At 44.7% G+C, this 232878-nt stretch overlaps 2 protein-coding genes and 1 non-coding gene across 3 annotated transcripts; all 3 read left to right on the top strand.

Annotated features, from left to right (window-relative positions):
• Positions 1-2980: 2980 nt before the first annotated feature.
• Positions 2981-173108, top strand: PRTG (protogenin). The gene is made up of 21 exons (XM_056115327.1): positions 2981-3050; positions 4521-4823; positions 57316-57460; positions 59066-59199; positions 62235-62372; positions 71063-71221; positions 71948-72107; positions 73092-73339; positions 76269-76433; positions 78259-78564; positions 79490-79678; positions 116636-116731; positions 117472-117658; positions 118987-119114; positions 120806-120976; positions 123776-123958; positions 125823-125943; positions 128214-128373; positions 141396-141500; positions 142773-143093; positions 172404-173108. Exons 1-21 carry the CDS (start codon positions 2981-2983, stop codon positions 173106-173108), a joined length of 4194 nt encoding a protein of 1397 aa, XP_055971302.1.
• On the top strand, positions 113819-113920 carry LOC130024980 (U6 spliceosomal RNA). The gene has a single exon (XR_008792623.1). It is a non-coding gene; the product is annotated as a U6 spliceosomal RNA (small nuclear RNA).
• A 157-nt stretch (positions 173109-173265) lies between the features above and the next one.
• PYGO1 (pygopus family PHD finger 1) lies at positions 173266-214344 on the top strand. The gene is given in 4 exon segments (XM_056115326.1): positions 173266-173397; positions 210087-210175; positions 212228-212569; positions 212571-214344. Coding segments are annotated over 4 exon segments (1362 nt in total). The 5' UTR covers positions 173266-173348; the 3' UTR covers positions 213453-214344.
• The last annotated feature ends 18534 nt before the right edge of the window (positions 214345-232878 follow it).

Genomic DNA, 232878 nt, shown 5'->3' with positions numbered 1-232878 from the left:
GGACAACACCCTTTCTCCCCTGGGGTGGCCCGGCAACAGTAACCTACTGTGGGGTCCGGATGCATTTCTGCCAAAAGCCGCTGGGTTTCGAGATTTGTTTCTGAGTCTCTGGGGATCATGGCTGTTAAGCAGCTTAATTAGGAGCCAGAGAGGCCGTTCGTGGACGATGACTTGGGGTCTTGTTGCAGTGGGGAGGACAGGCCCGGCTCCACTTCCATCTCATGAGGCCCTGCGTGTCTTGTCACTGTGGGCCCAAACCTGACTGTCCAGTGGCCTCTGGAGGATGACGGCCCACCTGGGTTGGCCCAGCACCGGTAACCTACTGCAGGGACCGGATGCATTTCTGCCAAAAGCCGCTGCGTTTTGAGATTTGTTTCTGAGTCTCTGGGATCATGGCCATTAAGCAGTTCAATCAGGAACCAGAGAGGCCAGGCCTCCAATTATATAGCTGAGCCAAAGGTGGTTTGTGGGTGTGTCTCCCATATACCTAACTTTTGGCCGGTTACTTTCTTGGTAAACGTTGCCCCAAGTTTTTGGGGTCTGGCCAAAGGCACAACAGCAATTTTGGGGTATCTGGAAGTCTGAAGGTGCCATCAGGCTGCTGATGCACTCACCTCACAGGTAGAGACTGACCTGCTGGCGGCACCATACCCCTTAAGAGTAGAGATATTTTCAATCAGAGCCTCCTATGATTAAAAGGCTGAAGAAAAAACAAAGTGGCAGTAAAAGCCAAAGTTCTTCCTTTGCTTATTATCTTCTCCCCTGCTCTCTGTCCCCCCCCCCCCCCCCGCTTTTTACGTCTGATTTGTTCAAGAAAGAGCTCATAAAAGGATCTTATTAGCACATCTTATCCAGGACATATGAGCACTCAGGAATTGAAAAGGAACTGGGAGTAATCAGGAGGGACAGGGCTCACAAAATTCTTCTAAATCGAGTTCAGCAGCAAACGCAGTTAAGACTATCATTTTGAGTCAGTACAGTTTATCAGATATGTGAGCCATGCTGGCAAATGAAAGGAGACAACCTTATTTCATTTTATTACCTCAATATGTTCGCTTTCCACAAATCGCGATTCAGATGCTTAGAAGTAGTTTAAATTCACTTAAATGATAAGGCTTTTACAAGGTGAGGCAACCAAGCTGATCTCACGTGCATTGAAACTGTTGTGCAGACTGATCCTTACTGTAACCTTTCTGGGAAAGAAACTCCTCACCTCCCGACAGATGTTCTAAAAGTGTTGATTCCATCCCCCAACACACCCGCTCCTGCAACCCCTACCCCAGTCCCAGCTCCCAAGCGTCAAAAAGTCATAAAGAAGATTTTCTAGACCAGCCAAAGGCCGCGTGTTGATGCCTTCGCGACAAAAGCCGGATTTGCAGCATTCATTATGGTTAGCTTTCCGCCCGCCCCTCCACGACGTGCGATTCCAAGTTTTGGATTAGTAAAGACTAATCCAGAGGCGATCGCTCGCACCTATCTACACGTTCACGGGGAGGATCTGATGACACGTTTCACGTTAGGTTTACACTCCTCATTTCCCTTACTTTGCACCGCTGTGAACACGTGCACACGTGTGTTGCGTGTATTGCAGACCGACTTCCTTCCAATCAGGTGGTCTACCGCTAAAGTCTGGCTCCCGCGGAGCCAACTTGGAGCCCTGGAGTGCCGAACCCGCCCCAATTCCTTAGGACCGGACCTTTTGTGTGCAGGAGGTTCAGGTCGCCTGGGGCAGGACCAGCTCCATCAGACACCGTGCCCCCAGCGGTGAGCGTACGAGGCACTTTTCAGGGGGTCCCGGTTGCGCCCTTTGGGGGCAGCGGGGCCAGGCTCCATCCTGTCCCCGAGTCCCGCCCCATCACCCCGTGAGCGTGCGAGGCACTTTTCAGGGGGTCCCGGTTGCATCTTTTGGGGGGCAGCGGGGCCAGGCTCCATCCTGCCCCCGAGTCCCGCCCCATCACCCCGTGAGCGTGCGAGGCACTTTTCAGGGGGTCCCGGTCGCGTCCTTTTGGGGGCAGCGGGGCCAGGCTCCATCCTGCCCCCGAGTCCCGCCCCATCACCGCGTGAGCGTGCAAGGCACTTTTCAGGGGGCCCCGGTTGCATCTTTTTTGGGGCAGCGGGGCCAGGCTCCATCCTGTCCCCGAGTCCCGCCCCATCACCCCGTGAGCGTGCGAGGCACTTTTCAGGGGGTCCCGGTTGCATCTTTTTGGGGGCAGCGGGGCCAGGCTCCATCCTGCCCCCGAGTCCCGCCCCATCACCCCGTGAGCGTGCGAGGCACTTTTCAGGGGGTCCCGGTTGCATCTTTTTGGGGGCAGCGGGGCCAGGCTCCATCCTGCCCCCGAGTCCCGCCCCATCACCCCGCGACGTCTCCAGTGCGGCTGACCCCTCGGGCGTGCCCCCCGCCCCCGTTCTCCCTCCCCTCCGGCGCGGCGGGCGAGAGGCGGAGGGGCCTGGGCCGGGGCCCCCGGGAGAGGTCTCCGGCCTCTCGGCGTCTCTCAACGCCCTCCCGCCCTCCCCCAGCCGGCGGGAGAGGGTCCCCGGGGCGGGCGGGGCCGCGGGGCTCGGCCTTTGTTGGCTCCGGCCCGGGCGCGGGCGGGGAGGCGGCGGGGGCGGGGACCCTCGGCCGGGGCCTGACCCCCAGGTGCATTGTCCGGCCGGCGCGCCCCCGCCCTCCGGGGCGCGACCCGGGCCCCCTCCCCGCCCCCTCCCGGTCCGGCCCCAGCCCGGCCCCGGCCCCTCGCGCGTCTCCCTCCGCCGGCCGCTCCGACCTCGCGGGCCGGACCCGCGGCCAGAGGAGAAAGTAGTCCCCGGCCGGCCGCCTGCCCGCCTGCCCGCCCGCCCGCCAGCGCGCGCGCCTCCCTCCGCCCGGCAGAGCCGAGCCCGCGCCGCGCCGAGCCGAGCCCGCGCCGAGCGGCCCGCGCGGGAGGCAGGAAGGGCGGGAGGGCGCCGCGCCGCGCCGCGAGATGCCCGCGCTGGCCCGCTGATGGCGCCGCCGCCGCCCCGGCCGCCGGGGATGCTGCTCGGCGCGCTGCTGCTCTCCGCCTGCGTCCCAGGTAGGCGCGGCGCGGGCCGCACCATTGTCCGCGCACGTGCCGCCGCTGCCCCGCTCGGGCCCGGGGAGCCGCGCGCGGGACGGGGCGGCGGGGACGCGGCGGAGGGGCCGCCCGGGGGGTCTTTCCTCCGGCCCCGCGCCGGGGCGGGCGGGCGCGGGGTCCCGCGGGGCGGGCCGAGGGGAGCGCGCGTCCCGGGCCGCGTCTCGGGCGCACGCGGCGCGCCGGACGGGCTCGGACCGGCTGCCGCTCCCCGAGCGCCCGCGCGCGGGTGGGCTTTTGCCCCGCGGGGGCGGCGGGAGGACGGGGCAGGGCAGGGCAGGGGGTGAGGAAGACGTGGTCGGGACGAGTTGGTTTCCAGGTTGCGAATAGAGACTCGCGTGGGTTGTTTCCAGGAGCGGGTTTCTGGGTTGCCAGAGAAAAGGATGCGAGTCGGCTGTTACTGCGAAGCACAAAGGGCGCGGTCCGAGGGGTCTCGGCGCACCGGGCGGGATATCGGCTCGGGCGCCGCTCCCTGAGCTCCACTTGCATCGAGGACGTGCAAGTGGGAGATTTCCGGGGACCTGCCGCCAGAGCAGTGAGAAGTCCTCCCGGGGGTGGGTTGTGATCTTGGAGTCCCAGAACACTTGGAAGAAGGAAACGTTCTTCCCAAAGCCCTGATCAATGATCAATAGGCGAGATTTGAGCTGGCCTGGGCGCTGTGCAGAAGTGACAGGATGTTCCATGGGGTGCCGTCCTGGGCCCTGGGAGACGTGGATGCGTGAGAGAGAACCTCGGCTCAGCCCTGATTAAAAAAAACAAAGTGCATGGGTTGATTAAGCAATCTCTCTATCAGACTGTAAGGACCAATTAGTCACGCATTTCCCCAGCAGTGGGAAGTTCTAAAAAAACAAAATGAAATAAAGGTCTCCTAATCCGATCACCCACTGCGGACAAGTAGCAAGTTGTACAAGAACAACTTTTCGAAAGTCCTTTACATACCTACCTTACTCTGTAAAAGTGGGTCCTACACCGGGAGGGGGACAATACTTGCGGGCAGCTCCGACAACGTGGACCTGTAATTTGTCACAAGAGATAAATGCCATCTCAAAAGAGAAGAAAATCAATGTGCTTGTTCACAGAGTCGGAGTTTTGCTAATGATTTCTTGTAAAATTAGACTTTTACGACATACTCTGTTCAAGATCTTTTTGACAAGCTTGTAAAAGTTGCAAAGAGCTTGGTGGCAGGATGATTTTGAACAAGACATAGACGGCATTGAAATGTTTCCTACATTTTTAGAGTCGAGGCAAAAGGTTATTTCTCAGATGTATTGAGAAGGGGTGCCAAAATAGAAATGGTATATTAAGCGGTAATCTAACCAATAAGATTTATTAAGATTTACCTTATTGCACTCTGAATGTGTTTATGACTGTGCGTTAAAATGTTTTTTATACCTGTAATTCTGGCAACGGCTTTCCCCGTTTTCCTTATAGGAGTGTGGTGCTTTAGTGAACTGTTTTTTATAAAAGAGCCACAGGATGTGACTGTCACAAGAAAGGATCCAGTCGTTTTAGATTGCCAGGCGCATGGAGAAGTTCCGATTAAGGTCACATGGTTGAAAAATGGAGCAAAAGTGTCAGAAAGTAAACGGATCCAGGTTATGTCCAACGGCTCTTTGTACATCAGTGAGGTGGAAGGCAAGCGAGGAGAACTGTCGGATGAAGGATTTTATCAGTGCTTGGCAATGAACAAATACGGAGCCATTCTTAGCCAGAAAGCTCATCTTACCTTATCAAGTAAGTGCTGACGTTCTTGATTGATGACATTTTCCATTGTTCGAACTTTTTGATTTCTCAATCCACTTGTATACTTGCCGTAAAAATCATACGTTTATTAAGAATGTATTAAGAATTTGCATGAAGATAATAATTTTCCCCCTCATTTCTCTGCACGAAGATAACAACATCTTCGTGCAGAGAAATGAGGGGGAAAAACATTCAAATGAGTGCTTGACAACTAAAGTTAATTTAGAACTCCAAAAACCTATGGGTATGGCTAGATATAAACTTAAGTGTTTCATACAGAAGAATTAGGTGTAGAAGTGATCCAACAGCAAAAGTTAACATTGCCCTTTTTTCAAAATTCAATTAAATTTAAACATTACAAAGTACTTTGTGGATAGTTCTTGAGTCCTAAATCTTTCTTACAGCCCAACCTTCTTTTTTTTTTTTTCTCTGACCGCTCTCAGATCACCCATGTTGCTTTTTAATTGTAAGAGAGGGCATTGGTCAGTAACTCTCAAGCCTTTGAAGTACTCCCTGTCTTTTCCTGCTTGGGTGGAAGAGGATTAAGACCATTTCCATATTATGCGTAATGGACTTAAACCAGATCTGCCCACCGTTTTTTTCCCCAGTTGTCATAAAGTTCGCTGTCTAATGATTTCCCTTGTATTAGCAACCCCCTCAGATCCACCATTTGTCCAAGTGATCTATTGCTTGTTGGCTCAACAGCCATCAGTTGACTGTTGAGCACCAAGGTGGGTGTCTCTGGACCAATTCAGGTGATCAAACTCTTCCAGAGAATTCAAGAGGATAACACATAATTTAAGTCCAAAAGTAACTTCTGTATCTTTAACAAGAGTTTTTTTTTTTTTTTTTTGCATACTGACCACATGCTTTTTTTTTTTTGGTTGTTGATCCACAAAGAGATTTATTAACACTACTCCCCCAAAACTGATCATTTACAAGATGAACAATAGAAAGAGAGTCCTGGAGATAAAGGCATTGTTATCTTTAGGAAATAGTTTCTTCAACACAACTGAAATGTGGGAAGTTACTGGCAGAGATTTCCAGGTTACTTGGACTCTACAGCAGTACTCGGCCAATTTATTAGTACTTTATTAATTAGCCTTGTATTAGTCATTTAATTTACTTGTACAGTAATGATAAATAGAAGAAAAATGCACAGATATATTACTTTGAAATGTCAGAAAAGTAGAACCGTTTCCACTTCTCACCCGTTGAAGAATAACTGATAATTTTTTCTTTTTGCTGTCATCAGCAACTAACTTTCCCCCCTCAAATAGTGTGCTTTTATTTTTTTCACCCTCTGTCTTTCTAGGTTTGTGGAGTCTTGTGATTTTATAGCCAGGCACTGTCACTTGTATTACCCAGTTGGAGAGGAGGAGGAGGGGCAGGATAAGAAGGTAGTGGGGGTAGAGAGACTTTGAAAAAGTGAAGCATTTGTCATGAGGATTCTTGATTTACAGGACCTCCCGAGACGCTTGATATAGTTCTAGGACTCCCAGAACAGTGTGACAAATGTTTGAACCTTTTTAGGTTTAGAAAAAAATTTTTGTAAAAATTATTACAGGTAGTATAATTTTTTTATAAAATAACAATAAATAACTTTGAATCATTTGGAAGGCTATTGTGATATAGTAGTTTTCATTTATAAGTACCAAAAGCTTCCCAGTGAAATCATTGAATACTGATTGCTATTTAATATAAACTATAAACTGTGAGCAGCTAATGAATATATTTTGCATTCACACATCTTGTTTAACTCTGAACAGTCATATTGCTAAGAAACTGCATCGAGTATTAAAGATTTAGACTTGGAAACTAGGTTTAGAGTAATCTTTAAAAATATCTGTGTTAGTCTTTCTACATATTTTTAGAAATCTCTAAGTTTCTTAGCGATACTGAGTTTGCAAAGGTCACTTTAATATCTCAGCAGTTTCAGTGGTGTAGGCACAAGTGATTTTATTACTTACTTGAGTAAAGGTGTTATGCATATTCAACAGGAAGAGAATAGGCATTAAATGGACATTCTGGTGTTTTTCTTTTCTTTTTTTTTTTTTAACTTGTTTTAAAAAAAAACTTGTTTTCTCATAGTTACTGATAGCATCGGGATGCAAATACGTTCTTTTTATTTTCTGGTTCAGAGGTTTTGTCAGCAAGTATATCTTTTGGTTTAGGAGTGTAAAAGGACAGCCCTTAGGAACCTAAAGCTCTAATCTGTGCAAGTTTTATATTTTTAACACACGGGCTATCAAGTCTTGGTTTCTAAACTTAGGAAGTAGAAGCTGAAAGTTGCACTCTAGGCAAGAATTCCATTATTCATGTGTAAATTAGGAATTCACAGGGTTAAAAGGTTAGAAACCGGCCAGGATGAGGTTTACCCTTGTGATAAAGAGCAGATGACCCCCATTCATTGGCTAAAGCTTTCATGTAGCTCTTCTGCAAAGTTAGTTATTGCCATGAATTGTTCTTGAGGAATGCAGAAATACGAATGTGAACAGACCTTTCCTTAAGTGTCACTGTGGATTCTTATCTCCCCAGCGCATCAGCCTGGCCGAGGAGCCGAGGTTCCTCCCCAAAGGCCCGGAGGCTTGACTTTCCTGTTGTTCATCCAAGCACAAAAGAATTTGTCTAACTTAGTTTTTCTAAAGGAAAGTATAGAGTTAAAGTATTATTTAGGATTTTAAAAAAGGTAATCCTTTTTTCTCGATAGCCATTTAATCATTGCACATTTTCATGAAATTAGAAAGGGGAGTGATGTGTGAGGCTCTCCCAGGTTACACACAGTGATTGGAACAGAAGGTTAAACCGTTTCTTAGAAATTTCAATAGTTTGAACTATGTGTAAAGCGGATTTTTACTTTCCTGGGTGCCAAGTCTTCTACTATGCAGCTGAAATGTTTCACAAGTGAAAAATTATCTGTAAACATTTTGATGCTTCTTGTTTCCTTCATGTTGAAGTAGGTAAAATAAATTCTGAAGGCTCGCATTTGCATGGTAAAACCGTCTCCTATTTCAACAAGTTTAAGATAAGAGACATTTGGGAGAAGTAGCAGGGTGCCGGCTGTGATGTGTAAAGCCTGACTGTAAGCGTGTGATTGAGCAGGAAGCTGGGTGTTTATTTCCTTTCCATAAAAGGTGGAAACTGAAGTCTCAGGATAGAGGGAACAAGAACATAAAGCTGGCTTGTATGTTTTAGGCTTTTCAGGGTGTTCACATGGGTGAAAAACAATTTTTAAGTGAGCATTTGAAGCTGAAAGATATAAGAATTACTGTAATTGGGATGAATTCATTGGTTTCTCCAAATTATGAGGTTTGTTTTGGCATCCACAAGATTGGGAATTCATTTCTATAACATCCTTCCCTTAAAGGGAGGTAGGCTGATTTCCATGAAGTCAGTGTTATTACTTCAGTTTAAATTGAGATAAGACTTGAGTGGGTTGCGGTTTTCTTTTTCTGGGGTGAGATTAATGAAAAACTAATGTGAAAAGTACTGTGTCTCTGTAAAGGAGTAAAACATTAATTATAGGCCAAAATTGATCTTGAAATACGAAGTCAAACTAAAGTAGCTATATTTAAAGATTTATTTTTGAAAAGAGGGTGGTTTATGATATATTCAAAGGAGAAAGATAAGAACACTGAGACCATTAGCCTAGATTTTTGACTAATGATTCTTGGACTCAAGATTGTAGTCTTACTTTTTATTGAGATTTGTAGGCATTGTAAGAGCAAGTTGTTCTTACCTGTATGCCTGTTTACTTCAAATCAGGCTGTTAAGTTAGGGTCAGGCAGTGCAAATACGTAAGTAAAAGTCACTTGATTTTGAAGTCAGGTTTGCGATATCTAGAGGCCTGCCATACTATATATAGGACCTGCCAATACTCTAGTCTACCAATATAGAAGGTTCATTTGATGCTTTTGGGGATTTAGGGACGGGGAAGAACCAACTTTAAAGGAGAGGGGTGTGGTTAGAAGTACATGTTTATTTTAAAAAGTTGATCATATTAGGGGCTGGAGTGATAGTACAGCAGGTAGGGCATACTATCTACATGCCTTGCATGTGGCTGACCCGGGTTCAGTCCCCGGCGTCCCATATAGTCCCCCAAGCACCGCCAGGAATAATTCCTTAGCGCAGTGCCAGGAGTAACCCCTGAGCATCACTGACTGGTTTTCTTTTTTCCTTTTTGGGTGTGATCCAAAAAGAAAAAAAAAAGTTGACCATATTAAGATTGCAAAAGTTAATTTGGGGAAACGAAAGTGCTTATGGTTCTACAGGCTTACCTGTGATGACAGTTGGTTCTCAGAATCTCTTTGGGTAGAAGGTTTATCAGATGCTTCATCATCTCTGGGTGATGGAACCAGTTTTCCCTATTTTGCAGTTGATTAGTGAGGATCATTTCTCTTCTTCGGAAACTTGTAATGCTGTCTCACAGTTTTTCAAAGCAGTTGGGTTTTTAATTTTTTTAAATGAAGGTGGATTCACTTCTACTGAGGGGTCGAATGGTACGTTTCTTTAAGAAGTATCTAAGTGTTTGTTTCTATCCAGCTTCTTAATGGAATTTTCAAAGGGCATTTTGTATGGTCCTCTTTTGTCAGATCTGATTATTTTAAAGAAAAGGGCCTCTCTCTGCAGTTGTTTGCCCGGGGATTTGTTGTCATTGCTCCTGAATTTAACAGCTGGGGCTATTGATGAAGTCCAGAGCAAGTTAAACAGCATCGCAAAATCCAAATATTTTAAGGATGGTTTTAGATGAGAGGAATATTTCAATTAACAAATTGGTCCATTTAAGGTTACTTTTTTTTGAAAATCATGATATAGTTTACTATGATTTTGAGAGGTAGCTTTTCTCTTTCATAGGTGAGGTCAGTTGAATAAGGATTGATCATTTCTGGTTTTAAGCTAGAAATTCTGTTTATATTAAGTTAATAATGTGTCAGGCATTTTGTTCAAGACTCTTGAATTTTTAAAATAGTTGTGATTATTGAGTTGTTTTAAGGGAAACAGCTGGCAGTTATATCCCAAATTAAGTTTCAGTGTTAGTCAAAACTTTTTTTTTTCCATTTTGAGTCACACCCAGCGATGCTCAGGGGTTACTCCTGGCTTTGCACTCAGGAATTGCTCCTGGTGGTGCTTGGGGGACCATATGGGATACCAGGGATTGAACTGGGTCAGCCATGTGCAAGGCAAATGCCCTACCCACTGAACTGTCGCTTCAACCCCTAGTCAAGACTTTTAATATTTGTGAGAATTTGCATTAAGCAGATATTCACTAAAGTGTTTTTGAAACTCACCATTGAAATCTTGGTAACTAAGAGAGAAAGAGGAAGAGTTGTAATCATCGAAGCAATATTGGAGATTGCCTAAAGTGGTCATTTGCTCAGAGCAAGTTAGAAAGTCAACAGTTGACAATGGTGATGTCCAAAAAAGGTAAAAATGTACAAATAACTTGAATGTCTGTGACTCGGAAACCAAGGGAACCGCAGCAGGGAGATGTATCACAGAGGACATAGGTACCATCCTCACAGACGGTCTTGACACTCATCTGACTTTCCAAGTTTGACATTCCTTGTTGTTTTCTTTACTTTTTTTTTTTTTTTAAAAAAACCTCTGGTTCTCAGAAACTGCTTTTGATGGGCTTTTAAAGACTGAGCAGAGGCATGAATTAGAAACTGTTTGTTTTTTCAGTTTCTGGAGAGAGAGAGAGAGAGAGTGTGTGTGTGACTTCTGATTTTACACTTACATCCTCTGGTCTTGGTTCCGTGACTGAAGGAAAGGAAGTTTTCTTTCAAAAATTGGATGTAACTGTAGTCGGACTCTGTTTAGACAGTGTGACAGGATTTTTGTTTTGTCTTTTATTGTTGATCTATACAGCCTGCTTTCTCTAAATAAAGTCAGATAATCCTCTGAGACTGGAGCGATAGTACAGCGAGTAGGGCGTTTGCCTTGCACGCAGCCCACCCGGGTTTGATTCCTCTGTCCCCCTCGGAGAGCCCAGCAAGCTACCAAGAGTATCCCGCCCACTTGGCAGAGCCTGACAAGCTCCCCGTGGCATATCCGATATGCCAAAAACAGGAACAAGAAGTCTCACGATGAAGACGTTACTGGGCCCACTCGAGCAAATTGATGTACAGCAGGAGGACAGTGCTATAGTGCTAATCCTCCGAGACATCCCTTCTCCGTATTCTCCCCACTTGCCTTACCCCTTGCTGTGAGCACAGACAGCTAGAGCAGCTGGGTGCGCTTGTGATGCTCGACGGAATCTCCCCAGTTTGAGCGCAGTGCTTGCACACCCGTGCCTGCTGGCCGTCACGTGCCCTGACGTGGTCACCTGCATTCTGTGTGGAGCGTCACACGAACTTGTTTAACACTCACATACCTGTGTGCTCCTGGCCACGGTGCTCACACACCTGTCTTTGTGTGCCCCTAAGCACCACACCTCATGCTTGCAGTGCTCATGAAGATCGGCTCTGCCGACGGCCCCTCACGGCCCTGTGACCTCCAGGCCACTAGGTACTTTGTCTTTCCTGCCTTATGGTTGTGAGATTACCTTTTTTGGGGAATCCTTGTAGTAATAATGCTAACTTTATTGGAGTATTATTTCCTGTTTGTCGGTGTTAATGAAGGATAGGGGAAGCATGTGGGCTTGGGTGAAGGTTAAGATCGCGGGGGTGCAAGCTTTACATCCAGGAGGCTGTGGTTTGATCCCTGGCACTGTGTGGTTCCCTGAGCACCACTGGATGTGCCCCAATGTAGCACTGTCCTCCCATTATCCATCGATTTACTCGAGCGGGCTCCGGTAACGTCTCCATTGTGAGACTTATTGTTGCTATTTTTGGCATATCGAATACACCATGGGAAGTTTGCCAGGCTCTGCCATGCAGGCGGGATGCTCTCGGTAGCTTACCAGGCTCTCCAAGAGGGATGGAAGAATCGAACCCGGGTTGGCCCTGTGCAAGGAAAACGTCCTACCCACTGTGCTATCGCTCCAGCCTCCCGCCAAACAAAAATAAAATAAATGGGAGACAGAAACATATTTGGAGCATTGCCTGTGTTCAAGTGATAAGCCATCTCTCAGTGTCACTCGCATGACACATTGAAATGTGCACATTGAGCACTCTTCTTTAGGTTTGTTTATTTTTATTACAGTATTTTAGATATTTCACAATAGACATCTGCAGAGCACATGGAAACTTTACGTAACTCAATTTACTGAGTTAAATAAGGGTGTGCAATTTTTCTGTGTATTTTTTGCCTTTTACTTTTTTAGTGTGAGGAGCCATCCTACTTGAAAAGAGGGAAGATTTCCATCCGTGCTAAAATATTTTAAAAATGTTTGTAGATTTTTGATTCTGGTGCCCTCCTGACTGTCCGTTCATAGTTCTCTGCTCAGGAATGACTCCTCATGGTATGCAGGAACATACGAGGTGCTGGATTGGCCTAATGCATGGCAAGCACCTTACTTGCTGTACTGTCCTGTCACTGTCCTGTCCTCCCGTTGTTCATCGATTTTGCTTGAGCGAGCCCAGTGCAAGTCTCCATCTTGAGACTTGCTGTTACGGTGTTTGGCATATTGAATACGTCACGGGTAGCTTGCCAGGCTTTGCCGTGTGGGCTAGTTACTCTTGGTAGCTTGCTCTCCGAGAGGGGTGGAGGAATCGAACCTGGCTTGGCCGGGCTGGCTGCGTGCAAGGCAAATGCCCTACTGCTGTGCTCCAGCCCATACAGAGAAAAAACTATGAAATTAATATGCTGTAGAGTAACATTTGCTGAGTGTTCGGTGGTCTGCGAGGTGAAATCAGTCACAGAATTATTCAGCCAATGTAATGGTACAAACTTTTTGCAGCAGAGGCAATTTGAATTTCCTCAAAGATGGTAGCCTTTTGGGGCTGGAGCGATAGTACAGTGGGTAGGATGTTTGCCTTGCACGTGTCCAATCCAAGTTCGATTCCCAGCATCCCATATGGGCCCCCAAGCACTGCCAGGAATGATTGCTGAGTGCAAAGCCAGGAGTAACCCCTGAGCATCACCGGGTGTGACCCAAAAAGCAAAAAAAAAAAAAAAAAAGGTTGCATTTTAAGAAAACTCCAAGGCACAAGGGATGATGAGTAAATGAAAAAGAAATTAGGTGTGGTTGCTTATATAACCTTAGACTTAACTCTTGTCATTATGATACTATAGAATAGAATTACTGGGGAGTAAAGGGAGCACAGGTTTTGAGCGAAGGGGACACAGGTTTTGAGCAAAGCATTGCTCTCTTATAATTCTGTGGTAAAGTTCCAGTACTTTGAATCAATTTCCATTAAATGATATTTCTGCAAGATTAAATCCATCACATGGCAAGAGACCTAAGACTCAGAAAAAGTTCCAATAGCTTGGACTTTAGTTGGCTACTTTTAGAAGCCCATGAGGTGCCTTGAGCCTTAGGGTGTGCTTTAGAAGAGTGAAAAGTTCTAAACAATTTCTGGTGATTTGAACTGTACCGTGTATGAGTCTAGAGAACTAAGTTGCTTTGCCAAGGACTACAGGATTCAGGTAGTTTTGCTCCTTTAAATGTTGGCACAGAGTAAGAGGTACAGCCTCTATTTTTTCAAAGTAAATCTGCCAAAAAGGGACTGCTAAAAAGTAATAATGAGTTCTGATGTTGCTGACCCATTTTTTTGAAAAAAAGTGCTCAGGGATTACTCTTGGCTCTGTGCTCAGGGATCACTCCTGGTGGTGCTTGGGGAACCTAAGTGGTAGCAGGGATTGAATTCAGGTCCACCACATGCAAGGCAAGGGCATTGTCCTCTATACTATCTCTTTAATCCTTATTGATCCATCTTATGCACACACACACGCACACACGCACACATACACACAAACACACATATGGTACTCTCTTTATTTTAAGAGTTTTGCTAATGTGTTAGTATTTTAACATACATTTTATAAGTTGTTATATTTTAATATAAATATCCTAATACCTTATCCTAAATTAATCACCCTGACATCACTCACTACCGCCACCAGTAGTCTCATTAAGAATGAGAAGGTTTCGGGTCCGAGCGATAGTACATGTTAAGATCCATATGCGAGCCCAGGTTTTCCCAGTTAGTAGCCATGTGGGCCCCAGAATTTTCCAAGGGATCACTTGTGAAAAAAATCATGTAAAGGGGGTGAGGGGCATGGCACAGGATGAGGGTGCAGCTGGTAGGGTAGCATTCAGCGAGGGCCCCCCTTCCAATGTGAGGACAGAGGCGTGCTGCCAGCTCGGCCAGTGTGGCATTTGCCAGTTCTACGGTCCCCAACCCTGAAAGTCCTAGTCAGCTCACCCTGGAGGTCCTTTTGACAAGGATTTCTGCAATTTTGCTATTTTCTGTATACCCTAAATCCTTTTGATCCTCACGTTCTCCATTATGGCTTTCTTTTGTCCTCAGCTGATTTTTTTTAGTGAATTCTTTTTATTTCCCTTTGCCTATTTTAGTAGATATACTTTCCTTGTGGCATTTAGCATTCTAAATTTATAATACCCAGCTTAATTCTGGGCCTAGAATTAGTTTCTGTTCAGCTCAGCTTCCCTTTTTTGTTTTAACAAACTATATACACATTACACCTCATGATGTGGATTTCTCATGGTTTTTATGCGTTTGTCAGTGTTGTGTGTTTAAGGCCACATGTGGCAGAGCTGGAGGGCTGCTGCTCCTGGCTGAGTGCTCAGGGTCATTCCCTGAGAGTGCTCAGGGACCCATGTGGTGCAGGCAACTTCCTTCTTTCCCAGTGTGGCTTTGGAAGTGTCCTTACTTGCAGTGCAAGGAAAGCAAGCACAATAATAAACCTTTCATCCACCTCCTCAGCTCTGCATCTATTTTTTAAATTATGTATGAGATAAAGGGAGATCTTCAGACCAGAAGATAGTCGATTTGCTCGAGCGGGCCCAGTAACGTCTCCATTGGAGACTTTGTTGTTACTGTGTCTGGCATATCGAATACTCTCGGTAGCTTGCCGGGCTCTCCGAGAGGGGTGGAGGAATCGAACTCGGGTCGGCCATGTTGGCCGCTTGTAAGGCGAACGCCCTACCCGCTGTGCTATCGCTCCAGCCAGAAGATAGTAATAATAGTAATTATAGAAATAAAAGTAATTATTTCACTGTTTGTGTACTTTTTGGGGTTCCAGGGATCAGACTCACACCCTCCTCTGTGCTCATCCAATGTTCTACCCGCATCAGCATCTGGCCCCCAATATATTTCTAACTTTTTTGTTTTATTTTTCACTTTGCAAATACAATTTATGATTTTTTTTACTGTTTTATTTTTCAACAGCAGGATAATTATTTCTTTTTTTTTGGGGGGGAGATGGTTTGGGGCCACACTTCCCCGTGTCCAGGTACTGTTCCTGGCTCTGCACTCATCACTCCTGATGGGGTTTGGGGGACCACATGTGGTGCTGATTCTGAACCTGGGTTAACTGCATGCAAAATAAGCACCCTACCTTGCTTTATTCCAAAGCAAGCTTGTACTATTGCTCCAGCCCTTTAACTTTCCTTGAGGGGAGGCCTGAGGGCAACAAGTCTTAGTCTTTATGTATCTGAGAATGTCTTCATTCTGCCTTTATTTTTTTTAATTTTATTAGTGAATCACCATGAGGTACTGTTACAGGCTTACAAACTTTCATGCTTGCGTTTCATACAATGATCGAGTACCCATCCCTCCACCAGTGCCCATTTCCCACCATCAGTGGTCCCAGGATCCCTCCCCTTACCCCCTTCCCATCCCCTCCAGCCCACCCTGCCTCTGTGGCAGGAAATTCTCTCTCTCTCTCTCTCTCTCGCTCTCTCTCTCTCTCTCTCTCTCTCTCTCTTTCTCTCTCGGGTGCTGTGGTTTGCAATAGAGGTATTAAGTGGCCATCATGTTTGGTCTATAGTCTAATTTCGGTCTGCATATCCCATCCCGAGCGGGCCCTCCAAGCACCCTTTACTTGGTGGTCTCTTCTCTATCAGAGCTGCCTTTTCCCCCAGCCTGTGAGGCTCTGCCTCATTTTTTTGAAGGACAGTTTTGATGGCTATACAGAATTCTTGCTTTATCATTTTCTGTCACTTTGAATTTGTCATACCCTGTCTCTGGTGTCTGATGGAGAAGAACAGTTATTGGTTATATTGAGGAGTAATCAGTACATGGCAAAATGTCTTCTCTCATTTGGTGGGGGGTGGTGCTCAGGACTTACTCCTGGCTCTGTGCTCAGGGATCACTTCTGGGGGGCCCAGGGGACCATGTGGAGTGCTGGGGATTGAACCCAGGTTGGCTGCATGACGGAAAGTGCCCTACATGAAGTACTATAGCTCTGTCCCCTCTTATCTCACTTTTTCAATTCTTTTGTTTTTTGTTTTGTTTTGGGGCAATACTCAGGGGTCACTCCTGGCTCTGTACTCAGGAACTACTCCTGATGGGGCTCAGGGGACCATAACAATTAAATTATATGTGAGTATAGATGGAGCCTTTTGATTGATCCTTAATCGCAGACTCATCTCCTTGGGTATGTACGTTTCACTGATTTCAGGAAGTTTGGGCCTTCTCAGCCATAGTTTCTTCTCTGGTTCTTTGTGCCCCATTCTGTCTCCGTGTCAAGTGATTCCTGTAATCCGCATGTTGCTCTGCCAGGATGATGCCTCTCACACACATCCCAGAGATTCTGCTCATTTATCCACTTTTTAAACCATTGTATTCCCTTACAGCTTTTTAAAATTTTTAAATTTTTTTATCTTTTCTTCCTTTTTTTGGAGGGGCCATACCCAGCAGTGCTCAGGGGTTACTCCTGGCTCTGCACTTAGAAATCACTCCTGGCAGTGCTTTGGGGACCATATGGGAAGCCGGGGATTGTACCCGGGTCCGCTGTGTGCAGGGCAAACACCCTACGCACTGTACTGTCACTCTAGGCCCTCCTTTACAGCTTTAATCATTTGTGTTTTCTTTTTTTTTCCTTTTTTGCTTTTTGGGTCACACCCGGCGATGCTCAGGGGTTACTCCTGGCTCATGCACTCAGGAATTGCTCCTGGCAGTGCCCGGGGGATCATATGGGATGCTGGGAATCGAACCTGTGTCGGCCATGTTGGCTACATGCAAGGCAAACGCCCTACCCGCTGTGCTATTGCTCCAGCCCCTTCATTTTTGTTTTAAACATTTAAAGTCCTTTTCTTGCATTTTTTCCCCCAGCTGGACTCAAGTTCTTAAGGGCCCAGTGTCCCTCTTTTCTCTGTTTGTTGCATTTTTATGACAGATTATTTCCTTATGTGATTGTCATTTTTTTTTTAAATCCTGGGTTCATGCTTTTCTTCACCAGTACTGCTTAGGAACCATTTCTGACAATTAGCATTTCTGTTTTGGGTTGCTTGGTCAGGCTCAGGGGAACGTACTGTGTCAGAATCAAACCCAGGGCCCCCCTTGTACAACTGGGTGCTTGAAGCCTCATTAGTCCTCTCAGCCTAGGGTGAAGTTCTCTTTGCTTCTGTTTAGTGTCCCAAGGTTTGTGAGCCAATTGGATCATTAGTGCTTGAGTGTTCTAACCTTTATCTTTAGAATTTACCCAAGTGTGTGGTATAGACCCGAGGCTTGTTTGTACAAAAAGCATTTCTTCTCACTCAGGATAAAGCTTCCGGTTGGTACAGAGGCAGGGTGGGATGGGGGGGAATGGGGGTGGGAGGGATACTGGGATCCATGGTGGTGGAAAATGGGCACTGGTGGAGGGATGGGTATTTGATCATTGTATAATCGAAACCCAAGCACAAAAATTTGTAAGTCTACAACTGTACCTCATGGTGTTTCACTAATAAAAATTATTAAAAAAAACCCACTTCCGGTTGGAGAGATAGTACAGAGGTAATGCTTGCCTTGCAAGTATCCTGGCTCCGTCCCTAGCACTGCATATGGTTCTCCAACCTACTGCCAGGAGTTATCCTGCGCATTGTCAGGTGTAGCCCCGAACAAAAACAAACTCAGAAGAAAACCACCTCGTTTCTAATTTTTCTCATGGGTGAGTTTTTCTACTGACCCTTTCTCCAAGTGCTCTAGGATCCAAACTTCAGGTCTCAGTTAATTCTCTGCGATGGAACAAAAGAGACCACTTACTCTTCTTAGCCTCCAGCGCCAAGAGCCACCAGACTTTCCTGCTCTCACCTTGCCCTTAAAATTGTGCTGTGGTGGGAACCTGGGACTGTTCTGTGCAGCATTTCTTTGGGTTTGCAAGGGGGGGTGTACCATTTTGAAGGAACTGGAATAGGATGAGTCTTTAAAACAGCTCTCCTTGGGGCTGGAGCGATAGCACAGTGGATAGGGCGTTTGCCTTGCATGTGGCCAACCCGGGTTCGATTCCCAGCATCCCATATGGTCCCCCGAGCACTGCCAGGAGTAATTCCTGAGTGCAGAGCCAGAAGTAACCCCTGAGCATCGCTGGGTGTGACCCAAAAAGAAAAAAAAAAAAAACAAAAACCAGCTCTCCTTGCTTCAGAAACTTAGCATGCCTGATTTTTGAGTACTTGGCTCTAAATTTCTAACTTCACTTCTCAATAAGTCCTAGTTCTGTTCGCTTTAGCATTCAGCCTCTTTTCTAAGTACATTCTGTCTTTCCTCAATGCCTCAGCCCAGGGCTACTTAAATGAGCTTTTTCAGTGTCCTGGGCTAATGCTCTTTTCTACCACCAGGGCACTTAAGAAAATTCTTAAGCCCATTGTAGACGCTAAATACTGACTGATTGAGAATCCTTTGTTTAGGCTCATTTCTGATGTAGCATAGCCATTCACTTCCCCAACAAATGCTAATTGAATGCCTGGCCAGAATTAATTAAAAAGTAGTTTAGGCACGAGTGATAATTTTAATAGGAGAAAGGAATTAATAAAGTTATAAAACTGTAGGGTGTGTGCCAGTTGCATCCATGAGTTTATTGCATATTGTGGTTTCATATGTGATATTATTTTGTTATTTTGTTTTGATCACACCTGGCAGCGTGCACTCCCCACTCTGCTCAGAGGTTGCTCCAGCCAGTATTTGGGGCATTGGGCCTGGGTCTTCTCCGCGTGGGATGTATGTGCTCAGTTTCTCTCCTGCTCTTTATGAGTGATTTATTGGTGGGATCTTTATTTCTCACCTTTTTATACTGACATCTTCAGATACACTGAACTTCTGTGAGAGCGTAGTAGAAACAGTAGTTTTTGCCTAGATTCTCAGTGCTTCCTGTTTGCCACATTTACTTCATCCTTCTCTCTCAAGAAGCAAGATGTATTTAGAATACTTCCTCCCAGTGCATCTTCAAACTGAATCTTGAGGGTGGGGAGTTGTTCGAGAGAGGTCCTGGTGGAGGTGGTAACTGATGCTGACCAAGGAAGGAAGGTACTGTTTAGAGGAAGATGGGTAGGCCAGTGAGGTATAGCAGCAAGAAACAGTGTGGTGTATGTGGAACAAAAATCTGTGTTGCAAGAGAGTAGTCCATTTCAAGAAAGTGGAGGCCAAAAATAGAGTCAGTTAAGATCCACTGAAAAATGAAGCTCATTGCATGCCAGAGAAGTGGTCCAGGGGTTAGGACATTTGCTTTGGGGTCACAACCGACTCCAGTTTGATCTCCCGCACTATGCATGGTCCCCTGAGCACCTGAGTGATCCCTAAATACAGAGTCAGGAATAAGCTCTGAGCACTGCCGGGTTTTTCCCCCACCTTGCCGCACCCCCCTCAAAAAAAAAAAAAAAGGAAAAAGAAGAGGTTTACTATATCCCACGTGCCATATTGAGGAACCAGGGATGTGAGCTGTTAGTGATGAGAAATGGATTGGCCAGATTCAAACACAGATTTGGATTCTGTGAGACAAATTGAGTGAACATGGCTGAGGGGACAGAATGGAAGCTGAAAGCATCACTGTGGGCTCCTGGGCAGCCTGAACGGGTATGGAAGTAGGCAGATTTTAGGTTATAATTAGGATTAAAAATGCTATCACTCTGCAGGGGCTGGAGTGATAGCACGGCGGATAGGGTGTTTATCTTGCAAGCGACTGACCTGGGTTCAATTCCCAGCATCCTATATGGCCCCTGAGCACCACCAGGAGTAACTCCTGAGTGCAGAGCCAGGAGTAACCCTTGTACATTGCTGGGTGTGACCCAAAATGCAAATAAATATATTTTTTTAAAGAGCTCTGCATTGAGATGACCAAGGGTGACTTGGTCAGTGGTGGTACCATTCATTGAAAGAGATCCAAAGTCCAGAGCTTTCTTGGACACATCATTTTTAGGCCTTGTGTGACATCTGGATGGATGGTTCAGGAAAGTAGTTGGGGGTCAGAAGAGGCCCTGACTCGAGATAGAGTTAAGGGGCCAGAGTGATAGTACAGCAGGGTGGGCGCTGTCCTTGCATGGGGCTGACCTGAATTTAATCCCTGTCACCCCAGATGGTCCCCTGAGCCCTACCCAGAGCAATCCCTGAGTGCAGAGCCAGGAGTAAGATCTGAACACTGGCAGGTGGGGACCCCAAACCAAAATAAATTGAGATATTTAGGCTTCACCAGGACTTCACCAGTTGGAGGTGATTGTTTTGTTTTTGTTTTTAGGCCTCGATTGGCAGTGCTGTGGCTGCTCTTGGCACAGTGCTCAGGGATGATTCCTGGTAGTGCTCAGGGGATCATGTGATGCTGGAGACTAAACCCAGGCCCTACTGCATGCAGAGCAAACACTAAACCTTTTTTTTTTTTTTTGCTTTTTGGGTCACACCCAGTGATGCACAGGGGTTACTCCTGGTTCATGCACTCAGGTATTACTTCTGGTGGTGCTCGGGGAACCCTATGGGATGCTGGGAATCCAACCTGGGTTGGCCGCGTGCAAGGCAAACGCCCTACCCACTGTGCTATCACTCCAGCCCCTAATTTGAGTCTTAAGTGACCCATCATCGTAAATGTGGCATATCCATGATCATGGAAAGGAGCTGAAAACTAATTGCTTTGAAATGTTTGTGCAATTTCTGCAAAGTGTTTTTAAAAGTTGCTTTTTTTTTTTGGTTAACTTTTAAATACAGGACAGATTGTATATAAGATTGTAAAAATTTGGATGATTTTTAAAAATATAAAGCAGAACTTTCACCTTAATGTAGAAGCAACATAGGTATTGTCCAATTAGTGAACGGCATTTGGCTCTTTGAGCCTGTGTCCCCTTCCATAATAGTTCACAAGATTAATTGAAATTATTGATTTCTGCTTCATCACTAACATACATTTATGAATAGTTTCTTTAGCAACGTAACACAGTGTCAAAGGTCTTAACTTTCTTTCTTTGGAAGAATAAAAGCTTTCAAGTGGCAAATTCCAGAAACCTTCACTGTAGCCTTTCACTTTTTCACTCTTGCATAGAATTACTGAAGAGGCCTGGTTGAAAGAAACATCTCGTAAATCAGTGGGACAGAGTCTTGACTCTCTCCTGCTCACAATCACTGACTACCCATACAATTCCTCTACGGGATAATACTGTATTTTGCTCAATTTTCACAGTTTTCAATAGGAAATGGTTGGTGGAAACTTGTTATCTCATGCTTTTTATATAAACTGCCCCATAGATTTTTTTAAAAACCAGTCTATTAGAGATAATGTGAGACTATTTCACCTATGTTCAATATTTTGAATTTAGCTACACAAGTCAGATCTTTATGAAATCAGAAGGAACCTGTAAAGATTTAGGGATTCAAATATTTTTCTTTTTTTTTTTTAAAGGTTTGTCTTGTAATTTAAAACTCTGGTATCTGTGGCTGAGTTTTCACTGTTTATCAAGATGTTTGGCCTTTTGTTACTCAGGCTACAATTTAACTTAGCTGGTCCCCCCACTTCACACGGGAGGTTTTTTTCCTAACTGTGAATTCCATTTGAATAGGAAAAACCTCTCAATTTCATAATGAGAACTGTGTTTTAGGGATTATCAAATAAATATATGTTTATTTTACACACTGTAAAATCAGCTTTTCAAAGAACAATTTCTCTTTTGATTCAAGTCCATACAAAATAGGGAGACAAAGAAATTAGGTTTTTTCCCTTGTGGACTGGTCGTTGAGCAAAACATTTTAACTAGGTTGTACTGTATTCTTTAAAGCAGATTCCCTCAATCTTTACTTCATGGGAGTTTGCATCTTTTGAGATGTAGCACTGTGCTGAGATTTTCTTGATATCCTTAAGCCCCTCTAATGATTCCTTGACTCCCAGACAGCCAAAGACCATCTGCTGGTTGACTCACAATAAGGGAGGTCAGGAAGTGGTTCCCGAGTTGACAGAGGGAACTGCCCAAAGGTGGTTTATGCTGAATAAAAGTTCAGTCTTTAACAAAACAGTAAACACTCTGAGGGGATGATGCCAGTTTATTGGTTAAATCTGTTGTCATTCCAAATTAATTTCTAAATTTGTGGCAAATGCTTTTTCTTTTCAGGGAAAGTGCTGTATCCTGCTCATAGGATACCTTTAGCATGGTAATTTACCCATACTTTTTTTTCCCCTCCAGTTTGGGTCATTTGGGAAAGAAAGAAATTGTTCATTGACATGCTTTGTTACAAAGGTGGGTTTTATCTCACTTGAAACTGTTGCTAACAGTTACTAATTAATAGTTAGAAACTGTTATTACAGCTTAAGCAAAGTAACTATATTCTTTTTTGACTTTGTTTCACTGCCTTTGGCTTAAAGTTAAGTCTTTTCGGATTCTGAACCATTATTGTTTTCCCAGCCCACCTCTAGGCTACTCAGGGTTTGGGAGAAACTGTCATTCCAGAGAGGACCTTGTATGTCCTAGTCCCAAACCAAAGACATTTATCTCTTCTTTTAAGGAAAAAGGGATTAGGAACTTCCTGCTGCTTTGACAAACACTAAAAGCATCCTTTCGGGCTTGGAGTTGCCCTGAGGTCACTTTTACAAATACTTCAAATACTCTAAAGGCCCCAGATCAGCTCTGAACTCCAGTGGTTCTTGCTTTTAGGGGTAAGTGTTTAGAATTCTTATTAGTCTAATAGCTTTGTTTATAGGATCAATGAATCAACCAAATTAAAAACAAAGTTGGGCTTATCTAAAGAAAATGTTCTTATTTCTAAAAGGCAAGTGAAACATATATTGATCAGCCTGAAATTAAGATTAATTTCCTTTGCCCTTTTTACAAGGCCACAGTGGAAACTTAATTCCTTAGACAAAAACACACGTGAACAATTTGCTCCTGAGGTCATTTGATGATAATATTTTGTCATCCTGCAGCTTCAGCTAAACAATAGGGGCATTATTTAATAGTTTCTTTGTAAATATCAAGGCAGCTGATATTTTATTAAATGTTTTTAATGTTACACCTAACTTTTTACAACCTGCGTGGATTAAAATATAGTTAATAATGATACATGATGATATTCAGTAGCATTGAGTAAATTATAATACGGAGATATTTATTTAAAGGGGCCAAGAGAGCTAGTGCAACCCTAATTTCATCTCCAGCGCCAGTATGTTCCCCCAGCACCACCAGGGTTGATCACTGCGCACAGAGCAGGGAACAACTCCTGGAGGCTGCCAGCAGTGGCGCCCCAAAACATAAATAAATAAACATAATTTAACAACAAAAATGTTATAAAGAATTCTCTAAGCGAAATTTCCTCAAAACCCCCTTCGTGGGATTGCCATTCGAATTCATGAAACAGGAGGTTTTTTTGTTCTTTTCTCTTGGTTCATACCTGGCTGTGCTTAGGACTTACCCCTAGCACTGTGCTCAGGCATCGCCCTTGGTGGTGCTCCATGAACCTTATATTCTGCTGAAGATTGATTTGGAATCAGCTACATGCAAGGCAAGGGAGTAGCTCCTGTCTTTCCTCTGTTTATAGCTTTTGATTCACCAAGTTCACTTCTTGATATATGTGATAGAAAAAATTGCCTACACACATAAGGAAGAATATGTAAGAATACTTCTTGATGGGGCTGGGGTGAAGAACAACACACAGGACACTTGCCTTGCATGCAGCCCAGCCCATGTTTGTTCCTGACAACCCCATATGGCCCCCAGAGCATCACCAGAAATGATTCCTGAGTGCAGAGCCAGAATTAAGCCCTGAGCATTGCCAGGTGTGCCCCCCCCCAAAGAAAACAAAACAACAACAAAAATTACATGACCCCCTGAGCACTTGTGAGTATGGCCCCCACCATAAAAGAACTGGAGAGATAGCACATCAGGGTGGGCACTTGCCTTGCATTCAGTTGATCTGGGCTTGATCCCTACATCCCATATGGTCCCCTGAGCACTACCAGGAGTGATTCCTGAGTGTAGAGCCAGGAGTAAGTCCTAAACACTGCTAGGAGTGGCCCTAAAACCAAACAACAACAACAGAAAAAAAAAAGTAAAAGGGGTTGGAGAGATATCTAATAGGTAAGGTACTTGCCTTGAATGTGACTGACCAAGTTCAGTTTCTCAGCACCACACATGGTCCCTTGAACCCCTCCAGAAGTGATCCCTGACCACAGACCCGGGAGTAATCCCTGAGCACTATTTGGTGAGACCCCAAAACAACAATAAAAAGAGCTTTGAGGACAAGGATGTGGCTTAGTAGTAAAGTGCGTACTGGATACACATGAGGTCTGGGTTCAGTTCTGGTACCACACACCAGAAAAATGTTTCAGTTCTGAAATATGGTAAATTGATATATTTGATAAAAATTGGTGCAATGTAATACAAGTTTCTGTTATTTTATTTACTCACCTATAGGTATGAAAAGAGTTTGAATACACAGTCTTTACATAAGTGATTTAAAATGCTTTCCCCCTGTTTTCTCAGAAATAAATAGATCTTCTGAAATTATCTCCTGTTTGCTAAATTTATTTGGCAGTATAGTCTAAGTGTTTATCTTGGGACTGTAGAGATGACCTGGACATCAAGCAGAGGCCTTGAACATGGTTAACCCTGGCTCTATACTCGGTTCCCAAACATTGCTGGGGGCGGCCCAGAAAATCATCAGCACTGTAGGCCCGGTCGGTTTAGCGTCTCAGACCCCAGGTTCAGTGATTGGGCCCAGTCTGCCAATAATGACTACGAGGGACCCCTAGAGCCCCCAGCACAACTTGAGAGGTTGCCTTCACCCCCAGTAGAAAAAGAATGTTTTATCTTAACTGGCTTTTTATTATTTTTCTTTTGGTTTTACAAAAAAAACCCTCTAATTTTCCTGAAAGCTTTGCTTGAAAAGGCTATCAGCACTGTGTGATAACATCTGCCCTGATCTATGTTGGAAAATTACAGCCACTTCAATTGGCTCAGCAAAGCTTCTGAGTTGCCCATGTGACTGTCGCAGGGTTCATTCCATTTGGAAGGCATCACAATGACAGTAACCAGATCATGCGCCATTAGTTTGGTTGTCTTCGTGATCAAGTTGAATGTACAATGAGGGTTGAATCAGCTGCTTTTCAGTTTGCTATTAGGAGGCTTTGCCTCCTTTATTACACAAAGGAGGCAAAGCCACCTGAGATATTTTTTGTAAAGTTTGTTGAAGCAGCAAAGCTGTGTTCTGGGAAATCTTGGCTGGTGCAGAAAAAGAACCTTTCTTTCTATAGACTAAAGCTATGTTTGAGACAGGGGTCTTTGTCTGGCTTTTGACTAGTGGTCAGTGAACTCTGACCAAGCATTTCATTTCACCATCTTGGCCATAATATGGGTTGCTAGTGATTGATTCATTAACACACTAGAGTTCACCTTCTTAGGTCAGAGACTTATCTATCTCTCTGTCTAACTATATTCTCTATAGAAAAGATTTGGTGCTGGCTTATTCATTTTATTTAAAAAGTTATGATGCAGTTATCTGTATTCAGAGGGAGGTTAGTTTGAGGTATGGGAAATGCATAACTTCATTGCTCATTTTAATTTGTTTCAGTTTAAGTCCTATATCTAGGACTATTCTCTCTTTCCGTTTTGTGGGGAGGGAGGGTTTGTTTTCTGGGCCTCCCCTCTCTGTTCTCAGGGCTTACTCCTAGTTCTGTGCTAAAGGATCACTCCTGGCAGTGCTCAGGGAAGCAAATGAGGTGTAGGGATCAAACCAGAGTCTTGCCCTGTGTGCTATCTTGCTCTTTATTTTTTCTTTTTTCTTTTGGGTCACACTTGGCGATGCACAGGAGTTACTCCTGGCTCTGCACTCAGGAATTAATCCTGGCAGTGCTCAGGGGACCATATGGGATGCTGGGAATTGAACCCAGGTTGGCTGAGTGCAAGACAAATGCCCTCCCCGCTGTGCTATCTCTCCAGCCCCTTTATTGTTCTTAAGAAAGGTATTTTTATTGTCTTTTTCAGAAATGTCATGTTTCTTTAAGCATGAAAATCTTTTCTAAGTATTTGCTATAAGTCATTAAAGAAAAAAAAAGTCAGGGTGTTTAACTATCCACAGCTTATAAGAGGTATTAAAAAGATTATTTTTCCAATTAAATTTTCTTTACTTAAAAGGAAGTGACACTCGACAGAAGATGAATTATGAGCTGCAAATTTCTTTTAAATCCTCCAATAAACTGCATTGTTTTTTATTTGACTTACTGATTACATTACAGGGAGTTTGTATATGATTGTAGTGCAGAATTCTATAGTTGCTTGGGTCTGATTGCATATAATTAGTCAAAAATCTCTAAAAGAAAAAATGCTCTCCTTATTTAAAAAGGGCTGTGAATGGTAAGTAGAGTCTATTTCTCCATTACCAAAATAGTAATTCAGAGGTCTTAGGATGTAAAAATAGATGAAGTTGTGGGATCAAAGTGATAGTACAGCAGGTAGGGCATTTGCCTTGGATGCAGCTGATCTGAGTTCGATCCCTAAGCCAGGAGTAAGCCCTGAGCACAGCTGTGTGTGCCTCGCCCCCTCCCTAAACCCCCCAAAAAGATTAAGTTGTTTCTTTGGTGAAACTTCTTAGGAACACGATGGTATAAATTTGATTTAAGTGCTAAATACAAAGAGTTATACCTGGCTTTATCCTACAGAAGGTACATTCTTGATGGTTTTGTTTGATGGTTTTTGGTCTTCACCTGCCTGTGCTCCAGGATCACTCCTCCTGGTTTACTGTTGAGGGGTCACTCCTGGCAGTGCTGGGGCAACAGTATGGAGGCACCAGGGATTGAATCCAGTTGAATTCAGGTTGGCCATGTGCAAAGCAGGCACCATATGCCACCCTTCATTGTTGGTGGGTTTTTTTTGTTTTGTTTTTTGTTTGTTTTTTGGGGGTCACACCCGGCGATGCACAGGGGTTACTCCTGGCTCATGCACTCAGGAATTACTCCTGGCGGTACTCAGGAGACCATATGGGATGCTGGGAATCGAACCCGAGTTGGCCGCGTGCAAGGCAAATGCCCTCCCCGCTGTGCTATTGCTTCAGCCTCATCATTATTGGTGTTTGAAGAATGTTATTCATTGGAAGTATCATATTAAGTGAAATGAGTCAGAAAGAGAGGGACAGACATAGAAAGATTGCAATCATTTGTGGAATATAAAGTATCAGAATGGGAGATTAACACCCAAGAATAGTAGAGATGAATACCAGGAGGATTACACCACAGCTTAGGAGCCAGCCTCACATGATTAGGGAAAGGCAGCTCAGATAGAGAAAGGACCACCAAGTAAAGGATGCTAGGAGGACCTGCTTGGGATGGGAGATACCCGCCAAAAGTAGACTATAGACCAAACATGATGGCCACTTAATACCTCTATTGCAAACCACAACACCCAAAAGGAGAGAGAGAGAACAAGAGGCAGGGTGGGGTGGAGGGTGCGGGGTGGGGTGGAGGGGATGGGGTGAGGGTGGTGGGAGGGATGCTGGGACCATTGGTGGTGGAGAATGGGCACTGGTGGAGGGATGGGTACTCGATCATTGTATGACTGAAACACAAACACGAAAGTTTGTAAGTCTGTAACTGTACTTCACGGTGATTCACTAATAAAAATTTTTTTTAAAAAGCTTATTCATTAGTAGCTAATTTAAAATTTAAATTTGGGAGCTGTTTAGGGAACTAATTTAAAATTTTCAACTTAACAAAGAGATAACTACAAAGATATAAGAAAACTTTAGCTAAATTAAAAAAAATTTACAGATTTACTGTACATTCATAGCACTAAGTAATGCTTTTGTTGGTGGTCTACTATTGTCTTATTATTCTTGATAAGTGGGAATGATTCTTCATCTCTCTAATTGGTATTTTTATCATGTTTATATAATGTCATTCTTCATGTTCAGTATAGGCGTATAAAATGTTACTACTGAAGTGAGTGAAGTTTTGCCCTGCAACAAAAATTATCCCACATAACTACAAGTTTTAGATAACTGGCAAAAGTGACGTTATTGATGTTAAATGATATCCTTAGTAATCACTTCTCCCAGTAGCCTAAACTTCTAAATGAGTTTGAGGTATCATTAGTGCATAAAATTACAGGATAATTTATTTTTAAGTATTTACTGTAGCACTGTCTTCCCGTTGTTTATCAATTTGCTCAAGCGGGCATCAGTAACGTCTCCATTGTGAGACTTGTTGTTACTGTTTTTGGCATATTGAATACTCCACGGGGAAATTGCCAGGCTCTGCCGTTCAGGTGGGATAATCTTGGTAGCTTGCCAGGCTCTCCAAGAGGGATGGAGAAATCGAACCTGGGTTGGCCGTGTGCAAGGCACACGGCTGTGCTATTGCTCCAGCCAAATATTTACTGATACCATTATTCACAGTACCTTCATTGATAGTTTATGCGTGTAACATTCCAGCACAAAACCTACCACCACAGTGTCCCTTTCCTCTACAGAGGTACCAAAGGCCACTCCGGTTTGACAACACCCCTCCTCGTCCTTGTCCCCCACTCAGTTCTTTGGACCAAGTTCCAGTTCTACTGTCTTTGGCCATCTTTTGTCATCCTCTCCACTTACCTTTTGTGTATCTTTAAAACCTCAAATGAGAGATTATTTTTTGTCTGTTCTTCCCTCCTGACTGATTTCACTCAGCATGGTACCCTCTAGTTCCATCCACATTGTGGCAAATTGCTTGATTCCTGGCCTTTCTTACAGCTGCGTAGTATTCATTGTCTAAATATACTACACATTCTTTTGGTTTTGTTTTGGTTTTTGGGTTACCCCACCTGTGCTCTGGGCTTCCTCCCAGCTTTACTCTCAGGGATCAATCCTGGTAGTGCTCAGGGGACCATATGGCATGCCAGGGATCAAACCTGGGTCAGTGTGTTCAAGCCAAGTGCCCTACCAGCTGTGCTATCACTCCAACCTGTCTCATTCATTCTTGATCCATCTATCTGTAGATGAGCATTTGGGTTTGTTTGCATATGTTGACTATTGAATTAAGCACTACAATGAACATAGAATGCATATATCTTTTTGAATTAATGTGTCTCTGTTTTGGGTATAGATGCCAAAAAGTGGTATCACTGGGTTGTATGGGATATAGTCCTACTATTATGAAAGATCTCCATGTTTCAGTAGAGATTGCACCAGACATAAAATTACAAGATATTTAAAGAATACATAGTGGTGATGTGATACTTGTATTCATTGTAAGGGAATTGCCACCATCACAGTTATTTTTGGTGAGAACATTAAAGTTATACTCAGTCAGCAGATTTCAAGGGAACAATTCAGTGTTACCAACTGCAGCCACCTTTTTTTTTATAGAGCCATAAAATTTTAAATATGTTCCTACTTTCTGTCTTTTTAAAAAAAATTTATTAGTGAAACACCATGAGGTATAGTTGTAGACTTACAAGTTTTTGTGCTTGGGTTTCAGTTATACAATGATCAAGTACCCATTCCTCCACCAGTGCCCATTCTCCACCACCAATGAGCCCAGTATCCTTCACACCCCCCTTTCCCCCATCCCACCCTGCCTCTGTGGTAGGGCATTCCCTTTTGTTCACTCCTTTTGGGTATTGTGGTTTGCAAAAGAGGCATTGAGTGGCAATCATGTTTGGTCTATAGTCTACTTTCAGCATGCATCTCCCATCCTGGGAGGATCCTCCAAACACCTTTTATTTGGTGTTCCCTTCTCTATCTGAGCTGCGTTTTCTTCTAGCATGTGTGGCTGGCCTCCAAGCCACGGAGTGAACCTCCTGGTCCTTATCTTGACTGTTCTTGGGTGTTAGTCTCCTATTTTGTTGCTTTATATTCCCCAGATGAATGCAGTCTTTCTATGTCTGTCCCTCTCTTCCGGACTCATTTCACTTAGCATGATACTTTCCATGTAGTGCCACTTGTATGTAAATTTCATGACTTCATCTTTTCTAACAGCTAAATAGTACTCCATTGTGTAGATATACCAAAGTTTCTTTAACCAGTCATCTGTTCTCGGACACTCTGGTTTTTTCCAAATTTTGGCTATTCTGAACAGTGCAGCAATGAACATAGAAGTACAGATGTCATTTCGACTGTACTTTTTTGCTTATCTGGGATATATTCCCAGGAGTGGTATTGCTGGGTCAAACGGGAACTCAATTTCTAATTTTTTGAGAATCGTCCATACTGTTTCCCAAAAGGGCTGAACCAGTCAGCATTCCCACCAGCAGTGAAGGAGGGTCCCTTTCTCGCCACATCCGTGCCAACACCGGTTGCTTTTGTTCTTTTGGATGGGGGCCAGTCTCTGTGGTGTGAGATGATATCTCATAGTTGTTTTGGTTTGTATCTCCCTGATGATTAATGATGTAGAGCATTTTCTCATGTGCCTTTTTGCCATTCGGATTTCTTCTTTGTGAGAGTTTCTGTTCATTTCGTCGCCCCATTTTTTGATGGGGTTGGATGTTTTCTTTTTGTGGAGTTCAACCAGTACTTTGTATATCCTTGATATCAACCCCTTGTGGGATGTGTATTCGGCGAATATCCTTTCCCATTCTGTAGAATGTCTTTGGATTTGGGTCACTGTTTCTTTTGAGGTGAAGAAGCTTCTTAGTTTAAGGTAGTCCCATTTGTCTATCTCTGTTTTCACTTGCTTGGCCAGTGGCGTGTCATCTTTAAAGATTCCATAAGCTTCAATATCATGGAGGGTTTTGCCAACCTTGTCTTCAGTGTACCCTTTGGATTCTGGTCTGATGGTGAGGTTTTAATCAGCCACCTTTTTTTTTTTTTAAGATTCTTTTTTTATTTCTTTTTTCACGTTACGGCAGAAGTTTTGTTGCTTGTTCCCCACCACCCCCTCCACCCACTAGCTCCTGCCAACCATAACCAGACAAGGGGGAATCACTCTTAGGAGTCCGCCATTTTCAACAGAAGACTGCCAACAGCAAGAGCACCATAAATAAAATGCATTTGCGTTTTCTTCTTCTCATAATCTTCCATACTGTTTTCAAGTCTGATTGTGTTTATCCCATGCTTGAACTATTTTAGTGACTTCTGATAGGCTTGGAAAAGCTGTGCTTCTCAGGTTTTATTGTTTGTTTGTCTTTTGTTTTGGAATCACACCACTGGTGCTCAGGGCTTAACTCTTGGCTCTGTGCTCAGGGATCACTCGTGGCGGTGCTTGGGAGACCATATTCTGTCCCAGGAATTGAACCCAGGTCATATGCGTGCAAAGCAAATACCTTACCCACTGTACCACCTCTCAGGCTCTGTGCTTCTCAGGTTTTAAAGTACATATAGGTTTCCTAAATTTTTTTTTTTTTTTTGCTTTTTGGGTCACACCTGGCGATGCACAGGGGTTACTCCTGGCGCTCTGCACTCAGGAGTTACTCCTTGCGGTGCTCAGAAGGACCATATGGGATGCTGGGAATCGAACCTGGGACAGCCACGTGCAAGGCAAATGCCCGACCCGCTGTGCTATCTCTCCAGCTCCCGGTTTCCTGAATTTTTTTTAAAAAGTGCTGCGGGGTCCTGATATAGTCAGAATTTCCTAAAAGTTTTATTTTTTTTTTTTAATTTTTATTAGTGAAACACCACGAGGTACAGTTGTAGACTTACAAATTTTTGTGCTCGGGTTTCAGTTATACAATGATCGAGTACCCATCCCTCCACTAGTGCCCATTCTCCACCGCCAATGATCCCAGTATCCCTCCCCGCCCCCACACCCCCCCCCCCCATCCCACCCTGCTTCTGTGGCAGGGCATTCCCCCTTGTTCTCTCTCTCCTTTTGGGTGCTGTGGTTTGCAGAAGAGGCATTGAGTGGCAATCATGTTCGGTCAATAGCTAGAATCTGGAATTTGCTAAAAGTTTTAAGGCTGCTTCAGTTCAAAGACCTGACATACAGGTCACAAGGCCTGGAACCAGAGAGCTAGCACAGCAGGTAGGGTGCTTGCTTTGTACCTTGCCAACTTCAGTTCAGTCCCTGGCAGCCCCTGTGATCCCAACATGAGTGATACCCAGGTATGGCCGCAAAACGGAAATAGCAAGGCAGAAAAGCGAAAAGACGTAAGATTTTTCAACATGTAATCCCTGCTCGCCACCACATCTCGCCATCTGCCTGCTGCCTCTTCTGTACATGCCACAGCCCTGCCACCTGGAATTTGAGCTCTGTGACTGTGCTCTCTCCTTGCTCTGTTCCCCCCTTCCGCTACTCTCTGCCTGTATGCTCAGTGCTCACCCTCACATGTCACCTCCTCTGGGAGGTCTTTTCTGATTCCATCTTCATTTTATGGTCACCCCTCAGCCCTGCTGTTACAGGGCTATGCTTTCATAGAGGGCTTGAACTGTGTAACGCTTTAGTTGGGTTTGGGGTCATACCCAGTGGTGGTCAGGGATCATTCTTGATGTGGGACACAGGGGACCCTTTTTTGTTTTAGCGGAAGCACAGCGTTGTGAGGATTTAACCTGACCATGTAAGTGCAAGGCCTTCCCCATATACTGTATTCCTGGCTGTTTCTGTTTTGAAAAAATGAGTGGTGAGTTTGCTTGGACTGGACTAGAAACTTCACACTGGTGAATGATGTGGCATGTTGACCAAATAATTCTATAACCAAGGCTACTCAGAAGTAGGTAGGATTGTGGGCAGAACACCCTCTCTGCTGACATTAGGAGTGATGAAATATTCAGTCTAGTGGAAGGATGGAGAAATATGTTTTTGATTCCCCTTGTATAGGAAGGGCTGGAGCAATAGCACAGCGGGTAGGGCATTTGCCTTGCATGAGGCCAACCCGGGTTCGATTCCTCTGCCCCTCTCGGAGAGCCTGGCAAGCTACCTAGAGCATCTTGCCCTCACGGCAAAGCCTGGGAAGCTACCCATGATGTATTCAATATGCCAAAAACAGTCACAAAAAGTCTCACAATGGAGATATTACTGGTGCCAGCTTGAGCAAATCAATGAACAACGGGAGGACAGTGCTACAGTGTAGTGCTTGTATAGGAAGATTAAAAGGAGGTGAAGTTGGAGTAGAAGAAACTTCCTTTCTTCTGTGCAGGAGTGTGTGTTTCCTCCAGAGACTTGGCTCCAGGGCACAAACTAGTGTCACTCTGGTAAAGGTTTGCGGCACATCCATGGACTCACCACTGGGACTACAGCTCAGGAAATGTTTAAAAAGGGGCCAGGGTGGGGTGAGGCTGCCTGGGGGGGGTTTGGGCATTGGACTCTTGGCTCCACTCTTTATAATATCTCTGACCCTGCCCAAATAGATCAACCTCTTGGAATGTTTTTCTCCTACCTTTTAGTGAAGGTGATGTTATTTGTCTTTCAAGCTATTCTTGAGTATTGAACAAACTCCTGCGTATAAGGCAGTAATGGGATAATTTCCTCTTCTCCCTGGAGGGATGTGTAGTCAACATAATAAATAAAAGTGAGGTACAATATTATCAAAAGACTTCATTAGGCTACAGGCAAATAGCTTGGGACTCAAGTTCCTCTTTATGAATTCACTTTATTTATTTTTGTCTTTCTGAGTCACACCCAACGATGCTCAGGGGTCACTCCTGGCTCTGTACTGAGGAGTGACTCCTGGTGGTGCTCAGGGGACCATATGGGATGATGAGGATCCAACCCAGGTTGTCTGCGTGCAAGGCAGCCCTCTCCACTGTGCTATCACTCTGGCCCCTATGACTTTCCTTTAGCAAGGTCCTCTGATTTGTGGTCATGTGTGTATACCTACATTTTTTTCCCTGTCCTCAAATGCTCTTGGTATTTAATAGCTGTCACTGTCACTGTCCTCCCGTTGTTCATCGATTTGCTCAAGCGGGCCCAGTAACGTCTCCATCATGAGACTTGTTGTTACTGTGTTTGGCATATCGAATACGTCATGGATAGCTTGCCAGGCTTTGCCATGCAGGCGAGATACTCTCGGTAGCTTGCCGGGCTCTCCGAGAGGGATGGAGGAATTGAACCCGGTTCGGCCTGGCCAGCTATGTGCAAGGCAAACGCCCTAGCACTGTGCTATCGCTCCAGCCCCTTTTTAATAGCTACTAGAAGATAAAAGAGATATCCAGACTTTTCATGATTATTGATTCCCAGTTTATAACTGGGATGCAACAAACTAATTGATGGAATAAAATATAACTATATTTATAAACTTTAATTATGTTGCATAACAAGCACTTAATATTCACCATGAATGTCAGGGTGTTTGGAAGAAAAAGGGGGAGCAGGACGTTGATAATCTGAAGAATCGATATATAAAATAATGGGAAAAGAGTATTGTAATGTGTCAGTCAGTAACTAAATATACTGTGCTCTTCCGTTGTGTAAGAGTCTTTGAAACAAGCATTTGGAAGAACAAAAGTAATGTTAGTAGAAACGTTTCTGTTATAATTTTGATGGATTTTGTGATTATTTGTTCCTCATTACAAATTTCTACACGGATAAAGTTGCTAGGTGATGTGAATTTTGTTACAAAACCTCAGTCCGCTGTTAATGCTTTCCTGATCCTTCTGTTTCTCCGACTGATGCAAAGTGTAAAATTGCATGGAATGTTCTTCCTGCACAGTTGAGCTATTAAGCAGAACTAATTCTTTATGGAATGGCAACAAGGCATAAGAAAAGGCATCTCTTGGATTAGGCAATAGAAGGCAATCACTTGGCAAATGGCTGAGAGGGAAGCGGTCCCCAAAGACAAAGCAGCCGTGCTTTTTCTCTTCCCCTTGAATTCATAGCAGCCACACAAGTCGAGCAGCTTTGAAGCTGGTTAATGTGGCTTACTGTGCATGTTTTTTTTCTGTACCATTTCCTGCTAGTCTCTGCCAGCAGTGAGGCCAAGCATAATCACTTGATAAACGCATTAGCATGTCCCAGGCGCTGCTGTGGCCACACACTGATGCCGAGAAGACAGATAATTTGAGAAGAGGAAAAGTCCCAGTTGGGGACATCTTTCAAAGTGAGATCGGATTCTCCTCTCACACCAGCAGCACTCCGGCTACATTAGGAGAGTACCATCTGGTGACTGATTATTTTCAAAAACAACTTTTTAAAGGAAAGATTGAGTTGCAGTTGGAGGAGATCAAAGGTAAACAGAGTAGCGATTTGTTTTTATCTCGTTTTATTTAAAAATGGAAATCAGGAAGCATTAGTAGTAATTTAGTGATACTTAACAGTTACAGAAAACTCTTTTGTTTGTTTTGGTTCCTACCCAGTAGTGCTGAAGAGTACTCAGGGCTCAGTGCTTGGGTGCTGCCCCTGGCTTTGTTCAAGGAACCACCTGATATTTGGGATTGAACCCAGGTTTCCCATTGAGCTGCATCTCCAGCCTTGGATTTTTCCTGTTGATGTTTTGTTCCTGTCTGATGTGTTCAGCTGTGTGATTTTTTTAAATTTTGTTCCTAATCTCATTTTTGGGCTGGAGCGATAGCACAGGGGTTTGCCTTGCATGCAGCCAACCTGGGTTCGATTCCTCCGCCCCTCTCAGAGAGCTCTGCAAGCTACCGAAAGTATCTCTCCTGCACAGCAGAGCCTGGCAAGCTCTCCATGGTGTATTCAATATGCCAAAAATAGTAACAACAAGTCTCATAATTTGTTGTGAGACGTTACTGGTACCCGCTTGAGCAAATCAGTGAATAACGGGAGGACAATGCTACAGTGCTAATCTCATCTTTAGATTTCTCCCATAACCGCTCACTTTGTTAGAGTATATGTAGCCACATATACTTGAAGTATATCTATGCTCTTGTCCCCCAAACCTGTGGCTTGTTGGGGGATGGGGAGGATAACACTGTTTTGTCCTTCCTCAGGTAGCTTATGTTTATCGGGTCACACCCATCCCAGGGCACTGAACTTGTATTATAAGTTAATATTGCCTTTCTCCTCTCCTTATGTCTTTTGAATAGTTTACCTTAAAGCAATGTCCTTTCTGTATTGGCACAGGAAGACAGTTAATATTATGCTTTGTAACTTGGGAGTTGATTGACTCCGAATAATATTTACTCCTGGGCATCTGCTTTCTTGACTCAGTTGCCCTTAGTTCCTAGCACCCCAAAAGCAGGTCCATTCAGTCCCTTGAGCCCTAGTGAGAGGTCTCAGAACACTCATCCTATGGACCCAGGGCAAGCTGTGAGCTACTTTGGCACTGAAATGGAACAGGTCAAAGTGCCACAATACTCAACTATAAGTTGAGGACATGATCCTGGACAAATGCTGTCATGATCCAAAATTAGCGACGAGAGTAGGACCCTGCTGGGGCTAGGAAGATTAACCTGGCCTGAGGACTGCAGAATGTATAGTGAGATGTTCTGAGGAAGAACCAAACTAAGTTTATATCTCTTACTGTGCTCATACAGAATGACATTGCTAGAAATATTAGAAGTAGATTTATTACAACTATTTAAATAGATTACTAACTGAGCGAAGAACACACCCTTGTTGGGATCCCACCCTTGAGCGATCTGGAGTAATCTCCTTAGATGAGATTTTATCCTTGAGTTAATCTCCTGGAGGAGTGGTCTTACCTCTCTTTGTTAATATTAATGTTAAGGGCTGGAGCGATAGCACAGCGGGTAGGGCGTTTGCCTTACAAGCGGCCAACATGGCCGACCCGAGTTCGATTCCTCCGCCCCTCTCGGAGAGCCCGGCAAGCTACCGAGAGTATTCGATATGCCAGACACAGTAACAACAAAGTCTCCAATGGAGACGTTACTGGGCCCGCTCGAGCAAATCGTTGATCAACGGGAGGGCCTTTACCTTTACCTTTACCAACCCACCTTTGTGTCACCGCCTTACGTGATTGCTATATAAACTAAGACTGTAGGCCCAGGAGAGAGAGATCAGAGTCAGAGCGAGAGCAGCTCAAGCTTGAGAGAGAGAACAGCCATCCTGATCCAGGCCACATGCAGGGCTCAAGAGCACTGAATGGCAGGCGGTGAGAAAGAGCCGTCCAGAGAGCCCGCAAACACGCAACTTTCAGCATGCTGAGATTTTACAGGAAGGAAACTGGAGGTGGGGTACCATCGGTACAGAAAAGTTTTGGAAGCAAGGCTGCAGGGAACTGCTGTGGCCGCAGGTGAGGGTCCCAGGAGAAGTTGTGAGTCCCATATTGCAAATCTCCAGTTAGTGCAGTAGCTGCAACTCCACTTCAGAATGAATGGGGCACTGGCCTGCATGGAAAATGTTATACCTTAATTTTAGCATCTGATGGTGCAGTTTTGTCTAATTTCTTTTTTCTTTTTGGGTCACACCTGGCGATGCTCAGGGGTTCCTCCTGGCTCTGCACTCAGGAGTCACTACTGGCGGTGCTCAGGGGATCCTATGGGATTCTGGGAATCGAACATGGGTCAGCTGCATCCAAGGCAAATGTCCTACCTGCTGTGCTATCACTCCAACCCCCGATGGTGGAGTTTTAATTCTTTAAAAGTTCTCCCAAGTTCAACGGGTTTGGTCAGATGTGACTCCAAGGCCTCTCTCAAAAATGTGAGATTCTCTTGGATCGAACCAGTCGACTTGAGGGCAGATTCCCATAATTCCAAGCCTTGCCTCATGGGGTCTGTCAGGATGAGTGTTCTGAGACCTCTCACTAGGGCTCAAACTCCATGTGTGGGAGCAGGGCAGAGAGGGGCTAGCGCCTGGGCATGGTGCTGTGTGCGTGCCTGCGGGTCCCACTCGAGCACATGCACAGAGACCCCTCCACAGCTGCTGTGCCAAGAGGCAGTGCCGGCGTGTATGCACACATTCATGTATGCACACATTCATTCCCGGAGGTGTCCCTTCGACTGTTTCAGCACTGGAGGCTTCACCGGCTGCGTGTAGTCACACCTGCCTCTCTGGAACGTGCTTCATTTCTGCCTTTTAGAATAGAGTTGTGGACACTTTCTAAAGTGAATGTCAGGCTAGTTTCAGCCTTTCATAGTTTCCAGGTTACTGTTAAACTGATGTGATGCTAGATCCACTCCGGATGAAGGAAGTGACGACTGTAGCGAGTTGTCTCTAGCCTCCTGGTCCCCAGGGCCAGGAGAGGAGCAGCAAGCAGGTGCTCCAGGGTTCCTGAGACAGACTGGCTGGAGCAGTGCCTGGGGCAGTGAGAGGGGTCCTGTTTCTTTTTGGGACCCTGCTGGAGGTAATGGCCTGCAGGACTGGCTACCTGTGTGCTGGGGCGTTGGCCATGACTCAAAGGGTTTTGCACGTGAGAGGCTAAATTTGATCCTGTGCATGGTCTGATCCTCTGAGCACCGCAGGGGAATATAATTCCTGAGAACAAAAACAAATGAAAATTGCCTGTGTTCTGGTCTTACTGATTTTTTTTTAAATTAGGAGTGTTTAGAGAGTGTAAAAGCTTTTGTCTGCTTTGTGAGGAACATGGCCTTTTGACATTTTCATTTTTTTTGGTAATTTGCATACAGTAAAATTCTATTTATTTTTTCTTTTTGGATCACACTCAGTGATACACAGGGGTTACTCCTTTCTCTGCACTCAGGAATTACTCCTGGTGGTGCTCAGGGGACCATATTATAGGATGCTGGGCATCAAACCCAGGTCGGCCACATGCAAGACAAATGCCCTACCCGCTGTGCTATCACTCCAGCCCCTAAAATTCTTTCTGAGGTCATCATTATATGAGTTTTGACAGGGATATGGCTGTGTAACCATCACCATGCCAGTGTACAGAAGAGTTTTCTCTCTGTAAAACACTCTGGTGCTGGGCCAGAGAGCAGAGGGGCTCAGGCTGTTGTCTGGAACAGCGCTGATCCCAGGCTGAACTCCTGCCACAGAACTCAGGGTAGCCCCAAGAACCCTCAGTATGGCATAGACACCCCCAAAATGAAAAGCACAGAAAACATTCTCATGTGTTGCCTTGTATAGTCATCCCTAACTTTGAGCCGCCTCTGTATTGTGTATTTTCTAAACTTTTGTATAAATGGTATTAGTTGGTATGTAGTCTTTTTGTTCTTCTTTCACTTAGCATAATGTAGTAGGTAAATTTTAGTGTCTCAAAAGTTTGAGTGTCTTGGGCATATCTCAGGAATTTACTTCTTTTTACTGCGGGGTAGTTTTTCTCTTGTACAGATTTACTATAGTTTTCCGTTCAGAGGTTGAAGAATGTATTTGTTGCTTACAGCTTGGGGTGTTATGTTGCGCTAGTTTCATTGCCATCCTGGCAATTCAGCACAGGTCTCCATACATGCGAGACTAACTGTACCACCCAGCTGCCACCCTCGCGCTCAGTTTTTGGTGATTATGAATAAAACTTGTGAACTTTATTTTGCAGGTTATGTGTGAATGTAAGCTTTCATATTTCATGCATAAACATTTTGCTGATTGTGCGATAAACTTTATAAGAAACTCCCAAATCATTTTCCAAAGTGGAATCATCAGTTTGCAGCATGCACGAGAGTTCTACTTGCTCTGATTTCTCATCAGCACTGGTATTGTCAGTGTTTTTCTCTGGATCTGTTCTGATGATTTTTAAGGGGGTTCTCTGTGGTTTTAATTTGCATTTTCCTATGTCGTGACTAATGCACTTAATTGCATTTTTATGTGTTTTGTTGCCATCATTATATATTCTAAAATCTTTGGCCTATTTTTAAAATAGCATGTTGGGGTTGGAGAGGGTGCTTGACTTACACAGGCTGACCCAGGTTCCAGCCCTGTACATCCCATATGGTCCCCCAAGCCCTGCCAGGAGTGATTCCTGAGTGCAGAACCAAGAGTAACCCATGAGCATAGCTGATGTGACCCCAAAAAAACAAAATAAAAAAATAAAAAATTCAAGTCTTCTAATTACTGAGTTTTGATGTTTCTTTATATATTCTGGATATATACTTTGTCAGATATGTGATTTGTAATTTTCCTCCCAGTTTTTGACTTGTGGTTTCATTTTTTGAGTTCTTTTTCCTCCACCAAAGCAGGTTATTTTTTTATCAAGTCCACTTTTTTTCATTATTTTCTTACATGGATTGTTTTTCGTGTCATATCTAGGAACTCTTTGCTTAACCCAAAGTCACAAAGATTTATTTTTTACAATCCTTTCTTAAAGTTTATTTTGTGCTTCACATTTAGATTTATGGCCCATTTAGAGTTGTGTTTGACAGATAGGTCTCCTGCTCACTTATACTGGGCTTGGAAAGAGTACAAGCCTTAATCCTCAGGTGATACTCCTGTCACTGAGACCCATTTGTACTCCAACTCAGGAGCTCAGGTATGATGCTTAGGAAACACACCTGTAACTTCTTCCCCCGCAAAGGGCATGTGCAATGGATGGCACCACCTCTAGGGAGATGATGGCCCAAGATTGCATGTGAAGGACCGTGAGTGAGCCAAGATCAGGAGGAGACCAGATTCCTTTGAAAAGGTTTCTCTGTCCCCAGCTGGCCACTGCTATGTCATTGACAGAGCCACTGAAAACGGAATATACTCCATTGATGGATGAGCTGGGAAAAGGATACTTGAAACCTAGTTTGGAAATTTTTTTCATATTTTTGAAGGAGAACAGCAAATTCGTACCTTTCTTTTTCTTTTTTTTGTTTGTTCATTCATTTTATTTCTTTATCTTCCATATAGGAGGAAGCCATAAAGTGTTTATTTTTGTGATTGACTTTCTTCAGTTGGCCTGTTACATTACATGCTGATAATATGTTTTATTGTAACAACTTAGCTATTCTTCCAACAAACAAAATTCCCTGTTCTAGTCTTCTAGACCAGGCAAAAGGCCTGGACTGAGGTGTCTGTGGGGCAGGTTTACTGTGCCTCATGTTTCTAGATGGTCAGTATAATTATTTAAATTATTTTAATATTTAAATCCCCCCGCCATGGTCACATAGACTCACATCTTCTTGATACACTCTCTTTGCAGCAATGTTCAGCCAGTGTGAATCTGTTAGACCCAGATTTCCTTACGTGCAGACTTTTTGCAAGTCTGAAAAAAAAGGGTTTGGGGTAATGTGTTAGTATTTCATTTAAAATTAAAATTGTAAGAGTGGGACTCAGTAGTTGAGCTAGCTTTAAAAGATTGTCAGTACTATATAGTATGATATCATTTTTTTTATCTAGCATATTCTGATTAGCTTCCCCCCACACTCCCCGTAATAATGTAGTTATTTTAAGGACTATAAAAGTTCAGTAGCACTGTAGCTCTGTCCTGTAGGATTGTTCTCCCATTGTTCAACGATTTGCTCGAGTGAGCACCAGTAACGTCTCAATTGTGAGACTTGTTGTTACCGTTTTTGGCATATCAAATACATCACGGGGATCTTGCCAGGCCCTGCCGTGTGGGTGGGATACTCTGGGTAACTTGCCAGGCTCTCCCAGAGGGATGGAGGAATCGAACCCCGGGTCGGCTGCGTGCAAGGCAGATGCCCTACCTGCTGTGCTATCGCCGCAGCCCGAAAGTTCCACGGCTGTACCACCCTGAATACGCCCAATCTCTTTTGATCTCAGAAGCTAAGCAGGGTCGGGCCTGGTTAGTAGTTGGATGGGAGACCACCTGGGGATTATAAAAGTTCAATAATCAGAGCTAAAGTAGCTTCATTAGACTTGTTGTTCACCTTATTTGGGACTGAACTGCCAGCAGAAAGTGATGCGAACATTCACCGTATGCTGCAGGGTCTGGTGGCCGAAAGCAAAGTAAGTCTTTTCAGGGGAAGAGTTTCCTTTTGTTTGGAGGAAAAGGAGGTTCACTGTTTTCGCTCAGACTGCGACCGAGTGCCTGCCGTATGCAGCTCATGCTGTGACCTCTTGCGACACACAGATAAGGCATGTTTTCTGATCTAAAGGAAGTTGTGTTCCAGGGCAATAGATGGGATCAGGGCTGGAAACTTGAGTACATTGGAGGATTAGAAACTTCCTGGCCCAGCTGAGTGGAATTGACTTGAAGGACTCTGCCACTCTGCCACTCTTTTCAGCCCAAGTGATCGTGGGCCGCCTGGTGCTGGCTAGACAGGACTAATAGACCAGCAAGGAAGCCCACACATCTCAGGGGGTAGTTAACGGCGTCTTTTGAGATGAACGTAACAGGCAGATACCAGGGGAGTCTGTGAGGGTGCTGTGTCCCAGAGCTATTTCTTGAAGTGTGGAAGGTTCTGGTGCACCGGCTGGCAGAGATGAGGCAGTGGGCACGAGCTCAGGCTCTGCTCCTCCCAAACCCACAGCCCCTCAAATCATTGCCCAGCCACAGGCTCTGTTCCCAGAAGTCCCCAGTTCCCAACTTTGTTAGAAAAATCCTGGCTTTCATTTTGTTTATGTTTATTTGAACACATATTTCATCTAAATATTCCGTTTGGAAAACAAAAGTAATTGTCAGAATTATCATGGAATCAGGCAGGGTAGTATGCTCACTGGAAATCAGGATAATAAGCCCATTTTAGAGAGTAGCTAGAGAGAGGTTTAGTGGGTAGGGCTGTCACTGTCACTGTCACTGTCCTCGCGTCGTTCATCGATTTGCTTGAGTGGGCCCAGTAACATTGTGAGACTCGTTACTGCGGTCGGCATATAGAATACATCACGGGTAGCTTGCCAGGATTTGCCATACGGGCGAGATACTCTCGGTAGCTTGCCGGGCTCTCCAAGAGGGGCGGAGGAATCAAACTCGAGTTGGCCGTGTTGGCAGCGTGTAAGGCAAATGCCCTACCCGCTGCTATCGCGCCAGCCCCATAAATGCTCAGACCCTGGTTCAAATCTCTGATACTGCATATGGTTGTCTGAGCACTGCCAGGGGTGATCCTTGAGCACAGACTAAGGAGGGTGTGGCCCCCAAATCAAAAAGAACAATCAGTTGTATAGAACTCAGCACAGTTTTAAAATACAGGGTTGGCATCCAAGACGGTCATCTCATTTTTATGTTATTTTTATTAAACATTCTTCCCCCCTCCCCCCGTAAAATAACTTAAAAAAAAACAAGCAGAAAGAAAAATACGAGCAGCTTCTAGCCTAGTCTTACAGGTACAGTGGATAGCTTCTGTAGGAAATGTGCAGCTTTGGTTGGGTTTTCGCTCAGTCAGTGCGGTGTCTGCTATCTTAATGCTTCCGTTACTTGCTTTCTGTTAATTTTCTGTTCAGTTGCGTGTCAGTCGTCAAGCACAAAGTCTCCAAGTGAATCAGTCTTGATAAAGCGAGAAACGACAGCTGTGTTTTGGTGAGAGAAGCTTGGAGCAGACAAATGCACAGTTGAAAAGACAGTGCCCTGGATTCACGGACAGGCGTCTTTCTGAGACTGCAGGCCCTGGGGATATGGACTGCAGAACGTCAGACAGAGGCTTCCCGTTCTTGATGAGCTGCTCTAAACTCTCCGGAGCTGCCTGAGCACAGGAGATGGGGAGCTGGCAGGGGTGCTGGAGGGTCCTGTTCCTGCTCCAGGGCACCCTTGTACCACCCAGTGACCCACTGCCACTGACAGCCCTTGAGCAGTTGAAGACCTCAGAACCCCGGCTTATCCATTAGAGCCAGGCATGTGAGCTCTGCGTCAGCCTTCCCAGAGACTCAAGTGTTTCTGTTTAGTGAAAAGATAATCATATTTTGATGGGGGGGGGGGATCCTTAAGGGTCACTCCTGGTCAGGGACCATGTGGTGCCAGCGATTTAATCCAGTCCACCTGCATGAAAAGCATGTTGGCCCTGAACAAATATTTGTATTTTTTTTCCTACTGGAGCAACCCAGTGATTTTTTTGGACTCTGGACTCAGGGATTCTGCCTTATAGTGCTCTGGGAAGCACTTAGGTGCTGTGATCTAAGTGGGGTGAGCAAACACTTTAACCCCTTTACTATCTCTCCGGTTCCTGAACTAATATTTAAAATGCAATTTTAAAAAGAAAATTCTTTTCTTAGGTTATTATTGTAACTGTATTTTCACTTGTTGGATGGTTTGTTTATTTTAGACTGGGTATCCATAATTTTAGTTGGCTTTAAAATTATGTATCTTCATCATCGTAATCACCATCATTACTATTATTTATTTCCTCATGTTATGCTGGGGCGAGGCAGAGTCCAGGGCTCTGTCCAGCTTTGCCAGAGACTGGAGGCATGGTGCTGGACATGTGCCCCTTAACCCCTATCCCCCAGCCCAGAGTTACTGTGTCATGCATTGAAGTTTCATTCATTTCATTCATTCATTCATTCATTCTTAGAAGTCTGAATGACATGTTTAGTATTATCACCTTACATTTCCTTTGTAGAAGCCCATATATATCTATATTGCTTTCCGGTCGAATAAAAGTTTGGGGGGCTGGAGTGATAGCACAGCGGGTAGGGCGTTTGCCTTGCACACGGCTGACCTGGGTTCGAATCCCAGCATCCCATATGGTCCCCTGAGCACCACCAGGAGTCATTCCTGAGTGTAGAGCCAGGAGTAACCCCTGTGCATCGCTGGGTGTGATACCCCCCCCCCAAATAAAATAAAATAAAACTTTGGGAAACATTTTCCTCTTGGCATCTTAGGTCCTTTTTCTTTCTTTGAACCATAAATCATACAAACAAGTGACTAAGTGGATGGGTGAAGAGGAAGAAGTCACACATAAAATAGGCACTCCCATTTATTGTGTTTGCAGAGTTGCTTTTGAAGACTGCGCATGTGTTTGAGACCTTGTTTCTGCCTAGTTTATAGAGCTCTGGTCTCTTAACAGCTCTGCTTAAAGACTTCTTGTAGAGCTCTGGGTTTCTTTTAGCTTGACTGGTGGGCAGAGGAGATCAGATTTCACAAGGCTGTAGACTTGTAAAATCATTCCTAACCTAGATAATCAAAGCCTGCAGCGAGGAGAAAGATAAAATTTGCATAGAGACACAAAGTGTTTGGCACTTAAGTAGATTCAAAGTGTTTAGAAATGCTAAAAATAGTTGTTAAATGAAAGTTTTTGGTGGGGACTAACATTGTAAATGACACTTTTCCACTCCTTCAAAAGCACCATTTAAAAAAATAAAATAGGGGCCTGAGAGTAGGGGAAAAAGTACTTGTCTTGCTAGTTCCTTACCCTGGCTGGTCTTGATGCCCAGTGTGGCAGTTTGTCCCGTGAGCACCTCCAGGAGCAATCCCTGAGCCCAAGAGTCATCCCTGAATAAAACTAGTTGTGGCCACAACACGAAATGTTAAACAAAAGTCAAAATACAAATGCTTACTTACAGGAAAACCTAGTTCATAGATCATATTTTTATGCTTTTCTAGCACTTCTAAGCTTTGATAGAAACTACAGTTTAATTTTTTTATTGTAAAGTGGTTTCTCTTCAGATATTCTTTCTCTTAAAAATTTTGATTTGACCATACTGGTTGGGGAGAGACCAAACATCCATAGATCACAGGTGATAGTCTCGTCCAAGAAGTTCAGAGCACTTAGAGGGAGAGAAATTTTTTTTTAAAAAATCAGGTAGTGGAGCAACTCTTTCTCCACTACCTGATAGTACATATTTTTTTTCCTTAAATTTTTATTAGTGAAACACCATGAGGTACAGTTGTAGACTTACAAGTTTTTGTGCTTGGGTTTCAGTTATACAATGATCGAATATCCATCCCTCCACCAGTGCCCATTCTCTACCACCACCAGTCCCAGTATCCCTCCCACAATGTAATTACATTTTTATCAAATCTGGTTCACTTCCAGTGGTGCCTGGAGGGTCCTGGATGAACCCAGAACCTCACGCGAGCTAGGCATGAGCCCTGCCACTTGAGCCATATCCCAGACCACTGCAATGAGGTGTTTTTAGAGAAAAATAAGATAGAAGTAGACCCGGGGGAGGGAGGGAGAGGAATTACCATACATAATCCTATGATTCCCTGGATTCATTTGTCTTTTTGTAATTTTGTTCCCTAATATTTCACATTGAGAAAGAGGACATATTTTTCTCATCAGATGTCTTATTACTATCCATATTAAAAGTTGTGTATTAAAAATGTGAAGGTCATTTGTTTCTCTACATTCTGTGCCTTGAGGTAAAACGTCACATGTTCTGGTTTAGCGGGAAAGAAGAAAAAGCTGGGCCTAGGGTAGCTCAGAGGCGAATCTTTAATCCCTGCACTCCCTCTCTGGTCTCTCAGAACCTCTGAACTGTCCCCACCCTGAGTGTCCTTGTGTGTTTGTTTTACTGCACACACTCTGTCTCTCTCCGCCCACCCCCCAATACCTGCTACTACTGAGTAGTATTTTGTTGATATATGTACCACAGGGGTTTTGTTGTTTGTTTTTGTTTTTGTTTTTTGCTTTTTGGGTCACACCTGGTGATGCACAGGGGTTACACCTGGCTATTCACTGAGGAATTACTACTGGTGGTGCTTGGGAGACCATATGGGATGCTGGGAATCGAACCTGGTTCGGCCGCGTACAAGGTAAATGCCCTACCCACTGTGCTATCACTCCAGCTCTGTTGTTGTTGTTTTTATCTAATCATTTTTTCTTGGGCATTTGGGTTGTTTTTAGATTTTGACTATTTAGTACTGCAGTGAATGTAGGACTGCAGATGTTTTGGGATTCGGGAGTAGATTCCAAGAATTGGAATTGCGGGGCCAAAGGAGCTCAATTCCTAGTTTTTTGAAGATTGACCAAGTTGCTATTCAGAAAGGTTGGACCAGTTGGCATTTCCACCAGTAGTGAACGAGGGTCCCTTTTCCCCCACATCCCACCAACACTGGTTGTTTTGTTCTTTGTGATATGTGCTGGTCTCACTGATGTGAGATAATATCTTGCTGTGATTTGCATTTTCCTGAGGAGTGGCGATGAAGAGCATTTTTCTTAATGTACCTTTTGACCACTTGTATGTCATATTAAAATCTACTTTTGTTTGTACTTGGGTGGACCACACCCACTGTTGCTCATTGGACCATGTGCAATGCTGGGAACTGTACCAGGGTGGACCAAGGCATGGCAAGTGTCTTTAATCCCTGGAATTCCGTCTAGCCTCCAGACTTGATTTTTTAAAAAATATTTAATCCAATGACATCATTTATATGTGGTATTTAGAATAACTGGATGAAGGATTGCAGTGGTTTAAAGGGGAGTGCCTAGATTGTCCTTGGCCCTGGAGTATAAGGAGGGGAAGGAGACACATCAAATGGAGGGGTGGGGAGAAGCAACAGGAGCAGGGTCAGTGGGACTCAGGTTCCTCAGTGGTGTCAGGCAGCGCTAAATAGCCACTCCCAGAGTCAACAGTACTAAAGTCTTGAGTCTCAAACTTTGACAGCCAAACTTAAAAGGCGCCATAGACTCAAGATGGCAGTCTTGAGTGGGGGGTGGGGAACAGACCTGGGGCGCTGGTAGAGGGAGGTTGATAACGGTGGTGGGATTGGTGCTGGAATATTGAATTCCTGAAACTCAGCTATGAAAAACTGTGTAGATCATGGTGCCTTACTAAAACAGATTTTTTTAAAAGAGTGGGAAAAGATAGAACGACGCCCTGGAGAGATGCCTCCAGACCCCTCGCCAGGCTGTCTTAACCCGGACAGCTCAGAATGGGGCAGGTTTGTTTCCCTTCCCTCCCGAACAGAGCCCTGGCAGCCAAAAACTCAATCACTGCCATGCTCACAGCCACTCTCGCAGGCTTGGACAAGCTTCAGCCATGAATGAATCTGCTGTTTAATCGTATCCTAAGGATTCCTGGAGTGCTGGCTGCAAATGTGGCCGCACAACCTCTCATACTCTACAACATTGGTGTGCTAAGAGCAGCACACAACATTTGATGGGGTATAACAACCGTGGTAGTAACATGTTAGTTACAAGGGCTTAATGGCTCCAGGATGGACTGCAACAATCTTCACACACTTTCCTCTAAGTGACTCATTTTTAGTGGATTACTCATAGCAAGCAATACAGAATTGTTTTGCTTCTGCTTTGGGGGACACGGTTTGGGGTTTGGGGTGAAAGCATTCGAAAGATGGTAGTGGGAAGGTGCAGTGGTGGTGGGATTGGTGTTTGAATATTAAAATGTAATGAATTATTGTGAACATCTTTACAAAAATAAAATAAAATTTAAGAAAGTGGCAAAAATCCTGAATAAATTTCAGATCTTATTAATACGATTGAACTGTATGTGTTCTTACTTTTAATAGGCTCCCAGATGTAGCTGGTTCTGCTTGAAAGTCTGTTTTGGAAACCTCCAATTTATTTTTTTAGTCACAACATTATATTTAATGGAAATTGACATGGGATACAAAGAAATTTAACATCTAGTTGAAATGAACAGCAGTAGGATAACAAGAAAAATTGGACGAGGTTCAGTAAAATGACGGTGGAAACCTCCAGTTTTAACACACATTCTCACACAGTTAGAATTCTAGTGCGTGTGCACTTCTAAGCATTAGCATGCTTGGAAGTTTTTAGAAATGGGAGTTTTTATCTTCTCCCGAACATGTGGAGAGCCTGACAGTTCACTCCTGAGAGGATACCCGTAGGGTCTCAGCAACAGCCTGGGGCTGCAGTAATTGGGCAAGTTCCAGGGTTCCTGTGGAACACTGCTGGAAATGTCCAGTGCCAGTTGTGACTATTAAATAAGCTAGGATGTGTGAAGTGCGTATGTGCTGCCTGGCAGTAAACTATGAAGTCATAAACTCTCCTACGTGCGTTCATGCTACTCTGCTTTCCCTTCACAGCTTTCATTGCTTCTCTGTGGCTGCAGGCTTGCTCAGATATCCCACCCTGCATCTCTCTGTCACTCCTGAGGGAGGAGCCCTTGTTTATCTGGTCATCACTGGGGTTCCAGTTACCAAAGAAATATTTGCCAAATAAACAAATTTAAATGAGATTAGGTTAGTCTACAACTTTCCCACTGAGATGAAAATGAGCAGTTTTATAATACCCAAAAGGAGAGAGAGAGTAAGAAGGAATGTGCCTGCCACAGAAGCAGAGGGTCGGAACGGATGGGTTTGGCGGGAGGGATACTGGGAACGTTGGTGGTGAAGAATAGTCCCGGTGGAGGGATGGGTACTCAAACATTGCATGACTGAAAGGTAATCATGAAAGTTTGTAAGCCTGTAACTGTATCTCACGGTGATTCATTAAAATAAAATTAAAAAATAAATAAAATGAGCAGTTTTGTAAGTCTCCATGAAGATAAAAAAGATAAAATTCAAATAGAGCGAAGTCCTTTTCTGTGCTGGAGAGACGGTTGTCTGTACTCTGTGAGGGGAGCCTCCAGCTCTGTGCAGAGCTCAGGGTCGCCCTGCTCCACTGAGCTCCGCGGCTGGCACTGCTCTTACTGCTGGCAGGGCCGGGCACGTCTCAGCGATGCACGGGGCTCCTGAGTGCTGGGCTAGGGCAGAATCCTGGGCACTTCAGGTGTGTGTGCCCACCCACCCTTGGACTATCTCTCGATCCCAGTCAGCTCTCTGGTTTTTAGGAGATTTTTTTTTTGTCAGCCCGAGTTAATTACAGACAAAATGAATGTTGTGATTAGAAAGATAGCAGTTGATACTAATGTGCAATTCATGGAAATGAAAGTTAGATCTATTTTTAATATCCACCTTTAAAAAAACTTCCATGAAAAACTGTTGTATAGTTTGGTTGGGGAGTAAAAGATCTCAAACTAGTGCCCCATTTAAAAAAAAGAAGGAAAGCTAGCTGTTTGTTGAATGTAGTCAGTGTAAAAAAGTTAAAAGTACATAGTTGGGGTGCTACGAAGATGGCGTAAGAGGCTGGAGTACATCCTCATCCTTCGCATTGCTTGCCCCCTCTCCCATTCCCAGGAGGTGGTCTCCAAGTGCTGCCCCTGTGGTAGTCCACCCCATGTGTTTATGTGTGTGTATGTGTGTGTGCACATGTATGTGTGTACATATATATATACATATATATATATATATATATGGGATGGAGCAATAGCACAGCGGTAGGGCATTTGCCTTACAAGCGGCCAACATGGCCAACCCAAGTTTGATTCTTCCGCCCCTCTCAGAGAGCCCGGCAAGCTACCGAGAGCATCTCGCCCGCACGGCAGAGCCTGGCAAGCTACCCGTGATGTATTCGATATGCCAAACACAGTAACAACAAGTCTCACGATGGAGACGTTACTGGGCCCACTCAAGCAAATCGATGAACAACAGGAGGACCGTGATCCGTGATATATATATATATATATATATATACACATATATATGTATAAAAAGTGTTCGTGCCTGTATTTTTGTGGTGGGGGTGTGGTGGTGGGGATGGGTGGTTGGGTTTTGCTGAAGGATTATGGATTATTGCTGGCTTTGTGCTCAGGCATCACTCTTGGCAAGGCTTGGGGACCATATAGGGTGCGGGGATCAAGCCCGGGTTAGCCGTGTGGTCGACAAGTGACCTACCTGCTGACTGTCTGTCCATTCTCCCCTTCCCCTTCTATAGCTATCCTTTTGCTGTAGTGAGTATGTATGCATCCATTTCCCAGTGTTTAGCCAAATGAATCTCCTTAAGTCTTAGGAGGGTTGCTTTGGCACAGAGTTGAAAATCAGAGTGACGCTTTTGAGAGATTCCTTCCTCCTCCTTTTCAGTTTTAGCAACGATGGGCTGACTCAAGCACCTGGTGAGTTTATAGGCGGAAGCTCTCGAGTCCGATGCAGCACTCTTCCTGTTGGGGTGTGTTCGGAAGAGGATTCTGGAAGGTCTGGGGGTGGGGGTGGTGAAAGCAAGGGGAGCGGTTCAGAGGCAGGGCACTTGCAGGATGTGAAATGTATTTGGCACGTGAGTTTAGGGGTTGGATCAGTATGAGCAGATAAGCAGAAAGAGTCAGCGGCGTCAGGGTCTAATGAGTAGCTCAGTGTTACTCTGGCGCACAAAAGTGGGTGATGATAATGGGCCAAGGGAAGTTTGAGTTGGAAGAACTTTTTATCAATTCCCATGGCAGTTGGAGTCACTGCTCTGATGCCTTGGGGATGATGCTTAAGCTGAGATATGTTTTGGGGACTAAGTAACAATAGATGGAAGTAATTAAAAATGGAAAGTGGGGACTAGAGGGACAGTACAGTGGGCAGGGCTCTTGCCTTGCACACGGTTGACCCAGGTTCGATCCCCAGCACCCATAGAATCACCCAAGATCTGTCTGGAGTGATCCTTGAGCACACTGCTGGGTGCAACCCTCTCCCAAAAAGAAAAAGAAAAGATAAAATGGACTTGAGTCCCCAAACAGAATGTGGGGAAAGAGTGGAACAGAGATTTTGAAGGAAGTACAGAAGGAGAGAAAGAGCCTCTGGAAAGGGAGAGAAGAGGGAATAAGAAAGCTAAGAATGAGGGCTGTAGAGCGCCATATACATTGTTTTAGGAAATAGGCATACAGGAAAACAAATGGACAGCTCAGTGTATGAGGCATGGCTTTAGAGCAGAGGGTGACGGCTGGGAGGAGCAGCTCCTTCCCAGAGCTTGGGCAGGGAGGAGGGAAGGGCAGCTTGAGAAGGATGCCTCACATGGTGCGCAGTGTGTAGTTTTGAGACTGGAGGAACTTAACCCCTTTCTTTTAAAAATTTTTTTTTATTTGTTGAATCACCGTGAGATACAGGTCCCAAACTTTCATGATCGAGTTTAGTCATACAATGACTTAGTCATACCCGTCCCTCCACCAGTGCACATTTTCTACCCCTAGTGTCCCCAGTATCCCTCCCGCCACCCCCACGTCACCTCCTGCCTCAAATTCAGGGTTTCCTTCTTATTCTCTCTCTACTTTTGAGCATTATGGTTTGCAATACAGATACTGAGAGGCCATCCTGTTTGGCCCTTTACTTTCAGCACATCTCCCATCCCAAACGATCCCTCCGACCATCACTGACTTAGTGATCCCTTCTCTATTCCAGCTGATGAGACAGGCTTCCAACCATGGAGCAATCTTCCTAGCCCTTGTCTTTACTGTCCTTGGGTGTCAGTCTCATGTATTTTATATTCCACAGGTGAGTGCAGTCATTCTATGTCTGCCTCTCTTTTTGACTCATTTCACTTAGCACCATACTCTCTATGTCCTTCCACTTACAGGAAAATTTCATACCTTCATCTTTCCAAACAGTTTCTTTAACCAGTCATCTGTTTTTGGACACACTGGTTGTTTCCAGATTCTGGCTATTGTGAAGAGTGCTACAATGAGCATACAGGGGCAGATGTCATTTCTACTGTGCTTTTTTGCATCCTTGGGATACATTTCCAGAAGTGGTGTTGCAGAGTCATATGGAAGTTGAATTTCTAGTTTTGTGTTGTGTACTTGCAGGAATTATGTGATGTGATCAGAATAGCAATAAAACTTCTCCCCACCAACACCAAGAAAAATAAATACCTTTAGAAAATCATCTAGATGTATCAGTTTTATCTTTTTTTTTCTTTTTGGGTCACACCCAGTGATGCTCAGGGGTTACTCCTGGCTCTGCACTCAGGAATCACTCCTGGCAGTGCTCAGGGGACCATATGGGATGCTGGGAATTGAACCCGGGTCAGCCGTGTGCAAGGCAAACACCCTACCCGCTGGGCTATCGCTCCAGCCCTCAGTTTATCTTTTAGCTCTTAGAATTTTACGGTCTAGAACATTAGAGTTGGAGAGCAGTTGAATCAGTTTTTATAATTGAAATGAAAAAGGACAGAATGTTAGAGTATTATGTATTTGGGAAATGACGGGCTGCTCAAAGTGAAGGTTGAGAGAGAGGGTCACAGGAATTTTTGAGTAACTGGAAAAGTGTTAAATTTAGAAAAGCAGCACTTGGTGCCCAAGAGGTTGGAGGAAAATTATGCAAGGAAATAGAGGGAATGTTTTCATTCTCAGTAATCAGAATACTTTTTCTTAAATCTTATCTAGAAAACCCTCACTAACTTGGGTTATTAATCTTTACAGAAAAATTTTAATAGTAGAGGGATGAGAATTTTGCTTAAGGTAAAGGTAAAGGTAAAGGCCCTCCCGTTGATCGTCGATTTGCTCGAGCGGGCCCAGTAACGTCTCCATTGGAGACTTTGTTGTTACTGTGTCTGGCATATCGAATACTCTCGGTAGCTTGCCGGGCTCTCCGAGAGGGGCGGAGGAATCGAACTCGGGTCGGCCATGTTGGCCGCTTGTAAGGCGAACGCCCTACCCGCTGTGCTAAAATAAAACTACTAAAATATTAGGCATCATTTGGGATGATGAATTGAAACCAAAAAAGCCACCTTCTTATCCCACATCTGGAATTTGTACATGGAAAACTCTTTTTTGTTTTGTTTGTTTTTGGTCCATACTTGGTGACACTCGAAGCTTAACTCCGGGTTCTATGTTCAGGGGTCACTTCTGGTGGTACCCTCAGGCACTGGTGGTTGAACCGGGTTTTTTTTCATTTTTTCCTTTTTAGCAGGGAGGTGGTGGGGAATGGGTTTGGAACATACCCACCAGTGCTTGGGGTTGCACTCAGCACCACTTGGGAGATCATGGGATGCCCAGGAGCAAACCAGGGCAAGCACCTTAACCCCGATACTTTTTCCCCAGCCCAGTTCTTTACATTTCTGATTACTATACCTAAAAACTTAATGGAATTGGAGAAAAATCCCCAAATCAGTTTAGCATTATTTTTGGAGGGGAGTCTCTCCCAGTTCACTCCCTTGAGAAATCCTTTAAAGAATATGACCCATTACTGACCTTCAGTGAGCTTACAGAGTAAAAAGGGAGGTTTGTTCATATGAGATTGCAGTGTTGTGGAATATAAGTGACAAGGAAGATCCACAGTGTATAGAAATTGCAGGAATAAAAGGATCACAAACAAGTTGCAGAAAAAAGGGTGACACAGGACAGGAGAGTAAAGTAGACTTTAAACAATGATAGGATTTCATTGTCAAGAAGATGGTTGAGGAATAAGAGATGAGATAGTGCTCAGGAAATGCCATGGTGTGTTTAGAGAACTCCAAGTTGTCCGAGTTGGTGAGGTATCACTGTGAGTAGTGAATTATAAGGTGATAGTTTTGCTGGTGCTAATTAATAATAGTGCAGATGAGATTTATAGTTTATTATGATCCCTCTGGACTGTATCTCTGTTGGCAAGAGTGACTATCACCCAAGAGCCCCAGGAAGATAAAAAGGCCTGAATTGAAGAGAGGATTGTTAGAAGTGGAGAGTATTAGATTTCCTTTTAGGTGAATGGAAGAAGAAATCATTCGAATAGATCGGGCTGGAGGAACTATTGCTTCAAAAAGGAAACATTAAATTATATTAGATATTTCAGTCTGGTGAGGTAAATGCTGAGGGAAAAACAAGGTATAAAATTTGTACTTGGCATTTGTGAGTTCATCCTGTATTCATCAGTGACAACAAGATTTTTTTTGGGGGGGTCACACCCGGTGATGCGCAGGGGTTATTCCTGGCTCATGCACTCAGGCATTACTCCTGGCGGTGCTCAGGGGACCATATCGGATGCTGGGAATCGAACCTGGGTCGGCTGCGTGCAAGGCAAACACCCTACCCGCTGTGCTATCACTCCATCCCCGACAACAAGATTTTAAGGTGACTCTTTAAATACTGAAAGGTGATTATGGGGCCTGGAGAAATAGTACAGTGGGTAGGGTGCTTGTTCAGGCTGACCTGGGTTTGTTCCTTGGCACCTCATATATTTCCCTAAGCCCCACCAGGCATGATCCCTGCGTGCAGATCCAAGAATAACCCCTGAGCCTTGCTGGGTTGTGGCCTAAAGTCCCCCACCAAAAAAAAAAAATGGAGAGGTGAATATGGGATTAATAGGAGCAATTAATACTTCATAGAGCAGGAATAAACATTTTCAAAACTAACTACTAATTTCTCCCAAATAATAATGCAGCGGATGGGACTGGAGAAATAGTTCTGTGAGCAAAGTGCATGTGGTTGAACTTGATTCAATTCTAGACATCCCTTATGGTCCCCTGGGTACCACCAGGACTCACACCAAGCACAGAGCCAGGAGTAGCGCCTGGGCACTGCTGGGTTTAGCCCAAAACAGAAGAAAAAAATGTATTTGACACAGATTAAGTTAAATATAGAAAAACAAGCTCACATTTTTGAGAAAACAGGAGGTCTGAATGTGAAGTAGATAATGTTGTGAAGATTGACATAAGCTTCAGTGTCCTTCCTCAGTGTGTGCACCTTAATTTGATCCAGAATGATGATGCTTATAATAGGAAAGCATCCTAAAATATGATTATGGGAACAACGAAAAGCTATTGACTTGTGGAATTTTATATTCTTTGAATAGATATCTCAAGCATTTTAATTACTCTCTTTATTCTTTTAAAATTTACCAAGCACCTCAAAGAACTTAAGTTTATATAGGTTATGTTTGCTGATAAATACTTATTTAAAAATGAAAACATTGGGTCCATTACTTACTAGCATAACAAATTTAATGAAAAGCAACGTCTTCCACAGCAAAAACCAGTTTTTTTTTTTTTGCTAAGAGATGTAACATTGGTTTTGCATTTAATAAGACAGGGGTGTTCTCACATCTGCTTTTGCGTTAGGACTGTTGGCAATATCTCCCATATTTGTACTTCTGTGGTCCGTAGAACACTCAAGAAACGCGAAAAGTGCAGTCTTTGGCAATGGATATTATAAAAATTATTTTTTCATTTTTTATAATTTCATTTATTGAATCACCATGAGAGCAGTTACAAAGCGTTCGGGTTTAAGTCTCGGTCATACAGTGACACATCCATACCTTCACTGAAAATGGTTTTAACCCACTCCTTCTTCAAGCAACAGTACTTTGAGGCTCACTGTTCTAAAGGGAGATTTCATTTTATGTTACATTTATGAAGTATAGCTTTACTCTTAACCATCCATTTTGGGAAATGTGAGCTACTAAGACTATTTTAAGCCTGAAACCCTAGCTTTGTCTCCACTTCTAGATACCTGCAACCAGTTTACAGGTTAATGAAATCAAATCCAATGTCTTCTGTGACATTTTACCCTTGTGTCACCCAGACCATATTCCTTCTGTTTTTCTTTATAACTTCTCACATTATTGTAACTGTATCCTCTTTTTTTTTTTAAACCAAACTCTGGGCTGTGTCAAAAATGAAAACCATGAACGCTGATAACAGTTTCTGGAGGTCTGCCTCAGATTGTAAAGAATTCTCTCAAAAATATCAACAGTCCAAGATTTATTTCCACTTTGGAAATATTAGAGGCTAAAGTAGAGATTGAGTCCTTCCTACCTCTTACTCATCAGTCACACCATTTGTTTTCCCTCTTTCTTGATCTGTCTGCTTCAACAGTGCCAACTTCGTGTGGTTCCAAACACGGGGTGACATCTGTGTCCTGTAAGAACCAAGTCTTTGTTTTTGTTAAGATCATCTGTGGAATCTCACTTATCTCATCGCCGTCACCCACACTGACAGGGCTGTTTAAACAGCTTGTTGTTCTCTTGACTTGTGACTCTTCTTTTTTCACTCCATCTATGTCACCAACTCTCCTGACACCACTCGTAACACAGCACTCCATCACTCAAGGGTGTGTTAGGGAAGTATTCATTGGCATTATGGTACAAATCTGCTTTATTTTCTCCTTTTCCACAAACCCTGAATTTGATCTGTTCCACAGTTAGTTCTGCTTGCTCACAGCTGTGGACACTGGCTGTGTATTTCAAACTTTCACCATCATGTTTTTTTCTTCTACCTGGAATGTTCTGTTTGTTCTCTTTCACCTAAATCCAGTAGATTCTTTTGCGGGGAGTGGAGGGTAAGAGAGTTTTTCTACTGACCGATATCTGGCTGGGAGTTCCACTCCATGTTCAGGGGACAGTGCGGTGCCAGGGATTGAATAGGGATCAGCCGCATGCAAGGCTAACCCTGGACTATCGCTGCAGCCCCCAAATCCACTAGATTCTTCATTGTTATTTAAACTAGGTTTTTACCTGACAAATCTGTCTTTAGTAATTTCTCTTTCCTTTGAAATACAGCAGTATTTGATGATTGATCATACCACACAGTTTGGTATGTAATTATAGTGTGCCACACAGCTTGATATATGATTGCAAACCAATTTTGTTTATTTCTGTCTTGTTGATCACCCCCCCCCAATAGATAGTTTATGGAGAACCTCCCTTCAAGAATTAGTTTATTATAATATATTCTTTCAGAAAATAATTCTTTTCCAGAATTCATTCATTCTGGGAGAGACCAGACCCCTTGAGTTTGGCAACTGCTTGGTGGATTTTCCCAGATTATGTCCTCTGTGATCTTTGTCTAGTGAAATGGATTGGCCTTATTACTGGTGCTCAAGTTTCATCTATAATACCTAGCATTATATTATTTCCAAATATAGTATGGAATAAGTGTGTGTATTTAAAGTGTCAAAATTTATCTTACAGCTATTTCTGCATTTGAAGTTCAACCTGTTTCTACTGAGGTCCAAGAGGGTGGAGTTGCTCGGTTTGCATGTAAGATTTCGTCACATCCTCCTGCAGTCATAACGTGGGAATTAAATCGGACAAGTCTACCCGTAGCAATGGACAGGTGATGCAGCTTTTGTCTTTGGAGATGATAAAGGAATAACAAGGATTTATCATGAGACTATATGAGGACAAAGACCATCTGGAGCTCAGAGTCATTAATGATTGCAATATTGCAATAATCAGGTTTTTTTTTTCCTTTTTGGGTCACACCTGATGATGCACAGGGGTTACTCCTGGCTCTGCACTCAGGAATTAATTACTGCTGGCGGTGCTTGGGAGACCATATGTGATGCTGGGAATCGAACCCGGGTCGGCCCCGTGCAAGGCAAATGCCCTACCTGTTGTGCTATCGCTTCAGCCCAATAAACAGGCTCTTAAAGGCATTTTGCTTAGGCAAAGATCATCAGGCTCTGGTATATGGACCATAATTTTTTCAAATTTTATTTTAATTTTTGTATTGAATCACAAAGGACCATAATTCTTTGTATGTGTGTGTGTTTGTGTATGTATGTTTTAATTCAGATCAGAGTGCATAGAGCCTATCTTCCTATTTTCTTTATTTCCCAAATATATTTTCAAATGATGGGACCTTCTGAACATTTGGATTGAAAGTCCAGTTACATCTTCATTGCTGACTGGGTGTAGCAGTGCGTGGAGTAAGGATGTCCTGTGTGTGTGTTCAGAAAGTTGCTCTACCTTCTAAAACACACACTCTCTCTCTCTCTCTCACACACACACACACACACACACACACACACACACATGCTTGTGCATACATACATGCTTGAAAGTGAGTAGAATTCAGGGATCAAGAACTTGGTAGCAATTATTTAAAGCTTGTTTCCTTGAGTCAGGGATTTTGAAATGTACACATGAGACCCTAGATTTCATCTCCAGCAACACATAATCCCTCCTCATCCCCCAAACTGCTGGGTGTGATGCCCCGCAACCATTAGAAAAAGAACTAGAATCCTGTCAAAGTAACATAGTAGTGTTCCAGAGTTGGCAAGAGGCATTTGCTAAAATAGCAAAGCACTGAGATGGAAGAAATTATTCAAGGAAGTCTTTTTCTTTATTTCTCTCTCTTTTTTTTGTTTTTGTTTTTGTTTGTTTTTTTTTGCGTTGTGAGGCTCACTCTTGACTGTGCTGGGGTGGGTGGATGGGGCTTCTCTCAGACTTATCCTTGGAGGTCGCTCCTGGCAGTGCTCAAGGGTCCATGTGGTGCTGGTAATCACAACCAACACCCCCCAGCCCCCGCCATGCACACAGTCTGTTGCACTATTGATCTGGCCCCAGAGTATTCTTTTTCAAACTTACAAAAAGCTATTTGGAAAAAGTATATGAGTAGACAAGAAATCAGGTTTTGAAAAAAATTATATTAAGCACTAACTACCAGTTTTATGCAACTAAACTCTAATATCAAATAAGAATGTGTGGCAAATAGGGGGATTTCACAAAGTACATAGCACATGAGAATTATAGTGATATGAATGAATGATATGATATGATATGATATGAATGATATGAATCAAGATGAGATGTTCAAAGGGCTTAGAAACTATATCTAGCACTCTAAGAAGCTTAAGATATTACTTTTTGTGATAGTGCGTATGTTAAAATATGAAATCTCATACAAAACATGAAGTTGTCTTTCCTCTTGTTACAGGATAACTACCCTGCCATCTGGGGTGCTGCAGATCTATGATGTGGGCCGAGGAGATGTTGGGAGTTACCGCTGCGTGGCTGCCACTGCGGCCCACAGGCGTAGAAGCATGGAAGCCTTCCTCACCGTGGTCCCAGGTAGCCGTGGGGGTAGTTATGGTTTCCCATTGGCCCAGCTGTTGTCCCTTCAGCTCTAGTCCCAGTAGCACTGAGCTGTACTAGAATGCCACTTAAATCATTGTTTCTCAGCTGTTTACACTGGCAGGCCAGTGAGTGAAAAGTGGCTTCTGGAAGGTGAAGGCAAAAGTAAATCCTTTTTTAGGTCCCGTGAAATAGTTTGGCAGGGAGGGTGTTTGCCTTGTATTTTGCCGACCCTGGTTCGATTCCTGGCACCACATATAGGCCCCCCAAACCCATCCAGGAATGATCCCTGAGTGCCACTGAGTATGGCCCTAAAATCAAACCAAAACAAACTAGAAAAATTGTAGGAAGAATTTTTACATCAGTATTTATAATAGTACTCCTACATGAACTAAGTGTTCCATAGGTGTAGTAGCAGTAATTTTTTTTTAACAGATCAGTGGTTGAAAATTACTAATTTAATGTACTGTGATCTGTTTGGAAAGTGCTATTTTTATTCACTAAGCAGCATTTATTCATTTTTATTCATTTTATTCTGTTTCACAGGTGAACTTGTTTCATGTTATGTTAATGTCAAGGTCTAAAAGGGATTTAATGTTTGTTTTCTAAAAATTCCACTTTACATTTTAAAGCACGAAATGCAAAAATATTAAAAATATTTAAAAACAGTCATTTATTTCTACAAAAAGTGTCCATTGTCAGCAGAGAATCATTGGTCTCCTTTTGGATTTTTTGTTGCTGAGCAATAGCACAGCGGTAGGGCGTTTGCCTTGCCAGTATATATATATATATATACATATATATACATATATATTTTATATATATTCTAATATGGGCTGGAGCGATAGCACAGCGGTAGGGCATTTGCCTTGCACGCAGCCAGCCTGGCTGAGCCGGGTTCGATTCCTCCGCCCCTCTCGGAGAGCCCGGCAAGCTACTGAAAGTATCTCACCCTCACTGCAAAGCAAAGCCTGGCAAGAAAACCCATGACGTATTCGATATGCCAAACACAGTAATAATAAGTCTCAAAATGGAGACATTACTGGGCCCGTTCGAGCAAATCGATGAACAGTGGGAGGACAGTGTTTGTTTGTTTTTGTTTGTTTGAAGAAAAAACCATAATTTGCATTTTTTAGAAAAATGCATGTTTTATATGCATACATGCATATAAAGAATAATGTATACAAAGTAAAAAAGACTCGTAAATGTTTTACATTAAAGAATGTGAAAAGGGCGCTTTGCACACCAGAGGCCTTGGTTCATTCCTCCCTGGTACCATGTATGGTTCCCCCAAACCAAAGAATGTTAAGTACAAATATTAGGTGCTGGAGATACAGTACAGGGAATTAGATTCTTGCCTTGCACATACACAATCTTAGTTCAGTCCCAGACATCACAGATGGTTTTACATTAAACAAACAAAATAAAAACAAATGCGAGAAAGTATAAAAATCTAAGTTGCAGAATATTATCCTTAATTCCAATACCCAGATATTATTATTACTGTTAGTATTAAGTGAATGTAATTTTTGTGTATTGTATTGTACTGGAATATAGTTAGAAGAGGGAAAAATTTGGAGAAATTCTATATTTTATTTCAAAATAATTAGAATTTACTTTAATCTGTGCAAAAAAGCCTAAAGACGTTGTCATATTTCACCTGAATATTCCCCTTCACAGGAAATATACTAAATATGCTTTAAGTTTGAGAAACATTTTTTGAGAAAGAGCAGGATACACACACACACACACACACACACACACACACACATATATACACATAATTTTTGGTTCAAGATCCACACATCTGGCTGGGGATTCAGGCGTGACTCCCAGAGGTGCTTGGGGAATCATGTGGTTCCAGGTCTTCAGCCTGCAAAGCAGGTGCCAATTCTCTGAGTTGTCTTGCCAGCCCTCGAATTAAATGTTACGTTTTAATTTTAGGGAATATCTATTAGTTTTCTGCTGTGATCGATAAAGACAAAAGCGTTCTGGAAGCCATGCTTCCTTTTGTTCTCAACAAGAACAGGGATTAGTGAAAGTGTTAAGATTTTGTTTGAACCTCAGTTAAAAACACATTATTTAGAGTCAGACTAATTGTCTATCTGCTGGTGAATGGATTTTTTTAAAAAAATGAAGTGTTTGATGGGTGGGAGGGATATTATCCATGGTAGTGGAAAATGGGCACTGGTGGAGGGATGGGTATCTGATCATTGTATAATTGAAACCCAAGCACAAAAAATTGTAAATCTACAACTGTAAAAAAATAAATAAATAAAGGGAAAAAATTAAAAAAAAAAATGAAGTGTTTGGGACCGAAAAGATAGCAAAAGGGTAAGGCCCTTGCCTTGCATGCACTGACCCAGGTTCAATCCCAGCACTGCATGTCGTCCCCAGGAATGACCCCAGAGAGCAGGCCGGGAGTATGTCCTGGAGTATGACATGACACTGCAGATCTATCCGTCTGTCTATCCATACTGGAGTATGTCCTGGAGTATGTCCTGGTGTGGGTTCCAAACCAGCAAGGACAAAAACTGTTTAATCAAATGTTCTTTTATTCAGTAGAAAGAAATTAAATATTGATAGATATTACAAGATCGATGAATCTTGAAAACATGGTAACTGAATCGAAAGTAGACACAAAAGGCTGTAACATGATTTCTTTGTTGTTTAGAATAAGAAAATCCAGAGAGAAAGTGGATGAGGGGTTGTCAGGCCACGGGAGAGATTACGGAGTAACTGTTATAGAATATAGTTTCTTTTTGAAGGTTATGAAAGTATTCTCAACTGATTGTGGTAATATTGAAAATAACTTTGAAAATAACAAACATTGAATCGCACACTTCAAATCGGTGAATTTCATGTTTATAGGAGTTATGTCCTATAACTCATAAAACAACTCATAAAACAATTCATAAAACAACTCATAAAATAAAAAAAACTCGAGTTATGTTTTAAAAGTTTAAAATATTTGAGCTCATTTGTATATTATTTAGAATTTGCTTCCATTTTCTATCTTTTCCTCCCCGAAGCCAAGGAGTCACGCTCCTTCCACACTCCCGTCATCATGGCTGGGCCGCAGAACGTGACGGCGTCTCTCCATCAGACTGTGGTTTTGGAATGTGTGGCCACGGGAAATCCTAAACCAATCATTTCTTGGAGCCGTCTCGGTAAGTCTCAGGGAAATTAAGCCTTTTCCTTAAATTTTGTGTAGTGACACTGATAAATATCTTATATAAAAAACACATTTGCCAGTTTAGATGGTAGTGTTTTTTTTTTCTTTTTTAAAAATTTTGGCATTTTAGTAAGTAAATAAAGAGTTTTAGGATTGAATTTTATCCATTTTGAAAAATTGAATCACCATGAATCGCAGTTACCCATGATCGGGTTTTAGGCATACAATGCTTTAGTACCAGTCCTTTCACCAGTGTCCGCCTTGCTCCTCTGATACCTCCTCCCTCTTTTCCCTCTTGCCCCCCAGCCTGCCTTTATGGCAGGCACTTTTCTTGCTCTCCTTTTTCTTTTTTCTTTTCAGGCAGGATTGTTGCTGCTCCTGGTAGTGTATCACGCGTATCACTTTCCTCCTTTCAGCACCCAGCCCTTAGCCGGAGTGAGTGCCTCCCGTCATTGTCATCAAGGCCCCTTCCCTGACCTGTCCCCCCTCTTGGCCCAGTGACGGGATTCTAAGGATCAGCTCTCCTTTTCTTCTTTTTCATTACCTCTGGCTTGAGTCATTTCCCAACTATTCTTTACACCCTGTGTGTGTTAGATCATTCTATCTGTCCCTCTCCGTGGGACTCACTTCACCTAGCATGACACTGCAGATCTATCCCTGAAAATTTCACCTCCTTTATGATAGGATTGGTTGATTTTTTAACTTGACTTTAAATCATGCTAAACCATTAAAAAAAAAACTTTTTTCTTTTAATTGCAGTCTAGGCATCCTGGTGAGAACAGTGTCAGAGTTTATAGTATTGACATACAAAGTCACTGCAATCTACCCCCCGCCCCAAAGTGCCTACAGCTGTGACCTCTGGTCTGTTCTTCATCCTACCCCTGCCCCTTCCACTTGGTACCCAGTTCAGTAATAAAGGGCAAAGGGTTTGTTTATGGATATTCGTTTCCTGGTTTCGTTTCTCCATATTCCACAGATGAGTGATTTCATCTGGTATTTTTCTTCCTTACTCTGACTTAATTCACTTAATGAGTTGCCCTTTGATTCCATCCAGATTACACGATTTCATCATTTTCTTAGAGCTTCGTAGTATTCCATTGTGTATATATATTACAACTTCTTTTTTTTTTAAATTTACATTTATTTATTTATTTTTATTTTATTTTTTTAAAAATTTTTTTTCAGTACTATATAGGTTTTATTACTATACATTTTAGTACAATTTTTTTTAGACTTATAAATTTTTGTGCTTGGGTTTCAGTTATACAATGATCAAGTACCCATCCCTCCACCAGTGCCCATCCTCCCCCACCACGGGTCCTAGCATCCCTCCTCCCCCATCCCCCCCCGTCCCACCCTACTGCTGTGGCAGGGCAGTCCCCCCTTGTTCTCTCTCTCTTCTTTTGGGTACTGTGTTTTGCCAGAGAGGCATTGAGTGGCAATCATGTTTGGTCTATAGACTACTTTTAGCATGTCTCTCCCACCCTGGGAGGGTCTTCACAACACCCTTTATTTGGTGCTCTCTTCTCTATCTGAGCTTCCTTCTCACCTAGCACATGTGGCTGGCCTTCAAGTCATGGAGCAAAATTCCTGGTACTAATCTGAGCCATTCCTGGGTGTTAGTCTCCCATTTTGTTGCTTTATGTTCCCCAGATGAATGCAATCTTTCTGTGTCTATCCCTTCATCTGTCGTTGTATATTTAGATTGCTTCATTATCCTGGATATCGTACTAAGTGTTGCAGTGAACATACATGTGCATATATCTTTTAAAATGAATTTCTTTGTGTTTGGGGGTGGAGACATAAAAGTGGCATCGGACAGCATTCCATGAAGATTCCTGTTCCAATGATCGTTACCAGTCTTTCTGCTGCCTGTGATTCTCACTTGTATGGGATGCTGTCTCATTCTTGTTTTGGTTTGCAGTTCCCTGATAAAACTGATGACACTTCTTCATATTCCTACGGACGACATTCCATACATCTTTTTTGTGAAAGTGTCTATTTACTGCCTCTCCTCATTTTTTGTTTGTGGGCCACGCTTGAGGTTCGGTGCTCAGAAGTGACCTGTGGTGTTGCTCAGAGGACTGTCTGCAATTTTAGGGACTCAAACCACTTGCCATCAGGAAGCAAGGTTAAGGCAAGCACCTTAACCCCTGCACCATGTCTCAGGCCTCCCTCTCCCCATTTTACATCTCAGGCTTCCGTTTCCCGATTTTTTGACAGTCTATTGATAATTTTTGTGTATGATTTATATATCTTGCATAGTTGACCTTTTTTTCTGATATATTGTATGCAACTATTTTCTCCCATTCAGTAAGGTGTCTTGATTTTAACCTGAGTTTCTTTTGCCATGCAGAGTGTAATTGCAGTTGTTTTAAAATTGTTGTGTGTTTATTTTTCTTGAAAATATTCCTGCTGACTGCTCCTTAGAAAGCTTTGTCTGTTTTCTCTCAGTGTTTTCTCATAATTCCTTTGACTATTTGGAAATTTTCTAATTCCATACAGATTTTTCAGATTTTATTCTAATTTCTTAAAGGATGTCATCAGAATTTTAATGGAGACTGCGTTGAATCTGCATATTGTTTTAGGCAGGGTGGTCATTTTCACAGCGTTAATTCTTCCAGTCCGTGAACGTAGGATATTTTCTCATTTCCTGGTGTTGCTTTCTTTCAGTAGTGACTGATAGTTTTCAATGTGTGTGTTGTTCACATCTTTTGTTAAATTGAATACTAGGTATTTGATCTTTTGGACACTATTTTTAAAATTTATTTTGGCCCCAAGTAACCAGGGCTTACTCCTGCTCTGTGCTCAGGAGTTACTTCTGGTGGGGGAAGGAGGGGCCACGTGAGGAGGCGGGAGTCAAATCCATGTTGGCCGTGCGCAAGACAAGAGCTCTATCCACTAAATGGTCTCTCCGGCCACAAGACACTATTTTATTTATATACTTGGGGTCTGGGGCCACACCCAGCAATGCTCAGGGGTCACACCTCTCAGAGCTTATATGGGTACTGGAGACTGAATTTGGGTCTATCTCATGCAAGGCAGGCACTCTACCTGCTATACTATCACTCCAGCCCCACTGGACACTATTTTAAATGGTCTTTTTTAGCTTGTCTTTTTTCTTTCTCTTCTAGTTATTTGCATGTAAATATTCTACTGAATTTTGTGAGTCAATTTTGTAATCTCTACTTTGCTATATCACTTTTTAGCATCTAAGAATTCTCTTAGTGGAGTCAGAGTTTTTCTCTATATTATGTGCATACGATAGCTTAACTTCTTCCTTTTCTGTTTGGATCCCTTCTTATTCTTTTTTTGACTTTTACAGTGAGTTTTTCCAAAACTGCATTTGAATAATAATAATGGACACTTGTGTCTCAGAGGAAAGGTGGCTTTTGTCCTTTGATTTGTATTTTTGTCATTGTGTGTGATGTTGGCTGTTGGTTTGTTGAAAATGACCGTTGCCCTCTTGAGGAATGTTCTTTCTGTCCCTATTTTGTTAAAGGTTTTTAAACAAGAATGTATATATTGAAGCTTATCAAGAGCTTTCTTTTCTCTTCATCATATGATTTTATCTTTCCTTTTGTTGACATGTTTTATTACATCAATTGATTTGCATATATTCAACCATCCTTTCATTCCTGAGATAAATTTCACTTGATTCTCATGTATAATCCCTTTGCTGTATTGTTGGATTTGGCTTGCTAAGATTTTGTTGAGGATCTTTGCACTGGCGTTCACCAGGAGTATCAGTAATTTCTTTTATAGTTTAATTATATATCTGTGTGATCTTGGTATTATGAAGATATTGGCTTCATGGAAGCAATTAGAAAGGAATTGTTTCTTTGATAGTTTGGGAAACCCTAGAAGTGTAGGAAATAAGTCTTTGAAGGTTTGGTAGAACTCATTGTTAATATATCCATCTGGACCTGGGCATTATTCATGGGAAATTTTTAATTGACATTTTAATTTTCTTGTGATTTTTAAAATATTTTTTCTACTTCCTCCTGACTTAGTCTTGGGAAGTTGTTTGATTCTGAGAATTCACTCATTTCTTTTAGGCTCTAGTAATTCATTCGTTTCTTTTAAGTTCTTCAGTGGCATGGGGTTGTCCAAGTAGTCTCTTATGATCTCTTGTATTTCTGAAGTCTCTATTGTAATTTATCCTTGTTAATCTCTGATTCAGTTACTTTGGAGTTTTCTCTATAATTTTTCGTCATGAGTCTAGCTAAGGGTTTGTTTATCTTGTTTATTCTTTATAAAAAAAAAAGTCCAGATCCTGGTTTCACTAATTCTTTTTATTCTTTTATGGATTTCTGTGCCATGATTTCTGTCCAGATTTTATTGTTTCCTTCCTTATACTTGCCTTTGGAATTATTTGGTCTTTTTCTAGTTGCTCAAGCTTTGACTTTAGGCCATTGATTTGAGTTTTCTTTCCTGGTATAACCCTGTACCATAGTGAATTTAGTAGTGCTTATGCTGGGTAGTATGGGGTCTGGTAGTTTGTGACTTTATTTTCATGAGTTTTGTGGGATCTTTTTATTTCCTCTTGAAATCCTTCTTGATCCAACGAGTTATTTAACAAATGCTGCTTTGTTTACAAGTGTTGGAGCTCTTCCCCAGCTTTCTTAATTTTTGTGGTTTTGTTTTTTTGGAGGGGCATACCCACTCTGCTCAGGGCTTACTCCTGGCTCTTTTCTCAGTAATCAGTCCTGGTGGGAATCAGTGTACTATTTAAGGTGCTAGGGATCAAACCCAGGTTGACCTCATGCAAGGCAAGTGCCTAATCAGACTTTATTTATGATCTCTCCAGCCCTCAACTTTCTTTGTATAAGTTTCTACCTTCAGAATATTGTGCTCTTAAAAAAAGACAGTGATATTATTTCTATTTTCTTGACTTTATGGACAATTGAATTGTCCCTGAGCATGTGATCTGTTCCGGGAGAATGCTCCATGTGCACTGAAAAAGATTCTGTGTTCAGCGTTGGGAGTGGAGGTCCCTGTAAAGATCTACTAGATCTTCCCTAGATCTTCCCGTTTCTGACTTGGGCTCTTGTTTCTTTATTGATGATCAGAATGAGCTATTGAAATAGTCTCCCGCTGCTGTTATGTGCTGTCAGTGTATCTGCTCAGCATATCAATTGTTTGCAATTGCTTTATAAATGTTGTTGCCCATCGTTAGTGCATATGTGTTGATAAAATTTAAGTCTTTGTGGGGCCAGAGATCGTACAGCACGTAGGGTGCTTACTCTGCATGCCGCTAACTCAGGTTTGATCTCCAGCACTGCATATGTCCCCTGAACCCTTCCTGGGGTGATCCCTGAGCACAGTGTGGTATAAAAACCAAAACAAACAGTTAAGTACTCTTGGTCTGTTGATCCCTAAACAGTATGGAGTGTCCATCCCTATTTGATTCCCTTCTTTAACTTGAATGCTGTTGATCTGATATAGTATGGCCACCCCTAGTTGTTCTTTTGTTGGTTAGTTTTTGGTTTTTCTTTTTCTTTTTTAAAGTCTACTGTATCCTGTGTGATTGTTTTCTAACCTTTTGCTCTGAGTCAGTGTTTTATTTTGCAAGAGTCGTGTCTCTTGCAGGTAGCAGAAAGTTGAGTTTTATTGCCTGATCAACCCACCTGCTGTTTGCATTTTGATAGGAAAGTGTAGTTCTTTGACATTTAGAAAATATCTGATAAGAAAGAATTTGTTGCCCTTTTTTTATGGTGGTCATTTTATTTTGGTCATTTTGTTTCTGGGAAGTCCCCAGTGGTGGTCTGGGCTTACTCTTGGTTATGTGCTGAAGCATCATTCCTCACAGTGCTTAGGGAGCACTTTATGCAGAGCACAGGGTTAAACTGGACTTGGCAAGGTTCCAGGCATGCCTGTACCGTCTTGCTGATTTTGTGAATTTTTTTTTTCCATTTAGAGGGGTGTGTGTGTGTGTGTGTGTGTGTGTGTGTGTGTGTGTGTGTGTTCAGTTTTTTTTGCAGAGCTGATTTTGATGAAGTATATGTCTTCAGCTCCTGTATAAGACACTGTCACTCCCTCAGATCTGAGTGATGTCCTTGCAGAGTAGAGGGTTTGTGTTTGCAGTTTCTTTTCATTCAGTACTTTGAGTGGACTGGAGCGATTGCACAGCGGGTAGGGCATTTGCCTTGTGTGCAGCCAGCCCGGCCGAGCTGGGTTTGATTCCTCGGCTCCTCTTGGAGAGCTCGGCAAGCTACTGAGACTATCTCGCCTGCATGGCAAAGCCTGGCAAGCTATCATGATGTATTTGATATTCCAAAAACAGTAACAACCAGTCTCAAAATTTGTTGTGAGATGTTACTGGTACCCGCTTGAGGAAATCGATGAACAACGGGAGGACAGTGCTACAGTGCTACTTTGAGTGTCTCTTACATACTCCTTCCCTTCCTGCGGGTTGGTTCATCTAAGAAGTATGTGAATTTCATTCCGTTTCCTTTCTGTTCGAAGTTTCACATTTCCCTTGTTGCTTTGAGGAGTGTGTCTCTCTTGGATGCCGGTGTGTCTTGGTGCTGTTCCGTGGATTATTTTGTTCTGCGGTTTTTGGGCCTCCTGGCTCAGAGCACAAGAGCTGGGGGGCTTCCCAGGTACTGTCCCTTTCACAGGGTCTCCTCCCCCCCCACCTTACTCTCCTTCAGGAATTCCTCATGCAGAGTGGGTTCCTCTTAACTCTTGACCATTACGGAATGTGCATTTTCTTCGTTCCTCTTAGATCTGTTCCCGGGTCGGCCTTCTTTGTAGATGATGGCCTGTGCCTTGTCAGCACGTCACTGACTCAATGAGCTCTGCTCTTTATCTGCCTTTATTCCGTTTCAGCGAATTCTTCAGTGCTTTCTTGAGCTCCCCGCCCCCCTCATGTTTGGGTTTGGTTTTCTGGTGCCCAGTGGGAACTAGAGCTGGAATTCTGCGTTCCAGGTGACCTGAGCAGCAGGCACATCAGGATTTCTGCCAGCCGCGAATGTTCTGTGGGGGTGTTTGAAATGCTTCTGGGGCCAGAGTGATGCCTGTGCATCTGGCCTGTGCTCGCTTGTGTTGCCGGAGAATCTGGGCTGCCCGGGCCCTATGCTTGTTGTCGCATCAAGGCCAGCCCAGACTCACAGTTGCTGGTGTCTGCAGCGAGTGTGGCATCATGGCCCGGCTGACCAGAGCACTGGCTGCAGTTGGGGCCCTCAGTCCCCTGTGACAGCCACTCAGCAGGGGCTCCTCATGCCTGTGCCAGGCTTGGGATGGCTGGTCCAGGCCTGGGGATGGCCAGCAGGGCTCACTCCCAGGATGTCTTTTGTGTTTCTCAGGGACGCCAGCGCTCTGTGACTTTCTCAGGAATAACTGCCCCAGCTGTGACCTGGGCAGCCGTCCGTGCACTGGGTACCATCGACACCTCGCCTCTCCGGGTGCTGGGGACAGACGCAGAGCTGGGCTTGCTGGCATCCTCCGTGCCCCGTGTTCTCTGCCTCTGATGAAACCAAGTCTCGTGCTCCCTCCATGGGCCTTCCTCTACTTCTGGGCCTGTTCTGTGGCTGACTCTGAAGGCGGAGGTCTGGGGCCCGGCTGAGGCTGAGTCCCTGCAGGACAGTCTCAGGCTGCACTGGCTGCTCCCAGCTGAGCCCGGGGCACGGGAGCTCCTTCTGTCCCGAGACGCCGCAGCTCCCGAGATCTGGTGCAAAGAATGGCTCTGCGAGAAAGCCGCTGCTCAGCCACAGTGTTTCCCCGGGGGTGGGGTTGGCCAGCAGAGCAACCACCCAATGGCCCAAGCCACGGTCCCCGGGCCTGGCTCCCCTCCTGCGGTCTGGCGCATCTGTGCGTGGTGCATGCTGCCGGGACCTAGATCTGCCCACAGCTCAGGGAGGAGCACAACGGGGCAGGCCTGGGGTGCTTGAGGTGCCTCTTCTTACCCTGGCTGCTGTTTCCTGGGACTTTGGGGCCTTTGTTTCTTCCCACCCCCGGGGGAAGTGCTCTCTAGTTCTGAAAGTGCATACACAGGCCGCTGTGGGTGACCCCAGTCTCCTCCAAGCCTAGACTCCTTCTTTCCGAGACCCCCTTGGATAATGCTGTCACCCTCTCGTTTTCAGGCATTTTGATTGTGTTTCCACCTTAGATGCGTCCACAGCTCCGTTTCTTCTCAGTCCCGTGGGCCTTACCTACCTCTCCCATGTGGTGTGACATAAAAAAATTTAAAAAAAATTTTTTTTAAATTGAAGCACCATGAGATACACAGTTGCAAAGTTGTAGTGATTGGGTTTTAGTCATTCCATGCTCCACCACCTGTTTCTTCGCCCGTGTGCATTTACCACCACCAGTGTGCCCAGTTTCCCTCCCGCCCCTCTGCCCCACCCTCAACCTACCTCTATGGCAGACACTTCCCCCTCCTCTCTCTCGTTTCCTCCCTCTCTCTTTCCCTCTCTCCTCTCTCTACCCCCGCTCTCTGTCTCCCCTCTCTCCTCTCTCTCTCTCTGCCTCTCCCTGTCACCTTCACTCTCTCTCTCTGTTTCTCTCTCTCTCTCTCTTTCTCTCTCTCTCTCTCTCAGTGGTTTGCAGTGCAGGTACTGAAAGGGTGTCATGCGTATCACTTTCCCTCCGTTCAGCGCTTACTTTGTGTCCAGAGTGATCACTTCCAGCAATCCCTGGCCCGTTCGTGATTTTTTAATGGAAATTTTCTCTTCAATATAGACCACAAGTCCATTGATGTCTTCAATACTCGGGTACTTGGAAACGGGAACCTCATGATATCTGATGTCAAGCTGCAGCATGCTGGCGTGTATGTGTGTCGGGCCACCACACCCGGCACACGGAACTTCACAGTCGCCATGGCTACCGTGACCGTGTTGGGTATGTCCAGAGTCTTCAGGGTTTTTTTTTGAAACAAATAGATTTTATTTGGAGGATTTTTAAGGTGTGGAGGGGAAGAGAGTAAGAGAGAGTAACGTACTCAAGAGAGAACACGGGCTTCTCCAAGGGCAGAGAGAGCCCCTACACTCATCCTAGCATTAGACACAAAAGCATGAAAGTACACATCTCAAGAGGGGAGATGAGGGCGACACATGTGCTCAGCCCATATGTGCTCGGCCACGTGGGCGCAAGCAGCACATGAGCTCAGGCAGCATATGCGCCCATAATCTTCAGTTTTAAGGCTCGCCGTTCTGTCTCATTCAAAGCTCACTTTTTATCATCCTTGAATGTTGAAGCACTGATAGGATGGTGAGCAGGAAATGTCAAACAACAGTGAGTTTTCAGTGAAAGTTCAAGCACTGTCACTTTGTGCTCACTGTCTTTCGTCTACATACCATCTTGTTCTTATTCTTCCCCGCTGTCACTTCACTTGCTCACAAATCCGTATATTCATTGATCAGTCTGAACTTTGAATCTGTTGATTCTGCAGGTTGAGGCTAAGAAAGTCAGAATTGTCCACGTATGGGAAAAGTCAGAATTGTCCACGTATGGGACTTGATCGGTCATTTTCTGTGCTTTTTTTTTTCATTGTTGTTGTTGTTCTTTGCATTGTTTTTTTCCAGAAACATTATTTTTTTCCCTATTTTCTTTTTAAAAAAAAAATAGCTCCTCCCTCATTTGTTGAGTGGCCAGAAAGTTTGACCAGGCCTCGAGCTGGCACTGCACGATTTGTATGCCAGGCAGAAGGAATTCCCTCACCCAAAATGTCATGGTTGAAAAATGGAAGGAAAGTACATTCAAATGGCAGAATTAAAATGTACAACAGGTGAGTCTTGTCACGTCAGTGGTCTTGACATAAGAGAGCATGAGTCTAGTCAAGTTTTTTGTGTAATTGTAATTTCCCTGTCAAATTATCTTGTTTTTAAAAGTGGAACTAAAGTAAATTGATGTACTATTATTGTGCCTTGTACTCTTTTAACTTCATTGCACCAGAGAGCCTCTTACTTATGGATCATAGGGGTGATCATAATGAAATGAGTGTTGGACCTTTCCCAGACCAGGTTTCTGATTCTAGTAACCCACGGGCTAAAGTTATTAGCAAGTATGTTAAACCTTTGGGGGGTCTCATTTTCCTTTTGCATAAAATGAGAAAAGAAAGGAAATAATTGATTCTCTAAGAATTCCTTCACAGTTCAAACTTCATGCATAAATTTAAGAATTCATTTGTATAAATTTGAATCTTTTTATAGCATGCTCATTTATGTTGAACAAAATTTACAAGTTTGTGTTGCCCTGAATCTGATCTAACATTGTGATACACAAACAGGGTGTGATATCACCTACTCTAGTGTATTGTTTCAAAAGAGATTAAGTTGTTACCTGAAGAAAGCAGGATTTGGATAGCTCAGGCGTTTACTTGTATAGGCTCAGGAAATAAAAGTATTTTCGTGTAATTATATAGATTTTTAGTGGGTATAGTTTTCATAATTTTTTTGTTCTTAGTAATTTTTGTCATGTAGCTTTTGGGGTCTTTTTGTTTTAGTTTTGGTGTTTGAATCACCAAGTGATGCTCAGGGATCACTCCTGACTCTGCACTCAGGAGTCACTCCTGGAAGGGTTCAGGGAACCATATATGGTGCTGGGGACCTCACCCAAGTTGGCCCTGTGCAAGGCAAGCACCCTACCCACTGTATTATCTATCCAGCCCCAGTATTTTTTGTCGTTTCAAATGAACATTCACTTGGAAGTAACAACTTTTATCTCATCCTTACATCTTATCATAGAAATGAATACTTTTTCTTTTTCCCAGTAAATTGGTAATTAACCAGATTATTCCTGAAGATGATGCTATCTACCAGTGCATGGCTGAGAACAGCCAAGGGTCCCTTTTGTCGCGAGCCAGACTGACAGTAGTCATGTCTGAAGACAGACCCAGCGCGCCGTATAATGTTCACGCCGAGACCATGTCCAGCTCAGCCATCCTCCTGGCTTGGGAGAGGCCACTGTATAACTCGGACAAAGTCATAGCTTACTCTGTGCACTACATGAAAGCGGAAGGTGAGCAATTGGAAACATCTGTGTTTTGTTTTTATGTTTTGGGGATTTTGTGGGGGTTGGTTTTGGGGCCACACTGGGCAGTGCCCGGGGATTACTCCTGACTCTGTACGCAGGAGTCTCTCCTGGGGTGCTTCAGGAACCAAATGGGGTGCCAGGGATCAAACGGGTCAGCCACATGCAACTGTATCTCTGCCCCCTAGTCTTTATTTGTTTTTTACATGCAATTTGCTATCAAGGGTTTGTTTTCAGTATGAACAATATCTTACATAACGCAAAAAAGTATTTTTGAAGTACTGTGGCATTTATCTCTTAATCAAATAATAAATCACACATGTGTTTTTTTCCAGATTTTTTACTGTGGTTTTGTATTTTGTGTATATAAGTATAGTCTGAGTTTCTCTGTTTAGAATCAAGTCTAAACCAGGTCTGCTTGCTAAAAATTACAAAATGGTGTGCTTATGAGTTTCATTCCTGCCAAAGTAATGAGATTTTAAGTATGTCAATTTAAGTATGCGGTTGAAAAGAAACCATGTCGTATGTACTAGAGTGAACTATGACTTCTCTAGCATGTGTTTTTGTGGGGAAGTGTCCCTTGCTATACCTGGGACCATTCCTGGTGTTGGTCCTCAGCTCTGCTGTGTGGGTCACCTGGGTCATTGCTTGGTGCTGTAGGGGACCCGAGAGGTCACACAGGAATAGAACTCAGGCCCTCCCAGTGTAGCTTATGCTCAGCTACCTGGGCCATCTCCCCAGCCACTACAATCATTTTGTTTGTTTGTTTAATTGAATAACCATGAATTACAAAGTTACAAAGATATTTATGATTGCATTTCAGGTGTATATTGTTCACCCGTCCCCTCCCCAGGGTGCCTGGTTTCTCCCCTGCCGACTGGGTGGCAGGCACTTTCACCCTCCAGTCACATCTTCTTGTTTTTTTGTTGTTGTTGTTTTTTAACTTTGAGGTCATACTTGCAGTGCTCAGGGCTTACTCTTGACTGACTCGGGGATCTGTAGGGGATGTCAAGAATAGAACCCGGGTTGACTGTGTGCAAGGCAAATGTCTTACCCGGTGTACTATCGCTCCAGCCCTTTCCTCCATTTTATTTTTAAGGGGGAAAGTAAAAATCATCAAATACCCTGTTATTGATTTTATATCTGACACTGTATTCAAGTTTTGAATATTGTCTTAAGTCATGTAGAATTCTGTGAAACTTGAATAAAACATATTGATTTTTTTTTCTTTTTGGGTCACACCCGGTGATGCACAGGGGTTACTCCTGGCTCATGAACTCAGGAATTACTCCTGGTGGTGCTCGTGGTCCATATGGGATGCTGGGAATTGAACCTGTGTCGGCCGCATGCAAGGCAAATGCCCTACCCGCTGTGCTATCACATCAGCCCCAGATATTCTTATTTCTTACATAAAAAGTAGAAATCAAATCTGTCTAGAAGTTTTGCCCAATAACTATAAAAATTTACTTAATTCCACTCCTCAAACTGTTTTTATCCTTTTGTTTTCTGTTGTCAAAAATTCTAGAGGAAAAGGAAAGACCACTTTTAAATCCTAGTGATTTCTCTATTGAATTTTCACAGGAACTCTTTCACAGTAGAATTTTAAAAGTTTAGTTCTATACATTATCATAGCCTAATTTTTACGCGGTAGAAATTAAAACTGAGTTCAAACATCCACCAAAATAGTTCTCTAATAAAATGGTTTGTAGGAACAGGTGGTTTGTTTGGTTTTTGTACTTTGAAGTAGTGTTTTTGAAGGGAGTATCTTGAATTTAAATTAGGGGCATGGTAGCAAGAAGAATGGGAGTCTGATAACTGAGCATGTTAATTCCCTCTTAGTGATTAGGAAGGGGAAGGGACTGCTGGGTGGTGGCGGTCAGTCTTGTTCACTATTATGGTGGTTTCATTAGCGCCTCCCCATGCGGTTCAGTGGCCTATTCAGGGGCAGAACAAGGCTTTTTAATTGAAGCTCAAGGACCTTGTTTGGCAGGTCAGGAATCGACTGTGTGGCTCCTAATTAACGAGCCATTAACCATTCTGTTGTGAAGTTTCTATAATCTTATCTAATTAAAATGTTATCAAGTTAATTCAAGAATGTGGGAAAACTTCAGAGTGGAATGTGCCTTCTGTTTTGTTTATGTGTCCCGTGGGCAGGGGCTCTGTCCTCGGAGAGTCTCCATGAGGTGACGTGTATTGACTGCGAATTATTCGCAGGGTTCAGGGGCTACCAGTTTCCCTGTAGCACTTGGCATGTTCGCTCTGTAGGAATTAGATTGCACAAAGACAAATCCTCTTCTATGTGGTGCCATGCATACTTTGTTATGACTTGCTGAGAAGAATTTTTTTAAAAATTAAAAAAAAACCATCATGGAACAAAGAGTTTAAAGCACCTTCAGTGCCTTCAGTCTTTTAGCGTTAAAGGAACAGCATATGTCAATCAAAGTCAATAGACTCTCAAGGGGCTCTGAGTTCTTTTGCAGGCAACTTTTGGTCTGTTTCATTCTCACAGAGTCGAGCCATTACTGTCCCTACAGTGTCTTCATTATGTTTCGGCGGGAAAGGAAGGCAGGAGTGTAGCAAATCAGATGTTCACTTAGAAAATGACGGCGTGCTGGACTCTGATGTTCTGTTGAATTGTCCCTGCACATTTTCTCTGCTGTTTGTTTCAACTGAATATGAAATGGTGGTTAGAGCAGAATAGTTATTTTCACTTTGGGTTATCCAGGAAAAATTCAGACTAGCATTTCATAGCAAGACTTTTTGAAAATGAAGGCCTTCCTATTTACACTTTTTAAGGGTCCTTAAAGGATAACAGTTAGAGATTGGACTCAGGAACCAGTATTTCACAGTAATTGAAACAGTCTTGTCATTTTTATCTGTATTTTCATGATTTTTAAACGATGTTTTTTAAATACAGGTTTAAATAATGAGGAGTATCAAGTAGTCATTGGAAATGACACAACTCATTATATTATTGATGACTTAGAACCTGCCAGCAATTACACTTTCTACATTGTGGCATATATGCCAATGGGAGCCAGCCAGATGTCTGACCATGTTACCCAGAATACTTTAGAGGATGGTAAGAAAGGGCTGTATAAGCATGAACGTTAATCTGTTTAATCAACTTGAATGAATACAGCTGTTTTAAATTAGAGAAAATATCTTCTTTTGGGTAGGAAAAAAATAGGTATAGAAACCAATATGTAATATGTCATTTCAGATCTGAATTTCACTTTTTGACAATAACAGGATAAAGATTGCTCTTATTTATGGTTTAAACTCATAATTATAAAATCATTATATTTTCATGGTCATGTTGCTGAGAAGGGGCTCAGGCTGGGGTCTCCAGTGCAAGGTGTACACTCAAGTCCTTTACCAAGCCCCTATATCATATTTCAGGATATTTTGGTATATTTCAGTTTTCTAGCTTAAGTTGTAAATGCATCGAAGATAACAGTAGAGATTTGACCCAGAAACCAATCTTTTACAGTGATTGAAATGGTCTTGTCATTTTTATCTGTATATTCATGATTTTTAAACAATCATGAGAATAGAAGACTGAGTAGAATAAAATCTGAGATTCTTTATTTTTAAGCAAAAAAAATTGATTGTTGAATAACAGTGAGATATCCAGTTATAAAGTTGTTCTAATGTGTTTCTGTCATCCAGTGGTCCAACACCCATCCTTTCACTAGTGTACATCTCCCATCACCAAGTGTCCCCAGTTTCCTTCCCACTCCCCCAATCCTTACCTGCCTCTTTTGTAGGCACTTTCCTTCTACTTTCTCTCTCTTTCTCTCACTCTGTCTTTCTGTCTCTGTCTCTGTCTCTTCTCTTTCTCTCTCAAATCTGAGATTCTTTGGGCATGAATAGATTATAGTTACATTGAGCATACAATGATTAGAGGTCAGAGGTATTGATATAAGACTTTTATAACTGAGTATATGAAATTTAATACCTTTCAGTTTAAAAAGTTCTGAAAAATTCAGGTAGTAGTTATTTTAATTTTAGATGAAGTGTGCTTATTCTGCTTGAGGAGGAAGTTAGTTAGTTTCCTGATCGTAGATTGAAAAAAAAAAACAGTTTTCCTTTGGAGACCAGGCCACTGTGTGCTCTGAGAGAGGTCTGAGACTCCATCCTGAGATACTGCTAGTGGACCGGCTTGGGGCGGGGCGGGGGGTGGAGCATATCACAGTGTTCAGGACCTCCTTGTCCCAGCTCCTTGCTGGGAGGAGGAGGAGGAGGAAGACTTGCTTCCTGTGGTACTCCAGGACCATGTTTAGGTACTGTATCCTTGGAAACACTAAATCACATTCATTTTGTTCTTGCTTTTGGGTCATGCCTCGTGGTGGTCAGGGACTACTCCAGGAACTGTGCTCATTCCTGGTGGTGCTGGGGGTCCCTGCAGTGCCAGGGGGGAACCCCAGGCTCCCCCGTGCAAAGCCTAGACTCCAGCCAGCCTGTGAATGCTCTCCCCATCCCCTTCATGTTGATTTTGAAGATACAAATCTTATTCTTCAAAAGTGCTTATAAGATTCCCTACCCTAGTGTTCTAAGCTGTTCTACTCGAGTGATTCTCTTCCTTGTTTCTAAAGCACCCTGGTGGGGTTATTTAGTTTGAGTACTAAGTAATTTCATGTTCTTCCCCAACAGCAGTAGGACACATCACAGTGATGAAAGCCTTGCTTCCCTGTGCTTTCTCCTCTCTCATCCTTTTTTCCTTCTCTCTTTCTGGTTTGTTAACTGGAAAAAAAAAAAGACTGCTAGAGCCGAAAGAGCATTTATTGTGCAATGTGTTGCTATTGGAAAAATCAGTAAATTCTAGTGTGCTGGTTGATAATTTTGAATCTAGATACTTATCCACGCCCCCCCCCTCCCCTTTCTCTCCCCCCTCCTACGGCTAGTTCCCCTGAGACCTCCTGAAATTAGCTTGACAAGTCGAAGTCCCACTGATATTCTCATCTCCTGGCTGCCGATCCCCGCCAAGTACCGGCGGGGCCAGGTGGTGCTCTACCGCCTGTGCTTCCGGCTGAGTACTGAGACCTCCGTCCACGCGCTGGAGCTCCCGGGCACCACACACGAGTACCTGCTGGAGGGCCTGCGGCCTGATAGTGTCTACCTGGTGCGCATCACCGCGGCCACGCGCGTGGGGCTGGGAGAGTCCTCCGTGTGGACCTCCCACAGGACGCCCAGAGCCACGAGTGTGAAAGGTACGGTTCTCAGCACTGCTGAGCAAGGATGTCACTTCCAAATTGAATTTGTCTTAGTGAAAATTCATTTTATGAATAAATAGATTCTTGAGATTTCTGTGGATCGTAGGCGTCAATTGAAAAAACTGGGGTTGGGGAGATAGGACAGCGGGGAGGGTGTTTCGCTGGCACGTAGCTGACCTGGGTTCAATCCCCGACATAACATACAGTCCTCTGAGCCCCACCAGGAGTGATCCCTGAGCGCAGAACCAGAAGTAAGCTCGGACTCCTGTCCTGGTCCTTCTCCCCAGAGAACTTCAGATGTCATTGTGGATTTCACTGTTCGCTTAGCGAGCACTTAGGGACTGGTTGATCTGATTCCAACGAACTTCAGCCAAAAGTCATGCTTATGGTAAAGATCATATTTTAGTCAGTATTGCTATGTATTTTGAAAAAAAATCACCTTTAATTAAAAGACTGTAAGCTAGGAGGTTCCAGACTTCATTTTTTTTTTTTCATTTTCGGATCACACCCATCAGTGCACATGAGCTAGTCCTGGCAGGGGCTGGGGAGACCGTGCGGTGCCAGGGATTGGACCCGGGAAGGCCGTGTCGGGGAGGCTCCCTTGGAACCCCCTCTCTTTGCTGATGCAGAATATGGCATGGCAGGCTGTGCTGTTACCATTGTAGATTGATTGATGTTCCTATCACAGAGGAATGTTGAATGATCAGAGATAAAAATACTTAGCCTATTTTGTTCTTGGATATGCCTGTCTTTTTAAGGCTGTGTTTTATATCTCAAATTCAGTGTCCTTGCACAACTTTGAAAGCCAGCTGGAAGTACAGTTGTTAGGATGCACATCTTGCAGCTGTTTGCTGAAGACCATTTTCTGTGCCCGTGTGAATTTCAGGGGTTTCATACTTGCATTTTGGGTTAATTTTTCTAGCCCCTAAGTCTCCCGAGCTACATTTGGAGCCTCTCAACTGCACCACCATTTCTGTGAAGTGGCAGCCGGATGCAGAAGATGCCGCGACCATCCAAGGCTACAAGCTGTTCTACAAGGAGGAGGGGCAGCAGGAGAGTGGGCCCGTGCTGCTGGGGCCTGGTGCCCTTGTCCACACACTTGGGGGCCTGGGTGAGTTGGAACAGAGCTGTGAGGGGACGCTTCCTCTCGGCCCAGCTTGTGTGTTGTGTGCCGGGGGCGGTGTTATTACACGGTGGGAAAAGGTGCCGGGATCAGTTTGTTGAGTCAGTGATTGGCTTCTGACTCCCCTTGGTGAGGGGTCTGGTGAAATCCCCGCTCCCCCCTTGGGGCGCTTGCTTTGCTTCCTAGCGTTCACCTTGGGGAGTGAGACCCTGACTGGCCCGTGTAGCTGTATGCTGAATATGGGAGGAAGAATTGGGTCCGCAACTGGGTAGTTAATGTTTACTGACAAAGTTTTGCTTAGAACTGTCCCGAGGGGGCTCACAGTTGTATTATTTTACATGCTTTAAGTATCTATAAATGATGTATAAAGCAGTGCTTCAGCGGGTAGGGCGTTCGCCTTACATGCGGCCAACATGGCCGACCCGAGTTCGATTCCTCCGCCCCTCTCGGAGAGCCCGGCAAGCTACCGAGAGTATTCGATATGCCAGACACAGTAACAACAAAGTCTCCAATGGAGACGTTACTGGGCCCGCTTGAGCAAATCGACGATCAATGGGAGGGCCTTTACCTTTTACCTTTACCTTAAAGCAGTGCTTCTACAGAGGACTCATCTGGTTGTAAATACTGATGTCAGTCTCACCAGGAAACACTGGGGCCTGAGCAAAGCACCCCACTTGTTGTTGGCATTCACCCCTGAAAGCCTTGTTCAGGCCCTACTCATTGGATTGTTGCAGGGGGAAGGGATTTCATGATGCAAACGGTTTTGATGTGAAGTACAATGAAACTTAGGAACTGGGGTCGCCTGTGAGGAGTATTGGGAGCTCCATGGTGGGGTGAGATCTCCATACGTATGACGCCCTGGACTTGATCCCATGAAAGGGAGAGATTTTATATTTAAGTATAGATACACATTTGAGTGATGAAGTCACACTAAACTACATGTTACTGAGAGAATCACTTAATCACTTAATCACTTAACTTCCCGTTAGTCGTCGATTTGCTCGAGCGGGCGCCAGTAACGTCTCCATTTGTCCCTGTCGCGTGCTAGTGTAGCCCAATGGCATCTCTTCGCTCCGGGAACATGGAGGGCCTCAAACCGATCGTTCATGACCTTGACAAAGAAGTCTGACCATCTGGTAGGTGGGTGGCCACGCGGTCTCTTGACATCCCGTGGAATCCAATCAGTAACAGCTCTAGTCCAACGGTCGTCTTTAAATCTCATTACGTGACCAGCCCATCTGATTTTCGACACCTTGGCAAATGAGACAGCGTCCCTGATCCTTGATCGTCGACGGATGTCAGAACTCCGTATTCGTTCTCTCATTTGAGTGAAATGTGATATTCCAAGCATAGCTCTTTCTATTCTTCTTTGGGAGACCTGAATGGCGTTCTCATCTTGTTTGCGTAGGGCCCAGGTCTCTGAGGCATATGTTAATGCAGGAAGAACAGTGGAATCAAAGAGATGTGCCCGGAGCCGGAGGTTCTTCGTCCTCTTAGCTATTTCTTCGACGTTCTTGAAGGCGTTCCAAGCCGCTCTCTTCCTCCTGCGCAGCTCGGGTGCCAGGTCATTTGTCATGTTGACCTCTCGACCTAGGTACACATAGCTGTTGCATTCGGAGATGGTCGTTCCATTGAGAGCGAATGGGGCGTCAGGAACAAGGCTGTTTCTCATAAACATTGTCTTCGTAAGATTCAGCTGTAGTCCTACCTTTCCACACTCACGGTCAAAGTCGGCCAGCATTTGTGCCGCTTGGCTGATGTTTGGTGTTATTAAAACAATGTCATCAGCAAAGCGGAGGTGGTGTAGTTGCCAACCATCTATCTTCACTCCCATTCCTTCCCATTCCAGTCGTCGCATGATGTTCTCGAGGGTGGCACTGAAGAGTTTCGGTGAAATGGTATCACCCTGCCGCACCCCTCTCTTGACATCAACGATCACTTCTTTGTAGAATGGTGAGATCCTGGTAGTGAATCCGCAATACAGCTCACGGAGGATCCTGATGTATTGGGCTTGAATGCCCTGATTGGCTAGGGCTTCAATGACCGCTTCCGTCTCAACAGAATCAAAGGCCTTCTTTAAATCAATGAACGTTAAGCAGAGCGGCATCTTGAACTCCCGAGAAACCTCAATGAGTTTGGTTATCGTGTGGATATGGTCGATGGTGCTGAATCCTTTGCGGAACCCTGCTTGCTCACATGGTTGTCCTTCATCTAGAAATATTTTATATTTAGTGTAGACAGACACACTTTTGCACGATGAAGTCACATTGCTTGTCGCTCCTGAGTGATCTTCACCTGACGTACAGCAGCAGCTGTTGGTGTGTCGGTCTTCGTCTGATGTGGTGGGTGCAAGTGCCCCTCATCCCTGCCATGCTCTGCTCTCCGGAGGGCGGGGCTGGGGCCGTAGGGTGCCTGCAGGCTGCCACAGTTCCTGGCCTGCAGGGGGTCCTGTGGAGTGACTGTCCCCCTGGTTCCTGGAGAGGCCAGGCACCGTGGTGGCAGTCAGCTCCGGGCAGTGACAAAGAGCCCACCCATCTGTCTTCATGGTAGTTTGCCAGATAGCATTTTGCTCTTCATCTTGTTGTGTCTTTTTAATTGAATCTGCCTTTGGTTAAATAAGTTTCCTTATTGATCTCTGTCACATAGCTTTATAACTGTAGGGGGAAGTCACGCATGTCCCAGGGCGACCTTCCCTCGGTCCTGGAGATTGAGGTGATGTCAGCCTGACCTGCTCTCACAGGAGCCAGGATCAGCATCTCCAGCCTCCGCATCTCACAGGGCCCTCCGTCTAGATCTTGCCATTTAGCCATGAAAATTGTGCCCTGGGCTTTAAAATAATCGTCGATGAAAAATCATACATCAAAACTTTGTGTATCAATTTTACCCCTTGTCAAGTAAAATAGGATTTGAAATGATTGATGAAAAATTATTCATCAAACTCAGGTGGGGGGAGGGGATGGGAGGGAGAGAGAAAGAGGGAGAGAAAGGGAGAGGAGAGAGAGAGAGAGAAAGAGAGAGAGAGAGGTTAAACCCATGTAAGGCTTCTCTCAGCAACTCAGTTCTTTCAGCTTCTTCACTGTTAAGAAAACATACGTGGGAGATAAAAAAATTCTAGGATCTTAGAACACTCCTCTGAAAAAACATACGTGGGAGATAAAAAAAATCTAGGTTCTTAGAACACTCCTCTGTAGTGTACATTAAAGATAAGAAATTGTAAATAGTTCATTAGAATCCAGAAAGAAAAACAAAACAAAATGCCTTGCTCCTGAAAAGTAAGAGAAGTATTATGTTAAACTTCAGTAACTAAAAACAATACTTTAAGATACCCATTTTATTTTTTTTTACTTTATTTTCACTTTTTTTTTTTTTTTTTTTTGCTTTTTGGGTCACACCTGGTGATGCACAGGGGTTACTCCTGGCTTATGCACTCAGGAATTACTCCTGGCGGTGCTCAGAGGAGCCCATGGGATGCTGGGAATTGAACCCGGTTCGGTCGCGTGCAAGGCAAACGCCTCACCCGCTGTGCTATTGCTCCAGCCCCTTTTATTGATATTTTTATTATTATACTATATATATCATTATATAATAATATATAATATATACTCTTTTTCTAAAATTTTTCCTCCTATATTTTAAAAAGTGATTGCTCGCATACAGTTTCTGCATGTGTTTTTGTGTTGCAAAACTCTTTGCATGTGTCATTTGGGGAGTAATTCAGCTTCAGCTCAGTCGATAATGCAAACCTAGGACCTGATTTTGTGATGGTCAATAGATATTTGTCTGTTAGAATCACTCCACATTTCTTGAGCGGGGACAGTCTCCATCACTTCCTGTCTGCTTGGGGGACAGGTCAGTAAGGCTCATAGCACTTTTTTTTTGTATTTTTTTTTAATTTTGATGAATCATTGTGAGATACTTTTACAGACTCACATGATCGCGTTTCATTCAAACAATGTTCGAGTACCCACCCCTCCACCAGTGCCCATTCCCCAGCCTGACAGTTCCCAGTATCCTCCCCCCACCCCCACTCGTTCCCACCTCCTGCCTCTGTGGCAGGCACAATCTCTCCTACTCTCAGTCCTTTTGGGTGTGATGGTTTGCAATACAGGTAGCAAGCAGACATCATGTTGGGTCCATAGTCTGTATGGTTTGCAATACAGGTAACAAACAGACATCATGTTGGGTCCATAGTCTACTTTCAGCACGCATCTCCTCTCCCTAGCGAGCCCCCCAGCTATCTTTTGTTCAGTGCTCCTCCCTCTGACTGGGTCTGTGGCAGGTCTTTGCAAGCCCTAGGAGTTACCACGTCATGGCCTGTAAAGCCACATGAAGGGCCGCAGTTGGGTGGCTTGAAGCATCTCACTCTGGACCCGCTGCCTTTCCGTCCTGAGAGCACTGGCGAGCCCCGGCGAGCCCCGCCTCTGTTTCCCAGAATACTGCTGCCGTCTGAGCCAGCCTGGAGGACAGGGTTTGGCCCATGGAGATGGCCTAGTGTCTGTCAATAGCTCTCACTCCCTCCCCGCTCCCTGTCAGCAGTCAGGAGGGCAGAGCGCACTGTTAACTGGACCACTGACCATCTGTGACCATTTTCAGCTGGAGCATCTGGGGCAGCTGCCTGTTTAATGGAGAGTGATGTGTCTCAGGGCAGCGGGTTAAGGAACCCTGTCGGGCTGCTCGGCGCCTGTTGCTCCCACTCAGCCTTCCCCGTTAGAGGTGCTCTAGCCCAGCTGGCCTCCTTAAGTGCGCTCGGAGAAGGACACAAATGCTGTGTGCCGATTCACTGTCGATTTGAGTAACAAATGGATGGCTCAAAATTTCATTTTCATACTAATCTCTTTCCTGAGACCCTCACACAGCACCCTTTGGTTTCCATTTCTAATAATTACGTTTTCAATTAAAAGGTGTTACTAGGGCACATCTTCCTTTGTTTCTGAAATAGATAAATTGAATATATGTTTTGGTTCATTTACCAACATTTAAAAAACTGCTCTTCTAATTAAAGCATTCTAGCACCGGAAATAAAGATGTTCTGCTTAAGACAGAATTAAAATATGTGGAAATGGCTCTTTTGCTTTCTTCCTGGATTTTTAGTTTGCTGCATTGAATTGTACTTAGTAATGCAGATTGTTGTATTTTCCTCTAATCCCTCAAAAGCTCAGTTCCCTGAGCTATACAGTGTTTTATTTTTAAAAGTAGCTAGAGTTATTTATGTGTTTCCTCTAGTTTAATGATTTTTAACATATGGTACTGTATTTTAATTGGAAGTAACTTTGGAGATTGGTAAAAAAAAAAGCATTAGGCTTGTGAGTTAATATTTATGATGGAGCGATAGCACAGCAGGTAGGGCATTTGCCTGCATGCAGCCAACATGGCCAACCCGAGTTCGATTCCTCCGCCCCTCTTGGAGAGCCCAGCAAGCTACCAAGAGTGTCTTGCGCACACGGCAAAGCCTGGCAAGCTACCCGTGACGATATGCCAAACACAGTAACAATGGTCACAATGGAGACGTTACTGGGCCCACTTGAGCAAATCGATGAGCAACAGGAGGACAGTGACAGTCACAGTGACAGTTCTAAATTGTGGTTTGAGGTTTTTTTCAATATTTTTTTTTTTGGCATAGTGGTTATTTTTACTTGTACTTTTCATTGGTGCTTTTAATGTTCGGCTCAATTTTAAAATGGCTATTAAACTTATCACACAACACATGAAGTAAAATTGGTAGCATAATTATATTCTGTGACGGTACACTGGGTGAAATCACCTTTTCCTCCATTTTTGTTTATTTCAGAAATTGACAAACTTGGGATCTCTAATTGTAAAGAGATTGTTTAATCAACTACCCAATAGAAACTATTCTTAGTTGTTCAGACTTAATAGAATGAGAAGGAAGTTATTTAGATGGTGCTGTTGTGTAGCCCTTGGGACACTAATATTAGGTAATCTGTAGCTTCTGTTTTGCCAAAGAATCTGTGTTGCCGAATTTTACAGCTTAGTATGCATAAGATTTAGCACAAGAAATAAAGTGTCTCACAATGTTTCCAGCCATTAGTACTATTTGTACATTACTCTTATACCTTCCAAACTCACAGATTTTTTGTGTGTACATGCATGTGTGTGATAAATTCAGAATTGGAATTCCAATGACTGCTAGGAATAGGAGATAGAGGAGGAGACAGGCCCCGGGCAATCTTCATCCTGTTCAAGCCCCTTAACCAACTTGTGTGGTGAAATGGTGTCAGATTTCTGGGAATTACTTTTTACTGCGATAGAATAGGGTTTGGTTTGTGACTAATGTATTTCAAGAAAGAACTAAGCACAACCAACCATCACAGAGACAAAATGGTATAGCTGAAGGGAGTGGTAATTGTCCTATAGTCATGCAAGGAGTTTGTGGCATGAAAAAGATCACTTTTACTGGAGAAGGTTCACTGTAAACCTTACTTGAATAGTGATTTTGTTCTGGAGAGAATCTGATCTTTCCCACTTACAAAATATGAGTCACCTTTTAGGGAAAGTGAAATCTTTGCAGAGACCTTCCCTCATCCCTCTTGTACAAAGAAGTCTTATATGACACTTGGAAAATATTTGGAAATAGCCTACAGATGAGAATCCTTATAATGTGATGGATTTTCAGGTCCTCACTGTATTCCTTAATATGGAATTTTTTAAAAAATATACTGCTTTATAAAATTTGTATCCAGTCATAAATAGCTTCAAGTATTTTTCTCCAGAGTGGTTTCAGCCTGTAAATTTATTTCAGATAATCTGGTGCTTTGATATCAGCTACTATAGGATAACATTGTTGCGTACTTTCTCCCTTGCCACAGGGAGCTTAAGTTTATTGATGGATGGGTTACATCCATCACAGTGCTCCTGAGGCACTCTCATTCCTCTGAGAATGGGAAAGGGATTTATCTTTAACCTCTTTCTTTGTGTTCTGCTTCCCGAACCAGTCAATCACCTTTATCCCCTCATCAGACTCTGTTAACTTGTAAGGTCAGATCCTCCTTTGGACACTGGATTTGTATTTGTAAGTGAAATATTGCTCTTCTCCTTCTCTTATGTCCTTTCGCATAGTTTACTTCAGAGCAATGCCCTTTTGTATAGACACAGGAAGACAGTTAATACTATGCTTTTGTAGCTTAGGAATTAATTGACTCCGAATAATACTCATTCCTGGGCATCTGTTTTCTCGACTTAAGCCTCAGTTTCCCTTAATTCCTAGCACCCCAAAGGCAGGGTCCCAGTGAGAGACTGGATGGGCCCAGGGAAAGCTACAAGCTACCCTTGCATCAAAATAGACCAGGCCAAGCGCCATAATACTTAACTATAAGTTAAGAGCATGGTCATGAACAAATTCTGTCACGATCCAAGAAGTACAACTAGATAGGACCCTGCTAGGGTTAGGAAAGACTAATCTGGCCTGAGGTCTGTAGTCTGAGATCTCTAGCGAGATGCACCCAAGAGAGCCACCCTATAAGCGTAATACAATAACTCTTACTGTGTCCATACAAAATAACTAATATTATTAAGAAGTAGAATTAAGATGAATGTTTAAATGGTTGTTGCACTAAGGGAAGGAGAAATGTACCCATAGATGGTATTTCCCCCTTAGGCGGGTCTTCTTGCTGTATGAGCGTTTGTCCTGAAAGAAGCTTACCTCAGAGAGGGACCTTACATCCGTTGATTGTATGAAGATGCCTATGTGTAATTGCTAGCCTGTCATGATTGGGGAAATAACTAAGGCTGTAAGAGTGGTCAAGGAATGAAGGAGCAGGATCTGGAGAGGAGGGATGACGAGGAACCAGGGGAAGGAGAGACAGAAAAGAATGGAATAAACTGCTACTGGTACCAGCCAGCCAAGCCCTTGTTTCTTCTTCGTCTGCCTGTTGCCACCAGCCAGCCCCGAGCTAGAGAGAGCCACCGGCTTTGTATTCATTTTTTGAATACACAAGCTATAGCTCATATATTATCGGTGCTGGGGCCCTTCAGTTCTATAGTAACTATGTAGTCAGAAACATAAACATCATTCAGCCTCTTTCCACATCAGCTTTTTCTTCATCAAGCAGCATTGGCTCCTCTGAGATCACTTTACATTATTTGTTAACACACCAGGTTTGGGATTGGTGTGAAAAATCACATTGACATTTTAGCTGCATTTACTGCAGACAAGATCTTTGGGGACATTCTCCCTATTTTCACCTTTGACAAGTCTACCTGTGCTTTATCACAGTTGTTTTCCACGTTGCAGTGTTGTTTTTGGTCTTAGGAACACACCCGCTAGTGCTCAGGGCTTATTCCTGACTTTGCACTCAGGACTCATTCCTGGCAAGGGTTATATGGGGTGGCAGGGATCAGACCTGGGTCATCTTCATGCAAGGTAAACATCCTACCTGCTATCACTTGGGCTACTATCACTATTTTCTTTTAAATTTTTTATTCTTTATTAGTGAATCACCATGAGGTACAGTTACAAACTTACAGACTTTGTTTTTGCATTATATTCATACAATGACCATTTACCCATCCCTCCACCAATGCCCATTCTCCTCCACCAATATTTCCAGCATCCCTCCCACCACCACCACCCCATCCCCCACCACCCCACCCCATCTCTGCAGCAGGGCATTCCCTTTTCTTCTCTCTCCTTTTGGGTACTTGGAGGACCATAGGCAGAGGTTAAGGTGTCGACCACTTTCTTTTAAAGTGTTTACAAATAAATGTATTTAATGTCAGTAGGCTTCTTAAAGGCAGAGTATTGAAAACCATCTACTACGTGAGCCATAAAGCTTACTTGCAAAGTGTGAGTACCATTAATAACAAAATCAGAGGGAGCATTTAAAAGTATTATATCTTATTCACTGTTATTAAATACTTTACAGGGGTTTGGGTTATACCTGGCAGTGCTCACGGGCTACTTTCTAGTTTGGTGCTCATGGGTCACTGTCCGGGGAGTGCTGGGGATCCGAGTGGGATGGTTTTCTGTTCCCGGTGCCTTTGTACAGCCGCCTCAGCCATCTGGGCCACCTCCGCAGTCCCAGCGGGCTTTATGTTGTCTTGTCCTCCTCTCTGACTTTGGGTTAATCTGCCGTCAAGACAAAACATGCTGAAACTTCAACACAGACTTGTGGGAATTTTCAGCCATTCTTCATTTATCCAGAGAAAAAAAATTTTTTGATGATCTCATCCTTTGCGATGTCTGAAAATACCAGCTATGACTATTTAGCTCAGTGGGCACTGGTGGAGGGATGGGTACTCTATCATTATATGACTGAAATGCAAGCATGAAAGGTGATAGGTCTGTTACTGTACCTCATGGTGATTCGCTAATACAATTTTTTTAAAAGACTAAATATTAAACATTGTATCCATGGAATATTCAAATTGAATGGACAGTATTTCACCTGAAATAAAAAAAGAATAAATATATAAATATATATACTATATCTACATGAGGGTTCCGGCAGAGAAACAAAGGCATGCAGGTCCCGGGGCTGAGATCTCCAAGCCTGCTCGGATCAGGACTGAACATCCTCCACCCAGATCCTCCACATTCCAGTAGGCAGGGCTCACACCCACCAACAGGCCCCCTGGCGCTGTGTAATCCCATCAACGGCCCAGAGACAACGGCATAGAGACCCAGAGACTAAAACCCAGCTCCTGGAAGCGGGCATCTTATTATCTCATTCCTTCTTTGGACAAACTGGCAGGCTACCGAATGTAACCTGCCCAATGGCAGAGTCTGGCAAACTCCCCGTGGCATACCGAATATGCCAAAAACCAGTAACAATGATGGGTCTCATTCTCCTAACTCTGAAAGAGCCTTGAATATGGCTCTTTTTAAAAAATCTCAGGGCTAGGACGAAGGAGACATTACTGGGACCTGCTCGAGGCAATCGACGAATAACAGAATGGTCGTGATCGTGATATCTACATGTATGGTATATACACATTGTAGTCATTTGAATCACATATTTTTATAGATAAAAATAAGAACTATAGTCAGGTTTATAGGCTCTTGGTTGTAAATAAATGGTAAATAACTAAATCTTGGAAAGGGGTCCAATACCAGAGGAAGAGCTATGAGATTTTTTTTGTGGGTAAGGATCCTTCAGTGCTCATGGATTTCTCTTGCTTCTGTGCTTGGGTTCACTCCTGAGTGGTGCTTGGGGGATCATAGGCAGTTTCAGGGTCACCTGCATGATGGAAAAGTGTCTGAAGTCCAGTACTATCTCTTCATCCCAATAAATGTGTTTTTTAATGGTTCAAAGGTAGCACTGCACTGTAGCACTGTCCTCCCGTTGTTCATCGATTCGTTCAAGCAGGCACCAGTAACGTCTCCATTGTGAGACTTGTTGTTACTGTGTTTGGCATATCAAATATGCCACAGGGAGCTCGCCAAGCTTTGCCGTGCAGGCGGGATACTCTCGGTAGCTTGCTGGGCTCTCCAAGAGGGACAGAGGAATTGAACCTGGGATGGCCGCTTGCAAGGAAAACACCCTACCCTCTGGTTCAAAGGTTAAAAAAAAAAAGAATCTTGAACTTCAGTATTGAAGAGTTAAAAAGCCCGAGCCCTCCCTGGAGGCCTGGGAGAGGACCCAGTGGCAGGGACATGCCTGCATGAGGACTTGAGTCCCAGTCTGTTTTGGTCACACTGCTGGCCGTGGTCTTGGCATGTGCCCGCGCCGAGCCTAAGGTGGAACTGCTGCATGGGCCATTGCTGACATACGCTGGAGCTCTGCAGCAGGAGTGCATCTGTCCTGAGTGCAGTGAGCTAGTAGCGCAGCAGTGAACACTGCAGTGCTCAGCAGCCGAGAGTGAGCTGGAGCCTGGGTGCTTCCCGGGGAAACTGCAGATGAGAACTGTTACCATGAGGTGGCTTTTCAGGGGATGTGCCGTCAGAACCACCTGAGGGGTGAGTGACGGCTGGTGAGCCCCTAGCCAGGCCCCGGCCACGGAGACAGAAACAAAACCCAACACCCATGCTTCCAAAAGAAACAGCATTTGCTGCATTTTATTGCATTGTAAAATGTCAATATTATATCATATATAATAAATCTATTTTGTTTTAAAATGTATGTTTTATAATAATTTATTATATATTTCATATACATATATATCCTATTGGGAGAAGCCATAGCACAGCGGGTAGAGCGTTGGCCTTGCATGTGGCTGACCCAGGTTCGATTCCTCCATCCCTCTCGGAGAGCCCAAGCTACCGAGAGTATCCCGCCCACACAGCTGAGCCTGGCAAGCTCCCTGTGGCGTATTTGATATGCCAGAAACAGTAACAAGAAGTCTCACAATTTGTTGTGAGACATCACTGGTGCCAGCTCGAGCAAGTCGATGAACAATGGGAGGACAGTGCTACAGTGCTATATATCCTATTACTGAATGCTGTTACATTCCAACAATGAAGATCTTCATCAATGTTTTGCCACTACTACTGTTTAAAGACAGAATGCTTGTTGATTGAGGAGAACTGTCTGAGCTAACACAAGTTGAGATCCATTGTCCATTTAGAAAATGTTCAGTAATACCGATTGCATCTCTGGAAAAATAAATTCTACTATTTTATCACATAAAGCTTTTTTGGACCCTTGGTCGATGCATGTTTTTTAGCCAGTTCTGTAGCTATGTTCGTTTTTTTGTTTCTCCCTCCTTTGGGTTGAATTAGCTCTTCATAGATGAGCAGTAATGAGTAACAGATTTTCCCCTAAGACAGCCTAAGTGTTCTCCATTTGATGACTTGTTGGCAGTTGTGATGCTGCCAAGATAATGAATTGTCATGGGAACTACAAGAAGCATAGTGTGAATTCTACAGTATGACTTAATTCTCCTTTGTATGCTTACTGTAAAGCCAAAAAATGTTAGCAGTCACTCAAAATAATAGTTTTGCACCACTCGGCTGCCTGCAGGGCCTTTGCACTGAATTCATAGAGCCACAGTGGTGCTGACACAGCTCTCTCCTCACGGGGTGAGAACGTGGAGAACTGTTTTATGAAGCTCAGTAGAGATCAGTGGGAGAGGCCCCTCTGTGCTCTCGTTTCTCTAGGGTCCTACTAATGATACAAAAGCTCTCCCATTGTACAAAGCAGAAAGTGGACACCATTTAGAAGTTCCTAACAGAAGAGCACAGTGGGTAGGGCCTTGCCTTGCACGTGGCCAACCTGGGTTCAATTCCCAGCATCCCATATGATCCTCCAGGGGTAATTCCTGAGTGCATGAGTCAGGAGTAACCCCTGTGCATCGCCGGGTGTGACCGAAAACAGCAAAAAAAAAAAAAAGTTACTAATGATGGACTGTGGTTTATGATTAGTGTATCAAACTTTTATCTGATGTGTTGAATGTGATTTTTCCCCCATTCAGTTAGCTGTCTTTTAGGTGTTTTTTTTTCTTCTTTTTTTATCGAATCACCCTGAGATACACAGTTACAAAACTCTTCATCTTTGGATTTCAGTCATACAGGTTCCCATCACTTATCACTTCACCAGTGTACATTTCCCACCACAGGTGTCCCCAGTTTCCTCCTGCCACCCCACCACCCCACCTGCCTCTGCGGCAGGCACTGTAGCCCGTGTTTCCTTCGTCATGCAGAAGCTCTTTAATTTTATGTAGCCCCATTTGTTTATTTTTGATCCAAGCACTGAATTCTTAAGCCCACCTCACTAGAGTGTGCCCCGCCCCCTTCGCCAGCCTGGGTCCCTGACCACTGCTGCTGGGCATGTTCGCTGTAGGATGGGGGAGGTTGTATGCCCATGCTCACGTGTGACCTGTGATGTTCAGAGGAAAATATCGTAATATGAAATTAAGGTATAATTGAGCTTTCTGGAAGCAGAGCAGATAAGTGACTGATTTTCACGCACGTGGGAAATAGTGTGCCGAATCGAGACATGGAAGAAAATTAAAACATACCCCAAAATATTGAAGTGGTAACTTCATTGATTGTGGATTTTGTCTGTTGTTTTTGTTTTGGGGCCATACCTGGTAGTGCTAAGGGTGGGGCTCTAGGTTTGGGGGGGGGGGGGCAGGATATAATTCATCAGCCCAGTGCCTGGCAAACGCCCTTTCCATTCTACTGCTGTTCTGCCCCACTCCTTGGTTTGTCCTGGCTTAGAAGCTTGGATTGTTGCATAGGGGCTGTAGAGACCACAAACAAAGTGAAATCAGGCTCTTGTCTTGAGGGTTCTCTGTATCCAGTCTGTCTGACAATATAAACAAAGTGGAGACATCAGATGTTATCATGTGAGAAAGTAACAGGACTGTTTTAGAAGTTAATTGAATTACGAAGAACAGGTTTACCAAGAAAATGGTATGTGTCAGCCAGCGGGCGAGCTATGGAAAACTGGAAATCAATGATAGGGTTGTTGAAATCAACAGAGAGCATAAAAACTAGGACAGCGGTTTGCTGGAGAAAGTGGCAAGGTAAAGTTGTTTTGGGCTGAGAGTAAGTAAAACTTATCCTGGGGATCTGATGGGTGTTCATGGGACATAAGAGTTACAGCTCAGGGAGTTTATAGAAGTTCAGCATTAGGGGTACGCACATGAACAATTTCAAATGTCACCAAATTCCTATTAAAATGAAAATAGAGTTTGATTTTCTTTTTAAATAAAATCTGCTAATAATATTGGATACAGAGTACCTGGAACTCTTCCCACTGCCATTTACAGTACAGTGGCGCACCCACTCCAGCAAAACTGAATACTTCTTACAAAGTCAAACAATCTGCTGCTGAATTCCCCAGCAGCCCCATCCAAGGTGTTCACCTTAGCAGAGGAAACTTGCATTCACAAAACCCTGCCCACAGTGGATAGCTCTGTTCACAGCTCCTAGTCCTGGGAATAACAAATCTTGGGAGGGCGAGTGGATAAACAAACGCCATGGTACATTCACACAATTCAGTTAGTCTCTGTAAGATGGAGCAGTGATCTCTGTTGCTACTTGAAACAGTTTGTGGCTGATTTTCGGTGGAAGTATGCTGAGAAGAGGCTCCAGTCTGCAAAGGTTCTGTGTGATTTCACAGATGTGACATTCTCAAAAAGTAAAACTCTCTGCTTGGATAATTGATTGTCATGGTTAGGAGAATGGATATTACTACAAAGAAATATGATTTCTTTCTTGGAATTGTCTGCTACACAGATTTGTACATGTGTTAAACAATACACGCAAGATTGAGGGGTTTAAGATCAGAGGGCTTAGGTTTGATTTTGGTGCTCTGCCCAAGAGAATGTTCATCCTGGTCAGTCTTTACCTCTTTGCTACTAAGTGTCTAAGATGTTCAACATGAAACTACTGTCCACTGTCCACTGTCCTCCCGTTGCTCATCAATTTGCTCGAGCGGGCCCAGTAACATCTCCATTGTGATACTATGTATTGTTACTATGTTTGGCATATCAAATACGCCACTGGGGGCTTGCCAGGCTTTGCTGTGCGGACATGATACTGTCAGTAGCTTGCTGGGCTCTCCTCGGTTCTGGGCATTGGCATGTAATAAGGGCTCAAAGTTATAAGTCTTTTGCATGTAGAATTAATGAGAGGAGGGGGCTAGAATGTTTCTCATGAGCTCTAAGTCGATGGCACTTTCATTGACGTGGGACTCTCAGGAATCAAACCAGTCTTGAGAAGTGGGAGATAATGAGTTTAATTGAAATTTTGTTGGATTTTAAAAGTTGTTTTGGGGGCCGGAGCCCTAGAGCAGTGGGTGTGGCATTTGTCTTGCTTGTAGCCGACCTGGGTTTGATTCCCAGCAGCAGGCAGTGTCTTCTGAGCCCCACCAGAAGCCCCTGTGCTCAGGGGAACAGAACCAGGAGTAATCCCTGAGCACCACCGGGCATGACCCCCAAACCCAACAAAGTAAATAAATTGTTATTGAGGAGACAGGTTGTCAATAATGACTTAATCTATTATTTTTTTCTTTTTGGGTCACACCCGGCGATGCACATGGGTTACTCCTGGCTCATGCTCTCATGGAATTACTCCTGCGGTGATCAGGGGACCATATGCGATGCTGGGAATCGAACCCTCGTTGGCCGCGTGCCAGGCAAACCCATTCCCACTGTGCTATCGCTCCAGCCCCCTGTAATGGCTTAAACTTAATGAGATTTCAGAAGGTCTGAGATGGCGCAGACTGAGTTTTGGCTAGGAGTTATGTTTGCACACGGCTGCTCCCTTGTTCCAAGAGACATAGTATTTTTCTGTTTTAGCTGACTAAACTGGTAGAAACTGGCAAATATTTGAGCAAAAACAACCCCCCCCCCAATCATCATCAGCATAATTAGGAAACAAAGGATGATGAAGCATTTCTTGCAAAGTAGGGACACACTCAACAAATCTTACTGGAAGCTTTTCATACCCGTGAAACTTGCATGATTCAGCCTAGGATTTTTAGTTTTGGTTTGGATCCACAACCAGTGCAGGTTACTCCCAGCTCAGTGTCCCTGGGTTGCATTGGGCAACCCTGCAGTGCTGGGGATCAGACCTGGGAGTCCTGTGTATGGAGTATTTGTTCCTGACCCTCCGTGTCTTAAAAAAAAAAAAAAAAGTTCGGTCTATAGTCTACTTTCAGCATGTACCTCATGGTGTTTCACTAATAAAGATTTTTTTTTTTAAAGAGCAAAAAAAATTAAATTAAAAAACAAAAAACAAACAAAATATTTAAGTCTCACAAATTTGAATTATTTCATGAACTTTTAACTATAAAATAAAACCGGTAGAAAATTTAAAAAAAAAAAAGTTTACTGAGCCTTTAGGCTCTGAAAGTCTCTCCAGGTAGATAAGATGATATTTTTATTCTGAATTTAGTGCAATTCTAAACACTCTTCAGTTTCTTTTGCTTGCTACAGAAGATAATTTTCATTTAGAATAAGCAAAGTAATGTGCAAAAAAAGGGGCTCAGACCTCTGTCTAACACTATACACAAAAGTCAGATGAAAATGGATTAAAGACCTCAACATCAGACCAGAATCCATGAGGTATATTGAGGAAAAGGTTGGCAAAACCCTCCACAATATTAATGTTAAAGGTATCTTCAAAGATGAAACGCCACTGACTAAACAAGTGGAAGCAAAGATAAACAAATGGGACTATCTTAAACTAAGAAGCTTCTGCACCTCAAAAGAAACAGTGACCAGGATATAAAGACAGTCTACAGAATGAGAAAGGATATTCAGCCAATACCCTTCTGATAAGGGGTTGATATCAAGAATATACAAGGCACTGGTTGAACTCTAGAAGAATGAAACATCCAATCCCATCAGAAAATGGGGCGATGAATGGACAGAAGGAGAGGACAGATATAAAATGATTGCATTCATTTGGTATGCATATATTGTAGAAGAGTAATATTCATGGCCAGTGGAAACATGAGTTAGGAGAACTGGTCAGTGGTCGGAATTAACCACAAGTGTGTTTGGGGCTGAGGGTAGGTAAGATAGAAAAGAGACCAGTATGGCAGTAGTAGCTGGGGATGATCATGCTGGACAAGATCTGAGGGTTAAAAGTAGTAAAGGGATATTCTTGATAGCCTTTCAGTATCAATATTGCAAACTACAATGTCCAAAAGGGAGGAAGGGGGGGGAGAGAAAGAGAGAGAGAGAGAGAGAGAGAGAGAGAGGCCTGCTATAGAGGCAGGCAGGGGGTGGGGGTGAGGGGTGATGGGAGGAATACTGGGGACACTGGTGCTGGGAAATATACACTGGTGGAGGGATGGGAAAATCCAGGACTCGTGTCATTTGAACTGTGGGGAAAAAAAAAAGAAATAAGCAGAAAAAATAAGTCAAGAAATAGAGTTGTCAAATTCCAAACTAAATCTATAGCAAATCACAGTAGGTCTTTTGGACTCTTTAATATTCCAACACGTTTTGCTAACTTATTTTGGTAATCTCTTGTTGAGTGCAGTAGCTGCATCATTGTAATTTGTTTTTCTGCCTCTTAAATCCAGAGGATTGCTAAAAGCATTAAAAATTAATGTGCCCCTGGAAAAAGGAATTCTTCGAACTCTTGTTGCTCTGTGAAAATGGAATTACTTGCACTCCCTGGGATATTGTACCAGCTTTATTTCCCATGGTAGGGAGATCTCTCTGGATGGGGAGAAGGAAGAGAGCAACAACTCGCCTCTGTGCTCTAAAACAGTTGACATCTTAAAGTGTGTAATGATAGATCATAGCTTCATAGCAAATCCCCAAGAATAATCAGGAAAAGAATTTTGGCTTTTTGTTTGTTCCTGGATTTATAACATTAGTCTTGAGTTATTGTCGCCTTTTCCAAATGCTTTGAAACATGGAAAGCTTTGTCTTGTTAAAAAACATCTGTCTGGTTATTAAGTGAAAAGTGTGATTTGTGAGCAAAAATAAACAAAAAAGGCTACTCTCTCTCTTTTTTTTTAAGTGTAAAGCAAACTTAAATGTTTTTTTTTCCTTCAAAATTGATGCATTTGCTTAAATGGTTATCCCTTTTGTGGGTTGGAAGCTGTTTTACTGCTTTCACAGCTGTGTGGCAAGTTTCCTAGCAGACAATGGTGGTGGTGGTGGTGGGGGGGGTGGCCTAGAGCATCTGGTTCCTCTTTGTAGGGTGACTTGAGAAGTTGCTCCAGGCTTCTGGAGGGAGGCTCAAAGACCCGCACTTACCACCTTAATTAGTTTCCTGGGATTCATATGCATATGTTTTATTTTGTTGCTTTCTAAAAAAAAAGAGAAAAAGAAAAAAATAAAGAGCTTTTGCCCCAGAACCACGTAGCATCCCTAACCCTTTGGCCTTTGATGAAGGGTAAAAGATTCACTCACAGTCCTTGAAGCCTCACTTCTCAGGCCTTAAGGAGAGAGCCTAAAATATGTCAGGCCCCTGGAGACAGAGAGAAGGAGCAGAATCAGTTCCAGTATTTCAAGTGCTGGTGAAGCCTGGGTGGTTGTGTTGTTCAGTTTGGCCCTGCTGAATTACTGCTTGTGCTGTGTGTCCCCTGCTGAATCTGTTGTCACTGAAGCGTGAGGTGTGCTGTTGGTGGGCCTCCCCTACCAGCTCACACCCCCAGCTGTGGGCACCCACAAGTTGAATTTCCATTGAGAATGGGAGGGGGAGGGGGGGATCAGTATTGTCCAAAGAAGGTTGTTTTTGGGTGATTTGTTTGCTTTAAGGAAGCAAAACCATAGTAACTTTAAAGGAGCTTTCCTGTAATTTGGGTAAGAGTATTTTTATATATACCCAAGTTCTCCTTTGGACATAAAATATAAAAAGCACGTGAGAACAAAGTTAGTCTCACCGTATGCCTCCAGAAAGCAAATCTTGAATGTGATCCCAAAAGATGTTTCCGATTGATGAAATGTTAATAATTTATTTTGTAATGATGTTCACATCTATTTAATAGTTGACAAAGGCCTTTATATTGTATCTTTACCTTTGCATATCTTGTTTTTAAAACATCTCAGTCTCTACAGTACTTTATATTTATATTTTATTTTTAATTTTATGCTGCCTATGGGTTAATAACCCTAATTAAAATGGTGATAAATTAAAGCAAAGCCTCCTTGATCTCCGGAAATGCTCAATTATTATTGATGAGCTCTTGATTGTTTTATAAGTCAGCTTTCCATCTGTAATTTCTGAATGAAGGGGAAACTTCATTAAACTTCTTGTGCAGGTTTTATGGTTCTAGCAGCTTGGTAAAATGTTTGACACAAATTGTAAACAACAGTTTTCCTTGCAGAAGGAGAAGCTCTTGTAGGAAATTAAATCAGTACTGTCCATTAATCATACCACATGTCAGGCCTAGACCACTCTGGAAGTTTCTGGTGAATGTAAAAAATCTTTAGATGTGTCAAGTCCCAGAAGATCTAAGTAAATTAAAGAAAGGGTTTTTTTAAATGTCACCATAAGCACATGAAAGAAACCTGGGTACATAGGGGGAAAAAAATTGCTGTGGGACCAGGAATATAACTCAGGTAGAGCACAGACCTTGCTTGTGTGAAGCCCTGGGTCCCATCCACTGGAAAAGAAAGGAGGGAAATGCTGTATACAGCAGTTATCAGTGCGGCTTTTGATTCACTTTGTTTCAGATTTGTTCTTTGTCTTTTGCTTTGGGGCCACACCCAGTGGTGCTCAGTGCTTACTGCTGACTCTGCACTCAGAAGTCCCTTCTCGAAGGCGTGGGGGACCATATGGGATATTGGGGATGGAACCTGGGTCGGGTCAGCCACAGGCAAGACAAGAGCCCAATCTGCTGTACTGTTGCTGTGATCCAGATTGTTTGATAAAATGAATTTGTCTGAGTTTCTTGAATTTTTCTGTAGCACATGTATATTGAGATTCTAATGAGAGGGCCTGAGAGGGCTTATTGGACTACAGCTTCTGCTCAGAATGCAGAGACCCAGGTTTGACCCGGCACCTCAGGGTTTCCCAGCATAGAACTGAACAACCTTTTCTTTGCAGTAGAAAAAGTAAAGTTCTTCATACTCTGAATCAGAATTTTTCCTTAAGCAACTAGATATCTCTTGTTTTATAAATAGAATATTTATATATAACACATTTCAAATTGAGTATAGGAAACACTGAAATACTTCCTCATAAAAATCTTTTGGTTGAATTCTGCTCCGGTTGTTTTAAGATGCTCCATATATTTTGAAAACTTTCCAAGATACATTTAAAACCCTTCCATTCCCCAATCATCTGCAGTATTTCTTTTTAAATTCCTGAAACATGAATGGATTATCTAGATTTGAGTACATTGTTTTCAGCCAGTTAACATAGTGACGACCTTTTATCAGAACACTCCCGAAGGAGACTGGGATAGGCTGTCAGGAAGCATATGCCTTTCACGCATGAGCTCTGCCTCTCACACACTCACACACACTCATATGCATTCTCGCGCTTTTACACACATACACACACACACATACATACAGACACTCAGACACATTCTGACCCATTCATACACATTTAGACATATACTTTCATGCATTCAGACACAGACACACGTATACACTCACATGCACATCTTCTTACCATCACATAGTCTGATCTATTCACACACACACACACACACACACACTCACATGTACATCTTCTTACCATCATGTAGTCTGATCTATACACACACACACACACACTCACATGTACATCTTCTTACCATCACATAGTCTGATCTATTCACACACACACACACACACACACTCACATGTACATCTTCTTACCATCACATAGTCTGATCTATACACACACACACACACTCACATGTACATCTTCTTACCATCACATAGTCTGATCTATACACACACACACACACTCACATGTACATCTTCTTACCATCACATAGTCTGATCTATACACACACACACACATACACACACACTCACATGTACATCTTCTTACCATCACATAGTCTGATCTATACACACACACACACACTCACATGTACATCTTCTTACCATCACATAGTCTGATCTATACACACACACACACACACTCACATGTACATCTTCTTACCATCACATAGTCTGATCTATACACACACACACACACTCACATGTACATCTTCTTACCATCACATAGTCTGATCTATACACACACACACACACTCACATGTACATCTTCTTACCATCACATAGTCTGATCTATACACACACACACACATACACACACACTCACATGTACATCTTCTTACCATCACATAGTCTGATCTATTCACACACACACACACACTCACATGTACATCTTCTTACCATCACATAGTCTGATCTATACACACACACACTCACATGTACATCTTCTTGCCATCACATAGTCTGATCTATACACACACACATACACATACACACACACTCACATGTACATCTTCTTACCATCACATAGTCTGATCTATTCACACACACACACACACTCACATGTACATCTTCTTACCATCACATAGTCTGATCTATACACACACACACACACACACTCACATGTACATCTTCTTACCATCACATAGTCTGATCTGTACACACACACACACACACTCACATGTACATCTTCTTACCATCACATAGTCTGATCTATACACACACACACACACACACACTCACATGTACATCTTCTTACCATCACATAGTCTGATCTATACACACACATACACACACACTCACATGTACATCTTCTTACCATCACATAGTCTGATCTATTCACACACACACACACTCACATGTACATCTTCTTACCATCACATAGTCTGATCTATACACACACACAAACACACACTCACATGTACATCTTCTTACCATCACATAGTCTGATCTGTACACACACACACACTCACATGTACATCTTCTTACCATCACATAGTCTGATCTATACACACACACACACACATACACACACACTCACATGTACATCTTCTTACCATCACATAGTCTGATCTATTCACACACACACACTCACATGTACATCTTCTTACCATCACATAGTCTGATCTGTACACACACACACACACACACACACGCACACACTCAACTGGGGAGGTACCATATAGGTTCCCCATTTGCTTCCCAGCACCCCACGTCCCTCCCCTCAGGTGTAACCTTAGAGATCCTGGACCCCAGCACTGAATCTCTGGGCCAGCATCAGGCATTGGGAAATGATCTTTCCCTTTCCCCACTAACAAGAAAAACACATAAAATGGTATCCAAAAACTCCCAGAATTCTTTCATCCGCCCACTTGAAAATCATATGTGCAGTGATACATTAAGCAGAGTTTAAGTAGTGGTGACATCTTCCTCTTTGGGAATCTTGAAGAAAGCAGGCAGAAAGAACACAATCTTGCTTTAGAACCCTGGGCCGGGAAGCAGATAGACCACTTGGACAGAAACTCAGGGTTACTTTCAGGCAATGTCCGTGCTTCCATGCAGCCTGGGGTACTAGTCAGCGGGCCACAGATGCTTCTGCATGGGGACTGCGCCCATCTTGGGTTGCTGGGTTTCAAGAGGTGATAGATGGTATTTCTATGTTGCCTCTGCAAAGAATCAAAATGACACTGCAAACCCACAACAGGGAAACGGAGAAGTGTGTATCCTGAGATGAAATTTACTTGGTGGCTTCAGGGCCACCTTGGTTGTCATGAAGGGCCCTCTCAGTCAGTCTGTGAAAATATTGTTTGTGAGGCTGTGATCAATGCCAGACAGAAGTGCTGTGTGCGTGGGCAGCCGCTACACACGTTCAAAGCCTGTAAGTAGGAGAAGTCAAGAACTTCGGATGTTTTTTAGGTAACAGTGGGCCCCACATAGAAACAGCAAGTCACTACAGGAATCTATTTTACTTTCTTAGTAAGAACTTTAAGTAAACTTTATTTGAATGCTTTATGGCATCATCAGTCATCCTAGGAAACCACCTACCTCCCATTCCAACACACTTTTTAATTTTTCATTCATTCATTTCTTTGGTTTTCAGGCCATATCTGGCAATAATCAGGGGTCACTCCTGGTTCTGCTCATAATAATGACTCCTGGTGGGCTCAGGGGACCACATGGGATGCTGGGGATCGAACCTGGGCCAACTACATGCAAGGCAAGCACCTTGCCTGCTCCACTGTCTCTCTGACTCCCTTTAGTACATTGTTTTTCAAGTTTTGTAATGATAAAGTGTTATAGCGATAGATTCTTAATAATCAGCCACCACCCCATTTTATTCTTCCAATCTTCACTCCTACCGTTCACTTGGAACTGGAGTAAAGTGAGGTACTGAAGCTGCTGCCTTTCGGGGTCTTTCCTCTTCCTCCTCCCCTAGGTGGGGAAGTATCAACCGTTGGCACAGTTCCATAAAATGATGGTGTGATAGGCTCTGAGTCGCAGATGATATGAGCTGCCCTGACCTTTAATCCAAGGGGACTCTCCAAGGGAAGGAAAGTCATAAAGAAAGACACAGGAGCCCAAACATGGGGTGGAAGCTTCAACACCACTTTCAGGCTCGATGTCCAAAGCTCGGCTGTCAGATTTGTTCACGGCAGTGTTCAAATAGAAAGCGTCAGCCCCAGATTCTCATCCAGACGGTCTAGAGTAATACATTTGTTAAGGTGAAGAGTAGCTTTGATTTTTTGCTCATTTTTGTTTGGGAGTCACACCCAGTGGTACTCAGGTTGCTCCTGGCTCTGCGTTCAGGAACCACTCCTGGCGGTGCAGAGGGGACCGTATGAGACGTAGGGATGGCACCTGGGTCAACTCTGTGCCAGCGAACGCTCTACCTGCTGTATTATTCCTCCAGACCCTGAAGAATAATGTTTAAAACGAGTCCAAAATGATGAATTCAGGGCCAGAGAGATACCCAGTGTGTCCGAACATGTGCTTTGCAGGCACCACATGGTCCCCTGAGCACTGCCCGGAGTGACCCCTCTAACAAAGAATGTATGAAAATGAAATCACCTGATCACAAAAGAAGTAACTTGATTAAAATCTTAGTCAAACACAATTATATGCTCCTAAGCTATAGCACAGCGGGTAGGGCTTTTGCCTTGCATGCAGCTGACCCGGGTTCGATTCCTCCGTCCCTCTCGGAGAGCCCGGCAAGCTACCGAGAATATCCCGCCTGCACGGCAGAGCCTAGCAGACTCCCTGTGGCATATTCGATATGCCAAAAACAGTAACAACAAATCTCACAATGGAAACGATACTGGTGCCCATTCGAGCAAATGGATGAATAACAGGAGGACCGTGCTAAGTTTTATAAAACAATCCCCAAATTGTTTGGGGAAAGCTTTCAGATGAGAGAATTTCCCAACAGGATATGCTTATTTTGTTAGGAAATGGATCCTCAGGTGTTCTATGGAAAGGGCTGTCTTCTGAGTTACCCAGAGCTCAGTAGGAGAGGGGATGTTTTCACTTTGAGGTCAGAGGCCTTATTTGTCTTCAGGCCCTGGAGCCGGCTCCCAGAACAAAAGGGCTGGAGGCATTCCGGGTTGAGGCCAACACTTTGCCCCGGCTCCATAGCTCCAGGGAGCTTGGGGGCAGTGGCCAGTGGCCATTCCCTCCTTGCTCCATCTGCCCCACTCTGTATGTTTACACTCAGATGTTCCGTTCTGCTGCCCACCACATTCAAACACTGTGGCCCCGCAGACAGCGTTGCAAACCAGACAGAACACTCTCACAGGTGTCATGCAACAGGATGAAAAATGCTCCTGATTAATATTCCCTTGTAAGAAAGTCCGTCTCTCAGCCAGACTTTCCTCTTAGCCTGAAACTAACCTTTGGAAATCAGCATCCAAGCGTGTCCACTGAAGTGTTAAATTCATCACTGAGGGGATGAGCTTTGCGTGTTCTCAGATAGGTCTGACGAGGAGGCAGGACCAAGCAGCCCCACTTTATTCAGAAGGGACCCCGCGGCCACATCTCAGGATGGCAGCAGTGCTGTGGCCTGTCTGAGGAAACTGGAAAACCCAAATCACACCCGACTCCAGTGTGGTCTGCGCCTCCTTGCTGTGTTCTTCCCGCAGCCCTCTCTGCCGGCCCTCTCTGCCGCCCGTTCCCACCCATCCCCCGGAGCATTCTTCCTGCTCCTCTGAGGCCCAACAGACTCGGGCTGGCCCCAGACTTGGGGTCAGAGGCCACGACCCAGGTGTCACTGTGTCTGTCCGGCTGCCTCCTCTCTGAATAATGAGACGGGAGTATTGTATTGGGAGGTCGGGCCGGGGGCAGCACTCACCCCTGCTGGCCAGCCCTGGAGCTCTCCGGTTGGACTGGAGGGGAACAATAAACCTGAAAAGGCTCCCACAGAACCTGTGCACACAAAAGATTACATTAAAAGTGGACGAAGGGAGGGTTCCACCTGTGGAATCTGCTTCTCTGGGTCCCCCTGCGTTTCGGTCTGTAACTCCCGGTTGCCCGCTAACTTAGGTCAGCAGAAGTCCCTCCTTGCTGCTTACCGTCTGATGGTTTTCTAAAGTTCTGAAGTGTCTGCCAACCTCTCTTAGAGGTTGCACTTGGTTGCTAACACATGCCCAGCTTTCTGTGCAGTGTTTCCGTAAACAGTTCGGGGTTGTGGGTAACCCTCCATCTCGGACTGGCCGGCTTCCCAGTTCTCAGCCCAAAATTTTCTCTTTGATTTATGGGACTCCCTGGGCTGGAGCGATAGCACAGCGGGTAGGGCGTTCGCCTTACACGCGGCCAACATGGCCGACCCGAGTTCGATTCCTCCGCCCCTCTCGGAGAGCCCGGCAAGCTACCGAGAGTATTCGATATGCCAGACACAGTAACAACAAAGTCTCCAATGGAGACGTTACTGGGCCCGCTCGAGCAAATCGACGATCAACGGGAGGGCCCACCTCAACGGGAGGGCCCACCTCTCATATTTCTAAATAAAAGTTACTTACTATTTTTTTTTCAAGAGTTGTGTATAGCAGTTTTAATTCATCCTTGGGGGGTTTTGAGCCACACCCGATTGTGCTGGGGGCTGCTTTCAGCTGGTTGCTCAGGGTCACTCCCAGAAGTGCTGGGGACCTGATGGTGCCAGGATCAGACCCTTTTCTCCCGTAGGTAAAGCATGTAACTCAGCCCAGTGAGGTCTTTGCCGTCCTTGTACAGAGCCATTTTTTTATACCTTTACGTGAGAAATTGAAAATATAGTTGTTTCATAAAATATTATAAAAATTTCAGTGATTCAGTTGTGAGCACTGCCCAAAAAAACCTAAAACTATTACCAGATATTATGTACCGTATGTACAGAATCATAATACACTATAGCTCAGAGGTTGAAATAACCCACATATCCTTCACTGTCACTGTCACTGTCCTTAATAGATTAAAAAAAAAATAAGAGATAGATAAGGATAAGTTAGAGACCTTATCCTTTAACTTAACTAAGGATAAGATCTATTAAGGAAAAGGTCACAGCTCGGTTGTTATGTACAGTGGAACATTTATCCAGACTTAAAGGGCTATGCAGTTTGGATTGATGTTATATCATGAATGAATATACATAGCCTTTTTCGTTTTGTATTGGGTGCTCAGAACTTACTTTTGATTTCACCCTCAGGGGGTCACTCCTGATGGGCTCGGGGGACCATATGGGATGCTGGAGATTTGACGCAGGTCAGCCACATGTAAGGCAAATGCCCTACCTACTGTACTAGATCTCCCACCCCTACATAGCCAATTTAAAGCTTATTTTCTTAAGACATTTTTTTACAAGCCACTCCAGCAAGCTTCATCCCTGTCCATTCATTCTATGTAACTGGACTGGTTGGCTGAACACTGTCCTCAAATAAAGATGATTTCTCTGTTTTTCTCTTTTGGTTCCCCTTGGTCCCAACCAGGCCATTTTCTCCTACCACCTGCAAGGTATCGACTGAAAGATGGGAAATAAAACTCATGCAAATTGTCTTCACAGGAGTTGAATTTAAAAATGTCATGTACTCATGCTTCTATGAAATTTCTCAGGTTTTTTTCTATTCCTTCTGAACTCTTCCTGCTGGCTCCAGTCTGGCTCACCCCAGGGCCACCGGAAAGTTCCAGTATTCACACCCCAATGTTATCAATAATTATTGGGCCACAGCCATATAGTTTGTAAAGAATTATTTTTCTGCTGTACATTGTCTAGGAAGCCAGTGAATATCAGCATTATAGCAAGAAATACTAAGGTTTGGCTTGATGGTCATGGATTTTGGGGTCTGAGTTTATCTTCAAACACAGAATCTTTGGTCTACTGACTTTGCGTGAAGAGGTTAGGGTTTGGGGCAGGGGTGGGTGGGGAGTTTTCTAAGCAAACCTACTGGATTTTACTGTTCTTGCCTTAGATGAAAAAAGGGAGGGTATAAAATAGGCATGACCATTGCTAGTATTAGAATTCTTAAATGTCTGCTCCTTAAAGTAACATTTCAAGACTTAGTATTTGTTGGTGTCTCTGCTCATTTTGCCTTTGTTCTTCTGTGCTTATGATTGCCTTAGCTCTACGTTAATATCATCCAGTTACTCAGGACCCGTGCACAGCAAAGTTCACCTTGCAAGTGGTCAACCCGGCCAACCCGGGTTTGATTCCTCCGCCCTTCTCGGAGAGCCTGGCAAGCTACTGAGAGTATCTCGCCCACAGGGCAAAGCCTGGCAAGCTCCCCATGGCGTATTTGAAATGCCCAAAACAGTAACAACAAATTCTCACAATGGAGACATTACTGGGCCTGCTCTAGCAAATTGATGAACAACAGGAGGACAGTGCTATAGTGCTACTTTAGGCATTGTGGTTTGCAGCACAGATACTGAAAGGTTATCAATGTATAGCCCTTTGCCTACTTTCAGTACTCGGTTCTTGAAGTATAGACGTGTTCTCATCTGCTTTGCTGTCTTCCTTCTCAGGCATTAATGATTATAGGGCCTCTGGCTCTTTAAAATAGGTCTGTAAGTGGGGCCAGAGCAATAATACATTAAGTCCTTGCCTTACACATGGCCAATGTGGGTTTTATCCCCAGCATCCCATATGGTCTTCTAATCTCACCAGATATCAGTCCTGAGCTCAGAGACAGCAATAACCCCTGAGCACCATTAGATTTGCCCCTGCCATCCCAAAGAGATTTATAAGCACAGAATAGGCTGAAGCAATACTAAATTTTGAAATGACTTAAGTTATCTCGGAAGAAATATTAGCTGGTGTTTATAAGGATAGTGTTGAAACAGCCTTTCAAAAGATGTTTCGGGGGCTGGAGCGATAACACAGTGGGGAGGGCATTTGCCTTGCGTGTGGCCAACCCAGGTTCCATTCCCAGCATCCCATTGGTCCCCTGAGCACAGCCAGGAGGGATTCCTGAGTGCCAAACCATGAGTAACCCCTGTGCATCCCCGGGAGAGACCCAAAAAGAAAAAAAAATTTTTTTCAGTTATTTCTAGGGTAAAATAAAACAGATGTGAACATACAATTTTGGATATTCTAGACAGAAAAGTGATTGATTGTTTTCAGTGAAGCAAGATAGTTTTTATTGAAACTCGAGGGGAAAGAAAGAGAGAAGTATGTGTTTGAGAGAGAACACAGGATCCTCCCGAGTGGAAATAAGGAAGCAAAGAGATGTAGAGATGAGCGAGCAAGATCCATGATCAAGGGAGAATATGGGCTTGAAGAATGAGCAAGCCAAAAATGGTTAATTTTGAAAAAAAAAAAAAGGGTGCATATACATAGGTCCCTGACTTTATAGGGTTGTTGTAAAGCTTACGATAATGCATACAAAGCAGGTAGTAGCTTATCGGCATATAAAAAAATAATGCATTTTTATTCAGCAGTTCCTTACTGTTTGGTTATTACCAAAGCCAACTTTTAAAGCATATATAAGAAAATAGCTACTGGTTGTGCCATTATAGAGTAAGTGACCACTGAAGCATTTTAGTCCTTCCTGTACTTCCTTGCCCTTCTCTAGCTCTGTTCCCTGTGTCCCATCTCTTTGCTGCTCCCATAATTTCTTTGTGTGTGTGTGTGTGTGTGTGTGTGTGTGTGTGTGTGTGTGGTTGTTGGTTGGTTGGTTGGTTAGTAACACCTGGTGATACTCAGGAATCACTCCTGGTGCAGCTCGGGATCCAATGGGATGCTGGGGATCAAACCCAGCAAGGTAACTGCCCCCCCCCAGCCCTGCTGTCGACCTGGCCTCTTGTTCCCTGATTTTCGGCACCCCAGCCCGACCCATCTCCCTTCCTTCCGAGTACTTGAATGAAGGACTGAGGTAGGTGTCGGACATTCCTACCCTCTGTGACTTCTCTGCAGCACTACACACTGCCCTCGGGTCTCTCTCTTCCCGTGATCATTATTCACTCTCTCGGTTCCTCTCGCCGCTCTTAAGAGTTGGGATCTGGTCTCTGCTGTCTCTTCCCCCTCACTCCTCCACCCCTCGGGTATATGGTTTTTCATCCTCACTGCGGGTTCTAGTTTGGTGGCCTTCAGCCACTGGGGTACAGGTGTGAACAGCTGGAAGCCACCAGCCGGGACCCACTTCGTCCCCTTGGTCAGCCCCACTTGAACATTGCTCAGAAATCTCTCACCCAGGAGTATTGACTCAGATTGTGTTCAGGGGATCATATGGGATGCTGGGAATCGAACCTGGGTCAGCTGAGTGCAAGGCAAATGCCCTACCCACTGTACTATTCTCCAGCCCCCTCCCCAAAGTATATTCTTGAATCAGCACTCTGACTTGCCCTTCTAAACAAAAAAAAAAAAGCAGAAATTAGAAGTGATGGAATGCTAATTAATAGTGATAATTTCACATTTTTTGCTTATATTTATCAGTACGCTGGTATTATTACTCTTGTGCCTGTTAACCATAGGCAGTCTCTGAGACTTTTATGAGAGCTATTTAATTTCCCTCCTGCCCACAACCTCAAAAGGTAGATGGCATTTTTTCCACCCATTTGGCAGTGGGTTTAACCAGTAAGGACAGAGTCACGCAGTTTGCTGTAATGACCAGGCTGGTGCGCAGCCTGGGCATGTGTCAAGGCATGTGCACATGAGTGCAGGTATGTGTGCTGGTGCACGTGTGTGCGTGTGCGTGAGTGCTGGCCGGGGCCGAGTCACGACGGCCTTTAGTGTTTCCAGCTCTTCGGCTTTACGGAACAGATGAGTACACCAACATCAAACTCCTGGGGCTTGGGGTTGTTTTGAGTTTTTCTTTTTTTGGGGGGGGGGGTAGGTTTCGTGAAATATTTGCAAGTACAACAACGAGGAATCTAAATCAGCCCTTCTTCCTTTCCCCTTATTTGCATTTTATGAGGTCTCTCACTCCGTGATGTTTAAGCAGGAGCCAGGCTTGCTCCTGTCTGTTTTGGCTCGTCACTTGTGGGTTTCACCACCACACACCCCTGCTTTCAGCCTCTCCTTGGAGGCACACGGGTGCCATCTAGTGACAGGCAGGAGTATAGCGACTTATTCAAGTGAAAACCGTGGGCTCGCTTTGGGGGGTTGTGGTCTTTAGGAAAATGTTGCAAAAAACAGCTGGGTATGTTATGTCAGAGGTTCTTGTAGATTTATCAAGAGTCTGCCAAAAGATATATGTAGCAAGGATCTGCCCTTAGATTTCATCCTTGCAGAAGGTAATTAGCTTATTTTAATAAGTGTTGGAGGGCTGGAGCGATAGCACAGTGGGTAAGGAGGGCATTTGCCTTGCATGCAGCCAACATGGCCAACCCGAGTTCGATTCCTCCGTCCCTCTCGGAGAGCCCGGCAAGCTACCGAGAGTATGTCGCCCAGTACCTTTAAAAGACTTTGTTATTACAGGGACTCTTATTGTTGTTTTATTTTTCTTATTCTGAGTTGTAGTCTGAGGGAAATGAATGCCTGGTTGTGAACACTGTAGCACTGTCCTCCTGTTGTTCATCGATTTGCTCCATTATGAGATTTTTTGTTACTGTTTTTGGCATATCCAATACGTCACGGGTAGCTTGCCAGGCTTATACTGTGCAGGTGGGATATTCTCGGTAGCTTGCCGGGCTCTCTGAGAGGGGCAGGGGAATCGAACCCGGCTCGGCTGTGTACAACGCCTTACTCTCTGTGCTATCGCTCCAGCCCTCTTGCTTGTTCATCAGCCAGTATAATTCAGTGGAATACGTGAGAGTTGAGTCTTACTGATGCTTGATTCTGGGGCTGGAATGATGGTACAGTGGGTAGAGCATTTAGCCTTGCACACAGTCAACTGGGTTTGATTCCCCGCATGCCATAGGGTCCCCCAAGCACCGCCAGGAGTAATTCCTGAGTGCAGAGCTAGGAGTAACCCCTGAGCATCGCTGGGTGTGACCCAAAGAGCAAAACAAAACAAAAAACACCCGAATTCTCCAGTCTGTGCACTGGACTATCTCCCCCCTCAGGACTCTCCCGGCCAGCCTGAGTCCTTCTCATTTCTACTTATATAAAACAAACTCAGGCCAGTGAGCTGGTGATGAGGATTAGAGAGCAAAGAAGGTGAGACAAAGATAAAGGGAATTGTGACACCCTGTTCCAGGCAGTAGATCTCCAGCTGTGACCTACTTTGACCCTCCCCCCCCTCCACTAAGGAAGAAAGTCCATTTGGCTGTGACCAGTCACTTGAGAACATCAGAGTCCTGGAAAGACAAAAACAAAAAGGGGCAAAAGCCCCAAATACAAGAGGTCACTCAAAAACTGAATCATCGGAAACCACGTAACTAAACGTCAGACCTGTGTTAATTCTAGCTTCTTTCCTAATCCTTTGACTGTACAGATTGCTAAATCTTTAGCAAGTTTAACCCTGACTCCACATGGCGCTCTGAATCATCACGCCCCAAACCAGTGGGAAATGAGCCCTGTTGAGTGTTGTGTGTGGAAGGTGCTGGGATCCGCTCTCCCTCTCCCTCGGTCCTTCCCTGGTGGCTTCTGAGAAGGCCACATTGTTCACTGGGGCAGCTCCTGGCGACTGTGTTTTCTCAAACCACACGGCCTAAGGCTGCTCTGTGTTGCTGCACAGAACCACAGAATATCCGTGCCTGAAGAAGGGCTCCAAGCAGTCCTGGGGGTGTTTCAAAGTGTGGGTTTGGGAACTCTGCTCCTGATCCAGCAGGAGGCGTGGACTGAACTGCAGCTATTTAGAACTTGGGTTCTCCAGCTCATGTATGTAATACTCCGTGCATGTACCTGGACTTAATATGTCAGCCCTGCAGCCGGAGTGATAAATATAGGGAGAGTAGGTAGGGTGTTTTACTCGCATGCAGCTGACCTGGGTTCCATCCCCGGCCTCCCATATGGTGCTCTGAGCACTGCCAGGAATAATTCCTGAGTGTAGAGCCAGGAGTAAGCTCTGGGCACCTCTGGGTGTGTCCCCAAAGCAAACAAACAACAAAAAGATATATTGGCCCTCACTCCCTTGGTTTTCCCTTCGTATCCTTCCCTCCCTGTTCACTGTGAAGCGATTCTGCTTCCTCCCATAGCTGAGCCTGATCATGCTTCTCTTGATGCTGGAGTAGGGCTCCCCACGGCCCCTGAGAGAGACATTTCTAACAAATAGGTGACCAGTGGTGAGCCAGGGTCTCTCGAGTAACACAACAAAAGAATCAGCGATTTTTGAGATTGAGTATGTTTTAATCCCTTATATACTCCGCAGAGCCCTGCAGCCCAGTGCTCAGTTTGTCCCTGGCCCAGCACTTTGAATTTAAGCTAAACAAGTTTCTTGGGTCAGGGGTATATAGCTCTGGGGGCAGGTGGTCTTGCAGGATGTGTGAAGCCCGGGGTGCAGTCCCTGGCACCGCTCAAGACAAGGGGGAGACACCACCGAAACATATGTCCTCTTCGAGAGAGTAAGCTGCAGGCTACAGATAAGTGGTATCTCTTATAAATTCCGGTTTGAGGGCCATACCTACTGGTGTTCAAGGTTGACTCTTGGCTCTGCTCAGGGATCACTGCTGGTGGGGATTAAGGGACCACATATGGTGCTGGGGATGGAACCGAGGCCAGCCACATGCCAGGCAGGCACCTGACCAGCTATACTGCCATTCCAAATCCCAGGAGCGAATGTCAGTGGGTCTTTCCCAGCTCAGCCCAAGAGTGCCATCCTGCTCAGGCTGGCAGTTCTCAGAGGCCATCCAGGCTGCTGTTTGTGACAGTGCTAAGGGGGCAGGTGGCTCTTGGCAAGGGGTCTAAATTGGGACTCTTGGGTGGGAATGATCGTACAGCAGGGAGGGTCCCTGCCTTGCACACAGCCCACCTGGGTTTGATTCCCAGCACCCCATATGGCCCTCAAGCACTGCCAGGAGTGATTCCTGAGTGAAGAGCAAGGAACGGCCCCTGAGCATGGTCAGACGTGGCCCCATTTTTAAAAAATAAAAGTTTGGGGTCTCCTTTCTGGTATCTTTCTGAGCATCCTTTTAATTCAGTTTTGTACTAAGATACAGGTCAGAGAGAGCACTGTTCTGGGTGCACACAGGAGTCCAGGCCCAGTCGTGCATGGTCTGAGTACTGTGAGTGGGACCCTGATCATCGAGCCCACGTAACCCCAGAGTGTTGAGGATGGGGCCTCAAACCAAGTACATATCTCACTTCAGAAATGTTCGCACAGACTCTTAAATTACTTTGGAAAGTGTAATGATCTTCCTGTTTTGGTTTTTTTTTTTAGTTTTAAGGTTTGGATTCATTTCAGATATATTTTTATTCTGTGATTCAGAGTATGTTTATATAATATATATAAAAAATGACTTAGGAAATTGAGGATTTTTTTTACACTGAGGCACATAATACAGAAATAAGATTAGTATTGACATAGGACCCAACTGTCATTCTTTCATTTATAAATCCGAAAGAAACGAAGTCATTGTCTCAATAAACCAATGGCATTTTTGTGTTCATTGCAACATTGATTATAATAGGATACAGATAAAAACAAAAGATTGTACACCCCCCCCCCACACACACACGCATTCTCATTAATAGAAAGGAAAGAGGAGAAATGGTACAGCAGGTAGGTCACTTGTCTTGCTGCATGTAACCGACCTGGGTCCAATCCTTGGCACTGCATATCATCCCCCAAGCACGAAACCAAGAGTAAGACATGAGTACAGCCAGGTTGGCCCCCAAAACCATAATAATAATAAAAAGTTTAAAAAAAATAAGTCCTGCTACTTGTCCAATATGAATGAACCTATAGGAGGATATTATGCTCAGTGAGATAACCAGGCTGGACCAATAGCACAGTGGTAGGGCGTTTGCCTTGCAAGCGGCTGACCTTGCCAATCTGGGTTCGATTCCTCTGCCCCTCTCGGAGAGCCCAGCAAGCTACCGAGAGTATCCTGCCCGCATGGCAAAGCCTGGCAAGCTACCTGTGATGTATTCCGTATGCCAAACACAGTAGCGACAAGTCTCCCAATGGAGATGTTACTGGGCCCGCTCGAGCAAATCGATGAACAATGGGAGGACAGTGCTACAGAAATAACCAGGCAGAGAGAAACAATAGGACATCATCTCACACATGGAACCTAAAAAGCTCAGCTTATAGAAGTAGAGGATGGAGGGGCGCAGGAAGAATAGGGTACTGTTGCTTTAAGGTACAAAGTTTCACTCAGGCCACTTGGGCGGGTGCTGGAGATGTGATGATGACACTTGCCAGTGCTTGCTTGGATGCTGGAAAGGTTGAAGGTTGCAAATATTAAACACAATCATCAGGTTGCAAATATTAAACACAATCTTTGCTAACCACAAATGAGTTTCGTTTCTCCAGCTTCAATATAGTTGGAAAGAGATTTATTGGAACGATACAGAGAAGATTAGCATGGCCCCTGCGCAAGGATGACACGCAAATTCGTGAAGCGTTCCATATTTTTTGGGCTAGAGCGATAGCACAGTGGTAGGGCGTTCGCCTTACAAGCGGCCAACATGGCTGACCCGAGTTCGATTCCTCTGCCCCTCTCGGAGAGCCCGGCAAGCTACCGAGAGTATCTCGCCCGCAAGGCAGGGCCTGGCAAGCTCCCCATGACGTATTCGATATGCCAGACACAGTAACAACAAAAAAGTCTCCAATGGAGACGTTACTGGGCCCGCTCGAGCAAATCGACGATCAACGGGAGGGCCTTTACCTTTACCTTTACCTTCAGTTTTATAATTATTTCCTTAAAGGCCTCCAAGAATCTGGGATTTTTGTTGAATTGATATGCTAAGGACAGAATCTCGCTGCATGCTGTGATGCTATTATAGCCACCAGCAGAGGGCGCACACACTCATCCTTGTTGAATTTTGCTCTCACTTTGAAAATTCAGGTTTGTGGGAAAGGGTCCACCTAGAGGGGGCTGGAGAGTCTGTGCTGCCGGGAAGGAGTTTGGCTTGCACACAGCCGACCTGGGCTTGAAACGGAGCCAGGGGTTAGCCCTGAGCACTACTGACCAGAAACCCACCCATCCCCACCTTGAAAGGATATGCTTAGAAATAAACTTAAATAACAATGTAGTCATGACATTTCTCCCTTTCTGCATATCCTACATGGTGTTCAAAAGACTCTGGGGATCCCACCGAAGATTCGCAGCCAGTTTGATGCCAAAGTTCAAGGGTGTGTTGCTCAAGCCTTGCTGTGCCCAGTGATGTTTAAGCCATACCAGTGAGCTCAGGGGCGCAGGGGGTAACCCCTGGGGTCTCCAGGGGTGCAGCCCTGCTGGGTACCTTTCTCTCTTCCTCTGACAGGCACCTTGATTCCTATTCTCTCCTGGCTCTGGACATTGTGTCAAGGGAGTGAACTGTGACCGTTCTGATTCTCCTGAGCTTTGGGGCAAGAAGTCTTGCTTTGCTCTCCGTGCTTTAAGTAGAGAGACGTTCCTGAGTAGAAACCCCCCTTCATGATGGAACCTCTTACAAATTATCCATTGCACAACCCAAATCTTGAATTTTTTTGTTTATCAGGGGATGAGCAGGAGGGTAGGACACAATGTCCTGCAGTCTCAGAGAGTGGGCGGGAGTGGAAGTCTCAACTGGACTCGGTTCTCAGACCTGGAGATGGCAATGCTGCTCAGGTCCAGCTGGGGCCGTCACAGAGGGGCCCTTGGGGGTGAGGCATTCACCTGACTCCTGGGCCACTTCCCTGATCCCATCCCGGGCCTTTGTGAATGGGGAGCTTCTCTCTGGTCGGTTGAATGAAGAAGGAAGTGTGGTCGTGGCCATGCCCTGATGCCCGTGATCTGGAGTCAGTGTTGAGTAGTTGGTACAGCAGCCCAGGGGTCTCGTCCTCTTAAGGAGAATTGTGAAGTCACTGTGTGGAGTAGAGAGGGAGGGAAATGTTTTCTTTTCGCTTACCTTGACACTTTCAAAAGGTTGGTTTGGGGGCCCCACCTGGTCACACTCGGGACTCACTCCTGGCTCTGAGCTCAGGAAAGCCTGCAGGGGTTCAAACCCAGCAGAGCTGCGTGCAAGGCAAGAACCTGAGCCCCTGCACAGTTTCTCTGACCCTTAAAGGTTTTATGTTTTTTGTTTTTAATGGAGGATTACTGCTATTTATTCAGTCATTGATTAAACTGATTAAAGTGGGCATGAATTCCACATTACTTTTTTAAAAAAAAATTTAAATTGAATATCCGTGAGGTCAACCATTACATGTTCATAATTGAGTTTCAGTCATACAGTGATCCAGTACCCCTCCCTCCGCAGGGTACATCTCCCACCACCAATGTCCCCTGTTTCCCTACCACCATTCCCCAACGCCCGACCCCCTACCCTCAGCTTCCCTCTATGGGAGGCTCTTTCCTTCTTGCTCTCTCTCTTCTTTTCCTTTTGTGCATCATGGTTTGCAATACAGGTGCTAACAGTTCATGGTGTTTGTTCAGGGCATTCAGTATTCTTAACAGGATGGTAAGGTCGGAGTAGCTTTTCAATTGGGTCGGCAACTTTGGGGTTTGTATGTGACTGCCGAGGCTTCTGGAAGTACAGAGGTGAGGGGGGAGGTAACCCATCCCAACTCTGAGAAAACCTGGAGATTTCAGTCACAAAACCCACATACTTGAATTTTCAGCAGATTATATCTTGGTGAGGTCTGTCCTGAGACAGTGGAGTCAGGCCGGGGATATAACAGCAATTTTGGATTGTGGAAGCAAGCGGCTTGTTGGGGGCTCTGCTTGGGTGGGCACCAGGCTGACCCAACCCCCCACCGTTTTATCCCAGTCTGTTCAGTCATGCGTGGGTCCGAGATTAACTGTGGCTCTTGATCTCTTTCGAGATGTATCTATGGGTCTCTGAAATAAGGCCAATAAGCGAGCTTGTCTAGCTGAGCTGGAGGTGGTTTGTGGATGTGGCTCCCACATACCTAACTTCTGGCCATTTACTTTCTTGGTAAACTTGTTTCCAAGTTGTTGGGGTCTGGCCAAAGGCACAGCGGCAATTTTGGGGTATCAGGAAGCCTGAAGGCACCATTAAGCTGCTGATGCACTCGCCCCGCAGGTACAGGTTGACCTGCTGGCGGCACCATACCCCCACCCTCGAAGGTCTTTACATTCTAGGAAGACTCTAGACTCTTTGCTCCCCAAACCTGTCCTGACTGTGACCTGTCCATGTCTCTGTAGGTCCCAGGAGGAAGTACCACGTGCGGCTGCTGGCGTACAGCAGCCTTGAAGACGGCTACCAGGCTGACCAGACCGTCAGCACCCCGGGCTGCGTGTGTGAGTAGCTCAGGCCGTGCTGGGCGCCCCCTCTGCTTCCCTCAGGCGGTTCTCACTGCTCCGCAGGGGTTTAGAGGGTCTGTGACTTTCATCCTCTCTGTGCACAGTGTCATATATTGAACAAATATGTGCTCAGCAAACATTTCAGTGACATGTGCTGGGTTTTAATCGCTGAAGACCCGAGCAGTTTCTCTAGGGGTGTGTGTGTGTGTGTGTGTGTGTGTGTGTGTGTGTGTTGGGGGGAGGGGACTAGGTCCTTTGCGGGGGTCACACGCGCAATGCTCAGGGCTTACTCCTGACCCTACACACAGGGATTACTCCAGACAGTGCTCGGGGGGTCGTATGGGGGGCATGGGATCTTCCCTCGATCGCCCGTTGCAGGGCGAAGGCCTGGCCCCGTGCACTGTGCTTCAGCCCCTCATGTGCTGTTTCCATTCTGCTCAGTGCTTGTTCGGTTTGTGGCTGTGGAAGAGGAAATGGGTCGAGTCTGAAGTGTCTGTGGGCCTTCTGTGCAGTGCTGGCTGGCTGGGCCCCCTCTCGGCCCATGTCTGCCGTCTGTGAAGGGCAGATAATTCCTTTCTTCTGTGGCTCTTCTTGGGGCACTCAGACTCACTCCCTGCGAGCCTGGAGCCCTGGAGTGGGGGTACACCTGAAGGCCCCTCCAGACCAGGGTGTGGGGCTCAGCCCCTTTCCTAGCTCTCCCCTGCCGTCTCTCAGACCAGCCTTGTCCTCCCCGCCAGCCGTCCGTGACCGCATGGTGCCACCACCGCCGCCCCCTCACCATCTCTACGCCAAGGCCAACAGCTCGTCCTCGGTCTTCTTGCACTGGCGGAGACCCGCCTTCACCGCAGCCCAGACCATCAACTACACCATCCGCTGCAACCCCGTGGGCCTGCAGAACGCCTCCCTGGTTCTCTACCTGCAGACGTGAGTAGCTGCTCCCAGGGGCTGTTCTTTGCCTCCTCCTCCGGAGGATTAAGAAAACTAGAGCCAGAAATAAAAGAAAAAGCATCAGGAGCAGGAGGCACGTTTGGTATTTACTGCTTCGACTCAAGCATCACGAGAGGCAGGAGCTGCTTTCTCTGACGGTGCACATGTTCCAGCCTATGGGGGTAGTGACTTAAAAGAGGGTCCTTGTGTATTTGAACGAACACATTTGCTGTTTGTCTAAAGGGATTGTATCTTGAGGGTGGGCAGGGGAGACGGATGAGCAGTGACAGGACCGCATCGCTGGACACACAGTGGCTGGACACACCAGTGCGGCTGTCCCCAGCGAAGATTCCTGTTTCCTGCCCATTCTGCCTTCCCTCACTTCTGTCCATCTCAGCCCTGTGTCCTTGGCACTCGGCCCCTCCCGCTCACGTCTCACCTTCCTGGGCTGGCCTGACCTCCCGCAGGAACGTGGGCTCAGGCACATCGTCTGAAGGAATGGTGTAGGAATGGTGTCTTTGCCGCACTCACCCCTGAAACAGCATTTTCAGGTTTTGCTGTGTAATTTCCCTAAGTGATTTGTTTTAGTCCCCTAATGTATTGCAACAGGCTGGAGCGATAGCACAGCGGGGAGGGCGTTTGCCTTGCACGCGGCCAACCCGGGTTCGATTCCCAGGATCCCATATGGTCCCCTGAGCACCACCAGGAGTAACTCCTGAGTGCAGAGCCAGGAGTAACCCCTTTGCATCACCGGGTGTGACCCCCCCAAAAAAAAATAATAATAAGAGAAAAGGAGGCTAGAGTGATACCACAGCAGGGAGGGCATTTGCCTTGCATGCAGCCGAGCAGGGTTCGATTCCCATAGAGTCCCCCGAGCACTGCCAGGAGGAATTCCTGAGAGCAGAGCCAGTAGTGACCCCTGTGCATCACTGGGTGTGACCCGAAAAGCAAAAATTAAATAAGAGAAAGGAGCTGGCAGGTAGCAAAGTGCATAAAGTACCCGCTTTGCACATGGCCAACCTGAGTTTGATCCCTCGCACCCCAAATAGTTCCTCCAAGTTCCTCTAGGAATCATTCCTGGGTGCAGAGTCAGGAGTAAAGCCCTGAGCAGCACCAAGTGTGTACCTCCAGCCTAACCCCCCCCCCCAAAAAAAAGAAAGCAAAAAGAGGAAAGAAAGAAGGGAAGGGGAGGTGGGAGCAGAGGAAACAGAAGAGTGGACAGGAAACAGGGAGTGCAAGATGACGGCATGTGTCCTGCCGCCCGGGGAGTGGTGCCAGCCTTCCGGAGACTGTGCCACGGGCACTAACATGGCTCGTTCTTGCAGATCTGAAACCCACATGTTGGTCCAGGGCCTCGAGCCAAACACCAAGTATGAGTTCGCTGTTCGCCTGCACGTGGACCAGCTGTCCAGCCCCTGGTGCCCCGTTGTGTACCATTCCACGCTTCCAGAAGGTAACGAGCATGGTCCCTGGTGGCTTTTTTCTCTAAATGCGTAAAACCCGTTTTCCCCTGAGAAGGAGACTCAGGTGTGTGGGCGGCGGCTGCTCGGGCGCTGGGGCTTCCCTAGTTGTCAGTTTGGCAGCAGAGCGCCAGCACCCAGGCCCACCAAGTGACCCATGCACAGCACCTGCCTGGCGTGCGTGCAACCACTGGCCCTGTCGCTGAGAGGCCTCCAGCTCTGCGGGGTCATGGCGCCACCACCCCTGCCTATGCCCTTGTCGTTCACCCCCTGCTCTGGGCTCCTGCCACCTGTGCACACCCACGTGCAGATGGGGGTTGGCTTTCCCGCTGGGGTGAGCGGACTTTGGACTGGTTTGTCCTCATGAATGTTTGTGTGACGAGGTGGCTGCAGTTAGGATGTCATTGTGTGCTCAAGGTGAGTTACAGAGAGGTGAAGATCCGGGCCAGGGTCAGCCTCTCCCATGGGGCAACATGCCCGTCCTGAGTGCCAGGTAGCCCCACGCCAGCTGCTGCCATGCTTGGCTCTCTGCAGCGTCCTGGGCAGGGCTTGTGGCATTTGCTGATACTTGGATAGACGTGGAGAGTATCGCCCTGAGTGAAATGAGCCCGAGGGAGAGACAGACAAGAATGATTGCGCTCATTTGTGAGATAGATATATGTATATATATACATACACACACATTTACACACATATGTGTGTATATGTTTGTGTGTGTGTGTGTGTGTGTGTGTGTAAGACTACTGTCATACCTAAAGACCAGGAGAAACGAGGGCCAGGAGGACTGGTCCCTGGTAGGAAACTTGCCACAAAGTGGGAGGGGGAGTGCAGTTAGGACAGAGAAGGGACCACTGTGATGTTGATGATGGTTGGAAATGATCACGCTAGACACACACTGAGTGCTGCGAGTTAGCAAAGTGACACGCATGACACCCTTTCAGTACCTGCGTTACAAACCATAGTGCCTGAAAGGAAAACAAGAGAGAGAAAGAGAAGAAAAGTGTCCGCCATAGAGGCAGGCTGTGCGGGTGGGCAGTGGTGGGGCCCGGGCACGTTGGTGGTGGGAAACGTGAGCTGGTGTAGGGTCGGGTGTTGGAATAACTTTGTAACTGTGTATCTCAGGGTGATTCCACTAAAAACTATTTTGAAACAATGGATTTTCCTCCCCTGACTCTGCAGGCAGGTGGTGAGCAGGTCTGGAGCTAGTGTCCGGCAATCGATTGCCCTCCCCCCTACCCATGACAGGGCCATGGCAGCTGGGGGGCCTCATGCCTCTGCCCGGCTTGGCAGGCCTCACCTGCCTTCAGCTTCAGGGTCTTCCTTGCAGCTCCCCAGACCCCCCCCATTGCCCCCTGCTTCCTCGGCAGGAAGCTCATGCAGGTTTTAAGTGGTGGTGCTTACTAGGGCTCACACCCCATTTCGGGGGGCGGGGGACACAGAGTAGAGCTGCCGGGATGGTGCATGGCTTATGTGGGACATAAGGGACTTGGGCTCATGATCACACAGATGTGCAAGGCAGGGGAGGGGGCGGAAACATCTTAACTCACAAATTTGCAAAAAACAGATTTTTGCGGGTTTGAGATTGGTGGGGGGAGGGGGGCGGTGTTCTGGCTTTTCAGACTCATTTGTCAGCTGGTCATGGGCCTCCAGCCTCTAACGGGGTCCCTTATGCCTGTGTGTGCAGCGCCCACGGGCCCGCCAGTGGGGGTGAAGGTGACGCTGATCGAGGATGGCACAGCTCTGGTGTCCTGGAAGCCCCCCGACCGCCCGGAAACGGTGGTGACCCGGTACACAATCCTGTACGCGTCGAGGAAGGCCTGGATCGCAGGGGAGTGGCAGGTCCTGCACCGTGAAGGTAAACTGGCTCAGAAATACCAGAATGAGGGGAAGGAAGGAGGGTTAGGGGAGTGTCAGAGCGGACGGGGACCGAGAGCTTGTTCCTGGTTTGCGTTTATAAAGAAAAAGAAAAAGCATCTTATTGTTCATTTCTTTTTAAAGTTTGAGCACCATTATTTACAGAACTGACTGGGAAAGCTTTTAGTTTTGTTTGTTTTTTGAGCCATGCCAGGTGGTGCTTGGGTTTCCCTCCTGGCTCTGCACTCGGGGGTCACTCCTAGCTGCGCATGGAGGACCATATTGGATGTCAGGAATCGAACCCAGGTCAGCTACACTAGCAAGGCAGACGCTCTCCCAGCTGGACTGTCACCCTGGGCCCTGTCTGACTGAAAGCCTCTGATGGGCAGTGTTCTAGCACCACACCCTCCCCCCACCGTGGTCCCCCCAACCGTTCTACCCTCACCTCAGTTCTGTAGAGCAGTTCTTGGGACTTACTTATTTCCTTACTAGGGCTCGCTTCACCCCACATACGAGTGAGATCGTTCTGCGTCTCCTCCTCTCCTGTCTCCATGCAGCCTGATACTCTCCAGATCCACACACAGAGCAACAAAACACACGATGTGTTCAGAGCCCCCCCATCCACTTGAGAGGCAGATTACAAAGTTGCAGCTTAATCTGTGTTTTCAGTTCTGTTCAAACTGTGTAACTGTGTTGGTGGTCTATGGCCGTCACCCTCACTCACATCTTCCTGTAACTGACATCGTCCTGTAACTGAAGCCTGATGGTATTCACCGATTACTTCCTGATCCCTTCTTCCCCCCTTCACTTCTTTCCGTGACTGTCTCCTCTGAACACTGGGGTTGAGGGTGATCTAAGTGTCCCCCTTTCTCTACAGTACATTTCCTTATCCAGTATTCTGTATTCCACAGATAAGTGAGGTCATCCTATATTTGTCTCTTCTTCTGGCTCGCTTCATCAACATGATACCTTCTAGTTCCAGCCAAGCTGTAGAAAACGGCATGATTTCATCATTCCTTGCACATTCCTTATCTTGTTGATTCCATATCTCGTTTATTCGTATCTTGTTGCTAAACAGTTTTAAAAATTAAATCTTGAGGGGAAAAGTGAAGCGATTGATATGCCTATTTGTGCAGGAATCGAAAGCTTCTGTCCTTCTAGTTAGAGTGACATGTCATAATAAAACCTTGAAGCTTTTTAAACTCGCCTGCCTGAGAGCGGCCTGCAGCGCGGACAGTTGCTTCCTGGTCCAAGCAGGGCTCGTGTGTGTTTTTAGCTGTTGGACTCTCTAGCTATAACTCTGCCAGGCCAAGGTGAAACCCAGGAACATGCAGCCAGGCTGGCTCATATTCCATTGTCTGGACGTTTAGCTGCCTCAGTCCGGGTGACCTGAAGGAGACGCTTGAACCTGACTTCATCTCCCAGATCACCTTGACAGCTGCATTTTATAGAGAAACACACATACACTGGGGGTAAGGCAGTAGTACAGTGGGTAGTGCCTTGCACACGGCCAATCTGGGTTCAATCCCCAGCATCCCATATGGTCCCCCAAGCATCACCAATAGTGATTCCTGAGTGCAGAGCCCTGGCTACTCCTGGAGTAGCCACGCCAAGTGTGACCAAGTGGAGCGATAGCACAGCGGTAGGGCATTTGCCTTGCACGCAGCCAACATGGCCGACCCGAGTTCGATTCCTCCGCCCCTCTCGGAGAGCCCGGCAAGCTACCGAGAGTATTCGATATGCCAAACACAGTAACAACAAAGTCTCCAATGGAGACGTTACTGGGCCCGCTCGAGTGACCCAAAAAGAAAAAGAAAAAAAAAACAACATAATGGCATTATTTGCAAAAAATACATATATTTTTTCATCTATATATATCCAGCTTATCTAACTTTGGATACCATGAGTGGCTTAAACAGAGAGAGAGGAGAGAGAGAAAGAGAGAGAGAGAGAGAGAGAGAGAGAGAGAGGAGAGTTCTGCACATAAAAGAAAAATCCAAACAAAATATCATGGTACTTTAGGGACAGAGAGTACAGCGCATAAGACACTTGCCTCATATGTGGCTAACTTGGGTTTGTACCTTGGCACTGCCATATGGTCTCCTGAGCCTGACCAGAAATGACCCCCAAGTGCAAAGCTAGGGATAAGCCTTGAGCACTGCACAGTGGAGTCTCCAAACAAAACAGCACACACACACACACACCACACACACACACGCACCACACACACACACACACACACACACACACACACACACACACACTCCCAAACTCATGCTATTTTTCAAGACCACTGGCTAAAACCAAATTCCAGGGGAGGGCGGTACAGAGGATGTGTGTCCTGTGCAGTATCGAGGGAGAACTCGGGCATACGGAAGTACACACAGTACGCATGTCCCACACATGTCCATATGTGCTCACAGCAGTTCACCTCGGTGTTTGGGATGAGAGAGTGTCCTTTTACTTACATTTGCTTTCTAAACCTTCTGTAGTGCATATGTGTTAACTTTCATAGTAAGAAAACCTTGTGTGTTTTCTCCTGACAGCCCACAGAAGGAAGTGGGGTTGGAGCCGGGGTTCCTGGGCGGAGGGTCGTTTGGGGAAGGTCAGCGCAACACAGGTATGAGGGTGGGTGGAGAGACTCACACAGGACGTCTGAAACTCTGCTCCCGGCACTTTTCAGTGTCGTGAACCCCTGGCAAACCAGTACTGTGGGATGTGAGCAGGAAAGGAATGTGATTACTGGGAGAAAAGGCAACTGCACCGAGCATTGCTAAATTTCCAACGGTTCTATTTCTAGGGGCCATCACCATGGCTCTGCTGGAAAACCTGGTGGCAGGAAACGTGTACATCGTCAAGATATCTGCCTCCAATGAGGTGGGGGAAGGCCCCTTTTCAAACTCTGTGGAGTTGGCTGTGCTTCCAAAGGAAACTTCAGAATCAAATCAGAGGCCCAAGAGACTAGATTCTGCCGATGCAAGAGGTCTGTATGCCAGCACAGCCACTGGTTTGACTGGTTTTTCTGAAGAAATAAAAAACGTACTTTCCTCCCATCTTTCTGCCTCTGCTCCAAGCCAGCGCTCAGCTCCCTGGATGGTGCTTGTGGGGGTTTGGTCTGTGGGGCGACATGGTCCTTCTCTCCTTCACTGCCAGGAAGCAAACTTCACTCTGCATCACCTGCAGCTTTCAGACCACTGTTCTAGAAACAACTTTTCCCACAGTGCAGCCACCAAGACAAAACCATCACCCTAATGACCGGATGGGAGGGGGCTTCTGAGAGGTTGGCGGCAGTGGTGGTGGTGTCCAGGCTAAAGAGAGTGTGGAATTCAGGAAGTAAAGCTAGTCTTTCCAGAAGGAAAGGTGTTTCTTTCTAGAAAGCAATGGAAAAACTCTTCATTAAAGAGCCACACTGGGGCTGGAGCAGTAGTATAGCGAGAGGGCATGGCCTTGACATGGCAAACTGGCATCCAATATGGTCCTCCGAGTACCACCAGGAATAATTCCTAAGGCAGAACCAAGAGTAACCTGTGAGTATTGGTGGGTGCTCAGCGAGGACCCCAAAAGTCAAAAAGAATTTTAAGGAGCTGGAGCAATAGCACAGTGGGAAGGGCATTTGCCTTGCACGTGGCCAACCCGGGTTCGATTCCCAGCATCCCATATGGTCCCCTGAGCACCGCCAGAAGTAACTCCTGAGTGCAGAGCCAGGAGTAACCCCTGAGCATACCAGGTGTGACCCAAAAAGCAAAAAAAAAAAAAAAACTTGTTTAAAAGAACTGCCTTCCCTCCACATGGGCAGCTTGTTCTGAGGGGAGTTGGGACCCCTCTATGGCCTAGGGTCAGAGACATTTTCCTCCTTTTATGTGGCCTGCAGGAAGAGCAATGCAGGACAGATGCAGCCTGAACGGAGGAAATGGGCTTGAGCTCCTGGGACGGAGGGAGGGAGAGAGAGAGAGAGAGAGAGAGAGAGAGAGAGAGAGAGAGAGAGAGAGAGAGAGAGAGAGTGCGTGCATGTGAGAAAGCCAGACACGGCCAGGCATTTTGTTGTACAGGAGAGAGCCAGCTGCTGGAGCATCAGAGAAAATGGAGAGAGAGAGGCTTGTATCAGTTCTCAGACACCCCATTTGGTGGTGGATGCTGGGGGTCACCCCCAAGGTCTTACACGTGCAAGGCTGTGTCCTGCTGCTGAACTACACCCAAGGCTCGCAGATGACCTGGCTATTACCCTGTGAAGTACCGGGACCCGAGTATAGCACAGTTGGGAAGGTGTCTGTCTCACACACGTGACTCCTGACATCCCTTCGGGTTCCCCGAACCATGCAGGAGGGATCCCTGAGATTCAGGGGTGATCGCTGAGCACCACCGTTGTGCCCACCCTCACCCCCCAGCAGTATGAGGAGCACGGAAAGCTTATTAGACATACAGAAGCAAGGACCACACCCCAGACCTGCCTGGTGAATCGGATTCTGTTGTACTATATTTAAACACACAAAAATATGTTTTAAATGCAAATGAATCTTCAGTGTCTTTTTTCAGGGTAATGATGTGAAAGTCCCTTTGGCTTGTTGGGAACATCTATGCATTGTTCCTTTAAATATTACAAATTGTGGACTGATACAGGTCTGATAAAACAACCCCTTATCTATAATTCATACTTAAACTCTTCACAATTGGGAGGAAAACTTCCATCCTCTAGATTGCCAACAAAAACACGAGTTTTCTGTTTAGACATGAGCAATGTCAAGTTTTCCTATAAAATGAATGCGGAGTGTAGACAAGTAAGTATTTGAAAGCTATAATAAGTGGAGTCATTGATCTTTCTGATTGATGCTGCGTCACTGTGTTTCCAGTTTATTCAGGCTATTACCACCTGGACCAGAAGTCAATGACGGGCATTGCTGTGGGCGTCGGCATAGCTCTGACCTGCATCCTCGTCTGTGTTCTCATCTTGATATACCGGAGTAAAGCCAGGTGTGTTACTATCGCCACAACTGCTGAGGCAGCTGAAAGCAGGAATGTTTATGCCGCAGTAACCAGAGAAAGCACAGCTCAGTGAAGTTCCCTTAAAGAGGAGCTGGGAATTTCTTCTTGAAAATTAAGCCTATTGTTTTTTGAGTTCTCATAGCTTATAGATGGGAATTGCAAAAGGAAGGGAATTCCTTTGGATTTTCTCTTTTTTGCTATTTGGGAAAATGACTGTTCACTTATTTTTATGTGCACTGTCAGGGATCAAACTCAGGTCCTCATGCGTGCAGAGTCCAGCCTCCTTGCTCCCTGCCAGATATAACTGGGTACTCCAGGCATGGAGGAAAACAAATGTAGTAACTCAGCACTGCTTGGGTTTTATTAGGATGTTTGTTTGTTTGTTTGCTTGAACCACGTGCAGCTGTGCTCAAGCTTACTTTTGGCTCTGTTCAGGGATTACTCCTGGCAGGGCTCAAGGGATCTGGGTTGAATCAGAGCCAGTAACGTGCAAGACAAGCACCCTACCTACTGTGCTCTCTCCAGCTCAGGGCTGATACTTATAAACTCAGTCTCATCTGAAGTTTGACTGTTGCTAAAATATCAGTAGCAATGGAGCTGAATTTTGTGTTTTAGCTTTTGCTATTGTTGTTGTTGTTTGTACAGGCGTATCAGGGGAACCTGCAGTGTTGAGGGTTGAACCAGGCCCCTGCATGGAAAGCATGCTTCAGCCCTTTGAGCATCTCATGAGCTCCTGTACTTAGGGTTTTGCTTTTGTTCTTTTATTTTGTTTTTTTTTTTAATCATGCTCCTGTTAGGGCATTTGCCTTGCAAGCAGCTGACCAGGGTTCGATTCCTCCGCCCTTCTCGGAGAGCCCAGCAAGCTACCGAGAGTATCTTGCATGCACAGCAAAGCCTGGCAAGCTCCCCGTGATGTATTTGATATGCCATACACAGTAACAACAAGTCTCACAGTGGAGATGTTACTGGACCTGCTAGAGCAAATTGATGAACAACAGGAGGACAGTTCTACAGTGCAGTGCTCCTGCTAATTCAGGAGTCATTCCTGATGGTTCCTGGGGAGACTATGTAGCACCAGAAATGAACCCAGGGCAAAACAGGCACTCCAGCCCTTTGGGCCATCACTGTGGCCCCTCCTTAATTTTTTAAAAAAAATTTTTTTGAATCACAGTAAGATACACCCTTCTTAATTTTCTTAAGGTTCTTCTCTAAATTAAAAAACCAAAGTCAAATTCTGTACCACTTTTAGTGAACCATAATAGATTCTTTCCAGGAGCGTGTTATGCAGTTCATGTACATCTGTTATTTGTGTATGGAAATACAGTGAAGAAACGTGTTAATGGAGAGTCTTACCATCTTTTGGTACATTGAGCAGATTTAGTTTTACTGTCCCAAGTTTCTCAGCTTCAGTTTATTTTTTGTGAATGTGATTATTGAGACCCAGGATCACACTGGGCCTCGTGCATGTGAGACAGGTACACGTGCGTGGGTCTAGTACCGCTTTCTCTCCCGGGGGAAGGGGAGAATTGGTAAAAGTTTTATACTGACTGTTTTTCATGATGACTGACTTGCAGAAGTGACACTTACCTAATTATCCATTGTTAGTTGGCATTAAGGGGATTATTTTGTTTTTCTTTCTTTCTCTTTTTAGTTTTTGGGCTATACCTGGTGGTTCCCAGGGCTTTTTCTGCACTCAGGGATCATTCCTGGAGGGACCCAGGTCCATTATGGGTCCCAAGAATCTAACAGGGGTGTAGTCCAGGCAAGGCAAGCACCTTGCATGTGTGTACTGTCTCTCCAGCACTGTTAATTGACATTTAAATTGTTCTGTTAGTGTGCTAATATGCAGGTCTGCAGCAAAACATGTGATTCTTAAAAATCTAAACTTATAAGTTATTTTAAGTTTTATTATAAACTGGTAAGCTTAAACTATACTCATTTAAACATTTAAAAACTCCATATTTCCCAAAACAATGTTTATATACATTCAGCCTTGATACATACTTGCTTAAGTCTTCGTTAAAATGAGAACATTTTCCTTTTATAAAAAAAACTTTATTTTTTTGTTTTTGTTTGGGGACCACACCCTGTGGTGCTCAGAGCTGACTCCTGGCTCTATGCTCAGGTGGGGCTCAGGGACCACTCGGGGTGCTGGAATCCAAAACCAGTTTGGCTCTATGTAAGCAAGGGCCTCTCCCAATCAATGTGCCGTTTCCAACTTTCCCTTTTTTTTTTCTTTTTGAAAAACAATATTTCAGGAAATCCTCTGCTTCAAAGGCATCACAGAATGGAACTCAACAGTTATCTCATACTGGCGCTTCTCTCACTAGTGGACTTGAAGTGGGAAAGACCCTGGAGCGAGCTGGAGGAAATGAAGAGTCGCTGGTGATAATGCCAAGCAACTTCGTTGATGCGAAGGTACTCAGAGTCCGAGGCTGGCCTCCCGCCTCCGCTCCAGCCATCGCCCTTCCTCTTCTCGTTTCCTAACCCAAAATGCTTGTGTTGAGTGTATTATTGCATCCGTATCCATATATCCACAATGAAATGTGAAAAAAATTCACAGAGGTTCTTATATTTGTATTTGGGGAGAAGAAAATAGGAATGAAGGAGAAAAGAAGTAAAGATGAAAAAAATGATGAGAAAGCATACGTTCAGTTACATGAAATTATATTGAACCAAGTCAAGAGACCAGTTGATACTTAATTAATCGATACTTAATCTCATTTTAACAGCTTTGTGTTCACTGGGTGTTTCATGAATCCATATTCTATTTGGTTTGGCTGGCTTTTTTTCAGGGGTGAGGCTACCACAGCCGGCTGTGTTCAGGGCTTACTCCTAGGGGATCACTCAAGGGTCACTCTTGGCCACCATACACGGTGCAGAGGATCAAACCTGGGTCAGCTGCATGCAAGGCCAGCACCCTTCCCATTGTCCCACCCACTGTACTATCTCTTACCTTCAGCATGGCTGACCCAAGTTTGGTCCCTGGCACCCCATATGGCTCCCAAGTCCCAGCAAGAGTGATCCCTGAACACTGGCAGGAGTGGCCCTAAAACCAAAAAAGTGAAAAAGAAGGTAGAGAGAATGAAATAGGACAGAGACCATACATGGCTTTCAAAAATTAAAATATTTACGATCTGTTCCTTTATAGAAAAGCTTTGTCAAATTCTTCTATAAATTATTTTCCCACCTCTTCCCCAATAAAATATGGCAAAATTTCAGTCAATTTTGGTATTGCATCTTACATAATTTAATAGGTGCCATTGATTTATTTCTATATTTTATCTATATCTGGTGCAGTCCAATATTCGCTTTATCCAAAGGATAAACGCACATAGAATGGATAAATAATAATTGATCTTTATACACCTTCAAGGGTGATTGATTAGAGGTCGCCCTAAAAGCTTCTATCCCTCTCAGAGAGCCTGGAAAGCTACCAGAATATCCCGCCCCGAATGGCAGAGCCTGGCAAGCTATCTGTGGTATAATCGATATGCCAAAAACAGTAAATACAACGAGTCTCATTCCCCTGACCCTGAAAGAGCCACCAATACGGCAGCGTTACGAAGGATGAGGAAGGAAAGGCTGATAAAATTTCAAGGCTGAACTAGGCTGACAAAACAAAGAAGGACTGAAATGACTGTCTGTACTTTCAATGCACATACACTGGCATCAGATGCATCCATCGAGGACCTGATGGTACAAGCGCGAAAGATCAACTACGACATCTTTGGTCTGACCAAGATGAGAAGGCATCAATCAACACATCACGCCGTTTTCGACACTGGAGAAGAACTGTTCCTCGAAACATGTGACAAAAGAGGCATCAGTGGTGTTAGTGTCCTTGTCAACACGAACTTGGCCATAAGCATTGATTCATTCAAATGCCTAACAACCCAAATTGGACGATTACACTTGAATAGATGTGGCTCAAAACCGGCAGTTTCTATCTTTGTTGTCTGTGCACCAACATCCAATTATGATGAAGGGGAAATTGAGAAGTTCTACATGGAACTGGAGAAGTTCTATAAAGAAGACCTTCTACAGATGATTGTCGGTGATTTTAATCTCAAGATAAGACCGAGAAGCTCAGCCAAAGAACTCCACATTGGGACCCATGGCCTAAAATGGAACCAACAGGGTGAGAGATTATCAGAGTTCATCATGTCGACCAAGAGCATCCATGGTAACTCACAGTTCTGAATCTAAACGTTGGACATGGGAATCTTCCGGTGGATGGTTCTACAACGAAATTGACCACATCATATTCAATCTATGGTTTCGCCTGACCAATGTCTCTGTTATCCCAAAATTCCAAATGGGATCAGACGGCCATCTCTTTCATGCAAAATTCTACTTCACGAAGCGGGGGAAAAGGGCTGCAAAGTTTAAGAAGAGAACTCCCAGAATGACCACCAACTGGTAGCTCTTTGGCACTATTGCAGCAACATGGGAAGATGCCGTCGTTGACAACATTGACAAAGAAAAGGATCAACTGGTTCAGCACCTCCCTGTTTATGCAAGGAACACCAAGAGATAGCTACAAAAAAACGCCTGTCGTTGAAAACTCATTCGCCAATGTGGCTTGGTGCGAGCCTCAGGCAACTGCAAGCAAATGTCCGAGTTCGCAAAGCAGTGCAGGGAAGCGATAAAGGAAAACCTCAAAGAGAGAAGAGCAGCAGTGCTGGCAGATGCAGCAGAAGTTGGAAAAGCATTTGAAAGCCCGCCTGTCCTTCGCCAACTACAAGACCAAGATGACTGCCCTCCGACATCTTGATGGATCTATCACACCTTCCAGAAGGGCAATGGAAAAGATTATCCATGATGTCTACTCAGATCTCTTCAATAGCCACGTCCACCTGCCCACATACTAAATTCTGCAGGAAGGATATGTTGTTCCCAACGTTCTCCCTTCCAAAATCCAAAATGCCATTTCTTCGGTAAAGAAGCGAACAGCACCTGGCCCAGACAAGGTCAGACCCGAACACCTGAAGAACCTGCCATCAGTACTCATCAATACACTGGCTTGGCTCTTCACACACTACCTGTCTGAATGCAAGGTTCCATCCCAGTGGAAAACCATCTGGAATGTACTACTGTACAAGAAGGGAGACATCCATGACACTGGCAACTATCGCCTGACCTGCCTGTTATCTGTCGTCCACAAGCTGTTCACTCGAATCATCCTGAGTAGGATTGGCGGAACACTAGATGAAGGACAACCATGCAAACAAGCTGAGTTCCGAAAAGGATTCAGCACGATCGACCATATCCACATGATAACCAAGCTCATTGATGTTTCTCGGGAGTTCAAGATGCCACTCTGTCTAATGTTCATTGATTTAAAGAAGGCCTTTGATTCTGTTGAGACTGAAGCGGTCATCGAATCCCTAGCCAAACAGGGCGTTCAAACTCAATACATCAGGATCCTCCATGAGCTGTATTATGGATTCACTACCAGGACCTCACCATTCTACAAGGAAGTGATCATCCATGTCAAGAGAGGGGTTCGGCAGGGTGATTTCACCAAAACTCTTCAGTGCCACCCTCAAGAACGTCATGTGATGACTGGAATGGGAAGAAATGGGAGTGAAGATAGACGGTCGGCAATTACACCCCCTCCACTTTGCTGAAGACATCGTTCTAATGACACCAAACATTAGCCAAGTGGCATAAATGCTGGCCAACCTTGATCATGAGTGTGGAAAGGTCGGACTACAGCTGAATCTCACAAAGACAATGTTTATGAGAATCGGTCTCGTTCCTGACGTTCCATTTCCTCTCAATGGAACAAACATCTCCAAATGCAAAAATTATGTGTACCTAGGTGAGGAAGTCAACATGACGAATGACCTGGCACCTGCATTGCACAGGAGGAAGAGAGCAGCTTGGAATGCCTTCAACAGCGTCAAAGAAATAGCTAAGAGGACGAAGAACCTCCAGTCCTGGGCACATCTCTTAGATTCCACTGTTCTTCCTATATTAACATACACCTAAGAGACCTGGGCCCTACGAAAACAGGATGAGAACAATATTTTGGTTTTCCAAAGAGGAGTCGAAAGAACTATGCTTGGAGTATCACATTCCACTCAAATGAGAGAAAGAATCCGAAGTTCCGACCTCCGTCAGTGATCAAGAATCCGGGACACTGTCTCATTTGCCAAAGCGTTGAAAATCAGATGGGCTGGACACGTAATGAGATTTGGAGACGACCGCTGGACTAGAGCCATTACTGACTGGATTCCACGGGATGTCTAAAGATCACATGGCCGCCAACCTACGAGATGGTCAGACTTCTTCATCAAGACCCTGACCATTTGGTTTAAGGCTCTTCATGTTCCTGGAATGAGCAGACGCCATTGGGCTACACTAGTATGCAACAAGGACCATTGGAGATGTTACTGGCGCCCACTCAAGCAAATTGATGAGTAATGGGATGTCAAGTGATAAAATGATCTGGCGCAGTCCATATAGGCTTTATCAAATGGATACATGCACATAGAATGGATAAATAATAATTGATCTTTGCTACTCCAGTTATGTTTTTTGAAACTCAGGTTATTTTTTATTTCATGATACAAATGTAAGTCACCCAACTTATTTAATTTAGAACCCAAAAACTCTTCGTTGGACCCTTAAATATTTCCCTTGGGTTAGCTAGCCTGAGAGGTGATTTTCTGTATCCACCCACCCCACCCACCATCTGATGCCATTTGATTGAGCATATGTGCCATTCCTTTTTCTTTCTATGACTTTTTAAAATATTTCAAACGTGGAAAAGGCAAAGAAATAACAATGAATCCAGAGTAGTTTTCAGTCCCTGTCACTGTCACTATTCTCTTGTTGTTATTGATTTTTTCAAGCGGGCCCAGTAACGTCTCCATCGTGAGACTTGTTACTGTGTTTGGCATATCAAATACATCATGGGTAGCTTGCCAGGCTTTACCATGCGGGCAAGATACTCTCGATAGCTTGTCGGGCTCTCCGAGAGGGGTGGAGGAATTGAACATGGGTCGCCGTGGTCGTCCATGTGCAAGGCAAGCAATTGAATCACCGTGAGATACAGTTAAAAATCCTTCATGATTGAGTTTCAGTCATACAATGATCGAACACTCATCCCTCCACCAGTGCACATTTTCTACCACCAGTGTCCCCAGGATCTCTCCCCACCCCATCCCATCCTTTCCCCTCCCTCTATGGCAGACAATTTCCCTCTTACTCTCTCTTTACTTATGTGTACTATGGTTTGCAATACAGATAATGAGAGGCCACCATGTTTGGTCCTTTATCTACTTTCAGAACACATCTCCCATCCCCAGAGATCCCTCCAACCATCATTAACTTACTGATCCCTTCTCTATCCCAGCTGCCTTCTCTCCAAGCTCATGAGGCAGGCTTCCAACCATGGAGCAATCTTCTGCCTTTATCTCTACTGTCCTTGGTTGTTAGTCTCATATTATGATATTTTATTTTCCACAAATGAGTCATTCTGTGTCTGTCCCTCTCTTTCTGACTCATTTCATCTAGCATGATACTCTCCGTGACCATCCACTTATAAACACTTTTCATGGCTTTTTCTTTCCTAACAGCTGCATAGTACTCCATTGTGTAGATGTACTAAAGTTTCTTTAACCAGTCGTCTGTTCTCGGACACTCAGGTTGTTTCCAGATTCTGGCTATTATGGACAATGCTGCAATCAATGTACAAGTGCAGAAGTCATTTCTACTGTGCTTTTTTGCCCCCTCGGGGTATATTCCCAGAAGTGGTACTGCTGGATCAAATGGGAGCTCAGTTTCTAGTTTTTTGAGAAACGTCCATGTTGTTTTCCAAAAAGGTTGGACCAGCCAACAATAAAGGAGAATCCATTTCTCCCCACATCCACACCAACACCGATTGCTTTGTTCTTTTGGATGTGGGCCAGTCTCTGTGGTGTGTTGTTTTGATCTGCATCTCCCTGATGATTACTGATGAAGAGCATTTTTCCATGTGCCTTTTGGCCATTCGAGTTTCTTCTTTGAGAAAGTTTCTGTTCATTTCATCACCGCATTTATTATGGGATTAGATGTTTTCTTCATGTAGAGTTCAATCAGTGCCTTGTATATCCTTGATATTAACCCCTTATCACAAGGGTATTGGGGGCTGGAGCAGTAGCACAGCAGGTAGGGCGTTTGCCTTGCACGCAGCCAACCTGGGTTCAATTCTCAGCATCCCCGAGCACCGCCAGGAATAATTCCTGAGTGCATGAGCCAGGAGTAACCCCTGTACAACGCCAGGTGTGACCCAAAAAGCAAAAAAATTAAAATGAAGGATATTGGGTAAATTTCCTTTCTCATTTTGTAGACTATTTTTGTATCCTGGTCATTGTTTCTTTTGAGGTGTAGAAGCTTCTTAGTTTAAGATAGTCCCATTTGTTTATCTTTGTTTCCACTTGTTTGGTCAGTGGTGTTTAATCTTTGAAGATACCTTTGGCTTCAATGTCATAGAGGGTTTTGCTGACCCTTCAATGTACCGTATGGATTCTATCTGATGTTGAGGTCTTTAATCCATTTTTTTCTTTTTATTTATTTATTTATTTATTATTAGTGAAACACCATGAGGTACAGTTGTAGACTTACAAACTTTCGTGCGTGGGTTTCAGTTATACAAAGAATGAGTACCCATCCCTCCACCAGTTCCCCTTCTCCACCACCAATGATCCCAGTAGCCCTTCCATCCCCCCCATCCCACCCTGCCTTTGTGGCGGGGCATTCCCTTTTGCTCTCTCTTTTCTTTCCTTTAGGGTGTTGTGATTTGCAATAGAGGTATTGAATGGCCATCGTGTTCAGTCTATAGTCTACTTTCAGCACGCATCTCTCATCCCAAGAAAATCCTCCAAACATCCTTTATTTGGTGTTCCCTTTTCTATCTGAGCTTCCTTTTCCCCTAGCATGTGCTGCCAGCTTCCAAGCCATGGAGCAGACCTCCTGGTCCTTATCTCAACTATTCTTGGGTGTTCAGCTCCCATTCTGTTACTTTATGTTCCGCAGATGAGTGCAGTCTTTCTATGTCTGTCCCTCTCTTTCTGACTCATTTCACTTAACATACTTTCCATGTAGAACCACTTGTATGTAAATTTCATGACTTCATCTTTTCTAATAGCTACATAGTACTCCATTGTATAGATGTACCAAAGTTTCTTTAACCAGACATCTGTTTTCGGGCACTCAGGTTTTTTCCAGATTCTGGCTATTGTAAAAAGTGCTGCAATGAACATAGAAGTGCAGATGTCATTTCGACTGTACTTTTTTGCCTCTCCGGGATATATTCCCGGGAGTGGTATTGCTGGGTAAAATGGGAGCTCAATTTCTAATTTTTTGAGATTCGTCTATTCTGTTTTCCAAAAGGGCTGAACCAGTCGGCATTCCCACCAACAGTGAAGGAGGGTCCCTTCTTTAATTCATTTTGACCTTACTTTTGTGCCTGTGTTAGGTAGAGGTCTAAGCCCATTTTTTTGCATGTAGCTGTCCAGTTTTGCCAGCACCATTTATTAAAGAGGCTTTCCTTGCTCCACTTTATCTTTTTTGCTCCCTTATCAAAGATTAGATGATCATATATTTGAGGGTGTGTGTAAAGATATTCAACTCTGTTTCATTGGTCTGCAACCATATCACTTTCTTCTCTCACTATGTGTATGTAGTAGAGCCATGGACTTACAGATATTGGTTTTATAGCCTGCGATTTTACTATACAAGTCTATTGTTTCTAGGAGCTTTTTGGTAGAGGCTTTAGGGTTCTCAAGCTATAATATCATGTCCTCTGCAAATAGTGAGAGACTGATTTCTTCATTTCCTCTCCGTGTGCCCTTAATACCTTTTTCTTGCCTAACCTCTATGGCAAGTACTTCCAGTGTATATTGAATAGAAGTGGTAAGAGTGGGCATCCTTGTCTTATCCCTGATCTTAGAAAGAAGGCTCTTAGTTTTTCCCCATTGAGGATAATGTTTGTAGTGGACTTGTGGTAGATGACTTTGACTATATTGAGGAAAGTTCCTCCAATTCCCATTTTGGTGAGAGTTTTCATTATAAATGGGTACTGGATCTTGTCAAATGCTTTCTCTGCATCTATTGATATGATCATATGGTTTTTATCTTTTCTTTTGTTAATATGATAGATTATATTGATTTTCAAATGTGAAACCATCCTTGCATCCCCAGGATAAATCCCACTTGGTAGTGTTGTATGATCTTTTTGATGTGTTGTTGGATTCTGTTTGCTGATATTTTGTTGAGGATCTTTGCATCCATATTCATCAGGGATATTGGCCTGTATTTTGTGTTTTTTTCTGGTGCCTCTGTTTGCTTTTGGTATTAGGATGATATGTGCCTCATAGAAACTGTTTGTGAGAGTTTCTGCTTCTTCAGTTTTCTGGAAAAGCTTGAAACGGACTGGCAATAGGTCCTCTTTAAATGTTTGGAAGAATTCGCTAGTGAATTCATCTGCACCTGGGTTTTTGTTTCTGGGAAGGCTTTTGAGGTTACTGTTTAAATTTCCTTTATATTGATAGGTCTCTTCAGGTATTCTAAATCTTCTTGGTTCAGCCTTAGGAGGTTATAGGAATCCAGGAATTTATCTATTTTTTCTAGGTTCTCTTGTTTCATGTCATACAGACTTTCAAAGTAATCTCTGGTGATCTTTTGAATTTCTTTGGTTTCTGGTATGATGTCCACCTTTTCATTTCTGATTCAGTTTATTAGTGTCCTCTTTTTCTTTGTGAGTCTTACTTCAAATATCAGTCTTTGGGCAACAGCTCTTGGTTTCATTGGTCTTTTGGATTGTTTTTTTGGGTTTCTATGTCATTAATTTCTCCTCTAAGTTTTATTATTTCTTTCTCCCTGCCTGGTTTGGACTCCTTTTGTTGGTCATTTTCTAAGATCTTGAGCTATGAAGTTATTTAACCCACATAACCCACACCAAGTGGTTTATGTGGGTCCTTCCTTCCTGAGAAATGCTTGCAGAGCTATAAAATTTCCCTTTAACATGGATTTAGCTCTTCCCCACAAGTTCTGAGAGGTCGTGTCTTCATTCTCATTTGTTTCCAGGAATCTTTTGATTTTTTTTCCTTGATTTCCTTTCTGACCCACTCATTGTTCAAGATTGAGTTGTTTAATTTCTAGGTGTTTGATTTGGTTCTCCGTGTCTGTGTGTGATTCACTTCTTTCTTCAGTGCATTGTGGTCTGGAAAGATAGTTGATACAGTTTCTATCTTTCTGATTCTATTGAGGTATGTTTTGTGGCCCAGAACATGGTCTATCTTGGAAAATGTTCCATGTGCACTAGAAAAGAATGTGTATTTGGTTTGGGGGGATGGAAAGCCCTATATATATCTATTAGCCCTCTCTCTTCCATTTTTTCCTTCAAAACCAGTACTTTCTTGCTGAGTTTTAATATTGTTGATATATCAAGAGGTGATCACGTGGTGTTGAAGTCTTCAACTACTTCTGTGTTACTACCAATGTCCTCCTTGAAGTCTGTTAGCAGTTGTTTTAAGTGTTTTGCTGGCCTTTCATTGTTTAGGAGTGTGACTTCTTCCTGGTGTACATATCCCTTGATTATTAAAAAATGGCCTTTGTTGTCCCTTCTAATCTTTTTTAGCCTGAAATCTATGTTGTCGGATACTAGTATGAACACGCTGGCTTTTTTGAGGGAGTTATTTGCTTGAAGGATTGTTTTCCATTCTTTGACTTTAAGTTTGTGTTTTCTCTGACTGTTCAGATGTGTTTCTTGTAGGCCAAAGAATGTTGGGTTCAGTTTCTGAATCCATTTTGCCACTCTGTGTCTCTTAATTGGTACATTTAGACCATTGACATTGAAAGAGATTATTGTCATGGGGTTTTATGCCATCTTTAGAGGTTTGTTGTGCTTGTAGGGGTTTGTCTTGCCTTACAGTAGGCCCTTCAGTCCTTCTTTTAAAGTTGACTTTGAGTCTTTGAAGTTCCTGAGCTGTTGTTTATTCATGAAATAGTGTATCGTTCCTTCAAGTTCGAGTGAGAATTTAGATGGATAAAGTATTGGTGAGACATCCATGTCATTGAATTTTTTCACTACATCTCGTCATTGTCTTCGGGCTCTGCCGGTTTCCTCTGATAAGTCTGCTGTAAATCTAATGGGTGCTCCTTTGTATGTGATTTCCTTCTTTGATCTTGCTCCTTGCAGTATTGTGTCTCTAACTGTGGTGTTTGTCATTCTGATTATGCTATGTCTTGGAGTTTTTATATTAGAGTTTCTTTTAGTTGATACCCTTAGGTCTGGATGTCTGCATTCTCCAGCTCTGGGAACTTCTCAACAATGTTGTCTTTAAATGTTGCTATTTCATTGGCACTGCCTCTCTGTCCTTCTGGTACTCCATTGATTCTTATATTGTTCCTCTTGAGTTTATCCCCTAGGTCTCTGACTCACCCTAGAGCTATTTTGAGGTCTTTTCCCATCATATGTTGCTCCCTGTATGCTTTTGCTGGTCTGCAAGCTCACTGATTCTGTCTTCAGCTGTAGCCATTCTACTGTTGAGGGCACCCACTGAGTTTTTATTTTGTCTATCGAGTCCTTTATTGTTGACACTTCTGTTTGTAGCTCTCTTATTTCTGCTCTCATTTCTTCCTATATTTTATTGGCTGTCCATTCCACTGTTTCTTTCATGTCCTCCTTTAATTTACTGGATGCCTGTTCCACCGTTTTGTTTCTTTTATTTTTTTAATGTAGGAGTATTGCTAATTATTCAGCCATTGAGTAGGCTGATTGAGTTGGGCATGAACTCCACCTTACTTTTTTTTTCTTTTTTATTTATTTATTGAATTACTGTGAGAGCAGTTACAAAGCTGTTGGGTTTAAATCTCCGTCATACACCCGTCCCTTCACCAGTGCCCAATTTCCATCACCAAAAATCCCAGTATACCCCCCATCCCACACCCTTCCCCTACCTGTGGGGCAGATGATTTCCACATTACTCTCTCTACTTTGATCACATTCAGTATTTCGACACCAGACCCACCATTATTATTTGGGATTTTACCCCAACACTCAGATCTGTCGAAAAGGCAACGGTAGACAATTTGTTCTCTTTTGCTGGTTATGAGTAACATATGATGTCACACGGCCACTGTCTGTACAATTTTGGAATTTCAAAATTTTAACAATTAAATCTGGAAGGATTTCTGCCAGAACCTGCTGGATTCCAAGTTTTGTTCCTGAGTCTCTGGGATCATGGCCATTAAGCAGCTTGATCAGAAGCCAGAAAGGCCATTCGTGGGGGGTGACCCAGGGGTCTCTTTGGGGCGGAGAGGAAAGGGTCGGCTTCACCCTCATCCTGTGAGGCCCCACATGTCTCGTCACTGTGGACCCAAACCTGACTATCCAGTGGCCTCTGGAGGATGGTGACCACTGAGCCTCCAGGGGAAACTGGCCAAGGCACAAAACCTATTCCCACCTGGGGTGGCCCGGTGCCGGTGACCAACTGCGGGGGCCAGACGCATTTCTGCCAAAATCTGGGTTCCAAGATTTGTTTCTGAGTCTCTTGGATCATGGCCATTAAGCAGCTTGATCAGGAGCCAGAGAGGCCATTTGTGGGCGGTGACTAGGGGTCTCATTGGGGCAGGGAAGAAAGGGCCGGCTCCACCCCCATCATGTAAGGTCGCATGTGTCTCATCACTGTGGGCCCAAACCTGACTGTCCAATGGCCTCTGGAGTATGGCAGCCACCGAGCCACCATGGGAGGAGCAGGTGGAGAGACAGCACCCTTTTCCCCCTGGGTGGCCCAGCACCAGTAACCTGCTGCGGGAACCGGACGCATTTCTGCCAAAAGCCGCTGGGTTCTAAGACCTGTTTCTGAGTCTCTGGGATCATGGCCGTCAAGTAGCTTGCCCAGGATCCAGAGAGGCCGTTTGTGGGGCAGCGACTCGGGGTCTCATTGGGACAGGGAGGAAAGGGCTGACTCATCCCCATCCCGTGAGACCCCACGTGTCTCATCACTGCGGGCCCAAACCCGACCGTCCAATGGCCTCTGGAGGATGATGGTGACCGAGCTGCCAGGGGGAACAGACCAAGGCATGAAACCCATTTACACCTGAGGTGGCCTGGCACTGGTAACCGACTGCGGGAACCAGACCCATTTCTGCCAAAAGCCACTGGGTTCCAAGATTTGTTTCTGAGTCTCTTGGATCATGGCCGTTAAGCAGCTTGATCAGGAGCCAGAGAGGCCATTTGTGGCCCATCATTTCTTTGAGCTCATTGAACATCCTCAACATTTCATCTCTGAATTCTTTATCGAAGAGATTGTATTCATGGGTATTCCCTGTTGAGGCTTCCGGGGTCTTTTCTTCATTTACTCTTTGTGGTGGGTATTTTCACTGTTTCTTCATGTTGCTGTGGTAGCATGAAGTTGGGACCCTTCATTTCACTATCAGTGTCCCCCTCTTGCTGCGAAAAAGGATTCTGGATGAGCCCAGTCGATAGTCACCTTTTCCCCCTTCTAAAATACTCACTTCCTCTTTGGTGCTCCTCTGTGACTTATGTGAGGCCTCTAGTGCAGCTTCAGAGGGTGTGTTTTTTTTATATTAGTCATGTTCCATTTCTTGTGTTCACCGTTATTTTGGTGAGATTGGAATAGGCTGTGGACTGTTGGCCTGATGTGTTTGGAATAGCCGGGCTGTCCTCCTCAGAATTAGGTAATGGATTTTGAGCTGTGAATAGTCCAAAGCACTGGGAAAAAGGGAAAATCACTGCGGCCACGTGAGCAGCCTCTGCCCTGGAGGCCACGTTGCCCACTGCTGCTGTATCCCTGGGGGAGTTCGCCATTGGGTGCTGTGCGGGATTTAAGTCCCACTTCTGGTGCGATCCTGAAACTCGCTCGGGGGGCACCTTAGCCAAGAGGGAGTCCTGCAGTTCCCAGGTTTGCTTTCTGGCCGCACCGCCCAGAAAGGCAGTGCTTTTTTAAAAATAAATAAATAAATAAATAAACCCTGAGCTGGAATAATCAGGTAGGAAAAGAAATGAACCCAAAACCTTCAGGTGTTCTGGGTCTTTCTTTAGAAAGAAAAGTCTAAATAAACCAAGTATATATCCTTGAACACTAACAAATATCTTGAATCTGTTATGTTCCACTTGTGCAAAAGAAGGAGTAGTGGGAGGGGCTGGAGCAATAGCACAGCGGGTAGGGCATTTGCCTTGCACGCAGCTGGCCCAGCTTTGATTCCCAGCATCCCATATGGTCTGCTGAGCACTACCAGGGGTAATTCCTGAGTGCAGAGCCAGGAATGACCCCTGTGCATCACCAGGTGTGACCCAAACAGAAAAAAAAAACCCAAGAAGGAATAGTGGGGGGTTGCTTCCCTCATAACAATAAATATTGTCTTATTGTGATAAACTGAATTTTGTAATATTTATATTTTCTCTTTTTTTTATTTTTCAGGGAGGAACTGACTTGATAATTAACAGCTATGGTCCTATAATCAAAAACAACCCTAAGAAAAAATGGTTTTTCTTTCAAGAGTCTAAGAAGCCAAAAGTCGAGCAGGTAACCCACCTTCGTTGAGAAAAATCTTTAGCAGCCTGAGAGTATAGGACACTCTGTCTACAATAGCAGACCAGGTGGAGGAATGCTTCGTTTTCGTTTCTGAATTCTTTCTGGCGGTGGTTTTATTAGTTTGGGGGATGACCTTATGGAAAGCCCAGGGTGAGAAAGGGCATGCTCAGTGCAGCTCTCAGAGAGCGGTGGGGCCAGGCAGGGGGCGGGGATGGGGATGGGCAGGAGCATCACCAGGAAGTGGGGGGGGGGGGGGTCAGCCTCTGACTCCTGCAGTCCTCCGTGGTCCCTCTTCCTGGGAAGTGTGGCCCTGGCTGCTCCCCATGCCTTGCCGCTGCTCCCTGGACGGTGTCAGTGCGGCATGCACCGGTCCCCATGATGCCTTCCACTCAGTGTGCCTTCCTTTCCTTTGTAAATTTTTTTCCTTTTTGATTTTTTTTAACTCTTTTTTTAAATAAAAACCCACATCCCAGAGCTGTACGTGGCCTGTTCCTCGGCACAGCTCAGTTGTCGTGAAGGAGTGAGTGTGTTTGTGAGTGTACCCGGCAGACGGCTGCCTGTCCTGGCCATGGTTGGGTCCTGTGCATACTCTGAGCTGCCCTGGGCTCTGCGCCCCCCACCCAACCCCCCAAAACTCTGATCTGGAATAATCAGGTAGGAAAAGAAATGAACCCAAAACCTTCATGTGTTCTGGGTCTTTTTTTAGAAAGAAAAGTCTAGGGCTGGAGAGATAGTACAGTGGGTAAGGTGCTTGCCTAACATGCGGTCAACCCGGGTTCAGTCCCCAGCACCATATATGGTCGGTCCCCCAAGCACCTCCAGGAGTGATCCCTGGGTGCAGAGCCAGGAGTAACCCGTGAGCATCTCCAGGGGTGGCTCCAAAACCAAAAGTAATAAAGAAAAACCTGTGTTCGTGGCCTGAAATGCACATCGCGAATTTAACTCATATCATTCTTCCATAAAATTGGTCTTATTACATGTGGTTTCACGTGAGTCGCAGTTTCCAAAAGCCACACAAATATTGGAGGGTGCTCAGATACAGGACCTGGGTCTGTGGCCCTGTGGTTGGGTGCTTGTCTTGTGTATTTGAGTGCCTGGGTTTCAGCAATCCTAAGCCAAAAATCTCCAGTGCTCCTAAACCAAAAATCTCCAATCCCCAAAAGGTGGACTGCAGATGGAAACAGAGGCCGTAGGATTCCTGCAGAGTCCTACTCTCTTAAGAGCCTCCTCTCACGGCTGACGCTCTTATGTATTTCTCCTTAGCCTTCAAGCAGATTCACACCAACGGTCTGCTTCTACCAGCCGGGCACCACTGTCCTAATCAGCAACGAAGACTCCCCCAGCACCCCGGGGCAGCCAGCCACCTTCCCCAGGCCCTTTGGGGCGGGAGGCGACACTGAGCATTCGGCTAACAGTGAAGGCAGCCACGAGACAGGGGATTCTGGAAGGTTCTCCCATGAGTCCAACGATGAGATCCACCTGTCGTCCGTCATCAGCAGCCCGCCCCTGGACTCCCCCTCCCGCACGGGCAGTGAGTCAGGAGAGGGCCTCTCGCCGCTGAAAGGCGAGAACCTGGCAGGGCCAGTGGGTGCAGAGCCGAGTTCCTCTTGCGCTGTGCAGCCACCACCCGTCCACTGTGCTGGGATTTGCCACAAATAACTCTGCAGCGCAGCCAGCTCCAGCGCCCAGGCAAAGGACAGTAGACGGGCATCAGAGCCTTCTGTGAGAATCTTGATGGCTTCTTGGTATCTCCACCTGATTTGAATGTGTTTGGGTTGGGGTTTTCTGTTTGTTTGTTTTGGCATTTTGGGGAGGGGTGGGTGGGTGTTTTGTTTTTTTTTTTAAACTCACGTATCTTGAATGTTTCATTGTCAGCAATGTGAAAAGACAGTCAAGATGTTTGACTGGATTATAAAATTTTATCACTGGAGCAAAGGGTAGACTTTCAAGAAGGCCCTTTGCTGACTATCTACCTCAGTTTGTCCGTCGGCAAACTCCGAAGACAACTTTGTTACCTCGTTTGTTGTGGTAGTTGATCCCAGCTGCATAACCAATGATACTTCCTAGTAGCCTTTTCTTTCCATTGCGAGCGTGTGTGTGCTGTGTGTGAGCGAAGGAGCCCTAGAGGTAGATGAGTGAGAATGTTGATTTGGAGCTCTGATTTTTATTTTTAGGAAAGTAGGATGCACCCACGGATTTGGGTACTTGGATACCTCTGACGGTGAGGGCTGTTAAATTTTGGAGATGAGAGAAAGCGGGGCCGTTGACTTTAATGTGTGCCCAACACAAAGAAGGTGCCGCTCTTTGGAAAACAGATTGCCTCCGCCGTCCACAGGAGCAGCACTGCTGAGTGGGGCCTTGCCAGTTCTGCACGTTTGAGTAGCTGCATCCCTCTGACAGCCCCCTCGGATCAGTGCCCTTCCACGCCACCCCTGCTGGGTGGTGGCCAAAGGCGGCACTGTCCCAGTTCGCTTTAAAGCATCCTTAGCATATCCAGTGTTCACTGCAAAACTTGAGGCAGAAGCAGATGTTCTCAAGATAATGGATATAGGTTTGGTTTAGAGAGGTGAAGACATTCCCTAGCATAGTAAGAATATTAATAAGTACAACAAGAGACAGTGTGACGAGCCTCGAGGTTGTCAACAGTGCCTTCCATGATCAGTTATGAAGTTCTTTGCCTTAGAGACCTTGGAAATGAATTCGTGAAGTTGTTCAGGACAGGAGTGAGAAAAGTTGCCTTAAGAGTTTCTTGGACTTGATCAGTGACTATTTTTGATGTATAGCATCTGATCAGTCGTTGCTTTTTCATGCAGGTTTTATTTAGGGGGCGGGGAGGGGTATCTGTTCGCAGCTCTGTCATCTTCCTCATGTCTTCCTGAGTTCTTAGAACATGGCCCGCTTTATTCCATTCCCTTCATTGTGGGCGCTGTGCATGAGGAATGCTAATAACCCCAGGACTGAGTTTATCCTCTTGCTGTTTGGAAATCAGCAAGCTGTTCGCCTCTGTCATGAGAGCTTGTAGGTGCCCAGCAGATGAAGAGGCTGAAGAATTAAACACCTGGTGGAGAGAGGTGGTCCCAGAGTCTTTAAAAACTAGCCCCCCAACCCCAATTTATCTTGACCTGATTTTGAGTCTCGTTTTGAAAGAATTTTTAATGGGTTTCCTCTTGGAAACTTTTCGTTTGTAGATGGGATCATGTTAAATGTTGATCTAAAATGAAAAGACTCATTATCAAAAATATTCCCACCAGTGTGTAATGGTAGAACCATTTTGATTGTTCTTCTTTTATCATTTTGTGCCAAACTGGCTGTGCTCAGACATATATTCGGTACTAGCCATAAGTAGGTGCTAGCAACCAAGCGCCCATTTAGGTATCTAAGTATATGAGCTTCATGGCAAATTTAAAATGAGCTTCATGGCAAATTTAAAAAAAAAAAAACAGAGCTTTAAGTGAACAATCTGTGGCAAGAAAATATGCCCCTGCCTTTATAGCTCCTGTCTTATACTACCTCCTTTTAAAAGTTATTCTAGTGTTATTTTTATTTTTCCTGTACTCAGGGAACCTTTACTTTTGAGCTGCCTCATGGAAGCATGGGCAAATTGACAGGGTATGGCGTGTTCTTTTGTTGTTGTTGTTGCTGTTTTGTTTGGGGTTTTTTTTTGGGGGGGGGATGTTTGTTTTTGGATTTTGGGTGGGATTTTTTTTTTTTTGGTTCATAAGTAGATGTTTGTGGGGCCAACTTTTATCAGAATCTAAAATTAGGTGTCCATAATGAATTTATGTTAAAAGGCAAACAAGATCTCAAAGTTGGTACATCATCCGTCATGGTGATGGCATATATATATATGTGTGTGAGATATATATATCTCAGACTGTATGAATTAGTTTTCTTCTAAACATCTAAAAATATTATCTGAGGTCTTTGAAGAAAGTTTTTGTTTGCCAGATTTTTGAAGAACAGGCCCATAGTTATTGTAGATCTCTAGACTAATTATTTGATAATTATTTACCAGTACATTTTATTTTTACTTTTTCACCTTTGCATTTTGTGCTTATACAGATTTTTTTCATAATAATCCTGTTACCAAAGAATTTTTAGTAGAAAGTTAAAATTTGACTATAATTTCCACTCCAGATTGAATTAACTAGAAACATCTATAGATATGAACACCTATACAAGTAGTTACTAATCCAGAGCAATAGGTTTTATATTGATTGTTGTAGTTAAATAGAATAGTAACTTTAACTACCTTGTTACCAGAGCATTTAAAATAAGTTCTTTACCAACAGATTTCAAGTATAATTTTTTTTCTTCAGCAAGTATGTCTTCAACTATACAGTATTAAAGTATTTTTAAATTGTTGAAAGTACTCGTTGAAGAGGAAAAAAGTCTTCACCAAAGATAAATATTTTGGTCTCACTAATAAGATATTTAGTATATAGCAAAGACTTCTGTCAAGTGGTTGCCAAAGCAAGGTACTTTGAAGTCTTCAGTATAAAATTGTAGCTAAAATGTAACAGCTCTTCACCACTCTGATAGTGGTGTTACTTCATACTATTTCTGTTTCACTACAGAGGGGCTAATAAGCAACTGGTAACTATTTTCTTTTCCAAAGACTGATTGGCTGCAAATACTGATACCCTGCATGTCATTTTCATGCCAAATATTGCAAGATACTGCTCATTAGTATTTTCATACCAAAGACCATTAAAATATATTGATTAGTCTGTAAGTAAATAAAGATGAGCAGATTGGAAATATATTTAGTGGCTAATAGGAAAATCTAGCTTTAGTAGCAAAGATATCAAAGGGCTAAGTTTACATAATGAAGAGCAATGCATTTATATTGGTATTTATCAGTGTTTATATTCAAGTACTTTTTTATCAGCAAATTTTTTAAAAACCAAAGATATTTAAGGTTACCCTTTGCATAGAGGCAGATTTTGTTGTGCATCAAACTGTTGTTTCTTGTCTTTGTGTCAAGCAAACTTGTCTCTCCAGAACCTAGTCTGTGTTCAAGTAGCTCGCATAGACTTTCCATGACATCTGCTGATTCAGCCACAGGATGTTTTTGCCAAACGATGTGATACTTTCCTAAGTACCTTGAGTGCTAGATGTCAACAGAAATATCAGCAGCAGGTCTGTTGCAGAGCATGACAGCAACCCCTGAATTAGCCTGTGTAGTTTTCCTCCTGCTTGCAAAGAATCACCCTCCCGCTTACAGCCCTGTTAACACTGGCTGTTGACATCTCTGGGGAGCAACTGATCACAACACCAAACAAATCCACTGCCAGAGAGTCAGCTGTAGTGGATAGATGTGTTCTTTCAAGCTGGTCATCTCATAAAATATTTTCAGCGCTTTCAGGGAGCTACAGATTCCAAACTGCAGTGAAATATTGGGTGGGATACATTTCTTTAAATGAATTCTGGAGTTCTTTAGTTTGGTTAGCCTAAAAGTAAGGGCACAACTTGACCCACCACTAAGTAGCCTTAAGAATCAGCTTTGGCGCATCAGAGAAATGTGACCCTCAGTGAAATGTCTTTTACTTGCCTTGGCTTCATGAAGGAGCAGCACCAGCATTGGGAGCGAGGGTCGGGATTGGCATGAGTGTTGCGTGTCTTAAGGACTTCTGCCAGAAATCTGTTTGCAGGCAACAATTCAGGAAGATTGTTCAAGCTTATGTGATGATGCCTTGAAAAACTGAGTGTTATAAAAAGATGGAATTGAAAGTATCTTTTTGATGCAAGAATATCTAGATGTAGTTCCAAATTCAGCAGTGACTGTAGTGATTCACAAAAACATAGAGAGTTCATTGAATATAAAATCTGAATATGACTGTTAAAAAAATAAAGTTCCAACCAGGTTTGAAAGAGTTATGAACTTTTAAGACAAACGTGTTTCTGTATACTTGTTTCTGCCACATGGTTCTGGCCATTGGCTTTCATATACTATGGATTTTTTTATTTTGTGAGTCGTGGGTACAGAGCAGATGGTTTTGGAGATCACCACATTACAAGCCATTGTCTACTTGTCCGTTTTGTTGATGTTTAGAAGAACATGTACATAGAATTTTGTGTTAAGTTGATTTATGCTCAGGATATATGATCCGAGGCTAAGGCAATGTGTATGTTTGCAGGCTTTAATCTCTGGCTCCCTTCTTAAGCCTCTAGAGGTGTTTTAAGAGTCGCAGGACAGTTTTGCAGTTTTACCAGATACTGTTTTATTTCCTTCTTGCTGCTGTAACAAATTACTGTGAATTTAGCAGCCTAAAATGACACAAATTTATTACCTTCCAGTTGTGTAGGTCAGAAGTCTGCCCCAGTTCTCATTGGGGAAAAAGTCAGGGTGTTGATAGGACTGGGTTCCTTCAGGAGACTGTAGGGAAGAATTGCATCCTTGTCTTTTTCATTTGTCAGGACTGCAGAGCCTTCTCTCCATCCTGAAAACTCCCTCACTTCACAAAGTGAGTATTATCCTGATTTCAGAGATCAGGAAACTCAGATTTAGAATGTCTGACTCGAAGGGGACAGTTAGTGAGTGACTGAGCCAAGATACAAAGCCAGTTTGTTCCAGCTCCCAAGATTGAAGAGTGGTTCCTACCTTGGTACATCTTGTCAGGTGAGATAGGATGCTTGGTTGCCTAGGTTCATTGTGCCTTGACACTGTATCAACACAGCCAACACTTATGAACAGCCAGTGAACCTAGAGAAGTCTTGGTCCTGTCCCTTCATCAGAGGCATTCAAAACTTGGGAGGGGAGAGGCACTATGCTGTAAGTCACCCCTTGTCAGCCACTGACCCATCTCCCCTTTCTGCTTGTAAAGCTTGTTTCCTCTCAGCCAAGATTGGGTCTGAAGATCTTTGCTGGTGCCTGGAACTGCATTGGAAATAAAGCAGGCGTGCTTCCTGGAGTCCTTATTTAATCAAGCCATTAGAAAGGAAAGGAACTTCCTTCTTAGACAAGGTGTTCAGAATTGGCTTTTTATTTTTATCCATTTTCCATCTTCCTTAAGTAGCAGTTAAACTGGGAAAAGCCAGGTTTAGAACCAGGCAGCCTTCGTAGATGATCTGAGGGGTCATTATATGAATACAAGCGTATTTAGGAGAGAGGAAAGGAGAGGACATCATTGGAGCACCTAAAGACCCTTGGCCATTCTGAAAATTGTTTGGCAGGAAAATTTTTTTTGTTTGTTTTTTAGGTTTTGTTTATTTATTTTGGGATCACTCCTGGCAGTGCTCAGGGGACCAGATGGGATGCCAGGAATCAAACCCAACTTGGCTACGTCCAAGGCAAAAATGCCCTGCCTGGCTCTTACCGTCGCTCTGGCCCTTAGCAGGAAAATTCTTAACCTGTTTCTGGTCCTTCTCTCTCACCATGAAATTAGGATAATAATTTGTTTTCCAGAATTAGTCGCTGAATTTTAAAAGAAAATTCAGGTGTAAATAATTACCATCAGAAACTCATTTCCATCAGACTGAATTGTATCTTAGCAGAATTGTTTTCTTCATAGGGTCAGCCTTTCTAGTTACATTGTGTCTGTGCAAAAATAAAAGAACATTTGCATTCTCTGTACCTGCATCAAAACAACAACAGCAGCAGCACTAAGAAGTGGTGGGTAGTAAAAGATACGGACAAGATTATAAACACACTCTGTAGTGTAGGCAAGTCTGTGAGAGCAAACGTCTTTGAGAATACCTCGTATGAAGTCATCTTTTCCCAACCTTGGCCATTGTTCAGTGTCTTGGTTTTTAATTTTAAGGAGAGTGAGATATCGATAGAGTGATAGCGGGAAGGGGGAGGGGAGCAAAGTACGTTTCTAAGATTCCTTTCTTACTGATCTACTTTTTCAAGATATGGAACATTTTAACATTCCTTTAAGCTATGTGAAATTAATTTTGAGTAAGCAACTAATTCCGTTTATTCAGATCTAACTTTCAGGCTTATTGGGGAAAAAAGCTATCTTTTTTTTAGCTAAAGAAAGAAAATATTTTCTTATGCCATCCAATATCTCCCTTGGGATAATTTAGGAGAATTCTGAACACTGTTGCACATTTATGCAAGTTTCTGTTTTGTTTAGTACCGGGTACTATATAGACACAGTCCTGCCATAAATATAACCTTTAAAACATTGTTACAGAAATTTTATTTTTCTATGGAATTGTCTTCAAAGACAGTAAGATTATCGATGTTTTTTAACCTTGAAATTATCTTCCTGTGACCACTTTCTGGACCTCTGTTTTGTTTGCAAATGAAAATGTTAATAAGCATTCTGAGCCTTCCTGGGACATGGGAAGCCTGAATACACACGCACTGCCTTAGCATCTCAGCAGGGGAAGAGAATTTGTGTATTGCCATTGTTAGATAATATTTCATGTCTGAGTATGCATCTTTTTTTTTTCAAAGATTTGAATGAAATGCAAGTGCAGGAGCCAGTTCTTTTGTTTTGCATTGTGGGCGTTCTGGACCCTGTCACTCCCTATAACCGTTTTCTTGTAAGGGCAGCATTTGCAGACCTGCTATTGGACTCTGGAACTGAGCTATATTAATTTTGTACTTGACTCAGGGGATCAGCTCCGGGAGCTCCATGGCATGAAGAAAGCAAATGTCTGCCTTGATTTTGAATGTACCTTTTTAATGTCTTCTTTAAACATATTTTCTTTAATAATGTGAGTTCATTTTCTTTCCTAGGATCATAGTAAATATTGCCTAGTATTTTCCCCTTCCCCAGGGTAGCTTATGTACTATCCTGCAGGTTATGCCAAAATGAATAAAAGTTTAAATGCCAAAATGTTTATGAAACTGCTGTCTAAAAACTGATTGATTGCACAGATTTAATAAACTTTTTTTTTAAAAAAAAATAGCCTGTTTTTTCTTTTATTCTAGGGAATAGAGAATTTATTCTGGGGAATAAAGAATTTTAAGATTTTCTCTCCTGGGGTGGGATGATTGAGTCCACCCCAGCCATGAGGTTGCACCTCTTTTAAGCTTTCTGTGAGCTGTTGTCATCTGGCATTATTGAGTTACAACAAGGAATTAACGGTGCCCCCATTCCAGTAAAGTTGTTTACCTTATGAACTAAATAATAGGTAGCCTGGGCTTGATCAGATAAACAGAGCTGTATAAGACATGGGGAAACTTTGATTTTTTAAAAATATTATTGTGGGAAAAATGATTGGCAATATGGAAAAGCCTTCCACTGAAAAATCTGGAGGTAAAAGAAAAAACATGCCCCAAACTTTTAAAAATCGCTAAACTGTTTTTTTTTTAAATACCTAGGTTGGAGGAAAGAAAATAAGAATAGAACAGTAAGTTCTTGAAATGACATTGTGCTGACTGGAGAACATAAAAAGAAATCATTGAAACATAAGAGAATAAGAAACTATTTTTTCCCGTTTTTTTAAATTTTTTTTTTTAATTTTTATTAGTGAGACATCATGAGGTACAGTTGTAGACTTACAATTTTTTGTGCTTGGGTTTCAATTATACAATGATCAAATATCCATCCCTCCACCAGTGCCCATTTCCCACCACCACAGATCCCAGTATCCCTCCCACCCTCCCCCCATCCCCCTCATCCCACCCTGCCTCTGTGGCAGGGCATTCCCTTTTGTTCTCTCTCTCTCTTATTGGGTGTTGTGGTTTGCAGAAGAGGCAATGGGTGACAATTATGTTTGGTCTCTAGTCTAGTTAAAGACACTTTGGTACACCTACACAATGGAATACTATGTAGCTGTTAGAAAAGAAGAAACTATTTTTAAAGAAGAAAAAGTATCTTGGAGGTGATGGGGCTGGGGCAGGGGGTGGCAGGGCTGTGTGAATTGAGTTTCCAGGAACAGATTTTTGAAAATCTGTTAAACAACATATCAGATCACTGGAAGCATACTCTAAAACTTCAGAATGGATGAGAAGAACCTGTCGAGTTTGCCACCCAGACAAGCAGGTAGGAAATATGAAAAATGAGTTAGGGAGAGAGCTCAAAGCCGCAAGTGAATCCTTGTGCTTAGGATTAAAATAAAATAAATTTTATTAATTAAATTTATACAGGTTTTTTTTAATGAAAGTTTCTACATGCATTATAAAGCTTAGTTTATCTGAATGAGCCCAGGCTATCTATTATTTAGTGCACAGGAAAACAGGACCGGGAAATTCACCCGATCATGCTAATCAAGACCGAACTGTCATCCTCAGTCTCAAGCACTGCGAAAAACGCCCTCCCCGCCGAAGAAAATAAAAAGTAAGGAAATATATAAAATGAAGGTATAGAAGACATAATGCTCTTTGACAGCCATTCTAAAATGAAAAGCTGCAGGAAATTAAGGATTAACGGTATTCAAAGAGAAAATGACTGAATTTATGAAAAGTCACAAATCCTCCGATTCAGAAAGGACGAACCACACCCCGGAAAAAGAAAATAACTCTACACTAAGGCATTTAGACATTTTAGTGCAACTGCAGAACACCAAAAATAAAAGTAGATTACATAGATTGCGCTAAGATTTTTCAATGGCAAAAAAAAAAAGGAAAAAGTAAGATGATGGCAAGATAAGGACTGCCTTGCAGACTTGAGGCCAGTGAATTTACTCACAACACCAATGGCATCTCAACCATTTTGGGAATTCCCATGTGTGACCCCCCAGCATCACGGAAGCCACAAAGGGAAGGGAAGGGGAAAAAATATACATTTTTTTAAAAGATTGTAAGATTGGGGCTGGAGTGATAGCACAGCAGGGAGGGTGTTTGCCTTGCACGCAGCCAATCTGGGTTCGATTCCCAGCATCTCATATGGTCCCTCGAGCACCGTCAGGAGTAATTCCTGAGTGCAGAGCCAGGAGTAACCCCTGTGCATCACCAGGTGTGACCCAAAAAGGGAAAAAAAAAGATTGTAAGATTAAACGTCAAGACGTTGCAAAAATATAACAGCAACCTGAAGCTCTATACCCAAATTATTGTTTGAACATTAGACTTAAATAAGCATAATTCTAAATAATTACATTTACACACATACATTGCTGCTAAATGTACAACAAAGGATTATAGTAGACAGAAGAAAGTGGTAGAAAGAAGCAGTGATGAGTGGGACATGCAAATAAATAACTGGAGTGAATACCCGGGGGTGGGGGGACTCAGAGCACTGAATTGAGAGTAGCCCCAAACACTGCCAGGTGTGGTCCCAAGTCAAAAAGACTGAAAGGAACTGGAAAGATGTCCTGGAGGGCTGAAGTGTGTTCTTGTATGCGGAGCCCCAAATTTCACTCCTGGCACTGCTGGGTTTCCTGAGCACAGTGGGAGTTCATCCCTACCACCCCCCCACCCCTGCAATTAGAAGCAATTCCATATTCCCTGGGATGACTACAGTCAAAAAGATAGTAGCACTGTAGCACTGTCCTCCTGTTGTTCATCAGTTTGCTCAAGCAAGCACCAGTAACGTCTCCATTGTGAGACTTGTTACTATTTTTGGCATGTCGAATATGCCACAGGGAGCTTGCCAGGCTCTGCTGTGCGGGTGGGATACTCTCGGTAGCTTGCCGGGCTCTCCAAGAGGGATGAAGGAATCGAATCCGGTTGACTGCGTGCAAGGCAAACGCCCTACTCGCTGTGCTATCGCTCCAGTCAAAAAGAAAGGTAAAGGTAAAGGTAAAGGCCCTCCCGTTGATCGTCGATTTGCTCGAGCGGGCCCAGTAACGTCTCCATTGGAGACTTTGTTGTTACTGTGTCTGGCATATCGAATACTCTCGGTAGCTTGCCGGGCTCTCCGAGAGGGGCGGAGGAATCGAACTCAGGTCGGCCATGTTGGCCGCTTGTAAGGTGAACGCCCTACCCGCTGTGCTATCGCTCCAGCCCAAAAGAAAGTAACCAAAAAATAGTAAGTGCTGCTGAAGATGTGAAGAAATTAGGAAACCTCCCCCGCCCCCATGGGAATGTGGCCAAGTGGATGGAACTTCATCTCAAACATGCCAAGTATTCGCTTTTACCACTCAAGCTCTTTGTGGCCCTGTGGAATGCAATAATATACACCTAATCCTGAGAGCACAGAAGACACATCCAGTTATTCTAGGAAAATAATTGACCTGCAAGATACTTGCAGGTCAAATGCAGTGTGAGTCTGTCATCACTGAAAAACAGGTATCAATAGATCTATTATGGAACTATCAGTGGAGTTTAAATATGGACAGCATGCTTCATAGTATTTCCTGCGAGTAAAGTAAAGTAAAGGCCCTCCCGTTGATCATCGATTTGCTCGAGCGGGCCCAGTAACATCTCCATTGGAGACTTTGTTGTTACTGTGTTTGGCATATCGAATACGTCACGGGGAGCTTGCCAGACTCTGCCGTGCGGGCGAGATACTCTCGGTAGCTTGCCGGGCTCTCCAAGAGAGGCAGAGGAATCGAACTCGGGTCAGCCATGTTGGCTGCGTGCAAGGCAAACGCCCTACCGCTGTGCTATCACTCCAGCCCATTTCCTGGGAATAAATCTTAATTTGATCATTGTTGTGAGTTTATGTAAAAATGACCTTGATCTCTAGAATGCTGATGTCTTAGAGACTGAGAAACACCACGGTAGCACTGTAGCACTGTTCACCTATTGTTCATCGATTTGCTCAAGCAGGCACCAGTAATGGCTCCATTGTGAGACTTGTTACTGTTTTTTGGCATATCAAATACGCCACGGGGAACTTGCCAGGCTCTGCCATGTGAAGGGATACTTTCGGTAGCTTGTGGGGCTCTCCGAGAGGGACAAAGGAATCAAACCTGGGTTGACAGAGGAACACCATGGTTCAAAAATAGTAATAGCAATAAAACTATAGCAGGTCCCCTGGTAATATCATTCTTACTCCTGTCATTTTGCTCTAACACTGATTAAATTACAGTAAAAGTTGGATGACCAGTATTATTTTGATTACATGTTTCGCACTTAGGGTTCCAAAGGACCCATCTCTTAAAGTAGAACCTTCTCTGTAGGCATTCTTTGGTCTGGTGAGCATCACTGACATTCTTTGTGCTTTGCAGATGTTGCATTTTGTACCAGTTGAAGGTCTGTGAAAGCTCTATGGTAAGCAGATCTATTGGCACTATTTTCCCAACAACCTGTGCCCACTTAATGTTGGTGTCCCATTTTGCTAATTCTCGCGATATTTCAACAATATTTCATTATCATTTTGTCTGCTAGGGCAAGCTATGAACAGTGGTCTTCGATGTTGCAATTATAATTGTTTGAGAGCAGCTCAGATCACACCCAGGAAAATTGGCAAACTTGATCAGTATGCTTTCTGATTGATCTTTTTTTTTTCTTTTCAGGCCTACCTGAGATGCAGCTATTGAAATTAGTGAAATTAGGTCACTTAATAATCCTGCTTCAGAGCTGGAACAATAGCACAGTGGGTAAGGCATTTGCCTCGCAGGTGGCCGACCCAAGTTCTATTCCTCCATCCCTCTCGAAGAGCCCAGCAAGCTACTGAGAGTATCTCGCCCACACGGCAGAGCCTGGCAAGCCCCCCGTGGCATATTCGATATGCCAAAAACAGTAACAACAAGTCTCACAACGGAGACGTTACTGGTGCCCACTTGAGCAAATCGATGAACAATGGGAGGACAGTGCTACAGGTCTACGATAACCCTGCAATGACCACTAACTGTATTGCGGATTCACTATCAGGATCTCACCATTCTACAAAGAAGTAATCACTGATGTCTAGAGAGGGGTTCAGCAGGGTGATACCATTTCACCAAAACTCTGGCCCTTGATCATTTCTTTTTCTTTTTTGGGGGGTTGGGGTGGGGTGAGGTGATGGTGGTGAGGAGTTGAGCCACACCAGACTTAATCCTAGCTTTGTGCTTAGGAATCACTCCTGAAAGGGCTCGGGGAACCTGATGTGATGCTGGGAATTGAGCCTGGGTTGGCTACATGTGAGGTAAGCATCTTGCCCCCGTTGCGATCTCCCTGACCTCATCACTTATAGCTTTTGCCTTAGAGACATGCAATTCTTTCTTTTACCTGAGCAGTTAGTGGTCACTTAATCACTTAACTTTCCGTTAGTCGTCGATTTGCTCGAGCGGGCGCCAGTAACGTCTCCATTTGTCCCTGTTGTTGTGCTAGTGTAGCCCAATGGCATCTGTTGGGCATCCCAGAGCCCAATGGCTCTGGGAACATGAAGAGCCTCAAAACGATCGTTCATGATCTTGATGAAGAAGTCTGACCATCTGGTAGGTGGGCAGCCATATGGTCTTTTGACATCCCGTGGAATCCAGTCGGTAACAGCTCTAGTCCAGCGGTCGTCTTTAAATCTCATTACATGACCAGCCCATCTGATGTTTGATGCCTTGGCAAACGAGACAGCGTCCCTGATTCTTGATCATCAACGGAGGTCGGAGGTCGGAACTCCGGATTCTTTCTCTCATTTGAGTGAAACGTGATATTCCAAGCATAGCTCTTTCAATTCCTCTTTGGGAGACCTGAATAGCATTCTCATCCTGTTTACGTAGGGCCCAGGTCTCTGAGGCATATGCTAATGCGGGAAGAACAGTGGAATCAAAGAGATGTGCCTGGAGCCGGAGGTTCTTTGTCCTCTTAGTTATTTCTTCGACATGGGGATGGAGCGATAGCACAGCAGGTAGGGCATTTGCCTTGCACGCGGCCGACCTGGGTTCGATTCCCAGCATCCCATATGGTTCCCCAAGCACTGCCAGGAGTAATTCCTGAGTGCATGAGCCAGGAGTGACCCCTGTGCATCACTGGGTGTGACCCATAAAGCAAAAAATAAATAAATAAAAGTTAAAACTTAAATGGGATATCCTGGTTTATCTATACTGTGGAATAGAATGCAGTCATAAAAAGGAATACATCCTATGGGTGTATGACCTAGATGAACGTTGTAAAACTCAAGACAGCTGAAAGGAGCCAGCTACAAACAGCCACTGATGCTCTGACTCCACTTGAATGGAATGAAGGGTTCAGAGCAGGCAAGTCAAGTGAGAAAAAATCCACTGGTGGTGGCCCAGGGCCAGAGGGAGAGAGGAGGCAGGGCCAAGGTAGGCGACTGCTGACCAGTAGAGAGAGTCTTTTCTGGAGGGTAATGGGAAAGCTCTGCATGTAGACAGCGGGGTCCTTGCACAACTTTGTGAAGATATCAGAAACATTGGAAAAGGGAGTAAACTTTGCACTGGATTGTGAACACTGAAATGATGGATTTTACGGTATGTAAATGATATCTCCATTTTTAAAAATGTGAATAGACAGAAAACGAGGGATCTCAGGGAAGTCTGAAAAGTCCTGGGAAGTCCTGTCTTGCCTGTTTTTATTTGTTTGTTTGTTCGGGTTTTTTGCTTGTTTTCCATTTGGGGCTCAAGACATAATACAGCAAAGAGGGCGCTTGCCTTGCAATGCGGCTGACCTGGGTTCATTCCCCAGCATCCAGCATGGTACCCCAAGCCCACCAGAGTGATCCTGAAGCACAGAGCCAGGAGTAAACCAGGAGCACTGTTAGGTGTGTCCCCAAATCCATGTATTGAAATTAATTAAATCTCTCCATTTTATGTTTTTTAAAAGAGAATTTCATAAAATGCCAGTAACTCTCGACAAGCCACCCATCTGTCAAATCACTCCAGGCTGGAAACTCTCTGGCCTTCTTGAAGTGGGGACAGAGATTCCACCCCCTTCCCAGTGGGCCCAGCAGCCCTCACACCTGATCTCCTTTGACACATGACAGCCCGGCTCCACGAAGCCTCCAGATTTCACAGCACTGACAGCCCAGCAGGAGCACAGCAAATCTGATGGGAAAGTTGTGCAGAAGCCACCGAACTCATGAGAGAAAGCACTGACACAGAAGGCTCACCAGCACTGTCGCCCCTCAGACACTGACTTCAGCAATACCAGTGTGAGATATAATCACTGTCACTGTCCTCCCGTTGTCCATCAATTTTGCTCGAGCAGACCCAGTAATGCCTCCATTGTGGCACTAGTTACTGTGTTTGGCATATTGAATACGTCACGATAGCTTGCCAGTCTTTGCTTTGCGGGCGAGATACTCTCGGTAGCTTGCCGGGCTCTCTGAGAGGGGAGAAGGAATATAATGATCACAAATGGACTTATTTTTTATTTATTTTTATTTTTTATTAGTGAGTCACCATGAAGTACAGTTACGAACTTTCGTGTTTGCATTACAGTCATACAATGATCATTTACCCATTCCTCCTCCAGTGCCCATTCTCCTCCACCAATGTTCCAGTATCCTCCCACCTACCCCCACCCCATCCCCCACCAGCCCACCCCGCCTCTGTGGCAGGGCATTCCCTTTTGCTCTCTTTTTCCTTTAGGGTGTTGTGGCTTGCAATAGAGGTATTGAGCAGCCATTGCGTTCGGTCTATAATCTACATTTGGCACGCATCTTTCATCCCGAATGGGTCCTCCCAACATGGTGCTCCCTTCTCTATCTGAGCTGCTTTTCCCCCAGCATGTGAGGCCAGTTTCCAAGCCATGGAGCAGACCTCCTGGTCCTTATCTCTACTACTCTTGGGTGTTAGTCTCCCATTCTGTTACTTTATTTACCGCAGATGAGTGCAATCTTTCTGTCTGTCCCTCTCATTATGGCTCATTTCACTTAACATGATACTCTCCATGTTGATCCACTTATATGCAAACTTCATGACTTCATTTTTCCTAATAGCTGCATAGTTTTCCATTGTGTAGATATACCAAAGTTTCTTTAACCAGTCATCTGTTCTTGGGCACTCGGGGTTTTTTTTTTCTTTTTGCCTTTTGGATCAAACCCGGGTCGGCCGTGTGCAAGGCAAACGCCCTACCTGCTGTGCTATCGCTCCGGCCCCAAGGGCACTCGGGTTTTTTTCCAGATTTTGACTATTATAAACAGTGCTGCAATGAACATAACAAATTGACTTTTTTCATTTTTTTGATAATACCATTCATCATTTTGCTGTAGCAAGCAATATGAAGTAAATCTGTGCCTACTAAGGGGATAGGCTCGAAGTGGTGGGTGGGATAAGGGCTATTGGTAGAGGGAAGGTCACACTGGTGGTGGGATTGATGTCGGAACATTGGATGCCTGAAACAACTCCATTATGAACAACTTGGTAAATTACAGTCCTTAAATCTTTAAAAAAAAAAAAAGCCAGCTGTTGGGCCGGAGCAATAGTACAGCAAGTAGTGCATTTGCCTTGCACGTGGCCAACCTGGGTTCGATCCCCGGCATCCCATATGGTCCGCTGAGCCCCTCCAGGAGTGACTCCTGAGTGCAGAGCGAGGAACCCCTGAGTAACCCCTGAGCATCACTGGGTGTAACCCAAAAAGAAAAAAAGAGTCAGTTGTTTCATGGTTGTCTTGCTGTTTTCACACCAAGGTTGCCGTGTGTGTTAGGTGGCTCTGCCTTGCGGTGTCTCAAACACAGACAGACACATTTCCTGCTCATTTCCACACGCACTTAGAACACAGCGCTGCCATCTGCCAGTGTTGGCAAGTGTTTATATCCGGAAATAAATCTGCTTCGCCTTGCTGTAAGAAACAGAGAAAAACAAGACAAAAAAAGCCCCACATTTCTTTGCCATATTGGTTTCATCAGCCATCACGTGAGAAGTGTGTGACTCACTGTGTCTTGAGAATCAAAGCCACGTGTCTTGCTGGTGGTACCTCACTCACCCGGGATGTTTTTCTTGTCCTTTCTGCCTGCCTTGCCATTTCCTTCATTGTCCGTCACCGTGTCCAGGGGTCACAAACCAGCAATCCATTCACAGCCTCCCAGTAAGTGGGGAGCTCTGCCGGTGGGCCCCAGCGTTCTTCCCTTCGCCCTGCATGTTCTCAGAAGCCCATCTACACTGGGAAAGGGACCAAGCCATTGGTTATTGGTTGCAGAAGGCCTTATCCATATGACAAGCAGCGGTCAAAATGGAGAGCTCGCTCTAAACATACACCCCTACTGTGAAGATTTTATATTTTTTAGAAATGGAGAAGGATGAGGAGATGCTTCAATGGGTGAGGTGTGCGCTGGGCATACACAAGGCCCCTGAGTTCAATACCTCCACCACATGGGCTCCCACTACTTCCAGTATCTCCCTGGAGGTACCAGTTTCACCAAGCCCAAGCATCAAGCTGTTGGGCAGAGCTTTGCAGGGTTTGACGAGAGGGACAGGGTATGGCCAAGTACGTTTGTCTGGACTTCATTAGCTCCACCCAGCACTAGACCAACAGGAGAGTGGCCTGAGCCCCTGAACACCAGTGGGCATGTCTCCTATATTTAATCAGTGGAAGACCAAGGGACTGGAGATTGACAGTGTTCAAGGCAAGTGCTTGACCCACTGTACCATCTCTCCTGTCTCTTCACTGTATCACTGTCATCCTGTTGCTCATCAATTGCCTCAAGCAGGCCCCAGTAATGTCTCCTTCTTCCTAGCCCTGATATTTTAAAAAGTGCCACATTCGAGGCTCTATCAGGGTTAGGAGAATGAGACCCATCATTGTTACTGGTTTTTAGCATATTGAATACGCCATGGGGAGTTTGCCAGACTCTGCTGTGTGGGCAGGATACTTTTGGTAGCCTGCCAGGTTCTCCAGAAAATATTTCCAGTCTCTTATTTCAGAAAATATTTCCAGTCTTAGTCTGATATAATTGTTTTTCAGAAGGTATGAAAGCAAACATTGCATGTGTCTGAAATTGGGCTATAGAAATCTGACAATGAGATGACTGCTTGAACATTGTAGCACTGTAGTATATAATATAGCACTGTAGCACACTGTAACACTGTCCTCCCGTTGTTCATCGATTTGCTCGAGCGGGCACCAGTAGCATCTCTATTGTGAGACTTGTTACTGTTTTTGGCATATTGAATATGCCACGGGGAGCTTGCCAGGCTCTGCCGTGCGGGCGGGATACTCTTGGTAGCTTGCCAGGCTCTTCGAGAGGGATGGAGGAATCAAACCCAGGTCGACCACTTGCAAGGCAAATGCCCTTACCCACTGTGCTACCGCAACAGCCCTTGAACGTTAGTAGTTTGTAGCACTGTAATACCATCCTCCCGTTGTTCATTGATTGGCTCGAGCGGGCCCAGTTACCTCTCCATCATGAGACTTGTTGTTACTGTGTTTGGCATATCAAATACGTCATGAGGAGCTTGCCAGGCTCTGCCATCGGTAGCTTGCCAGGCTCTTCAAGAGGGACAGAGGAATCGAACCCAGGTCAGCCACTTGCAAGGCAAATGCCCTACCTGCTGTGCTATTGCTCCAGCCCTTGAACATGAGTAGTTAACATATATATATATTTTTTTTTCCCCAGCATTAGAATTGTTCATTGATCTTTTGTGTGTTTGGAGACCACACCCAACCATGCTTAGGACTTACTCCTGGCTCTGCACTCAGAGATCCTCCTGGTAGGGTTCATGGAACATACATTGTGATGGGAATCAAACCTGGTCTGATGCGTGCAAAGCAAACACGCTCCCCACTATACGATCACTCTGCTTAATTTATCTTTTAATCTCTTTTGAAGGCGGCCACAGTTTCTAATGCTCATGGATCACTCGTAGTGGTACTTGGGAGACCAAATGTGGTGCAGAGAAATAGAGTCGGCTGTGTGCAAGGCAAGGACTTTAACCACTGTACTATCTCTCCAGCCCCTAAGATTTCATCCATTTTTTAAAATTAATTAAAAATGAATTTGTTCATTACAAAAGGTTGTCTGAGCTTTTCATATGACCCAGACAATAAGAAGCAAACATCAACACGGCCGTTGTTCTTATGAATTTGGAAAGCTGGAGATAAAGTTAAAATGTAATCAGATATTGCCAGAAATTAATATGTAATTACCTACTGAGAGGGGTGATGAAGAAAAGGAACATGAAACAGAACCAGAGCCAGCTGAGTGGAAGGCTTCCCCAGGGGGAAAATGCTTGAATTGAAAATGGTGTTTGAGTTAATTAGCCAAAGTGAAGGGAGAGGAGAGTGTCATGAGGGGGGATGGAGCCTCTGCCGAGTTCCTGTGGCCAAAGAACGAAGGATAGATTTCGGAAAGGTTGGGGCCAAAGAAGGCACACAGAGCGGTTCTGGGCAGGGCTGAAAAATCAGTGGAAATCGTATTAGCCTCCTGGCTAAGGGTTTGTTTGTGCTTTTTTATTATATATAAATCTAATCTTAATTGGAATAACAGTGGGAAGCCAAGGAAATTCATGTTATCACAAATTTGTGCCTTAAAAGCATATTCTGTACAGGGCCAAAGTAACAGTACAGCAGGGAGGGCGCTTGCCTTGCTCGTGGCCGGGTTCAATCCTCAGCATCCCCAGCTCCACCAGGAGTGATTCCTGAGTACAGAGGCAGGAGGAAGCCCTGAGCACTGCTGGATGTGGCGTTAAAAGGGAAAAAAAGGTGGAGGGGAAGGAATATTCTGTACAGAACTGAGCTTACTTAGATGGGGGACAGCAGGGGTGAAGGGGATAACCCCAAGAAAATGATGGGGGGGAAGCAGACACTGGTGCAGGGGACAGGGGTGGGGGGATTTTGGAACGCCATAAGTGAAGCCTTAATATGATCACGATTGTAAATCATGGTACTTCAACTAAAATACTTTAAAAAAGAGTATTCAGCACTCTGTAAAATAACTTGGCAGCTTCTTGCCTATTAAAAGATGGGTTATGTATCACCTAGCAGTTGCATGGATGATTGGCATTTATCCCAGGAAAATGAAGACTTATTTTGACATGGGAGCTTCGATATTAATGCTCATAACTGCTTTATTCACAACAGTAAAAAAAAAACTATCCAAGTAGTCCTTCAGTGGGTGAATGCTTTCATCATTGTTCATCCATACTGGATTCTACTACAACATAAGGGTAGTGACCCAACACACATTAACTGGAATGAGATTCAAGACGCCATTGGGCTACACTTTCACAGCAACAAGGATGAATGAAGACGTTACTGGTGCCCGCTCGAGCAAATTGATGAACAACGGGACGACGGTGCTATGGTGCAATAGTGCAGAGACTCAAGGAAATTATGTTGTGCAGGAGGAAAGTCCTGCCTTATTGTGTCATTTTCATGGAGAAATGTAATTACAAATGTAGAACAGGTTCTGGCATGTAAGAGGTTCTGGATTCTCATTATCTTATGGCCCCCCATAACAGCCGAAAAGCTGATTAGTGGCTGATTGGGAGAAAGATGACTTAGGGAAAGAAGTACTCTTCTTACTAGAAAGGAGTCTGTACCAAGGAGTTTTGGCAAGTGCTATACAGTTCAAGTAAATGCTAAGGCATGAAAAAGCAACGGCACTTACAGTTTGCAATTGCATTCACTGGGCTGAGAGATGTGAAAACACTGAAAATATCAGTCAAAATGGAAACAATAGTACTGAGAGGGGTTCAGAAGCCTGTGGTGATGGTACACTGGGCATATTAGTTAATGTGATCATACAAAACTATACATTAGATAAAGTTACATAGAATTACACACAGACACACAACCCCCCCCACATACACACACTAACCCCCCCCACACACACACCAGTATATAATAGGTAAAATCTGAAGAAGCCCCTTGGATTTAACCAATTTTCTGTTTTTATATTGTGCTATAGTTTGCTGGGCATTGACTTTATGGGAGGCTTAACAAGACTTTCCAATAATATTTTTTGCAATCTCTTATGAAATCTAGAATAATTTTGGTCCTGACCCTGCACCAGGCTGTCTTCATTGGGACACCTTGGAGAGGGGTGGGTTGAGTTTCCCTCCCTTCCCCAAGCAGCATCCTGGTAGTCAAAAAGCTCCAGAAGCCAACCGCAGCCATGTTTAAGGCTGCTCTCCACCAGCTTGGACAAGCCTCACCTACAGGAGAACCTGCAGAAAAACCCAAGTAATGTGGGACCCGTGACTGAGATCTCCAAGCTTGCTTGGAACAGGACTGGGCCTCCTCCCCCCTGCTCCCCAGTTTTCCAGTAGCTTGGCAGTCACACCCACAAAATGCCCCCAGCGCTGTATAATCTCACCAACAGCCAAGACCCAGAGACTATAAAATAGAACTCCCAGAAGAGAGCAACACAGAACATCCTGAACTTCTTACCCTCTTGCCCACTGATGTACCAAAAGTAGCACACATTTGTTTGGTTTTAATATACATGCTTGTAAACTCTTATATAAGGGCTTAGATGGCTCCAGGGTGAAATACAATAATCTTAACACACTCTCCTCTTACGGTGATTGGAAGGTGCAGGGTGGTGGAATTGGTGCTTTAACATTATTTGTAATGAGCTATTGTGAAAAACTTTATAAAATTAAAATAATTTTTTAAAAAAATCTAGAATGATTTCAACATAAGTAAATAGAAAAGAACGCTCTGGTTACAGAGTGGGAAATTAATTAAGGTTGAGGCAGACCAAGGGAAGACCACAGGGTATTTATCATTTCAGTACAGGAAAATTAGAAAAAAATGTTTGAACACAGGTGGCTGAACATGTGACTGAGGTGGGATAGAGAATGTGGGACAGCTGAGAAATATTAAGGAGTTAAAATGTATGGTATGAAACCTTGCAATGAATGGAATACAAGGTTTAAAAAGAATGGATTCCACAATATTTTGAAGTAAAAATGTTGCCTCACGGGGAGATAGTTCAGTGGGTAGGGTGCTTGCCTTGCATGTGTCCAACCTAAGTTTGATGCCTGCCACCCCTGTGGTTCCCTAAGCCCCACTAGAAGTGAGCCCTGAGCACAAAGCCAGGAGTAAGCCCTGAATACAGCCAGATGTGACCCAAAAACAAAACAAGGTTTCACTCGGGGCACCCAGAGGGGGGAAGGTGAGACCCCTCCCCATCCCAAAGGACCCAGCCCCGGCAGCTGAAAACCTCCAGAACCCAATTGCTGCCGTGCTCACGGCCGCTCTCTGTGTGCTTGGGCAGAGCCTCACCCATGAGTGAATCTTTCCCTGGACTTCATGGCCGCATTCAGACACACTCTACCCATACTCCAAGAGCACTACACCACCTTTGGTGGGATTCAAAGTAGGAGGCAACCAACCTTAGAGGGAAATATTATATTATTTCAGTTCTGCTTTGGGTCAGGGATTGGGGTTTGGGATGGAAACAACAAAATACGGTGGTGGGACTGGCGTTTGAATATTAATTGCAATCTAATATTGTGAACTACTTTATAAAATAAAAAAAATTTAAAAAGTATCTCATATTTCATAGCCTCAAAAATAACTCCTATAAACTCCTATAAATTTAGACAAGACAGCAGAGATTTCAAAATTTCGAAGCTTCTCTCGGGTTTATTTAATACAGAGAATATTCTAGAACTAAAGATGCTATTGATGAGCTCATCAATTAAGGCCCTCCCGTTGATCGTCGATTTGCTCGAGCGGGCCCAGTAACGTCTCCATTGGAGACTTTGTTGTTACTGTGTCTGGCATATCGAATACTCTCGGTAGCTTGCCGGGCTCTCCGAGAGGGGCGGAGGAATCGAACTCGGGTCGGCCATCTTGGCCGCGTGTAAGGCGAACGCCCTACCCGCTGTGCTATCGCTCCAGCCCCATACCACCCTGAACGCGCCCGAGCTCATCAATGCTTTAGGAATTTTGCTAAAGTACAAATGAAATTATTGTCAGAGCATGTCCGTTATTATCATGATGTCAACTACCAATTTATTGCCTCTCAGCCCCAGTTTATCCTTTACTTACCCTGTTTAGGGGCTAGAGCAATAGTACAGCGGGTAGGGTTTTTGCCTTGCACGAGGCCAAACTGGGTTCGATTCCTCTATTCCTCTCCGAGAGCCCGGCAAGCTACCGAGATTATCCTGCCTGCACAGCAGAGCCTGGCAAGCTCCCCATGGCTATTCAATATGCCAAACATAGTAACAACAAGTCTCACAATGGAGACGTTAATGGTGCTCGCTCGAGCAAATTGATGAACAACAGGAGGACAGTGCTGCAGTGCAGTATCTGGGTCCCTGTATAGAACTGGGACCCAGAAAGACAATCCAGGTAAAAGTGCTTGCTCTGTGTGATCCCCAGCACTGCGGGCACCATATGGTCCCCCAAACAGTGGTGTGAGCTGAGCACAATGGGGTGCGATCCCCAAGCCCCTGCCCACCCCCAAATGGAACTGGCCTCTTCAGCCACTTTTCCCTCTGCCAACTGAGAAGATGTTGCGCTTTGTCGATAGAGGATGCAGATGAGAGAATGTAGAGAGGCATCCATCCCTCCTCGCTGTTCCAGCAGCTTCTCTTGAGAGATGCCTGAAGTACACATGGCTTCTGCAGTGCCCAGCAACTTATTCAGAGTCAGGCTCCTGCAAAGCAGACAGCACCCAGCACCCGCCCAGAAAGGGGTGTCTTCCAGGGCTTTGTATTGAAATCAAGAATAGTAGCCCCTCCTATTTACTAATCTCCCATTTTTTTCCTTTTTTTCTTTTTTGCCACAGGGGTTACTCCTGGCTCTGCACTTGGGAATGATTCCTGTCAGGTTCAAGGGTCCATAGGGGATGCCGGGGACTGAGTCATGGTGGGCTGCATGCGAGGAGAGCATCCTGCTCGCGGGACTCTCCCTCCAGCCCACCTCCTCCCACTCTTCAGTCTCCTCTTTACTTCGTCCCATTTAATCCCTCCCTTCTACAGTCTCCTGCTGTAGTTACTAATTCTTCATACGAAATGTACCTTTGTGGTTTTGAATCCTAATTGACTCCTGACTCAGACAAACCATTCCCCGAATTTTCTCTCTGCTTTCTGAGTCTGATTGAATCCTGACCCATATAAACAACCCCCCACACACTTGCTCCGTGTGTCCCTCGGCTCTGAGGTTTCAAGAGCACCTGGATGTAGTTGTCAACAAAGGTCTCCTGGGTGCGGTGGGGCTTTGCGGAGCGGTTGCTAAGCTGCGCATAGCTTCAGTTATATCATGAAAGAACTCAAACCAGATTTATGCAATTTCCGAACGTTCTAGAATTGGTTTTGATTTTTGTTTCTATGTAACTTTACAAACCTGGGCTGAAGAGAGCGCAGGGGTGACACTGCTCACTCTCCTTGCATGGGGGCAGATTGGGGTTCAAGCCCTGGCATGTCACAAGGTCCCCTGAAGGCGGCCAGGGGTCATTTCTGAGCACAGAGCCAGGAGCGGCCCCCAAATCAATAAATGAATAAAATGCTGGTGTTGGGACTAAGATATAGTACAGTGGTTGGGGTGCATACCTAGCATGTCCCTGGCCTTGATTTAGCTGCTCTTAAAGTCCCGCTGGTATTGCCATTAGAGGTCCAGGGGTCCCGGGCACTACAGGGCTTGAGCACTTCACACTCTGATGGGTCAAGTGCGGCTGCCAGGCACCCGGAGCTCCCAAGCAGTTTTTTGAAAACAGAGATAGTTCAAAGGGTCGGAGTGCATGCTTTGCATGCGGGAAGCCTGGGATGATTCCCTGCACCCCACGGCTCCCTGAGCACCACCGAGAGTGGCCCCCGAACATCATTAGATGTGGCCTAGCACACACCCACCAAAGGAAAAAAAAATAAAACATTTCCTTGCGTTTTTGTCCTTGTGTCTTGTCTCTCATTTCTCATTAGTGCTGGGGGAGTTTATCCAGTCTTAACCCTCCCTAGTTTGTACCTATAGTCTAGGCCGTCCCCTGAACTCCAGTATTGGTTATGTTACCTACAGGGGATTAGAGCACGCATGCTAAATGACTTGCACTGCCTGTTGGCATCGAGAACATCTTATGGGAGTACAGCCTCCTGTTTACATCATGTCTGTGCCTTCCAACACCATGGCAGAGTCGAACCATTGTGACAGAGATTTTCATGGCCTCCAACCCCCTAACATTTATCATTTGGCCTTCCACAGGAAAAGCTTGCCAACCCCCTCTAGCAAGCTGAAGCCTTCTACAGAACTTAGGCACCACCGTGTATTAGAATTTTTCTTAAATATTAAATTTTAAAAATATTTAAAACTAAAATTAAAAAATCTAAATAGAAAATAAGCACTGCAAGCGCTGCCCTCACATTGTTCATCGATTTGCTCGAGCGGGCCCAGTAATGTCTCCATTGTGACAATTGTTACTGTGTTTGGCATATAGAATACGTCACGTGTAGCTTGCCAGGGTTTGCCGTGTAGGTAAGATAATCTCGGTAGCTTGCCAGGCTCTCTGAGAGGGGCGAAGGAATCGAACCCAGGTCGGCCGACCCAGCCGCATGCAAGGCAAACGCCCTACCCACTGTGCTAATAGTACATTAAATTTAAAATATATATGGGGGGTTGGGGCCACACCCAGCAATGCTCAGGGGTTACTCCTGGCTCTATGCTCAGGAATTACTCCTGGTGCTGCTCCCGGGACTATAATGGATGCAGGGGATTGAATCTAGATCAGCAGCATGCAAGGCAATTGCCTTACCTGCTGTACTATTGCTCCAGCTCCTTTAAAACATATTTGGGGGGGGGGGGGTCTGGAGTGATTGCACAGTGGGTAGGGCATTTGCCTTGCACACAGCTGACCCGGGTTCGATTCTCAGCATCCTGTATGGTCCCCCAAGCACTGCCAGGAGTAATTCCTGAGTGCATGAGCCAGGAGTAGCCCCTGTGCAACGCTGGGCGTGACCCAAAAAGAAAAAAAAATTGGGGGCCACACCTGGTTGTGTCAGGGCTTTTTTCTGGTTCTGCGTTCGAGGATCACTCCTGGTGGGGCTCGGGGTCCATAAGGGGTGCTGGAGATTAAACCTGGCTTGGCTGCATGCAAGGCAGGTGCCCTACCTACTGCTGTATTATTGCTCTAGTTCTGAATGTGCATTTTTAAACAGTGATCAAGCCAGGAGGATTGGTCCATGGTTGGAAGCCTGCCTTAAGGGCTGGGGGAAAGGGCAGTTGGGATAAAGAAGGGACCATTATGACAAAGATGGTTGGAAGGGATCGCTCTGGATGGGAGATGTGTGCTGAAAGTGGGTAAAGGATCAAATATGATGGCCTCTCAGTATCTGTATTGCAAACCACAATGCCCAAAAGTAGAGAGAGAAAGAGACAAGGAAAAAAAGTGCAGGCGGGGTGGGGTGGTGCGGGGAGAAGGCTGGAAGGATATTGGGGATATTGATGCTGGGAAATAAACACTGGTGGAGGGATGGGTGTTGGGACATTGTATGACTGAAACCGGATCATGAAAGCTTTGTAATTGTGTATCTCACAGTGATTCAACTGAAAACAAACAAAACAAAACAAACAAATAAAAAAAAAAAACACAGTGGCCAGGAAGATTGCTCAATGGTCCAAGCACATGCTTTGTATGAAGTAGGCCTGGGTTCAGACCCTGTTTCCCAAATAAAATAATTGCAGTTAAAATAAAGACTGCAACAGAAAGGGCTGGAGAGATAGAACAGGGGTAAAGATGCTTGCCTTGCATGGGGTCAACTTTAGTTATACCCCTGGCATGTAATCCATGATCCCCTGATCACACCAGGTGTGGACTAAAAACCTAATAATCACTGTATCACTGTCATCCGGTTGTTCATCAATTTACTTGAGCAGGCGCCAGTAACGCCTCTGTTCGTCCCAGCTTGAGATTTTAGCAACCTCTCCTTACTCGTCTTTCCCAAAGAGTGGCGGCTCTTTCAGGGTCAGGGGAATGAGACCTGTTATAGTTACTGGTTTTGGCATACTGAATACACCATGGGGAGCTTGCCAGGCTCTGCCCATGTGGGCAGAATACTCTTGGTAGATTGCTGGGCTCTCCGAGAGGCATATATATGTGTGTGTATATATATATTATCACTGTCACTATCACTGTCCTCCCATTGTTCATTGATTTGCTCGAGCGGGCCCAGTAACGTCTTCATTGTGACAATTGTTATTGTGTTTGGCTTATCGAATACGTCACAGGTAGCTTGCCAGACTTTGCCATGCGGGTGAGATACTCTTGGTAGCTTGCCCGGTTCTCTGAGAGGGGCGGAAGAATCGAACTTGGGTTTGCCGTGTCGGCTGCTTGCAAGGCAAACACCCTACCCACTGTGCTAGAGCTCCAGCCCTATATATTTATAGGGCTGGAGCGATAGCACAAATCACATATATATGTATGTGTATATATATATATATATATATATATATATATACACATAATATGTGACTTGTTGCCTACTGTCTGAACTCCACTGACCATGGCGTGGTAATCATGCAAAATGAGTAGGAAGTGTCTTATGATGTGTCACGCGGCCTCAAAGCGGCTGTGTGGTCTGGAAAGCAGCCTGGAGCATAGCGTCAGCTGGGTAGTGGAGGTCAGCTGCCAGGGCTGGGTCCCTTGGGGCGGGGAGGGCTCTCACTCGCCCTGGTAATAATAATAATGTAGCACCGTAGCACTGTCTTCCCATTGTTCATCGATTTGCTCGAGTGGGCCCAGTAACGTGTCCATCGTGAGACTTGTTGTTACTGTGTTTGGCATATTGAGTACATTATGGGTAGCTTGCCAGGCTCTGCAGTGCAGGCGAGATACTCTCAGTAGCTTGCCGGGCTCTCCGAGAGGGGCGGAGTAATTGAACCTGGCTCAGCCGGGCCGGCTACACGCAAGGCAAATGCCCTACCACTGTGCTATCGCTCCAGCCCCAATAATAATAATCACTGTCACTGTCCTCCCGTCGTCCATCGATTTGCTCGAGCGGGCCCAGTAACATTGTGAGACTTGTTACTGTGTTTGGCATATTGAATCCATCACGGGAGCTTGCCAGGCTCTGCTGTGCAGGCGAGATACTCTCGGTAGCTTGCTGGGCTCTCCGAGAAGGGCGGAGGAATTGAACCTGGCTCAGCCGGGCCGGCTACACGCAAGGCAAATGCCCTACCACTGTGCTATTGCTCCAGCCCCAATAATAATAACAATAATAAATAATAATAAAAAAGTATAACAACAGACTGCAGAGGACTCAGAGGCCAGGGAGAGGGAGATCAGAGGCACTCTGGTGTGGGTGAGGTAGGTGGCTGTGTCACTAAGAACACAAATGAACATCAATATTACCATAAACATATAAACCTAAATTATAACTTAAATTTAAAAATTTTTAAAGAATGTAATATATAATGTCCCTGGCTGTAGGATCACTTAGAGAGGAGTGAGAGAGATAGGACAGTGGGTAGAGCAACTTGCCTTGTGCATGGCCAACCTGGGTTCTGTCCCAGGCACCCCAGATTGTCCCCCAAGCCCAGACAGGAGTGATTCCTGAGCGTAGAGCCCGGAGAAAGCCCTGTGCACAATCAAGTGTGACCCCCCAAAAAAGAAAAGAATCAATTTGTCACTTCAAACATTTATAGACTTCACTCCCAGAAAATGTGATTCAGGAAATTGGAGAGGGGCTGGAAATTTGAAGTTCTAGAATGTTAGAATATAACGGCGATGGGCAGGAAGTATTATCTAAAAAGAATCCATGTCATCTCAAAATAGTAAAAAAAGAAAGACAAACCTAACTCCAAACTTGTAAATTTGACTTAGGAAATCATGTGTGAGCTGGAAAATAAATGTCTCATTGTTTATGCGATCTGTTCTGATATGGGGAGTTAGAACAGCCAGGGCACAAAAAAAATGGTTTCAAAGTTTGTAGATGTCTTACCTTCTATGAATTATTAATAACACTCATTTCGGTATTATTTGTATTTGAACCAGGACTGCCTCTTTAAATATATTGTTTCATCCGGAAGGGGGCAAAAAGAATCCATGTCCCATAAGATTTTTTTGACGGATCATTAAAAAGAGACCAAATTCACTTCCCAGGCTGATGTATTATTTATTTCCCAGTCTCTAGCTTCAGAAGGGAGGGGGGCGAGGAGGGAGGTGACCACCATAAAGAATCCTAAATATCACTTATTTTCCTCATCTCTTCTCCTTACAGTTAGGGTTATTTAATGAAAACTCCACGTTTCCCTATTGGCTGGTATTTCCAAAGTGTTTCCACATCCTCTCTTAACCCTGGGAGGCAATAAGATTCGATTTGCTTTATCAAAAGTTGGCATCTGCCTGCGCTCCATAAACCAACCTCTGCCCATCCATCTGTATGAGAGCAATCTCCCTGTGTTGGTCCACGCCTCCGAAAAATGCCTCTGGGCCACAGCCGACGGTGCTCAGGGATCTGTCCTGGTGGGGCTCAGGGGACTCTCACTGGGCCAGGGCCCAGCGCGGGTCAGCCAGGAGCGCAGGCGCAGCCCCCCGGGGTCCCCATCTCTCTTCTGAGCCGTTGCTAAATTATTTATCGTGAGACACTGAGTAGACAAGTGCGGATGTGACAAAAAGTCCTGATCCGTGGAAGGGGTTTACCTTCTGGCTGGAGGAAGCACCCTGCCAAGCCTAGGTGGAATCTTCTCATCGGCAATTTCTCCTTCAATTTTTCAGGAAAAAGAAAACAACAACAACAACAAAATAAAACTGAGCATTTGTGTTCTAGGTTCGAAGTCTATCCTTTGAAAGCAGAGTTCCGCGCGGGGGACCTGCTCTGGGACCCCTCTGGAAATGCGTCCTATGGTCCCCAAGAAGGTTGGGACGCCAGCAATCCTCGTGGCACTCCAGAGCGCTTGGGTTGGGAGAGGCAGAAGCACACCCGCTGCTCTACACGCGGGACTCATTCCTGGCGGGCTTGGGAGACCGAATGGGGCTTGGGGGGACCACCTGGGGTGCCGGGGCTCAAACCCGGGCCGGCCGCGTGCAAAGTCAACGCCCTCCCCGCGAGGTACTGGCTCCCAGTCCCTCCCCCTGACCCGGACTTGCAGCTAACCCCCCGGGGCTCGCCCGACTGAAGTGGGCGTCTGCAACCGCCCCCCCCCCACCCCGGAGTGCAGACCCTCGCCCCAACGCACTGAGAGTTCCTGCAAAGTAAACCCCAGACGCGTGCGGGGCGAAGGCAGGACCGCCGAGCCGTGGCACCACTGCGGCGCCCAGATTGAGCACGAGGCTCAGAGACGTTTCCTAGCTGGCCTCGGGCCACACAGTCCGGACGCCCACCTGCCACGAACGCGGCGAGAAGCGAGGGGTCCCCACGGCCGCTCTCTCGGCTCTGGGCGCCCCGCAAACAGGTGTGCCACCCGGCCTCCCGGGGCCCGCGTCCGTCCGGGCCCACGCGGGCACCCCGGCTCCCCCCGGCAAAGTTTCCCCCGCGCCCCTGCCCCGCGCGCGCCAGGCCGCGGTGCCAAGTCCCGAGCGAGCGCGGCGCGGGCGGGCGCGCGGCGGAGCGTCCCCGCGGGGGGCGGCGGCGCGGGGCGCGGGGCGGGGCGGGGCGGCCCCTGGGCGCGCGCTGCCCTTCCCGGCCGCGAGGGCCGCGGGCCCGGCGCCGAGCGGGAGGCGCGCGCGGGCCGTGGGGGCTGGGCCGAGGCGAGCGCGGCGGCGGGGAGCGGGCGGCGCCGGCGGCCCCCGCGTCCCCACCCGGCCCGAGTGCGTCCCCGTGCGCGGGGACCCGGGGCGCGCAGGGCGGGGGGCCGCGGAGCCGCGCCACGTCCCTCGGCCCCGGCGGCGGGCGGCGGGCGGCGCCGGGCCGGGGGCTTTTGTGTCGGCGAGTCGGGGCGCGCCGGGCCGTCCCCGCGGCTCCCGAGGCGGCGGCCGAGCAGGAGCGCGCCCGGCGCCCGCACGTGCCGGCCCCGCCGGGGGCACCGCAGGCCGCGCGCCCCGGGGCCGCCGCTGAGCCCCGCCGGGCCCCCGCGCGCCGCCCGGCCGCCCCGAGGCCTCGTCCCGCCGCCAAACTTTGCAAAGTCGGCCCGAGCCCCCCGCGCCCCGGCCGCGCCGCGCCCCCCGGGCTCGCCCCGCCGCCGCCGCCGCCGCCGCCGCCGCCGCGGCCGCCCCGCGCGCGGGAGGAGGAGCCGCCGCCGCCGCAGAGAGACCCGACTCCCGCGGCCTCGGGGGGAGTCATGCCCGGCCGTCGGTGATGTCCGCGGAACAGGACAAGGAGCCCATCGCGCTGAAGAGAGTTCGAGGTAGGCGCGGGGGGCGCCGGCCGCGGGGGCCGGGGGCGCGGGCCGGGCCGCGGGGAGGCCACGGGGCTCCGTCCGGGCCTAACTCCGCGCCCCGGCGGCGGCCGAGGGGCGTCCGCCCCGCGCCCCCCGCGCGCCGGCCCCGCTGCCCGGAGGCGGCGCTCGGCATCCCCCGCGGGCCCCCGCGCCTACCTGCGCCGCCCGACCCCGCGCGGCGGGCATCTCGGGGAGGGTGGGGGGAGGCACCGCGCACCCCGCCCAGGCCCACCTCGCCGGTCGTGCCCGCCCCCCAAAAAGTAACTTGGGCTGCCCGCGAGTTGGCGCTCCGGAAGGTGCAGGACCGGGGGTGCGGGGCTTCGCGTCCCTGCCGGGCCCCCCTCCCCGCCAAGTGCACCCCCGCCCCCGAGAGCCTATTGCCCTGGGGTGGGGGGAGACGCGTCGCCCCGGGCAGAGGCGACCCAGCGTCTCGGGGACCTCCGAATCCGAATCAAAGCCCCCACCCGTGCCTACCCGGCGGCTCCCTTGCTTCCGGAAGCTCACGAGGCGGGGGTTGCCCGGCTCCGCCAGGCAGAGCAGGGGACGTTGTCCCAGACAAAAGAGAATGATGTCTGCAAGTTCCCAGACGGAGCCGGGATTCGGGGAGCCTGCGCCCCGCTCCCATCAGCACCTCCCGGTGCGCTTGGAGCCGAGAGTCCCGGAGAGGGAGTAACACGGCGTCTCGCTGAGCAAATACCCATCGCGCGTCTTCCCTGGCGCCGGGCACGGTGCTTGGCACCGCGAAGCGGACAGTGAGCCGAGGCCAGAATGCGCCCCGGCCCCGCGGGAGTGGGCAGTGGGTTGCGGGGGGATCCGTGATGAGCCGAGGCCGGGACTGTGCAGTGGCCAGCGCCTTGGGGACACCCTTAGAGAGGGTGAGGAAATCATGTATGGGCTTGGGGAGCGGGCAGCCGTCTGGGTGCTCAAGCGAAGACCCAGAGGAAGTGCTCAGGACAGAGTGTCAGGGATGCGCAGCATCAAGTGCAAAGGCCCTGGGTCTGCAGTTTGCCTGATGCACGCGAGCACCAGCGTGGAAGCCAGGGAGGCTGAAGGTGCAGAAGGCTGAAGGTGGTTGTTTCTTGGAGGGCATTTAAGACGCTTGGCTTCTCCCAGGCAGGGACGGGGCAGAAACCGTAGCTTACCCAACGTTCTATTTTCACACGATTCCCGGGGTGCTGGGTGGAGAGTCAGTTGCAGCGAGCAAGGGCTGAGGCAGAAAAGCTAGTAAGGAGGTGCTTGCAGTGATCCTTTCATCCAGACAGGGTCGAGTGCCTGTGCCTTAGTCAGTAGTTGGGTGAGTTTCCAGTTGACTTGAATGACAGATCAAGGACCAGCCTCTGCATCCCTGGTTCTGTTCAGAGATTCAGCACAGATAGAAATAACAGGTTTGTGACATGGTGACAGTGTGGTTTCCAGAAAATATCCACCTGAGAGTATTTAGAGATTGGTTTTCTCAGCCATTTAAGCAAAAACATCATTTTGAGCACACTACTGTGGGTATTTTGGGTTGGTTTTTGGCTCACACTGTAGATGTTTGGGGCTTGCTCATGGCTCTGTGCTCAGGGGTCACTCCTTGTGGGCTGGGGGGATGGGTTGTCAGGGAACTGTATACCCGGTGCTGGGGAATTGAAGCAGATTTGGTCCCATGCAGGGCAAGGGCCTCAAGCCTGTCCTATCTCTGAGGCCACAGTCTGTCGTTTATCAAAGCTGGGCATCAGCACATTCACTTGCCGAGGGTTTCCCATTGCACTTGCTTTTCTGTTTGTGCTTACCAGCTGCCAACACCTTGGTGGAATAGATCTTGCTGACATGATTCTTCCTGGTTTTTTGGTCACATTGTTTTGCCTATCACTATAAATTACATTGGGGTTAAAGATAAATCAAACTCTCAAGTCTTTGCCTTTTGAACACAATTGTAAGGTGTAATTTAAAACAAATTGAGTCTTTTATTTGTAGGTTAAGAGTACAGAATTTATTTTGTTCCAGCTACTACTTTTTTTTTTTTTTGGCTTGTTTTAGGTCCATACTCTGTGGTGCTCAGGGCTTAATTCCGGCTCTGTGCTCAGTGATCCCTCCTGGTGGGCCTTAGGGAACCCAGTGTGGTGCAGGGAATCGAATCTGGTTTGGCTTCATGCAAGACGAGTGCTGTACTGTCTCTCTGACCTCAGCTACTGTTTTTAAGTTCGGTGTGTTAGCTGTTGACTCAGGTGTCAGCTGAGAGGAGCCGGGAATCTGGTTCAGGCTTAGAGTGATCATCTTGCACCTGTGAAATGCTGGGTTCAAGGCCTAACACTGCCAAAATAAGTCAGTGAAAAAAATACGATGAGTCTCTGAGAGGTAAGTACTAGAGAAGAACACGAAGCAGTTTTTAATAGTTAGTAGGAGGGGCCGGGAGATGGCTCAGAATACAGGAATGTATTCCTTGCAGGGATAGGAGCTGAAGTTGATCCTTGGCACTGAGGGCCCGCTGAGCACTGTTGGCTTCTAGTACCGCTGGGCCAGGCAGTACCACATTGTGGGACCTGAGTGCTGGCCATCAGGCCCACAAAGCCTGGCCCAGTGTCATCAATTATCTTGGGTAGTAGACCTCAGGCTCTCTGAGCACTGCCTGTGAGTACCCCCCCATAAAAGGTAATACCAGGAGGGGTTATGGTAAGCTTTTTTGTAATAATTGCAACCTTCGTTTAAAGAATACTTCCGAATTATTTTGAAATCTCCAAAAGCCACTGGAATATCTGTGAAGAACAATTCTGCTGGATGCTAGTATCCCAGAAGTTTTTGTGAAAGATCACATGTAGGGTGTAGAATTGACAGAGCATAAACTCAAACTGCTTGTTCCGCATGCACAGTTGTATGCCCGCAGGCTATTTGACAGCACTCTGTCTCATGCATATTTTTTTTTTTAAATTAGGTACTGGGACCAGAGAGAAAGTACAGAGGTTACGGTACTTTCCTTACATGTTTTTGACTCCTGTTTGATCACCAGCACTATATGTGGTCCCCCCGGGCACCATAAGGTCTGATTCCTGAGCACAGAATCAGGAATAAACTCTGAGTGCCAGATGTGACAAATTTTTTTAAAAAAATACTAGTTATCAAACCTCTTGGCTTAGGATCAGGCTAAGATTTTACAAATTAAAAGAGTTTCAACTTAAAGAAATCCCTAAGATATATATGTATAATCACTGTATCACTGTCATCCTGTTGTTCATCAATTTGCTTGAGCGGGCACCAGTAACGTCTCCATTCGTCCCTGTCAAGTGCTACTGTAGCCTGATGGCCTATTGGGGGCTCTTTCAGGGTCAGGGGAATGAGGACTGTCATTGTTACTGTTTTTGGCATATCGAGTACGCCACGGGTAGCATGCCAGGCTCTGACGAAGAAATATATTTGATAATTATATACTATCTTAGGTGGAACTCATGCATGATATCATGAATAATGGGACTTTCCAGTAATATATCCCAAAGACCAAAAACTTTGCGATTCCCTGGAATCGTTATTGGGAGAGTGAATTATAGGACCCACATAATCAGGATTCCGGAGAGATTTCTTGCCCCCTGACACAGTCTCCAGATGTTCCTAATGCACATTAATGTCTAAGAACTGTTGGTGGGCCCCGATTGCAGAGGTGAGTGGGGAACTGGTGGGTCTTGAAAGCTAGTCCTAATATTTCAATAATAAATTCAGAATTGCTGCTTACTGTCAAAGTACTCCCGCTCCTGTTCTCCCAGCTCTAACCCCGCCAGGCCCTCAGCCCTTGAGTATCAGGAAAGCCCATGAGGATAGGGTGCAACGCCGTCTTAATTTTCTTTCTGCTGCTTCTCCAGTTGGATTTCACAAGTTAACTCATCCTTTTTTTTTATGCTGCTTTCTGATCGTCCATGACTCCTCATGCTGTGGCATATTTCCTGTCCTTTGCGTTTCTTACCAACAATCCGTTTCTCCAGTAATCTTAGGTCTTTCAGGTGGTGATCGGATGGCAATACTTCTTTGTTTATTGAGTGAATTATCATTGAGCAGTCGCAGTGTCAGACAGTGGGAATATGCCAAGAAGGCAGCTGTTGGAAGCCGGAGCCATAGTGCAGCCACAGGTCCTACCTTACAGGTGACCAGCCCACGTTCGATCCCAGCCAGCCCACATGCATCTCTGGAAACCTCCAGGAGTGATTCCTGAGTGCAGAGCCAGGAGTAACCCCTGAGCATCGCTGGGTGTGTAGTCCAAAAACTAAACAAAAGAGAAGACACGTGTTTTCAAGGAATTGTTAGTATCTTCTGGGATACTGACAAACGAGTAATCCATTAGAAAGAGCCTGGTAACCATGATGATCATCAACAGAAATCAAAGAAGAGCATGGATCCTGTCTTTGAGAGATAAAGGAAGGTCGCCTGGAGAAATGTACTAAGAAGTTGGCGTATCTTTGTGTTAAATGATGTAGAAAGAGCAGCAGGTAGAGTGAGGGCTGAGGAAAGAATTATGAAGTTCCTGGTGACATTGAGAAGGCTCTTTTGGAGGCAAAACCATCTTTTCAAGTGGTGAAGATGTGGCTTGAAAGAGACTTGGTGACAGAAAGGCATCGCCAATAGCTTGGGAAGAGAGCCAAGAGAAAATTTATGTGAGTGTCTTTCTTTCTTAAACTTTGTGGACTTAATTCACTAATGAAGTTTTAAGAACCTGTGTAAAAAATAACCTGTCAGGCTTTAGGTCTGACTGTTCTAGAAGAAGGGAACTTAACAAAGCAGGTTGATTTTCCCATAAGTCAGGTCTCTGCCCCGGCTAGAGCCATAGCACAGCAGGTAGAGTGTTTGCCCTGCACCTGGCCGACCCCCGTTTGATTCCTCCGTCCCTCTCAGAGAGCCTGGCAAGCTACAGAGTATCCTGCCTGCACGGCAGAGTCTGGTAAGCTCCCCGTGGCATATTTGATATGCCAAAAACAGTAACAACAAGTCTCACAGAGGAGATGTTAATGTTAATGGTGCCCGCTTGCGCAAATCAATGAACAACGGGAGGACAGTGCTACAGTGCTACAGGTCTCTGCATATGAGAAGTGGAACATCATAAAGAAAACAGAGGAAGAAAGAAAAAGAAGTTGAAGGCATTCGTTGAAGATGGGAGGTACCGAGGGCCTTGTATGTGCAGGCCTAGTGCTCTTCCACTGAGCTAAGTCCCTGACCCAAAGATGGGGTGCTTTTAACCAGCTTTAGAAAGAACATAGTTGGGGGCCCAGAGCAATAGTAGAGTGGGTAGGGTCCTTCCTTGCCTTGCAGGCAGCTGACTCGGTTTCAATCCCAGGCATTACATATGGTCCCCCCCCCAGCCCACCGGAAGTGATCCCGGAGCACAGGCAGGTGTGGCCCCCAAATAAAAGCAAAACAAAAAGAAATGACCTGGGTGGTAAGAATATACTCACTTTATCTTATTATTATTTCATGGCCCACACCCAGCAGTGCAGGGCCTGGCTCACAAAAAGCAGGTGGCTCACTTGGCCGCTCTCCCTGCCTAAGGACAAAGTTTTGAATAACAAAATAATGGATGAAAAAAGGAAAAAAAAAACGGGTATGGCCTAAAACAAAACCAAAAAAAAGAGCGGAAGAAGAAAGTCTGATGCAAAATTTTTGGTTTTGTTTTTTCAGTTGGTCTCTGTCCAGATTAGGCTGATTATTGGGAAAATGGGACCCCCTCTGCCGCCCCCCCCCCCCCCGGGATTTGCCAGTGTGCGATGAGCTATTGTGGTTGGGAACAGAGGTGAATGGTGTGAGTCAGAAATAGAAATCTGGAAGTTATCAGTAAACAGGTGACGGCTAATTGGTGCCCTGGGAGTAGGTAAACTCAGCCAAGAGAGAGTGCAAAATAGGAGCGAAAGCATGAAGGGCAGCAGGTTTGGGGCCGAGCATTTAGGAGACAGGAGGGGAAGCTGCCCCTGGAGAGCTCATGAGGGAGGCAGAGAGATGAGGAGGAAGAGGAGAGACGCTGCTGTGCGTAAGCTGGCAGGAGCTGGTTTCTGAGCAGGAGACGAATTGATTTTTTTTTAAGTGTTGAATGCAAGGGTGCTAGCTGTCCAGTCTGGTCTTTCGCTGGTCAATCTTTGAGATGTACTTTGACAGATGTGATTTATCCATTACCCAAACCCACCTCCCACCCCAAACTGTCCCAGCGTCCCGGGGTGTCTGTCCCCTTACTCTGTTTTGTATTGGGTCGTCTGCCGTGCTGAGGCTCAAACCCAGGGCCTCACACACGTGACGCAGCTACTCTGCCACTGCCTTGTGGCGTCCCTGTGACCCCTTTGTTTCTAATCCCTTGTCTGCTTGACCTTTCCGTGGCCACATCTTTAGTTGGGTTTTGTTAATCTCTTTGAGGATCACAATAGCCCCTCAAACTAGTTTCTGGCCTCCTATTTTGTCCCTTTTAATCGAGTTTCTATACTGCCCTGAGGATGATCAAATAACTGAATCTGAGTATTCATCAAACTGTTTGCTAAGTGGTTTAAGTGAATCGTTTTACTTAATCCTTCCAGTGCCCTTCAGATGTGTTAGGTTGTCTCATTCAAGGTTTATGGTTAAGGAATTAATGATTATAAAGGGTAAATATATGGTAATCGATTCAAATTTACTGTCCTAGTAAGTGGCAAAACTAGAACCTAAACTCACCACTGAGTGTTCTTGTGCCCTGGTTGGTGCTGGTGACACGGGGTCAGGCATCTCACTCTCTTGTAAAACTCTTTAGTGGTCCCCAGTTGCCTTCAGGATAAAAATCCCACCGTTTGGGGGTTCTTTCTCATTGGAGACTTTTCATTTCACTTCCTCGTAGTCCATGAGATGTTCTCCCCCCACCCCCACTCCCGGCTCCTGTGTTCCAGTCCAGATAGGTTCGTATCTCCCCTCTCAGACCATTAGCCCCTTAAGACCAAGGCATCCCATGCATTGAAACTTTGTGGGGGCAAAGAGATAGCTCCCATGATACAGGATAAGCTCAGCATGTGTGAGGCCTTGAGTTCGAGCGCCTCATAAAATTCAAAAGCCTTATTTCGCAAATTCTGTTCCTTCCGCTAGGCAATCCTCCTTGTTTGTTTGTTTGTTTTTGAGGGGGGGTAGGATTTGGGTGCCATTCCTGGCTGTGCTCAGAGTTTATTTGCTTCTGACTCTACGCTGAGGCTGGTAAGGCAAGTGCCTGACCCAGACCCTAGGCAGTGCCCTTAATTTGAGTCATCCCCAACAGCCAAGATCTGATAAGGTTTCTCGGCCCCTGTCACCCGTTGCTCACTTCTGTTACAGTGTTTATCAGTCACAAGCAAATTAAGAGCCTAAAAAAAGAAAAGGAAGAAAGAAATGACTTGTCACCTTCGGATTAGAGGAGCCTTACGGGGGGGAAAAATATTATTTTTATTTATACATCTCCAGAAGTTCGACAGATGTTTCTGAAATCTAATTTGACGAACACTAATGAAGAGTTCGTGGTAACTTGCCTTCCCTGAAGATGGAGAAGTATTGTCTCTCGGGAAGATGATGCACTTCTGTCTTTTAACTCACTTCCTCTGGGAATACTGAGAGGTCGAGGTCTTCAGTGTTGTCAGGATTAGCCTTAAAGAGCAGTCAGGAGTGATTCTATTCTTCCTTCCCGTTCCCATCTCTGTAAGCATGCAAAAGCATAGGGGGCAAATTGCATGTTGATTCTGAGCCTGATCACAAGGGTTCCCCCACCCCCTAGTTCTGCTCTTCAGGTTTATGGTCCTTGGCAAGTTACTTAAACTTCCTATGCATTAGTTTCCTCAGCTGCAAATAGCCTTTACCTCATGGAGCTGTTTCAAGAATTAAATGGGTTTTTTAAATCAAATGTTTATGAATATTCATAGTATTCCTCATGATTTCTGAGGTATTTTTGTTCACAAATTTGACTAACTTTCGGTTATACAAAAGTTAAAAGGCCCTCCCGTTGATCATCGATTTGCTCGAGCGGGCCCAGTAATGTCTCCATTGGAGACTTTGTTACTGTGTTTGGCATATCGAATACATCCCGGGGAGCTTGCCAGGCTCTGCCTTGCGGGCGAGATACTCTCGGTAGCTTGCCGGGCTCTCTGAGAGGGGCGGAGTGATGGCACGGCGGTAGGGCGTTTGCCTTGCACGCAGCCAACATGGCCGACCCGAGTTCGATTCCTCCGCCCCTACAAAAGTTAGGGATAGAAGATAAAAGGAATATAACTGGTTCAGCTTTTATGGAAAGCAATTCATAAATTAAAAATAGAACTGCTATATGACACAGCAATTCTACTCCTAGGTATCATCCAGTCCCAAGAATACAAATACTAACTCAGAAAAATTACATATGCACATCTTTGCTCACTGCAGAGCCATTGCTGACATCTGAGGTCCGGAAACAACCAAGTACCCAGTGAAAGATGAGTGGATATAGAAACTGTGAAATGTGGGTACATCATGGACTACTACTCAGCCACGAGGAAAGATGAGGTTTTCCATCTTGCACTGTGGAGTCCAAGGGGGTCATGTCAAACAAAGTTAAGTCCTAAGAAGGAAGACAAATAGCAGATGATCTTACTCATGTAGTATGCAAAGCCACCAAGCAAGGGAGCAGCCAGTGTCCAATAAAACAAAATCTTTTTCACTAGCGGTATCATGTTAGGTGAAGTAAGTCAGAAGAAGGACAAACACAAGATGACCTCACTGATCTAGGTCATATCCGGTAACTAGAAGAAGCGACGCCTGGCTTTCAAGGGGAGATGCGTGGATCACCCTTGACCCCAGACTATAAGGAGGATAGGAAAAGAAATAAATTGAGCAGGAGTGGCACAAACAAGACAGCGGGTAAGGTGCTTGCCTTGCATGCTGCTTATCTGGATTTGATCCCTGGCACGGCATATGGTTCCCTGAGCCCACCAGGTTCTTATTCCTGAGAGCAGAGCCAGGAGTTATGTCCTGAGCATCATCAGGTGTGGCCCTAAAGTAAATAAAAATGAGGAAGGAAGAAGAGGTGGATGGGAAGCAAGGGCTTCAGGTACACCCGAGGCAGAGCCCTATATCCGGACCACAAAGCCACCAACACTGAAAGCAGGAGATCCAAACTACAACAACCAAACTTAGACATGTGCCTGCCAAAGAGGCAGACTGCGGGGTGAGAGGGAACCTGGGACACAGGTGGGGGGAAGTTGACACTGGCAGTGGGATTGGTGCTGGAACATTTTATGCCTGAAACACAACCGTGAATAACTTTGTAAATCAGTGCCTTAATAAAAATACCAAAACTCAGTGGGCTGGGAGAGACAATACAGCAAGTAGGGTGCTCACCTTGCACACAACCAGCCTGTCCGCCGAGCACTGCCAGGAGTAATTCCTTACTGCCAGGAGTAACCCCCGAGAACCTCCAGGTATGGCCACAAAAACAAAACACCCACAAACTCTTAGATTCTGAGAATAAGACTGCATTTACCAAGGGCGGTAGAAGAGGTAGTCTTAGAGAGGGTATTGGAACAGGGTGTTTTGGTGGTGTTGAGGGTGGGAGTCTTGGAAGGTGGACGGGGGTGGTGCTGGCGGACAGAGGTGGCAAGGCTGTCTGCAGTCTGGTGCTGTGGTATTATTTAACCCATAAAACGTTCAAACATTTACACTTGAAAGCCAGTGTTACCAATGTTATCTCAGCGGAAGTTCCTAAAAATTAAGAAATGATTTAGTCACTGTCACTGTCCTCCCGTTGTTCATTGATTTGCTCGAATGGGCCCAGTAACGTCTCCATTGTGAGACTCTGTTGTTACTGTGTTTGGCATAATTTTTTTAAAATTTGGCTAACCTTGGTAATAAGCTGATCATTTGAGTTTTTATTAGATAATCAGCTTTACACATGAATTTCGTCCACCCGCCCTCCTCAGCTTTACTTTTCTAAGTGCCCTAAACCTCTCTCACACAAAGATCATTAGTCTGAGGAGAACTGGCATAGGACCAAAAATGTTTGAAAAACTCTGATGTTGAGGACTCGGAGTTTTGGGGTAGAACATTGGAACACTTTCTGCTTTGCATTCCGATAGGGACCAGCACAATTTCAGTCACACACAACCATATTTCACCTCCTCTTCGGTGGTGGTAGTGCTCAGCTGTCAGCTGCTTGTTGCAGTGGTGGGAGTTACACACTTGACTGTGTTGCTTGCACACACTTGTGCCCAGGGGTCCCAGCAGTCGTGCTGGGACCTCATTGGCTGGAGTGCTAGGGTCACACTGAGCACACGGGACAGTTTGGGGATGGAAACTGGTATTTGCACTCAAAGCAAATGTTCTACATTTGAGTAACATCCCCTGGGCTCATCTTGTCAAACACCTGCTGGGAGTCATAATTCTATATTCACATATACAGTATCCATGTATACATCTTATCCCACTCAGGAAACCCTAACTGCCTCTGTAAACTTTCTACCTCCTAATACCATGGCACAGAGGCTTGGAATTTAAACACAAAAAATAATGAAGGGGCATAGACCAAATTTGTGTCACTTTATCAGCATGAGCTGTATACTGAAATATATACATGTGTTAGAATATAGACTTATTTGGGATAATCATGAAGCATGCATTTAAATAAAAATTCTCATTTAAAAATAGTTATACATTATGCAGTCATAGATGAGAATAGCCAATATTCTGAAATAAACCACTGTAATTGAGAAATTGAAAACTTAAAATAAATCACGATTGCCTAGAGCAGGTCCCAGTAACATCCCCTTTGCCCTAGCCCTGAGATTTTAAAAAGTGCCATTCAAGGCTCTTTCAGGGTTAGGAGAATGAGACCCATCATTTTTACTGGTATTTGGCATATTGGGTACACCACGGGCAGTTTGCCAGACTCTACCGTGTGGGCAGGTTACATTCGGTAGCCTGCCAGGTTGTCCAAAGTAAGAATGAGATAATAAGATGTCGTACTTCCGGGAGCTGGGTTTTATGGTCTCTGGGTCTTGGCCATTGATGGGATTACACGGTGCCCAGGGGCAGTTGGTGGGTATGACCCCCGCCTACTGGAAGAAGGAGGATCTGGGTGGAGGATGCTCAGCCCTGATCTGAGCAGGCTTGGAGATCTCAGTCCCGGGACTCGCATGCCTTTGTTCCTCTGCTGGTACCTTCATGCGTCTGGAGAGTGGTCTCAGCATGTTTGTGGCTGGTCCTGGAGGTCTTCGGCTGCCGGGACAAATAAGTGGCCCAAATTAAATTCCTGTCTTATATTTGAAAAATTCCTACAAATATAAAAAAGATTGTTATACATGAAATAGATTTCAGGTCAAAAGTATTTGTGGAATCTTACTATGAAAAATAATTGTTTCATTATATAGATTCAACTCTCATATTAGACTTTAAGAGGAGATACAACTTCCTGTTCCAGATAAAGGATAAAGTAGTGGCTAGAGACTTATTTAGCTTCATTGAGACTGATTAGCATCATTTAAGGTGCTAATATTGGTAATTTTTTTGCCTTTTAAGATTAAAGATGTTTCTTGTTCCATGCCTTATCTCACATTCCCCACTTCTTTTCTATGTATAAATCAAGAGGGCACTTGGTAGACACTTAGGAGTGAAAAGAAAAGATGAAGAAGTTCAGTTTTTACAAATGAAAGGACCAGTGTTGGAATAAATGTTGGCTTTTCCTCTTTTCTTCATCTTGCCTTCACAACGGTCTTCCAATTGAGCAGGCAGAATTTTCACCTCTCAGAGTTAATAGCATTAGATGTGGAGGGCAGATAGGTGTTTAGGCATTGGGCCAGAATGATAGTGCAGCGGGTAGGATGTTTCCCTTGCATGAGGCTGACCCGGGTTCAAGCCTTGCATCCCATTTGGTTCCCCTAGCACTACAAGAGTAATTCCTGAGTGCTGTGCCAGGAGTAACCCCTGAACATGTCTGGGTATGACCCCAAAACCAAAAACAAATTAAAAAAAGGCAAGCGCCTTTCCTGCTGTTCCCTCTGTCCTGAAGACACCCAAAAGTCTTTTCATTCAAAAAACACAGTTCTTATCTCCTTCCTTTAAAAAAAAAAAAAAGTTTGGGCATTCAGTTTTTAGGCTAACTCAAGTAACTAGCTGTCTAACCAGAAAACCTGGGTTCTCACCTTTCATCACTGTCACTGTCCTACCGTTGTTCATTGATTTGCTCGAGAGGGCCCAGTCTCCATTGGAGACTTTGTTGTTACTGTGTTTGGCATATCGAATACATCACGGGGAGCTTGCCAGGCTCTGCCATGCGGGCGAGATACTCTCGGTAGCTTGCCGGGCTCTCCGAGAGGGGCGGAGGAATCGAACTCGGGTTGGCCATGTTGGCTGCGTGCAAGGCAAATGCCCTATCGCTGTGCTATCGCTCCAGCCTCTCACCTTTCATATTTTTGTTTTATTTTTGGGCCACATTTAGAAGTGCTTAGAGATCACTCCTGGTGATGCTTACGGTAGTATTTGTGGTGTCAGGGATTGAACCTGGGCCAGTTAGGCATATGCCTTACCCACTGTACTATGTCTCCGACCTTTGGTTTTTCTTTAAGAATAAAAGTCATCAATTCTTGCTAACTTGTACTCTGATTATCCATGTTGATTGTGAATATGGGTTAAGTTGACTGGGAAGAATGATTATGTTACAGATAACTGTAGGAAGATCCACTGAGGCTAATAGTAAGTGGAATAACAGATGAGTTAGAATCTAAGCTTTGTTTTATAGAAGACCGTGGTGAACTCTTAAAGATACTGTAGAGCTGTGAGTCATCAATGGGGGTACACTGATTCAGGAGGTAGGTGGAATATCAAATGCCTAAAACTATGTTGTCATCAGCTTTGTCAGTCATGGCACCTAAATAAACAATGATAATTGGCAACAGTGACTTAAAGCTCAATTTTCAAAAAGGGTATTTTTGTGGTTTCATTTACATTATTTAAAATGAGGAGGAGGAGTAGTCTCTGTGGTTTTCTGTCGGTTGGTTTGCTGGTTTCAGGGCTCTTCCCAGCAAACTGCTCAGAAGTCACTCCTGGTGGTGCTCAGGGGCAAAAAGGTGCGGAGGACGAAGCCTGGTCTTCCCACACAGAGCATGAGCACCAACTCGCCCTTTGAACCATCTACCGAGCCCCTAAATGAGTTCATTTCATTGTTTTAGATGTCAGAATTTTGTCTTATACTAAACGAAGTGGGTCACGGACTGGCGTTGGGGGCGGTCTCCGGGCTGGACATCGCCCAGCTGACCTGAGAGCCATCGGAGAGAGCAGAGTTGGTCGAGGCAGAACTGGAACGTGATGGGATTTACAGCAACTTGTCGGAAGGCGGGAGAGGCCGGGCGGGGCTGTTTCTCGCGAAAATTCTGGAGAGCTCTTTGGGGACCAGAGGCAGGTGTCCCGGCCGTCGGAGTCACATTTTACCCAGGGACCGGGGTGCCTCTGTGCTTAGGGACTTGACTCCTGTCACAGTTGTCACTTATTGTCACATTTGAAACGGGAACCACCTAGCTACATTTACATCTTGATTTTAACGGTCTTGCACTGATTGAGACTGAAGGTTGAGTTCCGCAGTTTCCCTAAGGATTTGGACGTGTCCTGAGACACAGTCATGGGTAACCATGAGTATACATGATTAGTGATGAATATACATCTTATTATTTCATTCTTACATTGGACAACCTGGCAGGCTACTGAATGTATCCTGCCCACACGGCAGAGTCTGGCAAACTCCCCGTGGCATACCCAATATGCCAAATACCAGTAACAATGATGGGTCTCATTCTCCTAACCCTGAAAGAGCCTTGAATATGGCACTTTTTGAAATCTCAGGGCTAGGACAAAGGAGATGTTACTGGTGCCTGCTCGAGGCAGTCAACGATCAACAACAGGATGATCGTGATTAAACACAAGAAATTATAGTATTATTACATTTTTGGAGCATGCACAAATTAAGATTTTATTTTGCTGCAAGAACAGTAAGTAGTTACCAGTAGGGAAGGAGTGAGCAATGTAGGGAAAGGGGCAAATCAGAAAAAGGGGACAGTTTTACAATGAAAGATAAACTTGGATTTTCAGTGGTGAATTTAGTTTAGTATGTTCTCATGATGATCGTCAGTGACATATTTCCACAAAAAGGATCCCAAGTGTTTACATAAAAATAAACAAAAGTTGTTGGAACATTGAATGTCTAAAAACCAGACATGAATAACTTTGAAAGAAAAAAATCCAAAACACCAGACTTGGGGGCCAGAGAGATAGTATCTTTGCTTTGCACTCAGCCAACCTGAGTTTGATCCCCCAGAACCCCATAGAGTCCCTTAAGCTCTCCTGGAGTGATTGATCCTGAGTGCCAAGCCAGGACTAAGCCTGACCACTGCAGGGTGTGGCCCAAAACACAAGACATAAATAAATAAACTCCATAAGTGTGCATTTTGTTCATCTTAAATCAACGGACGGCATTTTAATTATACTTGCAGTAGCTAAATTACAGTAAAATTATAGTTATTCAGTAGGTTTCATGGTATTGTGGAAAGTAGCTTGCATAATTAGAGATTAGAGATTAATTAAGAAACTTTTTATCTTTAAGAATTGCCTTTGTTTATTTTGTTTTTTGGCCACACCAGTGGTGGTCAAGGGTCACTCCCGGTTTGTATTCAGGGTCCACTTCTGGTGGTATTTGGGGAGACTGCATGTGGTGCCAGGATTCAAACCATTGTTGAGACCATAACCACATGCTAGGCAAGTGCCTTAACCTTTTTACTGTCTCTCTGTCCCAAAGCTTGCCTTTTTCTATTTATAATTTTGTTAAAATGAAATCCTAATGACAGATATTGGGAAAGACAGGAGGACTTTGTTGTTTGGCACATGCATTTGTTATATAACTTTTTAAGTATTTGACCTCTAAAACCGTTGGTAAAATTTTTTTCATACAAGCACTGCACTGCACTGTCCTCCCATTGTTCATCAAGTTGCTCGAGCGGGCCCAGTAATGTTTCATACAAGATTGGTCAGAATTTCCAGAAACTCAGATTCATCCACAACACAGTTTTCTATTAGAGGAAACTGCATACTGTTGGTTAAAAAAATCATTGGTTCATTTTATACAAGATATGAATAGTTATAAATTGGCAATGGATTTACTCATTCCTAAGTATTAAATAAATGACATTTGAAGTGTAGACTGTATCGCCAAGTCTCGGTGTTAGTTTATTTTTTGGGTCTAACTATACTTATAATGGGACTATGGTGCCGCCAATAGGTCAACCTGTACCTGCAGGGCAAGTGCATCAGCAGCCTGATGGTGCCTTCAGACTTCCTGACATCCCAAAATTGTCACTATGCCTTTGGCCGAACCCCAACAAACTTGGTCTTGGGACCAAGTTTACCAAGAAGTTCATGATCACGATCACGACCATCCTGTTAATCGTCGATTGCCTCGAGCAGGCCCCAGTAACATCTCCTTCGTTGTAGCCCTGAGATTTTTCTTTTTAAAGGGCCATATTCAAGGCTCTTTCAGTGTTAGGGAGAATGAGACCCATCATTGTTACTGGTATTTGGCATATTGGGTACGCCACGGGGAGTTTGCCAGACTCTGCCTTGTGGGCAGGTTACATTCGGTAGCCTGCCAGTTTGTCCAAAGTAGGAATGAGATAATAAGATGTCGCGCAACTGCGCGCTTCGAGCTGGGTTTTATAGTCTCTGAGTCTTGGCCGTTGATGGGATTACACGGCGCCAGAGGGCCAGTTGGTGGGTGTGACCCCCGCCTACTGGAATTTGGAGCATCTCGGTGGAGGATGCTCAGCCCCGATCTGAGTAGGTTGGGAGATCTCAGTCCTGGGACCCGCATGCCTTTGCTCCTCTGCCGGTACCTTCATGTGTGCGGAGAGTGGTCTCAGCATGGTGGTGTCTGGTTCTGGAGGTCTTTGGCTGCCGGAGCCCTGGTCGGAGCGGGGAGGAGAACTCAACCCGCTCCCCTCCAAGGGGCCCCAGCAAGGACAGCCAGGCGCGGGGGCAGGAGACTTCTTCACCAAGAAGTTAAACAGCTAAAAGTTAGGTATGTGGGAGCCATGCTCACAAATCACCTCCGGCTCAGTTATACAAGATCATTTATTGGCCTTATTTCAGAGATCCATAGATAAATCTCGAAAGAGATCAAAAACCAAAGTTAATCTTGAACCTGCACATGGCTGAACAGACTGGGGTAAATCGGAGGGGGCAGGTTGGCCTGTGTATGCCCAAGCAGAGCCCCCAGTAGCCGCTTGCTTCCACATTCCAAAATCGCTGTCATACCCCCGGTCTGACTCCACCATCTCAGAACGAACCTCACCAAGACATAATCTGCTGGGAATTTGGGTATGCAGGTTTTGTGACTGAAATCTCCAGGCTTTCATGGAGTTGGGGTGGGCTGCCTCCCCCCACTTCCCAGTACACATGGAAGCAATGGCAGTCACCCCCACAGACCAATTCCAGCGCCACCCTGTAAACTCTATTACTGGCCCTGCTTCAGAGACCCATAAATTCATCTTGAAAGAGATCAAAAGCCAGAGACACAGCTGTGAGTCCCAGAAGACACCACAAAGCCGGAGATCTCTCTGGGCTCCATACTGAGCCAATTTCACCAAGGCACCCTGGACAGAGCAGGTACACTCTCCCTGCCTACTCCAGATGGAATCCTGGCAGCCAAGAGCTTCCACAAACAAGGCCCAGGTATGCAGGTTCCAGGACTAAATCTCCATGCCACATGGCAGCAGAAGGTGCCGGACTGTCCCTCCCCGGCTCCCTTTCTACTCATTGGCCTGGCTGTCACCCCCACAATGTACCTCCGGGTGCCATCTTAGCATACCAGCAGCCCTTTTCTAGAGAAGCCCAATTGAATCCCAAAGTGGATTAGTGCCCTACAGAAATGTCTCCGAAACCCAACCATCTACAATCTAGGATTCCAGAAGTGTGTGGCTGTCGCACCCAAGGTATTGAAAATGAGCAATGGACAATAAATGATCTAGCATCTGCCCCTGGCAGGCAGGCTTGAATGGTGGTGAGAAAATTCAAGCAAAACTTAATGCACAAAAGTAGAGACAGAGTATGGGGGAAATTGCCTGCCATGGAGGCAGGGGAGGACTAGGATGGAGCGGAGGGTGTACTGGGAACACTGGTAGTGGAGAATGTGCACTGGTGGAAGGGTGGGTGTTCGATTGTTGTACTGCTGAATCTTGAACATGAAAGCTTTGTAACTACCTCACAGTGATTCAGTAATAAAAAAAAAAAGTAATGTGGAGTTCATGCCCAATTCAATCAGCTTAATCAATGGCTGAATAAAGAGCAGGAAGGAAATTATACTTATAATATTTTATAAGTAACAAATAATGATTTGATTGTAAGTATGTCTTAAGAAGTGATCGCCACAATAATTCTAGGTAACGTCTGTCAGCATATATATTTACATATTTATACTTTTTAATATTTTTATTATATTTTAATTATATTTTTATTATATTTTTAATTATATTTTTATTTATTTTTTATTTAATTATTTAATTATATTTTTTAATTATATTTTTATTATATTTTTGGGCTGGAGCGATAGCACAGCGGGTAGGGCGTTCGCCTTACAAGTGGTCAACATGGCCGACCCGAGTTCAATTCCTCCGCCCTTCTCGGAGAGCCCGGCAAGCTACCGAGAGTTTCGATATGCCAGACACAGTAACAACAAAGTCTCCAATGGAGACGTTACTGGGCCCGCTCGAGCAAATCGACGATCAACGGGAGGGCCTTTACCTTTACCTTACCTTTATTATATTTTATTATATTATTTTATTTTATTATATTTTAATATAATATTATATTATATTTTATTATATTTTATTGTATTGTTATTATAATATTAAAATATTATTATATTTTTATTATATTTTATTATTTTTATATTTTTATTTATATTTTTTATTATAATCAGAATTTTTTTGTTTTATGTTTCATGTTTTGTTTTGTTCTGGAGGCCACACCTGGTGATGCTCATGGGTTATTCCTGGCTTTGCACTTGGGAATTACTCCTGGTGTTGCTCAGGGGACCATATGGGATGCCAGGAATTGAACCCAGGTTGGCTGCATGCCCTACCGCTGTACTATCGCTCCCATAATTAGAATATTTAAGAACTGCTCTCAGCGGGTGGAAATATAGGATGGGATAAAGGTGTGTGCCTAGCATGTGAATGACCTTGGTTCATTTCTCAAAGCCCCTGGTCTCTCAAGTGGCCCTAGTGATTGAGTGTCATGGGTTAGCGTACTGCTTAGGAGCAACATCCTCAAACGTCACAAAAAAGTGCTTTCAGAAGCTTTGACATGGCATTATAGTATCTTTAACTATAGTCACGAATATAGCATTTTTGTGGCATTTATTTGTAATCAGAAGTTTGTATGTTTTTAATCCCCTTTATTCTATTGCCCCAGCCTCTGACAACCACCAATCTGTTTTCATCTATGAGCTTATTTGTTTGAGATTCCATATAATTGAGATAATAAGAAGTACTTTTCTTCTTTCTAACTTATTTCACTTATCATAATGTTCTCAAGGTACATTCATTTTATGATTTTTTTGTTTTACAGCTGAGTATTTCATTTTACACACACACACACACACACACAAACACACACACACAGTACAGCCTCTTTGTACCTCCATTGATGGATGCTTAGGGCTGTTTTTACTTCTTGGTTATTGTAAGAATGTTGCATTAAATATCAATCAGGATACATACATTCTTTTTTCAATATTATTTTCTTCCCCTCCCCCCTTTTATCGCAACACTGATTTGCATGGTCATTTCCAGGCCTACAATGTTTCCCCCTCCAGTCTCAACAGCCTGTGTCCCCATCCATGTGCTGCTTACCCCAGATTCCCTCCTGCCCCTCATCCGACTCTTTTTTCTTTTCTGTTTTGGGTCACACCCAGTGATGCACAGGGGTTACTCCTGGCTCATGCACTCAGGAATCACTACTGGCAGTGCTCGGGGACCAAATGGGATGCTGGGAATCGAATCTGGGTCGGCCGCGTGCAAGGCAAACACCTTACCCACTATCTGCTCTTGCTCCAGCCCCTCACCCAACTCTTGACAGTGACATTTTGAAGCTTAATTGTGGTAGTTTGGGCCCCATGCTTATAGTAGAGTTAGATCCAGTGGTGGGTCAGGGCCCTCAACTACTACCAGACCTCTTCTTGCTTCTGCCTTCCCTTTCCTCCTCTTTCCTCAACACTGCAGTTTCTGTAATGTAGAGTCAGTATTTTTCCCACCTTTGCTTCTTACTGTTTCCTATAGGGGTGATTTCCTATACTGCAGACCAGTGAGAGCATCCTGTAATTTGTCCTTGTCCTTCAGGCTTATTCCACATAAGAAAAGAACTGCAGTTCCATCCGTGTTGCAAGGAATTTTATGACTTCATTTGTCCTTACGGCTGATTAGTATTCACTGTGTGTATACCACGGTTTTGTTAGCCACTCTTCTGTCATTGGTCACTTGGGTTGCTTCCATCGTCTGGCTGTTGTGTTAAGTCCCATTGAACTGAAGTGTGCATATATCTTTTCTCTTTTCTTTGTTTTGTCTTGGTGTGGTTTCAGGGCCACAACTGGTAATGCTCAGGGTTTACTCCTGGCTCTGTGTTCAGGGGTTATTCCTGGCAGCCTCAGCAGACCATTTGAAGTGCTGGGATCTAACCAAGGTTGGCTTTTATGCAAGGCAGCCCTACCCGCTATAATTTAGCTCCAGCCCCTTGTACATAGATCTTTCCGAATCAATGTCTTTGCATCTTGTGTGTAGATGCAAAGCAGTAGGATCACTGGATCTGTTCTCATTTTGAGGAATCTCCAGAATGTTTTCCATAACAGCTGACCCAGACAACATTGCCACTGGCAATGTGCATGAGTTCATGTTTTACCACATGCCCACCAGCACAGGTTGTTCTTATCTTTTCTGATTTGTGCCACTCTCACTGGGGTGAGGTGATATTTTGTTGTCATGTTAATTTAGATTTCCCTGATAATAAGTGATGATGACCGTTTTTCATATGCTGACTGGCTTTCATCTTTCTTCTGAGAAGTTTTTGTTCATTCCCTCTCTTCATTTTTTAATGTGTTTGGATTTATTGATGTTGATTTTTATGAGTGATTTTTATATCTTGGATGTTAATCCTTTATCTGATGTATTGTGTGCAGACATTTTCTGTCAATCAGATGGGTATTTCTTTTGCCATGTAGGAACTTTTTAATTTGATGTAGTCCCAATTGTTTCTTTTTGTTTCTATTTTCTTTGTGATGGAGCAATATTGTTGAAGACATCTCTGAGGTTCAAACCCTGGAGTGTTCCACTTATGTTTTTCTCAGTGTGTCTAATGGTAGCATTGTAGCACTGTCCTCCCGTTGTTCATCAATTTGCTCAAGCGGACACCAGTAACATCTCTATTGTGAGACTTGCTGTTACTATTTTTGGCATATCGAATACGCCATGGGGAGCTTGCCAGGCTCTGTTGTGCGGGCAGGATACTCTCGGTAACTTGCCAGGCTCTCCGAGAGGGATGGAGGAATCGAACCCGGGTTGGCCATGTGCAAGGCAAATGCCCTACCCACTGTGCTATTGCTCCTAATGCTATCTAGTCTAATTTCAATGTCTTTAATCCGCTTGGACAGATCTCTTTTGGATGAGGGAGAGGTTTCTAGGCCACTTCTGGCTGTGCTCAGGGCTTTCTACTGGCTCTGCACTCAGGCATCACTTCTGATGTTGCTCAGGGGATCATATGGTGTGCCAAGGATCTAATCCAGGTCGCCACATGCCAGGCAAGGGTCTTACCCACTGTGCTTTCGCTCCAGCCCCAGAACAGACATTTTTGATAGTATTTTTTTGAGATACACTGTATAATTTTCAGAGAAATTTCAAAAGTGGAATTGTGAGATCATAAGGTAGTTCTATTTTTAATTTTTTGAGGACTCTTTAAGTGATGATGACCGTTTTTCATATGCTGACTGGCTTTCATCTTTCTTCTGAGAAGTTTTTGTTCATTCCCTCTCTTCATTTTTTAATGTGTTTGGATTTATTGATGTTGATTTTTATGAGTGATTTTTATATCTTGGATGTTAATCCTTTATCTGATGTATTGTGTACTAATCCATATTGACTGGATTAGTACAGTAACACCAACTGTAAAGTTCTTCCTCTGTAGCCTTGCCAATACATTATTTCTTGTCTTTTTTGTAATAGACAAATGGGTGAGAGATGGTATCTCAGCAGTTCATTTGGTTTTGATTTGGATTTCCCTAATTACTAACATGAGCACCTGTACCTGTACCAAGTACTTGTTGGTCATCTGTATCTTCTTTGGGAAAATGACTCTTCACTTCCCTCTAACTCAGTATGTATAGAAATGAAATTATATTCATGTATAGTGATTTTATATCCTATCAATTGACTGAACTTATTTCTAGTATTTTTGTAGTGTGTTTAATATTTTCTATATACACTCTCATTTACAAATAGCGAGCTTTTTTGGTGGTTTTTTTTCTTTTGCTTTTTGGGTCATACCCGGCAATGCACAGGGCTTACTCCTGGCTCTGCACTCAGGAATTACCCCTGGCGGTGCTCAGGGGACCATATGGGATGCTGGGAATCGAATCTGGGTTGGCTGCGTGCAAGGCAATCGCCCTACCCCTGTGCTATTGCTCCAGCCCCCTGTTTTTTTTTCTTTTGGGCCACTCCCAATGGTGCTCAGGGCTCCTCTGGCTCATTGCTCAGGGTGTCATTTCTTGCACCAGCAGAGAACCATGTGGGACTGGGACCAAACCAGCCTCCCACATGTAAAACCTGTTCTCAGCCTGATGAGCTCTTGTGCCAACTCCTGCAAATAGCAAGTCTGACTTCTTTCTTCAGTTTGTATTACTTCTATTTACTTCTCTTTCATAATAGTTCTGGCTAGGACTTCCAAAACTAACATTTGTTTATTTATTTTGGTTTGGGGCCACACCCAGCGGTGCTTAAGGTTTACTCCTGACTCTGTGCGCGGGGATCATTTCTAGTGGGCGCAGGGGACCATATGGGGTCCCAGGGATCGAACCTGGGGATCATATGTTGGTTGCATACATGGCAAATGCTCTACCCACTGTAATATCGCTCTAGCCCCAACAGAACTATGAGAGAGCCAAAGAGACGGCACAGAAGGTAGGTACTTGCCTTGCATGAGGTCGATTTGGATTTGATTCCTCGATCACTTACGGCAGACTCCCTGAGCACCATCAGGAGTGATATCACAAGAGCTAGAATTAAGCCCTGAGTAACTCCATCATTGGCACAAAACTAAAACAAAACAAAGTAGTGATGGAGTGGACATCATTGTGTAGTTCCTGATCTTGCCGGGAAGTGGGAGGGAAGATTTGTTTTTTGCCTCTATGATTGTTATTCACTGTGAGTCTATCATATGTGGCCTTTCTTATATATATTATATTATAACTGAAGTATAAGTTATATTACTTCTTTTTTTTTCCTTTTTGGGTCACACCCGGCAATGCTCAGGGGTTACTCCTGGCTCATGCACTCAGAAATTACTCCTGGCGGTTCTTGGGGGACCATATGGGATACTGGGAATCGAACCATATTGGCTGCGTGCAAGGCAAACGCCCTACCCGCTGTGCTATCGCTCCAGCCCCATTATATTCCTTCTTTTCCCAATATAGTTTTTTTAATCATAAGTAGATGTTGAATCCTATCAGATACTTCTTCAGCATGTTGATGTGATCATATGAATTTTTTAGCTTTGTTTTGTCATGATGCATTACTTTAATTGATTTGCACATTCTTGAAACAGTTTTGCATCCCTAGAACTCAGCACAATTTAAAATAAAAGAAATGAAAGCCGCTGGGGCTGGAGAGATAGCACAGTGGGTAGGGCATTTGCCTTGCACGTGGCCGACCCGGGTTCGATTCCCAGCATCCCATATGGTCCCCTGAGCACTGCCAGGAGTAACTCCTGAGTGCAGAGCCAGGAGTAACCCCTGTGCATCGCCAGGTGTGACCCAAAAAGAAAAAAAAAAGAAAAAAAATGAAAGCCGAAAGAAATATTACTTGTGAAAAGCAGGACTACAGTCTAAAACTAGGGTTTGTTTTCCCTTGTAGGCTCATAGTATAAAATTTAGTGGCTTTAATAATAATATACACATGGCTTGTAACCATGTTAAATCGCTACAATTTCACCCCAGAATATTATTATTACCATGAAAAAGAAACCCAGTGTCTGATGGTAGTCATTCCCCAGTCCCCAGGAACCACTGATCTAGTCTCTCTCCATGCAGACTCAGACTTGCCTATTGTAGGCATTCATATATATGCGTCACACAATGTGAGATTTTGTGTGTCTGGTTTATTTCACTTCGCATGTTTTTAAGGTTGACCCATATTTCATTCCTTTAAATTATTTTAAAATTATTTGGGCTGGGGGCCTCCCAAACAATATTCTGGGGGCTCCTCACTTCCAGAAAAAGGCTGGAGAGATAACACAGTGGGAAGGGCTCTTTGCCTCACACGTGCCCAACCTAGGGTCAATTCCCTGCATCCCATATGGTCCCGAGACCCCTACCGGGAATGATCCCTGAGTGCAGAGGCAGGAGTAAGCCCAAGCACCGCTGAGTGTGGCCTCAAAATAACAACAACAAAAGAAGATGAACAGACATTTTCCCAAAGAAGATATACAGATGGCCAGTAGGCATACAAGAAGGTGTTTATCATTACGTATCAGAGAAATGAAAATCAGAATGACTCAATATCATCTCACACCAGTGAGAATGGCATGTAACAAAAGTACTGGAAAAGAAACATTGTTGGGATTTTGTGGAAAAGAGACCCTATTATTGATGGGAATGTTGTCTAGTTTAGTCTCTATGGAAAACAGCACAGAGAAGGAAAAGCAAGACTGGAACTTGCATATGACCTCTTGATTCCACTTCTTGGTGTCTACCCCTCAAACATAAAAACAGTAATTTGAAAAGATATATAGACAGGAGCTGGAGCAATAATACAGTGGGTAAAACACCTGCTTTGTATGTGGAAGACCTGAGTTTGATCCCTGGATCCAGTATGGTTCCTTGAGCACCTCCAGGGTTGATTCCTGAGTGCAGAGCCAGAAGTAACCCATGAGCATTGCCAGGTATGCTCCCCTCTGCCCCCCAAAAGATATATGCATGCCTATGTCCATTGTGGTGCTAAGCATAGTGGTCAGTTTATGGAAACCACCCAAATATCCAATGACAGATGAATGAATAAAGAAGTTGTGGTATATCTCCTGGGAATATATCCCAGAGAGGCAAAAACGTGTAGCCGAAGGGACATCTGCACTTGTTTGTTCATTGCAGCACTCTTTACGGTAGCCAGAAACTGGAAGAGACCTGAGTGCCCAAGAACAGATGACTGGTTAAAGAAACTTTGGTACATCTACACAATGGAGTACTATGTGGCTCTTAGAAGAGATGAAATCACGAACTTTACATACAAGTGGTACAATATGGAAAGTATCATGCTAAGCGAAATGAGTCAGAAAGAGAGGGATAGACATAGAAAGATAGCATTCATCTGGGGGATATAAAATAATAAAATATGAGATTAATACCCACAACACCAGGAGAATTACTCCATAACTTAGAGGCCAGCTGGGTATTCTAGGGGAAAGGACAATTCAGATGGAGAGGGGAACGCCAAGTGGAGGGTGTTTGGAGGATCCTCCCAGGAGGGGAGATGCAGGTTGAAAGTAGACTGGACTGAACATGTTCGCCACTCAATGCCTCTTTGGCTGATCACAGCGCCCAGGAGGAGAGAGAGAACAGGGGGGAATGCCCTGCCACAGTGGCAGGGGGGGATGGGGGGATGGGAGGATGGGGGGGAGGGATATTATCCTGGTGGTGGAAAATGGGCACTGGTGGAGGGATGGGTATTTGATCGTGGTATGACCGAGATCCAAGCACAAAATTTGTAAATCTACAACTGTACCTCATGTTGTTTCACTAATAAAAAAGAAAAAAAAAAGTTGTGGTATATATACCCAGTGGAATACTATACAGCTCTTAAAAAGATAAAATTGCAACCTGCTGTAACTTAGGTGGGATTGGAGCATATTGTATTAATCAAATTAAGTCAGAAGGAGAAAGCCAAATACTGGATGATCCCACTCATTTGTGGTATATAAAGAAACAAAAACAGTGAATTAGGTAGCAGTGAATAGTGACTGATCTTTGATCTTGGATTACAAATCTGAGATCACTAAGTAGTGGGAGAGGGAGAAGGAAAGGACAGTCTAGAAATGGGATTCAGACAATAGTGCAGAATTTTGAGAGCTTTGGTGGTGGTGAAGGTGCAGTTACTTTATCAGAAACAAACAACAGTGTCTTATAACCATGTTATCTAAACTAAAAGAGTAATTTTTAAAAATTGGCATTGGTTTATATAGACACAAAGTAGCGAATATAATGTACTACATCAGTAAATATAAAACTCATGAAATCAACATATGCAGAAAAAGCATTTGATAAGATCCAGTACTGATCCATGATAAACTCAACAAAATGAAAATAGAAGGAATGTTTTTAGTATAGTAAAAAAATATTAGCAACAAACCTACAACAAACATCATATTCAGTGGTAAAAAATGGAAAGCCTTTCCTCAGAGATCAGACACAAGAATGGTGTTCGTTCTCCCCACTGTTACTCAACATAATATTGATAGCCCTTGCCACAGCAGTTAGGCAAGAAACAGATGAAAGGGGAATTGGGAAATATGAACGCAGTGTCATGATTTGCAGATGACATGATATCATAAGCCTCAGGCATAACAGAACTGGCAGAGGAAACCAGGTGTGTGGGACCCGGGGCTGAGATCTCCAAGCCTGCACGGTTTGGGACTGGACCTGTCAGTAGCTAGACAGTTATGCCCTCCAACTGCCCTGTAACCCCAACAACGGCCAGGATCCAGAGATTATCACAACAAGCTCCCGGGAGCGCGCGGCCGCATTTGCGGCCGCGCGACTATTTATTTACTTTTCTCTAAGTTTTCAAGGTACCTTAAATATCCCACCTGCACAGCAGAGCCTGGCAAGCTATCCGTGGTCTATGCCAAATAGACCAAATTGATATGCCAAATCCAGTAATAAATGGATCTCATTCCCCTAACCCTGAATACGCAGAGTCGAGAAGGATATGGAAGGAGAGGCTGATAAAATACCAAGGCAGAAATAGGCTGCCAAAATGCAGAAAAACAAAAATGATTGTCTGTACTTTTAACGCTCATATGCTGACATCTACTGCATCCATTGAAGACCTTATGGTACAAGCGCGAAAGATCAAGTACTACATCATTGGTCTGACTGAAACAAGAAGACATCAATCACATCATGCCGTTTTCGACACTGGAGAAGAACTGTTCCTTGGAACATGTGATAAAAGAGGCGTCGGTGGTGTCGGTATCCTTGTCAACACAAACTTAGCCAGGAGCATTGATTCATTTGAATGCCTAACAACCCGAATTGGACGATTACACTTGAATAGATGTGGCTCACTACTGGCAGTTTCTATCTTTGTTGTCTATGCACCAACATCCAGTTATGGTGAAAGAGAAACTGAGAAGTTCTACATGGAGCTGGAGAAGTTCTATAAAGAAGATCACATCTTCTACAAGATCACTGTCGGTGATTTTAATGCCAAGATAGGACCAAGAAGATCAGTCGATGAACTCCACATCGGGACCCATCGCCTGGAATGGAACGAACAGGGTGACAGACTGTCTGAGTTCATCATGTCAACCAAAACCTTCCATGGTAACTCACAGTTCCAAAAGGCTGAATCTAAACGTTGGACATGGGAGTCTCCCAATGGATGGTTCCACAATGAAATAGACCACATCATATTCAATCGGTGGTTTTGCCTAACTGATGTTGCTGTTGTCCCAAAATTCCAAACGGGATCAGACCACCGTCTTCTTCGTGCAAAATTCTACCTCACAGAACGAGGAGAAAAGAATGCAAGGTTTAAGAAGAGGACTCCCAGAACAACCACCAACTGGGAGCTCTTTGGCTCTGTTGCGGCAACATGGGAAGATGCCGTCATTGACAACATTGATGAGGAATACGATCGAATGATTCAGCACCTCCATGATTGTGCGAGGAATGCCAAGAGAGAGATAACCACAAAAAACCGCCTTTCTTCGAACACTCTTGAACTTATTCGCCAACGTGGCTTGGCACATGCCTCAGGCAACCACAAGCGAACATCCGAACTGGCAAAGCAGTGCAGAGAAGCCATCAAGGATGACCTCAAAAACAAGAGAGCGGCAGTACTGGTAGATGTGGCAGAAGCTGGGAAAAGCATTCATAATGCCCGCCTGTCCTTCACCAACTACAAAACCAAGATGACTGCCCTCCGACATCATGATGGATCTATCACATCTTCCAGAAGGGCAATGGAGAAGATTATTCATGACTTCTACTCAGATCTCTTTAATAGCCACGTCCACTTACCCACATACCACATACCACATGATGGATACGTCGTTCCCAATGTTCTCCCTTCCGAAATCCAACATGCCATCTCGTCGGTAAAGAAACAAAGAGCACCTGGCCGAGACAAGATCAGACCTGAACACCTGAAGAACTTACCATCAGTACTCATCAATACATTGGCTCGGCTCTTCACATGCTACCTGTCTGAATGCAAGGTTCCATCCCAATGGAAAACCAGCAGGACTGTACTACTATACAAGAAGGGAGACATCCACGACATTGGCAACTATCGCTCAATCTGCCTATTGTCTGTCATCTACAAACTGTTCACTCGAGTCATCCTGAATAGGATTAGCAGAACACTAGATGAAGGACAACCATGTGAACAAGCCGGATTCCGAAAAGGATTCAGTACCATCGACCATATCCACACGATTACTAAGCTCATTGAGGTTTCTCGGGAGTTCAAGATGCCGCTCTGTCTAACATTCATTGATTTAAAGAAGGCCTTTGATTCTGTTGAGACAGAAGCGGTTATGGAAGCCCTAGCCAATCAGGGCGTACAAACTCAATACATCAGGATCCTTCGTGAGCTCTATTGCGGATTCACTACCAAGATCTCACCATTCTACAAAGAAGTAATCATCCATATCAAGAGAGGGGTTCGGCAGGGTGATACCATTTCACCAAAACTCTTCAGTGCCACCCTCGAGAACATCATGCGATGACTGAAATGGGAAAGCATGGGAGTGAAGATAGATGGTCGGCAACTACACCACCTCCGCTTTGCTGATGACATCGTTCTAATAACACCAAACATTAGCCAAGTGGCACAAATGCTGAACGACTTTGACCGTGAATGTGGAAAGGTCGGACTACAGCTGAATCTTACGAAGACAATGTTTATGAGAAACAGCCTTGTTCCTGACGCTCCATTCGCTCTCAATGGAACCACCATCTCCGAATGCAACAGTTATATATACCTAGGTCGAGAAATCAACATGATAAATGACCTGGCACCTGAGTTGCGCAGGAGGAATTGAGCGGCTTGGAATGCCTTCAAGAGCGTTGAAGAAATAACTAAAAGGACAAAGAACCTCCAGCTACGAGCACATCTCTTTGATTCCACTGTTCTTCCTGCATTAACATATGCCTCAGAGACCTGGACCCTACGAAAACAGGATGAGAACGCTATTCGGGTCTCTCAAAGAGGAATCGAAAGAGCTATGCTTGGAATATCACGATTCACTCAAATGAGGGATAGAATCTGGAGTTCTGATCTTCATCAACGCTCAAGAATCAGGGATGCTGTCTCATTTGCCAAGACATCAAAAATCAGATGGGCTGGACCGTAATGAGGTTTACAGACAACCGCTGGACTAGAGCCATTACTGATTGGATTCCACGGGACATCAAAAGATCACGTGGACGCCCACCTACAAGATGGTCAGACTTCTTCGTCAAGACCCTGAATGATCGGTTTGAGGCTCTGCATGTTCCTAGAACGAACAGATACCATAGGGCTACGCTAGCACGCAACCGGGATGAATGGAGACGTTACTGGCACCCGCTCGAGGAAATCGATGAATAACGGGGATTAAGTGATTAAGTGATGATATCATACTTAGAAGACCCTAAAGACTCTACAAAATAAATAAGTAAAAACCCTCCTAAAAACAAACCAAAAAATACCCTGTACAATAAAGTGGCGGACTACAGAATCAGCATGCAGAAATTCCTAGTATTCCTTTATGCAAACAATGATTAAAACATTCGTTTAAGAGGCTCCACTTCCTGCATCTAGAGCCACTGTCAAAGATCAGCTGTCGACATCCCTGAGAGTCTGTTGTGGACTCTCAATTCTATTCTGCTGATTTGAGATTCTTCCCTTATCCCAGTACCACATTGTCTTGATACTACAGCTTTATAGTATAATTAAAAGCTGTGGTGGGGGCGGAATCCTCCCATTTTCTTTGCCCCCAGAATTTGCCCCAAGTACTCAGGGATTCTGGGGATAAACCAGGGTCGGCGGCATGCAAGGCAAGCGGTCTACCAGCTGTGCTATTGCTCTAGCCCCGAAATGATGACTTGAATAAAAAGATACCTTGCAGAATAGGAGAAAATATTCACTCACTACAAATCTGACAGAGGACTAGTATTCAAGATATGTAAAGTACTTTGCAAAACTTAAAAGTAGTTTTAAATACCATCAAAAAATGAGAAGTGCTCAACAGACATTTTCATCAGGCATAAGGAAAAAGTACTCTTATCTTCAGGAAAATGCAAATCAAAGCAACAGTGAGATGCCACTTCACACCAGTGAGACTGACATACATCGAAATTGTGGAAACAAACAGGGCTTGTCAGGATATGAGATAAAGGAACCCTCATCCACTGTTGGAATGTGATCTGGTTCAACCTCTATGAAGACCAGCACAGAGACTTCTAAAATTACTAATTGAGCTTCCACAGGGACCTAGAAATTCCAGTTCTTGTCATCTACCCTAAAAGGTCCAAAAATGATCCTATATAAAGGTATTTGCACTATGTTCATAGCAGCACTGTTTACAATACCCAGTATTTAGAAACAATGCAAGTACCCAAGAACAAATGAGTAGCTGAAGAAGTTGTGATTATGAGGATAGAGTGATAGTACAGTTTGTCGGTGTTTGTCTTGCATACGGCCGACCTGGGTTTGATCCCTGGTATCCCATATTGTCCCAGAGTACTATCAGGAATAATTCCTGAGTACAGAACCAGAAGTAACCCCTGAGCACCACTGGTGTGACTCAAAAAGATAAACAAAAAAATAAATGTGATTTATATACACAATGGAGTACTACTCAACTGTAAGAAAAGACAGCCATGCTATTTCCCAATATACAGATAGAACTGGAAGGTATCACGCTGAGTGAAGTTAGTCATAAGGAGAAGGACAAATACACAGTGACTCTCTCGTACGTGAAGTATAGAGAGATATAGTAATGGAATAACATAGCTAATGGCAAAGGACTCTGAGATTTGGCCTGCATGACTGACTTTGCCAGGGGGCCTTGGGTTCGGAGAGCACTTGAGATATTGGGGAGGGATGCTACCATTCCAGTGGTGGGTGTGGTGAAGGAACATTGCATGAAACTCATTAGCATACTGTAAATCAGAGTGCTGAAATGAAAATTGAAAATAAAGTAAAAATGGTGCTGGGAAATGGTGCTCCCATTTTCTTTGCCCCCAGGATTTGCCCCAAGTGCTGAAAGCCATATGCAAATACTCTCATAACATATATATAAATTCAAAATGATTTAAAGACTCGAATATGATACTTGAGACCTTAAAATTGGTAGAAGAAAACCATTTATAAGCCCCTTGGCATCATCCTTAGCTATTGTCTTTCTGGATTCCACTTCAACAGTAAGGGAAATAAACTCAGAAGTACACCCTGGGATGGTATCCAGTAAAAACACTTCTCCATGATGAAAAAAATCATCAAATAAAAAACAGCCTAATAAAGTATATTTGCAAATCATACATCCAACAAGTGTTTAGTACCCCACATATATAAAGAATGCAGACCTCAACAACAGCAAAACCCAAGTTTTAAGAAAGGAGCAGAGGAACTGAATAGACATTTCCTACAGATGTACCGAGGAGACAGTTCCATGGGCTGAGTGAAGCTTTGCATAGGGGAGGCCTGAATTCATCCCCAGGCACTGGGGTAACCCCAAAATCAAAATAATAAGGAAAAAGGAAGACAAGCTGCAAAAATAGCAAAAACATTGGCAGTAAAGGGAGCCTAGTCTACGTATGTTTTGTATTTCCTCGTATCCTCTTGTGGAATCAGGAGAGCCACTGTGGAAAACAATTTGGAGAGTCCTCAAAGCTGGGGAGAAGTATCATATGATCCAGTTGCCTTATTTCTGATTACCCAAAGAACATGAAAACTCTTACTTACTACATTGAAGATGTGGAGACCGAAGTGTCCATCTACTGCAGAGTGGGTAAGATGGATGTTGTACATGGTCATACATGGCTTAAGGACAGGGATATTCTGAGAAATACTTGATGAGACAGTTTTGTTTGAGACTCTGAGTGTGATTTCTCAGTGCGTATAGCCTACTGCATACACTGATTCTGGTACAGCCCGTTGGCATGACCATTGCCTTTGTGGTTTTTGCTTGACAGAAACATCATTAACATGTTGACATTGGCACAAATTTGTGTTAAGCCACATCCTAATTTTATGCTTTTATTTTTTAATTGGTCATCCTATATGGTCCCCTGAGCACCGCCACGAGCAATTCCTGAGTGCAGAGCCAGGAGTAACCCCTGAGCATCACCGGGTATGACCCAAAAAGAAGAAAAAGAAAAAGGAAAGAAAAGAAAAATTAGTAATCCACTTTTGTAAATGTATTATTTTTTTTTCTCTAGATGGACAGAAGTAGTAGGTAGCAATAAGTGCAATGTTTGGAATATTTACTCAGCACGGTAGATGCTGGCTCTCAGGATTTGAGGTGTGTCACCAAGTCAGAAACCATGATGGGAATTGAGTTTTGGTATGGGGGCAGGCTTGCTCTGCACTCAGGGATCACTCCTGGTGGAACCCAGGTACCATATAGGATGCCAGGGATTGAACTCAGGTTGGCCACATGGAAGGCAAGTGCCCTGATGGCTGTATTGTCTTTCCAGCCCCCAAGACAATACTTTTAAGGCAAAATAACATAAAGTATTTTTAACACATACTATAGTGTCTAACATTCGCACAGAGGTAACAACTGTGAGAGATAGGAAGTTTCAGATTTGCAAAACTTGCTTAATGTCCCACAGTCATTCCACAGTGGTGTCTTTCTGATTCAGTTCGCACAATGTCACCTCCATGGTCTCAGGCCATGACAAAGGAAAGTGGCTGGAGTGATTAAAATAGATCTACTCAGAGGAAAAACGCTCTGGATTTTGCACTCACAGCTCTGAGATGGGATGCCCCTTGAGATGGGATGCCTTTCTTTTTTTTTTCTTTTTTCGCCTTTTGGGTCACACCCTGTTGATGCACGGGGGTTACTCCTGGCTCATGCACTCAGGAATTACTCCTGGTGGTGCTTGGGGACCAATGGGATGCTGGGAATTGAACTCAGGTCGGTCTCGTGCAAAGCAAATGCCCTACCCGCTGTGCTATCGTTCCAGGCCCTCGGGCTGGCTTCTTTAAGAGGGTCATCTGTGGGACTGTGTCCCCGAGCAGGCACGAGGATGTTTCCATAAGTGCTGGCACATGGCAGACATGAGTGAGTCCCAGCACATACCCTGTAGGAAGCGGCGGCGAGGCCAGGATGCTGCCCAGGGGAGCAGGAGTGCGGGCTTGTTCTGTCCCTGTCAGCCTTGCAGCCCCTCCAGAACCCCACCTGCTCAGCTGAACAGACCACCAAGGAGCGTACAGCCATGTGTTGGAGTTGGCACCAGACTTTTTTTTTCTTTGCGTGGCCTTATAACAAGCTTGTCTATTTCCTATTTAAAGAAACGAAAAGGAAAACACCAAGCGGTTATTTTTCACATGCCCACTGGAGGGTTTGTCAAGATAGCGCCGAGCGGCAGCGTGCAGTGACCTGTTGGACAGGAATGTGTGCTGCTTCTCAGCGTGTGCTCAGACTCCCTTGAGCATCTGTTGGCCGGGTGCTTGTTAGAAATCCAAATTGGTGACTTTAGGCCAGAACTCCAGAATCACAGGTCCTGGGAATCTCAAGAATGCTGGAAGAGTGGCTGGGAAAGAGGGCTCCAAGGACAAGAGTGTGTGATGTGCCGGCGGAAGGCCCAAGCGCCAGCCCTGGCACTGAGTCAAGAGTAGTGCCTGAGGACCGTCAGGTGTGTCCCCACCCAGCAGTACTCAGGGTTTACTCCTGGCTAGGCTTTCAGGTATCACTCCTAGTGGTGCCCAGGGGACCATTTGGGGTGCCAGGGATCAAACATGGGTTGACCATGAGCAAGGCTAAGCTCCTTACTCTCTGTACTATTGTTTTACCCCTCCTCTCCGAAAAATAGGAAGAAAGAAAGAAAAAACTTTTAACAGACAAGTAGGGCGTTTGCCTTGTGTATGGCCGGTCCTATTGAGCCGGGTTCGATTCCTCCGCCCCTCTCGGAGATCCCGGCAAGCTACTGAGAGTATCTCGCCTACATGGCAAAGCCTAGCAAGCTATCCGTGCCGTATTCGATATGCCAAACACAGTAACAACAAAGTCTCACGATGGAGACGTTACTGGGCCCGCTCAAGCAAATTAGTAATTATGTAAATGGGGCTGTACAGTGTTAGGTGCTTGCCTTGCTTGCCACTGACTGCAGTTCCTTGGATTCTCTTTACTACATGGTCCCCTAAGCACGACTGGGGTGATGATGACACCCCTAAGCACAGAGGAGAGAGTGGCCCCCACTACTGCCAAGTGTAGCCCAGCACCCACCCACTCCCCAATGATATAAACTAATGCTTGAAAACTACTTATGAGGCTTTAAAAATCATAAAAAGACATTGTTGTGAAGCTGAGGCAGCTTCGCACAACTGAAACTCTATAAGCATCTCATGGTTTCCTCATCCTCAGTAGGGACATAATGGTGAGCTGGCGCTACAGTGCAGTAGGTAGGCATATGTCTTGCATGTGACTGACCCTGGTTCAATCCCTGGCACCCCATCCACATCCCCTGAGCCCACCAGGAATGAACTCTTGAGTGCAGATCTAGAAGAAAGCCCAGTGCACTGCCAGGTGTGGCCCCAAACAGAAAACTAAAATTGGGCGTAATGGGCCAGGGAGATCACTCAAAGGGCTGGTGTGCTTGATCCCAGCACTGAATGGACTCCCTGGCACCACAGGGAGGTGATCGCTGAGCACACGTCTGAGTGGCCCCTAAGCATCACCAGCTGTTGTTCAAAATAAAATGGGGGTCACCTAGAGAATTCTTTGAGGAGCAAATGAATGCAGGCTTACAACTTGCTTATCGCTCTCTGAAACAGTACACATTGACCATTAAGTTAGTGTAATCAGATAATACTTCGATTTTATAAACGCCTGGTATTGTCTTAGTCCTTAATCTTTTAAGATTTTATTTTGACAGGGAGGTATTCCAGTGAGATGATCCTCAGGGGCTGCAGAGACTTCGCACACGGGCACGTGCCCAGCCCTGTGTGCTGTGTCCCTAGCCCAGCATTAGCTTTTGTCACAGCGGTCAGAAATTGTATGGCTTGGACCCAGTTCAACGTTTATCCAATGCCTGTGGATAAAGCAGCATCCTACTGGAGGATGTAAAAGAAATAAGACACGTGTTGTCCTTACAGATACTAAAATCTAACTAATGGGGGAGGGAAACAATAAATAGAGACATATTTGCAGTGGCAAATAGAGACATGTTTGCCATGCATAAATAAGTCAACTTACTTGGCAGAGAACTGGAAGAGGTTGCTCATATATGTGAACTCTGAGAAAGGAATGGCTTTAAAATTGATCATTTTTGCAGATGTGGGGAACCAACCAGGGCCTCATACCTGTGAGGTGTGTAGCCTGCACTCAGCTACGTCCCTTGTCTGAGACAGATCTCTCTGGTGAAGAGCAGAGGGCAGGATCCTGATCCTCGTGCTTCCCTTCCCTTGGCTGTCCTTGCTGATGACCAGGGTCCAGACATATCCCCTTGACTGTGGTGCTCATACATTTTAGACAGGCTTCTTGGGAGTCGCTCTTCCGTTTGCCGAGCGTGCGCACGCTAGCTGTGGTACTCCCCAGAGCGTCCACCTGACTGTGTGCCTGCACACTGCGCACTGGTACTCTCCAGGAGTAAGTACCGCACCTGGTTGTGTGCCTGCATATTGTAGCGGTCCTCCTGCTCACTAGAGCTTACTCTCCAGGAGTATCGAGTGGCGGTTTTATTGCCAGGGGGTGCAAGGATGAGTGCTGCTCAGGCCCTACAGTAACCTTGGGGTTACCTGGGCCACCAGGGCAGTGCTCAGGGGCCACTGGGGCTGCTGGAAGTGCTTGGGGTCCTTCAGGGCTACACCCAGTGATGCTCATGGGATCAGGTACTGGAGATACTGAGTTACCTGCAAACACCTTAGCAGCTAGACTGTCTCCTGCCCCTCACCTTATTTTTTTGAAGCTCAGAGATTTACAGTATGCTTTTGCTTGTTCATATGTTGTTGAGAAAATAATAGATTATGTTATATTTTTTTGCAAATACCTTTAAGAGGCACTTATGTCATAAAACTGAAATTACCCAACAATAGGAGGAGCGGGGAGGAAAAGATAGATTCTAGGTGCTGTAAGCGTGGTTCTTTGGTGGTACTGAAGCACAGTCAGTGTTGTCATTAAAACCAGCAAGGCTGGGGCTGGAGCAATAGCACAGCAGGTAGGGCATTTGCCTAGCACACGGCTGACTCGGGTTCAATTCCCAGCATCCCATATGGTCCTTCGAGCACCACCAGGAGGAATTCCTGAGTGCAGAGCCAGGAGTAACCCCTATGCATCACTGGGTGTGACCCAAAAAGAGAAAAAAAAACCCAGCAAGGCTAACTCTTTGAAACCAGGTTGCCTAATCTATAATTTTTCTGAGATTCAAAAAACAATGGGAAGGCTCATGCTCTGATGCCATAATCACAGTTTGAGAAATGACTTATTCTTGCACACAGATTTTCTTTGTAGCATCAGCAGATATCCACCACTAGGACAGGGACTAATTTATTGATTTGGGGGTGTAACCATATTGTGAAATTGCTACTCGGTTATTAGAGAATGCAGCGTCTGCCTGTCCTGATGGAACGATGTCTGTGTAAGAAAGAAAGGGAAAGACCATGCATAGAGTGTGCGTGCTATAATCTGGGTACTTTCTCGTAAGATACTAAACTTGAATCTCTCTAGATTATTATTGGAAAGACATCCAGATGCTAGTGACGGGGGTTACTGCAGAGACAGGGAATGAATGGCTATGGGTCAGGGGCAGGAGGAAGACATTCTTTTTCTCTGAAAGACTAATGAAAAACACTATAGCAGTTGAGATGAATGTTTCTCAGTGAAATTAAGGAGGGAAGACTAAAGGATAAAAAAACACTTCATGTTGCTTTTATCTAACAGTTTTTAAAAACTGAATGGGTAATTGTAACATCTCTTTCTATGAGAAACATATAATTACTCCATAAGTGGAAATAATATCCTGCTATTGTTATTTTTAGGTGGTGATAGTGGACTGGATGGTTTGGGAGGACCAACAGGTGTACAGCTTGGAAGTCCAGATAAGAAAAAACGCAAGACAAATGCACAGGTAAGTTGACGTTCCTGTAATAACGTATTTTTTCCTCTGCTTATGTGATTACCCTAATGACAAAATTTGAAATCTGGTCATGGGTTTTACTTCCTATACATATTCAGAACCTAACCCTGAATTCTGCAACGACTGTTTCTTTTTTGTTTGTTTTGGGATCACAGCTGATGGGACTTACTCCTGGCTCTGCTCAGGGATCACTTCTGCTGGTGCTCGGATGATCTTAACTGTCCTGTGCCAGATTCAGACAGGGATGGACCTCATGCGAAGCAAGCCTCTTACCCCTACTATCTTTCTGGCCCAGTGATTGTATTTTTAACTTTGTTTTATAAGTCTGCAGCTTGTGGTTTTTCTTGGGCTGTAGGCCTACAGTGAATATGGGAAGAAAGAAAGAGCAGAAAAGCTCAAATGCTTCTATTCACATCTAGTTTTTGTTTTCCTGGCGGTGCTCGGGCGACCATATGGGATGCTGGGAATCAAACCCACGTGCAAGGCAAATGCCCTACCCGCTGTGCTATAGTTTTAAAAGGTATAAGTGCCTGTCATTCTAAAAAAAGTTTAAAATGTATGAAGACAAGTTGTCACTAAGTAACATTTAAAGAGTCCCAGTGATCCTGTGCCGTGGTACTGCTGTCCCAGCGTTACCATACGGTACCACCTTTAGTCATCAATAATCTGTACTTCGAAACACAGATTATTTTGTGAATAATACAGATCAATAATCTGTATTACTATAAACAAGTTGGGGGGGAGCACACCCCGCAGTGCTCAGGGATTACTCCTGGCTCTGCACCTAGGAGCACCTTCTGGTGTTGCTCGAAGTTGGAGCCAGGGATCAAACCCAGGTTAGCTTCATTGCAAGGCAAGAGCCTTATCCTCTGTACTCTCTCTGGCCGCCACATACTGGCTTATAGGCACCTATGTTTTAGAGTTGAATCACGGTTTTATGATGTAAGCTGAGAGTACATGTGATATGTGTGCAGATTCCTTTTTTCATTTTTCGGCTTTGGCCTCCCATCTCTCCAGCCTACAGTGCGATTAAAACTGGAAGAGTTTCCCAGTCTGAGACTGAGAGCTTCGTGCTTTGAAAATGCTTCCTGGCTACTCCTTAAAAAAAAATTTGATGCTGTTTATTGTTCTTTAACTTGATGGCTATTTGGAAATAGAAGACAAATTTTAATTAGAATTTAAAATGTCCAGTTCTAGAATTCAGGGCATGTATAGTAAATAAAAATCATGCTCCTGAAGCTTAATTTTGAAGGGGGAAATGCATTTGGAGTTTGAAGTAAAAACAGATTTGCACTACAAAAGCATTTTTTTATTTATCTTGCTTAGTGATAGAAACCTACACGATTTTATCATGAACTGTAATGAAATATTAGGCATTAAACGACCAAGTAAAGGATTAAATTTTTGTTAACACCGCAAGAGAAATCTTACCAAACTAGTTTCCTAAATGTTAAGATAACGGGATAATATGTTGCGGTTGTTTTTGTTTTCTTCTCTATTTTATTTTCTGGTTTTTTTTTTGGGGGGGGGGCACACTTGGTGATGCTCAGGATTAATTCCAGGTTCTGTGCTCAGGAATCACTTCTGGTGGTGCTCGAGGGATCATATGGGACGCTTGGAGTCGAACCTGGGTGGGTAGCACGCAGGGCCAGAGCTTTCCCGCTGTGCTGTCACTCCAGCCCACTGTTACGGTTTTTTTTTTGTGTGTGTGGGGGGGCCACCCAAGCTGTGCTGAAGAGACTCCAAGGCTCAATCAACCAGCTGACCCGCAGTTCGTTTTGCGGGCCCTCCCTCCCGCAGCCAGGGACACGTGCAGACTGGGGGCCTGGGAGACCCTTCTGGAGGTGGTCGGGGGCCTGGAAGGCAGACCCCACCGTGCAGAGCCAACTGCGAATCCCAGCCGTGGAAGCGTGGTGTGCCTTAACCCCTGCCCCAAGCAGGAACCAACCAACCAACCAACCAAACAAACAAACAAACAAACAAAAAACCCATGTAATTGTCTTTCATCGGAACCTTGTCTCCTCCTTGGTCTTCCCGTTTCAGGGCCCTTCCTTCCCTCCGCTCTCGGAGTACGCGCCACCGCCAAACCCGAACTCGGACCACCTCGTGGCGGCGAATCCCTTCGACGACAGCTACAACCCCGTTTCCTACAAGCCGGTGCCGTCGGCCGCGGGCGCGTACCTGGGCCCCGGCTACCCGGGCCTGGGCGGCGGCGGCGGCGGCGGCGGCTACGGCCCGTTCCGGATGGCTCCGCACGCGGCGGCGGCCCGGGCGGCGGCCCCCTACGGCGCGCCCTACCCGCTCCGGGGCCAGCCGCACCCGCACCCGTTCCCGCAGAACGCGCTGGGCCTGGGCTTCGGCCGCCCGCACGCCCTGAACTTCGCGCCCCCCCGACGGCGCGGGCTTCGGCAGCCCGGCGTTCGGCGGCGGCGGCGGCGGGCTGGGCCAGAACCAGAACGCCGGGCTGCCCAACCAGCCGCACTTTAGGCCGGCGCCGGCCGAGAGCTTCGGGCCGCCGCCCGCGCCGCCCGCCGCGCCGCCCGACCTGGCCTTCGCGCCCGCGGGTGGCAGCTCCGCCTTCGCGGCGGCGGCGGCGGCAGGTGCCCTGGAGCCCGGAGCCGCCGCCGCCGCCGCCGCCTTCCTCCCCGCGCCCGGAGCCTTCGCGCACGCCAAGGCGCCGCCCGCCAGGCCCGACTTCGCCCCGGCCGCGCCCAGGCCCGCGGCGCCCGCCCCGCACCTGGGCCTGGACGAGGCGGCCCCGGGGCCCCCCGAGCCCAAGGGCGCGGGCCGGCCCGGCGCGCCCGCGGAGCCCGGCCGGGGTGGTAGCAGCGGCGGCGGCGGCGGCGGCGGCGAGGCCAGCGCCAGCGCCAGCGCCAACGGGACGCAGCCCCCGCCCGCGCCGCCCCGGGCCGCCCCCGCTCCCGACGGCGCCGCTGCACCAGCAGCCCCCGAGAAGGGCGCCCAGGCCGCCGCCGCAGCCGCAGCTGCGCAGCCCCCGCGCCTCGGGCCGGCCGCCGAGCCCGTGTACCCGTGCGGCATCTGCACGCGCGAGGTCAACGACGACCAGGACGCCATCCTGTGCGAGGCCTCGTGCCAGAAGTGGTTCCACCGCGTGTGCACGGGCATGACCGAGACGGCCTACGGGCTGCTGACGGCCGAGGCGGCCGCCGTGTGGGGCTGCGACGCCTGCATGGCCCGCGACGATGTGCAGCTCCTGCGCGCGCGAGAGCCCTTTGGGCGCCCGGTGGCGGGCAGCGGCGACGCGTAGCTAGCGGGGCGCGCGGCGGGGGTCCCCGGAGGGCTGGGACGGTGACAGTGGGACACCCCCCCCGGAGATGCATAGGGCGCATCACTCCTGCCTCTGCACTCAGGAATCCCTCCTGGCGCTGCTGGAGGACCCTTTGGGATGCAGGAGGCAAACGCCCTCCCCGCTGTCCAGCCCCACGGGAAGACGGTTTTTGCCCTCCAGTTGTCCTTCTCTTGTGCTTCATCACTAGTGCAAAGTCTGTCATGTCTTCGTTTGCCCCCTTCAAAATGATGCACACGGAGAGGCTTTAGACGAGGGTTAGGAAGGGGAACGGTGGCATTTATGATCAGCATCAAGGCCTCCTCAAAGCTTCAGACTCATAGAGCAAAGTAGGCGAGTTTTGACTTTTTTGACAAGTTAGAGTGGTTGCGGAAAATGTTGATTTCCGTGCTGGACTTTGGTGATAGCACATTATATGCATTTAGTTCGAGACTTAGCCCCCCCCCCCTCCCCCAGGAGCTACTTAACGTTTTCAAAACGAAATACACATAACTGTAAAGAAAGCATATAAATTAATGGGTACTAATAGAATAAGATTGTGATGCCAGATTTTCCTCCCCCCTCTGGGGTTCTTAAACTTAGTGGCTTTCACATTTCCAAGTCAGGATTTCCAGGGTATCTGTTTGTACAGGTATGAAACAGGTGTTAGCATGTGGTAGACGCTTAGTGTTTGTTAACTAATCTGTGGATTGTACCACACAAAATTGACTGTACTGGATTAACTGAAAATTGCAATCAGGAGACTTGAGTTTCTAGTTGTGCTACTTGAAACTTAACAGTGTCATCATGCTCTTCATTTTCAATTATTGAGTTGTTTTGCTGTTGTGTTCCAGAGAAATAAAGGATAACAGTATCTTCAAAAGAATCTTAAATACTTTAAGAATATATTTTTAGCTGAGACATACTGCAAATGAGGTAAGTAGAGTCGCCAATTCAGCTTTATGAGACTCTTGCTAAAGAACTGGGTGGTGATTTGGAAGATTGTTTTGGGACCCCTGAGTTTGAAAATGAACCCTGGGAGCCAGGGAGGCAGTTCAGGAGAAAAGCACACACCTTGCATGAGACTTAGATTTAACCCCCCCCCCCCCCCAAAATGAGCTTTGGTGCAGATAAAAACTCATTTTAAGCAAAGATCAGTGAAGAGCTAGCATGAAAGCAAACTCATAATTTGATCCCTTGTAGCAGAAAAAATGTTCTGCTATGACTGGGAAGTATAAAAATGGACCTTCAGAGTGCTGACTTCGGGACCGCCCCCAGTGGTGCTTATGGGCCTCTCTTGACTCTGCTCCGGGATTGCTCCCAGTGGTTCTTGGCGGACCATATGGTGCCAGGTCTGAGTCTCCAGCATGCAAAGCCTGTGCACTAAGCACTTGATCTCTCTCTCCCAGGCCTTGAAAGAATACTATTTTTTAATCAATCATAACTTCAGACCAAAAAAAGCAGTGATGGCAGTTTACATAATGATTCAGTATTAGTAAAGCACCTAAATTCATGCGATCAGGAATGACTCCCGAGCACCAAGATGGGAGTAACCCCTGAGCACTGCCAGTGTGACCCCCCCCAAAACCAAAAACAATTATGCACGAAAAGTTTGCTTTAAAGAACTTCCTCTGGTTAATAAACATGAAGCCGCCCTTTTACATGACAGCACATGGCCCCAGCATGCCATGAGCCACAAAAGCTAATTGAAGTTTTGTCATATTTTATCATGGGCTGGAGCGATAGCACAGCGGGTAGGGCGTTCGCCTTACAAGCGGCCAACATGGCCGACCCGAGTTCGATTCCTCCGCCCCTCTCGGAGAGCCCGGCAAGCTACCGAGAGTATTCGATATGCCAGACACAGTAACAACAAAGTCTCCAATGGAGACGTTACTGGGCCCGCTCGAGCAAATCGACGATCAACGGGAGGGCCTTTACCTTACCTTACCTTATCATGTCTGTAATAATCACCGAATCTTTACCCGGCAAGCTTCCATCTTTTCAGCATTTGGAGTTTTGTTTTTAAGAAACAGTTTTTTGGCAAGAGAGATTGGATAGGAGCTAAGGCCCTGGCCTTGCCTGCACCCCCTGTAGCTCCCTGACACCACATGGTCCAGAGGAAAGAACCAGAAACAGCCCCCGAGCACTGCTGGCCCACAAATAAAAGCCATGCGAATGGAGAAACAACATTTCCCAATTGATAAGCAGTCATTAGGAGATTTGAGTAAACCAACAATTTATGCGTTTTACAAAAATGAAATTTAATATCCTGTTAGAATTATTACTGCTCATAATACATATTTTGATGCATATGCATAAAGATTTTTTAATAGCAGTTTAATTTTGACCTCACAAACACAAGTTTCATGTAGCACAAAATAATAGGTTTTCTCCATGTGCTTATGACTAGTTAGAGTACAGGATATGCCCAAGAGGGTCAGAAAGGATCATATGTAGGGCTCTTGCCTTGCATGCAGTGGACCCAGGCATGATCCCTGACACTGCAGATGGTCTCCAAGCACTACCACTAGTGACCCCTGAGCACCTCCAGGAGAGCCAGGAATAAACCCCAGCCCTCCACCCCAAATTGCAATCATTGTAAAAAATGTCTTTTCAATTTAAGAAATGAAGTTACATAAACTCTAGTACTGGGTTCTCTAGTACTGTGTGTTGGAAGTATCATTCGAAGCAAATTCAAATGCGGTATTTGAAACTAACTCTTAATATTTGACATGTGCTGAAGCATGCTTGAAGATTCCCTTCTGCTTACATCACTTTAGAGACACAGTTTTCTAAATGTTTTGAGGTATCTAGTCATTTTGTTCTTGACATACTAGTGAGTCACTATATCCAGTATTCCCTGTTTTAGCATCAGTTATCTTTTTTGTGTGTGTTTCTGAATACAGCTAGTCAGTATGTAGAATACTTGTATTCTAAGGTGTCAAGACTACATGGTAGTACTTGAGTTATACTCATTGATAAAATTGACTTGTAGTTTCTAGTTCACAGTATCAGTAATTTGGTGAAAATGAAATAACCTCTCCCAAGCTAGTTTTAAAGATGCTTGATTTTTTTCTTTCATTTTTATTTCCACGTGATGGTCTTTTAAAACTTAAAACTAATGAATTTTCATTAATGTATTTAGGTCTTCAAAGCATCTTACATAAATAAAGTATGTAAAGACTCAAAAGAAAAATCCCAGTTTATTCTGAAAATCATAGGCAAATTATAATCTGGCTGGTGAATGGCTTTATGTACTTGAGTTAATTTTCATACAAGTCACACATTTGTCAACAAATAAGTCAAAACATGTCTTTTGGAAGGAATGTTTGAGTACAGAATATGCCCAATAGGGTCAGAAAGGATCATAGGTAGGACTATAGATGGCCTGTACCACAGAACCAACTTGCTCTGTTTGACCAGCAGAAGACTACTATGTAAACTGATACTCCTTGCTTGCTTTTTTTTTGGGGGGCCACCCCCAGCAGTGCTCAGAGCTTATTCCTGGCCCTGAGCTAGGGGTCATTCCTGGAAGGCCCTATGAGGTGCCGGGATCCAACATGGGTCAGCAGGTGTGAGGCAAGCACCCTACCTGCTACATTGTTGCTCCAACCCCTGATGTGGCATTCTTATTTTGAAATTTATTGCTCTACGCTTTAAAAAATATTCAGTGGTGGAAAGTAATGCCTGTATAGCACTAGCATCACACCTTTTTGCTGTGAATCTTTTTTTTCCCATTGAGTGACTTTATCGTGTGCGTACAAAGGCACATACACAACAGAGCAGAAAATCTTGGAGTTTCTTCTACCTTTCCAAGTTTACCCAAGTCCAGCCTGACTGATAAGCTGCAGTGAGGCTTCTCACTAAGGCCAAGATACTGACCCAAAATTCTACAGCATCAGCTCCTTTCTCAGGACTTGTTTATTTCACTAAAGAATTTCTGGTCCACTTGCTTCTAGATGCTATTTTACTGGACTCACTAATACTCAAATAAATTAGCTGGTAAGAGAAAAACAAATTATTCTTCGGATAGAGTGCTTAGAACTAGATTTGTGATCTGTGTTTTCCTTTTGTGTGAAATACTTCGGAGTAATGATATTCTGAGTATTGTTATTCAAATTAGGTCGTGTATATAAAACAAGATTTTCTTGTACTAAATCTGGTTCTTCATATACTAGTGTGTTATTCAAAATCAGTTTTTTTAGTGTTTTGTTTTTTCTTTTGGATTCCCAACTCTACCTTCATGGTAGGTGGGAAAACTCACTAGTATGGGTTGCCATGAATTGTGTTGACTTTAATTTCAAAAAAATAAATATCAGGAGTCTTCATCAAATACTCTTTCAGACATGCTCATCTTAAGCATTCTAATAAAGACAGTCCAACTCTCGTAGTAATTGCATTTGATAGTGAAATTAATAAGCAGTGATTTTAAGGGAGCTCACATACATGAGCAATTTGTGAAATTTTTTATCTTTTTTTTTTTTTTAGTTTTTTGGGTCACGCCTGGTGATGCACAGCGGTTACTCCTGGCTCTGCACTCAGGAATAAATTGCGTTGCTCAGGGGACCATATGGGATGCTGGGAACTGAACGTGGGTCGGCCATGTGCAACGCAGACGCCCTACCCACTGTGCTATCACTCCAGTCCCAATTTTTTATCTTTTTAATTAAAAATTAAAAACATCCTGACTCCCAAAATTTATTTGTAAATAGTGATTTGGAACTCTGTATAAAATTATCTGAACCTTAGGAAATCTCATAAAGGCTTAAACTCTAGGTTACTTAACCTACCATGGTGTACTGGATGCCCCCCTTTCTAGGAACTGACCCTTGTAGAGGGAGAAATAAGCAATGGTTAATCCTTTCCCCTGATGTGATTCAAGAAGGTGAAGTTCTTTGGTGCATTTCCCACCTGCCCTGTCACCATCCCAAACTCTCTGGTGACAGGCTATAGATAAGATTTTGTGCTTTTCATTTTCCAGCCTTTTCTCAGAACACCCTGGTCTCTGAGATGCTTTGGTGGGCTACATTGGAAGGGAAACGTGTTTCACGCCAAAGTGTGGACAAAGATAGTCAAGAAAGTGGGATTACATTTCTTTGTCCTGTTTAAGAGCTGTCTACTGCAGCTTCAGATGCACATTTCAGTCACCATGGGAAACAGTGTCTAAAAAGTACTTTCCAATTCTTCCTTCAATTGTCGGAACTTTTTAGTTTTCTTCTACTTCTGATCTCTGAAGTTTTCTTCTCATTTCCAAATGTTGGAAACTTCCTCTTTTCTCTGTTTCATTCATCGTTCAGTAGTCACATCTACGTCCTCCCAGCATGGTATGGCGGTGGGAGCTTAGAGACACCCCTAGTGGAAGGAGGCAGTGATGGGAACTTCACGTCACTCAAGAAAAGTTGCTCTTCAGGAAACAAAGGGAAGCCAGCTAGATCTTAGCCATCCCTTACAAAATCCACCAGATGCTCCCTGATTTGACACTTCCTATCAAATCCAATTGATCAGCTGCATCTTCCTCATATTTTGTGAAAACCATGTTACTTGCAACTATATCAAAATGTATTCTAAATATCTGTACCTTTCTTGTTCGGTAGAAGAGATAGATGATGTTGCTTGTTAGTCTAAATATTATCTTTTATAAGAGAAAGTCCTGCTTCTTACCATGATGTATGTGACTTAAATGACTGTTTCATATTAAAACTATTTCTTCTTTATGTACTGTTTACATATACCTCTTTTTGGGATATTAGTTCAGTACTTTTATACAAAACTGAGTGTGTTCCACATTGGTGACATGTATTTTTGCAGTATTTTTCGTTTTGGTCGTAGAGCATGTCTGAAGTAACACATGCACTAGTACTGTGGTTTGTGGCAAAATTACTGTAATTCAAATTGGAAAATAAAGTGTTTCCAGACTTTGTCCAACATTTATTCCTATGGCAAAGGAAATTACTATGTAATACTGATTATTTCTTAATGCTGGTATGTTTAAGCTACTCTATGAAGTATGTGAAACATCTATGAAGTATGTGAAACATATGAATTAGCAGATGGCTTGATGTCTTTAAAATGGGAGAAATGGGTAAAGTTTGGTGTTAGCACTAATAAATACTTCTTAAAAGTTTGATCTTTTTCTTACAATTATAATTTACTAAGGAAATATCTTAATTGACAGTGTATATTGAAATTCTTATGGACCATACTATTAAAATTATATACTTGGCTTTGAACTTATTCTGATAATGTCCAACTAAAACAAGATATTATTCCCTCCTCCATAATCAAAATAAGTAGTATTAAACTTCATTTATTAAGAAACTATTGGAACACAATAAAACTACTCTGATTTGTTTAGACTATACAGCCATTGAGATAAAGACTTGGTGTTTACTTTATATTCCAATGAAAATACTTGCTAACCGAAGTCGTATACAAGGTTTTCTAGAAAAATTTTAATATTGGAAAAATTTTAAATGATCTGAGGCATTTAATTCAGAATATATGTTTAAATGCATTATTTTGTCAGTAAAACAAGTACCTGAAACAAGTGAAATGCAAAATACTTGGCCAATACAAATTTATAGAATCGAAAGGAAAAATATGTGAGTGCTTAAACTGCAGGGTTTTCTTTTTTTTTCCAAAATGCTCAAGATTTTAGACTTTACTCATTTCAACTATCCTGAATTAAGATTTGGCTTGTCAGGGGCCCAAGCAGCACTTGTCCAGCAGGTAGGGCACTTGCCTTGCACATAGCCAACCCAAATTTGAAATTTGGCATCCTCTATGGTCCCCTGAGCGACCACCAGATGTGATTCCTGAGTGCAAAGCCAGGAGTAACCCCTGAGTATTGCCAGATGTGCCCAAATGCAAAAAAAAAAAAAAAAAAAATCACTCCTCAGGGCTAGAGAGTTAACTCAGCAGCCCAAGCACATGCTTAGTATGCAGAAGGCATGGGTTCAATCTCTGCTTCACTTTGAATGGCCTTGCCAGCACCTCTGAGCAACAATCCCAGGAGAACTGGTTATGGGCCAAAGTACAAAACAGGAACCCTCACCCCCACCCCTGGCAAAACCAAGACTGCTCATCAGTGATAGATGTTACAAGCTACAATCTATACTGTGGGATATCTCCATATAGCTTCACTTTTGGCCTGGTTTGATGTACTTTGTATATTAATTGACTGTTGACAGGAGCAATATAGAAATAAATCAGATTCGGTTCCCTTTTGGGGTGTGTATGGGTCACACCCGCTGATGCTTAGGGCTTACTCCTGGCTCTGTGCTCAGGAATTACTCCTGGAGGTGCTCAGGGGACCATATAGGATACTGGGGATTGAACCTGGGCTAGCCATGTGCAAGGCAAACGCCCTACCTGCTATACTAGCTCTGGCCCCTTTTTCAGTTCTTAATGTTTTGTAAAATGCCAACCATCCGGCTGTGCCATAATCCCATTACATTTTACCTGGATATCCACTTTTTCATGGATTATTTTTTTTGTATTACAAATTTAGAACATCATCTTAGGGATTTATTTTCTAGTATTTTCAAGCTTTTAAAACTGCATGTTTCTACTTTAGATCATAGAGGTATAAATACATGAATAATTATTGAAAAAATTTAAGTATGAAATGACTAAGTTACCCCAAATTATTTAATAAATCAATAAGTTCTTGTATTAGTTACTTTTCTCAGAAAAATTAAATTGGCTTGGCAACTGTGTGGCAACTGGCAAAAGTGACAAAGGATGCATAGTTTGATGTTCTAAGGGCCTCCAAGTATTAAAACAATTCTCAATTCCGATACCTTTTAATAATTGTAAGCCAATTCTCTTTTTGAGATAGGTATCTCTTATAATTCCTCTTTTTATAGCTTTTCCTTCTTCATTAAGCATCGTGCTAGAATTTTAAATTGGGATTTAACTTACTCTTCTGCATTTTCTTTAGATAGTAGACAAGTAGTGGTGCTATTGTACAAACAATTCATGGTATTGTCTTTTTTTTTCAGGGATCATGCTGTCATTTATGCATTGTATAAAGAATGTTATTTATTAGTATATAGTCTATTAATAGAAATGATGTATAGCAGGCTTGCTTGAACAATATATATTGTTTGTTTCCTATAGTGTTATGATTCAGATTATTTTAAATAAAGCTAGTTTTCAAAGAGAAGAGTAACCTTTTATTAGTGCTTAAATTTCATCAGGACAAGTAGGTGTGACAATGTTGGCTTTGGATAAATGTTGCAGGAATCAATAAACAGGGAAATAGTCTGCAGCCTACCAGGAATGTAAAGTTACTTTGAGGAGCATGCCACTATTTTTTAAAAAGCCTAGTTGCAGACTTCCTTTTACAGTGGAGTTTAGCTTTATCACTGATCTCTGTGTTTCCTTAAGAAAACATGAGTATAACGCATCTCATTTTGATTTGAACCTATTAGCATTTCAGTTCTATGAAAAGAAAATTTATTGGAAACGATTTCTGAAGCAGAGACACCGCTGTAGCAAGATAAAGAACAAAGTTGACCAAGGATGTTAGTTAATGGTAGGGCATATACTTTGCATGTATGAAGCTGTTGGTTCATTCCCCAGCACCCAAAACGGGGCTGGAGAGATAGTACAACAGGTACGTATTTGCCTTGCACTTGGCCAACTGGGGTTAGATCCCTCACACCCTATAAGAACCCCTGAACACGACCAAGAGTGATCCCTGAGTGCAGAACTAGAAGTAAGCCCTGGACATAGCTGGGTGTGGCCCCCAAATTAAAAAAAAAAAACCCACACCAAACACCAATGTATTGTTTGAATGATTCCTTTTACAAAGGCTGCTGAAGTGTGAAGCGCCTGTCAGGTGCCTTGAGTCTATGATGTGAAAATTGGTAGTATGAAAGCAATTGTGATTGTAATCATTTCAGTTGATAGAAATTGCATTAATTTGAATGACCATAAAATAATATTACATCAAGATAAAAACTTGAATGAATGAAAGCTCTATTTCATTGTGAAAGGGGAATGATTTTTTTTTTTTAATGAAAAGTTTGCTTCGGAGAGAAAAGATCGACAAAGCTTTCAGATGAAGTAACGTTTGAATTGATGTTCTAGGACACACTATAGAAAATGTAATATTGATAAATACCAAAAGATAAATTTTGGAATCAATATCAATATAAACATATGTATGGTCAAAACAGAGCTAGAAAGAAAGCATTAACTAGGACTGGGGAATAACTCCAAGGGCTGATACACTTGCTTTGTATGCTGAAGGCCTGCCTTCAGTCCTGCCAAGATGTGGTCCTCCAAGCACTAAGCCAGGAATAACCCCTGAGCACTGCAAAATGTGAAAAAAAGAAAAAAGAGGGCAAGCAACAGACTGCTCAATCCTGAGTTGAGAAGCAGACCTTCTCATCTTGCGTAGCAATGAGATCTAAAAAGGTTACCACATTTTAGAATTATGAGATAAAGTAGGACTATGTGGGAAATGAGTTAACTTGAGACAATTTTAAGTCCTAATAAAATGAAATTATATGGACCAAGAAACTCTTTAAAAGGGAGGGTAGGCAGGTAGTAGATGAGAAAGCTCTTGGGGGCAAGTAGTGGTGAGATCTTGGTACTCTGATGGTGGCTGTAGTGCAATAGCTTGAATGCCTGAAGCATTGAGAATATTGCAGATCATGTTACTTCAAGTTTAGAACAACAAAGAAACATAGAATTTTCTCAAACTCTCACCCAAAGTAAATTGAACACCTAATTCTTAAATTTTTAATAGGGGGCACATCCAGTGATTAAATCATGTAGAATTTGGGGGTACTGTGGTGCTGGGGAAGACGTTTGGTGCTGGGACGTAGGCAACATTGGGGCCCAGAACACATATGCACCATAGGACCTCATGAGCCAGAAACATGCTATACAGCTAGTCTATCTCTTCTTGAACTCCCTTCCTGGCCCTAATGCTTAAATTGTACTAAGGGGCAGAACCTATGGGGCACAGCAAAAGCAGTGTTAAGAGGCAAGACTGTAGCTCTACAAACATTCCTCAGGAAGGAAGAGCGAGCCCACATAAGTAACCTAACCTCACAGCTTAAGATCTTGGAGAATGGCCAACAAGAGACCAAACAAAACAAGAAGAAAGAAGTAATGAAACTTACAGCAGAAATTAATGAAATGGAAACCTAAAAAACAATCCAAAATATCAATGAAACCAAGAGTTGTTTCTTTGAGAAAAGAAACAAGATCGATAAACTACTAGCAAGACTCACAAGGAAAGAGAGAGAAAGAACCCTAATAAACAGAAGCAGAAATGAAAAGGGGATATCACAGCAAAAATCACGGAAATTCAAAGATCATCAGAGATTACTTTGAGAAGCTTTATGCCACGAAACACGACAACCTTGAAGAAATGGATGAATTCCTGGACTCCTGTAACCTCCAAAAGCTGAGCCAAGAAGACTTGGAATACCTGCACAGACCTATCCCTATCAAGGAAATTAAAACAGTAATCAAAAGTCTCCTGAAAAACAAAAGCCTTGGCCCAGATGGATTCACTAGTGAATTTTTCCAAACCTCCAAAGAGTACTTACTTCCAATCCTGTTCAAGCTTTTCCAAGAAACTGAAGAAACAGAAGCACGTCCAAACAGTTTCTGAGGCAAATATCGCCCTCATACCAAAAGCAGACAGAGACACCACAAAAAAAAAGAGAGAGAGAGAATTACAGGTCAATATCTCTGATGAATACAGATGCAAAGATCCTCTTCAAAATACTAACAAATAGAATCCAATGACTCATCAAAAAGATCATACAACACGACCAAGAAGGATTCATTCCGGGGATGCAATGATGGTTTAACATTTGCAAATCGATCAATATAGTACACCATATCAATAAAACCATAAGATATCAATAGGTGCAGAGAAGGCATTTGACAAGATTCAGCACCCATTTATGATAAAAACTCTCAGCAAAATGGGAGTTGAAGGAACTTTCCTCAATATAGTCAAAACCATCTATCACAAGTGCACAGCTTCTTAATGGGAAAAAAACTAAAAGCCTTCCCTCTGAGATCGGGGACAAGACAATATTGCCCACTCTCACCACTTCTATTCAATATAGTACTGGAACTTCTTGCCATAGCAGTTAGGCAAGAAAAAGATATCAAGGGCATTCAGATAGGAAAGGCAGAGTTCAAGCTATTACTATTGGCACACAATATGATATTATACTTAGAAAAGCCTAAGGACTACAAAGAAAGCTCCTAGAAACAATAGGTTTGTATAGTAAAGTGGCAGGCTACAAAATCAACACCCAAAAGTTCATGGCTTTCCTATATTCAAATAATGAAAGAGAAGAAATAGATATTTAAAAAAATAATCCCATTCCCAATAGTGCCTCAGAAAATCAGATACCTCTGGATCAGCTTAACTAAAGAGGTGAAGAACCTATACAAAGAAAATTACAAAACACTACTTAAATAAAATAGGACACTAAGAAATGAAGACACATTCCCTGCTCATGGATGAGGAGGATTAACATTATCAAAATGGCAATACAACCTGCAAGGCACTATACAGATTTAATGCAGTCCCTATAAGGATACCCATGACATTATTTAAAGAAATAAACAAAACACTCCTGAAATTCATATGGAACAGTAAACCCCCACGAATAGCTAAAGCAGTCTTTGGGGGGGAAATGGGTGGCTGGGCTGGAGCAATAGCACAGCAGGTAGGGCATTTGCCTAGCACGTGCCGACCCAGGTTTGATTCCCAGTATCCCATATGGTCCCCTGAGCACCACCAGGAGTAATTCCTGAGTGAAAATCCAGGAGTAACTCAGGTGCATCGCCAGGTGTGACCCAAAAAACAAACAGACAAAAAAAAAAAAAGATGGGTGGCATCATCTTCCCCAACTTCAAACTGTACTACAAAGCAGTAGTAATTAAAACAGCATGGTACTGAAATAGAAACAGATCTGCAGAACAATGGAACAGAGTTGAATATTCTATCACAGACTCTCAAGTATATGATCACTTAATCTTTGATAAAGGATCAAGAAATCTGAAGTGGAGAAAGGAAAGCCTCTTCAACAAGTGGTGCTGGGAAAACTAGACAGCTACCTGTAAAAAAATGAACTCAGGCCTCTCTCTAATGCCAGGCACAAAAGTCAGATTAAAGTGGATTAAAGACCTCAGTATAAGACCTGATTCTATAAGGTACATGGAGGGAACTGTAGGCAAAACCTTCCATGACACTGAAGCTAAAAGCATCTTTAAGGATGAAACACCACTGACCAAGCAAGTGGAAACAAACATAAACAAAAGAGACAACATCAAATTAAGAAGCTTCTGCAACTCAAAAGAAATGGTATTGAGGGTATGGTGCTGCCAACAGATCAATCTGTACCTGTGAAGCGAATGCATCAGCAGCCTGATGGCACCTTCAGACTTCCAGATACCCCAAATTGCTGCTGTACCTTTGGTCAGACCCCAAAAACTTGGAGCAAAGTTTACCAAGAAAGTAAACAGCCAAAAGTTAGGTATGTGGGAGACACACCCACAAACCACCTCCAACTCCACTACATAATTTGAGGCAAGAGCTCTTTGGTTCCTGATCGAACTGTTTAATGGCCATGATCCCAGAGACTCAGAAATAAATCTCAGAACCCAGTGGCTTTTGGCAGAAATGCGTCTAGTTCCTGAAATGGGTCACCGGCACCAGACCGCCCCAGAGGGGAAAGGGTGTTGTCCTTATGCCTGCTCCCCCTTGGTGGCTCAGTGGCCGCCATCTTCAAAAGACCATTGGATAGTCAGGTTTGGACCCACAGTGACGAGACACGTGGGGGCCTCACGAGATGGGGGTGGAGCCGGCCCTTTCCTCCCTGCTCCAATGAGACCACGAGTTGCTGCCCATGAATGACCTCTCTGACTCCTGATCAAGCTGCTTAATGGCCATGATCCCAGAAACTCAGAAACAAATCTTGGAACCCATCAGCTTTTGCAGAAATGCATCCGGTCCCTGCAGTAGATTACTGGTGCCAGGCCACCCCAGATGGGACTAGGTTTCGTGCCTTGGCCTGTTCCCCCTGGCAACTCAGTGGCCACCATCCTCTAGAGGTCACTGGATGCTCAGGATTGGGCCCACAGTGATGAGACACATGGGGCCTCACAGGATGGGGGTGGAGCCAGCCTTTTCCTCCCCACCCCAAAGAGATCTCAAATCCCCACCCACAAATGGCCTCTCTGGCTCCTGATCAAGCTGCTTAATGGCCATGATCCAAGAGACTCAGGAACAAATCTCAGAACCCATCAGGTTTTGGCAGAAATCCCTCCAGATTTAATTCTTAAAATTTCGAAATTGCAAAATTGTGCGGCCACTACTGCGGCCACATGACATAATATGTTATTCATAACCAGCAATAGAAAACAAATTGTCTACTGTTGCCTTTTCGGCAGATCTGAGTGTTGGGGTAAAATCCCAAATAATAATGGTGGGTCTGGTGTCAAAATATTGAATGTGATCAAAGTAGAGAGTGAGTAATGTGGAAATCATCAGCCCCACAGGTAGGGGGAGGGTATGGGAAGGGGGTACACTGGGGTTTTTGGTGGTGGAAAATGGGCACTGGTGAAGGTACGGGTGTTTCATTGTATGACCGAGACTTAAATCCAAAAGCTTTGTAACTGCTTTCACAGTGATTCGATAAATAAAATTATAAAAAAAGGGGTGGGGGAAGTAAGATGGAGTTCATGCCCAATTCAATTAGCCTAATCAATGGCTGAATAAATAGCAATACTCCTACATAAAAAAGAAAAGAAAAGAAGAAATGGTGACCAAAATACAGAGAGAGCCCATGGCATAGGAAAGATTGTTTACCCAATACCCATCAGATAAGGGGTTAATATCCAGGATAAACAAGACATTAGTAAAACTGTACCAAAAAAAAAACTCCAACCCCATCAAAAAATGGAGAGAAGAAATAAACAGAAACTTCTTCATAAAAGATATACAAATAAATAGTAAATAGCCAAAGGCACATGAAAAAGTGCTCTACCTATCTAATCATCAGGAAGATGTAAATCAAAGCAACAATGAGATATCATCTCATACCACAGAGACTAGCAGACATCAAAAAGAACAAGAGCAACCAGTGCTGTCACGGATGTGGGGAGAAAGGGACTTTTCCATTGTTGGTGAGAATGCTAACTGGTCTGGCCATTTTGGAAAACAATATGAGCATTCCTTAAAAAACTAGAAATTGAGCTTCCACATGACCCAGCAATACCACTTCTCAGAAATATATTCTGGAGCTGGGGCTGGAGTGATAGTACAGTGGGTAGGGCCTTTGCCTTGCATGTGGCCAAACTGGGTTCAATTCCCAGAATCCCATATGGTTTCCCAAGCACCGCCAGGAGTAATTCCCAAGAGCAGAGCCAGGAGTAACCCCCGTGCATTGCTAGGTGTGACCCAAAAAGCAAAAAAAAAAAAAAAAAGAATATTCCGGAGATAAAAAAAATAGTATAAATGACCTCTCCACTTGTTTGTTTATTGCAGCATTGTTTATAATAGCCAGAATCTGGAAAAAAACCAGAGTGCCTGAGAACAGATGACTGGTTAAATAAACTTTGATATATCTACACAATGGGATACTATGCAGCTGTTGGAAAAGATTAAATTTGCATATACATGTTTAGACTTGATCACTTGACTTCCCATTAATCGTCGATTTGCTCGAGTGGGCACCAGTAACGTCTCCATTTGTCCCTGTCGTGTGCTAGAGTAGCCCAATGGCGTCTGTTCGTTCTAGGAACACGAAGAGCCTCAAACCGATCGTTCACAGTCTTGATGAAGAAGTCTGACCATCTTGTAGGTGGGCGGCCACACGGTCTTTTGACATCCCGTGGAATCCAGTCAGTAATGGCTCTAGTCCAGCGGTTGTCTCTAAATCTCATTACGTGACCAGCCCATCTGATTTTTGATGCCTTGGCAAACAAGACAGCGTCCCTGATTCTTGATTGTTGATGGAGGTCGGAACTCCAGATTCTTTCTCTCATTAGAGTGAAACGTGATATTCCAAGCATAGCTCTTTCAATTCCTCTTTGGGAGACCCGAATAGCGTTCTCATTCTGCTTGCATAGGTCCATGGTCTCTGAGGCGTATGTCAATGCAGGAAGAACAGTGGAATCAAAGAGATGTGCCTGGAGCTGGAGGTTCTTTATCCTCTTAGCTATTTCTTCGACGCTCTTGAAGGCGTTCCAAGCTGCTCTTTTCCTCCTGTGCAGCTCGGGTGCAGGTCATTTGTCATGTTGACTTCTCGACCTAGGTACACATAACTGTTGCATTTGGAGATGGTCGTTCTGTTGAGAGCAAATGGGGCATCAGGAATGAGGCTGTTTCTCATAAACATTGTCTTCGTAAGATTCAGCTGTAGTCCGGCCTTTCCACACTCACGGTCGAAGTCGGCCAGCATTTGTGCCGCTTGAATAATGTTTGGTGTTATTAAAACAATGTCATCAGCAAAGCGGAGGTGGTGTAGTTGCCGACCATCTATCTTCACTCCCATTCCAGTCATCGCATGATGTTCTTGAGGGTGGCACTGAAGAGTTTTGGTGAAATGGTATCACCCTGCCGAATCCCTCTCTTGACATCAATGATTACTTCTTTGTAGAATGGTGAGATCCTGGTAGTGATCCCTCCCCTCCGTAATACAGCTCACGGAGGATCCTGATGTGTTGAGTTTGAATGCCCTGATTGGCTAGGGCTTCAATGACCGCACATGGTTAGACATGGAGTGTATTATGCTAAAGTGAAATTAGTCAGAAACAGAGGGACAGACATAGAATGACTGCACTCCTTTGTGGAAAATAAAGTAATATAATAGGAGACCAACACCTAAGGACAGTAGAGGTAAGGGCCAGGAGGATTGCTCTAGGGCTCAGAAAATGGCCTCACATGCTGGGAAAAAGGCAGCCAGGATAGAAAAGGGACCACTAAGTAAATGATGGTTGGAGGGATCACTTTGGATGAGAGATGTGTGCTGAGGGTAGTCTATGGACCAGCCATGATGGCCTCTTAGTACCTGTATTGCAAACCATAACACTCAAAAGGAGAGAGAGAATAAGAAGGAATGTACTGCCACAGAGGCAGGGGGTGGGATGGGGTGGGGGTGTCGGGAGGGATACTGGGAACAATGGTGGTGGAGAATGGGCACTGGTGGAAGGATGGGTGCTCAATCATTGTATGACTGAAACATAATCATGTAAGTTTGTAACTGTATCTCATGGTGATTCAATAAAAAATAAAAATAAAGTTCTCTTATACATGACTTAGACATTTTCTGTTTTTAAAAATCATAACTAGACAAAATTTTAAGATTTAATCTACTTCAAAGCTAGTGAAACTCTAAACAAAAACATAAGCCATGAAGCAGTGTAAAAATCAAGGCCTTAAAAATGGTATCAGTACATGGAATGATTCATAATAAAAACTAGTTTCTTGTTTTTAAAATATCTGACTTACTCAGAGTGTAAAAAAGTCAAGATCATGATGCTTCAAAGTGATGGATAACAGATTTTTTTGAAATTCCAAATAGCCCCCAAATATCATCCTGGGAGCTGGAGTGATAGTTAGTACCAGTCAGTAGGGTACTTGCCTTGCACAAGGCACTGGGTTAATTTCCAGCATCGCAAATGGTCGCTGGAGCAGCACCAACAGTAATTCTGTAGTGCAGAATCAGGAGTAAGCCCTAAGCATCTCCAGATTTACCCCCTGCCATCTCCCCCAAAAGTCCCTATACAAATTTAAGATGTTACTTTTTTTCCCAATGTTTTCTTCTTTTCCTTTTGGCTTTTGGGTCACACCTGGCTGTCCTCAGGCTTACTCTTGACTCTGAGCTCAGTGATTATTCCTGATAAGGGACCACATGGGGCCCCGCGGATAGCACCTGGGGAAGTTGTGTGCAAGGCAAGCACCTCAACTGTTGTATTATCTCTCTAGCCCCTGGATAATACATTTTTACGCAAAAGAAACACATAAGGCCTATGTGTATAGGGCACAGAAGAATTTAGAACAATGCTCAAGGGCTGGAGCTATAGCACAGTGGGTAGGGTTTTTGCCTTGCACACGGCCGACCTGGGTTTGATCCCCGGTACTCCATATGGTCCCCCAAGCACCGCTAGGAGTAATTCCTGAGTGCAGAAGCCAGGAGTAACCCCTGAGCATCACTGGGTGTGACCCAAAAAGCAAAAACAAAAACCAAAACACAAAACAATGCTCCAAGCAGCTTATTGCCATGTTCAATACATAAAGTACAGTCTCCTGAGCATTGTCAGGAAAAGCTCTGGGTAGGCAGTGGGATAGGGGTGCGGGGGGAGGAAGGTGCGTGGTCAAGAACTACAGGATGCTAGGGGTATGGTGCCTCCAACAGGTCAACCTGTACCTGCGGGGTGAGTGTGTCAGCAGCCTGATGGTGCCTTCAGGCTTTCTGACACCCCAAAATTGCCATTGTGCATTTGGCCGGTCCCCAACAACTTGGGACCAAGTTTGCCAAGAAATTAAACAGCCAAAAATTAGGTATGTGGAAGTCACACCCACAAACCACCTCTGGCCCAGCTATACAAGCTATTTATTGGCCTTATTTCAGAGACCCATAAATCTCAAAAGAGATCAAAAGTCACAATTAAACTCAGACCTGCGTATGGCTGAATGGACTGGGGTAAATCGGAGGGGACAGGTTGGCTTCATGGCCTGCTCAAGCAGAGATCCCAGCAGCCGTTTGCTTCCACAATCAAAAATCACTGCTATAACCCCAGCCTGACTCCACCATCTCAAGACAGACCTCACCAAGACATAATCTGCTGAAAATTCGGATATGTGGGTTTTGTGACTGAAATCTCCAGGCTTTCATGGAGTTGGAGTGGGCTACCTTCCCCCACTTCTCAATACACATGGAAGCACTGGCAGTCACCCCCATGAACCAACTCCAGTGCCACCCTGTAAACTCTATTACTGGCCTTGCTTCAGAGACCTCTAAGTAAATCTCGAAAGAGATCAAAACCAGAGACACAGCAACAAGTCCTGGAAGACACCACAGAGCCAAAGATCTCTCCGGGCCCCATACTGAGCCAATTTTTCCAGGGCACCCCAGATGGAGCAGGAGCACTCTCCCTGTCTACTCCATATGGAATCCCAGCGACCAAGAATTTCCACAAGCAAGGCCCAGGTATGCGATTCCAGGACTGAATCTCCAGGCCATGAAGCCTGATTGTCAGCATGGCTGTAACACCCACAATGTGCCTCTAGGCACCATCTTAACACACCAACAGCCCTGGTCCAGAGACTCACAATTGAATCCAAAAATGGATTAGTGCCCTACAGAAATGTCTCTGGATCCCAACCATCTACAATCTAGGATTCCAGAAGCATGCAGGCCACAGCACCCATGATATTCAAAATAAGCAATGGACAATAGATGATCTAGCATCTGTCCCTGGCAGGTAGGCTTGAATGGTGGTGGAAAAATTTGAGCAAAACATAATGCCCAAAAGTTAGAGGAAGAGTATTGGGGAAATTGCCTGCCATGGAGGCAGGGTGAGGACTGGGATGCAGGCAGATATACTGGGGATACTGGTGGTGAAAAGTGTGCACTGGTGGAGGGATAGGTGTTGGATCATTGTACGGCTGAATCTCAAACATGAAAGGTTTGTAACTGCATCTCACGGTTGCACTGTAGCACTGTCCTCCCATTGTTCATCGATTTGCTAGAGGGGGCACCAGTAACGTCTTACAACAAACTGTGAGACTTGTTGTTACTGTTTTTGGCATATTGAATACATCACAGGTAGCTTCCCAGGCTTTGCCGTGCAGACGAGATACTCTTGGTAGCTTGCCGGGCTCTCCGAGAGGCACAGAGGAATCGAACCCGGGTTGGCTGTGTGCAAGGCAAATGCCCTACCTGCTGTGCTATCGCTCCAGACCATCTCACTGTGATTCAATAAAAAAAAAAAAAGTAATGTGGAGTTCACGCCCAATTCAATCAGCTAAATCAATGGCTAAATAAATAGCAGTACTCCTACATTAATAAAAAAGAAAAAGAAAAAACTACAGGATGTGGGCCAGGTGGTCTGCAGTGCAGCAGTTGAGCATTACTGAACCCCCAACGTGGAGGGGCCTGGGTACCTGAGCACCATCTGGGAGCCTCCCAAAATAGTAGGAATAAATACCAAACGGGGAATAATGTGTTAGCAACATGAAAGGCTTCTTAATTTATACAGACATATGATAGAATCAATTCTGTCTCTTACCTTCATAATGAAAACCCTTCAGTGGCATTTTGCTTCCCATTAACCATCTTGAAAAGACACTATTTTAAAAAAGCCTTTTATCAAACATTTCAAGCATCTTACATTTTAGTGCTTTTGTTCAATA

The sequence above is a fragment of the Sorex fumeus genome, unplaced genomic scaffold, assembly GCF_029834395.1.
Source record: "Sorex fumeus unplaced genomic scaffold, SorFum_2.1 ptg000029l, whole genome shotgun sequence".
Classification (NCBI taxonomy): domain Eukaryota; kingdom Metazoa; phylum Chordata; class Mammalia; order Eulipotyphla; family Soricidae; genus Sorex; species Sorex fumeus.
This window is presented reverse-complemented; position numbering and strand designations above follow the sequence as displayed.

Bases quoted from the DNA above. Each gene is read 5' to 3' on its own strand.
- PRTG (XM_056115327.1), top strand. From the start codon at position 2,981: ATGGCGCCGCCGCCGCCCCGGCCGCCGGGGATGCTGCTCGGCGCGCTG. The intron at 125,944-128,213 runs GTGTGTTACTAT...ACAATATTTCAG, and splicing joins ATATACCGGAGTAAAGCCAG to GAAATCCTCTGCTTCAAAGG. The intron at 143,094-172,403 runs GTGGGTGCAGAG...GACGTTTCCTAG, and splicing joins GCGAGAACCTGGCAGGGCCA to CTGGCCTCGGGCCACACAGT.